The sequence below is a fragment of the Ranitomeya imitator genome, chromosome 1 (genome assembly GCF_032444005.1).
Source record: "Ranitomeya imitator isolate aRanImi1 chromosome 1, aRanImi1.pri, whole genome shotgun sequence".
Taxonomy (NCBI): Eukaryota; Metazoa; Chordata; class Amphibia; order Anura; family Dendrobatidae; genus Ranitomeya; species Ranitomeya imitator.
This window is the reverse complement of record NC_091282.1, coordinates 325,242,990-325,531,347: the sequence shown is the minus strand read 5'-3', so window position 1 is coordinate 325,531,347 and position 288,358 is coordinate 325,242,990. Positions and strand designations below refer to the sequence as shown.

At 44.7% G+C, this 288,358-nt stretch overlaps 1 long non-coding RNA gene across 1 annotated transcript; it reads right to left on the bottom strand.

Moving 5' to 3' along the window:
* Window positions 1–135,416: 135,416 nt before the first annotated feature.
* LOC138657752 (uncharacterized) lies at window positions 135,417–279,374 on the bottom strand. Its single transcript, XR_011317168.1, has 3 exons — window positions 279,351–279,374; window positions 259,769–259,859; window positions 135,417–135,618 (listed from the first exon to the last, which is right to left on the bottom strand). It is a non-coding gene; the product is annotated as an uncharacterized lncRNA (long non-coding RNA).
* Between the last annotated feature and the right edge of the window lie 8,984 nt (window positions 279,375–288,358).

Here is a 288,358-nt window from a genome sequence, read left to right as displayed (position 1 = left end):
AGTGGACAGAAATCTGTAAGTTAAACAAACACAAAAAATTAGGTATGTTTCAAGAGTGCACACAAAACATGAATAAGCACAATCATATTTGCATTTGTGGGCTACTAAATTAACACTGAAAAGGGAAAAATGGCCTTAAGGGGCTGAAATATAACAGTTACGTCACGTTGTCACATCTGCTTTGGCCTTAATGTCCACATATTATGGGTCAAAATTTAAAAAATACTAAAAATTTAGAAAAAAGGTCATCAACATACAGTATGTGAGGATGGAGAATACATACCGTAACGTGAGGAGAAGATGCTCTTCAGCAGAGATGGCTTTGTGCAGCCTTGTGTCCTGAAATGTTATTCCTGGGCGTAATATCTCCAACAATCTGTCAAATGTTTGGATAGACATGCGACAGTAGAGATAAAACTTGTCTGGATGTTCCCGCAGAGCTGTATATAGCCAATGAAAATGGCCTTTAGTGAGGCGTTTAGTCAGAAGAGGATGCACCCACATTCTTCTGCTGCTCCTTCGCGGATCCACAATCACAGGGTATGGGTGGCCAAACCGACGAGACAATAGCCAGTTAAACAAAACACGCTGTGTTGGGGTGAACTGCAGGTGGTCAGACATGGTGCAAATGTTACAACAACACTCCAACAGTTGCAAAACCACAAAATGACCATATGGGAGTGAGACACCTGTTGTAGAGGCCTTAAATAGGGTTGATGAGGGTAATTTAAAGCAATTTCAGCCGCCAAAACCGTTATATGTCCATTTTGTCAGGTTGCGTGAAAAATACGCATTACGGTGGGCATACGGATTACATACGCAACATTACATGCGCAAAAAACGCGACCACACCTTGCCTACGGAGTTCTTACGGACCACCGTATTTCTAATTTTGGAGCGTATTACGGCCGTAAAATACGGACCGTATTTTTCAACGCTGAGTGTGAGGCTGGCCTGAGAGCTGTGACGCTGCTGGAGGGGAGGGATCGGAGCTTCTGCTTCTGACTGCAGGTGCGGGGGTGAGTCACAGCGTGTGTGACTGTGTGCCCCTGCTACACTGCAGCCAGCAACTCTGCACGGCCGCACGCACTGCCAGCACTCTGCTCCAGTCCTCACTATGCAGAGAGGAAGGAGCAGAGAATGAGTGCGCGCAGCCGCGCTGATACCCGCCCCCCGCATTGTGCCGCCCGGGGCGGCCCGCCCCCCCCCCCCCCGCACCTCCCTTCCTACGCCACTGCTTCAGGTGTTTCACAAGAATTTTTGGAATGTTTAAAAAAAATGAACATTTAATTTTTTTCACAAAAAATTTACTTCAGCTCCAATTTGATTTATTTTACCAAGGGTAACAGGAGAAAATGGACCCCAACAGTTGTTGTGCAATTTGTCCTGAGTTCCCGGATACCCCATATGTGGGGGTAAACTCCTGTTTGGGCACATGGCAGAGCTTGGAAGGGAAGGAGCGCCATTTGACTTTTCAATGCAAAATTGGCTGGAATTTGATCGCAGTGTGCCGGGGTTAATGTGCCGGGGGTGGTCCGTGACCACTCCTGGCACATAGTGCCAGATTATAAACATAAGGATGAATGAACTCGGGGAGATCAAAACATCCAACACCGCGGAGACACCATCACGTGTTTCTCAACGCAGTGATCCAGAACACTGCCCCCATCCCTTATGAGAAATATGCAAATGCATGTAGAAAAGCCGCGGAGACACCATCACGTGTTTCTCAACGTAAGCAATAAATAGCCAGGTCTTTCACCGGAAGGAACAACAAAGGGAAGGGCAGCATCCAAAAAGGAAAACCATCTATGCCAAAACATGGTATCCATCCACAGACATCTGTTTTGGGGTATTTGCCCCTCATCAGTGTGGAGTAGGAAACTGGCTATTAGGAGCAGTGCCTAGTAAAAGGACTATAAACATAAGGATGAATGACCTCGGGGAGATCAAAACATCTAACACCGCGGAAACACCATCACGTGTTTCTCAACGCAGTGATCCAGAACACTGCCCTCATCCCTAATGGGAAATATGCAAATGCATGTAGAAAAGCCGCGGTGACACCATCACGTGTTTCTCAACGCAAGCAATGAAGCTCAGCAAGAGAATGCAAAGAGTGTGCAAAGCAGTCATCAAAGCAAAAGGTGTCTACTTTGAAGAACCTAGAATATAAGACATAATTTCAGTTGTTTCACATTTTTTTGTTAAGTATATAATTCCACATATGTTAATTCATAGTTTTGATGCCTTCAGTGTGAATGTACAATTTTCATAGTCATAAAAATACAGAATAATCTTTAAATGATAAGGTGTGTCCAAACTTTTGGTCTGTACTGTATATATTCATGTTTTAAATTTGAAAATTACAAAAAGGAAAATCGACAAAAGCAAAGGTTTGAGTACCCTGCATGGTTAGTACCTAGTAGCACCCCCTTTTGATAGTGTCACAGCTTGTTAATGCTTTTTGTTGCCAGGCAAAAGTCTTTCAATTCTTGTTTGAGAGATTTCCATCCATTCTTACTTGGAAAATTATTCCAATTCTGTGAGATTCATGAGTTGTTTTGCATGCGCTGCTCTTTTGAAGTGTAGCCAGAGATTTTCAATGATGTTCAGATCAGATCACTGTGAGAGACATTGTAAAACCTTCAGCTTGTGACTTTTGAGGTAGTCTATTGTGGATTTTGATATATGTTTAGGATTATTATCAATTTAAAGAAGCCATCCTCTTTTCAACTTCAGCTTTTTTACAGATGGTATTAGGTTTAGATCAAGAATTTGTTGAAATTTCATTTAGTTCATTCTTCCCTCTTCCTGTGAAATGTTCCCCGCGCCATTGGCTGCAACACAACCCCAAAACATGATTAATTCACATCCATATGGTTGGCGAGATGTTCTTTTCCTGAATCATGTGCCCTTTTTTCTCCACACATACCTGATCATTGTGGCCAAAGAGTTCTATTTTAACCTCATCGGTTTGCATACTTTTGCTGTTGAATTTTATAGTGAGGATGCAGGAGAGGTGTTCTAATGATGACTCTTACATGAAGGTCATATTTGTGCATGTGTCTCTGAACAGTAGAACAATGTACCACAACTACAGAGTATACTAAATATTTCTGAATGTTTTTGCAGTTAAGAGGGGGTTCTGATTTGTCCCTCTAGCAATCCTACAAGCAGCTCACTGAAATTTTGCCATTTCTTAATTACATTTCAAACTGATGAAAGAGCAACTTGAAAACGCTTTGCTATCTTCTTATAGCTCTCCCCTGCTTTGTGGGCTTTCACCATTTTCATTTTCAGAGTGCTAGGCAGCTGCTTAGAAGAACCCATGGCTGCTATTTTTTGGCACAAGGTTAAAGGAGGTAATGTTTTTGTAAAGCTGGGAAATATGCATCACCTGACCTTTCCTAAAGATGATAGCTAACCCTGACAGGTGAATTAAGGTCTGAAACCTTGGTCAAAGTTATCTGAGCACATAAATCTCCAAACCGAAAATATATCTAGGTTTTTGCCAAAAATATAAAGGAAATGTATCATCTTTAACTTTAGGCCTTTTAGAGGTCATTTAATCTTCAACTTGCTTAACTGCTCTCAAAAACAATAGATTTGACCAGGTCTGCCCAAATTTTTACATGCCACAGTTTGGTAGTTGAACAAGTTTTGGACTAGGGCCCCCAATAGATATTGGATAGCTGTTGGCTGGATGATGGTTTAGTCCACTGTTTCTCAACTCCAGTCCTCAAGACCCATCAACAGGTCAAGTTTTCAGGATATCATTAGTATTGCACAGGTGATAATTTTATCATCTGCTCAAGCGTTAATTCCGTCATCGATGCAGTACTAAGGAAATCCTGAAAACATAATCTGTTGGTGGGTCTTGAGGACTGGAGTTGAGAAACACTGGTTTAGTCAATTGTTTGACTGGCAACTATTCTGTCCAACTCTCCTACACAGAGTAGTGGTCAGCAAAGCGCTCCTGGGTTCTCCATGAGATAGCTATTGCCAGAAAGCTCTGAAGGTGGTTTATCACTTAGAAAACAAATGAGTTTGTAGTTAAAAATTGGATATGTCAGCTTCTCTTCTCCCCTTACTGTTGACTGCATTCATCGAAATCGATGAATTAGGCCAACATTTGTCTAATGTGCATGCAGACCTTATCTACTATCTAAAAGTTATGGGCACTTTTAGTTTGACTTACCAGTAGGGGACGTGACCACTTGAAGTGCCTGGGGCAGTAGGAATGCCAAATACAGGTCTGTCGAAATACATTGCTTTCACCATATGGCAAGATACAGAAGTGCTACTTTTGTAACTAAAAGAATTACCAATAATAACACTCTGTTATAATTAGTAGTTTGGTTCCTATACATTAAAGCAGAGTGTGTTCAGTAAAGCATATTTATAGGTGTAGATACTATTTTACACTTCAAACTCTTCTATGATTTATTTTCAAATTTTCTAGAAATTTGCCAATTTATTTTTCAATATTAATTTCATTATGTTGTATACTGCCTTTAAGCAAAACTAGGATACTTGTTCCCTACTGTGCAGTAAAAAAAGACTTTCAAACTCATCAAATGACAGAACATTGAAAGGAAAAGAACATATAGCTCAGCAATGCTCAGTCCTTTTTGTGATGCTCTCTGCATGAGCTCTGTCAGTCCTCTTTCCACCTATAAGAAAAGGCAGAGGAAATTAAATGAATTGTACAGGATTGTTTCTGAATATTATGTACCGGTATGTTTTCATAGCATTTACAGAAAGGCATCAAAAGAATATACTTTGAATGGCTTAATAACAATAAATTGCAACACATTGTAAAATATTGTAATTAACAATAATTATAATAATGTAAATAAATTGGAACATTTTCTGTATATATGTGAAAATCTGTTGTGTTGTACTTTTTAGCACAAACCACTAGGCAATCGATGTGTGTACAATAGTTCTTAATTGTCCTATGCAGGATTTGCATGATTATTCCCTAGTAGAGATGAGCAAAAATATTTGGAAAACGATCGCCAAACATAAATTCAGCAGTAATATGGTAAATTCAGATTTGTGATCGGTAACACAAGCATTTTTCTTAAAATCAGAAAAAGTCGTTAGCATTCAGTAGAAGTGCAGGGACATAATTGCGTTGCCACTAAAGTATTTTAAAGTAAATGATAGATGGATGGATAGATAGATAGATAGATAGAATAAATGCCGACAATTCATGCGCTGCGTATAAAAAAATCACAGTGTGACAGGTTAGAATAGAATAGATATATGAAGTATTTTGCAACATAAATGATTTTCCTACAATTACAGAATTACATAGTTTTGAAGTTGCGTTATTCTTGTATTTGCGTTAATTTATCATTTTTGAGAAGTATTTTGCAACATAAATGTTTTCTATTTGCATTTTCCTATTTGTCTTTGTTCATTTGCATTTGTATTTTGAAGAATAAAAATATTTCTAACGATTAAGGCCTTCATCAGAGTCGGAAATTGCGTTTAGTTAACTTCTACCACCATCATCTGCTGGTCAGAGTTAGAATTCTGTGACTCAAAGTTACTTTTACCAACACATGCTGGTAAATGTAAAGATTTACCAATTCGCCCAGGTAAAAGTCCAAAATCGTTCGTATATATAGAATACATCTGACATTTACCAACGCTGTTGAGAAATGTTAACATTTACCAAGACTTCACCGGTAAAAGTCCAATTTTACTTTTCATTTTGAGCTTTTACCGACAGCCTCGGTGAATGTCCAGATTGACCGGTAAATCCCAGGTTTTACCGTCCTTCTGACTTTTACAGTAACAGTACTCTGCTTAGTGTAGGGACAGGATACAGCAGTAGTGAGGGACAGTGTTAGCTATTTTGTACTTGCAGTTTTCCAATGTATGTTTACTCTGCACCCATGTTTGTGATAGTACTGTGCACATGCAGAAACCCTGCTTGTGGGGTTACTGTACCCCATTGTCTGGGGGTGAAACTTTTAATCACCTTCTGTGGGGTTACTCTTCCCCATGGTAAAGTTGTGGACAAAATCATGTTTGTACTGTGCAATGTTTACATTCTGAGTAATTTCCTAGGCCCAAGTACTGCTCTACTAATGGTGAGGGGTGGAACAAGTAGAGGTGGTTTGAGATTGGATGGCTGAGAGTACCTTCAGTTGTTTTGCTTCGTGTTATACCGGGTCCCCCCTTAATCATGGCCCCATTTCCAACAAACAAGAAAATAGAAATGGAGTAGGGGTCCATTATCCCTAGCTGGAGCATTCAGGTGTGGTTGGCAGCTTTGAGTAATAATTTTCTCACGGTAAACACTCTGGGCCCCCAGGACTAGAGATGAGTGAATATTTCAATGTTCGGCTTGGATAAAAATCGCCAAATTTGCAATATTCGCCAATTTGTCGAATATTCACAGAACATAACCAAACGCTACTCAAGGCAATGGGAAGCAAAAACAAACGCATGCACAACACCTTCTAAAGCTGCCAAAACTCATCAAATTATGGGTAGACACCAGGAAACTGTCATCAATTCACCCACAGAACAAATTGTAGCATGGCACTGCAGCAAACAGCCATGCATGAGGTATCGGGGTCTGGGCCAGCATTTACAGCTTTCAGTTGAACGTCACAGTAAGATGAGGTGAGTGAGGGATCGGTGTAGGCCTCCTCTGCTGGGAGCTCCGATACCACATGTAACTTGCTTTCATGCTCAGCCACACTCAGGTGGCACAAATATCATATTAATTTCATAAACTACTATTGTCAGAAAAATCTAAGGATAGTAACATGGATAATTAACTCCATGGAAGTTGAGGCCTACCAGTCTCGAAGGCCTACTGCTACAGGCAACACGCATAAAGGAGACCCAACCAGGTGTCTACACATTCAGAAAATTAGTGGCAGACACCACCAAAGTGGCATCATTTTCACCACAGTATAGATAGTATAATATATACCGATGGTTCTTCCTCTACACCCAACCCAGCAGATGGACACCCAACCAGGAGTGTTCACATTTAAACAAATGAGGGCCTAACACCACCGTAATGGCATACATTTCACGAGAGTAGAAATAGTATAATTGGAACCGACACGTCTTCCACTACAGCCAACCCAGCAGATGTACACCAACCATGAGTGTTCACATTTCCGCAAATTTATAATAATCTTTATTTTTATATAGAGCTAACATATTCCACAGCGCTTTACATTTTGCACACATTATCATCACTGTCCCCAATGGGGCTCACAATCTAAATTCCCTATCAGTATGTGTTTGGAATGTGGGAGGAAACCGAAGTGCCCAGAGGAAACCCACGAAAACACAGAGAGAACATACAAACTCTTTGCAGATGTTGTCCTTGGTGGGGTTTGAACCCAGGACTCCAGCGCTGCAGTGCTAACCACTGCGCCACTGTGCCGCTCACACGTTTGCATCAGCATCAGCAACTGCAACAGTAAGCACAGAAGTCACACTAAAGATATCACAGAGTGCAGTTACGCGACATTAATGCATGAAGTTGAAAGTTAGGTAGCCTACACTTTCAGAGGACAGCCGGCTGCGCTTATCTGTCAGGATAACACCAGCAGCACTGAAGACACGTTCTGAGAGAACTCTGGCTGCTGGGCATGATAAAACCTCCAAGGCGTATGAGGCAAGCTCAGGCCAGTCATTTATTTTGGAAGAGCAAAATGTCCAAACCCTCCCTGATGGTATTGATATTCAGTTGTAGATACTCCTGTATCATTTTCTCCATTCATTCACAACAAGACTTGGAATCTGTTGTGCTGGTGCACGAGCTGGTTTTAAAAAAGTGTCAAAGGACTCACAGAAATTGCTTCTTCCATTTATACTACTACTGTTGCTACTGCTAATGTTTTGGCGTTGACGAATTGAGGTGCAGGAGGTTGGATGTCTATACCTGCGATTCAAAATGTGTGCTTCACTGCTGTCTTGGGGAAAAGCTTGATACTCCAGCATTTGCGGGTCCCTTTGCAGGGCGGGAAGCATCTGGCAAAATTTGGTTTTATAACGTGGATCTAACAGAGTGGCAACCCAGTAGTCAGTAGTATTCCTAATCATAACTATTCGGGGATCATGTTGCAGATAGTGCAGCAAGAAGGCACTCATATGTCAGGCTCTAACATAAGGTCCAAGCCCATGCTGTATTAGTGGCTGGGTAACCCTGATGCTTGTTTCCTCCGTCCCCTCCTGCCAACCATAAACAACAGAGAGGAGAGGATTATCCCCTTCATCTCCTGACAGTTGCTCGCCCATCACCTCTTCCTCCTCCATTTGTTCCTCAGATCTTGCACCTTCACTAAAGGCCCCTTCACATTAAGCGACGCTGCAGCGATACCGACAACGATCCGGATCGCTGCAGCGTCGCTGTTTGGTCACTGGAGAGCTGTCACACAGACAGCTCTCCAGCGACCAACGATGCCGGTAACCAGGGTAAACATCGGGTTACTAAGCGCAGGGCCGCGCTTAGTAACCCGATGTTTACCCTGGTTACCAGCGTAAAAGTAAAAAAAAACAAACACTACATACTTACCTACCGCTGTCTGTCCCCGGTGCTCTGCTTCTCTGCACTCCTCCTGTACTGGCTGTGAGCACAGCGGCCGGAAAGCAGAGCGGTGACGTCACCGCTCTGCTTTCCGGCTGACCGATGCTCACAGCCAGTACAGGAGGCGTGCAGAGCACATTGCCGGGGACAGACAGCGGTAGGTAAGTATGTAGTGTTTTTTTTTTACTTTTACGCTGGTAACCAGGGTAAACATCGGGTTACTAAGCGCGGCCCTGCGCTTAGTCACCCGATGTTTACCCTGGTTACCAATGTTGGGGTGGTCTGCAAGTCAGACCCTCAGGGATATTGGATGGCTGCCAAATGGGTGAGGTTTCTCCGGAGAATGATGGACATGAGACAGATGTGATATCTGATCAAGCCATAAGGTTTATTCCACGAAGGACATTATATAAACTTTTGAGTAGGCGTATACATCATGTTCCTGCACAAATCAGCTGTTTATTACATATGAGATCATTCTTAATTAATCATGTTTACTCCTAATAAGGGCAGAACTGTGGACAGGTGATTCTTACATAAACAGGTAACTTGGGTTCAAGGCATGTGGTGTTGGAGGTCCTAAGTCCCATCTAGATTGGCCTCACCTTATACCTTATAAACAACTTTAATCAATAGTCAGCAGTATCGATCTTAGTCAGGTGAAACATGCCTGGGCATATTCCGAGTCATATGAATGAATTATGAGAATACATTAAGGTGGTCCCTGATTTCCCTATCACCAGTGAAGACATCGCTGGATCGGTGTCACACACGCCGATCCAGCGATGTCCACGGGAGATCCAGCGACGAAATAAAGTTCTGGACTTTGTTCAGCGACCAACGATCTCCCAGCAGGGGCCTGATCGTTGGTCGCTGTCACATAGAACGATTTCCTTGACGATATCGTTGCTACGTCACAAAAAGCAACGATATCGTTAACGATATCGTTATGTGTGAAGGTACCTTAACAGTTTGCCTATTATTACCACTCCCTCAAACGCAGTAATCTCCATGCTCCCATGGCTCCCACCTGTATGATGACAGTCTGGAACTTAGAGACAATGTTATCCCTTCTGCATCCTCCTCTGCTTCCTCCTCTTCTTCTGGGACCACCATCTCCTCCCTGCAGGCACAGCTTTCTTTGAAAAAATAATGGCGACTGGGTAATTGGTATTGGGGGACTACGACGGCTATCAGCTTTTGGAAACCATCTGTATCTACCAGGCAGAATGGTAGCATTTCCGTGGACAACAGATTGGAGATAGTTTAGTTCAACTTCTTAGCTTTGTCATGTGTAGGAGGAAACAATCTTTTACGTGACCACAACTGCGGAATTGTGGGATGGCTGCAGTGCTGAGATAGGGCGGCGTACATTGAACAAACTGCTGGACTGTGAGAGAGGTGCAGGCATAGCCGTTACAGTGGATTGAGAAAGTTGTGCTTGCTCTCTGAGAACGGTCAAAAACATCAGGCATGTCCACTTCCATTACAGCTGACGGTGGGCAAGTAAAGAACCCGAGGTTCTGCGTTCAAAGACCTGCGTCTCAATAATTGGAACAGCAATAGAGGAGGAGGAAGAAGCAGCAGATGATATTGATGGGGCGGCTGATGGTTGTTGAGGTCAGCTAGTCCGCATTTTAGCGCAGAGGGATTCCCAGAATAACTTCTGTTGATTGCTCATGTGAAGGTTCATACATGTAGTAGTCAAATTATTGCATTATTTTAGCTCTACCTCAGATTACGTGAGTTGGCTCATCCTTTTCAGTGTCAAAAAAGGCCAGGCTAGGCAACCCTTGCCACTCCTGCGAGCTGTAGACCTGCGGACGCTGCTAATCCCAGCAACAGTTGTGGCTGAGGATGCAGTGCTCATCGTGGCTGCATCACTACATGTCTACGACATACAGCACAACTTAACCTCCTCATCTCCTCCTCACATGACCTACTCAGCTGTGTGCCTCTATGTTCACGCCAATTGGGATCTAACACCTCATCATCATCATCCTCTGTATTATCACATTCCTTGCCCTTGGAGTCACCCTCCTCCTCTTCCTACCCTGACAGCACAGCACTGATGACAAGGGTCAGGATGCTGCTCGAACCCTACTTCATCCTGCCCCAGATCCAAGCTAAACTCTGACTCTGTGAGTACACTTCTGATGACCATGGCATAAAATGTGTGAACAGCTCTTCAGACTCACCCATCTGTAGTTCCGTACAGTCAGATGTACGAATGGAGAGTTTGGATGCGAGAGGAAGCATGAGTAATTTGGGTGCCATCTCTTTGGACTGTACTTGGTGTGATGTTGAGGTGAAGGAAAAGGAGGAGAGGCCACATGAAGCTGCGCTTGCCATCCACTCGAGCACATGCTTTTTCTGGGCCTCATCAACAAGGCATACCGCTGTGCATCTGCTAAAGAAAGGTAGTAAAGCAGCCTGTCCAGTAACAGAAGTTGTCAGTTGTCATTGCAAAGGATGTGATGTTGTTGGTTCACTAGAGCTTTCACAAACATTATCATCTACCCCACGTACACCTTGAACACCAAGCCTAATTCACCTTCCACCATAGCCTCACTTTTTCCCAGTCATGTTGCTCAGATAGTGTGGTAGGAGCACAGTACTAGCAACAAAAAATTAGATTTTTAACTCTGCAACAACTCTGCAAACGGCTGAACTTTGGTGGCAGTAAATTACAAGGTGAAATATGACATGCTGAATCACGTTAGTCACAGTAGAAATAATTGTCTGAGTGTGGATGAGGCCTGTATGACAAAGAAGATATGCTAGAAACAATTTGAAAGTGAGATGTATGATGTTAGTAACAGAAGAATTTTTTGGTGGCCCCAGGATCAGGCCTCTATAACACACTAGATGCTACAAATAATTTAAAAGGCAGATGTCCCCTACTGTATGATGATAGTAACAGAAGAATTTTTCTGGGCACTAGCTGGGCAATTTCCAGACCAGAGAACACTTGGAAAAAGTCCAGCACCTCCCTGTCACAGATTGGATGTCCGAGTTTTCAATCAAAGTACCGACAGCTCAGCACACCCATAACAAGACTGGACGGCCGAGCTGTCAATCAAAACACTGACAACTACGCATGATCCAGATTCTATAGGGCAGCAAAACAGTCACTTACTTAATGGAGGAATCATGCAAGAAAACATGCTCGGTGGGTGAAATTTTGAATTAGATTCTGTGGAGGTACTCTACCCCTTGCTCTGTGGGTGAAATTATCATCTTCTGTGGGGTGTACTCTGACCCATGCTCTGTGGGTGAAATTTGTAATCATCTTCTGTGGGGGTACAATGCCCCATTGTTGAAAGGTGAAATATTTAATCAGCTTCTGTAGAGTTATTGAACACCATGGTAATGTTGTGGACAAAATCATATGTACACTGTGCAATGTTTACTTTCTGAGTAATTTAGTAGGCCCAAGTACTGCTGTACTAATGGTAAGGGACCGAACAAATAAAATCGGTTTGAGATTGGATGGCTTCGAGTGTCTCCAGTTCCTTTACATTGTGTTACATCGGGCCACCTCTTAACCATGGCCCCAGTTCTAACAGACAAGAAATAGAAATGGAGTGCGATTCGCATATTCGTAACTGCATACCTCCCAACTGTCCCTCATTGTGCGGGACTTTCCCGGATTTCATGCTTGTCCCGGCTGTCCTGCACGGGATGCAGAGTGTCCTGCAGACAGAACAGGAGAAGCTGCTGTCACACGCCCCCTTTTGTTAGGCCACGCCCCTTCCCCGTCGGTGTGTTCCTGAGTCTTCCAGTGTGCCTCACAGTTCAGAGAGAGGGGACACCTGAGGTGAACATAACACAGCCGGACACAGCCTGGGTGCCGGGGGCAATGTAAGCAGCAGACCATGAGTGGACTGGAGGCTGCTAATGGGACAGATGCAGATCAGTGAGTAGTGGATGTCACAGAGATGACTCACTCCGTCCAGTGCATTGTGGAGGAGGAGCAGCTGCAGCCTCATGGGAGATAGTGACAACACTAATCAATGTGGCTGCTTTATTTCCCCAGGCATAAAAGGGCTAAGCCTAAGCCCCTATGACAGTCAGTCACTGTATCATCATGTGCTAATTACAAGCTGCAGCTCCGCTCGGTACACACATGCGGCTGAGGCTCCACTCGGTACACTTCGTACACAGACACACACACGCGGCTCTGCTCGGTGCACCTCGTACATACACGCGGCTCCGCTCGGTTCACCTCGTGTATACACACACACGCAGCGCTGCTCGGTGCATCTCATACACACACGCGGCTCCGTTTGGTACACCTCGTACACACGCGGCTCCGCTCGGTGCACCTCTTACTGTGAAAGGTGTACGGAGCAGAGTCGTGTGTAAGAGGTGTACGGAGCCATGTGTACGAGGTGTACGGAGCACAGCCGCGTGTGTACGAGGTGTACGGAGCGGAGTCGTGTGTACGAGGTGTACGGAGCGGAGTCGTGTGTACGAGGTGTACGGAGCAGAGTCGTGTGTACGGAGCGGAGTCGTGTGTACGAGGTGTACGGAGCGGAGTCGTGTGTACGAGGTGTACGGAGCGGAGTCGTGTGTACGAGGTGTACGGAGCAGAGTCGTGTGTACGAGGTGTACGGAGCAGAGTCGTGTGTACGGAGCGGAGTCGTGTGTACGAGGTGTACGGAGTGGAGTCGTGTGTACGAGATGTACGGAGCGGAGTCGTGTGTACGAGGTGTACGGAGCGGAGTCGTGTGTATGAGGTGTACGGAGCGGAGTCGTGTGTACGAGGTGTACGGAGCGGAGTAATGTGTACGAGGTGTACGGAGCGGAGTCGTGTGTACGAGGTGTACGGAGCGGAGTCGTGTGTACGAGGTGTACGGAGCGGAGTCGTGTGTACGAGGTGTACGGAGCGGAGTCGTGTGTACGAGGTGTACGGAGCACAGCCGCGTGTGTACGAGGTGTACGGAGCGGAGCAGCATGTGAAAGGTGTACTGAGCAGAGTCGTGTGTACGAGGTGTACTGAGCAGAGTCGTGTGTGTGTACGAGGTGTACAGAGCACAGCCGTGTGTACGAGGTGTACGGAGCACAGCCACGTGTGTACGAGGTGTACGGAGCGGAGTCGTGTGTACGAGGTGTACGGAGCACAGTCGTGTGTGTACGGAGCGGAGCAGCACGTGAAAGGTGAGCGGAGTCGTGTGTACGGAGCACAGCCGCGTGTGTGCGAGGTGTACGGAGCACAACCGCGTGTGTACGAGGTGTACAGAGCGGAGCAGCATGTGAAAGGTGTACGGAGCAGAGTCGTGTGTACGAGGTGTACGGAGCGGAGTTGTGTGTACGAGGTGTACGGAGCGGAGTCGTGTGTATGAGGTGTACGGAGCGGAGTCATGTGTACGAGGTGTACGGAGCGGAGTCGTGTGTACGAGGTGTACGGAGCGGAGTCGTGTGTACGAGGTGTACGGAGCGGAGTCGTGTGTACGAGGTGTACGGAGCGGAGTCGTGTGTACGAGGTGTACGGAGCGGAGTCGTGTGTACGAGGTGTACGGAGCGGAGTCGTGTGTACGAGGTGTACGGAGCACAGCCGCGTGTGTACGAGGTGTACGGAGCGGAGCAGCATGTGAAAGGTGTACTGAGCAGAGTCGTGTGTACGAGGTGTACTGAGCAGAGTCGTGTGTGTACGAGGTGTACAGAGCACAGCCGTGTGTACGAGGTGTAAGGAGCACAGCCGCGTGTGTATGAGGTGTACGGAGCGGAGCAACATGTGAAAGGTGTACAGAGCAGAGTCGTGTGTACGAGGTGTACTGAGCAGAGTCGTGTGTACAGAGCACAGCCGCGTGTGTACGAGGTGTAGGGAGCACAGCCGCGTGTGTACGAGGTGTACAGAGCACAGCCGCGTGTGTACGAGGTGTACGGAGCGGAGCAGCATGTGAAAGGTGTACTGAGCAGAGTCGTGTGTACGAGGTGTACTGAGCAGAGTCGTGTGTGTGTACGAGGTGTACAGAGCACAGCCGTGTGTACGAGGTGTACGGAGCACAGCCGCGTGTGTACGAGGTGTACGGAGCGGAGTCGTGTGTACGAGGTGTACGGAGCACAGTCGTGTGTGTACGGAGCGGAGCAGCACGTGAAAGGTGAGCGGAGTCGTGTGTACGGAGCACAGCTGCGTGTGTGCGAGGTGTACGGAGCACAACCGCGTGTGTACGAGGTGTACAGAGCGGAGCAGCATGTGAAAGGTGTACGGAGCAGAGTCGTGTGTACGAGGTGTACGGAGCGGAGTTGTGTGTACGAGGTGTACTGAGCGGAGTCGTGTGTATGAGGTGTACGGAGCGGAGTCATGTGTACGAGGTGTACGGAGCGGAGTCGTGTGTACGAGGTGTACGGAGCAGAGTCGTGTGTACGAGGTGTACGGAGCGGAGTCGTGTGTACGAGGTGTACGGAGCGGAGTCGTGTGTACGAGGTGTACGGAGCGGAGTCGTGTGTACGAGGTGTACGGAGCGGAGTCGTGTACGAGGTGTACGGAGCAGAGTCGTGTGTACGAGGTGTACGGAGCGGAGTCGTGTGTACAAGGTGTACGGAGCGGAGTCGTGTGTACGAGGTGTACGGAGCGGAGTCGTGTGTACGAGGTGTACGGAGCACAGCCGCGTGTGTACGAGGTGTACGGAGCGGAGCAGCATGTGAAAGGTGTACTGAGCAGAGTCGTGTGTACGAGGTGTACTGAGCAGAGTCGTGTGTGTACGAGGTGTACAGAGCACAGCCGTGTGTACGAGGTGTAAGGAGCACAGCCGCGTGTGTATGAGGTGTACGGAGCGGAGCAACATGTGAAAGGTGTACAGAGCAGAGTCGTGTGTACGAGGTGTACTGAGCAGAGTCGTGTGTACAGAGCACAGCCGCGTGTGTACGAGGTGTAGGGAGCACAGCCGCGTGTGTACGAGGTGTACAGAGCACAGCCGCGTGTGTACGAGGTGTACGGAGCGGAGCAGCATGTGAAAGGTGTACTGAGCAGAGTCGTGTGTACGAGGTGTACTGAGCAGAGTCGTGTGTGTGTACGAGGTGTACAGAGCACAGCCGTGTGTACGAGGTGTACGGAGCACAGCCGCGTGTGTACGAGGTGTACGGAGCGGAGTCGTGTGTACGAGGTGTACGGAGCACAGTCGTGTGTGTACGGAGCGGAGCAGCACGTGAAAGGTGAGCGGAGTCGTGTGTACGGAGCACAGCCGCGTGTGTGCGAGGTGTACGGAGCACAACCGCGTGTGTACGAGGTGTACAGAGCGGAGCAGCATGTGAAAGGTGTACGGAGCAGAGTCGTGTGTACGAGGTGTACGGAGCGGAGTTGTGTGTACGAGGTGTACGGAGCGGAGTCGTGTGTATGAGGTGTACGGAGCGGAGTCATGTGTACGAGGTGTACGGAGCGGAGTCGTGTGTACGAGGTGTACGGAGCAGAGTCGTGTGTACGAGGTGTACGGAGCGGAGTCGTGTGTACGAGGTGTACGGAGCGGAGTCGTGTGTACGAGGTGTACGGAGCGGAGTCGTGTGTACGAGGTGTACGGAGCGGAGTCGTGTGTACGAGGTGTACGGAGCAGAGTCGTGTGTACTAGGTGTACGGAGCGGAGTCGTGTGTACGAGGTGTACGGAGCGGAGTCGTGTGTACGAGGTGTACGGAGCGGAGTCGTGTGTACGAGGTGTACGGAGCACAGCCGCGTGTGTACGAGGTGTACGGAGCGGAGCAGCATGTGAAAGGTGTACTGAGCAGAGTCGTGTGTACGAGGTGTACTGAGCAGAGTCGTGTGTGTACGAGGTGTACAGAGCACAGCCGTGTGTACGAGGTGTAAGGAGCACAGCCGCGTGTGTATGAGGTGTACGGAGCGGAGCAACATGTGAAAGGTGTACAGAGCAGAGTCGTGTGTACGAGGTGTACTGAGCAGAGTCGTGTGTACAGAGCACAGCCGCGTGTGTACGAGGTGTAGGGAGCACAGCCGCGTGTGTACGAGGTGTACAGAGCACAGCCGCGTGTGTACGAGGTGTACGGAGCGGAGCAGCATGTGAAAGGTGTACTGAGCAGAGTCGTGTGTACGAGGTGTACTGAGCAGAGTCGTGTGTGTGTACGAGGTGTACAGAGCACAGCCGTGTGTACGAGGTGTACGGAGCACAGCCGCGTGTGTACGAGGTGTACGGAGCGGAGTCGTGTGTACGAGGTGTACGGAGCACAGTCGTGTGTGTACGGAGCGGAGCAGCACGTGAAAGGTGAGCGGAGTCGTGTGTACGGAGCACAGCCGCGTGTGTGCGAGGTGTACGGAGCACAACCGCGTGTGTACGAGGTGTACAGAGCGGAGCAGCATGTGAAAGGTGTACGGAGCAGAGTCGTGTGTACGAGGTGTACGGAGCGGAGTTGTGTGTACGAGGTGTACGGAGCGGAGTCGTGTGTATGAGGTGTACGGAGCGGAGTCATGTGTACGAGGTGTACGGAGCGGAGTCGTGTGTACGAGGTGTACGGAGCAGAGTCGTGTGTACGAGGTGTACGGAGCGGAGTCGTGTGTACGAGGTGTACGGAGCGGAGTCGTGTGTACGAGGTGTACGGAGCGGAGTCGTGTGTACGAGGTGTACGGAGCGGAGTCGTGTGTACGAGGTGTACGGAGCGGAGTCGTGTGTACGAGGTGTACGGAGCGGAGTCGTGTGTACGAGGTGTACGGAGCACAGTCGCGTGTGTACGAGGTGTACGGAGCGGAGCAGCATGTGAAAGGTGTACTGAGCAGAGTCGTGTGTACGAGGTGTACTGAGCAGAGTCGTGTGTGTACGAGGTGTACAGAGCACAGCCGTGTGTACGAGGTGTAAGGAGCACAGCCGCGTGTGTATGAGGTGTACGGAGCGGAGCAACATGTGAAAGGTGTACAGAGCAGAGTCGTGTGTACGAGGTGTACTGAGCAGAGTCGTGTGTACAGAGCACAGCCGCGTGTGTACGAGGTGTAGGGAGCACAGCCGCGTGTGTACGAGGTGTACAGAGCACAGCCGCGTGTGTACGAGGTGTACGGAGCGGAGCAGCATGTGAAAAGTGTACGGAGCGGAGTCGTGTGTAAGAGATGTACGGAGCCGTGTGTACGAGGTGTACGGAGCACAGCCGCATGTGTACGAGGTGTACGGAGCACAGCCGCGTGTGTACGAGGTGTACGGAGCACAGCCGCGTGTGTACGGAGCACAGCCGCGTGTGTACGAGGTGTACAAAGCACAGCCGCGTGTGTACGAGGTGTACGGAGCGGAGCAGCATGTGAAAGATGTACGGAGCAGAGTCGTGTGTAAGAGGTGAACGGAGCCGTGTGTACGAGGTGTACGGAGCACAGCCGCGTGTGTACGAGGTGTACGGAGCGGAGCAGCGTGTGAAAGGTGTATGGAGCGGAGTCGTGTGTAAGAGGTGTACGGAGCCGTGTGTACGAGGTGTATGGAGCACAGCCGCTTGTGTACGAGGTGTACGGAGCGGAGCAGCGTGTGAAAGGTGTATGGAGCGGAGTCGTGTGTGTAAGAGGTGTGCGGATCAGAGCAGAGTGTGAAAGGTGTATGGAGCGGAGCCACGTGTGTACGAGGTGTACGGAGCGGATCCATGTGTGTACGAGGTGTACAGAGCGGAGCCACATGTGTACGAGGTGTGCGGAGCAGAGTCATGCATGTACAAGGTATACGGAGCGGAGCAGCGTGTGCAATGTGTATAGAGCGGAGCCATGTGTGTATGAGATGTATGGAGAGGAGCCGTATGTGTACGCAGCGGAGCCATGTGTGTGGAAGGTATACGGAGCGGAGCAGCATGTGCAATGTGTATGGAGCGGAGCGGTGTGTGTATGAGGTGTATGGAGTGTTATGAACAGGTAATTCAGAACCACAATGGACCTTGAAGTTCAGAGCACACATAGTGACCTGACATTTACAAAAAACATAGGACAAGCTCTGAGACGTGGAAACTCTGCTGACCGCAATCCCTAATCCTAACACACCACACTAGAGGTAGCCGTGGATTGCGCCTAACGCTCCCTATGCAACTCGGCACAGCCTGAGAAACTAACTAGCCCTGAAGATAGAAAAATAAGCCTACCTTGCCTCAGAGAAATTCCCCAAAGGAAAAGGTAGCCCCCCACATATAATGACTGTGAGTAAAGATGAAATACAAACACAGAGATGAAATAGATTTAGCAAAGTGAGGCCCGACTTACTGAATAGACCGAGCATAGGAAAGATAGCTTTGCGGTCAACACAAAAACCTACAAACAACGACGCAGAGGGGCAAAAAGACCCTCCGCACCGACTAACGGTACGGAGGTGCTCCCTCTGCGTCTCAGAGCTTCCAGCAAGCAAGAAAAAACCAATATAGCAAGCTGGACAGAAAAATATAGCAAACAAAAATGGGGCGTGGCTATGTAAGCTAGGAGAGAAGACGCACCTTTTGGAGGCTCCCATCATCCTGACCTGAATCCGGCCATTAATCCCCCTGAACTGCAGCTTACACCGGCTGAGACGGTGCCCTGAGAACTCGGAAGACCGGCGACTCCTCGGGCAGCGACGGTGGAACGCTGGAGAGCCGGTATCTGTGGTGGCCTGGAAGAGCGGCAAAGTCCCTGAGCTGCGGCGGCCATCTTTGAGCGCTGCTCCGGCGGCCAGGACGCAGCACCGGCGGCGGCTGGAGCCGGGTAGATCCCCTGGGAGCGCGGCAGACATCTACATACAGCGGGGACGCTGTGGAACATCGGGGAACAAGAGACAGGTGCCGGGTCTGGAGCGGCGGGCGGGCCCTGGGGGACGGCGGCCATTCCTACAGCGCACTCTCCAGCAGCAAGGAGAGAGGCGCTATATAGCAAGACTGCGGTGCATTCAGGAGGTGAGCTACCGACCTGAAATACTAAAGGGGGCAGAGCGGTGTGCGCCCTGAAAAATTGGGCCCTGCACCCCCCTTATCAAAAACCCCTGCTGGCACCATAACTTTGGAGGGATCGTCCCCCCTCCCTGCTGTTCTGCCTGGGGAGCTGTGGCTGCTCTGAGACGCAGTGCCTGGGCAAATTCCTAAGTTGATACATTTGCAAATACCTGAGACTCTTTGCTTGGTTTGCTGCCTCTCTGGGGTGCATCCCGGTGTTTGGCCCTGTCCGGTCTGCTAGTGGAGAATTGACTGCCATAATAATAAATCCGGTCCTTTGGTGGGGATCTTCTGTCAATCACCATGCATCATTCTAAAGGAGTGGGGGCTGCTGACAAGTTGAGGAAATATGCCAGAGAAGATGCCCCAGATAATACACGTTCTCTCAGAAATAATCCCAAGAGTCAACGCAAAAATCGTCTTTCTGATAGCAATGAGGAGGGAGAACAAGACGAACTGACTCTTAAACAAGCATCTGAGCAGTTGATGCAGGCCATATCTCTCACCAGGTCCTCTCTCACTGAGAAAATAGAAGACGTGCATACTGAAGTGGGCCGTCTGCGACAAGATATACAAACTATGAGAGGGCGTATTTCAGAGGTTGAAACAAGGGTGTCTCAGATAGAAGACACCATTGCCCCAATGGAGGCTAAGCTATCAAAGGCCACTGGCTCTGTGAATGCCTGGAAGCAAAAGGCAGATGACCTGGAAAACAGACTGCGTCGTAATAACATTCGAATTATTGGCCTACCAGAACGCTCGGAGGGTCAGCAACCTGAGCAATTTCTAGAGGACTGGCTTAAAACCTCCCTGGGAGATGGATTCTCCTCAACATTTTTTGTGGAGAGGGCCCATAGGGTCCCAACGAGACCTCTTCCTCCCGGAGCTCCGCCCCGACCCTTTCTGGCACGTCTCCTTAACTGCAGAGACAGGGATGCAATTCTTCGCTTGGCAAGGCAGAGGGCCCCTATTAAATTCAATAACGCCACCATATCAATCTTCCCGGATTTCTCTATGGAACTTCAAAAGCAGCGGGTTCGATTTATGGAAGTCAAAAAGCAGCTCAGGGATAAAAACATCATCTACTCCATGCTTTATCCAGCTCGACTCCGTATTGTTCATGAAGGCTCCTCCTTGTTCTTTACTGACCCGGCGGAGGCGGCCGAATGGTTGCGGTCATACAAGGGGCCTAGTACCCCGGACTCTTGAGTAGCTCTTTCTGTCTGATGGCAACACAATCTGGAGCTTTCTCTGTGGGTGCTGAGTTTATCAACTATACCGGACGCTGATTCCAGTGAGGGTATCCCCTTTTCTACCTGACTGTAGGAGTGTAGGATTATACTCCTCCACTGTTCAAATGTTGTTTTGTTTGGTATTTTACACCAGTTCTGATTGTTTTTTATGTTTGTTAGTCGCCAGTGATAACCTTATGCTCTATACGATGTTCCTGATTCCCGCCCAGGCTGTGGTGTACATTATGCCCCTTCCCGAACGTAGATATGGGATCTGAGATTGTATGTATGACGTGGAACATACGGGGTATTAAGACTCCTCGAAAGAAAATTAAGGTATTTTCACAAATTAAAAGGTATCATCCACATATTGTAGCACTTGTGGAGACACATTTGACCAGAGACACAGCTAAGTGTACGCAAAAGCCGTGGGTGCAATGGTCCCTTCACGCATTTCACACCAGTTACTCCAGAGGGGTCTCCCTGTTGGTACATAGGAATGTCAGGTGGGAGGTTAGAGAGTCACGACGCGATCCCGAGGGTCGCTTTGTTTTTGTTCATGCCTTTATTAATATGCGGGAATATGTGATATTATGTGTTTATAACCCACCCCCGGCTGGCATATCGGTTCTCCGCATGGCACTGGGTTTCTCCCTAAATTATCCTAATGCTAGTGTTATCTGTATGGGAGACTTTAATTTAGTCATGGATAATCTTAAAGACAGACTGAGACTAGACGGCGAGATGTTAAGGGGGCCCCTTTCTCAATCTCCCTCTCAATTGGCATCGTTTATGAACGTAGCGGATGGTTAGACCTATGGAGAACACGTCACCCTGAGACAAAGGAATATACTTGTCATTCATCAACTAGACAGTCTCTATCCCGTATAGATTACATATTTGGATCTAGTGACCTAGCGCTATGGGTGAATAGTGTCGAACATGGTAACAGGGGGATATCAGATCACAGTCCAGTTATTCTCAAACTTAAATACGGTCAGTCAAATAATAATATACCTTGGAAATTGAATCCCTTCTGGCTGAAACTGATAGATTCTAGTGATAGAACGGTTGATCAGTTAAACTGCTTTGTCTCTACTCACCCAGACCCCTCGAATCTCAATTTGTTCTGGGACACCCTAAAGGCATACTTAAGGGGATGTCTGTCCTCTACAATTTCCTATATAAAAAGGGTGACGGCGGGGGAGGATGACGAGATAGAGCGACGGCTGAAGGACTCGGAAACCGCCTATGTGGCCAATCAAACTAACGGCAACAGAGTGGAGTGGCTCACTTCCCAAAGACTATATGCTCAAAACATAGACACTAAATCGAAACGTAAATTATTCTTTACCCGTCAATCTTATTTTGAATTGGGGAATCAGGCCAGTACACTCCTAGCTTTTCTAGTACGTCAGCATAACACCTCTAATACGGTACTACAAATTCGGACACTCGATGGTTCGTTGGTATCCTCCACTGAGGAAATTCTTCGAAGTTTTTGTAATTATTATAAGACACTGTACAAATCGGGTAGTGGTCTTGGGGTCCCTGAATGTGCAGACTATTTATCAGACATAACATTCCCCTCACTGAGCCCAACTCAGCAAGCTTTTATGGAAGCCGAGTTTACTCTGGAGGACGTGGAACATGCTATAATGGACATGGCCACCGGGAAGGCCCCTGGACCTGACGGGTTTCCCGTTGAGTTCTATAAAAAATATCGGGACCACCTGGCACCACTTTTATTGAAGGTGCTTCAGAACATATGGGAGGGAGAAATTATGCCTGAAACATTTTATGATGCAAATATCATTGTACTTAAAAAGGAGGGAAAGGACCCCTTAGAGTGTGGATCATACCGCCCCATATCATTGGTGAACGTAGATTATAAAATCTTCACTAAAATATTGGCTACTAGACTAAATACGATCATATTAGACCTTATACACCCAGATCAAACAGGCTTTATGCCCGGGAAAAGTACCTCCATTAATATTCGGTGGGTCCAATCAGTGATTCAATATAGCTCCCTAGAATTGGATAATAACTGGGCTCTGGCATCCCTAGACACAGCTAAAGCGTTTGACTCCCTCGAGTGGCCTTTTCTTTCCGCATGTCTACAGAAATACGGTTTTGGAGATAAATTTATTAGAGGGATAGATACACTATATAGGAATCCTAGGGCACGGGTAATTGTAAATAACTCTATCTCTGATTCCTTTACCTTACATAGGGGAACCCGTCAGGGATGTCCTTTGTCCCCGGCTCTCTTTGCCCTCGCGATAGAAGCCTTGGCAATACGCATAAGGTCCTCCACGGATATCAAAGGAATAAGTATTGCGGATTGTGTGGATACCATCGGTCTATATGCTGATGATATGATCATATTTATGGATAAAACAGAAGAAACACTACCACGAGTAATAACGACTATTGATAATTTTAGTAAATTCTCTGGTCTCTATATAAATTGGGATAAGTCTGCTCTGATGCCTCTGTCTCATGTGCCGGTGCCTAGTCTCAAAAATCTCTCGTCACTACCTGTAGTCTCCAGTTTCAAATATCTAGGAATTTATATGTCTCAATATAGTCAGCTGGACCTACGACTCAATATTTATCCACTATTGGACCTGGTCAAATCTAAATTTATAACCTGGAGCAAACTCCCTCTCTCCGTTGCAGGTCGCATTAATTTAGTTAAGATGATATTGCTCCCCAAACTTAATTATTGTCTCCAACATAGTGCTGTGCCAATACCCAAATCTTTCTTTGCAAACTTAAACTCCCTGACCACGTCCTTTACATGGGGGAAGACCAGACCCAAGCTCAAACTATCTACTCTACAGAGACCGAAAAAGGGGGGTGGGGCAGCCCTACCAGACTTTTATCTATACTATCTTGCCGGGCAGGCTAGGGCGATAAGCAAGTGGATGCCTAGCAACCCCCTACCTAATTCAGAAAGCCATTTAATCCATTCTGCCCGGATTGACTGTCCACTGGGTTTTTTGGAAATGGAGAAAGTCAGTGCTCCCTGTTTGCTGCCATTGCTTCGACAAGCGAGATTAATATGGAGACAAATTAAAAAAGTTATTAAATATACAGATATAATAGCCGAAATGCCACTGTGGTATAATACTTATTTTCCAGAATTACTAAATCACCCATCTACTGAGTTCTGGATCTCATATGGTGTTCTCTCAGTGGGTAATTTATATAACCAGGAAATTTTTGTATCCTTTGAACAATTACGGGATACCTATAATATCCCTAGATCTCAATTCTTCCGTTATTTACAGCTGAGGTCAGCCTTCCAGTCACATATGCGAAATATAGGTGCAAGTCGAGCAATTTCATCTTTACCCCTTATAGGCATTCTCAAATCACAGAGACTCATTTCCTCTTTATACACATATCTATTATCCGTGGGAGATGGGCTCACTATTAACTCCTTAAAGAAGAAATGGGAGGGACTTCTTCCCGATACACTGGGAGAGGAGTGGGAAGATATTCTAGAATCTCCAACTAAAGTTTCTCCCTCAATTAATATCAGGATGACCCAGCTATATATTATATATCAGACTTATTTGACCCCGACACGACTTTTTAAAATGGGTCGCCTCCATACGTCAGACTGCCTACGATGTCACACACGTGATGCGGATTTTATCCACATGATATGGAGGTGCCCGGTAATTTTTCACTATTGGAAAGAGGTCACGACATTGTTAACATCTTTATTGTTAATCCCTGTCCCACTTGAACCATTGACTTGCCTATTTGGGGTGTGGGATACAGAGACCTGGGATCACCATACTGGGATCTTCCTTCAAGAAGCGCTCTTCTTAGCACGAAAGGTACTGGCATTAAGGTGGATGGGTAGCTCCTCCCCGTCTCTCGGAGCTTGGATTGACCTGGTGAACTCGGTTATCCCATATGAGAGAACACTGTACCATAATAGAGGATGCCCAGGTAAATTTGAAAAAATTTGGGGTAGATGGAACTCATCTCATCATACTCTGTAGTCTGCGCTGATTAGATATATACACGAGAGGGAGGGCATGTGGTTTTGGGACATCATTACGGAGCAAACTTAAATCCGTTTTTCTTTTGGCGACTTATTACTAATGGTTAAAGTTGTTTAAGTTGTATAGTAGGTATTTTGTAGGCACTAATGACTCAACATGCACAGTCTATTACCTCTGTGAACTTTGGATATGATGATGTTCTGTAATCATTTGTATCTGATGATATATTTAATAATGATAAATGTAATATGTGCAATGTTTGTTTACTCTGGAATTAATAAACGAATTAAAAAAAAAAAAAAATAACACAAGCAGAACTTAGCTTATGCAGGAAAGAGAGGCCACAGGAACGATCCAGGAGGAAGCAAGACCAATACTAGAACATTGACTGGAGGCCAGGATCAAAGCACCAGGTGGAGTTAAATAGAGCAGCACCTAACGACTTAACCTCATCACCTGAGGAAGGAAACTCAGAAGCCACAGTACCACTCTCATCCACCAAAGGAAGCTTATAGACAGAACCAGCCGCAGTACCACTCACGACCACAGGAGGGAGCTTGGCCACAGAATTCACAACAGTACCCCCCCTTGAGGAGGGGTCATCGAACCCTCACCAGAGCCCCCAGGCCGACCAGGATGAGCCACATGAAAGGCACGAACCAGATCGGCAGCATGGACATCAGAGGCAAAGACCCAGGAATTATCTTCCTGACCATAACCTTTCCACTTAACCAGATACTGGAGTTTCCGTCTCGAAACACGAGAATCCAAAATCTTCTCCACAATATACTCCAATTCCCCTTCAACCAAAACTGGAGCAGGAGGATCAATAGATGGAACCACAGGTGCCACGTATCTCAGCAACAATGACCTATGGAACACGTTATGGATGGAAAACGAAGCCGGAAGAGTCAAACGAAAAGACACAGGATTAAGAACCTCAGAAATCCTATATGGACCAATGAAACGAGGCTTAAATTTAGGAGAGGAAACCTTCATAGGAATATAACGAGATGACAACCAAACCAAATCCCCAACACGAAGTCGGGGACCCACACAGCGCCTGCGGTTAGCGAAACGTTGAGCCTTCTCCTGGGACAAAGTCAAATTGTCTACTACATGAGTCCAAATCTGCTGCAACCTATCCACCACAGTATCCACACCAGGACAGTCCGAAGACTCAACCTGCCTTGAAGAGAAACTAGGGTGGAACCCAGAATTGCAGAAAAACGGCGAAACCAAAGTTGCCAAGCTGGCCCGATTATTAAGGGCGAACTCAGCCAAAGGCAAAAAGGACACCCAATCATCCTGATCAGCAGAAACAAAACATCTCAGATATGTTTCCAAGGTCTAATTGGTTCGTTCAGTCTGACCATTTGTCTGAGGATGGAAAGCCGAGGAAAAAGACAAATCAATGCCCATCCTAGCACAAAAGGCTCGCCAAAACCTCGAAACAAACTGGGAACCTCTGTCAGAAACGATGTTCTCTGGAATGCCATGTAAACGAACCACATGCTGAGAAAACAATGGCACCAAATCAGAGGAGGAAGGCAATTTAGACAAGGGCACCAAATGGACCATCTTAGAGAAGCGATCACAAACCACCCAAATGACCGACATTCTTTGAGAGACGGGGAGATCCGAAATAAAATCCATAGAGATATGTATCCAAGGCCTCTTCGGGACTGGCAAGGGCAAAAGCAACCCACTGGCACGAGAACAGCAGGGCTTAGCACGAGCACAAATCCCACAGGACTGCACAAAAGAACGCACATCCCGCGACAGAGACGGCCACCAAAAGGATCTAGCCACCAAATCTCTGGTACCAAAGATTCCAGGATGACCAGCCAACACCGAACAATGAACCTCAGAGATAACTCTATTCGTCCACCTATCAGGGACAAACAGTTTCTCCGCTGGGCAACGGTCAGGTCTATTAGCCTGAAATTTTTGCAGCACCCGCCGCAAATCAGGGGAGATGGCAGACAAAATTACCCCCTCTTTGAGAATACCCGCCGGCTCAGACAAACCCGGAGAATCGGGCACAAAACTCCTAGACAGGGCATCCGCCTTCACATTTTTAGAGCCCGGAAGGTACGAAACCACAAAGTCAAAACGGGAGAAAAACAGCGACCAACGAGCCTGTCTAGGATTCAACCGTTTGGCAGACTCGAGACAAGTCAAGTTTTTGTGATCAGTCAAGACCACCATGCGATGCTTAGCTCCTTCAAGCCAATGACGCCACTCCTCGAATGCCCACTTCATGGCTAGCAACTCTCGATTGCCAACATCATAATTTCGCTCAGCAGGCGAAAATTTCCTGGAAAAGAAGGCGCATGGTTTCATCACCGAGCAATCAGAACTTCTCTGCGACAAAACTGTCCCTGCTCCAATTTCGGAAGCATCAACCTCGACCTGGAACGGAAGCGAAACATCTGGTTGGCACAACACAGGGGCAGAAGAAAAACGACGCTTCAACTCCTGAAAAGCTTCCACAGCAGCAGAAGACCAATTGACCACATCAGCACCCTTCTTGGTCAAATCAGTCAACGGTTTAGCAATGCTAGAAAAATTAGCGATGAAGCGACGATAAAAATTAGTAAAGCCCAGGAACTTCTGCAGACTCTTCAGAGATGTTGGCTGAGTCCAATCATAAATGGCCTGAACTTTAACAGGGTCCATCTCGATAGTAGAAGGAGAAAAAATGAACCCCAAAAATGAAATCTTCTGAACAACAAAGAGACACTTTGACCCCTTCACAAACAAAGAATTAGCACGCAGGACCTGGAACACCATTCTGACCTGCTTCACATGAGACTCCCAATCATCCGAGAAGACCAAAATATCATCCAAGTATACAATCAGGAATTTATCCAGGTACTCTCGGAAGATGTCATGCATAAAGGACTGAAACACTGATGGAGCATTAGAAAGTCCGAATGGCATAACCAGGTACTCAAAATGGTGTTCGGGCGTATTAAATGCTGTTTTCCATTCATTGCCCCGTTTGATACGCACAAGATTATACGCACCACGAAGATCTATCTTGGTAAACCAACTAGCCCCCTTAATCCGAGCAAACAAATCAGACAGCACCGGCAAGGGGTACTGAAATTTGACCTTAATTTTATTTAGAAGGCGGTAATCAATACAAGGTCTCAGCGAACCATCTTTCTTGGCCACAAAAAAGAAACCCGCTCCCAATGGCGACGATGACGGGCGAATATGACCCTTCTCCAAAGACTCCTTCACGTAACTCCGCATAGCGGCGTGCTCAGGTACAGATAAATTAAACAGTCGACCCTTAGGAAACTTACTACCAGGAATCAAATCAATAGCACAATCACAATCCCTATGCGGAGGTAGGGCATTGGACTTGGGCTCATCGAATACATCCCGGTAATCAGACAAGAACTCTGGGACCTCAGAAGGGGTGGATGATGAGATAGACAGAAATGGAACATCACCATGTACCCCCTGACAACCCCAGCTGGACACAGACATTGATTTCCAATCTAATACTGGGTTATGGACTTGTAGCCATGGCAACCCCAACACGACCACATCATGCAGATTATGCAACACCAGAAAGCGAATATCCTCCTGGTGCGCAGGAGCCATGCACATGGTCAGCTGGGTCCAATACTGAGGTTTATTCTTGGCCAAAGGCGTAGCATCAATTCCTCTCAATGGAATAGGACACTGCAAGGGCTCCAAGCCAAACCCACAGCACCTAGCATACTCCAAGTCCATCAAATTCAGGGCAGCGCCTGAATCCACAAATGCCAAGACAGAATAGGAAGACAAAGAGCAGATCAAAGTAACGGACAAAAGAAATTTCGACTGTACCGTACCAATGGTGGCAGACCTAGCGAACCGCTTAGTGCGCTTAGGACAATCGGAGATAGCATGAGTGGAATCACCACAGTAGAAACACAGCCCATTCTGACGTCTGTGTTCCTGCCTTTCAGCTCTGGTCAAAGTCCTATCGCACTGCATAGGCTCAGGTTTATGCTCAGATAATACCGCCAAATGGTGCACAGATTTACGCTCGCGCAAGCGTCGACCGATCTGAATAGCCTAAGACATAGACTCATTCAGACCAGCAGGCATAGGAAATCCCACCTTGACATCCTTAAGGGCTTCAGAGAGACCCTTTCTGAAAATTGCTGCCAGCGCACATTCATTCCATTGAGTGAGCACGGACCACTTTCTAAACTTCTGACAATAAATCTCTATCTCATCCTGACCCTGACACAGAGCCAGCAAATTTTTCTCTACCTGATCCACTGAATTAGGTTCGTCGTACAGCAATCCGAGCGCCAGAAAAAACGCATCAATATTACATAATGCAGGATCTCCTGGCGCAAGGGAAAATGCCCAGTCTTGAGGGTCGCCATGTAATAAAGAAATAATGATTTTAACTTGTTGAACTGGGTCACCAGAGGAGCGGGGTTTCAAAGCTAGAAACAGTTTACAATTATTTTTAAAATTCAAAAACTTAACTCTATCTCCAGAAAATAACTCAGGAATAGAAATTTTAGGTTCTAACATAGGATTCTGAACCACTAAATCTTGAATGTTCTGTACTCTTATAGTGAGATTATCCATCAAAGAGGACAGACCCTGAATATCCATGTCCACACCTGTGTTCTGAACCACCCTGATGTAAAGGGGAAAAGAAAGACAGAACACAGTGCAAAGAAAAAAAAATGGTCTCAGAACTTCTCTTTTCCCTCTATTGAGAAGCATTAGTACTTTAGGGCCTCCAGTACTGTTATGAACAGGTAATTCAGAACCACAATGGACCTTGAAGTTCAGAGCACACAAGGTGACCTGACATTTACCAAAAACATAGGACAAGCTCTGAGACGTGGAAACTCTGCTGACCGCAATCCCTAATCCTAACACACCACACTAGAGGTAGCCGTGGATTGCGCCTAACGCTCCCTATGCAACTCGGCACAGCCTGAGAAACTAACTAGCCCTGAAGATAGAAAAATAAGCCTACCTTGCCTCAGAGAAATTCCCCAAAGGAAAAGGCAGTCCCCCACATATAATGACTGTGAGTAAAGATGAAATACAAACACAGAGATGAAATAGATTTAGCAAAGTGAGGCCCGACTTACTGAATAGACCGAGGATAGGAAAGATAGCTTTGCGGTCAACACAAAAACCTACAAACAACGACGCAGAGGGGCAAAAAGACCCTCCGCACCGACTAACGGTACGGAGGTGCTCCCTCTGCGTCTCAGAGCTTCCAGCAAGCAAGAAAAAACCAATATAGCAAGCTGGACAGAAAAATATAGCAAACAAAAATAACACAAGCAGAACTTAGCTTATGCAGGATAGAGAGGCCACAGAAACGATCCAGGAGGAAGCAAGACCAATACTAGAACATTGACTGGAGGCCAGGATCAAAGCACCAGGTGGAGTTAAATAGAGCAGCACCTAACGACTTAACCTCATCACCTGAGGAAGGAAACTCAGAAGCCGCAGTACTACTCTCATCCACCAAAGGAAGCTTATAGACAGAACCAGCCGCAGTACCACTCACGACCACAGGAGGGAGCTTGGCCACAGAATTCACAACAACGGAGTAGTGCCATGTGTATGAGATGTATGGAGCGAAGCGGTGTGTGTATGAGGTGTATGGAGCGGAGCCGTGTATGAGGTGTATGGAGCGGAGCTGAATGTTTACGAGGTGTATGGAGCAGAGCTGAATCTGTACGAGGTTTATGGAGCGGAGCTGAATGTGTACAAGGTGTACGGAGCGGAGCCGTGTGTGTATGAGATGTATGGAGTGGAGCCGTGTGTACGGAGCGGAGCCGTGTGTGCAAAGTGTAGGAGTAGCTATGCGTGGCCATTATGCGATACGAAGTATCAGGTGCGGCCAATATACAGTATGGAGCATCATGTGCGGTCATTATACAGTATGGAGCATCATGTGCGGCCATTATACAGTATGGAGCATCATGTGTGGTCATTATACAGTATGGAGCATCATGTGCGGTCATTATACAGTATGGAGCATCATGTGCGGCTATTATACAGTATGGAGCATCATATGCGGCCATTATACAGTATGGAGCATCATGAGCAGTCATTATACAGTATGGAGCATCATGTGCAGCCATTATACAGTATGGAGCATCATGTGCGGTCATTATACAGTATTGAGCATCATGTGTGGCCATTATACAGTATGGAGCATCATGTGTGGCCATTATACAGTATTGAGCATCATGTGTGGCCATTATACAGTATGGAGCATCATGTGTGGCCATTATCCAGTATGGAGCATCATGTGCGGTCATTATACAGTATGGAGCATCATGTGTGGCCATTATACAGTATGGAGCATCATGTGCGGCCATTATACAGTATTGAGCATCATGTGCGGATATTATACAGTATGGAGCATCATGTGCGGCTATTATACAGTATTGAGCATCATGTGTGGCCATTATACAGTATGGAGCATCATGTGCGGTCATTATACAGTATGGAGCATCATGTGTGGCCATTATACAGTATTGAGCATCATGTGTGGCCATTATACAGTATGGAGCATCATGTGTGGTCATTATACAGTATGGAGCATCATGTGCAGTCATTATACAGTATGGAGCATCATGTGCGGTCATTATACAGTATGGAGCATCATGTGCGGTCATTATACAGTATGGAGCATCATGTGTGGCCATTATACAGTATGGAGCATCATGTGTGGCCATTATACAGTATGGAGCATCATGTGCGGTCATTATACAGTATGGAGCATCATGTGCGGTCATTATACAATATGGAGCATCATGTGCGGTCATTATACAGTATTAAGCATCATGTGTGGCCATTATACAGTATGGAGCATCATGTGTGGCCATTATACAGTATGGAGCATCATGTGCGGCCATTATACAGTATTGAGCATCATGTGGGGCCATTATACAGTATTGAGCATCATGTGGGGTCGTTATACAGTATGGAGCACTGTGTGGGCATTATACAGTATGGAGCACTATGTGTGGCCATTGTAGAGTATGGAGCATCATGTGTGGCCATTATACAGTATTGAGCATCATGTGTGGCCATTATACAGTATGGAGCACTGTGTGGCCATTATACAGTATGGAGCAGTGTGGCCATATTTTTTTGTTTATAATTATTCTTTATGAACAGTGTGATCAGCAGTGCTAAATGGGTGTGGTTGGGACGTGGATATGGGTGTGACTAGTGAATGGGTGTGGTCAGAGGCATGGCCTAAAATTTGCCACGGCGCGCGTTGCGCGCCGCAAACTTTGTCCCTCTTTCCCAACTTCAGAAGTTGGGAGGTATGTAACTGGAGTATTCATGTGTAGTTGTATGTTTTGAACAATAATTTTTTCAAGATGAACACCGTTTGGGACCCTTAGGCAACAGTCAAAGTCAAAGGGGCTGGGACAGCTGGTAGTAAGCCTCGTGGTGGACTGTCAGTTCATTCCAAGATCATACTAACAGCTTTTCACTGTCGGCTGCTGTGATGTACACTCCTGGAGCTAAACTTTTGGTGCTGTGGGAGTGCTCTGCCCCATGCTCTGTGGGAAAAATTTGTAAGCTGCTTTTGTACAGGTACTGTGCCCCATTCTCTGTGGTAGAAATGTGTAAGCTGCTTCTGTGGGTACTGTGCCCCATGCTATGTGGGTGAAATTTGTAAGCTGCTTCTTTAGGTGTACTGTGCCCCATGCTCTGTGGGTGACATTTTTAAAAAGATTCTGTGGAAATACTGTGCTCTATGGGTGAAATTTGTAAGCTGCATCTGTGAGGGTACTCTCCCCCATGCTCTGTGGGTGAAATTTATAATAAGTTTCTGTGGGGGTACTGTGCCCCATACTCTGTGGTAAAAAAGCCCAGTCGAACCCTGCGATCCCGACCATCCACGGGTCCTCTCATCTCTAATGGAAAACTAACCACAAATCTTATGCGAATACAGGCTTGCACAAATCCTTCCAGACAGACTGTATGATGTTGAGGTCAGGGTTTTGAGAGGGCCAAATCATCACTTCCAGGACGCCTTGTTCTTCTTAAGGGAACGTTCAGTATTTGGTCAGTATTTGTAAGTCAAAACCAGTAGTGGGTGATAAATACAGAAGTGGTGACGTGTTTCTATTATACTTTTCCTCTGATTGTTCCACTCCTGGTTTTGGCTTGATATAAAATACTAACCAAATACTGAACGTGTGAATCTGGCCTTACTTTAAAGATAGTTCTTAATGGTACTGGATGTACGTTTGAGGTTGTCATTCTGTAGAATAAATTTGGAACCAATCAGACACCTTACCGATCGTATTGCATGATGTACTGTATATTATCTGCCTGTATTTCTCAGCATTTATTTTACTTGCTCACATAGTGACATTAATTTCACAGCTCCTTACACATCTCATCATCACTCTCTCCATTGGGGCTCATAATCTAAATTCCTTTTCATTGAGGACACCGCTAATCCTGACCAAATTCACAACTTATGATATTATAAGAAAGCATATGGGTGATTTTTATAAGACAGCAAAGAAGTAAATTATTATTATTATTAATAAAAAGGCCTGTCGAAAAATGTACTCAGACATGTCCAACCCCTTTAATGATAAGTGTAATGACATTATTCTGCCACTATGTGGTGGTGGTGGTGTAGCAGTATTATTTAATCTTATATAGCGGTATTATTAGTAATATTGGTCTTGTAGTCTGTCCTCCAGACAGGGTAATATTTGCAATAGAGATCTCCATATCTGTGAGAGTGGGCACAATGGGTCAAGAAGACGTTCAAATGTCTGGGATGAAATTCAATCCCAGTCTGGCCTTGGTACAACAGACTAAAAAAAACACAAAAATGTTTTATTACTTATGAGAAAAACTGATGTGTAAAATCAGGCTTACAGGTTTATAATAAAATAATAAAGAAAATAATATTTTAATCAATCTATTTTTTATGGGTCACATGGAAGCCCTAGTGAGCAGGACATTTCATTGCATATTCTATGGTCCTTTTGAGACTGTACTAGGTTTGATTGTGGAACACTATAATAGTGTTTCGTTACCGGGAATTCTTTTCTTTTTAACCTTTGCTGCACAGTATACTGTAGATCATGAATGTAGCTATTTATTGTTCAGTTTAAAAAGCCATTATGTTGAATTCCTCCTTCAAGCTAATCCATGCTGTCAGTTTCCCACTGTTTGGAGAAAAGAGAAAAAAAAACCTTTTGAAGCCTTCAAATAGATTTAGCCACTTCCGTAGCCCAGCATGATAAAGCAATAAAATACACTACATGGAAAATGGTATTGATCACAACTGAGGTGAATGTAGGGTATATTGTACTCACACATACACACACACACTGAGTTATACTGTGCTATCAAAAGGAAAAAAAAAATAAAATTGACAGAATTTAATGTTTATTTGAAGTGGCTAGCCAACAATTTTAATAAAAAAAAAAAACTTTCTGAAAATGTTGTAAAACAAATACAATAAACTTTGTTGACCTTTTCTTTATTGCGCAGATCTAGTGTCGTTCTGCTGCTTCTCCAGGTCACTGGATGTGCAACATGGCTCCCATACTAGTAAGCAAGAAATTGATATTGTATGAACAGTCTTTGAAGTATCAGCAAAGTATTCCCAATATATGGATCAAATCTTAAGACTTGCAAAATGCTTTCTTTAAGATTGCTTGGTGGGGAGGGGGTGCACAGATTGGCTTAGGAATAGGATATGCCAGCCAGTTTGCATGCCCACTTATAATGGCGGATGTAAGGAAAATGTCAGTGTGTGGGTACTGAGAGGACAGCTAGTTGCAGAACATTTAGGAAATGTAATCTTTATCAGTGTAACAGGCCCATTACATCATATTTATGTATCTAGTAATTATAAAATGATTACCCATGAAACATATGTCCATTGACATGTAATGAGTGTGAGATTAGTGAAAAGTCATTTCTGAGCTAGTTGAGTGGAATAATAAATACATGCGTAGCTGAAACCATGTTTAAAAGGTTACATCAAAATGATGTTTTCTTTGCTTTCATGTAACCTTTAGACCAGCTTTATTTAGTAATAAATCCATTATAAGAAGTCTCAATGGGATCATTTTGTGTAATCCATTAGGAGGTTTAGTCCTGTGTAATCCATTTAGAAAAGTCTATCGTTTCCCTTAAATCTAATAATAAGCTTGCTATGTTTCATAATCATTAGCTTTTGTCTTTCAGTCTCTCCTATTAGAATGATTTCTTAAGCAAAAATAAAATATTACATCTGTCTCACCACGTGCCTTCAGGAATTAAAGTAATAGCCCCTCTTCTATTTAGGACCAGAAAGGAGGGGGCATAAAGCATCAGGATATGTCATTTGAACGTCTTGAACCTAAATCAACAAGAAATATATATATATTTTTATTCCCGTCAATAACTTGGCTATATTTTTATTATTTTACAAATCCATACATTTCATGCCACAATGTTTTTACTACCTAGGACAAAACTTAAAAATAACGAGATGAGGGACTGGATAAACTTTTGTCATCTGTATGGATGCATTTCTATATAAAAGGTGCAAAAGAGTAGCATATTCTAAACAAATCATAGCTGTCTTAAAAAAAAACCAAGAGAAACAAAACTCTTTGTGGTGTTGGAGAGAATAATCGTTGATGTTGCAATGTAGAAAAATAATGTTTCGGTCTACTTTACACCATCATCAAACGGATTGCCAAGTAGAGAACTGAAGGGTAAGTAAAATGCTGTAAGCCAACGGCGTGCTCGGATGCCTCTGGGTGAAGCATTTACTTTTATGTTACAATCTTAATTTTTAACATTTTTAACCCTTTCGCATCAGAGCCTGTTTTAACCTTCCTGACCAGGCAAATTTTTTCATTTCTGGCCATTGTCACTTTATATAGTAATATATCTGGATCCCTTCATGTTAGTGGTAACTTAAAGGGACACTGTCACCTGAATTTGGAGGGAACAATCTTCAGCCATGGAGGCGGGGTTTTTGTGTTTTTGATTCACCCTTTCCTTACCCACTGCCTGCATGCTGGCTGCAATATTGGATTGAAGTTCATTCTCTGTCCTCCATAGTACACGCCTGCGCAAGGCAAGATTGCACCTTGTGCAGGCATGTACTACGGAGGACAGAGAATGAACTTCAATCCAATATTGCAGCCAGCATGCAGCCAGCGGGTAAGGAAAGGGTGAATCAAAAACACAAAAACCCCGCCTCCATGGCTGAAGATTGTTCCCTCCAAATTCAGGTGACAGTGTCCCTTTAAGGTACATTTTTGGCATTTATTTGTAAAAATATCAGAATTTTGGATAAAATTAAAAATTTTTTGCAATTTTCGCCCTTAAAACATATAGCTATATCACACTAAATAGTTAATAAATAACATTTACTACATATCTACTTTACACCAACATCATTTTTGAAACATTATATTTTTGGTTAGGAAGTTATAAGGGTTAAAAGGTAATCAGCAATATTTCATTTCCCAACAAAAATTACAATACCAATATTTTTAGGGACTACGTCTGTTAGGGTTGGAGGAATGCACCGAGTATATATATATTTATTATTAGGTGCGTTCGCAACCCAGGGTCCACCGTGCAGTAGAGGAACCTGCTGCTGGCAAATGGCAGCGCTATATGGCGGTATAAGCAAACTCTGTTAACTCCACAGAGTCGCTAGGAACAAGATGCTGTGCCCTGTTAACCTGACAGAGGTACACAGCTACCAACCAGAGCAAACTGTGGTCATGAAGTCAGAGAAAACAGACAAACAGCTCCTCACCGGAGGTGCCGGTATTCTAGTGGCTTATTTTAGCCAAACCCTAATCGCATCCAGACATGACCACGCTGGCGCTGAGCTCATAGACATTGGTTTGATACTAGTGCATGGCCGTGCTGCCATGCGAACCTTTTATAGCTGCAGCAACTTCAGGACCTTCCTAGAGGACCAATGGGAGCTGCTACAGTATCTGAGCATGTGACCCCCGACCTCCAATGAGGTCCCCCCGACCTCCAATGTTCACCGCACAGGAGTAAAATCCGCTGCTAGTAACTGGCGGTACTATATGGTGGTATAAGTAAACTCTGTTACTTCACAGAGTCACTTAAGACAAGAGAACACTGTGCCCTGATAACCTCACAGAGGAACACAGCTACCAAATAAAGCGAGCAGTGGTCATGCAGTCAGAATAGCACACGCAAAACTCCTCACCGAAGGTGCAGGTATTCTAGGGGTTTATTTCAGCTGAGCCCTGAAACCACATACATAAGACCACACTGGCACTGAACACACAACTTAGCTGATACTAGCGCATGGTCGTGCGGCCATGCGAACCTTTTATAGCTGCAGCAACTTCAGGACCTTCCTAGAGGACCAATGGGAGCTGCTGCAGTACCTGAGCATGTAACCCTCAACGTCCAATGAGAGGTCTTATCCTGGGCACGCTCAGAAGGGGAAAAGCATGACTTAGCCCCAAAGATGTCTGCTCATGGCTGACCCATATTGGCTACAATGGCAGAACCTGGAAAGGCAGCAGTAACCCTTTGCACAGTATCAGGCTAAGCTAGACGCTGGGACCGACGTCTGCGCTGAGCAGGCTCCAATGCGGCAGAAGAAGAATGGGAGATGTTATGCTAGGCAATTCAGTAACACAATGTACATAGCAATCAGAGCACATACAGTGATCTGACAATAACCCAAAATAATAGAACGAGCTCTGAGACGTGGAAACTCTGTAGACCGCAATTCCTGATCCTCTCCAAACACAACTAGAGGCAGCTGTGGATTGCGCCTAAGGCTCCCTATGCAACTCGGCACAGCCTGAGAAACTAACTAGCCTGAAGATAGAAAAATAAGCCTACCTTGCCTCAGAGAAATACCCCAAAGGAAAAGGCAGCCCCCCACATATAATGACTGTGAGTAAGATGAAAAGACAAACGTAGGGATGAAATAGATTCAGCAAAGTGAGGCCAGATATTCTAGACAGAACGAGGATAGGAAAGATAACTTTGCGGTCTACACAAAACCCTAAAGAAAACCACGCAAAGGGGGCAAAAAGACCCTCCGTACCGAACTAACGGCACGGAGGTACGCCCTTTGCGTCCCAGAGCTTCCAGCAAAACAAATAGACAAGCTGGACAGAAAAAATAGCAACAAATAGCAAAGGAGCACTTAGCTATGCAGAGCAGCAGGCCACAGGAATGATCCAGAGAAACACAAGTCCAACACTGGAACATTGACAGGAAGCATGGATCAAAGCATCAGGTGGAGTTAAGTAGAGAAGCAGCTAACGACCTCACCAGATCACCTGAGGGAGGAAACTCAGAAGCTGCAGTACCACTTTCCTCCACAAACGGAAGCTCCCAGAGAGAATCAGCCGAAGTACCACTTGTGACCACAGGAGTGAACTCTGCCACAGAATTCACAACAGTACCCCCCCCTTGAGGAGGGGTCACCAAACCCTCACCAGAGCCCCCAGGCCGACCAGGATGAGCCACATGAAAGGCACGAACAAGATCGGGAGCATGGACATCAGAGGCAAAAACCCAGGAATTATCTTCCTGAGCATAACCCTTCCATTTAACCAGATACTGGAGTTTCCGTCTTGAAAGACGAGAATCCAAAATCTTCTCCACAATATACTCCAATTCCCCCTCCACCAAAACCGGGGCAGGAGGCTCAACAGATGGGACCATAGGTGCCACGTATCTCCGCAACAATGACCTATGGAATACGTTATGTATGGAAAAAGAATCTGGAAGGGTCAGACGAAAAGACACAGGATTAAGAACCTCAGAAATCCTATACGGACCAATAAAACAAGGTTTAAACTTAGGAGAGGAAACCTTCATAGGAATATGACGAGAAGATAACCAAACCAGATCCCCAACACGAAGTCGGGGACCCACACGGCGTCTGCGATTAGCGAAAAGTTGAGCCTTCTCCTGGGACAAGGTCAAATTGTCCACTACCTGAGTCCAAATCTGCTGCAACCTGTCCACCACAGTATCCACACCAGGACAGTCCGAAGACTCAACCTGTCCTGAAGAGAAACGAGGATGGAACCCAGAATTGCAGAAAAACGGCGAAACCAAGGTAGCCGAGCTGGCCCGATTATTAAGGGCGAACTCAGCCAAAGGCAAAAAGGACACCCAGTCATCCTGATCAGCAGAAACAAAGCATCTCAGATATGTTTCCAAGGTCTGATTGGTTCGTTCGGTCTGGCCATTAGTCTGAGGATGGAAAGCCGAGGAAAGAGACAAGTCAATGCCCATCCTACCACAAAAGGCTTGCCAAAACCTCGAAACAAACTGGGAACCTCTGTCAGAAACAATATTCTCTGGAATGCCATGCAAACGAACCACATGCTGGAAGAACAAAGGCACCAAATCAGAAGAGGAAGGCAATTTAGACAAGGGTACCAGATGGACCATCTTAGAAAAGCGATCACAGACCACCCAAATGACTGACATCTTTTGAGAAACGGGAAGGTCAGAAATAAAATCCATAGAGATATGTGTCCAAGGCCTCTTCGGGACCGGCAAGGGCAAAAGCAACCCACTGGCACGAGAACAGCAGGGCTTAGCCCGAGCACAAATCCCACAGGACTGCACAAAAGTACGCACATCCCGCGACAGAGAGGGCCACCAAAAGGATCTAGCCACTAACTCTCTGGTACCAAAGATTCCAGGATGACCAGCCAACACCGAACAATGAAGTTCAGAGATAACTCTATTCGTCCACCTATCAGGGACAAACAGTCTCTCCGCTGGGCAACGATCAGGTTTATTAGCCTGAAATTTTTGCAGCACCCGCTGCAAATCAGGGGAGATGGCAGACACAATTACTCCTTCCTTGAGGATACCTGCCGGCTCAGATAAACCCGGAGAGTCGCGCACAAAACTGCTAGACAGAGCATCCGCCTTCACATTTTTAGAGCCCGGAAGGTACGAAATCACAAAGTCAAAACGGGCAAAAAACAACGACCAACGAGCTTGTCTAGGATTCAAGCGCTTGGCAGACTCGAGATAAGTCAAGTTCTTATGATCAGTCAATACCACCATGCGATGCTTAGCTCCTTCAAGCCAATGACGCCACTCCTCGAATGCCCACTTCATGGCCAGCAACTCTCGGTTGCCCACATCATAATTTCGCTCAGCAGGCGAAAACTTCCTGGAAAAGAAAGCGCATGGTTTCATCACTGAGCAACCAGAACCTCTCTGTGACAAAACAGCCCCTGCTCCAATCTCAGAAGCATCAACCTCGACCTGGAACGGAAGAGAAACATCTGGTTGACACAACACAGGGGCAGAAGAAAAACGACGCTTCAACTCTTGAAAAGCTTCCACAGCAGCAGAAGACCAATTGACCAAATCAGCAACCTTCTTGGTCAAATCGGTCAATGGTTTGGCAACACTAGAAAAATTGCAGATGAAGCGACGATAAAAATTAGCAAAGCCCAGAAACTTTTGCAGACTTTTCAGAGATGTCGGCTGAGTCCAATCATGGATGGCTTGGACCTTAACCGGATCCATTTCGATAGTAGAAGGGGAAAAGATGAACCCCAAAAATGAAACCTTCTGCACACCAAAGAGACACTTTGATCCCTTCACAAACAAAGAATTAGCACGCAGGACCTGAAAAACCGTTCTGACCTGCTTCACATGAGACTCCCAATCATCCGAGAAGATCAAAATGTCATCCAAGTACACAATCAGGAATTTATCCAGGTACTCACGGAAGATATCATGCATAAAAGATTGAAACACTGATGGAGCATTGGCAAGTCCGAACGGCATCACTAGATACTCAAAATGACCCTCGGGCGTATTAAATGCAGTTTTCCATTCATCGCCTTGCCTGATTCTCACCAGATTATACGCACCACGAAGATCTATCTTAGTGAACCAACTAGCCCCCTTAATCCGAGCAAACAAATCAGATAACAATGGCAAGGGGTACTGAAATTTAACAGTGATCTTATTAAGAAGGCGGTAATCTATACACGGTCTCAGCGAACCATCCTTCTTGGCCACAAAAAAGAACCCTGCTCCCAATGGCGACGACGACGGGCGAATATGCCCCTTCTCCAGGGATTCCTTCACATAACTGCGCATAGCGGTGTGCTCAGGCACGGATAAATTAAACAGTCGACCTTTTGGGAATTTACTACCAGGAATCAAATTGATAGCACAATCACAATCCCTATGCGGAGGCAGGGCATCAGACTTGGGCTCATCAAATACATCCCGGTAATCAGACAAGAACTCTGGAACCTCAGAAGGGGTGGATTACGAAATTGACAGAAATGGAACATCACCATGTACCCCCTGACAACCCCAGCTGGACACCAACATGGAATTCCAATCCAATACTGGATTATGGGCTTGTAGCCATGGCAACCCCAACACGACCACATCATGCAGATTATGCAACACCAGAAAGCGAATATCCTCCTGATGTGCAGGAGCCATGCACATGGTCAGCTGGGTCCAGTACTGAGGCTTATTCTTGGCCAAAGGTGTAGCATCAATTCCTCTCAATGGAATAGGACACTGCAAGGGCTCCAATAAAAACCCACAACGTTTAACATAATCCAAGTCCATCAAATTCAGGGCAGCGCCTGAATCCACAAACGCCATGACAGAATACGACGACAAGGAGCATATCAAGGTAACGGACAGAAGAAATTTTGACTGTACAGTACCAATGGCGGCAGACCTAGCGAACCGCTTAGTGCGCTTAGGACAATCAGAGATAGCATGAGCGGAATCACCACAGTAGAAACACAGCCCATTCAGACGTCTGTGTTCTTGCCGTTCAACTCTGGTCATAGTCCTATCGCACTGCATAGGCTCAGGTTTAATCTCAGGTAATACCGCCAAATGGTGCACAGATTTACGCTCACGCAAGCGTCGACCGATCTGAATGGCCAAAGACATAGACTCATTCAAACCAGCGGGCATAGGAAATCCCACCATGACATCCTTAATGGCTTCAGAGAGACCCTTTCTGAAAATGGCTGCAAGCGCAGATTCATTCCATTGAGTGAGCACGGACCATTTTCTAAATTTCTGGCAATATAGCTCTATCTCATCCTGAGCCTGACAAAGAGCCAGCAAATTTTTTTTCTGCCTGATCTACTGAATTAGGCTCATCGTACAGCAATCCAAGCGCCAGGAAAAACGCATTGATATCACTCAATGCAGGATCTCCTGACGCAAGAGAAAATGCCCAGTCCTGAGGGTCGCCACGCAAAAAAGAAATGACGATCCTAACCTGTTGCGCTGGGTCACCTGAGGAACGAGGTTTCAAAGCCAGAAACAGTTTACAATTATTCTTGAAACTCAGAAATTTAGTTCTATCTCCAAAAAACAAATCTGGAATAGGAATTCTCGGTTCTAACAAAGAATTCTGAACCACAAAATTTTGAATATCTTGAACTCTTGCCCTGAGCTGATCTACACATGAAGACAGACCTTTAATGTCCATTGTAACACCTGTGTCCTGAACCACCCAAATGTCTAGGGGAAAAAAAAGACAAATCACAGTGCAAAGGAAAAAGAATGGTCTCAGAACTTCTTTTTTCCCTCTATTGAGAATCATTAGCACTTTTGGCTTCCTGTACTGTTATGCTAGGCAATTCAGTAACACAATGTACATAGCGATCAGAGCACATACAGTGATCTGACAATAACCCAAAATAATAGAACGAGCTCTGAGACGTGGAAACTCTGTAGACCGCAATTCCTGATCCTCTCCAAACACAACTAGAGGCAGCTGTGGATTGCGCCTAAGGCTCCCTATGCAACTCGGCACAGCCTGAGAAACTAACTAGCCTGAAGATAGAAAAATAAGCCTACCTTGCCTCAGAGAAATACCCCAAAGGAAAAGGCAGCCCCCCACATATAATGACTGTGAGTAAGATGAAAAGACAAACGTAGGGATGAAATAGATTCAGCAAAGTGAGGCCCGATATTCTAGACAGAACGAGGATAGGAAAGATAACTTTGCGGTCTACACAAAACCCTAAAGAAAACCACGCAAAGGGGGCAAAAAGACCCTCCGTACCGAACACCCTTTGCGTCCCAGAGCTTCCAGCAAAACAAATAGACAAGCTGGACAGAAAAAATAGCAACAAATAGCAAAGAAGCACTTAGCTATGCAGAGCAGCAGGCCACAGGAATGATCCAGAGAAACACAAGTCCAACACTGGAACATTGACAGGAAGCATGGATCAAAGCATCAGGTGGAGTTAAGTAGAGAAGCAGCTAACGACCTCACCAGATCACCTGAGGGAGGAAACTCAGAAGCTGCAGTACCACTTTCCTCCACAAACGAAAGCTCCCAGAGAGAATCAGCCGAAGTACCACTTGTGACCACAGGAGTGAACTCTGCCACAGAATTCACAACAGGGAGACTGCAGCGGAGATGGTTCGAGATTCCACCTGTGCAGAGGCGGGAACTTGACCACTAACATTACCCCCCATCCTAGGGCCCCCCCTTGGACCTCGCTCGAAGGCAGCAATGAGCTGCAGAGCCTGAATGTGCTCAGCAGGCTCCCAGGACCTGTCCTCAGGACCATACCCCTTCCAGTCCACCAAATAAAATTTTTTGCCACGTACCACCTTGCACCCCAAAATAGCGTTCACCTCGTAATCGTCCGTAGACGAAACCGATGTCCCGGCAGATGACTCGGAAAACCGGGACATGTACTGTATACGGGCTTCAAGAGGGACACATGAAAGGTGTCGGTGATACCCAGGCGTGGTGGAAGGGCCAGACGGTAGACCACAGGGTTAACCTGTTTGAGGACCTTGAAGGGGCCCAAGAAGCAAGTTGCAAACTTAGTGGACTCAACTTGCAGCCTGATGTTACGGGCAGAGAGCCACACTAAGTTGCCAGGAGCAAAGGTCGGAGCGGGGCGCCGATGGGCATCGGCGGAGGACCTCATTCTCTCCTTGGAGGCTCAAATGGCATCCTGAGTGCGGTCTTAAATGTCCCATGCCTCCATAGCCCAGTCTTCCACCTTGGAGTCGGCGGAAGACACGGGCATGAGCGCAGGGACACTTGGATGCTGGCCGCAATTTAGGAGGAATGGAGTCTGACCGGTGGAGTGAGCTACGGCGTTGTTAAGCGCAAACTCCACCCATGGTTGCAAGGATGCCCAGTCATCCTGCCTGGCAGAAAAAAAATGTCGTAAATATGTGACCAGAGTCTGGTTGGCCCTCTCAACCAACCCATTCGTCTCGAGATGATATGCCAAGGAGAGATTCAAATCAATACTGAGTAGACGACACAGCTCTCTCCCAAATCGAGACGCAAACTGGGGACCCTGGTCACTGACAATTTTGTCCGGCATATCGTGTAGGTGAAAGATATGCTTGATGAACAACGCTGCCAGAGCCCATGCAGAAGGTAGCCGTGAAAGAGGCACCAAGTGCACCATTTTGGAAAAATGGTCGGTGATCACCCAGATAATGGTGCAAACTGTGGACCCCGGTCACTGACAATTTTGTCCGGCATATCGTGTAGGTGAAAGATATGCTTGACGAACAACGCTGCCAGAGCCCATGCAGAAGGTAGCCGTGAAAGAGGCACCAAGTGCACCATGTTGGAAAAATGGTCGGTGATCACCCAGATAATGGTGCAGCTACGAGACTTGAGTAAGCCCACCACAAAATCCATCCTGACCATCTCCCAGGGCCTATCTGCCACCGGCAGGGAGTAAAGTAACCCAGCTGGCCATTGCCGAGGAGACTTGTTCTTGGCGCAAGAAACACACGCCCGAACATAGTCTGCAACGTCACGAGCCATATGCGGCCACCAGTATGTCCTCGCCAGTAGCTCAGATGTCCTTTTGGACCCAAAATGTCACCCACCCTGGATGAATGAGCCCAAGAGAGAACCTCCAGTCGCAGATTAGACGGCACGAAAGTCTTTCCAGGGGGCACAGACTCTAGCGACACAGGAGCCACGGTTCTCAGGCTCTCAGATGGGACAATAAGCCGAGGCTCCTCAGAAGAAGAAGAAACTACCGAGCGAGAGAGAGTATCTGCCTGTATGTTCTTCTCCCCGGAGAGAAAATGTAGAGTGAAATGGAACTGGGAGAAGAACAGGGACCATCTGGCCTGGCGAGAGTTTAGCCGCTGGGCTGTCTGTAGATATACCAAATTTTTGTGGTCAGTAAAAACTTGGAAGGGAAAGCGAGCCCCTTCCAGAAGGTGTCTCCACTCAGAGAAAGCCAACTTCATGGCTAGCAACTCCCTGTCCCCGATAAAATAATTCCTCTCCGCTGGTGAGAAGGTCTTGGAGAAGAAGAAGCAAGGATGCTTCTGACCTTGAGCATCCTTTTGGAAGAGGACTGCTCCTACACCAAAGGATGAGGCATCCACCTCCATTATGAACGGCTTGTCTACATCTGGGCGATGTAAGATGGGAGCGCTAGCCAAGTGTGACTTTATAGCGTGAAAAGCCTTGGAGACTTCCTCCGTCCACAGATTTGGGATTTGCTCCCTTCTTGGTGAGGGCAACCACGGGAGCTACCAAAGTTGAGAAGTAGGGAATGAACTGGTGATAGCAACTAATGAACTATGCATAGACGTAGTTCTCCACTCTTCTTCTGCACGAAGAAGAACCCAGCCCATGCAGGTGACACTGACTTCCTAATGAATTCTCTTGCCAGATTTTCCTGGATGTACTGTGACATTGCCTCCGTCTCCGGGAGAGATAACGGATAGACTCGACCCCGGGGAGGCTCAGCACCAGGCAAGAGTTCAATAGGACAGTCAAAGAGGCGGTGAGGCAGAAGGGTCTCTGCAGCCTTTTTTGAGAACACTTCTGCATAGGGCCAATATAGCTTGGGGAGAGATGATAGATCTGCAGGTACCTCAGTAGTAGCAACCTGAAAGCTCTCCCTCTGACATCTACCCCAACAAGATTCACCCCATCCCAAAATTCTGCCTGTTTTCCACTCGATATGAGGAGAGTGATACCGTAGCCAAGGCATCCCTAACAGGACCTCATCAATTCCCTCAGGGATGACGAGCAGAGATATAATCTCCTGATGAGATGGCGACAAGGACAGAGTGAAAGGGATGGTCTGGTGTGTAATCTGTGAGGGCAGTGTCGACCCATTCACCACTCGTACAGTTACTGGTTGAGCTAGCATTACCAGGGGTATTGTGTGACATTGGGCAAAGGCAGAAGACATAAAAATGCCCTCCGCCCCAGAATCCACGCAGAGCTCTACCGAGTGAGTGAATGAGCCTATTGTAATTGTCCCCTTAAAGGACAATTTGGAGGCAAACGTCGCCGTGTCTAGTGTACCTTCACCTACTACCACTAGACGCTGATGTTTCCTCGACCGCTGTGAACATCTGGTGGCAAGATATCCTGACTGCTATCAAACATGGCAGATCTTGAATGCATGAGCGGTCCGGTACATAGATCTCCCTCGTGACACTTACATGGCCTCATGTGACTCAGGGACCAGCCGAAACCTCTGCCTACACAGGGCCCACTTTAATCCCCGCTCATGAAAACAGAGGTCAATACAGGTAGACACAGCTTTTAACTCCTCCAGTGTGGCGGGAATCTCCCTTATGGCCAGAATTTCCTTCACGTGGTCAGCCAGCCCCCTCCAAAATATGGGGATAAGGGCTTTATCTGACCACTCCAGCTCAGATGCTAGGGTGCGGAAGTGGACGGCAAAATGGCTGACCAAGAACGAGCCCTGAGTCAATGCCAACAGTTGGAGCACCATATCATGGGTGACTCGAGGCCCTAAAAAGACCTGTTTCAGAGTGCTCAAGAACAGTGGAGCACTCTGCACCACATGATCGCCACGCTCCCACAGCGGCGTAGCCCACGCCAACGCCCTGTCTGTCAGGAGAGACACAATAAATCCCACCTTTGCCCGCTTTGTGGGGAAACGTGCCGCCAGGAGCTCGAGATGTATAGAGCACTGGCTCATGAAACCCCTACAAGATTTACTATCAGCAGAAAATTTTTCTGGCAGCGGGAGGCGAGATAGAGTCGGAACAGGGGTGGGCGTGGACAAGATTGCTGCAGCCACGCCAGCAGCCTGAACAGCAACCGCGGTAACATCCACAGCTGAGGTTGTGCGCTTGAAAGCCGCCAACCTACCCTCCAGCTGCTGGATGTACTGCAAGGATTCCTGTTTATCCGACATTTACTAGCCAGACCCTGGTGCTAGCATTATGTTAGGGTTGGCGGAATGCACCAAGTATATATATGTATTATTAGGTGCGTTCACCACCCAGGGTCCACCGCGCAGGAGAGGAACCTGCTGCTGGCAAATGGCAGCGCTATTGGCTGTATAAGCGAACTCTGTTAACTCCACAGAGTCACTAGGAACAAGATGCTGTGCCCAGTTAACCTGACAGAGGTACATAGCTACCAACCAGAGGCAAACTGTGGTGGTCATGCAGTCAGAGAAAACAGACAAACAACTCCTCACCGGAGGTGCCGGTATTCTAGCGTCTTATTTCAGCCAAGGCCTTGAATACACTCATACAAACTCCTCACCTTGCCTTACGCAGGCGTGTACTACGGAGGACAGAGAATGAGCTTCAATCCAATATTTCGGCCAGCATGCTGCCAGCGGGTAAGGAAAGGGTGAATCAAACACCTGAAAACTCCGCCCATATGGCCCAAAACCAGTCCCGCCAAATTCAGGTGACAGGTTCCCTTTAATAACATGGAAATAGGTAGCTAGCATCTCGTGAGTTAACTTCTCAGCCTGGAAATATATCTATTAAACACATTCAACCAAGCACAAGTGGTCAGTCTCCTTGGCAACAATATGTACACTATGCAAGATAAAACTTTTCATAGACGGAAATCCGCAGCAGATAGAAAAAACAAGGCAATTATAAACTTGCATATATTCATGCTAACTATACCAAGTTCTTAATTTGAGAATACCCCTTTAGGCCGGTTTCATACGTCAGTGGCTCCAGTACGTGTAGTGACAAATTTCTCACGTACTGGAGACACTGACACACGTAGACCCATTCAAATGAATGGGTCTATGCACATGCCTGCGTGTTTTCACGGACCGTGTGTCCATGTGCAAAACACGGAGATATGTCCGTTTTTCTCCAGCAGCACGGTCCGCAAAGCGTCCCGCACACGTGCACACGGAGAACAGTGTGCACTCTCCTCCGTGTGCACGTACCGCCGCAGGAGAAACAGCGCTACAGTTAAGTGCTGTCCCCTGCGTGTGGTGCTGAAGCCGACATTCATCCCTTCTGTCCTGTTCGGCTGAAAGCAGCGCTTGCAGGAGAGAAGGGATGAAAAATCAAGGTTTTTTTTGTTAAAAATAAAGTTTGGGGTCATCTCCCGCCTCCCACCCCTCCCCACCCCCCGCAAGCCCGCTCGCTAGCAGAGAAATACTCACCCAGCTCCCGCGATACCTCCTCTCACCTATGGGAGGTGGAGCCGCATATTCATCACTGTAATGAGCGGTACCACGTGACTATTCACACAGAACAGGCTGCCAGCACTGAGAGGAGGCATCGCGGGAGCTGGGTGAGTATTTCTCTGCTAGCGGGTGGGCCCGTGAGGGGTGGGAGGCGGGAGATGACCCCAAACTTTATTTTTAACAAAAAAAGCCTTGATTTTTCTTCCCTTCTCTCCTTCAAGCGCTGCTTTCAGTCGAACAGGACAGAAGGGATGAATGCTGGCTTCAGCACCACACGCAGGGAACAGCGCTGTCTCTCCTGCATGGTTCGTGTGGTCCTCAGGCAGCACACGGGTGGCATACGGCTGCCACACGTGGGCCACACTGATGTGCCACGTGAGCACACGGACACACAGACATGGATAACTCCGGTACCGATTTCTCCAGTATCGGAATTATCTGGACGTTTGAGACTGGCCTTACATGCAGCATAACTTGACCCTCATTTAATATTACAGTGTTACAATATGCAATTTTTAATAAATGTGGACCAATAGGTAAACTACATTTCCAAATAATAGCTCTTCTGTCATGTACATTTCAATAAATTCTCATATTTGCTATTATATAACAATTATTGGGTATTTTTTTTTAATGATTTGTCATTGTGATATTTGTCCTATTTTTTCTAGACACTGTCGATTTTTTGTTAACAGTTCCTTTATCAAAAGAAGTTTTCTACACAGTGAGACCACATATTTTCCTATTACTAATGTAGCTTTGTGTTTTTGTTATTCTTATACTTTGAATTATGTTTTTTATTAACCACTTTACCACCTGAGACGTATCTCTAAGTCCCTGTGACCTGGTACTTATTGACCTGAGACATATGGATATGTCCCAATGATTTTGCGCCCACAGAGGCTGTGCGCATGCTGATTTTGACAGCTGACATCCGGCACCAGGAGCCCCCCTGGATACTGCGATTGAACTCAATTGCAGTATTTTTGGAGCAGACAGAGGAAGAAAGCCCCTCTGCCCTTGGATTGGAGACCCCACGATGTCATCTCGGAGTCCCGATCGGTGCCATGGTGACCCGATATTATCATGACGACATCCAGGTCCCCAGACCTAGCAAAGTTGCTTGATCATGCTCAGAGCATGATCAAGCAACTTTGTCAGTGCAGCGCTGACAGTCTGCAAAGCATAGGGATGATCCTGCACCCAGGGCCGGTTTTAGGCAAAGTGGGGCCCTAGGCAAAGTTTAGAATGGGGCCACAAATGCTAACATATTGCACATCACACAGAAGCATTTCGGTTGTATTTACATGCGCTGAGTTCAGGCCACTAAACGAGTGTGATCGACAATACTGAAGTCGTTGGACGCTTGTTTCCCGGCCTCTTTCCACCGTCTGAGAAAGAATGATGGGGACAGAACGATCACTAATAGATCACTAACAGATCACCATACAGTATCATGTCATCAGCAGCACATCTACAGTTTACACTGACAATGTGCTGCTGAGAACAATGATTTTTATTCTGGCATAAACAATCCAAGCACCCAATGAATATGCAGCATTTTACTTGTTTAGTATAATACAACCCATAGTCTTCCACATATTATAATGTGCACCACAGTCCTCCATATTGTAAAATGCACACCCCATAGTCCTCCATGTAATATAATGTGCCCAATAGTCCTCCATATAGTATTATACACTCCTCATAGTCCTCCATATAGTATTATACACTCCTCATAGTCCTCCATATATTAAAATATACTCCTCAGTCCTCCATATAGTATAATACACTCCTCATAGTCCTCCATATATTAAAATATACTCCTCAGTGCTCCATATAGTATAATGCACCCCATAGTTCTTCATAGAAACCCAAAATGAAATGGACAATAGAGCTATTAAAATGAAAAGAGAAGGAAGCGGAATGAACTCACCAATCTTCAAAAAATAGCAGCTTTATTAAGTCTTAGAAAATAAAACTTCATGGCCGGGGGAAGAGGAGTGGAGCTCAGGCGAGCAGTAGGAGACAACGGCCATTTCGCGCAGTGCTGGTGCTTCAATAAGTCTGCATGAGTGAGGGCTGGGTGGTGAACGGGATATGTAGGCAAACAGCCACATCCCCCTCAAAACCACACCCACACCCTCCCACTTGCTGAGAAATACAAACATTAAAAAGCACTTAATAAAAACAAAAAATTACACACTATCAATACAATCAGATTACACAAAGGAATACTCAGTAAAGTTAATAGCTGAAAAAAAACTTTCTTATCTAAACAATCAAAATCATCATCATTAATGATATTACCCAAGGAATTACAAATATATAAAGATATGGAACCCCACTACTTAACAGTATTAGCTGAAAAGAAAAACATTTATAACAAGAACATTTATAAAAAGAATACAAAAGATAGAGCGCACTACTAATATCAACTGAAATAAGGTATCAAAACGGGGTGCAAACAAGCAGCCAAACATGAAGAGTGCAGCAAGAAAAAAGAAGAAAGAAGCTGCTTCAAAGAATGCACACCCACAAAAAAATATAATAAAGCAAGAATATAAATATAATAACAAAAGGAGTTTTATTAGCGCACAACAACTTCAAAACACATAAAACATACCGTATATACTCGAGTATAAGCCGAGATTTTCAGCCCATTTTTTTGGGCTGAAAGTCCCCCTCTCGGCTTATACTCGAGTCATATACCCGGGTGTCAGCAGGGGAGGGGGAGCGGGGGCTGTGTAATCATACTTACCTGCTCCCAGCGCGGTCCCTGCAGTCCCTGGCTTCTCCGGCGCTGCAGATTCTTCCTGCACTGAGCGGTCACATGGCACCGCTCATTACAGAAATGAATAGGCAGCTCCACCCCCATAGGGGAGGAGCCGCATATTCATTGCTGTAAATGATCGGTGCCATGTGACCGCTCAATTACAGGAAGAAGCTGCAGCGCCGGAGAAGCCAGGGACTGCAGGGACCGCGCCGCAGCAGGTAAGGGGAGCGCAGCGCTATAATTACCTGCTCCTCGCTTCGGCTCCGTCTGCAGCGTCCTCTAGCAATGACGCTCAGGTTAGAGGGTGCTGTGACGTAGTCAGTGCGCGCCCTCTGCTGAGCGTCAGTGCTGGAGACGGAGCCGCAGAGGAGCAGGTAATTATTGAAAGCGCTGGCGTCCTGAGAAGAGAGGTGAGTATGTGATTTTTTTTTTTTTTTATGGCAGCACCAGCAGCATTCTAAGGAGCACCTATAGGGCCATAAAGGTGCAGAGCATATAAGGGGCACAGCATTATAAGGAGCACCTATGGGGCAATAAAGGTGCAGAGCATATAAGGGGCACAGCATTATAAGGAGCACCTATGGGGCCATAAAGGTGCAGAGCATATAAGGGGCACAGCATTATAAGGAGCACCTATGGGGCCATAAAGGTGCAGAGCATATATGGGGCACAGCATTATAAGGAGCATCTATGGGGCCATAAAGGTGCAGAGCATATAAGGGGCACAGCATTATAAGGAGCATCTATGGGGCCATAAAGGTGCAGAGCATATATGGGGCACAGCATTATAAGGAGCACCTATGGGGCCATAAAGGTGCAGAGCATAAATGGGGCACAGCATTATAAGGAGCATCTATGGGGCCATAATCAAAGGTGCAGAGCATATATGGCACAGCATTATAAGGAGCATCTATGGGGCCATAATCAACGGTGCAGAGCATATATGGCACAGCATTATAAGGAGCATCTATGGGGCAATAATGAACGGTGCAGAGCATTCTATATAGCACAGTTGTATATGGAGCATCTATGGGGCAATAATGAACGGTATGGAGCATCTATTTTTATTTTTGAAATTCACCGGTAAATGCTGCATTTTCTACCCTAGGCTTATACTTGAGTCAATAAGTTTTCCCAGTTTTTTGTGGCAAAATTAGGGGGGTCGGCTTATACTCGGGTCGGCTTATACTCGAGTATATACGGTAATTAAAAACAGTACAAAGTACAATTGGCACATATACGCAAATAACATGTACAAAATACAGGATACAAGTCTGCAAAAAACCGGCATATATATAGGAAAAATAACCCTTTGGCTCATGGAGCTAATGACAAATAGCTGGGCAAGCGTGCAAACCTATAGCAGCCACAATCTATCCCCCAAACTGGGAGAGCCACTATAGTATAGAAACCCACCTACAGGGCAGAGCCCACCAAATGCAGTGGCTCGGGTACTGATAACTCATAGAATCTCAATAAACCCCATGTCTCTAATAGAACAAGCGGGCTGTAACATACCCAAGGTGGAAAGGGCAAGCACGCCGACTCCAAGCGCAGACAAAATGCGTGCCAAACAAGAGAAAACGCCCAACGCGTATCGCCCTTCTCAAGATGGCTTCGTCAGGGGAAGGTGCCGTGTGTCAGAGAACCCCCTGTATAAATAATGAGTATATGGCTTACCTAATGAAGCGCAGGTGTGTAGAGGCGCCGGCGCAGCCGGAAGTATGGAGCTTAGGCAAAGAGCGCGCGTCACCCAGCAGGATGAGGAGTAGATACCTCCCCCCAGCCAGGCAAAAAGTGCGCGTGCGCAGTCGCACCAATGAGAGTTAAGCCTTTCCAGCCGCCGGAGACACAGCCGGCGTCAGCGTTCATATGCGCAAGCGCAGATGAACAGCTATGAGGAGCGCGGCTCCCCCTGTTGCCGGGAATATAACCGGCCGGAGAAAATCTCCAAGTGGGACAGAAGCTCAAATAACACGAGAAATAAAGGGGCCAGGACATGGGTATATCGGATAGAGGGACGGAATGGCCTGAGGGGAAGGAAAAAGAAAAAGAAAAACAAGGGGGAGGGAGGCAAAGGAAAAGAAAAGGTGAAAAAGAAGGGGGGAGGGAGGATGGTAGGGAAAAGGGCACGAACCAGGGCCAGGTGCAAGACCAGGGCACGAAATGAGCCCAAATAGATGTTCAAGAATGCCGCAGGGGAAATCCATCTAGTACATATATAGCAAGATATCTATACGATCCCTACAACCATATACAGACGCTACAGCCAAATAGCTGCAGAACTAGACCCAAATGTGTGCTGCAGAGAAGCCGCAGATCTAAACCTACGTGTGTGCTGCAGAAATAAAGCTATAATAGATATACCTGCAGCTAGACAAATACGGAGGGCCATATAATAATAGCCGAGCGCATTTCTCTTTTTTTTGGCAAATACATGTTCCTATGGACCCCCATAAGAACATATATAACAACACCTATGATGATATGCAACCCCACAAGCACAACCCAGGCGCGTCACATAACACACAACCCCCGGGGGCACAACACCACACATATCATGCAGCATCACAACAACCTGAAAAGGGAGAAAATATTAACATTAAAAAAATGACAATATAAATAGTTTTTTATTAAATATTAAAGTTACATATCGCAAAACATGACCTATACATACTCCCCAGATTGCACAAGGCCCCCAGATATGGCCTCTTAGTGAAACAGCAGAAAAAACGCCACACCCCCAAAGACCAAGATTCTTATCAGACATGGGCCCAGTGGCAATTGAATAGGAAAGCCCTCAATGGGATTCTATAACCCATCCAAAAAAGCCATGATGATGTAGATAAAACAGCAGAAGCCCATAATCCTATAGCGCCCCATGAGCCATTAAAGGGTAACATAATGAACTAGATAGAAAAAAACCCCTACAGAGAGACCAATAATGACATCAGAGAAAAAAAAATATATACTGCACCAAGTATCCAAACTGGAACAAGAGCCCAACAGATCCACAGAGGTTCAGACCAACGGCTCAAATATATTTGATAGGGAAACCCCAAAGAAGCTCTCAACGCCGCCAGTCATTGTTCATATACTGAATCCGGGATTTGCTGATGAATGATGAGATACTTCAAGGCAGAATATGGACTCAGAGGTAGCTCCATCCAAGATCCAGAAAATCTCTTCCATAGGTGTATAAACCAAAGGCCCACAGGATTTCCAAAACGCAATCTAGAATATAACCAAAAAATACACAGTGAAAAAGAAAAAAGAACAAAAAAAGGGGGAGAAAGAAAAAAGAGAGAGAAATGGGGAGGGGGGGGGGGGAGGGGGTAATAAAGGAAGAAAAGGGGGAATGGATTAACCCAGAAAGCCTGTAAATAATAACTCCTCATTAAGACCCCCCGGGGTCACAGATCCCAAGTGGAAAATCCACCGAGCTTCAGCCCTAAGAAGCTGAGGCACAATGGGGCCACCCCTATTCGTACGCTGAATCCTTTCCAACCCTACCACCTGCGTATTGTTGGTACGTCCACCATGATGAGACAAAAAGTGGGAAGCGACTGGGGTGAGTATTTTACCCTTGGCCCGATCACCAGGGGCCATGTGGATAGTAGAGAAATGTTTCTGTACTCTACGTCGTAATTCTTGTGTAGTTTGACCTACATATACCAAGTGGCAAGGACAGATTAGGGCGTAAATCACACAAGAGGTCCTGCAATTAATGTAAGAGCGTAATTTATAACGCCCGCCATCAGAGGGATTGATAAAAACGTCCCTAGTCATGGTCATGTGAGAACAGACATTGCAGTCGCCACATGCGAAAGAGCCCAGGAGTCTAATGCCCTGACCTATACGAGTAGTTTGTCTGGCATAATGACTCCTGGTAAGGATGTCCCTAAAATTCGGGGCCCTTCTAGCAACTATCAAGGGACGATCAACCACAATGGTCGAAGTACTGAGGTCCGTGGTAAGTATCCCCCAGTGTTTACGTAGGATACCACTCAGACCAACCCAATTGTTGTTAAACGTAGTGATAAACCTGGGTTTATTATCACCTACCTTGGTCCTTGGGGCCAATAGTGAATCCTGCGTATGGGCTTGAGCCCGCTGGTAGGCCCTCGAAATGCGGCGTTGACAGCTTCTTTGGGGTTTCCCTATCAATTATATTTGAGCCGTTGGTCTGAACCTCTGTGGATCTGTTGGGCTCTTGTTCCAGTTTGGATACTTGGTGCAATATATATATTTTTTTCTCTGATGTCATTATTGGTCTCTCTGTAGGGGTTTTTTTCTATCTAGTTCATTATGTTACCCTTTAATGGCTCATGGGGCGCTATAGGATTATGGGCTTCTGCTGTTTTATCTACATCATCATGGCTTTTTTGGATGGGTTATAGAATCCCATTGAGGGCTTTTCTATTCAATTGCCACTGGGCCCATGTCTGATAAGAATCTTGGTCTTTGGGGGTGTGGCGTTTTTTCTGCTGTTTCACTAAGAGGCCATATCTGGGGGCCTTGTGCAATCTGGGGAGTATGTATAGGTCATGTTTTGCGATATGTAACTTTAATATTTAATAAAAAACTATTTATATTGTCATTTTTTTAATGTTAATATTTTCTCCCTTTTCAGGTTGTTGTGATGCTGCATGATATGTGTGGTGTTGTGCCCCCGGGGGTTGTGTGTTATGTGACGCGCCTGGGTTGTGCTTGTGGGATTGCATATCATCATAGGTGTTGTTATATATGTTCTTATGGGGGTCCATAGGAACATGTATTTGCCAAAAAAAAAAAAAAAGAGAAATGCGCTCGGCTATTATTATATGGCCCTCCGTATTTGTCTAGCTGCAGGTATATCTATTATAGCTTTATTTCTGCAGCACACACGTAGGTTTAGATCTGCGGCTTCTCTGCAGCACACATTTGGGTCTAGTTCTGCAGCTATTTGGCTGTAGCGTCTGTATATGGTTGTAGGGATCGTATAGATATCTTGCTATATATGTACTAGATGGATTTCCCCTGCGGCATTCTTGAACATCTATTTGGGCTCATTTCGTGCCCTGGTCTTGCACCCGGCCCTGGTTCGTGCCCTTTTCCCTACCATCCTCCCTCCCCCCTTCTTTTTCACCTTTTCTTTTCCTTTGCCTCCCTCCCCCTTGTTTTTCTTTTTCTTTTTCCTTCCCCTCAGGCCGTTCCGTCCCTCTATCCGATATACCCATGTCCTGGCCCCTTTATTTCTCGTGTTATTTGAGCTTCTGTCCCACTTGGAGATTTTCTCCGGCCGGTTATATTCCCGGCAACAGGGGGAGCCGCGCTCCTCATAGCTGTTCATCTGCGCTTGCGCATATGAACGCTGACGCCGGCTGTGTCTCCGGCGGCTGGAAAGGCTTAACTCTCATTGGTGCGACCGCGCACGCGCACTTTTTGCCTGGCTGGGGGGAGGTATCTACTCCTCATCCTGCTGGGTGACGCGCGCTCTTTGCCTAAGCTCCATACCTCCGGCTGCGCCGGCGCCTCTACACACCTGCGCTTCATTAGGTAAGCCATATACTCATTATTTATACAGGGGGTTCTCTGACACACGGCACCTTCCCCTGACGAAGCCCTCTTGAGAAGGGCGATACGCGTTGGGCGTTTTCTCTTGTTTGGCACGCATTTTGTCTGCGCTTGGAGTCGGCGTGCTTGCCCTTTCCACCTTGGGTATGTTACAGCCCACTTGTTCTATTAGAGACATGGGGTTTGTTGAGATTCTATGAGTTATCAGTACCCGAGCCACTGCATTTGGTGGGCTCTGCCCTGTAGGTGGGTTTCTATACTATAGTGGCTCTCCCAGTTTGGGGGATAGATTGTGGCTGCTATAGGTTTGCACGCTTGCCCAGCTATTTGTCATTAGCTCCATGAGCCAAAGGGTTATTTTTCCTATATATATGCCGGTTTTTTGCAGACTTGTATCCTGTATTTTGTACATGTTATTTGCGTATATGTGCCAATTGTACTTTGCACTGTTTTGAATTATGTTTTATGTGTTTTGAAGTTGTTGTGTGCTAATAAAACTCCTTTTGTTATTATATTTATATTCTTGCTTTATTATATTTTTTTGTGGGTGTGCATTCTTTGAAGCAGCTTCTTTCTTCTTTTTTTTTGCTGCACTCTTCATGTTTGGCTGCTTGTTTGCACCCCGTTTTGATACCTTATTTCAGTTGATATTAGTAGTGCGCTCTATCTTTTGTATTCTATGCAGTTTAGTGTTTTCCCTATTTCTTTATATAGGGTTTTCTTGAGCAGCACACATCCTATTATGGATTATGGTTATTAATGTAATATTCTTTATGAGATATTGGTTTATGTATTAGTTTCGGTAGTATATGGCCGCCTGGTGGTGTTTTTCGTAGGTGGGTTTTTACTCTTGCTGTGATTGGTAATTTTTTTACCTGATTCCCCCATTGTTTTTGGTTTATTGTTGGTTTTGTCTATCTTAGTATTTCCCTGAGGGATCCTTTTGCACAATGGATTGGGAGGCGCGTGAGGCGGCATGGCAGGCTCAGTCGGCTGATGTTTTCTCCTCTACAAGAGATACTATTGTCGATTCGGATTTTGCTAAGCTCACAACGGAACTGACGACGGCCCATCGCACTGGTATACGGCTGTGGTGGAATATCCGCAGCCTGGAGGAGTATATCAAGTCTAATATCGTGCCTCGTGGCCTTAGAGTATCCATCTATCCGGCCTGGTAGCCCTCTGCCGTATTTAAGAACACTTGGGAACAGGGATTACTTAAATGTTCCGGCATCATTATCAACATGTTGCTGGAGCATGACAGAGAACTGTTAGTAGTAACCAAAACCAAAATCAAGGAGTTGGACTCCAAACTGGTTAAATTTGATGAGATCAAGGAGGTCCAGCCTTTTAGACAACGATTGAAGGAAAATCTCGACAAGTACGATCGAGATATTATGAATAAGAAGAAATCTAAATTCTTCAGAGATCGTATGGACTTTGAGTCATCTAGGGTCTTCAGATGGAAACATCAGGGTAATCAGCGATCCATTACACCGGCACAGAAAACCAGAGATATGGTGCAGGATGGTCCAAGGACTGCCAATTATACCTCGGGCAGCGATTTTTTATCGTCAGCAGAGAGCGAGCCAGACGCCGGGTCCGAAGAGGGCGCAGGCGCCGTGGTGGTACCCACACGGACCACTCGGTTCGGGGGTCGGCGTCAATTGACGCAGAAACAATACCGGAATTATCGCAAATACTAGCCACGTCCTCTGGGGAAGCGGATTCGATGGGGGCCCATATGTCAGGTAATGTTCTACAGGTTATTAACCTTTCTGACTATGCTTTGTCTCCCATTGAATTGTCTGTCCTACAGAGGGGGTTGACTTTTTCACCTGTGCAACGTGCGGATAAATTCACACTTGTAAAAGATTTATATCTCTTCTGTAGGAAGCTCGTTCTCCAAGTGCTGCATGGTCGGCCCCATTTGGCTAATAATCCGGACTATACGGACCAACAAATACTACAGGATCTGATCCAATTACTTCAAGAGAACGAGGTTGGCTCAGGTAGGAATCGCTTTCCACATAGAAATCCATCCAGGGTTTCACCACCCCTTTCGCTGGTGCCCGCCATTCGAGTTTTTTTCGAATTGGTCAAGAGGAACATTATGAACCTTGCCCCTCGGGAGTCGGTCCCTAATAATTTAAGCAGGGAGGAGCAGAGGGCCCTTACCAATCTCCGTCAGAACTCTACATTTTTGATTAAAGAGGCGGATAAAGGGGGCAATGTGGTCTTGTGGCCACACGCCTTATACTTGGAGGAGGCACAGCGCCAACTGGGTGACTGCAGGTTTTACAGGAAATTGCCCTCCGATCCTACTCTGACTTTTTCTGTTAGGCTTAGACGTCTTCTTGATAGGGCCAGGGATTTGGGCATTATCGACCACCACGAGCATAAATTTTTGTGGGTGGAGTGCCCGGTCACGGCGACCTTTTATCTATTGCCCAAGGTACACAAATGCCTACTCAAGCCTCCAGGCAGGCCCATAGTGGCCTGCATTGGTAGCTTGTGTGAAAAGGTCTGCATTTATGTTGATTTTTTTCTCCAGCCCTTAGTCAAGACGCTACCCTCTTTTGTTAAGGACTCAGACCACTTTATCCAGATCTGCCGGGGTCTGACGGTGCCTCCTGGTGCCTGGCTCGTGACTTGTGATGTGGAGTCTTTGTACTCCAACATCGGTCACGAGGACGGCATCCAGGCGGTTCTGTTTTTTCTGGACCAACTTAATCACTCTGACCGTATGCATGACTCCCTGATAGTGGACTTGTTAGATTTCATACTCAGGCACAACTACTTTTTGTTTGATAGGGCCTATTATCTACAAGTCTCAGGGGTGGCCATGGGTGCGAGGTGTGCGCCCGCCCTAGCGAATTTGTTTCTAGGGTGGTGGGAAGCTACCAAGGTGTTTCCATCCGTGATTTTTACAGATAAGGTTTTGCATTGGTCTAGGTATATTGATGACCTATTCTTTGTTTGGACGGGTTCTCAAGAAGAATGTTGTCAGTTTATTGAATCTCTAAATAACAACACTCATCACATTCTTCTAACATATACCATGTCACTGTCTACAGTTACATTCTTGGACTTGGAGATCTCGCTGGATAATGGATCGGTTATGACCAAATTGTTTCGCAAACCTACGGCTACAAATAGCCTATTGGATTTCAGGAGCTTCCACCCGCATCACACCCGGATGGGTGTCCCAATAGGCCAATTCCTTCGGGCCAGAAGGAACTGTACTAATGATTTGGATTTTCAGGAAGAGGCTAGGGAGCTCACTCAGTGTTTTAAGGACCGGCATTATCCACACAGGAGCATTTCGAGGGCCTACCAGCGGGCTCGAGCCCATACGCAGGATTCACTATTGGCCCCAAGGACCAAGGTAGGTGATAATAAACCCAGGTTTATCACTACGTTTAACAACAATTGGGTTGGTCTGAGTGGTATCCTACGTAAACACTGGGGGATACTTACCACGGACCTCAGTACTTCGACCATTGTGGGTGATCGTCCCTTGATAGTTGCTAGAAGGGCCCCGAATTTTAGGGACATCCTTACCAGGAGTCATTATGCCAGACAAACTACTCGTATAGGTCAGGGCATTAGACTCCTGGGCTCTTTCGCATGTGGCGACTGCAATGTCTGTTCTCACATGATCATGACTAGGGACGTTTTTATCAATCCCTCTGATGGCGGGCGTTATAAATTACGCTCTTACATTAATTGCAGGACCTCTTGTGTGATTTACGCCCTAATCTGTCCTTGCCACTTGGTATATGTAGGTCAAACTACACAAGAATTACGACGTAGAGTACAGAAACATTTCTCTACTATCCACATGGCCCCTGGTGATCGGGCCAAGGGTAAAATACTCACCCCAGTCGCTTCCCACTTTTTGTCTCATCATGGTGGACGTACCAACAATACGCAGGTGGTAGGGTTGGAAAGGATTCAGCGTACGAATAGGGGTGGCCCCATTGTGCCTCAGCTTCTTAGGGCTGAAGCTCGGTGGATTTTCCACTTGGGATCTGTGACCCCGGGGGGTCTTAATGAGGAGTTATTATTTACAGGCTTTCTGGGTTAATCCATTCCTCCTTTTCTTCCTTTATTACCCCCTCCCCCCCCCTCCCCATTTCTCTCTCTTTTTTCTTTCCCCCCCTTTTTTTGTTCTTTCTTCTTTTTCACTGTGTATTTTTTGGTTATATTCTAGATTGCGTTTTGGAAATCCTGTGGGCCTTTGGTTTATACACCTATGGAAGAGATTTTCTGGATCTTGGATGGAGCTACCTCTGAGTCCATATTCTGCCTTGAAGTATCTCATCATTCATCAGCAAATCCTGGATTCAGTATATGAACAATGACTGGCGGCGTTGAGAGCTTCTTTGGGGTTTCCCTATCAAATATATTTGAGCCGTTGGTCTGAACCTCTGTGGATCTGTTGGGCTCTTGTTCCAGTTTGGATACTTGGTGCAATATATATTTTTTTCTCTGATGTCATTATTGGTCTCTCTGTAGGGGTTTTTTTCTATCTAGTTCATTATGTTACCCTTTAATGGCTCATGGGGCGCTATAGGATTATGGGCTTCTGCTGTTTTATCTACATCATCATGGCTTTTTTGGATGGGTTATAGAATCCCATTGAGGGCTTTCCTATTCAATTGCCACTGGGCCCATGTCTGATAAGAATCTTGGTCTTTGGGGGTGTGGCGTTTTTTCTGCTGTTTCACTAAGAGGCCATATCTGGGGGCCTTGTGCAATCTGGGGAGTATGTATAGGTCATGTTTTGCGATATGTAACTTTAATATTTAATAAAAAACTATTTATATTGTCATTTTTTTAATGTTAATATTTTCTCCCTTTTCAGGTTGTTGTGATGCTGCATGATATGTGTGGTGTTGTGCCCCTGGGGGTTGTGTGTTATGTGACGCGCCTGGGTTGTGCTTGTGGGGTTGCATATCATCATAGATGTTGTTATATATGTTCTTATGGGGGTCCATAGGAACATGTATTTGCCAAAAAAAAGAGAAATGCGCTCGGCTATTATTATATGGCCCTCCGTATTTGTCTAGCTGCAGGTATATCTATTATAGCTTTATTTCTGCAGCACACACGTAGGTTTAGATCTGCGGCTTCTCTGCAGCACACATTTGGGTCTAGTTCTGCAGCTATTTGGCTGTAGCGTCTGTATATGGTTGTAGGGATCGTATAGATATCTTGCTATATATGTACTAGATGGATTTCCCCTGCGGCATTCTTGAACATCTATTTGGGCTCATTTCGTGCCCTGGTCTTGCACCCGGCCCTGGTTCGTGCCCTTTTCCCTACCATCCTCCCTCCCCCCTTCTTTTTCACCTTTTCTTTTCCTTTGCCTCCCTCCCCCTTGTTTTTCTTTTTCTTTTTCCTTCCCCTCAGGCCGTTCCGTCCCTCTATCCGATATACCCATGTCCTGGCCCCTTTATTTCTCGTGTTATTTGAGCTTCTGTCCCACTTGGAGATTTTCTCCGGCCGGTTATATTCCCGGCAACAGGGGGAGCCGCGCTCCTCATAGCTGTTCATCTGCGCTTGCGCATATGAACGCTGACGCCGGCTGTGTCTCCGGTGGCTGGAAAGGCTTAACTCTCATTGGTGCGACCGCGCACGCACACTTTTTGCCTGGCTGGGGGGAGGTATCTACTCCTCATCCTGCTGGGTGACGCGCGCTCTTTGCCTAAGCTCCATACTTCCAGCTGCGCAGGCGCCTCTACACACCTGCGCTTCATTAGGTAAGCCATATAATCATTATTTATACAGGGGGTTCTCTGACACACGGCACCTTCCCCTGACGAAGCCCTCTTGAGAAGGGCGATACGCGTTGGGCGTTTTCTCTTGTTTGGCACGCATTTTGTCTGCGCTTGGAGTCGGCGTGCTTGCCCTTTCCACCTTGGGTATGTTACAGCCCGCTTGTTCTATTAGAGACATGGGGTTTGTTGAGATTCTATGAGTTATCAGTACCCGAGCCACTGCATTTGGTGGGCTCTGCCCTGTAGGTGGGTTTCTATACTATAGTGGCTCTCCCAGTTTGGGGGATAGATTGTGGCTGCTATAGGTTTGCACGCTTGCCCAGCTATTTGTCATTAGCTCCATGAGCCAAAGGGTTATTTTTCCTATATATATGCCGGTTTTTTGCAGACTTGTATCCTGTATTTTGTACATGTTATTTGCGTTTATGTGCCAATTGTACTTTGTACTGTTTTTAATTATGTTTTATGTGTTTTGAAGTTGTTGTGTGCTAATAAAACTCCTTTTGTTATTATATTTATATTCTTGCTTTATTATATTTTTTTGTGGGTGTGCATTCTTTGAAGCAGCTTCTTTCTTCTTTTTTCTTGCTGCATTTATAAAAAGATTGACATGTCCACTCTATCGTTAAAGCCCAGCGGACCCATAGCGCCAGTCTGCATAATCCATCTGGCTTCCTGTCTCAGGAGGAGATTATCCCAATTCCCTCCCCGAATAGGTGAATTGACCCGTTCAATACCTGCAAATGTCAACACTGCAGGATTACCTTCATGTATATCTTTGATGTGTGTAATCAATCTAGGGACACCTTTGCCAGAGCGCACCGACTTAACATGCTCACGAAATCTAACATACATAAAAAAACTTACAAGGGCAAAAAATAACATAAACCACATGATCAGTTTTACAAGCTATGAATTCATTGACTAAATGATCTGTACCTCCCATGTTTAATAACCGCTCCGTGATATGCTGGGTACAGAATGGGCAATGTCCACACTTAAAATTTCCTTTGGGAATGCCAGAACTCAACCAATTATTGTTGTGTTTTACAATCCGGTTTCTGACTAATTTGTCCCTCAATCTCATACTCCGTTTCTTGGCTATTAGGGGGCCCCTTGCTGCAATGTCGGCTATATCCTTATCACGTTCTAACAAATGCCAATTTTTTCTAATTGGTGATCGTATATGATTATCCATTGCACTGAAACGAAAACAAAAAACAAATCTTTTGTCTCTATTTTTATTTTTATTTGCTACCCTTTTACCACATACTGGCCCCGCCTCTTTACCTCCTATCACTCTATCCAAGGCTGATTGAACCAAATTTTCAGGGTACCCCCTCTGCTTAAACCTATTTTTCATCTCAGTTGATTGCCTATGAAACCCCTCGTCTGTGTTGTTTGCTCTCCTAAACCGGAGAAATTGGCTGTAGGGTAACGCATTTTTCACATGTCTAGGATGATAACTATCAAAATGTAGCATCGCATTTGTTGCCACTGGTTTTCGATATAGGGAAGTACAAACAATCCCCTCTTTAATTTCTACTAGCACATCTAAAAATTCCAAAGATTGTCCCCCAAAAATTGATGTAAATGACATATTCATTTCATTATTCTTATTCAGAAAAGCCACAACATCATGAAACAATTCTTTTGTGCCATCCCATACAATAACTATATCATCGACGTACCTGGAATAAAATTTAATGTGTTTCAAATAGATGTTGTTATCAGAGTAAATATATTTTTCTTCAAAAAGTCCTAAAAACAAATTAGCGAATGTACAAGCTACTGGCGTACCCATTGCTGTGCCCACTTCTTGTATAAACCATCTATCTAGGAAGGTAAAGGCATTATGGGTTAAAATAAATTTTAAACTAAAACATACAAAATCAATGAAATTTTGACTATTACCCGTAGAGATCAATATTTGTTCGATGGCATCAACACCCATGTTATGAGGGATGTTGGTATAAAGATTTTGCACGTCTATTGATACTAACGAAAAACCCAGTTGCCACTCAAAATTATGTATACTACTCAAAAAGGCATTAGTGTCCTTCAAATAAGATGGTACATCTTTAAGTAAGGGGCACAGTAGCCAATCTATGTACTGAGATAAGGGCTCAGTTAATGAGCCCATCCCAGAAACAATAGGTCGCCCTGGAGGATGGTCTATAGATTTGTGAACTTTTGGTTTTCAATACCAATGTGGTTTAATAGGGTAATCAGGTAGTAACTTTTCAGCTTTTTTGTGGGAAATCACATCCCGCTCCACCTGTTTTCTCAAAAAAGACATCAATTCATTTTTGTATTTATTCGTAGGATCACCAGACAATGGTTTGTATGTTTTATCATCTGAAAGTTGTTTCAAAGCTTCAGATATGTACATTGACCTGAGGAGCAAAACAATTTTACCTCCTTTATCAGCTGGTCTTATTATCGTATCATCCCATGCTCTTATTTCTTTCATAGCTCTAATCTCTACGGGTGTAAGATTAGAGGGGGCCCTGTCATATATCAAAGCTTCAACATCTCTAATTACCTGCGTTTCAAATAAATCGATCAGATTTCCGGGTTGAAGTAGGGGGCATATATTTAGATGAAACTCCCCCAATAAAGGGCTTCATTTGTATGATGTCAATGTCCTCATGTACACTAGAGTTATCCGATATGCTGAATAATAACTCTGCATCTTTTTTTTATATCTGCCAATGCACCCATACCAGCCATAAAACCCAACGGACCAATCTGACATGGATTTTCCTCTTCTGGGACCATGACGGATTGGGGTTGATTAATAAATGCTTTATGTAGATGAATTTTTCTGATAGATTTAAACAGATCAATCTTAAATTCTGTGAAATCAAACTCCTGCGGAATACAAAAACCTAAGCCCTTTGAAAGCAATGACAAATGCACTTCAGTCAAATTATGTGTGGTAAGATTCAGTACCGCATCCTCCAAGGGAACCGCTAATATCGCCGTGTCCAAGCCACATGTTTCCGTTTGTATGAGCGACTCCTTTCGTTTCTTCATTCTCCCTCTCCTTGTTCTTCGCCTAAAGGGAGCGATGTTCTATTACTGTTAGGTGTTTCCACTGATAACTGCTCACAAGAACTCGTAGAGCAGCCGTGGAGAAAAAAAAATTGCTACAAGCTGCGTCCTACGCTGGTCGCCGCATCGTCAAAATGACGCATGCGGAAGCATCCCCATACAGCGGCATGACCTGCGTACCTAATGTTAAAGATAGGTACGCAGGCCGCATGCAGAAGTAGGCGGAGCTAGCGGCAGAGGTGCACCCGAGTGCGGGGCTTCACGGAGGAAGTCCGCAGCCCTCCGCAGCTCCTCAAAACGCTAATGTGAAACCGGCCTAAATCAGCAGCTTTGCACATACTGTTCACTGCAGGAGCCAAGAGGTCACAGAGTTAGTTAGGGCAGGTGCACACTCCTTTGTGTGTAGTGGCCACATTCCTGCAGAAAGGATCATAAAACAGTGGGTGGAGAGTGAGATGAGTGCCTTTGCACACCGACATTGACTGGTATTTCTTCATCTTGTTGTGATTCTAGGGTCTTTGAAGAAAGTGAGAATGATTGCAAAGTTTTGGAATGGGAATAGGCTAACTTGCAAGGCCGGTTTCACAGCGTAGGCCTGCGTACTTCTTTCCTTAAGATCCGCATAGATCGGTATGCGTCTTGCGTACCTATATTTAACATTATGTACACAGGGACATGCGTTGCATGCAGATCGTTTTGATGTGCCCGCTGAACACAGCATGAAATATAGGTACACAAGATGGATCTTAAGGAAAGAAGTACGCAGGCCTACGCTACGAAGAAAATGTTAAAAATGTAAAAGTACTTAAATCCACTCGAAATGAAAGTACCGTACATTTTTGCAAGTGATTGAAAACATACAGAAAATAGTGTGCGTGATACAGACCTGAAAATTCAGCATCAAGATACTGAAGTTGGCAGCTATATTGTCATCCACACCATTGAGGCAAGGTAAAGCCTTATCTTTGGCAGCTGGGTTTAATCAATATGCATCCAATGCTTAGATGAAGTGCATCAGTGCCATCACCATGTCTGTGATCATACTGTCAGAGTGCCAGGCATTGCTTATAAAGATCTGAGTGCTAAAAATACTATTTCTGTACCTACTAAATCAATTGAACCTTATAAAATACCTTGTAGATATTTCACCATAGATATATGTGTTTCACGTATTTGTTGTATTTGTAGAACGCTTATGCATTCTAGTACATGGGCCTTTCACATAATCTGCAAAACAAAAAAACACAGGAACAGGTCTCGATTTTGTTGCTATTTGCAAACCAAACTCCTCAGTATAACTGAAAAAACCTGCCCATTCAAAAAAATGTAAAAAAAATGGATACCAGACAGATTTCTTAGGCCATTTTCTCATGTCCTGATATTTCCAGTAAATGTCAGAGTCCATGTGTGTAATACTTGCAGCACACATGTGGCAACCGTGTGCTGCCTGTGTGCTACATAAGTACCACACAGATAGGCACCAGGGAAGAAACAATACAGTAAGTGCTATTCCCCAGCGCCGGGAGCTGAAGACTAGTCTCATCATTCTTCCCTTTCTCTGCCGGCGATCAGCGCGATCAGGAGAGAATGATAAGAATTGCATTCAAGTGAGAACAATGACAGCAGGCGATGGCTCATGTGACTATTACGCCCATCAGCCTACACCTGCTGCCGCTAATAACAGTGACATCAGGCAGCAGCTGATAGGAGTATTCCTCACCCACCACCTGCACTATAAATAAATGTTCCCATGGTTCAGCCTTGCTGGGAACGCAGCCTCACTCACTGGCGGTAACCACAATGATGTCATCGCTGGTCATTCACCAGGGATTCTCAGCCTGGTTTGTCGCATCTTGGCAGACATGGATTATGGTGTGGGAGAGAATGATGGACAGGTGAAGGATATTGTTGTTTTTTATTTTAGTTTCATTACAGGAGACAAGGGATTCAGTGGAATTAGGCATTAGGTGAGTACAACTGTATTTTCTATTTTTAAATAAAAAAGTAATAGTGTGTTTTATTTTATTTCTAATAAAATATTTTATTCTGGCTTTGTCTTTATTTACGAGACAACATTAGGATTACTAATGGATAGGTGTCTTATAGACGCTTCTCCATTACTAAGCCGTGGGCTTGATGTCACCTGACAATAGAAAGGTGACATCAACCCCACAAATATGAAACCCACTTGCCACCGCTACAGGGAAGTGGGAAGAGCTAGGCAAAGGGTCAGAATTGGAGCATCTAATAGATGTACCTTTTCTGGGCAGCTGCATGATGCTATTTTTAGGCTGGGGGTGAATATACATGCCCCCTTATCAGCCGGAGAATACTAGCCCCCAGCTGTAGCTGTCCGCTTTAGCAAGGTTGGTTTTCAAAAATGGGGGGGGGGACCCCCACACCTTTTTAAAAATTATTTATTTAAATAATTTAAAAAACAGCATGGGGACCCCTCTATTCTTGATAACCAGCCTTGCTGAAGCTGACAGCTGAGGGTTGCAGCCCCCAGCTGTTAGTTTTGACTGGCTGGTTATAAAAAAATACAGGAGGACCCATGCTGTTTTTTTGTTATTTAATTATTTATAGCACAGGCGGCGGCTGATGAATACTCCCATCAGCCACAGCCTTCAGTCACTTTTATTAGCAACAGCAGGTATAGACTGATGGGAGTCCCATCAGCCATTGCCTGCTGTCACTGTTCTTGCTTGAATACAATTCTCATCATTCTCTCCTGCTCACGCTGATCGCCGGAAGAGCAGGGGAGAATGATGAGAGTCATCTTCAGCATCCAGCCCTGGGGAACAGATCTTACTCTACTGCTTCTGGTACCGGTGCATGTCACACGGATGGCATCCATGTATGTCATCCGTGTGCATGTGTGCTGTACGTTTTGCAGCCCATGCTGATGGTAACAAACAGACATGTCAGCATGTATTGCCCAAGGACACCCTGTCCTGTTATGACCTGGTGGTCAGGACAATAATGGACCTGGTGGTTAAGAGCACACGGAATGACCTGATAGTTACTGATAATAAAGGACGAGCTCTGGGACGTGGGAACTCTGTGGACCGCAATCCATAATCCTATCAAACACACTAGAAATAGCCGTGGATTGCGCCTAATGCTCCCTATTCAACTCGGCACAGCCTAAGAAACTAGCTAGCCCTGAAGATAGAAAAATAAAGCCTACCTTGCCTTAGAGAAATTCCCCAAAGGAAAAGGCAGCCCCCACATATAATGACTGTGTATAAGATGAAAATATAAACACAGAGATGAAATAGATTTAGCAAAGTGAGGCCCGACTTACTGAACAGACCGAGGATAGGAAAGGTTACTTTGCGGTCAGCAAAAAAACCTACAAAAAGACCACGCAGAGGGCGCAAAAAGACCCTCCGCACCGACTCATGGTGCGGAGGCGCTCCCTCTGCGTCCCAGAGCTTCCAGCAAGCAAGACAACAATAAAAATTGCAAGCTGGACAGAAAAATAGCAAACCAAAGAAATACAAGCTGTGACTTAGCTTCTGCTGGGAAGACAGGTCACAAGAACGATCCAGGAGTGAACTAAACCAATACTGGAACATTGACAGGTGGCATGGAGCAAAGATCTAAGTGGAGTTAAATAGAGCAGACCGCTAACGAATTAACCTCGTCACCTGTGGAAGGAAACTCAGAAACACCCACCAGAGGAAGTCCATGGACAGATCCAGCCGAAGTACCATTCATGACCACAGGAGGGAGCCTGACAACAGAATTCACAACACTGTCCGTGGAGACACTTTGACATGTGCCCAGACCCATTCACTTGAATGGTTCTACGTGTGTATGTGTCTCCGATACGTGAAAACTGTCACCACACATTCCTGACACACTGAAGTGTGAAAGAGGCCTTAGTATTAGTGCAGATCTGCTTTCACTAATTAATGCTAAGACAACCTTGGGAAATCACCATCAGTTTGTATTTTCACATACAAAAACACAGATTGTTAGGACTGGCAGAACGCACCGAGTAAATAATAAGGTGTGTTCGAAGTCAGGGGTCCACCGTGCAGGAGAGAACACGCTGCTGGCAGATGGCGGCACTATATGGTGGTGGAAATGAACTCTGTTACGTCACAGAGCCATGGTACTGCACCAAGAGCGCAAGCAAGAGGTCACAGAACCCAATTCCAAGACACGGGATTGGGTTCGTCTAGACCACTTGCGCTCGACACCACAACTGGGTGTCAGAACAAACTAAAGAAGTTTGAAGCACAAGAGTTTGAGCAGTGCCACACTGGCGGACACCACTAACCACCCAGGCTTGGGTTGGAAAGCGCTTTATAATGCATGGCGCTACACTGGCGGTCACAGCAATGGATGCTGTAACGTATGTTTTTGTGCTGAGATGCTATAGTTTATGCTAGATGCTGATAGCTCAGCCGGGCGCTAGATAGCATACATCCACCTTTTGCGAACAGTCATACACAAGGGAGGGGATGTTTAAAGAACGACTTGCACTCATCAACACACATACATTTTCAAATGTACACTAGCGCATGGCCGTGCGGTCATGCAAACTTTTATAGCTGCAATATGTACAGGACCTTCCCAGAAAGACCAATGGGAGGCTGTCACAGAAGTTGAGCCAAGGGGATCTGCTGCAGTATCTGAGCATGTGACCCTCGATCTCCAACGAGAGATCTTGCCCTGGGCATGCTTAGAAGGGGAAAAGCAGGACTTTGTCCCAAAAGCATCTGCTCGCCGTTGCCCAGCACTGGCTTTAATAGCAGAAGCTGGAAAAGCAGAAGTAACCCTTTACACAGAGTGAGACTGAGCAAGACACTGGGACTGACATCTCCGCTGAGCAGGCTCCACTGTGGCAGAAAAAGAATGGGAGACCGCAGCGGAGATGCCCCAAGATTCCCCCCGTGCAGAGGTGGGAACTCGACCCCTAACACAGATGACATATTGATGGTGAAAATGTATTTATTTATTATTTATGTATGAAAAAAAACAAACTGATCTTTCAGTTTGCACTTAAAGTGAGTAGTGGGAAACCATAGCTTGGTAAAGCTTCCTCAGCAGGTCGTTGTCTCTCCTCTTATAAAATTAGAGATAAAGCAGAGGTAGGGAGCTGTGGAAGAGCACAGGGCAGCCTTTATTATCTAATTTCCTGCCTATGCAGAGCTCAGCAATTGTAATGAGTTTGTCACTGACTGTTGTGCTTTGCATAGGCACCTACTGAGATGGCATAGCATACTTAAGAGATTTATTATCTCATTTGATACAGAGCTCTTAAATGATCTTTGTCATCTTGTTTGCTACCTATGCAGAGTGCAGAAAAGTGGCAGTGAAGGCCGAGTGCAAAATATTGTGCCCCCAAATAATTTATTGCCCAGGACAACTGCCCTTGTGGCCTCACTATGCTACACCAATGGTTGGCAACGTTAGATTTCCTATTATGTGTAGTTGATTTTGACTTAGAACAACTACAGTAAATATACAGTGACTTGGACGAATAAATGATTACCCCTGCTATTGTTATGTTTTTACATTAAAAGGGTTTAAGGGACATGTGACCAGTCCAGTCCATCAGCATCTTCCAATAGAGAGGCAGGTCTCCAATGTGAGGTTTTTACAATTAGTGTCAACTGATAGACTGGACTCGTCACCTGCTTCATCAGCGGCCATATGGACAGATTTGCTGGTGAGTTTTTGAAGAAAGCAAAAATTGTCCAATCCCTTTAAGAGAGAATAAATGTTATTAGGTAGAAGTGTCACTATTAAACACATTTTTTCTTGTTACCCCATTTTATGACTAAATACATGTTCACCAATAGGTTGTGTATTTTTTTCATTACTTTGCTTAGTTATCCTTCTAGTCACACCTTTTTCTCTGAACAATTTTCAAAATTGCCTGCTATTTATTTATTTTTTTTTACTTTTAAAGATTGTTTTTACCAACAAAAGCGGGGCGCAGCCATGGGTGCGGCCTGCGCGCCCGCGTACGCCAACCTCTTCCTGGGTTTCTGGGAGAGGTTGGTTTTTGGTGACGCGGGGGCCGCCGACCATGTGCTGTGTTGGCTACGCTACATTGATGATGTTTTGTTTTTTTGGAGTGGGACAGAACAACAACTCAGGGATTTTATGGCTGTGCTCAATATGAACACATTTAATATCAGACTCACCTACCGGTATGATTATAACACAATTGATTTTTTGGACATCTGCTTGAGGGTGAGTTCTGATTCATCTATTCAAACTGATGTTTTCCGCAAAGAGACGGCGGTCAATTCATTGGTACATGCTTCATCTGGGCACAGCCAAGCCACAATTAGGGCCGTCCCGGTCGGACAGTTTCTCCGGATGAGGCGGATCTGCTCGACTGAGGATAGCTTCAAACAACAGGCGGAAGATCTGAGTAAACGCTTCCAAGAAAGAGGCTATAGTAAAAGGTGTATTCGATACGGGTATAACAGGGCCAGGAGGACTCCACGCAATCATCTGCTATATAAAAAAATGGAAAAGGAGGAGGGTAACGAAACAATCAGATTTATATCTGAATATAACCACGAATGGAATAACATCAGAACCATCTTGGCAAAACATTGGCGTATTTTGAGCACTGAGCCCTCCCTGGGTCCGTACTTATCCGACAGTCCACTTATGACCCCACGTAGGGCCAAAAACCTAAAAGACCTCTTGGTCAAAAGTCATTACACCCCACCCGTTACCAATTTGTTTGGGATCTCGCGACGAACTAGGTGTTGTTACACGTGTGGCCACTGTCTGGCCTGCGCCAATGTCCTGCGCTGCACCTCATTCCACTCAGCGCAGGAAAAGAGGGAATTTCAGATCAAAGATTATATTTCCTGCAGTAGCAAGAATGTTATTTATTATGCTACGTGTGGGTGTCCACTAATATATGTGGGTTTGACATCCAGAGAACTGAGAGTGAGGGTGAGGGAGCACGTGCGGGGCATTGGCGCGGCGAAGACGGTGGCTGACATATCGGAATTAACCACTATCCCCAAGCACTTTCGCGAAGTACATAATTGTGACCCAAGGAGTTTTAAGGTGCGGGGCATCGAATTGGTGCATATGGGGATTAGAGGTGGCAACATCAAACAAGTTTTGGCTCAGCGTGAGTTAAAATGGATAGTGGTGTTAGACACAACCAAACCTCATGGGTTAAATGAAGCTCTAAATTTCGCCCCTTTCCTGTAATAAGACATAATGGGTTACTCTCAATAAGGTTTCCCCTGTGGATTTTCCTCTTTTATGTGTTGTTTTAATTTGTGTGTAATTTTATTCTTATTTTTTATTAATTTAGATTGCTTTGTGTGTGTGGGATCGACTTCTCCCATTGATCACGGTGGGGTTCTCAACCAAGCAGTTGCACTATATGACATCTTATTCTACTCCCTGCAAGAATATGGATCATGGATCCTTGTAAGAATATGGACTATGGATTGCCGCCGGAACCGGACTCATATACGCCATCTATATTGTGCATACTATTTATACGGTGGTGGCAGTTTTGTGTGTGCTGTTCCATATCCATACCCGCTAGGGAGTACATGCTGTAGTGCGCGTGCGCGTGCTTGCCTCGGTCCCTGCGACCCTGGTGTCCGGCCTGTTCACGTCCGCGAATGTTGATTCGGTTGCTAGGTTTCTTGTGGCCAATCACCATCTGCTAGACGTAGGCCGGGCTACGGGGTGGTAGGGGCGGTGAGCCGCGAGCGCGTGCGCCGCTTTATATGGCTTGATGACTCACCCGGTCACATGATTAGCATGTGACCTGGGAATTATGGGATATAAGGTCCTACAGCCCACAGAAACAACACATCCCCTTGAGAAAGCAGTATAACGGCAGCGAAACGTGCGTCGGGGGTAGCGCCCAATCCAGAGGGCATCTTCATGTGGTAAGATCCTTGGTTTATGTGGGGTCCCAGGAGAGATTTCTACAGTGATTTTTGGTGTTAGACACATATGGTTCCCTGGGACACACTTTATCTCCACCCTTGTTTGCGGTAGGATGTGTCTCCCTTTATTGCATTCATTACCTTCCCACATGCACACAGCCACAGTGGCTATACTTGCAGGACTTGGGGTGTGTAGGTTGTTTTGCCATTAGGAGGTATTTTTCTCCGCTCCTGGGGGTCGCTTAGGAGATTAGGATCTTATTTGTGTCATATTTTGAGTATGGTTACATTTGGTCCACACTTTATATATATCTACATGTATGTCCCTCTGGTATGTTTCATTGGTGTTTTTTAACCCCTTCATGACCCAGCCTATTTTGACCTTAAAGACCTTGCCGTTTTTTGCAATTCTGACCAGTGTCCCTTTATGAGGTAATAACTCAGGAACGCTTCAACGGATCCTAGCGGTTCTGAGATTGTTTTTTCGTGACATATTGGGCTTCATGTCAGTGGTAAATTTAGGTCAATAAATTCTGCGTTTATTTGTGATAAAAACGGAAATTTGGCGAAAAGTTTGAAAATTTCGCAATTTTCACATTTTGAATTTTTATTCTGTTAAACCAGAGAGATATGTGACACAAAATAGTTAATAAATAACATTTCCCACATGTTTACTTTACATCAGCACAATTTTGGAAACAAAATTTTTTTTTGTTAGGAAGTTATAAGGGTTAAAATTTGACCAGCGATTTCTCATTTTTACAACGAAATTTACAAAACCATTTTTTTTAGAGACCACCTCACATTTGAAGTCAGTTTGAGGGGTCTATATGGCTGAAAATACCCAAAAGTGACACCATTCTAAAAACTGCACCCCTCAAGGTGCACAAAACCACATTCAAGAAGTTTATTAACCCTTCAGGTGCTTCACAGCAGCAGAAGCAACATGGAAGGAAAAAATGAACATTTAACTTTTTAGTCACAAAAATTATCTTTTAGCAACAATTTTTTTATTTTCCCAATGGTAAAAGGAGAAACTGAACCACGAAAGTTGTTGTCCAATTTGTCCTGAGTACGCTGATACCTCATATGTGGGGGTAAACCACTGTTTGGGCGCACGGCAGGGCTTGGAAGGGAAGGAGCGCCATTTGACTTTTTGAATCAAAAATTGGCTCCACTCTTTAGCGGACACCATGTCACGTTTGGAGAGCCCCCGTATGCCTAAAAATTGGAGCTCCCCCACAAGTGACCCCATTTTGGAAACTAGACGCCCCAAGGAACTTATCTAGATGCATAGTGAGCACTTTGAACCCCCAGGTGCTTCACAAATTGATCCGTAAAAATGAAAAAGTACTTTTTTTTCACAAAAAAATTCTTTTTGCCTCAATTTTTTCATTTTCACATGGGCAACAGGATAAAATGGATCCTAAAATGTGTTGGGCAATTTCTCCTGAGTACACCAATACCTCACATGTGGGGGTAAACCACTGTTTGGGCACATGGTAAGGCTCGGAAGGGAAGGAGCGCCATTTGACTTTTTGAATGAAAAATTATTTCCATCGTTAGCGGACACCATGTCGCGTTTGGATAGCTCCTGCGTGCCTAAACATTGGCGCTCCCCCACAAGTGACCCCATTTTGGAAACTAGACCCCCCAAGGAACTTATTTAGATGCCTAGTGAGCACTTTAAACCCTCAGGTGCTTCACAAATTGATCTGTAAAAATGAAAAAGTACTTTTTTTTCACAAAAAAATTCTTTTCGCCTCAATTTTTTCATTTTCACATGGGCAGTAGGATAAAATGGATCATAAAATTTGTTGGGCAATTTCTCCCGAGTACGTCGATACCTCATATGTGGGGGTAAACCACTGTTTGGGCACTCGGCAGGGCTCGGAAGGGAAGGCGCGCCATTTGACTTTTTGAATGGAAAATTAGCTCCAATTGTTAGCGGACACCATGTCGCGTTTGGAGAGCCCCTGTGTGCCTAAACATTGGAGCAACCCTACAAGTGACCCCATTTTGGAAACTAGACCCCCCAAGGAACTTATCTAGATACATATTGAGCACTTTAAACCCCCAGGTGCTTCACAGAAGTTTATAACGCAGAGCCATGAAAATAAAAAATAATTTTTCTTTCCTCAAAAATGATTTTTTAGCCTGGAATTTCCTATTTTGCCAAGGATAATAGGAGAAATTGGACCCCAAATATTGTTGTACAGTTTGTCCTGAGTACGCTGATACCCCATATGTGGGGGTAAACCACTGTTTGGGCGCACGGCAGGGCTCGGAAGGGATGGCACGCCATTTGGCTTTTTAAATGGAAAATTAGCTCCAATCATTAGCAGACACCATGTCACGTTTGGAGAGCCCCTGTGTGCCTAAACATTGGAGATCCCCCAGAAATGACACCATTTTGGAAACTAGACCCCCAAAGGAACTAATCTAGATGTGTGGTGAGGACTTTGAACCCCCAAGTGCTCCACAGAAGTTTATAACGCAGAGCCATGAAAATAAAAAAAAAAAATTATTTTCTCAAAAATGATCTTTTAGCCTGCAATTTTTTATTTTCCCAAGGGTAACAGGAGAAATTTGACCACAAAAGTTGTTGTCCAGTTTCTCCTGAGTACGCTGATACCCCATATGTGGGGGTAAATCACTGTTTGGGCACATGCCGGGGCTCGGAAGTGAAGTAGTGACGTTTTGAAATGCAGACTTTGATGGAATGCTCTGTGGGCGTCACGTTGCGTTTGCAGAGCCCCTGATGTGGCTTAACAGTAGAAACCCCCCACAAGTGACCCCATTTTGGAAACTAGACCCCGAAAGGAACTTATCTAGATGTGTGGTGAGCACTTTGAACCCCCAAGCGCTTCATAGAAGTTTATAATGCAGAGCCGTGAAAATAATAAATACGTTTTCTTTCCTCAAAAATAATTATTTAGCCCAGAATTTTTTAATTTTCCCAATGGTAACAGGAGAAATTTGACCCCAATATTTGTTGTCCAGTTTCTCCTGAGTACGGTGATACCCCATATGTGGGGGTAAACTACTGTTTGGGCACATGCCGGGGCTTGGAATTGAAGTAGTGACGTTTTGAAATGCAGACTTTGATGGAATGCTCTGCGGGCGTCACGTTGCGTTTGCAGAGCCCCTGATGTGCCTAAACAGTAGAAACCCCCCACAAGTGACCCCATTTTGGAAACTAGACCCCGAAAGGAACTTATCTAGATGTGTGGTGAGCACTTTGAACCCCCAAGTGCTTCATAGAAGTTTATAATGCAGAGCCGTGAAAATAATAAATACGTTTTCTTTCCTCAAAAATAATTATTTAGCCCAGAATTTTTTATTTTCCCAAGGGTTACAGGAGAAATTGGATCCCAAAAGTTGTTGTCCAGTTTCTCCTGAGTACGCTGATACCCCATGAGTGGGGGTAAACCACTGTTTGGGCACACGTCGGGGCTCAGAAGGGAAGTAGTGACTTTTGAAATGCGGACTTTGATGGAATGGTCTGCGGGTGTCATGTTGTGTTTGCAGAGCCCCTGATGTGCCTAAACAGTAGAAACCCCCACAAGTGACCCCATTTTAGAAACTAGACCCCCCAAGGAACTTATCTAGATATGTGGTGAGCACTTTGAACCCCCAAGTGCTTCACAGACGTTTACAACTCAGAGCCGTGAAAATAAAAAATCATTTTTCTTTCCTCAAAAATTATGTTTTAGCAAGCATTTTTTTAGATTCACAAGGGTAACAGGAGAAATTGGACCCCAGTAATTGTTGCGCAGTTTGTCATGAGTATGCTGGTACCCCATATGTGGGGGTAAACCACTGTTTGGGCACACGTCAGGGCTCGGAAGTGAGGGAGCACCATTTGACTTTTTGAATACGAGATTGGCTGGAATCAATGGTGGCGCCATGTTGCGTTTGGAGACCCCTGATGTGCCTAAACAGTGGAAACCCCTCAATTCTACCTCCAACACTAACCCCCCCACACCCCTAACCCTAATCCCAACTGTAGCCACAACCCTAATTCCAACCCTAACCACAACCCTAATTCCAACCCTAACCCTAAGGCTATGTGCCCACGTTGCGGATTCGTGTGAGATATTTCCGCACCATTTTTGAAAAATCCGCGGGTAAAAGGCACTGCGTTTTACCTGCGGATTTTCCGCGGATTTCCAGTGTTTTTTGTGCGGATTTCACCTGCGGATTCCTATTGAGGAACAGGTGTAAAACGCTGCGGAATCCGCACAAAGAATTGACATGCTGCGGAAAATACAACGCAGCGTTTCCGCGCGGTATTTTCCGCACCATGGGCACAGCGGATTTGGTTTTTCATATGTTTACATGGTACTGTACACCTGATGGAACACTGCTGCGAATCCGCAGCGGCCAATCCACTGCGGATCCGCAGCCAAATCCGCACCGTGTGCACATAGCCTAATTCTAAAGGTATGTGCACACGCTCCGGAAAACGCTGCGGATCCGCAGCAGTTTCCCATGAGTTTACAGTTCAATGTAAACCTACGGGAAACAAAAATCGCTGTACACATGCTGCGGAAAAACTGCACGGAAACGCAGCGGTTTACATTCCGCAGCATGTCACTTCTTTGTGCGGATTCCGCAGCGGTTTTACAACTGCACCAATAGAAAATCGCAGTTGTAAAACCGCAGTGAAATGCGCAGAAAAAAACGCTGTAAATCCGCCATAAATCCGCAGCGGTTTAGCACTGCGGATTTATCAAATCCGCAGCGGAAAAATCCGCAGAGGACCAGAATACGTGTGCACATACCGAAACCCTAACCCTACCCCTAACCCTACCCCTAACCCTAGCCCTAACCCTAGCCCTAACCCTAGCTCTAACCCTAACCCTAGCCCTAGCCCTAACTCTACCCCTAACCCTACCCCTAACCCTAACCCTACCCCTAACCCTAACCCTATTCTAACATTAGTGGAAAAAAAAATGTCTTTATTTTTTTATTGTCCCTACCTATGGGGGTGACAAAGGGAGGGGTCATTTATTATTTTTTTTATTTTGATCACTGAGATATAATCTATCTCAGTGATCAAAATGCACTTTGGAACGAATCTGCCGGCCGGCAGATTCGGCGGGCGCACTGTGCATGCGCCCGCCATTTTGGAAGATGGCGGCGCCCAGGGAGAAGACGGACGGGACCCCGGCTGGATCGGTAAGTATGATGGGGTGGGGGGGGACCACGGGGGGGACCACGGGGGGGGGATCGGAGCACGGGGGGGGGAATCGGAGCGCGGGAGGTGTGGAACGGAGCACGGGGGGCGTGGAACGGAGCACGGGGGGGCTGGAATGGAGCACGGGGGGGTGGAACGGAGCACCGGGGGGGTGGATCGGAGTGCAGGGGGGGTGATTGGAGCACGGGGGGGTGATTGGAGCACGGGGGGAGCGGACAAGAGCACGGGGGGGAGTGGAGCCCTGTACTGAGGGAAGCCGGAGCAGTGTACCGGCCAGATCGGGGGGCTGGGGGGGCGATCGGAGGGGTGGGGTGGGAGCACATTAGTATTTCCAGCCATGGCCGATGATATTGCAGCATCGGCCATGGCTGGATTGTAATATTTCACCCGTTATAATAGGTGAAATATTACAAATCGCTCTGATTGGCAGTTTCACTTTCAACAGCCAATCAGAGCGATCGTAGCCACGAGGGGGTGAAGCCACCCCCCCTGAGCTAAACTACCACTCCCCCTGTCCCTGCAGATTGGGTGAAATGGGAGTTAACCCTTTCATTTCACCCGGCCTGCAGGGACGCGATCTTTCCATGACGCCACATAGGCGTCATGGGTCGGATTGGCACCGACTTTCATGACGCCTACGTGGCGTCATGGGTCGGGAAGGGGTTAATTGTGTGTTAATTTTTTTTTTTTTTTTTTTACTAGTTTTCTAATAAATATGTATCTTTTTCTAAAAACTCCCGTTGTCCTCCTATATGTATATTATTTATATATTGGTATTGCTATATAAATGTTAACATTAAATCTTTGGTACATTCCTTGTTCTTCATATCATGGCTTATTTTGAAAATAAAATTTAGTTTGTTAATCATTCTTAGAGATTATCCCCCCCAAAACAGCCATCAATGTAAAAAAACCAACAAAAATGAATAAAGGAACACTACTTCCTTAGTTTTTTTCTTGTGAACCAGTGCTGACTCCCCAGCAGTGCTGACGGTCTTGGTTTCCTTGCCCATTAGTGGCTGCAGCAGTCAATTGGCGAACTACAGGCGTCATGACATCGATGAGCAGTGATCCAGCAAGTGTCTGTTGCAGCCACTAATTGTAAACAAAAATATACGATAAAATCCACTTTGTGACCAATAATTTTTTTTAAAGGGATTGTCCATTACTTGGATAACCCCTTTCTTAATGAAACAGGGCCCCATTGAATATAAAAACAGCATATATAGAGATATTTGTATTTAGAAATATTATAATAACACTGTTATATTTAAAGGGCTGGTCCAAAGACAAATACATTTTAATCTGAATCCCTATCTTATTAGTACTGTAATTTAAAGGAGTATTCCCATATCTAAGATCCTACCCCAATATGTAGTATATGTAATAATAATAATATTATCAAATATCTCCAATTAGAATTGTAGTATAGTTTTTCTGATTCACTATGTCTCATTCCTCATGTGCAGGTATTGCAGGACCTTAGGTATCCATGGTTACGTACGCTAGCTAACTTTCACTATATCAGAGGTTGTAACCATGGATAACTAAGGTCCTGCAATGCCTGCACTTGAGGAATGAGACATAGTGAATCCAAAAACTTAGCTAGGTATTTAGATTAAAATGTATTTGATATTTGGACCACTCCTTTAAATATAACAGTGTTGTTATAATATTTCTGAATAAAAATATCTGTCCATATTGAGTCTTAAATAAGCCTCCTATGGCATATGGCCTCTACACTGTCTGACATTATCAGCTATAACCGACACATACTTAAAGGGTTTGTCTACTACCTAGACATCCCCTTCCTATCCAGGTTATGACCACTGATATAATGACAGTTATTTAGCTAGTTGCTAGTGGACATAACCATGGATACCTAAGGTCCTTGTCTTGCGTAGGCGTGTACTACGGAGGACAGAGAATGAACTTCAATCCAATATTGCGGCCAGCATGCAGCCAGCGGGTAAGGAAAGGGTGAATCAAACATCTGAAAACTCCGCCCATATGACCGAAAACCGGTCCCATCAAATTCAGGTCACAGGTTCCCTTTAAGGATATACTGGGAGGTGTAGGTTCATGCAATATTGGGCTCATCTGACATTATAATTGATTGCTGTACTTAACTTGATTCTTTTAGTCAAGTATTTATGATGGTTCTGGTGATTTATTCATGTTCTAATGGTGGGTCTAGTAATATATTCATAGTATTCATGTGCTGATGGTGGTTCTGGCTATGTATTCATGTATGGATGATTGTACTGGTAATGTTTTCATATACTGATGGAGGTTCTGTGTCATTCATGTTCTGATGGTGTTCTGGCTACGTATTCATGCACTGATGATTGTACTGGTGATGTATTCATATACTGATGGAGGTTCTGGTGTCATATTCGTGTACTGATGGTGGTTCTGGTGGTCTACTTATATACCAATGATGATATTGGTTTCATATTCAAACAATGAGTGATTCATTGTCTTAGGGTTCAGGCATTGTGATCTGTGATAAGACCAAATCCACAGATGTCTGCTTGAGCCTTTGCACCACTTTTTTTTTACTTTTGCTGGTATTTTTTGGTGACAAAGGAAACAATTCTAGTGGAAGTGGTCATCAGAGCTTGTTACCTAATCCATATGGGTGGGGTGCTTTTGAAGTACTGTTGCTTTACTCTCTGACCATTTCTTTGCTTGGGTTGTGTAAGTTGTCATGGGTCTCATCTGCCTAGTGCACAAATATACCATGTCCCAGCCATGTCCTGAATCTATCAAAAAATAATGGCATATCATTATACATGCCATAAATGGCAGAAATACCCTTTTTAGGTGAGTATTTGCATGTGGGGCTTTTGTTCCCTTATAATAAATACATTTTGCAATGCTAGTAATGAAAGGTCAAATCGTTATTTTAACTTTTTCATTATTTAATGAAATTGTAGTTGACATTTATTATCTGCTGGGCATGTCATTGGACAACACTACCATAAGTAAAGCAAACCATTTTTTTTCACTCCTACACATATTTTGCTAACAACATAATGGAAGGATGGGGGGGAGGGGCGGGGGGTGAACAGGCACAATCTAGGAGGCATCATCCAAAGTCAAGCTGTTTTTTGTTAAAGACTCTGGATATATACTGTACTATTTACTTCTTAGCAGTAAACTAGATAATCACGCTAGACTGGACTCCAAGGACTTATCAGTTCAATGAAAAGCACTGTGCTCAGTGCCAGATGTTATATGGTGCATATTAATACCTCTAGAGCCACATTGTTTCATCATTTACAGGAACATAAATATAGGCAATACAGTGCTAGTAATAATCTTTAGAATAATATATTTGTGTTATAGATTAGAATTACACAAAGGCTTTATGCAAAATGTAATTAAAGCAGCTGCCTGGAATAAAATACTGTGTCATGTGCTTATTTTTATACAATGAACGTTCTATGTCACCAATTAGATTATTCTAAATTATTTGTCTTTTAATTCTTCCTTTTCCTTGCTAATTTAATTTTACCACAAACATGTCTTCTATGGGGTTAATGATAATTGACAGTATCCTTCTCTTGCCAAATTCTGTTTCTGAGTCATTGAAAAGTCGATTCTGTAGCGTTAATGCACATGCTACAGAGGACTATTAAAAATTTGCTTTATAATTGCCTATTACATAGAGAAGAAAATATAATAACTGCTCAATCTTGAGATTTAAGGGCATGATCTCCTGTGGAGGTGCTCTTATTGGGGCATATGTTGAAAATTCTGAACTGTGCATAGATCCCTCATTCTACATTGTTTATACAAATATTAAGTAAGTATTTTGGCCATATTGTTATTTTTATGCTTATTTTCCAACATCAAGCTGCATAAAATGGAATCCTTATTGGTTTGAAACATATCATGTGATGTGCATGTGTGTAATGAGGTGGGGTTGACCTTAAGGATAAAAACATCTTGTGTGAATAATTATTAGGCAGCTTGCTTCTGCTACACACATGTCACTGGTATCGTGGGCTTTGCTTTCTTCACCTCGGTCCACTGCTCTCTGTTATGCTCCATGTTGGTTTTTGCAGGTGGCCCAGTGTAGCTCCATCAAGTATTTTCCCTAATCCCATTGTTTAAGGGTTCACAGTCACCTGAAAGGCGTCGATGTCGCATATCATGTACCGTATATATACTCGAGTATAAGCCGACCCGAGCATAAGCCGACCCCCCTAATTTTGCAACAAAAAACTGGGAAAACTTATTGACTTGAGTATAAGCCTAGGGTGGAAAATGCAGCAGCTATCGGTAAATGTTTAAAATAAAAATAGATACCAATAAAAGTAAAATTAATTGAGACATCAGTAGATTAAGTCTTTTTGAATATGCATATTGAATCAAGAGCCCCATATAATGCTCCATACAGTTCATTATGGCCCCATAAGATGCTCCATACAAAATAGGCCCCATATAATGCTCCGTACAGTTCATTATGGCCCATAAGATGCTCCATATACAAATATGCCCCATATAATGCACCATGCAGTTCTTTATGGCCCTATAAGATGCCCCATATAAAGCTACATTCAGTTCTTTATGGCCCCATAGATGTCCCATATAATGCTCCATTCAGTTATTTATGGCCCCATAGATGCCCCATATAATGCTCCATGCAGTTCTTTATGCATTGTGCCACATGTAATGCTGCTGCTGCACTAAAAAAATAAAAATGACAAACTCACCTCTCCCTGCTGCCTGCTGCTCCTCAGCGTCCCGTCTCTCCGCAGTGACTGTTCAGGCAGAGGGCGGCATGCACACTAATACATCATCGCGCCCTCTGACCTGAACAGTCACAGCAAGAGGACGGGAAGACAGGGCGGCGGTGGAATGCGGAAAAATAAATATGACATACTCAGCTGCTCCCAGCGCTCCGGACGTGGTCCCTGCATGTCCCACGGTCTTTGAGCACAAGCAGCTTCTTCCTGTAGTGAGCGGTCACATGGTACCGCTCATTTGTAAATTGTGAGCCTTCGCGGGCAGGATCCTCTCTCCTCCTGTACCAGTTATGACTTGTATTGTTTAAGATTATTGTACTTGTTTTTATTATGTATACCCCTCCTTACATGTAAAGCAACATGGAATAAATGGCGCTATAACAATAAATAATAATAATAATTATAATTACAGTAATGAATATGCAGCTCCACCCCTATGGGAGTGGAGTCCATATTAACATAGTAACATAGTAACATAGTTAGTAAGGCCGAAAAAAGACATTTGTCCATCCAGTTCAGCCTATATTCCATCATAATAAGTACCCAGATCTACGTCCTTCTACAGAACCTAATAATTGTATGATACAATATTGTTCTGCTCCAGGAAGACATCCAGGCCTCTCTTGAACCCCTCGACTGAGTTCGCCATCACCACCTCCTCAGGCAAGCAATTCCAGATTCTCACTGCCCTAACAGTAAAGAATCCTCTTCTATGTTGGTGGAAAAACCTTCTCTCCTCCAGACGCAAAGAGTGCCCCCTTGTGCCCGTCACCTTCCTTGGTATAAACAGATCCTCAGCGAGATATTTGTATTGTCCCCTTATATACTTATACATGGTTATTAGATCGCCCCTCAGTCGTCTTTTTTCTAGACTAAATAATCCTAATTTCGCTAATCTATCTGGGTATTGTAGTTCTCCCATCCCCTTTATTAATTTTGTTGCCCTCCTTTGTACTCTCTCTAGTTCCATTATATCCTTCCTGAGCACCGGTGCCCAAAACTGGACACAGTACTCCATGTGCGGTCTAACTAGGGATTTGTACAGAGGCAGTATAATGCTCTCATCATGTGTATCCAGACCTCTTTTAATGCACCCCATGATCCTGTTTGCCTTGGCAGCTGCTGCCTGGCACTGGCTGCTCCAGGTAAGTTTATCATTAACTAGGATCCCCAAGTCCTTCTCCCTGTCAGATTTACCCAGTGGTTTCCCGTTCAGTGTGTAATGGTGATATTGATTCCCTCTTCCCATGTGTATAACCTTACATTTATCATTGTTAAACCTCATCTGCCACCTTTCAGCCCAAGTTTCCAACTTATCCAGATCCATCTGTAGCAGAATACTATCTTCTCTTGTATTAACTGCTTTACATAGTTTGGTATCATCTGCAAATATCGATATTTTACTGTGTAAACCTTCTACCAGATCATTAATGAATATGTTGAAGAGAACAGGTCCCAATACTGACCCCTGCGGTACCCCACTGGTCACAGCGACCCAGTTAGAGACTATACCATTTATAACCACCCTCTGCTTTCTATCACTAAGCCAGTTACTAACCCATTTACACACAATTTCCCCCAGACCAAGCATTCTCATTTTGTGTACCAACCTCTTGTGCGGCACGGTATCAAACGCTTTGGAAAAATCGAGATATACCACGTCCAATGACTCACCGTGGTCCAGTCTATAGCTTACCTCTTCATAAAAACTGATTAGATTGGTTTGACAGGAGCGATTTCTCATAAACCCATGCTGATATGGAGTTAAACAGTTATTCTCATTGAGATAATCCAGAATAACATCCCTCAGAAACCCTTCAAATATTTTACCAACAATAGAGGTTAGACTTACTGGCCTATAATTTCCAGGTTCACTTTTAGAGCCCTTTTTGAATATTGGCACCACATTTGCTATGCGCCAGTCCTGCGGAACAGACCCTGTCGCTATAGAGTCACTAAAAATAAGAAATAATGGTTTATCTATTACATTACTTAGTTCTCTTAGTACTCGTGGGTGTATGCCATCCGGACCCGGAGATTTATCTATTTTAATCTTATTTAGCCGGTTTCGCACCTCTTCTTGGGTAAGATTGGTGACCCTTAATATAGGGTTTTCATTGTTTCTTGGGATTTCACCTAGCATTTCATTTTCCACCGTGAATACCGTGGAGAAGAAGGTGTTTAATATGTTAGCTTTTTCCTCGTCATCTACAACCATTCTTTCCTCACTATTTTTTAAGGGGCCTACATTTTCAGTTTTTATTCTTTTACTATTGATATAGTTGAAGAACAGTTTGGGATTAGTTTTACTCTCCTTAGCAATGTGCTTCTCTGTTTCCTTTTTGGCAGCTTTAATTAGTTTTTTAGATAAAGTATTTTTCTCCCTATAGTTTTTTAGAGCTTCAATGGTGCCATCCTGCTTTAGTAGTGCAAATGCTTTCTTTTTACTGTTAATTGCCTGTCTTACTTCTTTGTTTAGCCACATTGGGTTTTTCCTATTTCTAGTCCTTTTATTCCCACAAGGTATAAACCGCTTACACTGCCTATTTAGGATGTTCTTAAACATTTCCCATTTATTATCTGTATTCTCATTTCTGAGGATATTGTCCCAGTCTACCAGATTAAGGGCATCTCTAAGCTGTTCAAACTTTGCCTTCCTAAAGTTCAATGTTTTTGTGACTCCCTGACAAGTCCCCCTAGTGAAAGACAGGTGAAACTGCACAATATTGTGGTCGCTATTTCCTAAATGCCCAACCACCTGCAGATTTGTTATTCTGTCAGGTCTATTAGATAGTATTAGGTCTAAAAGTGCTGCTCCTCTGGTTGGATTCTGCACCAATTGTGAAAGATAATTTTTCTTGGTTATTAGCAGAAAGTTATATTCATAACTTTAATGAGCTGTACCAGTGACCGCTGAACAGGGGAAGAAGCTGCAGGCGCCCGAAGACTGTGGGACATGCAGGGACCGCGTCAGGAGCGCCGGGAGCAGGCGTCGCTCCTCCTCACCCGCCGATCCCCCCGCCTTCCATAACTCGAGTATAAGCCGAGAGGGGCACTTTTCAGACCATTTTTTTGGGCTGAAAATCTTGGCTTATACTTGAGCATATACGGTAACTTGCATCCCTGATTCTGTTTTATCCTCCACTGAGCACTTTTGATGAATAAAGAAAGAAGTTTGTTCACAAGTTTGTTCATTGAGCTGCGTTTTCTCCTGTTTATGTGATTGCTCAACACTATATCATGCTCTGAAAAACACCATAGGATGCCTACTATGGTGAGTTGGACCTATATTTAATCCAATTTTAGGCCTACTTAGACACACACTTTAGGACTAGATTCCAGAGTCCTATATTTGATGTGCTCCACCACTGCACCGCTACTTCTTCTGTAATTGCTGTCTGTCCAAGGAGGCATAGTGAATCCTCCTCACCTGGTGGGCCTTTGAGATTTTCTAAGGCAAAATAGGGAAAAAAGATTTAGTTGATTCTGTATAGTTCTAAAAATCTTACAAGTCTTACAAAGTGATGCAGCATTCTTGAATTTGCTAAGATATTGGTATGTTATCACAAAACCATCAAAAGTTTTGTTGCAAACAGTCAACAAGGTCACAAAACCCATGTATAGAAAAAAAAACACATGAATTGCCAAAGATTTCAGAAAAATCAAACATGAAGAAACCAGGAGCCAATTATCCTCCAGTGCTATCATAATACAGAATTGAAGCTTCTTTGGAGGTCCCAGAAGTAAAAGATGTTCAGTGCTCATAGACATGGCCGAGGTAAGGAAAGAAGAAACTCAACCACTACTGAACAAGACACATAAGGTGAAATGTCAAGAGTCAAGATTGGGCCAAGAAAAATCTGAAGACCTTTTTTTAAAGGCTTTATGGACTGATGAGATGAGAATGACTCTTGCCAGTCCAAATGGATGGGCACGTGACTGGATTAGTAACAGACTACAACTTCAACTGAAATGACAGCAAGGTGGAGGTGCGGTAATGCAGTGAGCTGGTACTATTGTAGATTAGTTGGTTGGATCTTTTCAGGTTGATGATGGACTCAAAAACAACTTAAAAAATCTTTGGACAGTTTTTAGAAGGCAGTTTCTTCAAGCAGTGGTACAGGAAAAAGTCTACATCTTTCAAGAAAACCATGATTTTTATGCAGAACGATGCTTCATTGCGCGCATTGCAGTAATCCACTGCTTAACTAGCCAGTAAGGGCCTTAGAGATAAAATAATAATGACATGACCTTTCCTCACCTGACCTATTGAGAACCTATGGGCACTTTTCAAATGGGAGATTTGCGATGAAGGAAAACAGTCCACCTCTCTGAACAGTGTCTGGGAGGCTGTGGTTGGTGCTGCCCAAAACGTTGATCATCAACATATTAAGAAACTGACAGACTCCATGGATGGAAGGCTTATGACTGTTAATAAAAAGAAGGGTGTCCATGTTGGTCACTTATATTTTTTTTTAAATGTCAGAAATGTATTTTTGTACATTTCGAGTTATTTGGTTCTGATTATCACTTTAACAGGTGAAAATAAACTATTGAGATGGGAATATTTTCATTTTTCATTTAGTTGCATAATAACTCTAATAGTTGCCCAATAATTTAGGCAGAGACATGGATTTCTACAAAGGCCCATGTTGGTAGGATTTGGAGCATTCCAGCTTCAAATGTATATCTTTACATGTTAGTAAATTCATAGATAAATAAGGGCATTCCGCATTTCATATACATAAAAGAGGTAAATGAATAAAAGCAATGCCTGCCCTACAATGATGGCCCTAGTACTCAGTACAAAGAATCTCCTGACACACGCATAAATTGCATGGCCTGCCCATTGTCTTCGAAGGGCATTGTGTAGGGTAATAATTTGCACTGATACTTTCATTTTATATTCCTAAAAATAGTTGTTGTAAGTGAATATAGGAATTTGTTGAAGAGACGAAAGACCTGATCAACCTTTGTTGGGAGTTTTATAGTTTTCCGCACAAAGAATTCAATTAAACAGTTATTTCGATCCTTGTCTTTAAAAACAATGAAGATTGTTTGAGCGCTGATTTGGTTGATAAAAAGTCCATTGAAAAGACAACTTTCAAATGAGTATAAATAAAGGTACTGTAAGAGGCTACAATACTGTATAACTCTGCCATACTAGTGACAGCATCCACAGTGCAACAGAAAATAAGGTGAAATTCAGATATGCATCCAATTAGTCAATGTTCTGTCAATCCATTTCACTCCATGCCGTTGTGAATTTCATCTCATATGGATTCGTCATTGGATCATTGCTGTAATTGCAGCCTTTGATACTACAGGGCATATAGCAGGAACCTGATGCTGTTATTTTCATGAGATTTATTGTGTTCTTCATTTACAGAGAATAAATGCTCTTCTTGAAAATGTTATTCAGCGGTGGGCAAACTAAATGTAAAGTCTGACCTTGTTATCTCCGAGTCATTCTGATAAACTTTACGGTTATATGTCTGTACAGATATCGGGTATGTTTTTCTCAGAGGTCAGATCCTCTCCAGGACTAAAACTCTGTATGCATGATGACTACTATTGGAGTCTGGTGCCTTAGGTGCGATAATATGTGAGCTTCGCAAGGAGAGAAGAAAACCAACAAACGGATCCTTGAAAAAGTTCACATTTACTTAGCATTAAACATAACTGGTGCAATGAATAGGCCATCATCCACTTCTTATGGCAACGATTTCAAACTTAGCAGTCAAGCTTAATGTACAGAAGTAAATTAAAGGAGATGTCTGGGACTTTTACATTGATGACTTAGCTTTACTATGGGTCAACAATAGCTGATCGGTTAAGGTGCGACACCCAGCACTCCCACCAATCAGTTGTTCCCAGTGCCAACAGGGATGTTCTCAGCTGCGGAACAACTCCCACAAAGTGGCTGTGGCTGGGAACTTGCACATCCAACCCTTATTGATTCGAATAGTGTTGATGGAGCTGTGCATCTCCACAACTGATCACATCCTGCCTCCTCCTGCATCGGGAAAAGTTAATCGGCGGGAGTGCAAGTTGTCGTAGACTCACTGATCAGATATTGATGACTTATCTCAAAGATGGGCTATCAATATAAAATTCCCGGACAACCCCTATTAATATCTGATGCCAACCAATAGCGTAACATGAGGCAGACCACACAATATGAATATAGAAATACGTATCATTACTTCCTTGGTTTCCGGAATTCCGCTCATGTCGTTGCAATCACATAATTCAGACACACAGGATATGTGGCTTATAATATTAAAGCGTTAAAGGCAAACAAAATGTATTCAGAGGACCTATCGCAGGGTCAAAAGTGGACAGCTTTTGCTCATATTTTATTCCACCTGCTCACCTGCGTATTTTGCCATATAGTACCTGATATACGGGCGTTTTTATTTTGTATTCATTTTTATGGCCTTCACAAAAGGACTCATGGCTCACTGGATTTTCTGAGGATGTGTCTTCCGGCTTCTCTGTATTATTACCCTGCGAACACCATCCTCTTAGTAAATTTCTAAAAAGTAGCGTGAAATAAACAGGCTCATATCTCTAGAGGTATATGTGGATATAAAAAAAAAATAATGCTCAAGGGAGCAGCAGGAATAAAATATGAGCAAAAAATGGCCACTTTTCACCTGGTGACAGGTTTTCTTTAACCCCTTAGTGAACGGGCGAATTTTTTTAAAATCTGACCAGTGTCACTTTATGTGGTAATATGTCACGCCGTAAACGGCATTAAAGGGGCAGGATGGCGTACTGGGACCCGCACTTGTCCCTACAGTTTAATGGGGCCCTGGCTTTCCCTTATCTCGGGGGTACCTATGATGTTAGGAGGCCCGAGCCGCCATCATATCCCTGTCTCCTGTGCAGGCCCTATCAGTGGCCCCTCTCCCCCCAAAGGAGGTGGACTGCACCAGTATAATAATACAACAAATAACAGGGTATACACACAAGGTAACTAAAAGTCTCAAAGTCACCAAATGCTCACACAACCACAGAGGAAACAAAGAGAAGGGAAGAGAAGGAATAAACTAGGAAGGAAAACAGGTTAAACATTCAACCAAAACAGCAGACACCAATCTCTGTAAATAAACCTCTAACACCAACACTACGCTCCTTCAACCTCCAAGCCAGGCAGTAGAACTGATCACTGACAATAGCTGAAGTCAGGACTGGGTCTATATAGAGGATCAGATTACAAAATCCACTTCAGCTGAGAGAGACCCAGCTCTCAGCAACTCAGCAATAAGGTTAACTCCTGCACTGCTGGCACAAAGCAGCCAGGTCAGAATACAGGTGAAGAGCTTCTGTTCACTGTGTGTGAACGAGGCCCAGAGCACTACGGATCTCTGGAACCTCTCTGTCGCGGTAGCCCCGTGACATAATAACTCTGGAACGCTTCAACAGATCCCATTGGTTTGGAGATTGTTTTTTCGTGACACATTGTACTTTATGATAATGGTAAATTTAGGTTGATATGTTTTGTGTTTAATTGTAAAAAATATTAGATATTTGACAAAAATGTTAAAAAAAATTGCAATTTTCGAACTTTGAATGATTATTTCTTTAAGCCAGTGAGTCACACCATAGAAGATCATTAATACAAACTTCCCTCATTTCCCTCATGCCTGTTCTAAATCGGCACCATTTGTAAAATGTTATTTTATTTTGTTCACATTTTAGGATGTTTAAAAATGTAGCAGTAATTTTTTCATTTTTTCCTAGGAAATTTACAAAATTAATTTTTTAGGGAGCTATCCAGGTTTGAAGTGACTTTGGGGGTTCTATATATTGGAAACCCAAGAAAAGTGATACCATTTTAAAAACAGCGGCCCCTGACATACTGAAAACTGCTATCAGGTAGTCTATTTACCCTTTAGGGGATTTTCAGGAATTAAAGCAAAGTGTCATGACAGGAATGAAAAAGTGTATTTTTACCAACTAAATGTCGCTAACTTCTGAGCAGGTTACAACAGCCGACAGACTTTAAGGCCGTTATTTGGCCGTGAACTGCTACGGCAAATATCAGGACCACGCGAATAAGATCTCTGGGTGACATTGGGGATAAAGAGGGAGCCCTCACACTCTGTTAACCATTTATATGATGTAGTCAGTATTGACAGCAGCATTTAATGGGTTAAACAGATATGGACGGTGCCAACACTGATCGTGGCTAATGCAGCAAGTTTTCAGCTATAGTGTACAGCCGACAGCTGCTGGATTGTCACCTGTAGTATCCATCTCAGGTCAGTAAAAAGATGTATTGTCATCAATTGCATTCTCAGTGTACCTAATAAATACATCCCAATATGACTGCTAATGCAAGTAATATATTACAGAACCAGAATAATATGGCCTACATAATGATAGGTTATATCACAGCTAATATTCATACCTGCGGGTGATTTAGTCTCTAGTGCAAAAATCCTAAAAGCCTCAAGGCTCAAAACAAGCAATTTCTTATACTCGGCTATTGATTTTAACTCTTACAATACCTATCACTGTGACACTGAGCAAAATGGTTTGAAACTGCTGCCTTATTTATGGCATCATTACTGTTGCTATCTGACATATAACCCACATGTTGAAACTGACATTTTGTCGAAGTTGTCAAATAAATTATGTTTGTTGAGTTGCAATTAATGTAAGATTTTGTTTTATGTGTAATTAGTAGTTATACAGGTAAACTGCTTAGTTAGAGTCATATAATAACATACTCTGCATATTTCGGCACTCATTTATTGCACCCTTTTCAGCAGGGATATTAAACTCAAATACACAGTGGGCTAAAATTAAAAACTTGGACAAAGTTGTGGGACTGCCTATATATTTATAAAATTAGTCGTGACATAAAAAAGGAGGAGAAGTTAGTGCCGTTGGGATGGTAGATAGCAGTAAATAGCGGAATGTAAAAGTTGTGCTAACCCTCAAAATGAAGATCATAAGTACATAAACAGCAATGAAAAAATAATATTCACAGAGTCTAGATGGTAGGGAGTGAACAAAAAGGATGAGATCTCAATATGTATAAGGAAAGGATTGCAATGTACAAAAAAACAAAATGGAGAATACTGTATATGACCAAATAGAGCAAAAAAATAAATCATATAAATCATGGCTTGAGCACACCAGTTCAATAGCATACATGTGCCCAACTTGTGGAGGAGATAGAGGGTTGTAGGTGCTAGGAGCTCTGGGATTTATGTGAGAGCACAAGGGGAGTTCACGCTGATATAGGGAGAAAAGGAGGCAACTTCCGGCACTGGTGATTGTGGATCAGAAAGTGCGTCATAGCTTGGGAGTGCATTACTACAGGAAATGTTGTAAACAGCTTTTTAGTAACCAGGGACTGTGCCGGATCAGAAACATGGGATTGTAGTATTAGCGGTGCATGTGCCATCTACAGGCAGGCCTGCTCAGTTTCACTGGCCAAATATAATTATACTGTGGGCAAGATTTGTCCTGCGGGCCTAAGCTTGATCTATGCTTTACAGGCAACTTTTCACCTCCAGAATCACTATTTCCCTGCAAATATAGTGCTAATCTGTAGGTAAATAGCTGTTAAACTTTTGTATAGCAAGCAAGAGAATGCCAAGAGTGTGCAAAGCAGTCATCAAAGCAAAAGGTGGCTACTTTGAAGAACCTTAAATATGAGACATATTTTCAGTTGTTTCACACTTTTTTGTTAAGTCTATAATTCCACACGTGTTAATTCATAGTTTTGATGCCTTCGGTGTGAATGTACAATTTTCATAGTCACGAAAATACAGAAAAATCTTTAAATGAGAAGGTGTGTCCAAACTTTTGGTCTGTACTGTAGGTCATTTGTCAGTAAGCCTTCTACACATAGTCATTAGAATAAGTTATTTGAAGGTTGTGGAAAAATTGCAGACTAATCACAGTTCCTTTGCTAAACTAAGTATGGTATCAGTGTTAGCGACTCTCAACCTGAAAGGACTACAAGGAGAGACAGCAGAATATGTTCTATCATCTTGGAGCTTTGCAATGCCGAAACTTGTAGTTTCAGGTAGGAGTTCCTGTCTGCAAGACACCAAAGGAGGAAAGAATCAGTGGAGTATGGAAGAAGTAAAACAAAAAATTCTTTTAATTGCTTTGGAGAATTATTTGCATCACAAAGCTGTATACTATTAATATCCAAAGTGATTTTTGTCTGAATATTTTAGGAGTGACCTCAGTTTAGTTGAAGTAAAAATCTACATGTAAATTTATTTATTTATTTTATTCATAGTGATAGACAAGCCCGTGGATCTCTGGGTTCAACGGTTTCAGCCTAACCTTTAAAAAAAAGTTTGGTTCGGCTACCAGAATGGTATCCAAACTTGAACCCAACCCCGGACCCCATACAAATGAATGGGGGGCCCGAATGTCAGATGACAGCATGTGAGCCAGCAACTGTGACCGCGGGTAAAAAGGTTACCACCGGTCACAGGCATCGGCTGATGAGAGCACTACTGCTGTATGTAAGATTAGATTTTGACTGTACATTTATTAATACTGTCCATCTGCAACAAACATAGATGACTGAACAGTGATGACATCATAGTGACTGATTGTCTAGTGTTATTGGCTTATTTCTGCTTGTATAGGAGCACTCTGAGAAAGGCTTACATACTGTAGGATCCTCGTGGGTGGAGTATGGCTCAGGGAATGTCTCCACTCCTGCAGATCCTGCCGTTTTCATAGCACTCTAATATATTCTGTGTATTTGCTTAAAACATTTATGTCTTAATGTCTTAATGTCTTTATGTCTTATGTCTTAAAAACCATCCCGATTTTCTCGGTCGAAGAAGGCATGGACTTCATCAGATCGTTGGGCCGTTGAATATCCATGTATCCCACATATGGTTAATTTCTACTGCTAGGGGTCTCCTTCTTCTCGTCACATTTTGGGATATACCCCTTATTCCCGTCCACTTGTACTAACCCTATTTTTTCCTCTTCTAGGTAGCTCAGTCGACCTACCAGTTTAGTTTTTTCTCCCTAGGTACCCACCAAGTCTTGGCTGACTCAAAGATTTCCTAGGGAAAAGTTTTGTTTAGGTCCTTGTACATTTGTTGTGATTTTGTGTTTGTTCTTCCTTAGGCTACAACAGCTCCAAGACCCTAGGCGTCTTGATTGGTTTGTTTCATTAAAATGTCATTCAAAGTACTATCTTATAATGTTAGAGGGCTAAACAGCCCCCAAAAAAGGCATGCATTGTGGAGAGAATTGATTAGTCTACAGACAGGCATTGCATGCATCCAGGAGTCAAAATTTCTGGCAGGAAATCACCCCTACTTTAATCACCGCAGCTTTCCGCATATTTTTGAGGCCTGCAACTCCAGCAAGAAAGCGGGGGTGATTACCCTGATCAGGAATACCGTCCCTTTCGAGTTCATTGAGGAACATGTCGATCCCAAAGGCAGATACCACATTTTGATTTGCAATATTAACGGCCAAGCTTGCACTTTAATCAACACATACGCCCCAAGCAAAAACCAGGTTAGTTTCCTGTCCAAGCTTTTGAGGAAAATTAATAGGGTAAAGAAGGGTAACCTCATTTTCCTAGGAGATTTCAACGCCACTCCTGACAAAACACTAGACTCCTCTTCGGGCCTTAGGCCAGCCTCAGAGGACCTGAATTGGTGGCTGGACAAGAATGAGCTCTATGACACCTTCAGATGTCTCAATTCCACATCTAGAGAATACACCCATTTTTCTTCAGTCCACCAATCAGCATCTAGGATTGATCTGATACTTTCAGATATTTTCTCTCTTGAGAAATTCAAAAAGGTGGATATCGGAGACAGGACACTGTCAGATCATTCCCCTGTCACTGGAGAAATTCTCCTCGGCCCCTCCCTAAAAAACTCCAGAACATGGAAATGCAGCTCATTCATTATACACGACTCCATCCACGCGACCACGGTTCAAAACAATATAACCAATGTTTTCAACGAAAATCCCCCAGAAATCACTAACCCCGCAACCAACTGGTGTGCTCTTAAAGCTGTCATTAGAGGCACCTTAATAAATATATCCTCTAAAATCAAAAAAGAAAAGAGGGTAAAAATACAAAAACTTCAGAAAGACATATGAAACTTGGAAAAAACCTTAATTGGTCTCCCCTCCCCCTCACCTAAACTCCATTCTGACTTAAATTCCCTTAGGCAGGATTTAAGATCCCTCCTCTTCTCCCCTTACGAAGCAGCCCTCAATTCCTCTAAATACAAGGTATATTCCTCCCTGAACAAGCCTACCAAGTACATGGCAAATAGAATAAAAAAATTTAGAATTCATAACAAAATAAACAGAATTTCCTCCCTGACAAGTGTTGAGCATTCTGATACCGCAAGTATCGGGTATCGGCCGATACTTGCGGTATCGGAATTCCGATACCGAGATCCGATACTTTTGTGGTATCGGGTATCGGTATCGGATCCATAGTGAGGTGTAAAATAAAGAATTAAAATAAAAAATATTGATATATTCACCTCTCCGGCGGCCCCTGGACATCACCGCGGGTAACCGGCAGGCTTCTTTGTTTAAAATGAGCGCGTTTAGGACCTGAGGAATGACGTCGCGGCTTCTGATTGGTCGCGTGCCGCCCATGTGACCGCCACGTGACCAATCAGAAGCCGCGACGTCATTCCTCAGGTCCTAAATTCCTAGAATGAGCGCGTTTAGGACCTGAGGAATGACGTCGCGGCTTCTGATTGGTCGCGTGCCGCCCATGTGACCGCCACGCGACCAATCAGAAGCCGCGACGTCATTCTCAGGCACTAAACTCCTCATTCTAGGAATTTAGGACCTGAGGAATGACGTTGCGGCTTCTGATTGGTCACGTGGCGGTCACATGGGCGCCACGCGACCAATCAGAAGCTGCGACGTCATTCCTCAGGTCCTAAACGCGCTCATTTTAAACAAAGAAGCCTGCCGGTTACCCGCGGTGATGTCCAGGGGCCGCCGGAGAGGTGAATATATCAATATTTTTTATTTTAATTCTTTATTTTACACATTAATATGGATCCCAGGGCCTGAAGGAGAGTTTCCTCTCCTTCAGACCCTGGGAACCATCAGGATACCTTCCGATACTTGGTGTCCCATTGACTTGTATTGGTATCGGATATCGGTATGGTCGATATCCGATACTTTTCGGGTATCGGCCGATACTATCCGATACCGATACTTTCAAGTATCGGACGGTATCGCTCAACACTATCCCTGACAGATAACACCATTTTGTCCCACCCCCAGGACATAGTCAATGAATTTTCTAGATATTACTCAAAATTATATAACCTAAACTCAGATCCATCATTCCCCCCTCCAAAAGATTCGGACATCAAATCCTATCTCGCCAGCATTAACCTTCCTTCCCTTTCAAAAGAAGAAACTGACTCCTTATCAGCCCCCTTCTCCTCCTTAGAGGTTGAAGAAGCCATCAACCACCTCAAAGTTCAAAAATCCCCAGGGCCAGATGGATTTTGCAATGCATATTATAAAGCCTTTGGGAAAAATTTGACACCTCATCTGGTAAAACTGTTTAATTACGTTACTAAATCGGGTTCCTTTCCACCAGAAATGTTGGAGGCATCTATCGTCCTCATTCCTAAGCAATCGGGCAATCCCACATCTACTAGTAGCTATAGGCCAATATCTCTTTTGAATTCAGATATAATGTTATATTCAAAAATATTGGCCAATAGACTCAGTGTCATCCTCCCTAGGCTAATAGTCAATGACCAAATGGGTTTCAGTATAAATAGGCAACCAGCAGACGCCACTAGAAGGATCTTGAACTTAATCAAGCTCACTAACAAATCCAAAACCCCAACAGTTTTCGTATCTCTCGACGTTGAAAAGGCCTTTGATCGTATCGATTGGAGCTTCCTCAAGCAGACCCTTCAAATATTCGGTTTTAATGATGAACTCATCTCCTCATTTATGTCACTATACAAAGGACCCACAGCTAAAATTACCTGCAACAACCATATCTCAGACCCGTTCAAAATTAACAATGGTACTAGACAAGGATGCCCCTTATCCCCACCATTCTTTAATTTGGCTCTTGAACCCCTGGTGGATCGTATTAGACAAAATGCTTCCATTACAGGCATAAACTCTAATAAACGTCACCACAAACTTAGTCTATTTGCCGATGATATTATCTTAACTCTCACTAACCCAGTTACCTCCACATTGGAAACCATTAAAGAATTGGAAAACTTTGCAACCCTCTCCAAATTCAAAATCAATAGTTCAAAATCCAACATCCTACCCATCCACCTCAGCAAAAAATAAATCAATTTCTTGAAAAATTCAATATCATTCAAGTGGTGTAGTCAAGAATTTCCCTACTTAGGGATCATAATCAATAAAAATCTTGATAAAACTGCCTCTTCAAACTTGAAAAAAATAGATGAATTACTTACAAAAGACTGCACCACTTTTAATGATAAAAGCTTGTCCTGGTGGGGGAGGAATCTGACAGTTAAGATGTTTACACTACCAAAAATTCTATATATCCTTAGATGCATACCCCGTCCCATCTCCGCATCTTTCCTGCTGAAGATCCAAACACGGTTAAATCACTACATCTGGAACAATAAAAAACCTAGAACAAATACCAGATCCCTTTATAAAACAAAAACTCACGGAGGAATGGACCTTCCCAATATCACTGCCCGTTATAACACGCTACTAATAAAACAGAGCTCCTCCTGGTGGTCAGACCAGAACGAGCCTGCATGGCTTGACTTGGAGGTGGAAATCAATGGTGGCAAATCTCTTAAACCCATAATCCTTAAAGCCATATCTAGTTGCCCCCAAAAAATCCACAATCACCCAATTTTCCAAGCGATCTCACTCGCATGGTCCACAATTTCAACAAAAGGGGACAGTGGTCAAAATGGACCCGTTCAGCTCAAACTTTCTTTACCATTCATATACTCAATTTTGAATCTAGACCTACCCCCTATATGGGCTGACTTAAAAATCCAAACCCTTGGTGACATCTTCAATGGGTCTAAATTCCTTGACTTTAGTTCATTAAAAAATAAATTTAACGCCCCCTCGTCCTTTTTCCTTGATTATATGATTCTGAGGGAAAACCTAAGACTATTCCTAGACCTCAAATTGAGACTCTCAGAATCTTCTTCAAAAATCTTATCTAATCTAAATCACTCAATTTTCTGGAGCCATAAGTTCATATACAATAGCTTCAACAAAGATACATCTCTTGTTAAAAACGCATCTCTCATAACCTGGGAGAAATCCCTTGGTTACTCCGCCACCATAGACGACTGGGAGGAGGCCTTTTCGGCATCCTACCAATCAACAATTTCCATGTCCCTTCTGGAGTCACACTTTAAGGTATGCTCCAGGTGGTATTACACCCCAGCAAGACTGTCTCACATCAGTTCATCCAACTCCTCCCTATGTTGGAGGAACTGTGGTCATAAAGGAGACCTACTGCGCATTTTTTGGAGCTGCCCCACTGTGGCCCTCTTTTGGTTGGAAATTTCCTCAATTATTTCTAAATTGATAGGATCCTCATTCACCCTCCCCCCACAACTAGCCCTTCTCTCCTTGGACACTAACCTCATCGACAGATCTTTACTACGCATAATCTTGCATCTCTGTATGGTAGCCAAAAAATCCATTGCCTGCCACTGGAAAAAAGCCACACTGCCCAATACAGCCTTTATTATCAAACTAATGATGCAACACAGAGAACTCGAACTTAAATTTGCCTTATTCAATAACGAGTTTGGCAAATTTTACCAAAAGTGGCATAAATGGGAACAATATTACCCTCCTTGAACAATTAACACTCCAACCTACCCCTCTCCTCTAAGTTCACTCTCCTGTCCAATCTGTTTATGTCCCACCTGAACGACCTGGTCGTATTGCTTTATTGCCTATTAAGGCTCCTGTCCTCCCATAGGAAACTCTCCATAAAGACTTAGTTCCCAATTAGGTCTAAGACAGGGTGAAAATGTTCACAAGATTTTCTCTCCTTCCCTTCTCACTTTAACCCCTGGTTTTGTAGTTGCTTAAGGTACCTTCACACATAACGATATTGTTAACGATATCGTTGCTATTTGTGACGTAGCAACGATATCGTTAATGAAATCGTTATGTGTGACAGCGACCAACGATCAGGCCCCTGCTGGGAGATCGTTGGTCGCTGAAGAAAGTCCAGAACTTTATTTCGTCGCTGGATCTCCCGCTGACATCGCTGGATCGGTGTGTGTGACACCGATCCAGCGATGTCTTCACTGGTAACCAGGGTAAACATCGGGTAACTAAGCGCAGGGCCGCGCTTAGTAACCCGATGTTTACCCTGGTTACCATGCTAAAAGTAAAAAAAAACAAACACTAGATACTTACCTACAGCCGTCTGTCCTCCAGCGCTGTGCTCTGCACTCCTCCTGTACTGGCTGTGAGCCGGAAAGCAGAGCGGTGACGTCACCGCTCTGCTTTCCGGCTCCCAGACAGTACAGGAGGAGAGCAGAGAAGCAGAGCGCAGCGCTGGAGGACAGACAGCGGTAGGTAAGTATCTAGTGTTTGTTTTTTTTTACTTTTAGCATGGTAACCAGGGTAAACATCGGGTTACTAAGCGCGGCCCTGCGCTTAGTTACCCGATGTTTACCCTGGTTACCGGCATCGTTGGTCGCTGGAGAGCGGTCTGTGTGACAGCTCTCCAGCGACCAAACAGCGACGCTGCAGCGATTCGGATCGTTGTCGGTATCGCTGCAGCGTCGCTAAATGTGAAGGGGCCTTTACTATGAATAAGCTTCCCACAAGGGTCAACCCCTTGCATTGTTAAGATACACTGTTGATGACTTGTATTCTGCCTGTGTGCCTTTCAAGGGCTGCGTCCCTTGCATCATTCCATGTCGAAATGTTACTACTTTTCAAAGTTTTATGTGTCATGTGTTGTATTTTCCCTCCCCTATTTCCCATTACTCTTATCCTCCCCCCCCCCCCCCCACATATCCCCCTCCCTGGTTGAAATAAAAAAAAAAAAAACAATAAAGTTCTTTGGGGAAAAAAACCAAAACATTTATGTCTTTTGTATATAGATAGTGGTTTATGGTTTACACTTCATGATAAATTATTTGCACTAACTTTACACTCTTTATTAGTTGGCTTACATTGTGCCAGAAATGTGACTTATTTTTTACATAATAAAAATGATGTACCATAAGTCATGTGAAAGTTTCGCTTAATAAATGTCTGTTATTGATTTTCTACATTTACCGCAAATATAAAAATACTGCATCACTACTAAGACACTACAGCACTTTAATATGCTACCAACTGAATGAAAAGTGTAGTCTTAACATTTAAAGTCCTTAGAGAATGGATTATGGTGTAACATTTTTATTATGTATGTACCTAATTTTAGAAATTTACAGTCGGCTCCAAAGTACAATATGTAAGAAATATAAAAAAGAAAAAGAAGTGACACATATGTTAGAAGAATACAAATGTTTCCTTTCCTCAAGTGCTTTATACTGTATATAGGATATGCAGAAAATGGAAAAGATTTGCAGCTCTATACTCTGGAGTCACAAGTGGAATGAGAACACAGTAATTTAGTAGATGAAGGAAGGTAACGTCCTCAAGGTCATGAGCAGCAGTCATCCTTATACAAATGCCTTGCTCAGTAAAGTACATAAGCCAGTGTTCACTTTATTTTTACCCAAGCCTTGGTTCACCCCTCCCAGCAATGTCTCTAGTGTCTCTGTCTGCTTATTTTTGGGGGTTAGAAGTTCTCCTCAAGTTCTTGTCTCCTGCTCTCATTTCCTCACCTGCAGGCAGCGTGGGCGGCTGCTGATTTATTAATTTGTTTTCGGTGAGGGGCAGGCACAGTTGAACAGCTCCACTGTGCATTAGCTGAACATCTAGTCACAGCTGAACCAAATCTTATTATAATGTCTATATATATATATATATATATATATATATATATATATATACATATATATATATATAATATAACTCAGGTTTCAGAAAGCTCAGTCAACGTCTGTGCTCGAAGTAAATTCTCATGCTTATCCAAGCATATAGCTTTCCTTGTTTTTCAGTCACTCTCTGCGGGATTTATTTGCCAAAAGGACATCATTAATATCACTAGGAAATAAATAATGTAAGAATAATGCAATATATTAAACAGTTTTTTTCATAAGCCACTCGAGTGTACCTTTGTGACTATATAAACTAGCATAAGTATAATATAAAGGTACATAGAGAAGTTGTTTCAAATCAGCATTCTGATATACTCCAAATCTTATCAGCGTTCATTACCAAAGGGGCGACATGAAATGTATAATTAGAAAGCATGTTATAATTGACATTTTTGTTCAAAATATCTTTAGAACAATCTCTTTTTTACTTTAAATATTTTATTTGGGTTTTAACAACGTTGATATGAAAACAGAACATTCCAATTACGTTCAATAATAACAATTAAAAAAATTGGTGGTTGTTAATATTAATCTAACGTTCAGCTGACTATCACACCTGACATCTGGTACTATGTGCCAGGAGTGGTCACTGAGCGCTCCTGGCACATTAAAATCGTAGCGTTCCGGCGGCATAGGGCAGCATCGCACAGGGAGGGGGCTCCCTGCGTGCTTCCCTGAGACCCTCAGAGCAATGCGATGTGATAGCGTAGCTCCGAGCGTCTTCTTCGTCCTCCTCCCTTCAGGCCTCGGATCCAAGATGGCTGTGGGGCTCCTTCTGGGTCCTGCAGGGAGGTGGCTTGCAAGCGCCTGCTCAGAGCAGGCATCGGCAAGCCTCCTGCAGTGCCTATCAGATCGCTGATCTGACACAGTGCATTGCAAAGTGTCAGATCAGCGATCTGACACTTTACCATGATGTCCCATACTGGGACAAAGTGAAAAAGTTAAAAAAAAAAATATTTACATGTGTAAAAAAAAAAAAATCCTAAATAAATAAAAAGATAAAAAATATATTGTTCCAATAAATACATTTCTTTATGTACAGTGGGGCAAAAAAGTATTTAGTCAGTCAGCAATAGTGCAAGTTCCACCACTTAAAAAGATGAGAGGCGTCTGTAATTTACATCATAGGTAGACCTCAACTATGGGAGACAAACTGAGAAAAAAAAATCCAGAAAATCACATTGTCTGTTTTTTTAACATTTTATTTGCATATTATGGTGGAAAATAAGTATTTGGTCAGAAACAAAATTTCATCTCAATACTTTGTAATATATCCTTTGTTGGCAATGACAGAGGTCAAACGTTTTCTGTAAGTCTTCACAAGGTTGCCACACACTGTTGTTGGTATGTTGGCCCATTCCTCCATGCAGATCTCCTCTAGAGCAGTGATGTTTTTGGCTTTTCGCTTGGCAACACGGACTTTCTACTCCCTCCAAAGGTTTTCTATAGGGTTGAGATCTGGAGACTGGCTAGGCCACTCCAGGACCTTGAAATGCTTCTTACGAAGCCACTCCTTCGTTGCCCTGGCGGTGTGCTTTGGATCATTGTCATGTTGAAAGACCCAGCCACGTTTCATCTTCAATGCCCTTGCTGATGGAAGGAGGTTTGCACTCAAAATCTCACGATACATGGCCCCATTCATTCTTTCATGTACCTGGATCAGTCGTCCTGGCCCCTTTGCAGAGAAACAGCCCCAAAGCATGATGTTTCCACCACCATGCTTTACAGTAGGTATGGTGTTTGATGGATGCAACTCAGTATTCTTTTTCCTCCCAACACGACAAGTTGTGTTTCTACCAAACAGTTCCAGTTTAGTTTCATCAGACCATAGGACATTCTCCCAAAACTCCTCTGGATCATCCAAATGCTCTCTAGCAAACTTCAGACGGGCCCGGACATGTACTGGCTTAAGCAGTGGGACACGTCTGGCACTGCAGGATCTGAGTCCATGGTGGCATATTGTGTTACTTATGGTAGGCCTTGTTACATTGGTCCCAGCTCTCTGCAGTTCATTCACTAGGTCCCCCCGCGTGGTTCTGGGATTTTTGCTCACCGTTCTTGTGATCATTCTGACCCCACGGGGTGGGATTTTGCGTGGAGCCCCAGATCGAGGGAGGTTATCAGTGGTCTTGTATGTCTTCCATTTTCTAATTATTGCTCCCACTGTTGATTTCTTCACTCCAAGCTGGTTGGCTATTGCAGATTCAGTCTTCCCAGCCTGGTGCAGGGCTACAATTTTGTTTCTGGTGTCCTTTGACAGCTCTTTGGTCTTCACCATAGTGGAGTTTGGAGTCAGACTGTTTGAGGGTGTGCACAGGTGTCTTTTTATACTGATAACAAGTTTAAACAGGTGCCATTACTACAGGTAATGAGTGGAGGAAAGAGGAGACTCTTAAAGAAGAAGTTACAGGTCTGTGAGAGCCAGAAATCTTGATTGTTTGTTTCTGACCAAATACTTATTTTCCACCATAATATGCAAATAAAATGTTAAAAAAACAGACAATGTGATTTTCTGGATTTTTTTTTCTCAGTTTGTCTCCCATAGTTGAGGTCTACCTATGATGTAAATTACAGACACCTCTCATCTTGTTAAGTGGTGGAACTTGCACTATTGCTGACTGACTAAATACTTTTTTGCCCCACTGTAAATAAAAAAACAATCAAAGTACACATATTTAGTATCCCCGAGTCGTAAATACCTGACCTATAAAACTGTCCCACTAGTTAACCCCTTCAGTGAACACTGTAAAAAAAAGTAAAAACATAAAACTAGGCAAAAAACAATGCTTTATCATCATACCGCCAAGCATAAAGTGGAATAGCATGCAATCAAAAAGATGGATATAAATAAACATTATACCGCCGAAAATGTCATCCTGTTCTGCAAAAAATGAGCCACCATACAGCGTCATCAGCGAAAAATAAAAAAAATTATAGCCCTCAGAATAAAGCGGTGCAAAAAGAATTATTCTTTCTATAAAATAGTTTTTATTGTATACAAGCGCCAAAACATAAAAAAATGATATAAATGAGGTATCACTTGTAGGGGTTACACTAGCTCAGGTGCGACGGCTGATACTCAGGAGGCACGTTCCATTAAAGTTCAGAGGGTTTATTGCTCCATAAACCACATAGTAGATAACAGAAATCAAATAGTCTTTAGCTCAGGAACAAAAATTACAAGTGTCCAGTCCTTCAGGCTCAGTCCTGGAGCCTTAACACACTCTACTGTGTTAAACATTAGCATTTCTTTTATAGGTCTAACCTCACCCAGGAACCCATCACATGTGGTTATGACATCACCACAGGTCCTGAAACACACATAGATAGGCAGGGATATGATACAGCGACAAGCCACCTATGTGACACATATCTCCCGTCGACTATACAACCTTTAGCCACGCTACACACTGCAATTATACTGACCCGAAGAATAAAACTGCTTTATCAGTTTTACCAAATGCAGAACGGTATTAATGCCCCCTCCAAAAGAAATTCGCGAATTGCTGGTTTTTGTTCATTCTGCTTAACAAAAATCGGAATAAAAAGTGATCATAAAATGTCACGTGCCCGAAAATGATAACAATAAAAACGTCAACTTGTCCCACACAAAAACAACACCTCACATAACTCTGTGGACCAAAATATGGAAAAATTATAGCTCTCAGAATGCGGTAATGCAAAAAATATTTTTTGCAATAAAAAGCGTCTTTTAGTGTGTGACAGCTGCCAAACAAAACCCCCCACTATAAATAGTAAATCAAATCCCCCATTATCACCGCCTTAGTTAGGGAAAAATAATAAAATAAAAATATGTATTTATTTCCATTTTCCCGTTAGGGTTAGGGTTGGGGCTAAAGTTGGGGTTGGGGCTAAAGTTAGGGTAAGGGTTGGGGCTAGAGTTGGGGATAGGGTTAGGGCTAAAGTTAGGGTTGGGGCTAAAGTTAGGGTTGGCGCTAGAGTTGGGGTTAGGGTTTGAATTACGTTTATGGTTGGGTAGGGGTGTCAGGGTTAGGGGAATGGTTATGGTTGGGATTAGGGTTAGGGGTTTGTTGGGGTTAGGGGTGTGGTTAGGGTTGGGATTGGGGTTAGGGGTGTGTTGTGGTTAGGGGTGTGTTGGGGTTAGGGGTGTGGTTGGGTTCAGGCTTAGGGGTGTGTTGGGGTTAGGGTTTGAGTTAGAATTAGGAGGTTTCCACTGTTTAGGCACAAATCCATACAATTCTGCGTTGAAAAAGTAAAACAGTGCTCCTTCCCCTCCGAGCTCTGCCATGCGCCCAAACAGTGGTTTACCCTCACATATGGGGTATCAGCGTACTCAGGACAAATTGGACAACAACTTTTGAGGTCCAATTTCTCCTGTTACCCATGGAAAAATATAAAACTGAGGGCTAAAAAATAATTTTTGTGGAAAAAAAGATTTTTTTATTTTCACGGCTCTGCATTATAAACTTTAATGAAACACTTGGGGGTTCAAAGTGATCACCACAATCTAGATAAGTTCCTTGGGGAGTCTAGTTTCCAATATGTGGTCAGTTGTGGGGGGATTCTACTGTCTAGGTACATCAGGGACTCTGCAAACGCAACGTGACACCCACAGACCATTCCATCAAAGTCTGCATTCCAAAATGCCACTTCTTCCCTTCCGAGCTCTGCCAAGCGCCAAACAGTAGTTTTCTCCCACAAATGGGGTATCAACGTTCTCAGGTAAAATTGGACAACAACTTTTGAGGTCCAATTTCTCCTGTTACCCATGAGAAAAAACAAAACTGGGGGCTAAAAATCATTTTGCGGAAAAAAAAGATTTTTTATTTTCATGGCTCTGCCTTATAAACTTTAGTGAAACACTTGGGGGTTCAAAGTGCTCACCACACTTCTCGATAAGTTCCTTGGGGGGTCTAGCTTCCAAAATGGGGTCACTTGGGGGGTTTCTACTGTTTAGGTACATCAGGGTCTCTGCAAACGCAACGTGATCTCCACAGACTATACCATCAAAGTCCACATTCCAAAACGTCACTTCTTCCCTTCCGAGCTCTGCCATGTCTCCAAACAGTAGTTTTCTCCAACATATAGGATATCAGCGTACTCAGGACAAATCGCACAACAACTATCGGGGTCCAATTTCTCCAGATACCCTTGGGAAAATACAAAATTGGAGGTTAAAAGATCATTTTTGTGTAAAAAAAAGATTTTTAATTTTCATGGCTCTACATTATAATCTTCTGTGAAGCACTTGGGGGCTCAAAGTGCTCACCACACATCTAGATAAGTTCCTTAGAGGGTCTATTTTCCAAAATGGGGTAACTTTTGGGGGATTTCCACTGTTTAGGCGCATCAGGGGCTCTCCAAACGAGATATGGCGTCCCATCTCAATTTCAGCCAATTTTGCATTGAAAAGTCAAATGGCGCTCCTTCCCTTCGGAGCTCTTCCATGCGCCCAAACAGTGGTTTACCCCCACATATAGAGTATCAGCGTACTCAGGACAAATTGTACAACAACTTTTGGGGTCCAATTTCTCCTGTTACCCTTGGGAAAATAAAAAATGGGGGCAAAAAATCATTTTTGTGAAAAAAAAAAGATTTTTAATTTTCACGGCTCTACATTATAATCTTCTGTGAAGCACTTGGGGGTCCAAAGTGCTCACAACACATCTAGATAAGTTCATTAGGGGGTCTTCTTTCCAAAATGGTGTTACTTTTGGGGGTTTTCCACTATTTAGGCACATCAGGGGCTCTCCAAACGGGACATGGCGTCCTATCTCAATTCCAGCTAATTTTGCATTGAAAAGTCAAATGGTGCTCCTTCCCTTCCGAGCTCTCCATGTGCCCAAACAGTGGTTTACCTCCACATATGGGATATCGGCGTACTCAGGACAAGTTGTACAACAACTTTTGGGGTCCAATTTCTCCTGTTACCCTTGGTAAAATAAAACAAATTGGATCAGAATTACATTTTTTGTGAAAAAAAGGATAAATTTCCTCCGGGCACTCCGGTTTCCTCCCACATTCCAAAGACATACTGATAGGAAATTTAGATTGTGAGCCCCATCGGGGACAGCGATGATAATGTGTGCAAACTGTAAAGCGCTGCATAATATGTTAGCGCTATATAAAAATAAAGATTATTATTATTATTATTAAATGTCCATTATTTTAAAACATTCCAAAAATTCCTGTGAAACACCTGTGAAATTCCTGTGTGACACCATTTTTAGAATGGTGTCTCACTTGGGTATTTGTTATCAGATAGACCCCTCAAAGTGACTTCTAACGTGATGTGGTCCCTAAAAAAAGGGTGTTGTAAAAATGAGAAATTGCTGGTCAAATTTTAACCCCTAAAACTCCCTAACAAAAAAAAAATTTGGTTCCAAAATTGTGCTGATGTAAAGTAGACATGTGGCAAATGTTATTTATTAAGTATTTTGTGTGACATACAGTGGGGCAAAAAAGTATTTAGTCAGTCAGCAATAGTGCAAGTTCCACCACTTAAAAAGATGAGAGGCGTCTGTAATTTACATCATAGGTAGACCTCAACTATGGGAGACAAACTGAGAAAAAAAAATCCAGAAAATCACATTGTCTGTTTTTTAACAATTTATTTGCATATTATGGTGGAAAATAAGTATTTGGTCAGAAACAAAATTTCATCTCAACACTTTGTAATATATCCTTTGTTGGCAATGACAGAGGTCAAACGTTTTCTGTAAGTCTTCACAAGGTTGCCACACACTGTTGTTGGTATGTTGGCCCATTCCTCCATGCAGATCTCCTCTAGAGCAGTGATGTTTTTGGCTTTTCGCTTGGCAACACGGACTTTCAACTCCCTCCAAAGGTTTTCTATAGGGTTGAGATCTGGAGACTGGCTAGGCCACTCCAGGACCTTGAAATGCTTCTTACGAAGCCACTCCTTCGTTGCCCTGGCGGTGTGCTTTGGATCATTGTCATGTTGAAAGACCCAGCCATGTTTCATCTTCAATGCCCTTGCTGATGGAAGGAGGTTTGCACTCAAAATCTCACGATACATGGCCCCATTCATTCTTTCATGTACCCGGATCAGTCGTCCTGGCCCCTTTGCAGAGAAATAGCCCACCATGCTTTACAGTAGGTATGGTGTTTGATGGATGCAACTCAGTATTCTTTTTCCTCCAAACACGACAAGTTGTGTTTCTACCAAACAGTTCCAGTTTGGTTTCATCAGACCATAGGACATTCTCCCAAAACTCCTCTGGATCATCCAAATGCTCTCTAGCAAACTTCAGACGGGCCCGGACATGTACTGGCTTAAGCAGTGGGACACGTCTGGCACTGCAGGATCTGAGTCCATGGTGGCGTAGTGTGTTACTTATGGTAGGCCTTGCTACATTGGTCCCAGCTCTCTGCAGTTCATTCACTAGGTCACCCCGCGTGGTTCTGGGATTTTTGCTCACCGTTCTTGTGATCATTCTGACCCCACGGGGTGGGATTTTGCATGGAGCCCCAGATCGAGGGAGATTATCAGTGGTCTTGTATGTCTTCCATTTTCTAATTATTGCTCCCACTGTTGATTTCTTCACTCCAAGCTGGTTGGCTATTGCAGATTCAGTCTTCCCACCCTGGTGCAGGGCTACAATTTTGTTTCTGGTGTCCTTTGACAGCTCTTTGGTCTTCACCATAGTGGAGTTTGGAGTCAGACTGTTTGAGGGTGTGCACAGGTGTCTTTTTATACTGATAACAAGTTTAAACAGGTGCCATTACTACAGGTAATGAGTGGAGGAAAGAGGAGACTCTTAAAGAAGAAGTTACAGGTCTGTGAGAGCCAGAAATCTTGATTGTTTGTTTCTGACCAAATACTTATTTTCCACCATAATATGCAAATAAATTGTTAAAAAAACAGACAATGTGATTTTCTGGATTTTTTTTTCTCAGTTTGTCTCCCATAGTTGAGGTCTACCTATGATGTAAATTACAGACGCCTCTCATCTTTTTAAGTGGTGGAACTTGCACTATTGCTGACTGACTAAATACTTTTTTGCCCCACTGTATCTCTGTGATTTAATTGCATGAAAATTCAAATTTGGAAAATTGCGAAATTTTCTAAATTTTCGTCAAATTTCTATTTTTTCACAGATAAACTCAAGTAACGTCAATTAAATTTTATAACTAACATGAAGTACAATATGTCTTGAATAAACAGTGTCCGTTGAAGCGTTTCAGAGTTATAACCTCATAAAGGGACAGTGGTCAGAATTGTAAAAATTGGCCGGGTCATTAACATGCAAACCACCCTTGGGGTAAAGGGGTTAAAATAAGTTCTTACATGAACCAAATAATTATGTGTGTGCTAGAGGAATATAAAGAAGAAAGGAGGGAAGAAAGAAAAAGAAAAGGAAGGAAAAGGAGGTGGAGGAGGAACAAAAAAAAAAAACGACTTGAAACCAGCAACTCACAGGAGACCACATCTACTAGGAGATTATATTTTAAGTATTATTTTATGACAACCAGATTGCCAGGTCATTACCCTCATTGAATAATATGCAGTATGTCCATTAGTGAAGAAAGATTAGAGGCAATTGTTATCATGTGCAATCATGTTTTTTTTATTTTCAGAATATTATTAACCTCTTCCACCTATTTACCCAAAGTGTGAGTTTTTGTGGATTTCCAGTGACATGGAATAATGTAATTAACAGCTGTTAGAAAGTGCCTAAGAATATCTATCTTTGCCTTTGAGATTGAATCTGAAGTAATGGAAACAGACCTATTTTCGGGAGCGTGTTAATCTGCTACCAGTAAGGCTGTTGTACAGTGAGAATTTTGAATTCCATAATCGACAAACCTATGGGAATTCCTTCCCTATACAAGTGCTTCTCACTAAATTAGAATATCAGCAAAAAGTTAATTTATTTCAGTTCTTCAATACAAAAAGTGAAGCTCATATATTATATAGAGTCGTTACAAGCAGAGTGCTCTATTTCAAGTGTTTATTTCTGTTAATGTTGATGATTATGGCTTACAGCCAATCAAACCCCAAAAGTCATTATCTCTGTAAATTAGAATGCTTTATAAAACCAGCTTGAAAAATTATTTTAAAATCCAAAATGTTGGCCTACTGAAATGTTTGCTTAGTAAATCCTTTTGCATCAGTTACTGCATCAATGCGGCATGGCAAAGAGGCGATCAGCCTGTGTCGCTGCTGAGATGTTACGGAAGCCCAGGTTGCTTTGATAGCAGCTCATCTGCATAGTTGGGTCTGGTGTCTCTCATCTTTCTCTTGATAGTACCACATAGATTCTCTATGGGGTTAAGGTCAGGCGAGTTTGTTGGCCAATCAAGCACAGTGATACTGTTGTTTTTAAACCAGGTATTGGTACTTTGGAAGTGTGGACAGGTGCTAAGTTCTGCTGAAGAATGAAATTTTCATCTCCAAAAAGCTTGTCAACAGAGGGAAGCATGAAATGGTCTGAAATTTCCTAGTAGACAGCTGCACTGACTTTTGTTTTGAAAAAACACAGTGGACCTTCACTAGAAGATGACATGGCTCCCCAAACCATCACTGATTGTGAAAACTTTCCACTAGACCTCAAGCAGCTGGGATTGTGTGCCTCTCCACTCTTGCTCCCGACTCTGGGACCTTGATTTGCAAATGAAATGCAAAATGTACTTTCATATGGAAACAACACCATCAAGCACTGAGCATCAGTCCAGTTCTTTTTCTCCTTGCCCAATGTAAGACACTTCTGGCATTGTCTATTGGTCATGAGTGGCTTGACACAAGGAATGCGACACTTGTAGCCCATGTCCTAGATACGTCTGTGTATGGTGGCTCTTGAAGCAATGACTCCAACAGCAGTCCACTCCAGCAAATTTTTATTTTCTTAAGAATCCTTTCAAGGCTGCGGTTATCCCGGTTACTTGTGCACCTTTTTCTACCTCACTTTTTTCTTTCACTCAACTTTCCATTAACCCCTTTCTGACATCGGACGTACAATCCCGTCGAGGTGGGGTGGGCCCGTATGACCACCGATGGAATAGTACGTCATAGCGATCGGCCGCGCTCACTTGGGGAGTGCGGCCGATTGCGGCTGGGTGTCAGCTGACTATCGCAGCTGACATCTGGCACTATGTGCCAGGGGCAGTTACGGACCGCCCCCGGCACATTAACCCCCGGCACACTGCGATCAAACATGATCGCAGTGTTCTGGCGGTATAGGGAAGCCCCCTCCCTGCACGCTTCCCTGAGACCCCCGGAGCAACGCGATGTGATCGCGTTGCTGCGAGGGTCTCTTACCTCCTCCTCCCTGCAGCAGGCTAGGATCCAAAATGGCCGCGGGGCTGCATCCGGGTCCTGCAGGGAGGTGACTTACCAGCGCCTGCTCAGAGCAAGCGCTGGCAAGCCTGCAGAAGTGCACGTCAGATCGCTGATCTGACACAGTGCACAGCAAAGTGTCAGATCTACGATCCTACACAATAACATGATGCCCCCCCTGGGGCAATGTTATAGTGTAAAAAAAAATATGCACATGTGCAAAATAAATTTAAAAAAATTCCTAAAAAAATTCCTGAAAAAAATTAATATATTGTTCCTATAAATACATTTCTTTAAATTAAAAAAAAAACAATAAAAGTACACATATTTAGTATCACCGCGTCCGTAACGACCCGACCTATAAAACTGTCCCACTAGTTAACCCCTTCAGTGAACATAGTAAAAAAAAACCGAGGCAAAAAACGCTTTATTATCATACCGCCAAACAAAAAGTGGAATAACACTCGATCAAAAAGATGGATATAAATAACCATGGTACCGCTGAAACTGTCATCTTGTCCCGCAAAAAATGAGCGGCCATACAGCATCATCAAAGAAAAAAGAAAAAAGTTATAGTCCTCAGAATAAAGCGATGCAAAAATAATTATTTTTGCTATAAAATAGTTTTTATCGTATAAAAGCGCCAAAACATAAAAAAGTGATATAAATGAGGTATCGCTGTAATCATACTGACCCGAAGAATAAAACTGCTTTATCCATTTTACCAAACACGGAACGGAATAAACGCCTCCCCCAAAAGAAATTCAAGAATAGCTGGTTTTTGGTAATTCTGCCTCACAAAAATCGGAATAAAAAGCGATCAAAAAATGTCACGTGCCCGAAAATGTTATGAATAAAAAAAGTCAACTCGTCCCGCAAAAAACAAGACCTTACATGACTCTTTGGACCCAAATATGGAAAAATTATAGCTCTCAAAATGTCGTAATGCAAAAAATATTTTTTACAATAAAAAGCGTCTTTCAATGTGTGACGGCTGCCAATCATAAAAATCCGCTAAAAAACCCGCTATAAAAGTAAATCAAACCCCCCTTCATCACACCCCTAGTTAGGGAAAAATAAAAAAAATGTATTTATTTACATTTTCCCATTAGGGTTAGCGCTAGGGTTAGGGTTAGGGCTAGAGTTAGGGTTAGGGCTAGGGTTAGGTCTAGGGTAAGGGCTAGGGTTAGGGTTTGTGCTAGGGTTAGGGCTAGGGTTAGGGCTAGGGTAGGGGCTAGGGTTAAGGCTGCAGTTAGGGTTGGGGCTAAAGTTAGTGTTTGGGTTGGGGCTAAAGTTAGGGTTAGGGTTTGGATTACATTTACGGTTGGGAATCAGGTTGGGATTAGGGTTAGGGGTGTGTCAGGGTTAGGGGTGTGGTTGGGGTTACCATTGGGAATAGGGTTAGGGGTGTGTTTGGATTAGGGTTTCAGTTATAATTGGGGGGTTTCCACTGTTCAGGCACATCAGGGGCTCTCCAAACCTGACATGGCGTCCAATCTCAATTCCAGCCAATTCTGCATCGGAAAAGTAAAACAGTGCTCCTTCCCTTCCAAGCTCTCCCATGCGCCTAAACAGGGGTCCACCCCAACATATGGGGTATCAGCGTACTCAGGACACATTGGACAACAATTTTGGGGTCCAATTTCTCCTGTTACCCTTGGGAAAATACAAAACTGGGGGCTTTAAAATAATTTTTGTGGAAATGTTTTTTTTTTATTTTCATGGCCCTGCGTTATAAATTGCAGTGAAACACTTGGGGGTTCAAAGTTCTGACAACACATCTAGATAAGTCCACCACTCCTCTGTGGGCCATTTGCATAGAAGCTGTTCCAGCCTGGATGTCCACATGGATATTTTCTCTCTGAACCCTGCTTACACAGGTACTATACAGATGATCAGGTTTTTAATACATGAGATAGGGATTATATACATTAGATAGGACTGCTCTATTATGGCTATACCTTGGCGATTGGTGGAGTGGCTTAATATACATTTTTTTGCAAAAAAAGTATTAACTAAATACCCTGTATTTTTTCATTTTTTGACTAGCACTTGCTCATTTACTGTGACTTCTTTACAACAGAGTATTTTTGACCTCGCTGTGCTCTTTTTGTGTCTTCAAGTTCCTTGGGGCGTCTAGTTTCCAATATGGGGTCACTTGTGGGGGGTTCTACTGTTTAGGTACACTAGGGGCTCTGCAAATGCAATGTGATGCCTGCAGACCAATCCATTTAATTCTGCATTCCAAATGATGCTCCTTCCCTTCCGAGCTCTGCCATGCACTCAAACGGTGGTTCCCCCCACATAATGGGTATCAGCGTACTCAGGACAAATTGGACAACAACTTTTGGGTCCAATTTCTCCTGTTACCTTTGGGAAAATACAAAACTGGGGGATAAAAAATAATTTTTGTGAAAAAAAAGGATTTTTTATTTTCATGGCTCTGCGTTATAAACTGTGGTGAAACACATGGGGGTTCAAAGTTCTCACAACACATCTAGATAAGTTCCTTGGGGGTCTAGTTTCCAATATGGGGTCACTTGTGGGGGGTTTCTACTGTTTGTGTACATTAGGGGCTCTGCAAATGCAATGTGATGCCTGCAAACCAATCCATATAAGTCTGCATTCCAAATGGCGCTCCTTCCCTTCCGAGCCCTCCCATGCGCCCAAACGGTGGTTCTCCCCCACATATGGGGTATCAACGTTCTCAGGACAAATTGGACAACAACTTTTGGGTCCAATTCCTCCTGTTACCTTTGGGAAAATACAAAACTGGGGGATAAAAAATAATTTTTGTGGGAAAAAAAAGAATTTTTATTTTCACGGCTCTGCGTTATAAACTGTAGTGAAACACTTGGGGGTTCAAAGCTCTCACAACACATCTAGATGAGTTCCTTAGTGGGTCTACTTTCCAAAATGGTGTCACTTGTGGGGGTTTCAAAGTTTAGGCACATCACTGGCTCTCTAAACGCAACATGGTGTCCCATCTCAATTCCAGTAAATTTTGCATTGAAAAGTCAAAAGGCGCTCCTTCCCTTCCGAGCTCTCCCATGCACCCAAACAGTGGTTTACCCCCACATATCAGGTATCAGCGTACTCAGGACAAATTGTACAACAACTTTTGGGGTCTAATTTCTTCTCTTACCATTGGGAAAATAAAAAATTGGGGGTGAAAATATCATTTATTTTTTTAAATATGATTTTTTTATTTTTATGGCTCTGCATTATAATCTTCTGTGAATCACTTAATGGGTCAAAGTGCTCACCACACATCTAGATAAGTTCCTTAGGGGGTCTACTTTAAAAAATGGTGTCACTTGTGGGGGGTTTAAATGTTTAGGCACATCAGGGGCTCTCCAAATGCAACATGGCGTCCCATCTCGATTCCAGTCAATTTTGCATTAAAAAGTCAAAAGGCGCTCCTTCACTTCTGAGCTCTGTCATGCGCCCAAACAGTGGTTTAACCCCATATATGGGGTATCAGCGTACTCAGGACAAATTGTACAACAACTTTTGGGGTCCATTTTCTCCTGTTACCCTTGGTAAAATAAAACAAATTGGAGCTGAAGTAAATTTTTTGTGAAAAAAAGTTAAATGTTCATTTTTATTTAAACATTCCAAAAATGCCTGTGAAACACCTGAAGGGTTAATAAACTTCTTGAATGTAGCTTTGTGCACCATGAGCTGGGCAGTTTTTAGAATGGTGTCACACTTGGTTCTTTTCTATCATATAGACCCCTAAAAATGACTTCAAATGAGATGTGGTCCCTAAAAAAAATGGTGTTGTAAAAATTAGAAATTGCTGGTCAACTTTTAACCCTTATAACTCCCTAACAAAAAAATAATTTTTACAAAATTGTGCTGATGTAAAGTAGACATGTGGAAATGTTACTTATTAAGTATTTTGTGTGACATATCTCTGTGATTTAATTGCATAAAAATTAAAGTTGGAAAATTGCGATATTTTCAAAATTTTTGCAAAATTTCCATTTTTTTCACAAATAAACGCAGGTAATATCAAAGAAATGTTACCACTATCATGAAGTACAATATGTCATGAGAAAACAATGTCAGAATCACCGGGATCCGTTGAAGTGTTCCAGAGTTATAATCTCGTAAAGGGACAGTGGTCAGAATTGTAAAAATTGGCCTGGTCATTAACGTGCAAACCACCCTAAAGGGGGTAAAGGGGTTAATATGCTTGGATACAGCAATCTGTGAACAGACAGCTTCTTTAGCAATGAACTTTTGTGGCTTACTCTCCTTGTGGAGTGTGTTAATGACTGCTTTCTGGACATCTGTCAAGTCAGCAGTCTTCCCCATGATTGTGGAACCTACTGAAACAGACTAAGGGACATTTTTAAATGCTTAGGAAGCCTTTGTTTGTATTTTTTGCTAATTATTCTAATTTACTGGGATAATGACTTTTGGGTTTTCAATGGCTGTGAGCCATAATTATCAACATTAACAGAAATAAACACTTGAAATACATCACTCTGTTTGAAAATGGAGCGCCCCCATTAGGGCTAGGGGTTACTCGGTTCCGGGCCCTTCTTCTGTACTCAGTGGGGATGTCACAGTGGCTGACCCGGTCTGTGGCCCTAGGGGAACGTCCGTTGTAAATATGGGAAAGGTCTTTTAAGGGAGTGTTCGTGACACCACCTGTGGTATTCGGCCAGGGTGACCGACGCTGCTTAGGGGTCCACTGGGGTGATGTGATGGCAGCTAGTTGGTATACCTTCCCACAGGTGAAGTATGTCCCCAGGGCTTCCCAGAGTGTAGATGGTGGATGGCGGATGATGTAAGGTGCAGTGAATTACGAGGACACAAGGTTGCAGTCTCTTTACCTTTACTGAAGGCTTCAGCATCCACAGTCCAGGGTAGGGACCACGGGGTAGGCAGAGTCCGGCCGGTCTGAAGGCAAATCCAATGTCCCCTTATCCAAGTGGAATTCAATAGCCTTCCTCTAGCGCCTGAGCATTGTAGTACCTCCCTGCTGAGCAACTCGGTAAGGTCCTCACAACTATTGTAGATGTTAAGTCTCTTCTCTCTGCCCCCCTGACGGATAGGACAAACCCGTATGACTGGTGGCCTGAGGCTTTTTATAGGGACCCTAGAGACGCCCCGACCCTACAAGTTGCCACCCTGCCTCCTGGGTAAATGGTAGGGCAGTTAAAGTGGAATCAACTGTCCTGCCAGTCTCTAAAGTAACGGCATAGAGATCCTTACTCCCTCGGTGTTCTGGCTACTGGTAGTGCGCTTCAGAAGGAGGCAGCCTGCTTCTAGCTGGTCTCCCTCTGATGTTCCTCTCCTTTTGCTATGACTTCGTTGCTCACTAACAGCAACACAATTCCTTTCATGTCCTTTCTTAGGATGCTGCCGCATGGGATGCAGGCGCAGCTCCGTTTACCTTTGCATTCCGCAGGCCGCAGTCTGGAGCTGGCTGGAACCCACTCCAACCAGCCTCTGCCAAACTTGGTCGGGACTCACTGACTATCGCCTTCTCCCTCCAGTCAGCTTCTGTCTAACTTCCTAACCAACCCACCAGTTTTACCTGAGTGTGAGGAGTTCCCTAATAGATAGAAGCATGGCTCCCCCTGGCGGACTGGAGTGTGAAGTGTGTTTTGTGGTTGTGATACCTGGATAGAAGATCTCCTTCATTGCTTTCAGATGTAACATCACTCTCCCTGGTGGAAGAACAACATTACTGCAACGACCAGGACTCTGGGGCGCTGCACAATGACTCTATATACTATATGAGGTTCATTTTTTGTGTTGAAGAACTGAAAACATTTGATGATATTCTAATTTATTGAGAATCACCTGCATCTAACATGAACCCTGCTGCACTGTCACACTACAAGCACAAACCCGATATAGAGGGAAGATCCTACGTAGCATAGTGGGACAACGGTACTGTTTAGATATAATCTTATAATCACACTTCTACCCAAAGCAAGATGTTGCACGGCAAGACAGAAGGGGGAGGAAGCTCTGCCACTAGGAAAAAATACAAAGTTGCACCCCTGGTACTTCCCCTGCACCACTAGGAGCTTGGTAGCATCCCTAGACGGGTTCTTTCACCCCGTGTAGCAATCACGTTCCTGTCCCTGTCTTACCCTTAATACTACCTTGATTAATGAGTAGGACAACAGGAATGTTAGTACTGCTCTAATAAAAAGACATGGAGGGAAAACTGACAGTAGGTATAAAAGAAAACTGCAATCATACAAAGACACTCTTAAACAATTGAGTGAGAAATAGGGATGGAGAGGGTGAGGCAAACCAAATGGGAACTGAGTCTGCAGCGGTCAAGTGGTATCACTAATCTAAGTTTCCTGACCCTAGTATTATACTTTACAGCCACCATCTTCTTCTGTTATCGGCCGCCGTGACCTACCGGATCACTCCATTGTTTGCTGGGAAATCTGGAAGTCACTACTCAATATATGTCTATGAGAGCCAGAACGAGGCCAAAGTTTTGGTCATTCAGAAGTTGCAGTCCCAAGATGGAGGTGCGAGACTGGAGTGGTGGTGGGAACAGCTGAAGACGGCGGCTAATAAGTATAATACAAAGGGGAAAAAACTTAAATAATGGCACCAATCCAGTGGTAATATAAAAAAAAAAACCCTGGAGTGGTGCTTCGAATTTGAGCATTGGCCATAAGAGCTTTTACAATAAACTGACAATTCCTGTTTTTCATAACTCAATTGTCAGCTTTTCTGCATAGATTTTGACATATTGAGCAAGGTCATTTGATTATCATTGAAGGAAAATTCATTGAAGAAGCCCTCCCATGAATTTTTTTTCACTAAATCTGTTTATACGTGTATGTAGTGAAAAATGTTTGTGTGTTTATCTACGTAAGTACCGCCGTCTGATACTCCTTCTGAATGATGTCAGCCTCTTCAGACTCTCTGGCTCACCCTATGCTCTGTGTGAGCCGGAAGTCTCTAATACAATGTAAGCCTATGGAGCTTCATTCTGACACTCCATAGGTTTACGCTGTAAAACCACTTCCAGGGCACACAGAGGGCAGTGTGTCCCAATCAATTTTCAGAGCAGTGATGTCACTGAGAAGAGGAGCCAAACGGCGCAGGATACTAGAGAAGATGGCGGCAGGTAAGTATATTAACACATATACTACGTTACATACACATATACACAGATTGACTGAAAATAAATGTTCCTGAGATTGCTTCTTTAATGACAGTTCTGTTTTAGTGTTTTATACTAATAATTGAGTACAATCTATATTAAACACGTGAATATGTCTCTGTATACAGCTCTCCAACTTACTGGCTGTTTTCTGAGGAAGATAGGGAGGTGAAGGAGCACAGCTAAGAAGAATCTTTCATTGCCAGAATGGGCATCTGTCACTTCCATACTTACTAAAGTATCAGCATCCATTAGCTCCCTGCTCCACCACTTGCGTAGGCAGGGCACATCAGGCAGCTCACCATCAATATATTGCACCACCTTCGCCAGCCCAGAGACTGCAGTGAGGAGAAACTTACCAATACTCAGCGTAGGAGTGGGATGAGAAGAGTAATAACATCTTTTTATACTTTGCTAGGGGCGCTATCCAGTGAAAAAGAAAGTTTGCGTCACTCACCAATGTCCATACATTTTTTTTCTTTATTTGAAATCTTCCATAAGACACATAATAGAGATCTGCAGTTGGATCTGTCTGTGTATATCTTTAACAGTTCCTTTACCTGCTCAGCCCCCTCCTCCTCCGCCCTATTCATAGACCTCAATAGGCAGCTGTAATTCAATACTCCATTGAGCTGGTATTATGTCTTTTTTTAACCAAAACTGATTTTAGCTGTTTTTCAGATTTACTGATGAGTTCAGGACATAAGGGGAGGGCAAGAAGTTGTTTATTACCAGCAGCAACATTTAGAAACTTTCTGCTGTTTGTAATAAATCAATTAAAAAGGATGATGTAAATAGTTCAACACAGCTAATATGATAGTGGTTTTCTCAAAATTCAACACAAAATGTCACTTTTAATGATTCCTAAATCCTCCATGATAGGCGTCGTTAGAATTTAGTAGAGCACTTTTTGGCTGTAATGACTTCTTGTAGACCTGATGTATAGCCAGATTCCAGCTTCTGCCAGCGTTCCTGATGAACTTTATTCATTATGTGCTATTGCCTCCAGTTTACTAGTATTTTCGGGTTGTTATTAAAGTGTTCCAAAAGTTAGAAGAGATTGTATGCTTTGTAGAAATTAAGAAAAAGATATTGAAAGATAGAAAATGCAAAGAATATTCCAAGAGATGCAGTTAGAAGTCGAGTTCACAAGTTTTAAGTTCTAAGAACACTTGCTGTACTACCTGTACGTGGCAGAAAGAGGAAGCCGTCACCGACTGCCAATAGATTCCTGCGCAGGCAGTTGATCAAAACCCATTGACTGTCTACAAAAGACCTGCAGCAAGATTTGGTGGCAGCGGATACTGAGGTTTCAGCTTACACAGTGTGAGAGAAATTAAGATAATGCGTAATGTTAAAAATAACTGGTATTCATAGACTCCATTTTTTTTAATCTGTTTTGTTCCTATCCATTCTATTTTGATGTTTCACATTATGACATTTGTCTTAATTCTGAACTATGAGACTTCTGATATTTTAATCATAACCAAAAATGCAAGTAGAAGAACCACTGGGATAAGAATAAGTTTAGCAATATGTTTTCAGAAAGTTGCTTTTTGAAGTCTTGTAAAACCTGCTCTTTATTTGGCATATTAGTAAAAAATGTAACATATATAACCAAATAAATACAATTACCAAATTATTTGATTGAACTAATAAGTATGCAGTTTTTTTGTCATCAGTGTCAATAATTACCTTTGTCATTATACAATGGCTTGTGAAAGTACCCCCCTTGGAATTTTTGCATGTTTTGCAACCTCACAACCTGGAATTTTACAGTTTTTTTATTTGAGGGTTTGCTTTGCATCAATCAGTTCATGTAAAGAACATGCAGACAACTGTGAACATTTGATTTTCTTTTTTATTGTGAAGCAAACAACAAACAGGACTGTGAGGCAGTGAGGGGGATCAAATGCGGGGGGGTTGACATGTGTCCCCCAGGATGCGAACAGAGTCTTATTATACCCGCTGGAGTGCATTGCAGTCACAGATATAGCTATGGCTGCAGTGCAGAATAAAAGTACGTTTGACCATGGACAAGCTATTTTCCCAAAGCATATTTAAGAAAATCCTGCATGGGCTTTTATTTTTGGAGCAAATTAGAGGATAGTAGTGGAGCGGTTCTCTGGGTCTTACAAGTTGCCCATGGTCACAAATTCCATTTAAAAACCCTGCAGCAAAGGGTTGGGTGTATCAGTTTTGGCTTGCAAACGTCAGAGCAGGTGGCTCTGCAACATCTGGCTTGTGTGAAGCAACACGGAGCCAAAGGAAGCAAAATGCCTGGCACCCCTCAGCGTGACATGGTGGTGCAGTTGCCCACGACAACCATCTCGGATACGGACTGTCTTGATGCCCCGGCTGCAAATCAGAGGATACAATTTGCTTTTACATTTGTGAGTTTCTTTGGACATTAAAGACATTTGCTTTGAACTTTTATGTGATCCCTGCCTATCTGTTGCACTGCAACAACCCCATTGCACTACATATGGTTGGAGAATGCGGGCAGTGTGAACTGAGGCATACCCCAAAGCGTGCTGGATGTCAGTAATTAAGCCTGCAAGGCTACAGCTAAAGCCTGCTGACAAGATGGAGGAAATACTCAAGCAGTCGGCCCCCACTCAGCAGCAGCGGCTGCAGTTTCAGCGGCAACAGCAAGAGCAGCAGCAGCAGTTTCAGCTGTAATAAGAGCACTATCAGCAGCTTCAGCAGCAGGAGCAGCTACAGCGACAGCAGGAGCAGCAACAATGGCAGCACGTACAGCAGCAATGGCAGCAGGAGCAGCACCAACTGCAGCAGCACAATCACCAGCAGCAGATGCTGTATCAGCAGTAGCAGAAACCTAATGAGCTGATTATGCAGCAGATTGCTTACCAGCAACCACTATCCATTCTGAGGCCCAGTACAAAGTCTGGTCATCACTGAGGAAGTTGAGTCCATCAGACGATTTGGAGGCTTTCCTCACTGTGTTCGAGCGCACAGCAGAGCAGGAGATCTTGCAAATATCCCATTGGGCTGAAGTTATGGCCCCCTTCATGACGGGAGAAGGCCTACTTGGACCTCAATCGGGATGATGCCCTGGACTATGAGAAGCTGAGAGGAGAGATCCTTGCCTGACTGGGGGTTAATACATATGTGTGGGCCCAATGGGTATTTCAGTGGTCCTTTGCCGAATAACGCGCTGCCAGGTCTCAAGCATATGACTTGTTACCGCTGGTAAAAAATGGCTTCAGCCTGAGACCTTAACCCCTTACCAGATGGTGGAGAGAGTGGTGGTCAACCGGCTAGTAAGAACTCTGCCAGCCGCTATTCACCATTTGGTGGGCTAAGAGGACCCCACCTCCCTAGACCAGGTGTTCAGCCTGATTGATATGGCCACTCAGGACTATATACGGGACTCTGTTCCACTACGGTTATCACGTTGGACCCCGACAGCCCAGGAGCCTGGGAAAGGTCCACGACTCTGCTGGGGCAAATCAAAACTGAGCCTGTACTGAGAGGGTGCCCAAAATGAGAGTGACAAGAGACCGGTTTCCCCTAAACTGGCCCTGAGTGTTGTGAATTCTGTTGTTGAACTCCCTCCTGTGGTCGTGAATGGTACTTCGGCGAGTTCTGTCCATGGACTCCCTCTGGTGGCTGTGAGTGAAGCTGCTGCTTCTGAGGTTCCTTACACAGGTGACGTGGTTTATCCTTTGGTTGGCTGCTCTATTTAACTCCACTCAGATCATTACTCCAGGCCAGCTGTCAATGTTCCTGTGCTGGTTCAGTTCGCTCTTGGATCTTCTGGAGACCTGTCTCTTCCTGCAAGAAGCTAAGTCCCCGTATGTTATTTTCTGTTCATGGTTTTCTAGTCCAGCTTGCTTTCATGATTTTGTCTTGCTAGCTGGAAGCTCTGGGATGCAGGGTGGCACCTCCGCACCGTGAGTCGGTGCGGGGGTCTTTTTGCACACTCTTCGTGGTCTTTTGTAGTTTTGTGCTGACCGCAAAGATACCTTTCCTATCCTCTGTCTATTTAGTTAGTCTGGCCTCCCTTTGCTAAACCTGTTTCATTTCTGTGTTTGTGACTTTCATCTTAACTCACAGTTAATATTTGAGGGGGGCTGCCTTTTCCTTTGGGGAAATTTCTCTGAGGCAAGGTAGGCTTTATTTTCGATCTCTAGGGCTAGCTAGTTCTTAGGCTGTGTCCGAGGCGTCTAGGCCTGTTAGGTACGCTCCACGGCTATTTCTAGTGTGTGTGATAGGATTAGGGATTGCGGTCAGCAAAGTTCCCACATCCCAGAGCTTGTCCTGTGAGTTTAACCATCAGGTCATTCCTGGTGCTCCTAACCACCAGGTCATAACAGTACAGCTGGCCCAAAGTATTAATGTATCTCAATAGAGGGATAAGAGAAGCTCTGAGAACATTTTTTTTTCTTTGCACTGTGTTTTGTCTTTCTTTTCCCCTAGACCTTTGGGTGGTTCAGGACACAGGTGTAGAGATGGACATTCAAGGTCTGTCCTCTTGTGTGGATCATCTCACTGCAAGGGTACAAAACATTCAAGATTTTGTGGTTCAGAATCCTATGTTAGAGCCTAGAATTCCTATTTCTGATTTGTTTTCTGGGAATAGATCTAAGTTTCTGAATTTCAAAAATAATTGTAAACTGTTTCTAGCTTTGAAACCCCGCTCCTCTGGTGACCCCGCTCAACAAGTAAAAATAATAATTTTTTTCTTGCGTGGTGACCCTTAAGACTGGGCATTTTCCCTTGCGCCAGGAGATCCTGCATTGCGTGATGTTGATGCGTTTTTTCTGGCGCTTGGATTGCTTTATGATGAACCAAATTCAGTGGATCAGGCAGAGAAAATCTTGCTGGCTTTGTGTCAGGGTCAGGATGAAGCGGAGGTGTACTGTCAGAAGTTTAGAAAGTGGTCTGTGCTTACTCAGTGGAATGAGTGTGCCCTGGCGGCAATTTTCAGAAATGGTCTTTCTGAAGCCCGTAAGGATGTCATGGTGGGATTTCCCACGCCTGCTGGTCTGAATGAGTCTATGTCCTTGGCCATTCAGATCGATCGGCGCTTGCGTGAGCACAAAGCTGTGCACCATCTGGCGGTATTCTCTGAGCATAGGCCTGAGCCTATGCAGTGTGATAGGACTTTGACCAGAGCTGAACGGCAAGAACACAGATGTCGGAATGGGCTGTGTTTTTACTGTGGTGAATCCACTCATGCTATCTCCGATTGTCCTAAGCGCACTAAGCGGTTCGCTAGGTCTGCCACCATTGGTACTGTACAGTCTAAATTTCTTTTGTCCGTTACTCTGATTTGCTCTCTGTCGTCCTATTCTGTTATGGCATTTGTGGATTCAGGCGCTGCCCTGTACTTGATGGACTTGGAGTTTGCCAGGCGCTGTGGTTTTCTCTTGGAGCCCTTGCAGTATCCTATTCCATTGAGAGGAATTGATGCTACGCCTTTGGCCAAGAATAAGCCTCAGTGCTGGACTCATTTGACCATGTGCATGGCTCCTGCACATCAGGAGGATATTCGCTTTTTGGTGTTGCATAATCTGCATGATGTGGTCGTTTTGGGGTTACCATGGCTACAGGTCCACAACCCAGTATTGGATTGGAAATCAATGTCTGTGTCCAGCTGGGGTTGTCAAGGGGTACATGGTGATGTTCCATTGCTGTCAATTTCGTCTTCCACTCCTTCTGAAGTCCCTGAGTTTTTGTCGGATTACCGGGATGTATTTGATGAGCCCAAATCCGGTGCCCTACCTCCTCATAGGGATTGTGATTGTGCTATTGATTTGATTCCTGGTAGTAAGTTTCCTAAGGGTCGACTGTTCAATTTATCGGTGCCAGAACACGCCGCTATGCGGAGTTATATAAAGGAGTCCTTGGAGAAGGGTCATATTCGCCCGTCGTCTTCACCATTGGGAGCAGGGTTCTTTTTTGTGGCCAAGAAGGATGGCTCTTTGAGACCATGTATTGATTACCGCCTTCTTAATAAGATCACAGTCAAATTTCAGTATCCTTTGCCGCTGCTTACTGATTTGTTTGCTCGGATTAAGGGGGCTAGTTGGTTCACCAAGATAGATCTTCGAGGGGCGTATAATCTAGTGTGAATTAAACAGAGCGATGAATGGAAAACAGCATTTAATACGCCCAAGGGCCATTTTGAGTACCTGGTTATGCCATTCGGGCTTTCTAATGCTCCATCTGTGTTTCAGTCCTTTATGCATGACATCTTTCGAGAGTACCTGGATAGATTCATGATTGTATATTTGGATGACATTTTGGTCTTTTCGGATGATTGGGAGTCTCATGTGAAGCAGGTCAGAATGGTGTTCCAGGTCCTTCGTGCGAATTCCTTGTTTGTGAAGGGGTCAAAGTGTCTCTTTGGAGTTCAGAAGGTTTCATTTTTGGGTTTCATTTTTTCCCCTTCTACTATCGAGATGGACCCTGTTAAAGTTCAGGGCATTTATGATTGGACTCAGCCGACATCTGTGAAGAGCCTGCAGAAGTTCCTGGGCTTTGCTAATTTTTACCGTCGCTTCATCGCTAATTTTTCTAGTATTGCTAAACCGTTGACTGATTTGACCAAGAAAGGTGCTGATGTGGTCAATTGGTCCTCTGCGGCTGTAGAGGCTTTTCAGGAGTTGAAGCGTCGTTTTTCCTCTGCCCCTGTGTTGTGCCAGCCAGATGTTTCGCTCCCGTTTCAGGTCGAGGTTGATGCTTCTGAGACTGGAGCAGGGGCTGTTTTGTTGCAAAGAAGTTCTGATGGCTCGGTGATGAAGCCATGTGCCTTCTTTTCTAGAAAATTCTCGCCTGCTGAGCGCAATTATGATGTTGGCAATCGAGAGTTGTTGGCCATAAAGTGGACATTCGAGGAGTGGCGACATTGGCTTGAAGGAGCTAAACATCGCGTGGTGGTCTTGACGGATCACAAGAATTTGATTTATCTCGAGTCTGCCAAACGGTTGAATCCTAGACAGGCTCGATGGTCGCTCTTTTTCTCCCGTTTTGATTTTGTGGTTTCATACCTTCCGGGATCTAAGAATGTGAAGGCTGATGCCCTGTCAAGGAGTTTTGTGCCTGACTCTCCGGGTGTTCCGGAGCCGGCGGGTATTCTTAAAGAGGGGGTAATATTGTCTGCCATCTCCCCTGATTTGCGGCGCGTGCTGCAGAAGTTTCAGGCTGATAGACCTGACCATTGTCCAGCGGAGAGACTGTTTGTCCCTGATAGATGGACTAGTAGAGTTATCTCTGAGGTTCATTGTTCGGTGTTGGCTGGTCATCCTGGAATCTTTGGTACCAGAGATTTGGTGGCTAGATCCTTTTGGTGGCCTTCTTTGTCACGGGATGTGCGTTCTTTTGTGCAGTCCTGTGGGACTTGTACTCGGGCTAAGCCCTACTGTTCTCGGGCCAGTGGGTTGCTTTTGCCCTTGCCGGTCCCGAAGAGGCCCTGGACGCATATTTCCATGGATTTTATTTCTGATCTCCCTGTTTCTCAAGGATGTCGGTCATTTGGGTGGTTTGTGATCGCTTCTCTAAGATGGCCCATTTGGTACCCTTGTCTAAATTGCCTTCCTCCTCTGATTTGGTGCCATTGTTTTTCCAGCATGTGGTTCGTTTGCATGGCATTCCGGAGAACATTGTCTCGGACAGAGGTTCCCAGTTTGTTTCGAGGTTTTGGCGGTCCTTTTGTGCTAAGATGGGCATTGATTTGTCTTTTTCTTCGGCTTTCCATCCTCAGACTAATGGCCAAACCGAAGGAACTAATCAGACTTTGGAAACATATCTGAGATGCTTTGTTTCTGCTGATCAGGATGATTGGGTGTCCTTCTTGCCTTTGGCTGAGTTCGCCCTTAATAATCGGGCCAGCTCGGCTACTTTAGTTTCTCCTTTTTTCTGTAATTCTGGTTTCCATCCTCGTTTCTCTTCAGGGCAGGTTGAGCCTTCGGACTGTCCTGGTGTGGATACGGTGGTGGACAGGTTGCAGCAGATTTGGACTCATGTGGTGGACAATTTGACATTGTCCCAGGAGAAGGCTCAACGTTTTGCTAACCTCCGTTGCTGTGTTGGTCCCCGACTTCGTGTTGGGGATTTGGTTTGGTTGTCATCTCGTCATGTTCCTATGAAGGTTTCCTCTCCTAAGTTTAAGCCTCGTTTCATTGGGCCATATAAGATTTCTGAAGTTCTTAATCCTGTGTCATTTCGTTTGGACCTTCCAGCTTATTTTGCCATCCATAATGTGTTCCATAGGTCGTTGTTGCGGAGATACGTGGCGCCTATGGTTCCCTCCGTTGATCCTCCTGCCCCGGTGTTGGTCGAGGGGGAGTTGGAGTATGTGGTGGAGAAGATTTTGGATTCTCGTGTTTCGAGACGGAAACTCCAGTACCTGGTCAAGTGGAAGGGTTATGGTCAGGAAGATAATTCCTGGGTTTTTGCCTCTGATGTTCATGCTGCCGATCTTGTTCGTGCCTTTCATTTGGCTCATCCTGATCGGCCTGGGGGCTCTGGTGAGGGTTCGGTGACCCCTCCTCAAGGGGGGAGGGTACTGTTGTGAATTCTGTTGTTGAACTCCCTCCTGTGGTCGTGAATGGTACTTCGGCGAGTTCTGTCCATGGACTCCCTCTGGTGGCTGTGAGTGAAGCTGCTGCTTCTGAGGTTCCTTACACAGGTGACGTGGTTTATCCTTTGGTTGGCTGCTCTATTTAACTCCACTCAGATCGTTACTCCAGGCCAGCTGTCAATGTTCCTGTGCTGGTTCAGTTCGCTCTTGGATCTTCTGGAGACCTGTCTCTTCCTGCAAGAAGCTAAGTCCCCGTTTGTTATTTTCTGTTCATGGTTTTCTAGTCCAGCTTGCTTTCATGATTTTGTCTTGCTAGCTGGAAGCTCTGGGATGCAGGGTGGTGCCTCCGCACCGTGAGTCGGTGCGGGGGTCTTTTTGCACACTCTGCGTGGTCTTTTGCAGTTTTGTGCTGACCGCAAAGATACCTTTCCTATCCTCTGTCTATTTAGTTAGTCTGGCCTCCCTTTGCTAAACCTGTTTCATTTCTGTGTTTGTGACTTTCATCTTAACTCACAGTTAATATTTGTGGGGGGCTGCCTTTTCCTTTGGGGAAATTTCTCTGAGGCAAGGTAGGCTTTATTTTCGATCTCTAGGGCTAGCTAGTTCTTAGGCTGTGTCCGAGGCATCTAGGCCATTTAGGTACGCTCCACGGCTATTTCTAGTGTGTGTGATAGGATTAGGGATTGCGGTCAGCAAAGTTCCCACTTCCCAGAGCTTGTCCTGTGAGTTTAACCATCAGGTCATTCCTGGTGCTCCTAACCACCAGGTCATAACACCTGAGGTCCAGTTGTGATGCAGCTATTAAGTGTTGGTGGTGCCAAGGGCAAGCAAATGTGGCTACCAACTGCCCCCTGACAGCTGAACCCTTGGACTGTGGGTAAACTTACTGTATGTTGATGTTCACACAGGCCGTTTTCACCACAGATCCGTTGGTCCCAGTGGGTGTATAAACATAAGGATGAATGACCTCGGGGAGATCAAAATATCCAACACCGCAGAGACACCATCAAGTGTTTCTCAATGCAGTGATCCAGAACACTGCCCCATCCCTTATGGGAAATATGCAAATGCATGTAGAAAAGCCGCGGAGACACCATCATGGGTTTCTCGATGCAAGCATTTGCATATTTCCCATAAGGGATGGGGGCAGTGTTCTGGATCACTGCGTTGAGAAACACGTGATGGTGTCTCCGCGGTGTTGGATGTTTTGATCTCCCCGAGGTTATTCATCCTTATGTTTATAGTCCTTTTACTAGGCACTGCTCCTAATAGCCAGTTTTCTACTCCACACTGATGAGGGGCAAATACCCCGAAACAGCTGTCTGTGGATGGATACCATGTTTTGGCATAGGTGGTTTTCCTTTTTGGATGCTGCCCTTCCCATGGTTGTTCCTTCCCTGTGAAAGACCTTGCTATTTATTGCTTGCGTTGAGAAACACGTGATGGTGTCTCCGCAGCTTTTCTACATGCATTTGCATATTTCCCATAAGGGATGGGGGCAGTGTTCTAGATCACTGCGTTGAGAAACACGTGATAGTGTATCCGCGGTGTTGGATGTTTTGATCTCCCCGAGGTCATTCATCCTTATGTTTATAGTCCTTTTACTAGGCACTGCTCCTAATAGCCAGTTTCCTACTCCACACTGGTGAGGGGCAAATACCCTGAAACATCTGTCTGTGGATGGATACCATGTTTTGGCATAGATGGTTTTCCTTTTTGGATGCTGCCCTTCCCATGGTTGTTCCTTCCCGGTGACAGACCTCACTATTTATTGCTTGCGTTGAGAAACACGTAATGGTGTCTCCGCAGCTTTTCTACATGCATTTGCATATTTCCCATAAGGGATGGGGGCAGTGTTCTAGATCACTGCGTTGAGAAACACGTGATGGTGTCTCCGCGGTGTTGGATGTTTTGATCTCCCCAAGGTCATTGATCCTTATGTTTATAGTCCTTTTACTAGGCACTGCTCCTAATAGCCAGTTTCCTACTCCACACTGATGAGGGGCAAATACCCCAAAACATCTGTCTGTGGATGGATACCATGTCTTGGCATAGGTGGTTTTCCTTTTTGGATGCTGCCCTTCCCATGGTTGTTCCTTTCCAGTCAAAGACCTGGCTATTTATTGCTTGCGTTGAGAAACACGTGATGGTGTCTTCGTAGCTTTTCTACATGCGGTCCCAGTGGGTGATCTGAATCTTTGCCAGGTGCACATCAACAGACACCAGGCCAAGGCCCTCCTAGACTCAGGGAGCCAAGTGACACTTGTGCATGGGTCATTAATCTCGGGCTTAGAACCCACTGGGAAAAATGTGGATGTTGTGTTTATGCATGGTGAACTCCGTGAGTACCCGACAGTGGAGGTTTCATTTGTTACGTACTGCAGGAAGATTAAACATGTAGTGGGGGTAGTGAAAACCCTTCCTTATGGGGCTGTCCTGGGAAGGGATTTGCCTCTTTTCTGGTCTCTGTGGAAAAATAAAATTAATCCTCTCAGAGTAAATGTTATTGCGGGCCCAGAACCCGAAGATCCTGAGTCAGGGATACCTGTCGTAGGGCTTGCCAACCTAGGGACAGAGTGTAACCCTGACAGGTTTCCCGTAGAGGCATTGGCAGGAGAGGTCGAGGAGACCCCATCAATCCCGAAGCTGGAAGTGACCCTTGGTACGTTTGGGACAGGTCAGCTCCAGGATCTCTCTCTGACCCGGGAACAAAAAAGAGTAATCGAGGTAAATGGGGTGGCTCAGCAATCAGGTGCAGAGGCAGTGTTCACATGTATGTTGATCAACCATGAGTTACTATACAGGGTTGATAAAATGCAGGACGAGATGATAGAACTGGTAGTGCCCCAATCCTACCATTGGGCAGTACTCAAAATGTCTCCCACCCATATGCTGGGAGGGCACTTGGGGGCCAAAAAGATGCAGGAGCACATATTGCAGTGTTTTTTTTGGCCTGGGGTCTATGCTGAGATGCAGAGGTTCTGCAAAATGTGTCCTGAGTGCCAGCTAACCTCACCTACCGGCCACCGGCCTAAGGCCACAGATTCCATTTAAAAACCTTGCAGCAAAGGGTTGGATGTGTCAGTCTTGGTTTACAAACTGTGTGTCACGGGGCAGAAATAGGAAAACAGGAGATGAGGAATCTGGGCCCCTGAACTGCCCCTCAGGCTAGGGGAAGCCCTGTCTTTCCTTAACTTGGGGGTACCCTTGAAGGTAGGGAGGCCCAAGTCACCGACCAGTCCCTGTCTCCTGTAAAACCCTGAACTAAACCCCCAACCCAGGAGGTGAACAGTGTAAACAGCACCACAAAGCAAATAGACAGGAATAAACAATATGAGAGTGAGGGGAACACGATACCAAAAGGTTAATGCACAAACTACAAAGTAACAAAACTGAGAACTTAGCTTGTGCACGCCGCTGCAGACTCCACAACACAGATAGTACAGCAACTGAGCTCCAAACACCAGACTTGGCTGACACCAGGGAGCTGCTACTGCGAGGTTGGTCTCCTGAAAGGAACTGTATAACCAACAGTCAGCTGATGCACCAGGTGACCTTATAAAGGATGGTGGGAGTGGTCACAGACATCAGCTGACTCAGCGGCAATGCAAGATACTCTGGTGCAGTACGCAGCCCCCAGGTCGTTGGAGGCCGCCATGTCCCTTGCCATCTGGGTGGATAGATGCTTGAGGGAGAGGCATACACCAAATGTGCCCCCTATAGTCCTTGCTAGCGTCCTACTCATCAGGTCATGGGTCTGGACAAAATGAGCATCCACCAAATTGACTCCTGCTCCACTGTCTTCAAGCACCGGAATATTCTCAGTTACCCCACCAATAACCACCTCAGCAGGTAAGGTACACCGAGACGAAAAAATCGAGGAAATATACACACCCTGGTCGCCTCCCTCCACATGATCAGGAGGTCGCGGCTCTTTAGATGGTGCAGGTACTTTGGCACGCGCTGGGCAGACATTGATAGCTGTACTATCTGTGTTGTGGAGTCTGCAACGGCGTGCACAAGCTAAGTTCTGAGTTTTGTTATTTTGTAGTTTGTGCATTCACCTTTTGGTATTGTGTTCCCCTCACTCTCATATTGTTTATTCCTGTTTATTTGCTTTGTGGTGCTGTTCACACTGTTCACCTCCTGGGGTGGGGTCTGGGGGTTTAGTTCAGGGTTTTACAGGAGACAGGGACAGGTACCCCCAAGTTAAGGAAAGCAGGAGATGAGGAATCTGGGCCCCTGAACTGCCCTTCAGGCTAGGGGAAGCCCTGTCTTTCCTTAACTTGGGGGTACCCTTGAAGGTAGGAAGGCCCAAGTCACCGACCTGTCCCTGTCTCCTGTAAAACCCTGAACTAAACTATCTGCACAAAAGCTGTTCCACTCAGCGTATCCACATGGACATTTCCTCTCTGAACCCTGTTCACACAGGTAATATACAGATGATCAGGTTTTTAAATACATTAGATAGGGATTGCATACATCAGTTAGGACTACTCTATATGGGTATACCTTGACGTTTGGTGGAGCAGCTTAGCATACATTTTTTGCAAAAAACGTATCAACCAAATACCCAGTTTTTTACATCTTTTTACTAGCACTTGCGGATTACTGTGATTTTTTTAAACTGAGTGTTTTTGGTTTTACTATGCTCTTCTGTGTTTTTGGTTTGCAAACTGCAGAGCATGTGGATCTGCAACATTTGACTTGTGTGAAGTAACACGGATCCAATGAAAGCAAAACACCTGGCACCCCTCAGCATGACACAGCAGTGCAGTCGCCTACGGCAACCAGTCTCGAATACGGACTGTCTTGGCCCCCCAGCTGTGATACGGAAGATACCATTTGCTTTTCCATTTGTGAGTTTCTTTGGACATTAAAGACATTTGCTTTGAAGTTTTTTGTGGTCCCTACCTATCTGTTTCACTGCACCAACCCTGCTGCACTACAGATAAAATGACTGTAAGCGGCAGTGTGCATAACTATTCACTCCCCTAAAGACAGTACTTTGTAGAGCCTTCTTTTGCTGCAATTACAGCTCCAAGTCGCTTTGGGTAAATCTCCATGAGCTTTCCACATCTTGCTAGTGGGATTATTGCCCATTCCTCAGGGCAAAACTGCTCCAGCTACTTCAAGTTAGATGGTTTCTTCTGGTGAACAGCAATCTTCAAGTCTGACCACAAATTCTCAATTGGATTTAGGTCTGGGATTTGACTAGGCTACTCCAAAACATTTACACATTTCTCCTTAAACCACTCTAGTATTGTTTTAGCAGTAAACTTTCAGTCATTGTCTTGTTGGAAGGTGAACCTCCATCCCAGTCTCAAATCACTGACAGACTGAAACAGATTTGGCTCAAGAATATCCCTGTATTTCACACCATCCATTTTCCCTTCACCTACAACCTTTTTACCTGTCCCTGCTGCTGAAAAACATCCCCACACAGGGTCATCTTTCGTCTCTGAGCTGCCTCTCTGATTAATGCCCTCCTTTCCAGGGCTGAGAGTTTTTGTGGACGGCACTCTCTTGGCAGGGTTGTTGTGGTACAATTTTCTTTTCATTTGATGATAATTGATTTGATGGTGCTTCGGGGATCATCAGAGATTGGGATTTTTTTTATATATCCCAACTCTTGTACGTCTCAACAACTTTGTCCCTGACTTGTATGGAGAATTCATACGGTTTTTGGTCAGTGGTGCTTCTTACTTAATGATGTTGCAGCCTCTGTGGCCTTTCAGAAAAGGTCTTTATACACTGACAGACTATGTGACACTAAGGCTATGTGCACACTTCCACGGGTAAAATGCATGCGGAATTGGCATGCATTTTCCCGCTAAACACTTAGCTTGCAGAATGCTTGCGTTTTCCCAGCGATGCTACGGATCATTTGGAAAATGCTAGCATTCTGCAGGTTGGTCACACTTGTCAAACATAGTGTTTGACAAGTGTGACCAACTTTTTACTATTGATGCTGCCTATGCGGCATCAATAGTAAAAAGATAGAATGTTAAAAAAAATAAAATAAATAAAAAATCATGATATTCTCACCTTCCAGCATCCCCTGCAGCCTTCCCGCTCCTTGCAATGCTCCCGTTCCCAGTAATGCCTCGTGGCAATGACCCCAGAAGACGTAGCGCTACGTCATCAGAGGTCATTGCCGCAAAGCATCCCTGGGAACGGGAACATCGCGAGGAGCGGGAAAGCTGCCGGGGACGCCGAAAGGTGAGAATATCACGATTTTTTATTTTAATTCTTTTTTTACAGGTATATGGTTTCCAGGGCCTGGAGGAGAGTCTCCTTTCCTCCACCCTGGGTACCAACCGCACATGATCCGCTTACTTCCCGCATGGTGGGCATAGCCACATGCGGAATGTAGGCGGATCAATGCATTTCTATGTGTGCGTAATCCGCATTGTTCTGGAATGCGATTCCGCGTTTCAAAAGTTTAAAGTCATTCGGAAAGTCGGCATCAGCAAACGTAAGGTCCATACTAAGTAAGGGTCCAGAATCTCTATACCTGAACCCCAAAACATAGACTTTTTCTCCAATGTGCTCGAACTATATAAATAAGACTAGTAGTAGTTCTGGTGATTTTGTTCTGTGGATCAATGAATCAAAACTAGAATTTTCATGCATGAAGATTAGCAATATGTCTGGAGGAGAAAGATTTGCTTATTCATGCGGACAGGGAGACCTCGATGAGACACTTGTTTCATCAAATCACTGTATTTCCTCCTTAGGGTTGAGCTATGCTTATGCTCTGAGACAACTTTTCATCCTAGAGGTGAAATACGAATCTTCCTAATATGAAGACTGTAAGTTCAACTTCTTTTATTGGTCCCTTTTAGACCCAGTAGTAAAGGGGAGAAAACTCATTCTACTGCAATCTGTCATCCTTTTCTCATTCCTCTCACATAATGGCTAACCCCTTACACACACACGCATGCACGCATGCACGCACGCACACAACTTAATTCTTACTACCTTACAGGAGTCAGCTCCTCCCACCCTCGTGTGACTTTACGGCTACAGTCATTGGCTGACTGCCCAGGTGAATTTGTTCCAGACGCTTCTACATACTAAGCAGTCTCATGAACAAGCCTTTATGGGAGAGATTAACCATTTTAGTGCTGCCTGTCAGCAGGCCTCACAATATGTTTCAAAATACAGTTTACTCAGATATCACAGTATTGCCTTAATACTACCTATTCCACCTTTGCATTCAGCAAAAGTGGCACCTGAATATTGATTACTTCTTGTAGATAATGGTCTTCATTAACTGTATTTGAAAGTAAAAAAATGTGGAAATAAACGTCAAAATCCATTAAAAAGTATAAGGTGCTCCTCTTGTGCCAGTACAATCTATGAGGAGAAAGCTCACAAAAATCATGACAGTAGGGCAAGCATGACTTAAATTATATTGTAGGCGAATGAATGTTATAGAATGCTAGCATACATCCAAATTATATTCTAATCAGTTTAGAGGCTTCATGGGAATACGAAGCTGTCATAGCTAATCGCAAGTGTGGCATATCAATACACATGTATGCAGACCACATAAAAGCCTTTCTGTACAGGAGTAGTGCTAAGTAAAAAAACGGTTTAGTTATTCTAAGACAATCTCTATTAATAATGAGAATATATTTCCTGTGCCAGCTTCAGTGAACAGCTTAACACTTGCTATGTCATTATCCTTTACACATTTCTGTGCGTGGGTTTGTAGTGTTTTAATATAATTTATCATTCAAATTTTGTAAAAAATATTCTAAGTCTGAATACCACTTTACATTAAATTTTGGTTGCTTTCAATTCGCACAGTACATTACTTGACACCTTTTAGTTATAATTTAAACTATCTTTCCATGCATAAAATTGTACAATGATATCAAACCACAAAGCAGATAAAACAGTTTAGGAGTGACTTTACACCCCCTATTTTTGTGGCAAAATAATGCAATGGTCAGATGGTAGCTGCTAGTCAATAGGGACATATGATATGCACTACAAACAGTTATGCCTTTTTTTATTGCATTTCTGCATTTTTACCACCTTTGATGAGCAATGAGTGGTTTGAATGATGGACAAATTAAATTTTTAATTAATTGAAAAGCTCACAAACTTACAGAAAATTCTGATATGCCTGAATCCCAATCTAAACAAATCCATCAAAATGATGGCTAGTTTGCTAGATTCTTTATAAGGCCAGAAAACTATTAAAATATAATACAGGATTATATTCATCTGTCCTAGGCCCAGTCTTCATTTCTCCAAAAATCTCAGCTTATCGTTTGGTCCTCACTTTGGATCAGTCTTTATATTGGTCTTCTGTTTAGCCTCATGATTGATCTTTGGTCTGGGTCTTCCATGATTGACTAAGCTTCTCATGGCTTGGGCCAAAGACTGAGCAAGAAAACGAAGAAAAGACCAAAGTTAAGCAAGTGGATTACGGTACCATGTGGGTTACAGCTGCATCGGCAGGACAGATGAAGACCAAGCCTAAAATAGGTTAGTATAATCTTCATATATTATCTTATGGATTCTGGAGTGACATCAAGCCATAATTATTGTGTTTTCAGGGCAGTTTTGCTTTGGAACTAATTTTATTCTAACAATAAAATCTGCCAGCTGATTTGAGCGAATTTGCCTATATCTAAGGAGATTGGCTTACTCAAAATATTACATTTTTACCAAAAGCCATCATGCTTGTTTTCAGACATTTTTGGCACAGATTTCCCTAGGGGAAACAAAAATCCTTGAAAAATGTCCTTTAAAATCCTTAAATGAAAAAAAGAAAGAAAAAGATACACAAATAATGTAACACCAAATAGGAATTATGACATTTAAAAGCTAAAAAAAGGCTAAAAGCTGTTTTTTCAACAAATCTACATTTTCACATGTTTGACATAAGGGAAACTTTAAGAAGAACCAAACAGATAGTAAGTGAATGATCATTTCATAACGGAATCCAATGAAATGTGTATTTAATATGGTTCTATATGTTTTCCCTTAGAAAAAAATCCGAGCGCTACATCAAGTGGCTTTTGCTCCTCTTCCTCCACCTTCACATCACACACAGTACAATCCTCAAAAGTGGCACCCCAATTACTCTTATTTTCCCCCAAATAATAACTCTCCAACTGCCCAACTGACAGTTGGGAACCACAGATGGCTGAGTCTGCAAATCTGCTCACATGTTGTATGCCATGGGCATCGGAAATGTACTCCAAAGATTCACAGAGTCAAGAGGAGGAAATCATCTACACTGATGCCCAAATTTCTTTCAGTTTGATCCAGGGTCGGACAAAGTAGGGTCCGAGCAGAATCAAAGCTCTCATCAACAGACATTAACTCCGGGGGGTGGAGGTGATCCTGATGAGACTCAGATACTTGGGGCACTCGCAGACTGTACTGTGCTGTCAGGGCAGAAAGAGGAGAAGGGTGACTCTTAGGGTGAGGAATGGAGAACAGAGAGAGTCAAGAGGAGGAAATCATGTGCACTGATGGCCAATTTTTTTTAACTTTGATCCAGGGTAGGACGAAGTAGGGTCCGAGCAGAATGTAAACCCTTCGTCAACAGACGTTAACCCCGATGGGGGGGAGGTGATCCATTCGTGATGAGACTCAGATATTAGAGGTGCCCGCACACTGTACTGTGCTGTCAGGGCAGGAAGAGGAGGAGGACTCTCAGGGAGAGGAGTGGGAGAACAGAGAGGATGACCATGAGTTAGTATATCACACTTGGTGTAAACACAGTGGCATGCAGCTGAGTAGCTCAGCAGAGGAGGAGGAGGAAGATGAGGAGGTTACTTTGCGACTTCCCACAGACAGAATTATGCAACCCCGACAAGCAATGCATCCTGAGCCCCAACTCTGGCAGTGGTCAGCAGCATTCACAGGTCTGCAGTTGCCTAGCTTGGGTCTTTTTTTCAGACTGGAAAAAATTAAAATAAATCAGGTTATGTGCCAACGTTTAAAAACTGACAGAGTAGAGTTAAACAAATGCAATAATTTGACTGCTACATGCATGAACTAGCAGATGGGTGATCAACATGAGTTTATCTGGGAATCTCACTGTGCTAAAATGTAGACTATTGGGCCTCGACAACCACCATCCACCCCTTCAATGCTTTTATTCTTCCTTCTCTCTCACCATGGTAAGTGTTGTCACACAGTCCTCCGGGCGCAAAACCTCCACTTGTTTACCCCCTACAGTTGGGATAACTGAGAGCCTATCAGCAAATGTGGAAGTGGACATGTCTGCTGTTTTTGACTCATTTTACATACCAAGCACACCACATCTTTCTCAATCCACCATAACATCTCCGCCTGCATCTCTCTCATAGTCCAGCAGCTTGTCATGTTCACTCTACTCCACCCTGTGTCAAAGAAACAGCCCAACCAACCAGACAATGGATCCCCAGAGAAACACCATACAGGAAATAGATTTAAAAATGCCTTTATGAAATACACTAGATGGCAGCCCGATTCTAAAGAATCGGGAGTCTAGAATCCATATATACTTTATTTATTCAAATGTAAGAATAATACAATTAATAAATAATAGTAAGAAAGAACAAAAATAATAGGCAGTATATGGAGAAAACACCAAACAAAAGTTCAAAATTGGTGTGAAAATGTCACTGAACCACTTCACAACTAAATATATATAGTTTTGGCAAATGGTATTATCATTTTTTTGACGAAATTCGGCAGGAGCTTGAAGAGCAACGTCACTGGGCCCGCCTCCACGCAGTAGAAACTTGCTGTGAGGTAAAAATTCAAAAATCACACCAAAATGGCGGGCGGAGTGTGTCACAGTACGGCACGTTTCTGATTGGTCGCTCGCAGCAGGCGGCAACCAATCAGACACTGGACACTGTTGACGTCACTTATCTCCGGACATTAGCTCCGGACATTAGCCCTGGACATTAGCTCCGGACAAAGCCACGGAAGTTGGCACAAATTGCAGGAAGTAGTATTCTAGGCAATTATATATTAGATATGGCAACATTAAAAATATAAAAAAATATATATAAAAACAAGCAAATAGTGCGCTTATTAGTACTTGGAGATTTTTTATATTTTTGGGGGTTTCTGAGTAAACCAATTTATATGGAAGTTTGAGTCAGCCATTATTATTGATATTGGAGCAAGTATATGTGGTGTCTCCAAGTCCTATTATGCGCACTATTTGCTTTTTTTTATATATATTTTTTTATATTTTTAGAAAGGCATTTTTTAATCTATTTCCTGTATGGTGTTTCTCTGGGGAGTGGGGATCCATTGTCTGGTTGGTTGGGCTGTTTCTTTGCTTGGGTGGTACTCACCCGTTTCTCACAGAGCACTTTTTACTAGATTCTTTATAAATCTGTTATTTCTTTATTTTTATTGGATATTTGGGTAATTTAAGTGTCTCTGTGTATCTAATCCACCCTGTGTCAGCATAGCATCGAGCCCTCATTTGTGCAGTTGTACTCATGTAAACGTTTGTTTCCTCCTACACATGGCAAAGCTAAGAGCTTGAACTTCACCATCTTCAATCTACTAATAATAATAACCTTTATTTATATATTGCACACATATTCTGCAGAGCTTTTCAGAGCTTACAATCCTCAACGAAGTGGGGGTGACACAAAGTACAGGTGCTTATATACAATGATGGTCCAACCATCTTGCCGCCATAAACAGATGTGTTTTTAGGGAGTGCCTAAAAATGTCTAAGTTGTGGTTACACACCTAATTTCATAGGGGACAAGGGGTAAGAATTGAGTTATCTAGGTAGGAGATTGAACTGAGCCAGACAAAGACTAGATCAGAGGTGTTACCTTCTTTGCGTGTCTGAGGTTGAAAGTTGTGAGAGGCCAAAAGAAGTGGCTAGAGATAGAGGCTAGGATGCAGTTGGGGGGTGGGACTGTTGAAGTCTCCCAGGATAAGGGATGGCAATTCTTAAGACATGAAGCATGGCAGCAAGGCAGAAAATTGGTCAAGGAAGTAAGTGGGTGAGCCTGGGGTACGGTATATGACTACTACTTGGAGGGAGAGGGGATGGAAGACCCCGATCGTGTGAACCTCCAAAGAAAACTGACGACCAATGGTCCTAAATATATAATTTTTTTATAAAACAGGATTGTTGGTGGCAGCAAGGAGTTTGGGGTTATCCTGGAGTTAGCAATTATCGTTTGCAGGGATATACACATATTCCATGCATTCTAATCTGGAGATAAACCGTATGTTCACTATTAGTTTTCCAAGAACTAGTTGTGAACAGCCTGCGGCCTCCTCAGATGATCGTCGCCCAATTGTGTCATTGTCTGGATGATAGGGGCCAGCTAAGAGGTCTTCGATATAAAGATAACAGCAGTTGTTTCTGCGTGAATCACAGCCTGTGATTTCTATGATTATTGCATGGCCATTCCAATCTGTTGACAATGGAAATGCAGCTTTTCTGCCTTGTGGATACAGACGGTTTCTGAAAGCTGATGTCCGTCGTAGTCCCCCTGTACCAGTTGCCTAGTCACCATTACTTCAATAAGAAAGATGTGCCTGTGATACACGAGCACATCGCATACAACATCACCCATTCCATGAAAAATTCTATGTCTGCCAGGATGTATTTGAACACTGACACCTGGAGGTGCAAGCATGGACAGGAGCATTACATCTCGCTGCCAGGCACTGGGTGACTCTGGTGGCTTTGGGGCTGTCCGGTAAGGGGTTTCTCCACAAGTCTTGCAATCCCAAAGGCTTGCAGGGCACTTGGGGATAGAAAACTAAACCACTGCACACCATAAAATGGAAAACTAAAATAACAGACAAAAGGGGATGGAGAACTAAGCTACTAAACAGCTAGCATTGGAGAACTAAACCACTACACCCCATAAGATGAATAACTAAACTACAAAACCACAGGGTTGGAGAACTAAACTACTAAACAGCTATGATTGTAGAGCAAAACAAATACACATCAGAACATGGAGATTTAAAACATAAACATAAGATTTAAAATGGTCTACTCATGCATGGAGCACAATAGAAGCAGTGTACAACACACTTGTATGAAATGTGCACTGCTGTCTTTGTCTGTGGATCTCCTGTGGACCTTCTGGAAGATTGATTTCACAGACAAATGTGACATTAGCTAGCTAAATTATCTGACTAATAAAAAACTGCCTAGCTAACTACGTAAAATCTATCTGTAAACAGTGACAGCTTCAGGAGCAGCCTCACTGCGCTGTTACAGTGTCAAAATGGCGCTAAAACAAGATATCCGCTCTTTCTATGGTGAGGGAAATGTGATTTCAGCAGCCAATGACACAAGCTGTTGTGTCAGGACATTATGGATGTTTCCTGCGCCCTGATTGGCTTGCCACAATGTGCACACATAAAGTTAGAAGAAAAAAAGTTTACAAGCATGCCGCTCCTCTGAGCACTTTCAACCCCTCCCCTCATCAAACACATGTCCCAAACTCATCATACACCACCATTATCCTAGCCAAAGTGCTCAAAATACTTTAGTGGCAATGCAAATATTTTCCTGCACTTTTTACCAAATGTTACTGATTTTTTCCAATTTGATAAAATTTTGCTTTTGCTTCTGATCACGAATCCGAATGTGCCATATTCATGTCAAATTTATGTTTGGTGATTGTTTTTCGCACAAATTCGCTCATCACCAATGAGTACCACACACACAGACCTAAAACTAAAAAGAGCAGGCGGGAGCGAACCGCCCAACCCCCCTCCCGGGCGGCGTACGCGGAAGCCGTCATGACAGGGGGTTTGGAGCGATGCATAAGGGAGGTTGGGGGTTAATGCGTGGAGGGGGAGGGATTCAGTGGGAAGCCCGGGAAATATTGCCCTGGCGGGGGTGGAGCCGGTCACTTCCTGCTCAGGAGTCATTAGAGCAGGACGCAGACTCACCCAGAATGAGCTCTGTGGACAGCGTGTTGTCCCAGCTACGGGCGGCGGCTGCATCCCAGCCCCCAGGCTGGCTTGAAGCTCAAGTGGCTTGCATCCTGGGAGGTGGCGGCAGCGGCCCCACAGAGGGCGGTTCCGGCGAACGGCGGTCCCGGTGGGTAAGGCTTCCAGAACGCCTATCCCCGACTTGCCTCAGGCACCCCAGCGGCGGCGCAGTAGCCCCTCCGGGGACCCTCCAGACCGCGCGCCTGCCCACAAACGTCCAAGCAGGCCGCGGTCTGGGAGGAATCCGACTGCAGCGCTGGGGTCTGCGGCGGCAGTCAGGCCTTCTCCCTCCTCACTCCGGCGGGTGGGGCCTGCGCACACCAGAACTGCAGTGGTCCAAAGCCAGGTCACGGCAGGCCGCTACAGCGTGGTGCAGGCTGTGCGGCCTGCTCCCCCTACCAATGCGAGACGGCGTGGGAGTCCCCCAGAGGCAGCGGCAGGCGGCACCCTAGGCTCGGCGGGGCAGCCCGACTCCAGCAGGGATCCCGGTTCCCTTATCCCCTCTGCGAACAGGTCGGCACCTTATTGTCCAGTGGGGTCTGACGGCGGTGGAGCAGATAGCCGGCCTGGGTTCGGGACCCCTTTACGACAGTCTACGACAGTGATGGACGGCTCCACGACAGCGCCTTCTACAGGGGCCGGGACTGCGGAACTGGCGTCACGAAGCGGACTTCGCTGCCAAGAGGGCCTGAGGACGGCGCCGGGGCCAGGAGACGGCTGGACGACCTCAGCATCTGCGGCTGGGGGGATCACAGCTCCCCTGCTGTCTGGTGAGAATCAGTATATGTCATGTTTGTCCTCGGCGTTTTTGACGCATACATCTGTTGTAGGGGATCGGGTTGGGGAGTCTGTAGAACGGGGGGAAGGAAGCTATCGGACAGGCGGCTGCGTGTTGCGAGGGAGTGGGGGAGCTTTTGTCGGTTGTTCGGGAGCTGTTGACACGATTGGGCGGCGTTAGGCCAGGGACGTCCCCTTTGTCAGCCTGGGTGAGTTCCTCTGATGTCGTGCCTGTTTTGTTGGGCAGCAGGTTTATGGGGCAGGTCAGTTTAGCCGAGCCGATATCTGTTTCTGTACAGACTGAGAAAGAAATGGAAGGGGGCATCCGCTTAGACGATAAGGCACGTGGCGAGGTATATGTCTGTTTTGAGGGGCCACTAGGGGCTCATTTGAAGAAGGAAGTGCGGGAAAAGATTTGGAAAGACGAATATGTGGAGATTTTTTCGCATTTGCCGTTAGAGAAATTTAATTTGGATAAGAGCAAGAAAGAGGATAATAAGAAGGAGGATGAGGAAAAACGACGTTGGCGCCTTATTCCTCAGACGTTTGTGAATTGGCTTCAGGCGTTCGTGATCTTGGCGAGTGTTATTGAAGAGAAGGCCCCCGAGAACTGCTCCGCTTTGTTTTGTTACATGGACTCTATAGGGGAGGCGCATAGGGCTTATGGGGGCCAAGCATGGTTGCGGTACGACGAGCAGTTCAGACAGCGGAAGGTGGTTCGTCCCGTGATTCGGTGGGACCAGAAAGATATTGGTTTGTGGTTGCGTGTTATGGCGCCTACGAAGTTCGGTCATTCATTTCTGAGCGGGGCCAGAGCTTCCGGCCAAGCCGTGTCGCACGGTAGCTCCTCAGGAGCCGGGGGTCAGTCAGGACAATCCGGCGGTGAAAAACACAGAGTGTGCTGGCAGTTCAATGAGGGCCAGTGTAAGTTCGGAGCAACTTGCAAGTTCAAGCACTTGTGCTCGCACTGCAATGGTTCTTCCCATGGAGCGTCCAGATGTTTTAAGAAAAAAGGGAAGCCCGATGGTAATTCCAAAGGGGGCGACGCCGGTGAGGTTGGACGCGATGGTCCCCTTTCTAAATAGGTTCCCTGATAGGGAGAGGGCGGAGTTGCTCCGAGCGGGTTTTAGTGTGGGGTTTCTCATTCCGGCTCCTGTTTTTGATGTACCGCAGAGTTTAAAGAACCTTAGGTCGGCTGAATTGCACGCATCGGTGGTGTCTGAAAAATTGAGTAAGGAGGTGTCGTTGGGTAGGATGTCTGGACCTTTTCCCATTCTGCCTTTTGACGACCTGGTTGTGTCACCATTGGGTGTGGTTCCCAAGAAGGAGCCTAACAAGTTTAGGCTCATTCAGCATTTATCTTTTCCGAAAGGGAGGTCTGTGAATGATGGGATCGATCCAGAACTTTGTTCAGTAGTTTATACATCGTTCGATGAGGCAGCCAAGTGGGTGCGCAGTTGTGGCAAAGGGGCGTTGTTGGCTAAGACCGACATTGAGTCGGCTTTTTGTTTATTACCGGTTCATCCCGACAGCATAAGGTTGTTAGGTTGTTATTGGGACAGCGGGTTTTATGTTGACAGATGCCTTCCGATGGGTTGTTCATTGTCGTGTGCTTATTTTGAGGCCTTTAGTTCTTTTCTTGAATGGGCAGTTCGAGACGTGTCCGGTTTGGATTCGGTGATTCATTACTTGGACGACTTCTTGTGCGTAGGCCCTGATCGGTCTTCATGTTGCGAGGTCCTGTTGAAAACTGTTGTTTGGATAGCTGAGCGGTTCGGGGTCCCACTAGCGCCTGAAAAGACTGAGGGTCCGTGTACGAGTCTTTCCTTTTTAGGCATTGTTATCGACTCGGTGAAGTGGGAGTTTAGGCTGCCGGTCGACAAAGTACTTGGTTGGAGGGATGAGGTGGCTCGGGCAAGACGTTTGAAGAAGTTGCTGTTGCGTGAAGTGCAGTCCCTCCTCGATAAATTGAATTTTGCGTGCAGAGTTATCCCAATGGGGAGAGTTTTTTCCCGCAGGCTAGCTAGTGCCACGGCTGGGGTGAGCGCCCCTCATCATTTTGTTCATCTGTCGGCCGAGCACAAGGCCGATTTGGAGGTTTGGGACCGGTTTTTGGCGTGTTACAACGGGCGTTCATTGTTAATGGATGACGTGGTGGTTAATGCCGACTTGGATCTTTTTACTGACGCGTCAGGCAGTTTTGGCTTTGGGGCCTTTTTCGGGGCCGTTGGTGCGCCGCAAGATGGCCGGAAGAATGGTTTTCAAACGGGTTGGTAAGGAACATTACCTTGCTGGAGATTTTCCCGATTTTGGTTGCAGTGCAGCTATGGGGCGATGATTTTCGGAACAAAAGGGTTTGTTTTAATTGTGACAATATGGCAGTGGTATGTGCCATCAACAGTTTGACGACATCATCATCTCTGGTTATCAGAGTACTGCGTCAGTTGGTATTGTCTTGTTTGTCCTTGAATGCCTATTTTACGGCATCTCACGTGCCCGGTGTTCAAAATTGTATTGCCGACTCTTTGTCTCGTTTTCAGTGGGAGCGTTTTCGGTCGCTGGCTCCCGACGCCGAGGAGATGGGGTTGGAATGCCCGGTGGAACTTTGGAGCGTGGTGTCTGGGCTGCAGAACCTTTAATTCAGGCATCCTTGGCTTCTAGTACGTGGTCGGCCTATCGGTTGTATGGAGTTCTTGGAAGATTTGGTTGGCGTCATGTGGGGTTGCTGATTCGGGACAGGATCAAGTTGGGGCCTTGCTGCTATGGTTGAGACATGGGGTGGATCACGGATTGTTGTCGGCTAAGGTTGACCGGATATTGGCAGGGTTGGCTTTTGGCTTTCGGCTACGGGGTCTTCAGGATTTGACGGTCTTTTTTGGTGAAGCAAGCAGCGAAGGGGATGAGAAGAACAGGCACCCGAGGTGATCGCAGGCGTCCGGTGTCATTTGAGATGTTGGAGCAGTTAGGTGCGCGGCTGGATGATATCTGTGATTCCTGTTTTGAGGCCGCCTTATTTAGGCTTGCCTTTTCCCTTGCATTTTTCGGGGCTTTGAGAGTGGGTGAGCTTGTTTCTCCTACTACTGTTCGGCAAGGGGGGCTTTGGGCGGGAGATGTTTTTATGTCCGGGGGGTCTTTGGAATTTTGGATTCGGAAGTCTAAGACGGATCAGGCGGGGAGAGGTAAGAAGGTGGTACTGGGCGCGGTTCCAGGATCGGACATGTGTCCTATTCGTTGTTGGCGGGTATTTGATGGTTTTCAACCGAACAGAAATTGGCCTTTGTTGTGTCACGAGGACGGGACGTTTCTTTCTAGATATCAATTCGTGGCTGTTTTTCGGCGGGCATTAATGGCCATTGGGGTGGACTCTTCTAGACTCGCCTCTCATTCTTTCCGTATTGGGGCTGCTACAGAAGCTGCGCTGGGCGGTTTGGCTCCTACAGTGGTACAGAGGATAGGTCGGTGGGAGTCTGGCCATTATCGGACTTATGTTAGACCTTGAGAGGTTGGTTGTTCGGTCGTTTTCGCGTGTTTTGCCTGCATGTTTTTAAGTTGTTAGTGTTTTTCAGGTTCAACCCCGTTGTTGGTTTGGATTGTCGGTCACTCCTACGTGTATTGGTGCGTGAAGCACGTGGACGTCTGACGGGATGGAAGACAGATGGGTTTTTCCAGGTAGGTGGCCGTTATCAGGTGGCTGGGTTTCCGGGGTTTGGGCTGGAACTGTGTCATGCAAGAGGTGTATAATGGGGTTTAGTTGGACAGGCCCCCTGATATCTTGGTGTTACATGTTGGGGGGAATGACTTGGGAGTTCGACCTTGTCGGGAGCTGATTTGAGACATCAAGCCTGCTGAGATTATGGGTTTCCTTTCGGGATATGTCCGTAGTGTGGTCAGAGATTGTTCCGCGGAAATCTTGGAGGCATGCTAGGTCGGTTGTTAAGATTAACAAAGCCCGTGTCAAGTTTAATTGGGCAGTGTCTGGTTTTGTGGTTTGGAATGGGGGTCTGGCAGTCAGGCATTTTGAGCTGGAACGTGGAGGCGATGAATTTCTTCTGGGCGATGGTGTCCATTTGAACGTCGTGGGCAGTGATTTGTGGGCCCTTGGGCTGCAGACCGGAGTTGAAAGAGCCATAGCGGTTAGGGGTGGTGGGGTCTCAGGTACTTGAGAGGTGTCAAGTACCCTCGTTGTGGCGGTGGGAGGGGTCCTTGGAGTTGATGCTAAATTGGCCTGAGGGATCCGTCGGGATATGGATTCTCCAGTTGGTATAAGTTTTGGTTTCGGGTCTGGTGTTTTGGGGGAATCTTGGCAACGGTGGGCCGGATTCCTAAGTTGAAAGTGGACAATGGTAACCCTCCGGGGTAATTTTGGTGCTCTCGAACCAGTGGGGTAACGGCTGAGAGTAAACTATGGTTGGTTCTCGTCCACTAGTTTATCATATGGTTAACACCAGATTTTTAGCTTCAAGGAACCCTTCCAGCTTATTTACTAACAGTAAATATGTTTTGTTTGTTTGTAATAAAGGCCGCTGTGACCAATTATATCCATTTGGGAGTCATGTCTTTATTTGGGGATCGGGAGAAGGGTCGGTGACCCTCGGGAGAGTACTTAGTATTTAGCAGTCGACAATACCAATGTCATGTACATTACAACAAGGTGTATTTCATGTCTCGTGCAGACTTGGTACAGCCTCTCCACTAGGTTGTAAACATTTTGTGGATGGAAGATATCCAATGCCTTGGAATTTTGGAGTAGGTAAAACTATAATGTTGTAATTATTTTGTTTCTGTTTTTGACTGTAAATGAATGGGGTGTCCACGAAGTCTGCTTCTAATTATTCTGTAACTGCTTGGTATAATTCAGCCCTTTGTAATGCAGCTGATGGAGACTTATGAATAAAATACGCTTTTTGACAGTGCCGTTAATTTAGAACCATTATAAAACTTTGTGCAAGCCAAGAATTTTATATAATATGTAATTAAGATATGGTGAGTCCAAAAGCCTACACAGAATTTATTATTTTAATGATAGATTACTAGATTATGTGTATCCTAAATTATACCCTTCATTAGAAAGCCCTGAATATGTCCTAAAGTACACAAAGGTAACACTCTCAGGTCCGAGCAATCAGGGGATGATTTTACATGTAAACCTATCATCAGTTTTTAATAGAGTTTCTTACCAGCTTTTTTTTACTTTTGCAGAATATTTTAAAATTGATTGCAAAGTAGTAGATGATACTTTATTTTCAGCAATACGGTGCTAAAAGAGATCATAACTAGAGATGTGCGAGCACTAAAATGCACGTTACTCGAACCAAGCAATTCCTAACGCTCGGATACTTGTTTCAAGCAATGAGTATAATGGGAGTCAATGGGAAATCTGAGAATATTTCCTTAAGACCCAACAAGGTGGTCTGGGGGGCAAAGAAAATGTTGAAATGGATGGAAAAAGTGCTGAATGGAAGAAGAATATACTGAACCCCCCTAGGAGCTTTTCTGACTCCCGGATAGCTGCTAAGAACAATGGTGTCACACTTCTACTCCACTTTAAGGACTGTCAATAAAACATTCAAAATCGAGAAATTGTAGTTTACAGGCAAAAAATGTAAATAAACATTCTTTCCTGTATAATGGGCTTGTTTATAAGGCAAAATTGAAAAAGGATTAAAAAAAATAATTTGGTAAACCAAAAATAAATTTTTCATTAAGAATGGGAAATTTCAGCGTAATTTATGAAGGAAGCAAGAACTGACAAAAATTTGATGGAAATGGGACTCAGAGACACCCTGTATTAGACATAAAAGAGAACCTCATACACATTCTGTTCAAATTGTTATATAATGGTACTCCTAGACTCATAAAGGCTATGCACCAAGTGGATAGCCTGCCAAAAATTGCAAGCAGGGTCAAACATACACCCTTCAATGCACCAATTGTAGTACCTCATTCAAATATTGTGAACAAAGTGTATTTGTGGTACCCCAACACTTATGAAAGCTCTGCACACAATGCAAAGCCTGTTGAAAATCACAAGCAGTGTAATCCATACACCCGTGAATGCATCAACTTGAGGGTTTCATTCAAATATTAAGAAAGTGTAGTTTTGGTACTTCTACACTCATAAAGACTCTACATACTGTGCAAAGCTGTTATGATAGGCAATTTAGTAACACAATGTACATAGCGATCAGAGCACATACAGTGATCTGACAATAACCCAAAATAATAGAACGAGCTCTGAGACGTGGAAACTCTGTAGACCGCAATTCCTGATCCTCTCCAAACACAACTAGAGGCAGCTGTGGATTGCGTCTAACGCTCCCTATGCAATTCGGCACAGCCTGAGAAACTAACTAGCCTGAAGATAGAAAAATAAGCCTACCTTGCCTCAGAGAAATACCCCAAAGGAAAAGGCAGCCCCCCACATATAATGACTGTGAGTAAGATGAAAAGACAAACGTAGGGATGAAATAGATTCAGCAAAGTGAGGCCCGATATTCTAGACAGAACGAGGATAGGAAAGATAACTTTGCGGTCTACACAAAACCCTAAAGAAAACCACGCAAAGGGGGCAAAAAGACCCTCCGTACCGAACTAACGGCACGGAGGTACACCCTTTGCGTCCCAGAGCTTCCAGCAAAACAAATAGACAAGCTGGACAGAAAAAATAGCAACAAATAGCAAAGAAGCACTTAGCTATGCAGAGCAGCAGGCCACAGGAATGATCCAGAGAAACACAAGTCCAACACTGGAACATTGACAGGAAGCATGGATCAAAGCATCAGGTGGAGTTAAGTAGAGAAGCAGCTAACGACCTCACCAGATCACCTGAGGGAGGAAACTCAGAAGCTGCAGTACCACTTTCCTCCACAAACGGAAGCTCCCAGAGAGAAGCAGCCGAAATACCACTTGTGACCACAGGAGTGAACTCTGCCACAGAATTCACAACAGTACCCCCCCCTAGAGGAGGGGTTACCGAACCCTCACCAGAGCCCCCAGGCCGACCAGGATGAGCCACATGAAAGGCACGAACAAGATCGGGAGCATGGACATCAGAGGCAAAAACCCAGGAATAATCTTCCTGAGCATAACCCTTCCATTTAACCAGATACTGGAGTTTCCGTCTTGAAACACGAGAATCCAAAATCTTTTCCACAATATACTCCAATTCCCCCTCCACCAAAACCAGGGCAGGAGGCTCAACAGATGGGACCATAGGTGCCACGTATCTCCGCAACAATGACCTATGGAATACGTTATGTATGCAAAAAGAATCTGGAAGGGTCAGACGAAAAGACACAGGATTAAGAACCTCAGAAATCCTATACGGACCAATAAAACGAGGTTTAAACTTAGGAGAGGAAACCTTCATAGGAATATGACGAGAAGATAACCAAACCAGATCCCCAACACGAAGTCGGGGACCCACACGGCGTCTGCGATTAGCGAAAAGTTGAGCCTTCTCCTGGGACAAGGTCAAATTGTCCACTACCTGAGTCCAAATCTGCTGCAACCTGTCCACCACAGTATCCACACCAGGACAGTCCGAAGACTCAACCTGTCCTGAAGAGAAACGAGGATGGAACCCAGAATTGCAGAAAAACGGCGAAACCAAGGTAGCCGAGCTGGCCCGATTATTAAGGGCGAACTCAGCCAAAGGCAAAAAGGACACCCAGTCATCCTGATCAGCAGAAACAAAGCATCTCAGATATGTTTCCAAGGTCTGATTGGTTAGTTCGGTCTGGCCATTAGTCTGAGGATGGAAAGCCGAGGAAAAAGACAAGTCAATGCCCATCCTACCACAAAAGGCTCGCCAAAACCTCGAAACAAACTGGGAACCTCTGTCAGAAACAATATTCTCTGGAATGCCATGCAAACGAACCACATGCTGGAAGAACAAAGGCACCAAATCAGAGGAGGAAGGCAATTTAGACAAGGGTACCAGATGGACCATCTTAGAAAAGCGATCACAGACCACCCAAATGACTGACATCTTTTGAGAAACGGGAAGGTCAGAAATAAAATCCATAGAGATATGTGTCCAAGGCCTCTTCGGGACCGGCAAGGGCAAAAGCAACCCACTGGCACGAGAACAGCAGGGCTTAGCCCGAGCACAAATCCCACAGGACTGCACAAAAGTACGCACATCCCGCGACAGAGAGGGCCACCAAAAGGATCTAGCCACTAACTCTCTGGTACCAAAGATTCCAGGATGACCAGCCAACACCGAACAATGAAGTTCAGAGATAACTCTATTCGTCCACCTATCAGAGACAAACAGTTTCTCCGCTGGGCAACGATCAGGTTTATTAGCCTGAAATTTTTGCAGCACCCGCCGCAAATCAGGGGAGATGGCAGACACAATTACTCCTTCCTTGAGGATACCCGCCGGCTCAGATAAACCCGGAGAGTCGGGCACAAAACTCCTAGACAGAGCATCCGCCTTCACATTTTTAGAGCCCGGAAGGTACGAAATCAGAAAATCAAAACGGGCAAAAAACAACGACCAACGAGCTTGTCTAGGATTCAAGCGCTTGGCAGACTCGAGATAAGTCAAGTTCTTATGATCAGTCAATACCACCACGTGATGCTTAGCTCCTTCAAGCCAATGACGCCACTACTCGAATGCCCACTTCATGGCCAGCAACTCTCGGTTGCCCACATCATAATTTCGCTCAGCAGGCGAAAACTTCCTGGAAAAGAAAGCGCATGGTTTCATCACTGAGCAACCAGAACCTCTCTGTGACAAAACAGCACCTGCTCCAATCTCAGAAGCATCAACCTCGACCTGGAACGGAAGAGAAACATCTGGTTGACACAACACAGGGGCAGAAGAAAAACGACGCTTCAACTCTTGAAAAGCTTCCACAGCAGCAGAAGACCAATTGACCAAATCAGCACCCTTCTTGGTCAAATCGGTCAATGGTTTGGCAACACTAGAAAAATTGCAGATGAAGCGACGATAAAAATTAGCAAAGCCCAGGAACTTTTGCAGACTTTTCAGAGATGTCGGCTGAGTCCAATCATGGATGGCTTGGACCTTAACCGGATCCATCTCGATAGTAGAAGGGGAAAAGATGAACCCCAAAAATGAAACCTTCTGCACACCAAAGAGACACTTTGATCCCTTCACAAACAAAGAATTAGCACGCAGGACCTGAAAAACCGTTCTGACCTGCTTCACATGAGACTCCCAATCATCCGAGAAGATCAAAATGTCATCCAAGTACACAATCAGGAATTTATCCAGGTACTCACGGAAGATGTCATGCATAAAGGATTGAAACACTGATGGAGCATTGGCAAGTCCGAACGGCATCACTAGATACTCAAAATGACCCTCGGGCGTATTAAATGCAGTTTTCCATTCATCGCCTTGCCTGATTCTCACCAGATTATACGCACCACGAAGATCTATCTTAGTGAACCAACTAGCCCCCTTAATCCGAGCAAACAAATCAGATAACAATGGCAAGGGGTACTGAAATTTAACAGTGATCTTATTAAGAAGGCGGTAATCTATACACGGTTTCAGCGAACCATCCTTCTTGGCTACAAAAAAGAACCCTGCTCCTAATGGCGACGATGACGGGCGAATATGCCCCTTCTCCAGGGATTCCTTCACATAACTGCGCATAGCGGTGTGCTCAGGCACGGATAAATTAAACAGTCGACCTTTTGGGAATTTACTACCAGGAATCAAATTGATAGCACAATCACAATCCCTATGCGGAGGCAGGGCATCGGACTTGGGCTCATCAAATACATCCCGGTAATCAGACAAGAACTCTGGAACCTCAGAAGGGGTGGATGACGAAATTGACAGAAATGGAACATCACCATGTACCCCCTGACAACCCCAGCTGGACACCAACATGGAATTCCAATCCAATACTGGATTATGGGCTTGTAGCCATGGCAACCCCAACACGACCACATCATGTAGATTATGCAACACCAGAAAGCGAATAACCTCCTGATGTGCAGGAGCCATGCACATGGTCAGCTGGGTCCAGTATTGAGGCTTATTCTTGGCCAAAGGTGTAGCATCAATTCCTCTCAATGGAATAGGACACTGCAAGGGCTCCAATAAAAACCCACAACGTTTAGCATAATCCAAGTCCATCAAATTCAGGGCAGCACCTGAATCCACAAACGCCATGACAGAATACGACGACAAGGAGCATATCAAGGTAACGGACAGAAGAAATTTTGACTGTACAGTACCAATGGCGGCAGACCTAGCGAACCGCTTAGTGCGCTTAGGACAATCAGAGATAGCATGAGTGGAATCACCACAGTAGAAACACAGCCCATTCAGACGTCTGTGTTCTTGCCGTTCAACTCTGGTCATAGTCCTATCGCACTGCATAGGCTCAGGTTTAATCTCAGGTTATACCGCCAAATGGTACACAGATATACGCTCACGCAAGCGTCGACCGATCTGAATGGCCAAAGACATAGACTCATTCAAACCAGTGGGAATAGGAAATCCCACCATGACATCCTTAATGGCTTCAGAGAGACCCTTTCTGAAAATGGCTGCAAGCGCAGATTCATTCCATTGAGTGAGCACGGACCATTTTCTAAATTTCTGGCAATATAGCTCTATCTCATCCTGAGCCTGACAAAGAGCCAGCAAATTTTTTTCTGCCTGATCTACTGAATTAGGCTCATCGTACAGCAATCCAAGCGCCAGGAAAAACGCATCGATATCACTCAATGCAGGATCTCCTGACGCAAGAGAAAATGCCCAGTCCTGAGGGTCGCCACGCAAAAAAGAAATGACGATCCTAACCTGTTGCGCTGGGTCACCAGAGGAGCGAGGTTTCAAAGCCAGAAACAGTTTACAATTATTCTTGAAACTCAGAAATTTAGTTCTATCTCCAAAAAACAAATCTGGAATAGGAATTCTCGGTTCTAACAAAGAATTCTGAACCACAAAATTTTGAATATCTTGAACTCTTGCCGTGAGCTGATCTACACATGAAGACAGACCTTTAATGTCCACTGTAACACCTGTGTCCTGAACCACCCAAATGTCTAGGGGAAAAAAAAGACAAATCACAGTGCAAAGGAAAAAAAAATGGTCTCAGAACTTCTTTTTTCCCTCTATTGAGAATCATTAGTATTTGTTGCTTCCTGTACTGTTATGATAGGCAATTTAGTAACACAATGTACATAGCGATCAGAGCACATACAGTGATCTGACAATAACCCAAAATAATAGAACGAGCTCTGAGACGTGGAAACTCTGTAGACCGCAATTCCTGATCCTCTCCAAACACAACTAGAGGCAGCTGTGGATTGCGCCTAACGCTCCCTATGCAACTCGGCACAGCCTGAGAAACTAACTAGCCTGAAGATAGAAAAATAAGCCTACCTTGCCTCAGAGAAATACCCCAAAGGAAAAGGCAGCCCCCCACATATAATGACTGTGAGTAAGATGAAAAGACAAACGTAGGGATGAAATAGATTCAGCAAAGTGAGGCCCGATATTCTAGACAGAACGAGGATAGGAAAGATAACTTTGCGGTCTACACAAAACCCTAAAAAAAAACACGCAAAGGGGGCAAAAAGACCCTCCGTACCGAACTAACGGCACGGAGGTACACCCTTTGCGTCCCAGAGCTTCCAGCAAAACAAATAGACAAGCTGGACAGAAAAAATAGCAACAAATAGCAAAGAAGCACTTAGCTATGCAGAGCAGCAGGCCACAGGAATGATCCATAGAAACACAAGTCCAACACTGGAACATTGACAGGAAGCATGGATCAAAGCATCAGGTGGAGTTAAGTAGAGAAGCAGCTAACGACCTCACCAGATCACCTGAGGGAGGAAACTCAGAAGCTGCAGTACCACTTTCCTCCACAAACGGAAGCTCCCAGAGAGAAGCAGCCGAAGTACCACTTGTGACCACAGGAGTGAACTCTGCCACAGAATTCACAACACAAAGCCAGAAAAAAATTACATGCAGAGTCATCCATAAGTACCAAGCTCCCTACAACCAACACTTTCCTGTTTCCACCATGATGATGACTCTCCATCTCCTCCTCCCTCTCTTCTTCCTTATTCTCTTCCTCAGCTCATCCACGTAGAAGAGAAAATACAAAGCTTGTCTGGGTATTAGCCTGTTTTGCGCTAGCAACCCGCTTCTGTTCCTCCTCCTCCTCAGCCTCTATGTCCTCAGTATTACCCAATCCACTCTGAGCAGATGACATATGGCTGGACTGGTTAGTATCTCCCTGTCTCATATCCTCCTCCATCTCCACATGGTCCTCATGCAAAGCTTAATTTTTAATTGTGACAGCAACTGTTTAATTAGGCACAGAAGTGGGATCTTTGTGCTGATTATGACTTCATCACCACTCACCATTGTTGTGGAGTCCTTAAAGTCTTGGTGAACCAAACAAATATCAGTCATCCTTGCCCACTCTTCAGTTATGTGCAGAGGCTGACCAGAATACCATCGGGCGTGGTTTGAGCTGGTATTCAACAACTGGCCATTGTGCTCACAAAGCCCTGCACCATGGAGTTCCAGCACGTGGTCACACATATCAGAGACACTTACACAGGTAGACCAGTTCAAGTAAATGAGTGTGTGCACATGTCAGTGTGTTTCCACTGACCATGTGTCCATGGTCAAAATACGCTGGCATGTTCGTTTTTTTACAGCAGTACGGGCCGCAAAATGTCACGCACGCGTGCACACTGATGACACACAGATGATATCCGTGTGTCATCAGTGTGATATGTATTGGTGCCTGGGAAGCAGGAGTACAGTTCATGTTGTTCCCTGGTGCTGGGTGCTGACAACCGCTCGCATGGATCAGGGAACAACACTAACTGTACTCTTGCTTCCTAGGCACCGATACATATCACACTGATTACACATGGATATCATCTGTGTGTCATCAGTGTTCAAGTGTACGGGACATTTTGCGGCCCGTACTGCTGTAAAAAAATGGACATGCCAACATATTTTGCCCATGGACACACGGTTAGTGGAAACCGCTCGCATGAATCATTCTCCCCTGATCGCTCTGTGATCAGTGAGAGCAGGGGAGAATGATGAGAGTTATTGTCAACTGATACAGCAAAAGCAGGTGGCGGCTGATGGGATTACAACTCGCATCAGCCTACACCTGCTGCCGCTAACAACAGTGAGTATTCATCAGCTGCCACCTGCGCTATAAATAAATAATTAAACTGGCATGTATTTTTGATAACCAGCCAGGGCTACAACCCTCAGCTTCAGCAAGGCTGGTTATCAAGAATAGATGGGTCCCCATGCAGTATTTTTAATTATTTAAATAAATAATGTAAAAAAAATAGCATGGGGTCCTACCCCAATTTTGACAAACAACCTTGCTAATACAGACAGCTGGGGGCTGGTATTCTCAATCTGGAAAGTGGCCATTGATCTTGACCCCTCCAAGCCTAAAAAGAGCAGCCCACAGCCGCCCAGAAAAGGCACATCTATTAAATGCACCAATTCTGGTGCTTTGCCTGACTCTTTTCACTTGCCCTGTGGCGGTGTGGAGTTGATGTCACCATTATATTGTCTGGTGACATCAAGCCCACGGATAAGTAATGGAGATGTGTCTACTCTATAAGATGCTTTTCCATTACTATTCTTATAATTGGTTAGTAAATACACACACAGCAAATGTAGAGTCTTTCATTTGAAATGAAAACAAAACACACTTTCCATTTTTATTTAACCCCTTAGTGACAGAGCCAATTTGGTACTTAATGACCGAGGCAATTTTTGCAATTCTGACCACTGTCACTTTGTCTGTCTTTCTGTCTGTCTGTCTGTCTTTCTGTCTGTCTGTCCTGGAAATCCCGCGTCTCTGATTGGTCGAGGCCGCCAGGCCTCGACCAATCAGCGACGGGCACAGCGAGGATGATGTCATAATGGTTGCCATGGCGACAATGATGTCATAAAGGTTGCCTCGACCAATCAGAGACGGGCACAGCGACGATGATGTCATAATGGTTGCCATGGTGACGATGATGTCATAAAGGTTGCCTTGACCAATCAGCAACGGGCACAGCGACTAAGATGTCATAATGGTTGCCATGGCGACGATGATGTCATAAAGGTTGCCTCGGCCAATCAGCGACGGGCACAGTCTGCCGCGAATTCTGGAATCATTATTGTCCATATACTACGGGGACATGCATATTCTAGAATACCCGATGCGTTATAATCGGGCCACAATCTAGTGAGGTTATAACTCTGGAACGCTTCAACGGATCCCGCTGATTCTGAAATTGTTTTTTCGTGACATATTGTACTTCATGATAGTGGTAACATTTCTTAGATATTACTTGCGATTATTTATGAAAAAAACGGAAATATGGCGAAAATTTTTAACATTTTGCAATTTTCAAACTTTGTATTTTTATCCCCTTAAATCAGAGAGATATGTCACAAAAAATAGTTAATAAATAACATTTCTCACATGTCTACTTTACATCAGCACAATTTTGGAAACAAAATTTTTTTTTGTTAGGGAGTTATAAGGGTTAAAAGTTGACCAGCAATTTCTCATTTTTACAACACCATTTTTTTTAGGGACCACACCACATTTGAAGTCATTTTGAGGGGTCTATATGATAGAAAATAATGAAGTGTGAAACCATTCTAAAAACTACACCCCTCAAGGTTCTCAAAACCACATTCAAGAAGTTTATTAACCCTTTACGTGCTTCACAGGAACTGAAACAATGTGGAAGGAAAAAATGAACATTTAACTTTTTTTTGCAAACATCTTAATTCAGAACCTTTTTTTTTATTTTCACAAGTGTAAAAACAGAAATGTAAGCATAAATTTTGTTATGCAATTTCTCCTGAATACGCCAATACCCCATATGTGGGGGTAAACCACTTTTTGGGCGCACCGCAGAACTTAGAAGTTAAGGAGCGCCGTTTGACTTTTTCAATGCAGAATTGGCTGGAATTGAGATCGGACGCCATGTCACGTTTAGAGAGCCCCTGATGTGCCTAAACAGTAGAAACTTCCCACAAGTGACACCATTTTGGAAACTAGACCCCTTAAGGAACTTATCTAGATGTGTGGTGAGCACTTTGAACCCCCAAGTGCTTCACAGAAGTTTATAACGTAGAGCCGTGAAAATAAAAAATCGCTTTCGTTTACACAAAAATGATCTTTTCGCCCACAAATTCTTATTTTCACAAGGGTAACAGGAGAAATTAGACCACAAAAGTTGTTGTGCGATTTCTCCTAAATATGTCGATACCCCATATGTGAGGGTAAACCACTGCTTGGGCGCACCACAGAGCTTGGAAGTGAAGGAGCGCCGTTTTACTTTTTCAATGTAGAATTGGCTGGAATTGAGATTGGATGCCATGTCGCGTTTGGAGAGCCCCTGATGTGCCTAAACAGTGGAAAACCCCCACAAGTGACACCATTTTGGAAACTAGACCCCTTAAGGAACATATCTAGATGTGTGGTGAGCACTTTGAACCCCCATGTGCTTCACAGAAGTTTATAATGTAGAGCCGTGAAAAAAAAAATTGCATTTTTTCAACAAAAATGATCTTTTTGCCCACAAATTTTTATTTTCACAAGGGTAACAGGAGAAATTAGACCACTACAGTTGTTGTGCAATTTCTCCTGAGTACGTCGATACCCAATATGTGGGGGTAAACCACTGTTTGGGCGCACCGCAGAGCTTGGAAGAGAAAGAGTGCCGTTTTACTTTTTCAATGTAGAATTGGCTGGAATTGAGATCGGACGCCATGTCGTGTTTGGAGAGCCCCTGATTGGGCGCACGGCAGAGCTCGGAAGGAAGGAGCGCCGTTTTGGAATGCAGACTTTGATAGAATGGTCTGTGGGCATTATGTTGCGATTGCAGAGCCCCTGATGTACCTAAACTGTAGTAACCCCCCACAAGTGACCCCATTTTTGAAACTAGACCCCCCAAGGAACTTATCTAGATGTGTGGTGAGAACTTTGAATGCCCAAGTGCTTCACAGAAGTTTAGAATGCAGAGTTGTGAAAATAAAAAATATTTTTTTTTCACAAAAAAGATATTGTAGCCCCCAAGTTTTTATTTTCACAAGGGTAACAGGAGAAATTGGACCACTAAAGTTGTTGTACAACTTATCCTGAGTATGCTGATGCCCCATATGTGGAGGTAAACCACTGTTTGGGCGCACGGCAGAGCTCGGAAGGGAAGGAGCGCCGTTTTGGAATGCAGACTTAGATAGAATGGTCTGTGGGCGTTATGTTGCGTTTGCAGAGCCCCTGATGTACCTAAACAGTAGTAACCCCCCACAAGTGACACCGTTTTGGAAACTAGACCCCCAAGGAACTTATATAGATGTGTGGTGAGAACTTTGAATGCCCAAGTGCTACACAGAAGTTTACAATGCAGAGTCATAAAAAAATATATATATATATTTTTCCACAAAAAAGATTTTGTAGCCCCCAAGTTTTTATTTTCACAAGGGTAACAAGAGAAATTGGACCCCAGAAGTTGTTGTCCAATTTATCCCGAGTACGCTGATGCCCCATATGTGGGGGTAACCCACTGTTTGGGCGCACGGCAGAGCTCAGAAGGGAGGGAGCACCATTTGACTTTTTGAGCGCAAAATTGGCTGTCGTGTTTGGAGACCCCCTGATGTACCTAAACAGTGGAAACCCCCCAATTCTAGCTCCAACCCTAACCCCAACACACCCCTAACCCTAATCCCAACCTGATCCATAATCCTAATCACTAACCCTAACCATAATCACAACCCTTACCCCAAAACAACCCTAATGTCAACCCTAACCATAACCCTAATCAAAACCCTAAATCCAACACACCCCTAATCCTAATCTCAACCCTAACCTCAAACCTAACTCTAATCCCAATACACCCCTAATCACAACCCTAACGTTAACCCTAATCCCAAACCTAACCCTAATCCCAAGCGTAACCCTAATGCCAACCCTAACCCTAATACCAACCCTAATCCAAACCCTAACCCTAATCCCAACTCTAACCCTAACTTTAGCCCCAACCCTAGCCCTAACTTTAGCCCCAACCCTAACCCTAGCCCTAAGGCTACTTTCACACTTGCGTCGTTTGGCATTCCGTCGCAATCCGTCGTTTTGGACAAGAAACGGATCCTGCAAATGTGCCCGCAGGATGCGTTTTTTGCCCATAGACTTGTATTGCCGACGGATCGTGACGGATGGCCACACGTCGCGTCCGTCGTGCACTGGATCAGTTGTGTTTTGGCGAACCGTCGGCACAAAAAAACGTTCAAAAAAACGTTTTTTTGTACGTCGCATCCGCCATTTCTGACCGCGCATGCGTGGCCGTAACTCCGCCCCCTCCTCCCCAGTACATAGATTGGGCAGCGGATGCGTTGAAAAACTACAGCCGCTGCCCACGTTGTGCACAATTTTCACAACGTGCGTCGGTATGTCGGGCCGACGCATTGCGACGGCTGTTATGACCTGGTGGTTAGGAGCACCCGGAATGACCTGATAGTTAAACCTCATACAGGACGAGCTCTGGGATGTGGGAACTCTGCTGACTGCAAGCCCTAATCCTATCACACACAATAGAAATAGCCGTGGAGCGCTCCTGACCAGACCTAGGCGCCTCGTCACAGCCTAAGAACTATCTAGCCCTAGAGAAGGAAAATAAAGCCTACCTTGCCTCAGAGAAATTTCCCAAAGGTAAAGGAAGCCCCCCACATATATTGACTGAGAGTAAAGATGAAGTCACAAACGCAGAAATGAAACAGGTTTTAGCAAAGGGAGGCCAGACTTACTAAATAGACAGAGGATAGGAAAGGTAACTTTGCGATCAGCACAAAAACCTACAAAAGACCACACAGAGTATGCAAAAAAGACCTCCGCACCGATTCACGGTGCGGAGGGGCCTCTCTGCATCCCAGAGCTTCCAGCTAGCAAGACAAAATCATGATAACCAGCTGGACAAGAAAACAATGAACAAATAATTACTATCAGGAACTTAGCTTCTGCAGGAGAAGGCAGGTCACCAGAGAGATCCAGGAGCGAACTGAACAAATGCAAAAACATTGACAGCTGGCATGGAGTAACGATCTGAGAGGGGTTAAATAGAGCAGCCAACCAAAGGATAAATCACGTCACCTGTGTAAGGAACCTCAGAAGCCGCAGCTTCACTCATAGCCACCAGAGGGAGCCCATAGACAGAATTCGCCGAAGTACCATTCACGACCACAGGAGGGAGCTCGACAACAGAATTCACAACAGTACCCCCCCCTTGAGGAGGGGTCACCGAGCCCTCCACCAGAGCCCCCAGGCCGATCAGGATGAGCCAGATGAAAGGCACGAACAAAATCGGAAGCATGAGCATCAGAGGCAAAAACCCAGGAATTATCTTCCTGACCATAACCCTTCCATTTGACCAGGTAATGAAGTTTCCGTCTCGAAACACGAGAATCCAAAATCTTCTCCACCACATACTCCAACTCCCCCTCAACCAACACCGGGGCAGGGGGATCAACGGAGGGAACCATAGGCGCCACGTATCTCCGCAACAACGACCTATGGAACACATTATGGATGGCAAAAGAAGCTGGAAGGTCCAAACGAAATGACACAGGATTAAGAACTTCAGAAATCTTATAAGGCCCAATGAAACGAGGCTTAAACTTAGGAGAGGAAACCTTCATAGGAACTTGACGAGATGACAACCAAACCAAATCCCCAATACGAAGTCGGGGACCCACACAACGCCGGCGATTAGCGAAACGTTGAGCCTTCTCCTGGGACAATGTCAAATTGTCCACCACATGAGTCCAAATCCGCTGCAACCTGTCCACCACCGCATCCACACCAGGACAGTCCGAAGGCTCAACCTGCCATGAAGAGAAACGAGGATGGAAACCAGAATTACAGAAAAAAGGAGAAACTAAAGTAGCCGAGCTGCCCCGATTATTGAGGGCGAACTTAGCCAAAGGCAAGAAGGACACCCAATCATCCTGATCAGCAGAAACAAAGCATCTCAGATATGTCTCCAAAGTCTGATTAGTTCGTTCGGTTTGGCCATTAGTCTGAGGATGGAAAGCCGAAGAAAAAGACAAATCAATGCCCATCTTAGCGCAAAAGGACCGCCAAAACCTCGAAACAAACTGGGAACCTCTGTCTGAGGCGATGTTCTCTGGAATGCCATGCAAACGAACCACATGCTGGAAAAACAATGGCACCAAAATCAGAGGAGGAAGGCAATTTAGATAAGGGTACCAAATGGGCCATCTTAGAGAAGCGATCACAAACCACCCAAATCCTTTGAGAAACGGGGAGATCTGAAATAAAATCCATGGAAATATGCGTCCAGGGCCTCTTTGGGATAGGCAAGGGCAAAAGCAACCCACTGGCACGAGAACAGCAGGGCTTAGCCCGAGCACAAGTCCCACAGGACTGCACAAAAGAACGCACATCCCGTGACAAAGAAGGCCACCAAAAGGATCTAGCCACCAAATCTCTGGTACCAAAGATTTCAGGATGACCAGCCAACACAGAACAATGAATCTCAGAGATAACTCTACTAGTCCATCTATCAGGGACAAACAGTTTCTCCGTAGGAAAACGGTCAGGTCTATCAGCTTGAAACTTTTGCAGCACACGCCGCAAATCAGGGGAAATGGCAGACAAAATTACCCCCTCTTTAAGAATACCCGCCGGCTCCGGAACACCCGGAGAGTCAGGCACAAAACTCCTTGGCAGGGCGTCAGCCTTCACATTCTTAGATCCCGGAAGGTATGAAACCCCAAAATCAAAACGGGAGAAAAAGAGCGACCATCGAGCCTGTCTAGGATCCAACCGTTTTGCAGACTCGAGATAAGTTAAATTCTTGTGATCCGTCAAGACCACCACGCGATGTTTAGCTCCTTCAAGCCAATGTCGCCACTCCACTTCATGGCCAACAAATCTCGATTGCCCACATCATAATTGCGCTCAGCAGGCGAGAATTTTCTAGAAAAGAAGGCACAGGGTTTCATCACCGAGCCATCAGAACTTCTTTGCGACAAAACAGCCCCTGCTCCAATTTCAGAAGCATCAACCTCAACCTGAAAAGGGAGCGAAACATCTGGCTGGCACAACACAGGGGCAGAAGCAAAACGTCACTTCAACTCCTGAAAAGCCTCTACAGCTGCAGAGGACCAATTGACCACATCAGCACCTTTCTTTGTCAAATCAGTCAACGGTTTAGCAATACTGGAAAAATTAGCGATGAAGCGACGATAAAAATTAGCAAAGCCCAGGAACTTCTGCAAGCTCTTCACAGATGTCGGCTGAGTCCAATCGTAAATGGCCTGAACTTTAACAGGGTCCATCTCGATAGTAGAAGGGGAAAAAATGAAACCCGAAAATGAAACCTTCTGAACTCCAAAGAGACACTTTGACCCCTTCACAAACAAGGAATTCGCACGAAGGACCTGGAACACCATTCTGACCTGCTTCACATGAGACTCCCAATCATCCGAAAAGACCAAAATGTCATCCAAATATACAATCATGAATCTATCCAGGTACTCTCGGAAGATGTCATGCATAAAGGACTGAAACACAGATGGAGCATTAGAAAGCCCGAATGGCATAACCAGGTACTCAAAATGGCCCTCGGGCGTATTAAATGCCGTTTTCCATTCATTACCCTGTTTAATTCGCACAAGATTATACGCACCATGCAGATCTATCTTGGTGAACCAACTAGCCCCCTTAATCCGAGCAAATAAATCAGACAGCAGCGGCAAAGGATACTGAAATTTGACTGTGATCTTATTAAGAAGGCGGTAATCAATACATTCTCAAAGAACCATCCTTCTTGGCCACAAAAAAGAACCCTGCTCCCAATGGTGACGACGACGGACGAATATGACCCTTCTCCAAGGATTCCTTTATATAACTCCGCATAGCGGCGTGCTCTGGCACAGATAAATTAAAAAGACGGCCCTTAGGAAACTTACTACCAGGAATCAAATTAAAAGCACAGTCACAGTCACAATCCCTATGAGGGGGTAGGGCACCAGATTTGGGCTCTTCAAATACATCCCGGTAATCTGATAGAAACTCAGGGACTTCAGAAGAAGTGGAAGGCGAAATTGACAGCAATGGAACATCACCATGTACCCCCTGACAACCCCAGCCGGACACAGACATAGATTTCCAATCCAATACTGGATTATGGACCTGTAGCCATGGCAACCCCAAAACGACCACATCATGCAGATTATGCAACACCAAAAAGCGAATATCCTCCTGATGTGCAGGAGCCATGCACATGGTCAATTGAGTCCAGTACTGAGGCTTATTCTTGGCCAAAGGCGTAGCATCAATTCCTCTCAATGGAATAGGATACTGCAAGGGCTCCAAGAAGAAACCACAGCGCCTGGCAAACTCCAGATCCATCAAATTCAGGGCAGCGCCTGAATAAACAAATGCCATTACAGAATAGGACGACAGAGAGCAAATCAGAGTAACGGACAAAAGAAATTTAGACTGTACCGTACCAATGGTGACAGACCTAGCGAACCGCTTAGTGCGCATAGGACAATCGGAGATAGCATGAGTGGATTCACCACAGTAAAAACACAGCCCATTCCGATGTCTGTGTTCTTGCCTTTCAGCTCTGGTCAAAGTCCTATCACACTGCATAGGCTCAGGCCTATGCACAGAGGACACCGCCAGATGGTGCACAGCTTTGGGCTCACGCATGCGCCGATTGATCTGAATGGCCAAAGACATAGACTCATTCAGACCAGCAGACGTGGGAAATCCCACCATGACATCCTTAAGGGCTTCAGAAAGACCCTTTCTGAAAATTGCTGCCAGGGCACATTCGTTCCACTGAGTAAGCACAGACCACTTTCTAAACTTCTGACAGTACACCTCCACTTCATCCTGACCCTGACACAAAGCCAGCAAGATTTTCTCTGCCTGATCCACTGAATTTGGTTCATCATAAAGCAATCCAAGCGCCAGAAAAAACGCATCAACATCACGCAATGCAGGATCTCCTGGCGCAAGGGAAAATGCCCAGTCTTGAGGGTCACCACGCAACAAAGAAATAATGATTTTTACTTGTTGAGCGGGGTCACCAGAGGAGCGGGGTTTCAAAGCTAGAAACAGTTTACAATTATTTTTGAAATTCAAGAACCTAGATCTGTCCCCAGAAAACAAGTCAGGAAAAGGAATTCTAGGCTCTAACATAGGATTCTGAACCACAAAATCTTGAATGTTCTGTACCCTTGCAGTGAGATGATCCACACAAGAGGACAGACCTTGAATGTCCATACCTACACCTGTGTCCTGAACCACCCAAAGGTCTACGGGAAAAGAGAAACAAAACACAGTGCAAAGAAAAAAAAATGGTCTCAGAAGTTCTCTTATCCCTCTATTGAGATGCATTAATACTTTGGGCCAGCTGTACTGTTATGACCTGGTGGTTAGGAGCACCCGGAATGACCTGATAGTTAAACCTCATACAGGATGAGCTCTGGGATGTGGGAACTCTGCTGACTGCAAGCCCTAATCCTATCACACACACACACTAGAAATAGCCGTGGAGCGCTCCTGACCAGACCTAGGTGCCTCGTCACAGCCTAAGGACTATCTAGCCCTAGAGAAGGAAAATAAAGCCTACCTTGCCTCAGAGAAATTTCCCAAAGGTAAAGGAAGCCCCCCACATATATTGACTGTGAGTAAAGATGAAGTCACAAACGCAGAAATGAAACAGGTTTTAGCAAAGGGAGGCCAGACTTACTAAATAGACAGAGGATAGGAAAGGTAACTTTGCGATCAGCACAAAAACCTACAAAAGACCACGCAGAGTATGCAAAAAAGACCTCCGCACCGACTCACGGTGCGGAGGGGCCTCTCTGCATCCCAGAGCTTCCAGCTAGCAAGACAAAATCATGATAACCAGCTGGACAAGAAAACAATGAACAAATAATGACTATCAGGAACTTAGCTTCTGCAGAAGAAGGCAGGTCACCAGAGAGATCCAGGAGCGAACTGAACAAATGCAAAAACATTGACAGCTGGCATGGAGTAATGATCTGAGAGGGGTTAAATAGAGCAGCCAACCAAAGGATAAATCACGTCACCTGTGTAAGGAACCTCAGAAGCCGCAGCTTCACTTATAGCCACCAGAGGGAGCCCATAGACAGAACTCGCCGAAGTACCATTCACGACCACAGGAGGGAGCTCGACAACAGAATTCACAACAGACGGCCCCGTACCGACGTAAGTGTGAAAGCCTAACCCTAAATTTAGCCCCAACCCTAACCCTAAATTTAGCCCCAACCCTAACCCTAAATTTAGCCCCAACCCTAGCCCTAACCCTAGCCCTAACCCTAGTCCTAACCCTAACCCTAGCCCTAACCCTAACCCTAGCCCTAACCCTAACCCTAGCCCTAACTCTAGCCCTAACCCTAATTTTAGCCCCAACTGCTGTTCTCCTGCCGGCCAGCAGATGGGGACAGATGGCGGGCGCACTGCGCATGCGCCCGCCATTTTCTTTTGCCGGCGGCCAGGAGGAGCAGCAGGAGGATCCAGGGACACAGGTGAGTATGATAGGGTCCCCGAATCCCCCTGTTTGTCTGTCCTCTGATGTGCGATCACATTAGAGGACAGAGAATTACACTTTACTTTTTTTTTTTGCGGTCGCCGGTAAACAGTTAATTACCGGCGATCGCAAAACAGGGGTCGGTAAAACCGACCCCGATGATGCTCTTTGGGGTCTCGGCTACCCCCGGCAGCCGAGACCCCAAAGATTCTCGCTGGGCCGGCCGGCGGGCGCACTGCGCATGCGCCCGCCATTTTGAAGATGGCGGCGCCCACCGGGAGCCACGAGGAGCACCGGGGGAGACAGGTGAGTATCTGGGGGCGATCGGGGACCCCTTTTCTCTGTCCTCCGATGTGCAATCACATCGCAGGACAGAGAAATTAAAAAGAGATCGAGTTTTGTTTTTTTTTGCGATCGCCGGTAAACGGTTAATTACCGGCGATCGCAAATGCGGGGTGGGTAAAAAAAACCCCGAATCATGTTCTCTGGGGTCTCGGCTACCCCCGACAGCCGAGACCCCGGAGAAAATCCGACTCTGGGGGGCGCTATTTACTTTTTCCACAGCGCCGTTAATTAACGGCGCTGTGGTTTAAGTACCCTTAGCGGCCGCCGTTAAAAGGCGTATCGGCGGTCACTAAGGGGTTAATAATAACAAATACAGTTATACTCACCTAACATCCATTCCATTGAAGCCAATGTCTCCTGTAATAAAACAAAAATAAAAAAAAAACCATATCCCACACGTGTTCGATGTTCTGTCCCACGCCATATTCCATATCTGGGGATCAATAGTTTTCAACCTGGACAGTGCCAAGATGCGACAGTCCAGAAGCACTGATTTATGAGCTGCTGTGAGCGCAGCATAAGTGACTAGGAGTGATGTTATCGAGATTACTGCGGGTCACTGATGCTGCATTTGTAAGAGTCAGCCAGGACTGTAGTTGTGGCCAAGGACACCTGTGCTTCTGTGTCCTGGTCTCCCCTCACAGGAAAACATTCACCATTAGTCAGCATACCTGTGTCTTCAGGTCCAGCTCCATTTGGATCTTCCCTAGGATGCGGGAGACCCACTCCTGGCAGATTTGTATTAACTGAGACACAGTTCAAAGTAGCTTGAACGAAAGCATCTTTACTTAGCACATCCATGGTCTTTACAGCATTCACAACAGGCATCACAGTGCATTGTTCCTTTTCTTTCCCTGCACCTTTCTCACGGTTACGTAGCATAGGCCCGGGTCAGACCATCCCTGAAGGCTCCTCTGAATACTCTCTGTACAGCTCTGCCACGGTTAAGCTTCACTCAGTCTGCTTCGCCTCAGGCACAAGATCATTAATTACCAGAGTCAGTTGCCTCTGGGAGAGTAAGCTTCCCTTCTGTGCTGCATTATGTGTAGGTGCCAGGTTCCTTTTGACTGCACTCACTGCTTCTGTGAGGCTCCCCGACCGCTCTGTCCCGGTCCTCAGAGTTTCCACCCACGCCAGGAGATGCCACATCCTGACGTTTCCTTGGGCACATAGCTGTACAAGCCTGCTGTATTTTCTTCCTTCTGCTGCTTTAACAGTGCAGAGCTGCTGCTGTGTCCTGGGCCTATAGCCCATGTGGACCCTTTGGGTGCTCCCACCCTGCTGAACTATTCCAGGAACTATTCCCTGGCTTGCCAAGCAGCAGCCCCTCCTACAGTTAACTATTTGCTTGCACTAACTTCACTATCTATGAGCTACTAACATAAACATGCCCCCCATCTAGTGGCTAACCTGGGGTAGTACACTGTTCCTATCCAATAAACAAATACATTAGACAGTGTTAGGAGAAAGGATATACAGGAGAACAAAGAAACAAATAATCAATTATACATGTCCTACATTTTACAGTAGATGGTAATACACATAGCTGTGTAGCAATACCATTAAGAAACTAGCGGTAATACACCATAGTGGTGTAGTAGTACCAATGAGTAGACATCCATTACCAACAGCCCCTTACACATTCACAGCCAGGCCCCTGAACTGCGGTGACCTCAGCACCATGAGAAAAAGTCACTGAGTTCACCGCAGTTCAGCTCAGTGAGTTCACTGCAGATTTCTCACGGTGATCTGTGGTGAACTCACTCAGCTGAACTGATGTGAACTCAGTGACTTCTCCTCATGGTGCGGAGGACACCTGGTGTTCAGCCCGGCTTGTAACAATGAGGTCACTGCTAGCCACTGATGCTGTGCTCGCAGTAGCTCATTCTCCCAGTGGCTTTCAGCCTGGATGATTGCATCTTGACACCGTCCAGATTGAAAATGATTTATTCCCAGACATGAATTATGGCATGGGACAGAATGTCGGACAGGTGAGTCGGGCAAAGCGCCTTATTTGGCCCATCTAATAGATGTATCTTTTCTAGTTGGCTGCGGGCTGCTGCTTTTAGGCTGGGAGGGGTGAATATTCATGGCCTCTTACCAGCCTGAGAATACCAGCCCCCAGCTACCTGCTTTAGCAAGGCTGGTTGTTAAAAATGGCTGTTTTTTTAAATAATTTATTTAAATAAGTAAAAATACAGCGCAGGGACTCGTCTATTCTTGATAACCAGCCTTGCTGAAGCAGACAGCTGAGGGTTGCAGCCCGCAGCTGTCAGTTTTGTCCAAAGTAACCCATGTCGGTTTATTTATTTACAGCGCAGGTGGCGGCTGATGAATACTCCCATCTGCCACTGACTCCTATCATGGTTATTAGCAATATTCCCAACAGCTGCTGCCTGCTCTCGCTGTTATCAGTTGATTATAACTCTCAACATTCCCCCTGCTCACACTGATCGCAGTACTAGCAGAGGAGAATGATGCAAGCGGTCTTCAGCACCTGGCGCTGGGGAACAACACTATCTGTACCACTGCTTCCCAAGCACCAGTATGTGTTTTACACGTATGCCACAAGTGTTACACACAAGGAAACACAGGCACACGGACACTGGTATCTCTGGTACTGGTTTTTCTGGTACTGGAAATATCAGGATGTGTGAAACATTCCTTATCCTGTTTTTTGATAAGCAGAAAGAACAAATAAACTGAAGTAAAAGACTTGCTTTTATTCTGTACATTTCTTTTAGCACCATTCACCATGGGGTATAAGTTTTAAGACAGCTTTATTCTTTAGGTTACTACAATCATAATGATACCAGATTTATTCACCGTATATACTCGAGTATAAGCCGACCCGAGTAAAAGCCGAGGTACCTAATTTTGCCACAAAAAAACTGGGAAAACATTGACTCGAGTATAAGCCTAGGGTAAGAAATGCAGCAGCTACTGATAAATTTCAAAAACAAAAATAGATACCAATAAAAGTAAAATTAATTGAGACATCAGTAGGTTAAATGTTTTTAAATATCCATATTGAATCAGGAGCCCCATAAGATGCTCCATACAAAATACGCCCATATAATGCTCATAAAATTCATGATGGGCCCCATAAGATGCTCCATAAAGTTCATGATGGGCCCTATGAGATGCTCCATACAAAAATATGCCCCATATAATGCTGCATAAAGGTTAATGATGGCCTCATAATATGCTCCAAAGAATAATATGCCCCATAAGAGTTAATGATGGCCCCATAAGATGCTCTATATTAAAATATGCCCCATATAACGCTGCACAAAGGTTAATGATGGCCCCATAAGATGATCCATATCAAAATATTCCCCATATAATGCTGTATAAAGTTAATGATGGCCCCATAAGATGCTCCATGCAAAATTTGCCCAATATAATTCTGCATAAAGGTTGATTATGGCCCCATAAGATGCTCCATAGAAAATGTGCCTCACATAATGCTCATCGTATCAGTGCAGTTTATGCTGATATGATTACTGTATATCTGCTGCTGCAATAAAAAAAAAGACATACTCACCTCTCGTCGCTGCCCACTGCTCCTCAGCGTCGCCGACACTCTGCAGTGACTGTTCCGGCAGAGGGCATGCGCTAACCACGTCATCGCGCCCTCTGATCTGAACGTCAGAGCCAGAGGACCCAGGAAGCCACAGTGCAACGGTGGAGCGGGGACAGGTGAATATCACAAGTGCCGGTGTCCTGAGCAAGTGGCGGCACAGGCAACTGGCCCCCATAGTGCAATGGTGTCCCCACCTGCTCAGGACACCGGAACTTGTCCCGGTGCCAACGCTGACCGCCGGCCCTGTCAGCAGCCACCGGAACACTTACCAAGGCTGCAGGGGAAAATGGACATGTTCCGGAGATGCCGGGGACCTCAGCACTGGGACCGTGACTCATTTATAAGCCGAGAGGGGGTCTTTTTCAGCCAAAAATAGGGGCTGAAAAACTTGGCTTATACATGAGTATATACGGTGTTTTGCTACTTTTACACTCTAAAGACAATTTTTTTGCTATATTCTAAGATTTGTACATTTCTTTATTTTTCCGCCAACTGAACAGTACGAAGGCTTGGGTTTTTTTGTGAGATGAGATAATGTTTTCAGCAATTACCATTATTTTACTTACAGATTTTTTTTTATTTTTTAGGTCATTTTTTGTGTATATGATAAAAAAACAACATTTTATTTTTTATGGTGTTTGCTATATTGGATAGTAATGTGACAGTTTTCTAGTTCAGGACATTCTAGACTTGGCAATATCAATTATGTGTATGTTTTTGTTTGTTTTTGTTTGTACATAAAGCTGTTCATGGCAAAACACTTTGACGTGATTTTTTTGTGTTTTTTTTTACAGTTTTACTCATTTTATAAATTGTTTATATTTCATATATTTTTTTATAATTTTGCTTATTACTACTGTGGTACTTGAATGATTTAAATATTGATTACTCATCTCATGCTCTATTATGCATGAGAGCTGTCAGTTTTACACTGACACTTGGCATGTTGGATCATATTTATGGCAGGGCCTAACAGTCTAATAAAGTTTGCCATCCCCTAGGCTATTACCTGGCCTTGGGATTGCCATGGTAACTGGAGGGATAATGATAGGGTTAACCATCTAGATGCCTCTTTATCTCTTAACAGATGATTTTTTTTTGGAAGTGCATTTGAACAGCAAGGTGGATTGGTGTTAAGGGGAACTAGAGAAAAAAAATCTATAAATCTTCAGCATAGCGAGTGTGAGCGAGCTGAGTGTGACCAGAGCGTAAGTGTGGACGGCGGTAAGTGTGACTTGTGATTCAGTGACTTTGGATTCAGGGAGTTTCCAAGGAAGGAATTGCTGTCTGTTTTTTATTAATACTTTGTATTTATTTATTTATGTATTTTTATTATTTTTTTTATTTAACGTTTCTGTCTGGTGCAATCCCCATTAGGAAATGTGCTCCACTATTGTTAATGCCATCCAGTGCACATCTTGCCACATGTATGCAATCCTTGATCAGCCGGTCGAGGGTGCATACTGCTGTGCGAGATGTGAGCACGTTGTGCATTTGGAAACCCAGATTCTGAATCTAAATGTGCAGCTGGCAACACTGAGATCCATAGACAATATGGAGAGGAGTCTTCTGCTCACTGAGCAGACGCTCAATGGGATAGATGAGGGGGGGGATGGTAGGATGGAGCTGCAGGATGATGAAGTAGCAAGCTGGGTGACAGTTAGGAAGCGGGGTAGAGGGAAGAGTGCCAGGGAGGGTAGTCCTGATCTGGAACACCCCAATAAGTTTGCTAAGTTGGCAGATGAGGGGGGTGCCAGTACAGGGGTAGCACTGCTGCAGCCAGGCATGTCCTCTGAAAGTCGGGGAAGTGACTGCTCCAGTAAGGAGGGAAATAGGAGAGCAGGGCAAGCCAGACAGGTGCTGGTAGTGGGGGACTCAATTATTAGGGGAACAGATAGGGCAATCTGTCATAAAGACAGGTATCGTCAAACGGTGAGCTGCCTACCTAGTGCTCGAGTCCGATACATCGCTGATCGGGTGGACAGATTACTGGGAGGGGCTGGTGAGGACCAGTGGTCATGGTGCACATTGGCACAAACGACAAAGTTAGAGGTAGGTGGAAGGTCCTTAAAGATGATTTCAGGGAATTAGGCTGCAAGCTGAAAGCAAGGACCTCCAACGTGGTATTTTCCAAAATACTGCCTGTACCACGTGCCACGCCAGAGAGGCAACGGGAGATTAGGGAGGTTAATAAGTGGCTCAAGAATTGGTGTAGGAAGGAGGGGTTTGGGTTCTTTCAGAACTGGGCCGACTTCTCAGTTGGCTACAGGCTCTACGCTAGGGATGGGCTGCACCTCAATGGGGAAGGTGCAGCTGTGCTGGGGGAGAAAATGGCTTGAAGGATGGAGGAGTGTTTAAACTAGGGATTGGGGGAGGGTATTCAATTTATAGGAGGGGAAGATAGTGCAGACAGAGACCTGGGCACAAATAAGGAAGTTCGGGGTGGCGGTGGCATGGGGGGTGGGGTTAGAACAGTTAATAATTTAAGAAATAGAGGTACAGAGAGGAACATCAAGTGCAGGTATACTAATGCCAGAAGCCTCGCCAACAAAATGGATGAATTAGAACTAATGTTGTTGGAGCATAAATATGACATGGTGGGGATATCTGAAACGTGGCTGGATGAGAGCCATGACTGGGCTGTTAACTTGCAGGGCTATAGCCTATTCAGAAAGGACCGTACAGATAAGCGAGGGGGTGGGGTGTGTCTATATGTAAAATCGTCCTTAAAACCCATCCTGCGTGATAATATAGGTGAATTTAATGAAAATGTAGAATCCCTGTGGGTGGAGATAAGGGGAGGGGGAAAAATAATAAATTACTGATAGGGGTTTGTTATAAATCTCCAAAAATAATGGAAGCAATGGAGAATATCCTCGTAAAGCAAATAGATGAAGCTGCGACTCAAGGAGAAGTCATTATTATGGGGGACTTCAACTACCCTGAAATAGATTGGGGAACAGAAACCTGCAGTTCCAGCAAAGGTAATCGGTTTTTGACAACTATGAGAGACAATTACCTTTCACAACCGGTTCAGGACCCAACAAGAAGGGGGGCACTGCTAGATCTAATATTAACCAACAGGCCAGACCGCATAGCAAATATAAGGGTTGGGGGTCACTTGGGAAATAGCGATCACAAAATAATAAGTTTTCATGTATCCTTTAAAAAGATGTGTCATAGAGGGGTTACAAGGACACTAAACTTCAGGAGGGCAAATTTCCAACGGATGAGAGAGGATCTTGGTGCAATTAACTGGGACGATATCCTGAGACATAAAAATACACAAAGAAAATGGGAGACGTTTATTAGCATCCTGGATAGGACCTGTGCACAGTATATACCGTATGGGAATAAACATACTAGAAATAGGAGGAAACCAATATGGCTAAATAGAGCTGTAAGGGGTGCAATAAGTGACAAAAAGAAAGCATTTAGAGAATTAAAGGAAGTGTGTAGTGAGGAGTCATTAAAGCAAAGATTGAGACAGAGAGAATCATTGCCAGAGAGAGTAAAAATAATCCCCAAATATTCTTTAACTACATAAATAGTAAGAAACTAAAAAATGATAGTGTTGGCCCCTTTAAAAATAGTCTGGGTGAAATGGTGGATGAGGATGAGGAAAAAGCCAATATGCTAAATGACTTTTTTTCATCAGTATTTACCCAAGAAAATCCCATGGCAGACAAAATTCCCAATTAAATGTCACCTGAGCAGGAAGTACGGCTAAATATCACTAAAATTGACAAATCTCCGGGCCCGGATGGGATACACCCCCGAGTACTGCAGGAATTAAGTACAGTCATTGATAGACCATTATTTTTAATCTTTAAAGACTCCATAATAACAGGGTCTGTACCACAGGACTGGCGTATAGTAAATGTGGTGCCAATATTCAAAAAGGGGACAAAAACTGAACTCGGAAATTATAGGCCAGTAACTCTAACCTCTACTGTGGGTAAAATCCTGGAGGGCATTCTAAGGGATGCTATACTGGAGTATCTGAAGAGGAATAACCTCATGACCCAGTATCAGCACGGGTTTACTAGGGACCGTTCATGTCAGACTAATTTGATCAGTTTCTATGAAGAGGTAAGTTCCGGACTGGACCAAAGGAACCCAGTGGATGTAGTGTATCTGGACTTTTCAAAAGCTTTTGATACGGTGCCACGCAAAAGGTTGATACATAAAATGAGAATAATGGGGATTGGGGAAAATATGTGTAAGTGGGTTGAGAGCTGGCTCAGGAATATGAAACAAAGGGTGGTTATTAATGGAGCACACTCGGCCCGGGTAGCGGTTAGCAGCGGGGTACCACAGAGGTCAGTATTGGGCCCTCTTCTTTTTAACATATTTATTAATGACCTTGTAGGGGGCATTCAGAGTGGAATTTCAATATTTGCAGATGACACTAAACTCTGCAGGGTAATCAATACAGAGGAGGACAATTTTATATTACAGGATAATTTACAGTTATATGAAAAAGTTTGGATGCAGATTGCACATTTTCTGTTAGTACAATAAACCTAATTTCAAGGCAGAAACATTACTGTGTCCAACAGTTATTAGATAAATGAAACTGAAATAGCTCTTGAAAAAAAAAACAATTTTTATAAAACATTAACCCCTTTACCCCCAAGTGTGGTTTGCACGTTAATGACCGGGCCAATTTTTACAATTCTGACCACTGTCCCTGTATGAGGTTATAACTCTGTTACGCTTCAAAGGATCACAGTGATTCTGACATTGTTTTCTCGTGACATATTGAACTTCATGATAGTCGTAAAAATTCTTTGATAGTACCTGCGTTTATTTGTGAAAAAAACGGAAATTTGGCGAAAATTATGAAAATTTCGCAATTTTCCAACTTTGAATTTTTATGCAATTAAATCACAGAGAGATGTCACACAAAATACTTAATAAGTAACATTTCTCATATGTCTACTTTATATCAGCACAATTTTGGAACCAAAATTTTTTTTTGTTAGGGAGTTATAAGGGTTAAAAGTTGACCAGCAATTTCTCATTTTTACAACACCACTTTTTTTAGGGACCACATCTCATTTGAAGTAATTTTGAGGGGTCTATATGATAGAAAATACCCAAGTGTGACACCATTCTAAAAATTGGACCCCTCATGGTGCCCAAAACCATATTCAAGAAGTTTATTAACCCTTCTGGTGCTTCACAGGAATTTTTGGAATGTTTAAATAAAAATGAACATTTAACTTTTTTTCACAAAAAATTTACTTCAGCTCCAATTTGTTTTATTTTACCAAAGGTAACAGGAGAAAATGGACCCCAAAAGTTGTTGTACAATTTGTCCTGAGTACACCTATACCCCATATGTGGGGGTAAACCACTGTTTGGGCGCATGACAGAGCTCGGAAGCGAAGGAGCGCTGTTTGACTTTTCAATGCAAAATTGACTGGAATCGAGATGGGACACCATGTTGTGTTTGGAGAGCCCCTGATGTGCCTAAACATTGAAACCCCCCACAAGTGACACCATTTTGGAAAGTAGACCCCCTAAGGAACTTATCTAGAGGTGTGGTGAGCACTTTGATCCACCAAGTGCTTCACAGAAGTTTATAATGCAGAACCGTAGAAATAAAAAATCATATTTTTTCACAAAAATTATCTTTTTGCCCCCAATTTTTTATTTTTCCAAGGGTAAGAGAAGAAATTGGACCACAAAAGTTGTTGTACAATTTGTCCTGAGTACGCTGATACCCCATATGTGGGGGTAAACCACTGTTTGGGCGCATGGGAGAGCACGGAAGGGAAGGAGCGCCGTTTGAGTTTTCAATGCAAAATTGACAGGAATTGAGATGGAACGCCATGTTGCATTTAGAGAGCCACTGATGTACCTACACATTGAAACCCCCCCACAAGTGACACCATTTTGGAAAGTAGACCCCCTAAGGAACTTATCTAGATGTGTTTTGTGCGCTTTGACCCACCAAGGGCTTCACAGAAGTTTATAATGCAGAGCCGTAAAAATAAAACAAAAATTTTTTCCCACAAAAATTATTTTTTTAGCCCCCAATTTTGCATTTTCCCGAGGGTAACAGGAGAAATTGGACCCCAAAATTTGTTGTCCAATTTGTCCTGAGTGCGCTGATACCCCATAAGTGGGGGGAACCACTGATTGGGAGCATGGGAGGGCTCAGAAGGGAAGGAGCTCCATTTGGAATGCAGACTTAGATGGAATAGTCTGCAGGTGTCACATTGCGTTTGCAGAGCCCCTAATAAACCTAAACAGTAGAAACCCCCCACAAATGACAGAATTTTGGAAACTAGACACCCTAAGGAACTCATATAGATGTGTTGTTAGAGGTTTGAACCCCCAAGTGTTTCACTACAGTTTGTAACGCAGAGCCGTGAAAAAAAAAAAAAAACTTCCCCCCCCAAAATTATTTTTTAGCCTCCAGTTTTGTATTTTCCCGAGGGTAAGAGGAGAAATTGGACCCCAAAATTTGTTGTCCAATTTGTCCTGAGTGCGCTGATACCCCATAAGTGGGGGGGAACCACTGTTTTGGAGCATGGGAGGGCTCAGAAGGGAAGGAGCTCTATTTGGAATGCAGACTTAGATGGAATGGTCTGCAGGTGTCACGTTGCGTTTGCAGAGCCCCTAATGTACCTAAACAGTAGAAACCCCCCACAAGTGACCCCATATTGGAAACTAGACCCCCCAGGGAACTCATCTAGATGTGTTGTGAGAACTTTGAACCCCCAAGTGTTTCACTACAGTTTATAACGCAGAGCCGTAAAAATAAAAAATCTTTTTTTTTTTCCCACAAAAATTATTTTTTAGCCCCCAGTTTTGTATTTTCCCAAGGGTAACAGGAGAAATTGGACCCCAAAACTTGTTGTCCTATTTGTCCTGAGTACGCTGACACCCCATATGTTGGGGTAAACCCCTGTTTGGGCACACGGGAGAGCTCGGAAGGGAAGGAGCACTGTTTTACTTTTTCAACGCAGAATAGGCTGGAATTGAGATCGGACGCCATGTTGTGTTTGGAGAGCCCCTGATGTGCCTAAACAGTGGAAACCCCCCAATTATAACTGAAACCCTAATCCAAACACACCCCTAACCCTAATCCCAATGGTAACCCTAACCACACCTCTAACCCAGACACACCCCTAACCCTAATCCCAACCCTATTCCCAACTGTAAATGTAATCTAAATCCTAACCCTAACTTTAGCCCCAACCCTAACTGTAGCCCCAACCCTAACCCTAGCCCTAACCTTAACCCTAGCCCTAACCCTAACCCTAGCCCTAACCCTAGCCCTAACCCTAACCCTAGCCCTAACCCTAGCTCTAGCCCTAACCCTAACCCTAGCCCTAACCCTAGGCCTAATTCTAGCCCTAACCCTAGCCCTAACCCTAGCCCTAACCCTAGCCCTAACCCTAGCCCTAATGGGAAAATGGAAATAAATACATTTTTTTTATTTTTCCCTAACTGAGGGGGTGATGAAAGGGGGGTTCGATTCACTATTATAGCGAGTTTTTTAGCGGATTTTTATGATTGGCAGCCGTCACACACTGAAAGACGCTTTTTATTGCAAAAAATATTTTTTGCGTTACCACATTTTGAGAGCTATCATTTTTCCATATTTTGGTCCACAGAGTCATGTGAGGTCTTGTTTTTTGCGGGACGAGTTGACGTTTTTATTGGTAACATTTTTGGGCACGTGACATTTTTTGATCACTTTTTATTCCGATTTTTGTGAGGAAGAATGACCAAAAACCAGCTATTCATGAAATTCTTTTGGTGGAGGCGTTTATACTGTTCCGCGTTTGGTAAAATTGATAAAGGAGTTTTATTCTTAGGGTCAGTATGATTACAGCGACACCTCATTTATATCATTTTTTTATGTTTTGGCGCTTTTATACGATAAAAACTATTTTACAGAAAAAATAATTATTTTTGCATCATTTTATTCTCAGGACTATAACTTTTTTATTTTTTTGCTGATGATGCTGTATGGTGGCTCGTTTTTTGCGGGACAAGATGACGTATTCAGCGGTACCATGGTTATTTATATCTGTCTTTTTGATCGCGTGTTATTCCACTTTTTGTTCGGCAGTATGATAATAAAGCGTTGTTTTTTGCCTCGTTTTTTTTTTTTCTTCTTACGGTGTTTACTGAAGGGGTTAAGTAGTGGGCCAGTTTTATAGGTCGGGTCGTTACGGACGCGGCGATACTAAATATGTGTACTTTTATTGTTTTTTTCTTTATTTAGATGAAGAAATGTATTTATGGGAATAATATTTTTTCTTTTTTCATTATTTAGGAATATTTTTTTTAATTTTTTTTACACATTTGGAAATTTTTTTTAAAACTTTTTTATTTTGTCCTGGGGGGGACATCACAGATCGGTGATCTGACAGTTTGCACAGCACTCTGTCAGATCACCGATCTGACTTACAGCAGTGCAGGCTTCACAGTGCCTGCTCTGAGCAGGCTCTGTGAAGCCACCTCCCTCCCGGAAGGACCCGGATCCGCGGCCATCTTGGATCCGGGGCTGGAGCAGGCAGGGAGGTGAGGAGACCCTCGCAGCAAAGCGATCACATCGCGTTGCTGTGGGGGGCTCAGGGAAGCCCGAAGGGAGCCCCCTCCCTGCGCGATGCTTCCCTGTACCGCCGGCACATCGCGATCATCTTTGATCGCAGTGTGCCGGGGGTTAATGTGCCGGGGGCAGTCCGTGACCGCTCCTGACACTTAGTGCCGGATGTCAGCTGCGATAGGCAGCTGACACCCGGCCGCGATCGGCGGCGCTCCCCCCGTGAGCGCTGCTGATCGCATATGACGTACTATCCCGTTGGTGGTTATAGGGGCCCACCCCACCTCGACGGGATAGTACGTCTAATGTCAAAAAGGGGTTAAGCTTAAGATTAATAGGGGTGCCCAAACTTTTTCATACATAACATAATTACAAACAAAACATAATTTTACCTCTATACAAGTCACTAGTTCGACCACACTTAGAATACTGTGTTCAGTTCTGGTCTCCGGTGTATAAGAAAGACATAGCTGAACTGGAGCGGGTGCAGAGAAGAGCGACCAAGGTTATTAGAGGACTGGGGGGTCTGCAATACCAAGATAGGTTATTACACTTGGGGCTATTTAGTTTGGAAAAACAAAGACTAAGGGCTGATCTTATTTTAATGTATAAATATATGAGGGGACAGTACAAAGACCTTTCTGATGATCTTTTTAATCATAGACCTGAAACAGGGACAAGGGGGCATCCTTTACGTCTGGAGGAAAGAAGGTTTAAGCATAATAACAGACGCAGATTCTTTACTGTAAGAGCAGTGAGACTATGGAACTCTCTGCCGTATGATGTTGTAATGAGTGATTCATTACTTAAATTTAAGAGGGGACTGGATGCCTTTCTGGAAAAGGATAATGTTACAGGGTATATACACTAGATTCCTTGATAGGGTGTTGATCCAGGGAACTAGTCTGATTGCCGTATGTGGAGTCGGGAAGGAATTTTTTTCCCCAATGTGGAGCTTACTCTTTGCCACATGGTTTTTTTTTGCCTTCCTCTGGATCATCATGTTAGGGCATGTTAGGTTAGGCTATGGGTTGAACTAGATGGACTTATAGTCTTCCTTCAATCTTAATAACTATGTAACTATGTAACAGTGTCAACCAGGAGATTTTAGGGTATGTGCACATGATGCAGATTCCATTGCGGATTTTTCCACGCGGATTCTGAAAAATCCGCAGGGAAAACGCCCTGTGGATTACCTGTAGATTTACTGTGGATTTTCTGTGGATTTCACCTGCGTTTTTACACCTGCGGATTCCAATTAAGGAACAGGTGTAAAACGCTGCGGAATCCACACATAGAATTGACATGCTGCAGAATAAACAACGCAGCATTTCCGTTCTGTATTTTCCACAGCATGTGCACTGCGGATTTGGTTTTCCATAGGTTTACATGCTACTGTACAACGCATGGAAAACTGCTGCGAATCCGCAGCATCAAATCCGCAGCGAATCCACAGCCAAATCCGCAACGTGTGCACATACCCTAAAGGGGTTCGCCTTTGTGGACTTATGGACTTTTTTCTTTCTTAAATGCATGCAATTGGGGCTAAAAATAATTTTCCTTTAAAAATTTTGCACATTGGGGCTAAAAATAAATTTCCTTTAAAAATGTTGCACCGTTTCCCTCATATAGAATCTGGATTATACTGTCTATTGCTCGCTGCAGAATGAATTAACTGGGTTGGCTATTTACTATTATATAGGTTTTGACAGGTTATTAGCCTGCTCTTGTAAGTGCAGCTTTTCTCACAGACTGCACAGCTCTCTGGTATAATGGCTGCTGGTGACGCAAAATGTGACCAGACCTGTCCATTAGTATCCTCCAGTAGAAAAGCAGCTTTCTCATGTGAGGTTTTAAATTGGACTGATGGACAAGTCTGGTCACATGCTCCTCCACAGCAGCCATTTTATAGACAGGAGATCTGTGCAGTCTGTGAGGAAAGCACCACTAACAATAGCAGAAGAAGAACCTGTTATACCAATATAATAGTAAGTACCGCGCAAAACCCTTGATAAACCAGATGTGCCTACCTATTTGACGATAGGATAAATTACACTATGAAGATTCCCTGGATCGATAATGTTTCCAGCTTTTAAATCATTTAGGTAAAGAATAGTTCTACAGTCCATAGTTTGTAGTGAAGTGTCCCTAGTACCGGGGCTCAGATATTCTGAATAAAAACATTGCTGCTTCTAGCAAACATTTGTTCAAAGCCGAAGTCTGAGTGAGGGCCTCTGAATGCTGGTTACTCACCCTTGCTGGACAATAACACTTGCTAATTAGGTTTCCATCTATATGATCCATTTGGGCACATGTGTGCAAAATGGTGCATGCCTTTCTTTATTCAATTGCAAAAATGATTTTTACCTCCAATTGCTGGCATTTAAATATAGAATTTTTCTTTCCAAAGATGGACAATCCCTTGAAAAGTCTTTGATTGGTGATATACAGTGGGGAATAAAAGTATTTTGTCAGCCACCAATTGTGCAAGTTCTCCCACTTAAAAAGATGAGAGGCCTGTAATTGACATCTTAGGTAGACCACAACTATGAGAGTCAAAATGAGGAAACAAATCCAGAAAATCACCTTGTCTGATTTGGCCGGAATTATTTTGCAAATTGTGGTGGAAAATAAGTATTTGCTCATTGACAAAAGTTGATCTCAATATTTTGTTATATATCCTTTGTTGGCAATAGTCAAAAGTTGTCTGTAAGTCTTCACAAGGTTGGCACACACTGTTGGTGGTACATTGGCCCATTCCTCCATGCAGATCTCCTATAGAGCCGTGATGTTTTGAGCCTGTCGCTGTGCAACACAGACTTTCAACTCCCTCCAAAGGTTTTCTATGGGGTTGAGATCTGGAGACTGGCTATTCCTCTACAGGACCTTCATATGATTCTTACAAAGCCACTCCTTTGTTGCCCTGGCAGTGTGCTTGGGATCATTATCATGCTGAAAGACCCATCCACATTTCATCTTCTCACAATACATGGCCCCATTTTGCAACCTCCATGCTTCATAGTAGGTATGGTATTCTTTGGATGCAACCCAGCATTTTGTCTCCTCCAAACACAACGAGTTTTGTTTCTACCAAACAGTTCTACTTTGGTATCACCAGACCATATGACATTCTCCCAATACTCTTCTGGATAATCCAAATGCTCTCTAGCAATCTTCAGATGGGCCCAGACATGTACTGGCTTAAGCAGAGGGACATGTCTGGCACTGTAGGATCTGAGTCCCTGGCTGCGTAGTGTGTTACTGATGATAGCCTTTGTTACGGTGGTCACAGCTCTATGCAGGTCATTCACTAGGTCCCCCTTGTGGTTCTGGGATTTTTGCTCACCATTCTTTTGATCATTTTGACTCCATGGAGTGAGATCTTGCATGGAGCCCCAAATTGAGGGAGATTATCAGTGGTTTTAAATATCTTCCATTTTCTTATTATTGCTGCAACAGTTGATTTCATCATACCAAGCTGCTTGCCTAGTGCAGATTCAGTCTTCCCAGCCTGGTGCAGGGCTACAATTTTATTTCTGGTGTCCTTCGACAGCTCTTTGGTCTTCTCCATAGTGGAGTTTGGAGTGTGACTGTTTGAGGTTGTGGACAGCTGTCTATTATACTGATAACAAGTTCAGGTGCCATTACTACAGGTAATGAGTGGAGGACAGAGGAGCCGCTTAAAGAAGAAGTTACAGGTCTGTCAGAGCCAGAAATCTTGCATGTTTTAGGTGACTAAATATTTATTTTCCAGCCTAATTTTCAAAATAAATCTTGTAAAATCAGACAAGGTGATTTTCTGGATTTGTTTTCTCATTTTGACTCTCATAGTTGTGGTCTGATGTCAATTACAGGCCTCTCTCATCTTTTTAAGTGTGAGAGCTTGCAGGGCCGGCGTCAGCACCCGGCGTACCCGGGCAAGTGCCGGGGCCCTGGCAAGACAGGGGGGCCCATTCAGGGCTGGCGTTAGGGGTAGGCAGCTGCCTAGGGCCCCCGCTCCACCAGGGGCCCTCAGCTAGCGGCACATCAGCAGTCGCTATGGGGCCTCTGTGAGGTAGGGGGGCCCGCCTGTCGCCAGCGCCAACTCCCCCGCCGCCGCATTGAACTATACCGGCGTCTGCCGGTAAAGTTCAAAGCAAATGATGGAGGAGAGAGCGTCACCTGACGCTCCCCCTCCCATCATTTCCCACTTTGCCTGTGACACTGCGGGTGCGCGATGACGTCATCATACACTCGCTGTGTGTCAGGCAGTGCAGCAGCAGCCACCGAGACCGGAGCAGGGTGCAGTGCGGGCACAATGAGAGGTGAGGAGTGTTTTTTTTTTGTAACTATAACAGTGAGTACTGGACTATGGGGCCATTCTTGGTGGGAGGGGGGCTGTGCTGTATACTACATGTCTGTGCTATATACTGCATGGCTGTGTTATATACTACGTGGGCTGTTCTATATACTACGTGGGCTGTTATATGCAACGTGGGTTGTGCTATATACTACATGGCTGTTCTATATACTACGTGGGCCGTGTTATATACTATGTGGCTGTGTTATATACTATATGGGCTGTTATATGCTTCGTGGGCTGTTCTATATACTACATGGCTGTTCCATATACTACGTGGGCCGTGTTATATTCTACGTGGGCTGTGTTATATAATACGTGGCTGTGCTATATACTATATGGGCTGTTATATGCTACGTGGGCTGTGCTATATACTACATGGCTGTTCTATATACTATGTGGGCCGTGTTATATACTACATGGGCTGTTATATGCTACGTGGGCTGTGCTATACACTACATGGCTGTTCTATATACTGCGTGGGCCGTGTTATATACTACATGGGCTGTGTTATATAATATGTGGCTGTGCTATATACTACGTGGGCTGTTATATACTATGTGGGCTGTGCTATATACTACGTGGCTGTGTTATATACTACATGGGCTGTGTTATATACTACATGGCTGTGTTATATGCGATCATGAATCATGGTATGTGTTAAAGGGGGGGCCCACTGAGACTCTTTCGCCCGGGGCCCTCAAAAACCTGGAGCCGGCCCTGAGAGCTTGCACAATTGGTGGATGAATTTAAAAATACTTTTTTAACCTGACAGCATTAAGTGACCGCAGGCTTGATCTTCTCTGTGACATTACTGTCAAAGCTGAAAGAAAAGGCTAAACCAGACGGCTTTGCTGTGAGTTGTTTGTCTATATCAGTGTTTCCTAAACTCCAGTCCCCACGACCACAAACATATCATATTTGCAGGATTTCCTCAGTATTGCACTGCATCCCCTTACCTACATGTATATGATTTTGATTTAACTGGTTAAAAAACAAAGTTTTTCCAGTGTATCTACTCCTATTGGCAAGACAAGATAGCTGCAAGGTAGGTAATTTGTTTGCAAAACGTAACTCCACATGCACACACTGAGTATTAGTTGAGTTTTGTACTGTAACATTTGTAAACCAAAACCAGGATTGGAACAATCAGTGGACAGTAGAATAGAAACACGTCACCACCTCTTCTTTTTACCCATTCCTTGTTTGGCTTGCAAATACTGAGATAGAAAACTCACCAAATACTTAACGTGTGCCCACGTGGCTAAAATCATCAGATCTCTACTAAAGGTACCGTCACATTAAGCGACGCTGCAGCGATCTAGACAACGATCCCGATCGCTGCAGCGTCGCTGTGTGGTCGCTGGAGAGCTGTCTCACAGACAGCTCTCCAGCGACCAACTATGCCGGTCCCCTGGTAACCAGGGTAAACATCGGGTTACTAAGCACAGGGCCACGCTTAGTAACCCGATGTTTACCCTGGTTACCAACGTAAACGTAAAAAAAAAAAACACTACATACTCACATTCCGGTGTCTGTCCCCCAGCGCTGTGTTTTCCTGCACTGTCAGCGCCGACCAGCCGTAAAGCAGAGCAGTGACGTCACCGCTGTGCTTTACGGCTGGCCGGCGCTCACAGCCAGTGCAGGAAAGCACAGCGCCGGGGGACAGACACCGTGATGTGAGTATGTAGTGTTTGTTTTTTTTAACATTTACGCTGGTAACCAGGGTAAACATCGGGTTACTAAGTGCGGCCCTGCGCTTAGTAACTCAATGTTTACCCTGGTTACCAGTGAAGACATCGCTGAATCGGCGTCACACACGCCGATTCAGCGATGTCTGCGGGAGTCCAGCAACGAAATAAAGTGCTGGACTTTCTGCTTCGACCAACGATGTCACAGCAGGATCCAGATCGCTACGATACGATATCGCTAGCCAGGACGCTGCAACGTCACGGATCGCTAGCGATATTGTTCAGTGTGACGGTACCTTTAGAGTTGAATATATACTCAATGACATCATCTACAAATGGGGGACAAGGCAAAAACCATTAAATGTACAGGCAAAAACCATTAAGTCCTAAAAACACCCCAATGCAATAGGACAATTAAAAGGACAAACTGCAATACACAGCAAAGAAACACAGAAAGAAGCACCAAAGCAGTCTTTGTAGTCCAAAATATCAAAATAGTTTATTATATTAAAAGATCAACAAACAGGTATAAGGTAAACATAGGGGGAACATGCAAACAGTGTAGCACACTATGCCCAACCGGAGCAGCTGACGGTACGTGGGGTTAATTATATGTAACACATGGGGAAATTCCACACAATAAGGCCAACATAAGGCCAGTAAAAGCTGATAAACAGCCACACTCCCATAATTAATTAGCCGCGTTGCAATACATATATAATGCGGAAAACATAGCATAGGGAGAAGGAATGACCCAAACCATACCGGTAATCTGTGCACCAGCCACCGCACCGTCCACCACTCACCCCGACGCGCGTTTTGGAATGAAATCTTCCTCAGGGAGCGTGTCGTGGTTACCTGCATGCAGCGTTTTATAGTGTGTGTATTTAAACTCGACCGGAAGTGAAACACCATCGCCATAGTGACGACTATGCTGGGCCATCGCAGCGCCTGCAGGTCAGCTGGTGCCGGCACACATGGGGCCCCAGGTGACCGGACACCAGACCAGCCGCAAGACGCGGAGTCATAGCAACCAGCAGCGCCTGCGCACAAAAGACACCACAAGATCCGAACAGTCACGGGCCGCAGACAAATTCACGTAGAACCCCATTGAGACCAGACCTCAGGTAACCACAATAAGCGGAGACATAGAAACCGGCGGTGCTTGTGCAAAACAAAAAAATTGTGGGTGAGGGTGAACTCCAGTAGTTCCAGCAGTAGGTCCCTCAAACCACGAGAAAGCGTAGAAGTGCCAAGATAGTATCGAACGGCAGAAATACCATCATGAGGTTTAATGTTGGTATAGAGGGACTCTACATCCGCTGAAACCAATAGAGTGTCACCCCCAAAACACAACCCATCCACCTTGCGCAATAACTCCCCTGTGTCCTTAAGAAAAGAAGGAAGGTTGATGACCAAGGACTGGAGATGGAAATCAATCCATCTATTTATGTTTCTCGTGGTTTGAGGGACCTACTGCTGGAACTACTGGAGTTCACCCTCACCCACAATTTTTTTGTATTCAAGGGGTCCTTCTACCTACAGCTCCAGGGGATGGCTATGGGGGCTTCTTTTGCGCCCTCCTATGCTTGTCTCTTCCTGGGGCTGTGGGAGAGGGACCTCTTCCTGTCTGACAAACAGGGGTTGGTGGACTGTGTCCCACTTTGGGAAAAAGAACCGTAAGCACTACCCTGTGAAGGTGCCCAGGTAGGATCCCACACCATATATCAATATAAAATAAACCCGGCACTCAACTTATGGTGAATCTCTTGGGATTTATTAACAAGAGAGAAGATAAACGTTTTGGCCAATATTGGCCTTCCTCAGTAACATACTGCCAATAGGAGCGGTGAAAGGTGAGGCAGTGAAATTCTGCCAGTGCTGCCTGAGGCAGACAAGCGGTGGACACCGCGTCGCATGGACTAATCAGTTCCACAGCTCCTCTCAGGCCACCCACGCTATTCCAGACCCTGTTTTGGTCGGACCCTGTGAGCCTGCTTCTATCTACTTCCTGAACTCACAGCACTGGCAGAATTTCACTGCCTCACCTTTCACCGCTCCTATTGGCAGTACGTTACTGAGGAAGGCCAATATTGGCCGAAATGTTTATCTTCTCTCTTGTTAATAAATCCCAAGAGATTCACCATAAGTTGAGTGCCGGGTTTATTCTATATTGTGTCCCACTTTGGACGCGGTACATCGACGACATCTTCTTCATATGGCAGGGCACACCCACCGACCTTGCGCAATTTATCTCTACACTGAACAGTAATGACCTTAATATCCATTTAACCTTTGTATGGATTACAGATAGGATAGACTTTTTGGATGTTACTATTTCCAAGGATGCAGCAGGGATGGCACAGACAGACATCTTTAGGAAGACTACTGCCACTAATACACTCCTCCACGCCTCCTCTGGGCATCCATCCCATATGATCAGATCGATTCCCATTGGACAGTTTCTGCGGCTATGCCGTATTTGTTCCACTGAATCTGATTTCAAAAAAAGATCTTTGGAATTAAGGGAACGGTTTAAGTCACGGGGATATAGTGGCAGGGTGATAAAAAGAGCATATCATATGGCAAAATACACCTCCCGCCAGGATTTGCTTTATGGGGCCAAAACTGAAACTGGACGTCAGGGCGATAAAGTTAGATTTATCACCTCATTCAGCTCACAATCCAGTAGAGTGAGGTCTGCATTGGAAAAAGCTTGGCCCATCCTGACAGTTGACCCCATAATTAGTAAATTCCTCCCTGACAGGCCGTCTATCTCTTTCCGTCGTTCCAAAAATCTTAGAGATTTCTTGACAAAGAGCCACTATGTTGGGTCACGTCTACCCACATTTTTGGATGGTCGTCCCAGTGGGGGTGGTTGTGTCCCTTGTGGTAGATGCGTCGCCTGCCCTAATATTGATCGGTGTACTTCCTTCACGGACTCCAGCGGCAAGAAAACCTTTAGTATCAGACAACGTATTATATGCACTACAAGATATGTAGTTTATCATGCATCATGCACATGTGGCCTGATATACGTTGGTCTGACTACACGCCAGCTGAAGGTCCGTGTTAGGGAGCATGTCCTGGGCTCTTTCTTGTAGTATATCTATTGTGCTTCTGGATTGTCGTGGGCATTTTGACACTATCCCCAATATCTACAATGGATACAGTTCTTTGTCCGATTGTTGGTTTGGACACCGTGTTTGCACAGCTACTAATTCTTTTATTGTGAACTGCCTTCATACTACAGACACTATATATATAACAAACTAATTTAATGTAATCGAGAAAATATCTGTATGTTCCTCCGTATGTATGTTTGATGGATAATCCTTATATCGCGGCTGTGCTACCTATTTAGTATACTATTCTTATGTGTAGTATTTTGCTATGACGATTTGTGCTTGTTTACATCTATGTATCTACTGTTCAAGACTGTAAACCATCATTGTATGTTTCTGTAATTATAGAGACAGGTGTTGCCACGATACCGTTATGCACATATTTATCCTTTTCTATATTATTTGTTTCCCATTAGTTTAGTGGTTACCTGTTATCTGGGTTCGTCCGGATTCTATGTTATAATTGTTTTGCACAAGAGCCGCCGGTTTCTATGTCTCCGCTTGTTGCGGTTACCTGAGGTCTGGTCTCATGGGGTTCTACGTGAGTTTGTCTGTGGCCCGTGACTGTTCGGATCTTGTCGTGTCTTTTGTGCGCAGGCGCTGCTGGTTGCTATGACTCTGCATCTTGCGGCTGGTCTGGTGTCCGGTCACCTGGAGCCCCACGTGTGCCGACACCAGCTGACCTGCAGGCGCTGCGCTGGCACAGCATAGTCGTCACTATGGCGATGGTGTTTGACTTCCGGTCGAGTGTAAATACACACACTATAAAACGCTGCATGCAGGTAACCACGACACGCCCCCTGAGGAAGGTTTCATTCCGAAACGCGCATCGGGGTGAGTGGTGGACGGTGCGGTGGCTGGTGCACAGATTACGGGTATAGTTTGGGTCATTCCTTCTCCCTATGCTATGTTTTCCGCATTATATATGTATTGCAATGAGGCTAATTAATTATGGGAGTGTGGCTGTTTATCAGCTTTTACTGGCCTTATGTTGGCCTTACTGTGTGGAATTTCCCCATGTGTTACATATAATTAACCCCACGTACCGTCAGCTGCTCTGGTTGGGCATAGCGTGCTACACTGTTTGCATGTTCCCACTATGATTACCTTATACCTGTTTGTTGATCTTTTAATATAATAAACTTTTCTCTACTTAGAGTTCCTAGATGAGTCAGAATAACAGTCTACAAAAAATAAATAAAAAAATACATATATACAGTATATATACAGAGTACATATATATATATATATTACTAGATGGTGGCCCGATTCTCATGCATCGGGTATTCTAGAATATGTATGACAGAACTTGTTTAATAAATGTAGCATATAACAGCCCACATAGCATATAGCACAGCCCATGTAGCATATAGCACAGCCACGTAGCATATAACAGTCCACGTAGCATATACCAGCCCACGTAGTATATAACAGCCATGTAGCATATAGCACAGCCACGTAGCATATAACAGCCCACGTAGTATATAACACAGCCACATAGTATATAACACAGCCACGTAGTATATAGCACAGCCACATAGCATATAACACAACCACATAGCATATAGCACAGCCACGTAGCATATAACAGCCCACGTACTATACAGCACAGCCACATAGTATGTAACACAGCCAAGTAGTATATAGCACAGCCCTATAGCATATAGCACAGCCACATAGTATATAACAGCCCAAATAGCATATAGCACAGCCACGTAGCATATAGCACAGCCGCGTAGCATAAAACAGCCCATGTAGTATATAGCACAGTCACATAGCATATACCACAACCCATGTAGCATATAGCACAGCCACGTAGCATATAGCACAGCCATGTAGTATCTAACATAGCCCACATATCATATAACACAGTCCACGTAGTATATACAGTAGTACAGTCCATGTAGTATATAGCACAATCCACTAGTATATATTACAGTTGACGTAGTATATAGTACAGTCCAAGTAGTATATAACACAGCCACGTAGTATATAGCACAGTCCATGTAGTATGTAGCACAATCCATGTAGTATATAGTACAGTCCACGTAGAATATAACACAGCCCACGTAGTATATAGTACAGTCCACGTAGTATATAGCACAGCCATGTAGTATATAGCACAGCCACGTAGTGTATAGCACAACCCACATAGTGTATAGCACAGCCACGTAGTATGTAGCAGCCACATAGTATATAGCACAGTCCACGTAGTATATAGCACAGTCCACATAGTATGTAGCACAGTGCACGTAGTATATAGCACAGTGCACGTGGTATATAGCACAGTCCACATAGTATATAGCAGTGTAGGCACCATATCCCTGTTAAAAAAATAATTAAAATAAATAGTTATATATTCATGCTCCGGCGGCCCCCGGATCCAGCCCAGGAGTTAGTGATGCTCTCGCCAGGTCTGTTCCCAGTGATGCTTTGTGGCAATAACCCGTGATGACGTAGCGGTCTCGCGTGATCCTACGTAATCTGGGGTCATTTCGCAAATCATTACTGGGAATGGAGCTGCCGAGAGCATCGCGAGGATGGGGAAGGCTTCAGGGGCCACTGGAAGGTGAGAATAGCACAATTTTTTTTTTTATTATTATTTTTAACATTATATCTTTTTACTATTGATGCTGCATAAGCAGCATCAATAGTAAAGCCTGTCGCTAATTGGTCGCGGCCGGCCGGGAGCGACCAATCAGTGACGTGGGATTTCCGTTACAGACAAACAGACGGAAATGGACCTTAGTCAATTATATATATATAGATTCATACAGTCTCAAATGAGGAGTGAGCATAATGCACAAAATATTTTCTGTTGGTGAAAAGAGTGGACTGCAGGCGGCCATTTCATAACCCAAACTCTTCCTCTGTGAAGCCATTCTATTGTGATGGATGCAGTGTATGGTTTAGCATTGTCTTGAAATATACAAGGCCTTCCCTGAAATAGATGTTGTCTTGATGGAAGCATATATTGTTCTAAAACCTCTATATAATGCTCAGAGTTTCTAGAGCCTTTCAAGGTTCCCTTTAACTTGAGTTTGTAGATTACACAGAAAACTAATTTCTGGATGTATTACTGAGCCCATTAAATGATCTGCACAACCAAATCATGCCTGATTTTAATGCAATTCCGTCACAAGCATCCAGTATTGACAAACTGCCTTGTCCCTTGTGCACGTAAATTTCTCCAGAATCTCTGAATCATTTGATGATATTATAAACTGTAGATGATTTTTTCTAAAATTGAAACAAAATATTTAGTTTCCTTTTTTCACAGATTGTTGAAGCTCTGACCATCTTCTCTTTTGAGAAACTCTGCCTCTCCAACAAGCTTTTTTTTATCCATAGTTACGTTACTTAGTTTAAAATTGACCCTCGGGCTGTTTTTCATTAGTAGCACTAGTTTTTCATTCTTTTGTTAACCTTATTCCATATTCTTGAAATGTATTGCTGTCATACATTTTTATATGAGTTAGGCTACTTTCACACTAGCGTCGTACTCGGCCCGTCGCAGTGCGTCTGGCCGACGTACCGACGCTAGCAGTGAATGCGCCACACAACGGGGGCAGCGGATGCCTTTTTCCAGAGCATCCGCTGCCCCATTGCGAGGTGCGGGGAGGTGGGGGCGGAGTTCCGGCCGTGCATGCGTGGTCAGAAATGGCGGACAGTCGGCAGCAATGCGATGCTAATGCAAGTCAATGGAGAAAAAACACATCCTGCAAGCGCTTTTGCAGGATGCGTTTTTTCTACAAAACGACACATAGTGACGTGCAGTGCACGACGCTAGTGTGAAAATAGCCTAAATTTTTCAAATGAAATGGAAAAGCATTGTTGTGAATAAAATAAAGCTATAGATCACTGCATTCTTGTTTCCTTTAAATTTTATACAGTGTCCCAACTTTTCAGGTATAAGGGCTGTATTATAGAATGTATTTTATTTTAACTTATTGTTGCGTAAATTGGTAAACAGGAATTTATTATACAATTTAAGCTGTCATGATGTGTTTACTGACTAGAAATGCTATAGAACAGCAATGCAGAGAACAAAGCTCCCACTATGGCTGAAAACAACTTTTAAAATACAAATTATCCTGTGTTTCGGCAAATCGCCGCATTTATACTTTTACAAAGCTGTATTTAGCTAATGTTACTCCATGTTAGCTACCTGACATCTTAAATTAGCTATTTTAATGACATAATTGAAAGCAATTTTCTCAATTTAAGCACAAAAATTGGTGTAGAGCGCTAGAATTACTCTATTTCACAGCGTCAAATACATCATTAGCAAGCTGACATATAAGAATTTAGAAGCAAAACCATGTTCATGGGTTACACTTGAAAATGAGAAGATTCCAATAAGAAAAAGAATATTTTTTTAGTAAACAAGATAAACTTCATGGGGTCTATTCAATAAGACTGGCATTTTGGATGCCAGTCTTAAGGAAGACAATGCTGGAGTAAGATCTGTCTAATTAATTAAGACCGCTGTACGTCTCCGCCAGAAATGTTGCTCTAGTTAGGGTTTTGAATACATTTTTGGCATAATTTCCACCACCAAAGTGGCATCAATTTTGATAAATCTGCAGGGCAGGCTTTGCTATGCCTTGCCACACCCAGGCTTCACTCACATTGGCAGAGTTGGCCAGGACTGGTGTAAAAACACCAAAAGTGGTAAAAGGTTTAGACAACTCTGACTTGTCAAAAAATGTTCCATAGTTTCATAGTTTTTTTTACGGTTGAAAGTAAACATAAGTCCATTGATTTCTACCTACAGCCTTATATGTTGATACAGAGGAAGGCAAAAACCCCATGCAAATTGCCCCATAATAGCGAAAAAAATCCTTCCGTCTCCACATACATCAATCAGCCTAGCGCCCTATATCAACATCCTATCACATATTTTAGTAGCTGGAACCTGTAATATTATATTTTTCAAGAAAGGCATCCAAGCCCTCACTGAACTTTTGTAGTGAATCAATCATTACAACATCATACGGCAGAGAGTTCCATAGTCTCACTGCTCTTACAGTAAAGAATAGGGTTGAGCGAAACGGGTCGAACATTTTCAAAAGTCGCCGACTTTTGGCGAAGTCGAGTTTCATGAAACCCGATCCGACCCCTGTGCGTGGTCGGCCATGCGGTACGCGACTTTCCCGCCAAAGTCGCGTTTCAATGACGCGAAAAGCGCCATTTCTCAGCCAATGAAGGTAAACGCAGAGTGTGGGCAGCGTGATGACATAGGTCCTGGTCCCCACCATCTTAGAGAAGGGCATTGCAGTGATTGGCTTGCTGTCTGCGGCGTCACAGGGGCTATAAAGGGGAGTTCCCGCCGACCGCCATGTTACTGCTGCTGATCTGAGCTTAGGGAGAGGTTGCTGCCGCTTCGTCAGAAGCAGGGATAGCGTTAGGCAGGGTCCATTAACCACAAAACCGCTTGTGCTGTAGCGATTTCCACTGCCCAACACCACCTTCGGTGTGCAGGGACAGTGGAAGCTCCTTTTTTTTTTTTTTCCTCAGCGCTATAGCTCATTGGGCTGCCCTAGAAGGCTCCCTGATAGCTGCATTGCTGTGTGTACGCCGCTGTGCAAACCAACTGCTTTTTTCAAAGCACAAATCCTCTTGTTCCTTCCTTTCTGCACAGCTATCTTGTTTGTTTGTCCACACTTTTTATTTAATTTGTGCATCAGTCTACTCCTTATTGCTGCCTGCCATACCTGGCTGAGATTACTGCAGGGAGATAGTAATTGAAGGACAGTTCCTTTTTTTTTTTTTTTTTTTTTTTTTGTGGGAGATTAAGATTGACATTTCTGCTAGAGTGCCATCTCTGTCTGTGTCATCTCTCACTCAGTGGGCCATAGAAAGCCTATTTATTTTTTTGCTTGATTTGGGTTCCAAAATCTACCAGAAAAAATCACAACATCAATCAGTGGGAGAAAAATATTGGCCTCAGGGCTTGTGTGCCACTCCTTACTCCTGTGTGTGCCATCTCTCACTCAGTGGGCCATAGAAAGCCTATTAATTTTTTTGCTTGATTTGGGTTCTAAATTCTACCTGAAAAAAATCAATAAATCAATCAGTGGGAGATTAATATTGGCCTTTGGGCTTGTGTGCCAGTCCTAAGCGTGCCATCTCTCTCTCTCTCAGATAGTGGGCCATAGAAAGCCTATTTTTTTATTATTTTATTGGGTTTATAAATTTTCCCTGGAAAAAAAAAAAAGTGGGAGATTAATATTGGCCTCTGGGCTTGTGTGCCAGTCCTGAGCGTGCCATCTCTCTCACAAATAGTGGGCCATAGAAAGCCTATTTATTTTTTTGGTTGATTTGGGTTCATAATTCTACCTGAAAAAATCAATCAATCAATCAGTGGGAGATTAATATTGGCCTTTGGGCTTGTGTGCCAGTCCTAAGCGTGCCATCTCTCTCTCTCAGATAGTGGGCCATAGAAAGCCTATTTATTATTATTTTTTTTATTGGGTTTATAAATTTTCCCTGGAAAAAAAAAAAATGGGAGATTAATATTGGCCTCTGGGCTTGTGTGCCAGTCCTGAGCGTGCCATCTCTCTCACAAATAGTGGGCCATAGAAAGCCTATTTATTTTTTTGGTTGATTTGGGTTCCTAATTCTACCTGAAAAAATCAATCAATCAATCAGTGGGAGAAAAATATTGGCCTCAGGGCTTGTGTGCCAACAACAACAGAGTGTGTAACATTGTGGCTGATTTTCGTTGTGGTCTCACCCACCTGTAAAGGGGTAGCTAAATCATACTGAAGTTATAGCTCACCGTGTAAGTTGTGTGACAGCAACAAATACCGTTCGTTTGGTAACGTTTTTAAAACAATGAGGAAGTCTGGTGGAAGAGGTCGTGGCCGGGGGCGTTCATTGTCAGCTGGTAATGAGGGTAGTGGTAGTGGTGGAGCATCAGCTGGTCGTGGGAAAAAAAATATTGCACCTAAGTCTGGAGCTGTGGAGCCAGGTTCGTCGTCTGGCTACACAAGGCCTCGAACGCTCCCTTTTCTGGGAGTAGGAAAACCGCTTTTAAAGCCGGAGCAGCAAGAGCAAGTTTTGGCTTATCTTGCTGACTCAGCCCCTAGCTCTTTTGCCTCCTCTCGTGAAACTGGTAAATGTCAAAGCAGCGCGTCGTTAGTGGATGTTCACGGTCAGGGACAAGTCGCTTCCTTGTCCTCTTCAGCAAAAACAACAACAGAGAAGAATGCAGCAGGCGACACAACGGGTTACTCCATGGAGCTCTTTACACATACCGTCCCTGGCTTAGAAAGTGAAGCAGTTAACAGTCCATGCCCATTACAAGTTGAATCTGACATGGAGTGCACTGATGCACAGCCACAGCCAGACTACTATCCTGGTCCTTTGACTCAGACCACAACATTGCCCTCGCAGGGTGCTGATCAAGAATCAGACCCTGATGAGACTATGTTGCCCCATCACGAACGCTATACCACCGACCGACACGGTGACACAGACGAAGTTGCACACGAGCTACAAGAAGAGGTAATAGATGACCCAGTTCTTGACCCCGATTGGCAGCCATTGGGGGAACAGGGTGCAGGCGGCAGCAGTTCTGAAGCAGAGGAGGAGGGGCCGCAGCAGGCATCAACATCACAACAGGTTCCATCTGCCGGGCCCGTATCTTGCCCAAAACGCGTGGCAAAGCTAAAACCTGTTGGAGGACAGCGTGGCCATCCGGTTAAAGCTCAGTCTGCAATGCCTGAAAAGGTATCCGATGCTAGAAAGAGTGCAGTCTGGCATTTTTTTAAACAACATCCAATTGATCAGCGCAAAGTCATCTGTCAAAAATGTTCAACTACCTTAAGCAGAGGACAGAATCTGAAAAGTCTCAATACAAGTTGCATGCATAGACATTTAACCACCATGCATTTGCAAGCCTGGACTAACTACCAAACGTCCCTTAAGGTTGTAGCACCCTCGGCCAATGAAGCTAGTCAGCAACGCAACATCCCTTCCGGCAGTGTAGGGCCACCATTTTCCGCACCACCTGCAGTATCTGTGCAGGTTTCTTTGCCAGGCCAAAGCCGTCAGGGTCAGGGAATCACCAGTTTCGTAGTAGGAAACACTGCATCTAGGGCACCGGTGGCAACAATACCATCTCCCACCGTCTCTCAGTCTGCCATGTCCACCGGCACCCCCGCTAGTTCCACGATCTCCAGCTCTCCAGTCCAGCTCACCCTACATAAGACTATGGTTAGAAAAAGGAAGTACTTAGCCTCGCATCCTCGTACACAGGGTTTGAACGCACACATAGCTAGACTAATCTCGTTAGAGATGATGCCCTACCGGTTAGTTGAAAGCGAAGCTTTCAAAGCCCTGATGGACTACGCTGTACCACGCTACGAGCTACCCAGTCGACACTTTTTTTCCAGAAAAACCATCCCAGCCCTCCACCAGCATGTTAAAGAGCGCATCGTCCATGCACTCAGGCAATCTGTGAGCACAAAGGTGCACCTGACAACAGATGCATGGACCAGTAGGCATGGCCAGGGACGTTACGTGTCCATCACGGCACACTGGGTAAATGTGGTGGATGCAGGGTCCACAGGGGACAGCAAGTTTGGGACAGTTCTGCCTAGCCCACGGTCTAGGAAACAATTGGCTGTAGCCGTTCGCACCCCCTCCTCCTCCTCTTCGTCCTCCTGCAGAAGCGAGAGCTCGTCCACAGACCGCAGTCGCACAACCACTCCATCCGCAGCTGCCACTGTTGCACACCAGGTCTCCCATTATGGGGCAGCTACTGGCAAACGTCAGCAGGCTGTATTGGCTATGAAGTGTTTGGGCGACAACAGACACACCGCGGAAGTTCTGTCCGAGTTCTTGCAGAAAGAAACGCAGTCGTGGCTGGGCACTGTAGATCTTGAGGCAGGCAAGGTAGTGAGTGATAACGGAAGGAATTTCATGGCTGCCATCTCCCTTTCCCAACTGAAACACATTCCTTGCCTGGCTCACACCTTAAACCTGGTGGTGCAGTGCTTCCTGAAAAGTTATCCGGGGTTATCCGACCTGCTCCTCAAAGTGCGTGGACTTTGCTCACATATCCGCCGTTCGCCCGTACACTCCAGCCGTATGCAGACCTATCAGCGTTCTTTGAACCTTCCCCAGCATCGCCTAATCATAGACGTTGCAACAAGGTGGAACTCAACACTGCACATGCTTCAGAGACTGTGTGAACAGAGGCGGGCTGTTATGTTTTTGTGGGAGGATACACATACACGGGCAGGCAGTAGGATGGCAGACATGGAGTTGTCAGGTGTGCAGTGGTCGAAGATTCAAGACATGTGTCAAGTCCTTCAGTGTTTTGAGGAATGCACACGGCTGGTTAGTGCAGACAACGCCATAATAAGCATGAGCATCCCCCTAATGCGTCTGCTGATGCAAAGTTTGACGCACATAAAGGATCAGGCGTCTGCATCTGAGGAAGAGGAAAGCCTTGATGACAGTCAGCCATTGTCTGGCCAGGGCAGTGTACAGGACGAGGTAGCGGGCGAAGAGGAGGAGGAGGACGAGGAGGATGATGGGGATGATTATATTTTTAATGAGGAAGCTTTTCCGGGGCCACTGGAAATTGGTGGCGCGGCAAGGCCGGGTTCTGGTTTTTTGAGGGACACAAGTGACGTTGATTTGCCTGAAACTGCCCCTCAACCAAGCACAACCGCAGATTTGAGAACTGGAACTTTGGCCCACATGGCGGATTATGCCTTACGTATCCTCAAAAGGGACACACGCATAACTAAAATGATGAATGATGACGATTACTGGTTGGCCTGCCTCCTTGATCCTCGCTATAAAGGCAAATTGCAAAATATAATGCCACATGAGAACTTGGAACTAATATTAGCAACCAAACAATCAACTCTTGTTGACCGTTTGCTTCTGGCATTCCCTGCACACAGCGCCCGTGATCGTTCTCACACGAGCTGCAGGGGCCAGCAGACCAGAGGAGTTAGAGGGGCAGAAATCAGAAGTGGCGTTGGCCAGAGGGGTTTTCTGACCAGGTTGTGGAGTGATTTTGCTATGACCGCAGACAGGACAGGTACTGCTGCATCAATTCAAAGTGACAGGAGACAACATTTGTCCAGTATGGTTACAAACTATTTTTCATCCCTTATCGATGTTCTCCCTCAACCGTCATTCCCATTTGATTACTGGGCATCAAAATTAGACACCTGGCCAGAATTGGCAGAATATGCATTGCAGGAGCTTGCTTGCCCGGCAGCTAATGTCCTATCAGAAAGAGTATTCAGTGCTGCAGGTTCAATACTAACAGAAAAAAGGACTCGTCTGGCTACCCAAAATGTAGATGATCTAACCTTCATTAAAATGAACCACAACTGGATTTCGAAATCTTTTGCCCCACCTTGCCCGGCTGACACCTAGCTTTCCTATGAAAAGGTCTTGCCTGTGGACTATTCTGAATGCCTTTTCCAATCTCGTAATTTTCAGCACCTGATTGTCCAGCATACGACATGTTTACACCTCACTAAATGGCCAAACTCCCCACACGGGGCCGTGGTATCGACACTTGGCGACAGCACCCGTGAGAGTGCAGTTTGTCTGAAGAGGTGGGTGAGCCCGCTTTTGGTTGACGGCACTGCCACTGGGTCCCTCCTAGTACAATAAAGTGTCTCTGGCGGTGGTGGTGCGCACCCAACGTCAGACACACCGTTGCAATATGAGGGGCCCTGGGCCTGTACCGCCGGCCACAAGACAGTTTCCCCCCACCCCAGCTCAAACAGTGCTCTACCACTTGCAAAATTATCTCACAGCTCCACCAATGTTTAGTCTATGCGCTGACATCCTTCAATGCCTGCCACTGACAATACCATTGTATTGACATTTTTGTTATGTTAGGCCTTCGATGCCTGTCTGTGGTCACTCCTTCCACTAGGCCTCCACTGACCACACCACTGCTGCCCGTGTACCCCTGGAACCAATTTAAAATTGCCTACAGCCATGTGTTATTATTTTAGGCCTTCGATGCCTGTCTGCGGTCACTCCTTCCACTAGGCCTCCACTGACCACACCACTGCTGCCCGTGTACCCCTGGAACCAATTTAAAATTGCCTACAGCCATGTGTTATTATTTTAGGCCTTCGATGCCTGTCTGCGGTCCATTCTTTCAACTACTATTACACTGACCACACCACTGCTGCCCGTGTACCCCTGGAACCAATTTAAAATTGCCTACAGCCATGTGTTATTATTTTAGGCCTTCGATGCCTGTCTGCGGTCACTCCTTCCACTAGGCCTCCACTGACCACACCACTGCTGCCCGTGTACCCCTGGAACCAATTTAAAATTGCCTACAGCCAGCCCAATTTTTTTATTTTAGGCCTTCGATGCCTGTCTGCGGTCCATTCTTTCAACTACTACTACACTGACCAGGGCACTGCTGCCCGTGTACCCCTGGAACCAATTTAAAATTGCCTACAGCCATGTGTTATTATTTTAGGCCTTCGATGCCTGTCTGTGGTCACTCCTTCCACTAGGCCTCCACTGACCACACCACTGCTGCCCGTGTACCCCTGGAACCAATTTAAAATTGCCTACAGCCAGCCCAATTTTTTTATTTTAGGCCTTCGATGCCTGTCTGCGGTCCATTCTTTCAACTACTACTACACTGACCAGGGCACTGCTGCCCGTGTACCCCTGGAACCAATTTAAAATTGCCTACAGCCATGTGTTATTATTTTAGGCCTTCGATGCCTGTCTGTGGTCACTCCTTCCACTAGGCCTCCACTGACCACACCACTGCTGCCCGTGTACCCCTGGAAACAATTTAAAATTGCCTACAGCCATGTGTTATTATTTTAGGCCTTCGATGCCTGTCTGCGGTCACTCCTTCCACTAGGCCTCCACTGACCACACCACTGCTGCCCGTGTACCCCTGGAACCAACATCAGAAAATATAAAAATAAGTATTTTGCTTATAAAAAAGAAAATACTGGAGAGATATCAAATGCAGACATTTTAACATTAAAAACAAACACACAACTAAAATCTGGTACAGTACTAAAAATGGCCACCAGCTACAATTACTTTCTCCTGCAAGTAGTTAACTGAAAGGTTTTTTAAATTGAAAACACAGATATGGCATCCACCGAGTGTTGTCCTGTCGCGTCTTCTTTATATTATTGCCGAGAAGATGCAAAACAATGAAAATAATAAAATCATTAATTACCAAAATAATAGAGAAAGTCAACACCACATTGCAAATAAACATTCATTCCAAATAAAGAAGCAGGGCGCGTCCGAGGGTGAGTATATACCTAATAAGAATATAATCACCCTCGGACGCGCAATGCTTATTTCCAACAGCCTTCCTTCCTAAGAATCAGCCCTTCCGTGGTGTAGAGAGACGTTGTGTTACACTCCAAGGTGTTCCCCAGGTTGCCTTTCCTGAGCTTCGATCTTCCGGCTCTCGTTTAGTAGTTGTTGGAAACTACGCTGCATTAGGCCTTCAAATTGGGTATGGGGTGTAGAGAGATGGTGTGTTCCACTCCAAGGTGTTCCCCAGGTTGCCTTTCCTGAGCTTCGATCTTCCGGCTCTCGTTTAGTAGTTCTTGGAAACTACACTGCATTAGGCCTTCAAATTGGGTATGGGGTGTAGAGAGAGGGTGTGTTACACTCCAAGGTGTTCCCCAGGTTGCCTTTCCTGAGCTTCGATCTTCATGCTCTCGTTTAGTAGTTGTCGGAAACTACGCTGCATTAGGCCTACAAATTGGGTATGGGGTGTAGAGAGAGGGTTTGTTACACTCCAAGGTGTTCCCCAGGTTGCCTTTCCTGAGCTTCGATCTTCCGGCTCTCGTTTAGTAGTTGTTGGAAACTACGCTGCATTAGGCCTTCAAATTGGGTATGGGGTGTAGAGAGAGGGTGTGTTACACTCCAAGGTGTTCCCCAGGTTGCCTTTCCTGAGCTTCGATATTCCGGCTCTCGTTTAGTAGTTGTTGGAAACTACACTGCATTAGGCCTACAAATTTGGTATGGGGGAAACATTGGCGCATCTGCGGTCCCTCCTTCCTCTAGGCCTCCACTGACCTGTCTACTGCTGCCCGTGTTCCCCTGGAACCAATTTTAAATTGCCTACAGGCAGCCCAATTTATTATGTTAGGGCTTCGAAGCCTGTCTGCGGTCCCTCCTTCCACTAGGCCTCCACTGACCTGTCTACTGCTGCCCGTGTACCCCTTGAACCAACATCATAAAAAAAAAAAAAAAAGTATTTTGCTTATAAAAAAGAAAATACTGGTGAGATATCAAATGCAGACATTTTAACATTAAAAACAAACACACAACTAAAATCTGGTACAGTACTAAAAATGGCCACCAGCTACAATTACTTTCTCCTGCAAGTAGTTAACTGAAAGGTTTTTTAAATTGAAAACACAGATATGGCATCCAACGAGTGTTGTCCTGTCGCGTCTTCTTTATATTATTGCCGAGAAGATGCAAAACAATGAAAATAATAAAATCGTTAATTACCAAAATAATAGAGAAAGTCAACACCACATTGCAAATAAACATTCATTCCAAATAAAGAAGCAGGGCGCGTCCGAGGGTGAGTATATACCTAATAAGAATATAATCACCCTCGGACGCGCAATGCTTATTTCCAACAGCCTTCCTTCCTAAGAATCAGCCCTTCCGTGGTCTAGAGAGGCGTTGTGTTACACTCCAAGGTGTTCCCCAGGTTGCCTTTCCTGAGCTTCGATCTTCCGGCTCTCGTTTAGTAGTTGTTGGAAACTACGCTGCATTAGGCCTTCAAATTGGGTATGGGGTGTAGAGAGATGGTGTGTTCCACTCCAAGGTGTTCCCCAGGTTGCCTTTCCTGAGCTTCGATCTTCCGGCTCTCGTTTAGTAGTTCTTGGAAACTACACTGCATTAGGCCTTCAAATTGGGTATGGGGTGTAGAGAGAGGGTGTGTTACACTCCAAGGTGTTCCCCAGGTTGCCTTTCCTGAGCTTCGATCTTCATGCTCTCGTTTAGTAGTTGTCGGAAACTACGCTGCATTAGGCCTACAAATTGGGTATGGGGTGTAGAGAGAGGGTTTGTTACACTCCAAGGTGTTCCCCAGGTTGCCTTTCCTGAGCTTCGATCTTCCGGCTCTCGTTTAGTAGTTCTTGGAAACTACACTGCATTAGGCCTTCAAATTGGGTATGGGGTGTAGAGAGAGGGTGTGTTACACTCCAAGGTGTTCCCCAGGTTGCCTTTCCTGAGCTTCGATCTTTATGCTCTCGTTTAGTAGTTGTCGGAAACTACGCTGCATTAGGCCTACAAATTGGGTATGGGGTGTAGAGAGAGGGTTTGTTAAACTCCAAAGTGTTCCCCAGGTTGCCTTTCCTGAGCTTCGATCTTCCGGCTCTCGTTTAGTAGTTGTTGGAAACTACGCTGCATTAGGCCTTCAAATTGGGTATGGGGTGTAGAGAGAGGGTGTGTTACACTCCAAGGTGTTCCCCAGGTTGCCTTTCCTGAGCTTCGATCTTCCGGCTCTCGTTTAGTAGTTCTTGGAAACTACACTGCATTAGGCCTTCAAATTGGGTATGGGGTGTAGAGAGAGGGTGTGTTACACTCCAAGGTGTTCCCCAGGTTGCCTTTCCTGAGCTTCGATCTTCCGGCTCTCGTTTAGTAGTTCTTGGAAACTACACTGCATTAGGCCTACAAATTGGGTATGGGGTGGAGAGAGATGGTGTGTTCCACTCCAAGGTGTTCCCCAGGTTGCCTTTCCTGAGCTTCGATCTTCCGGCTCTCGTTTAGTAGTTCTTGGAAACTACACTGCATTAGGCCTTCAAATTGGGTATGGGGTGTAGAGAGAGGGTGTGTTACACTCCAAGGTGTTCCCCAGGTTGCCTTTCCTGAGCTTCGATCTTCCGGCTCTCGTTTAGTAGTTCTTGGAAACTACACTGCATTAGGCCTACAAATTGGGTATGGGGTGGAGAGAGATGGTGTGTTACACTCCAAGGTGTTCCCCAGGTTTCCTTGCCATTGCTTCGGTCTTCCGACTCTCGTTTAGTAGTTGTAGAAAAGTACACTGCATTAGGCCTACAAAATGGGTATGGGGTGGAGAGAGATGGTGTGTTACACTCCAAGGTGTTCCCCAGGTTGCCTTTCCTGAGCTTCTATCTTCAGGCTCTCATTAAATTGTGGTTAAATGGAACAACTGCATTTGGCGTACTAGTTGGTTTGGGGCCTACTATCGGTGTCTGCCACTCCTTGCTGTTCTCCTGGTTTCCTGTCCTGAAATTCCATTTTCAGGCTCTCGTTAAGTAGTTGTTAATGTTAGACTGCATTTGGCCTACTAGTTGGGTTGGGGCCTACTATCGGTGTCTGCCACTCCTTGCTGTTCTCCTCCACTGAACAAAGCTGTGCCGCCTGTTTACTACGGTTGCCAATTTTGAACTGCATTTCGACTACTTACTGATTTGGCCCTACTCTCTGTGTCAGCCTCTCATTCCAGTTGTCCTCCACTGCAATGCCCCCTGGTTATTCCTGTGTTACCAATTTTGAACTGCATTTAGCCCACTTTATTCTTTGGGCCTATATCTGTGTTTCCACTTCATCGTGCCCATTGCCCAGCCAGTGATAGATGAGTCTGCTGGTACATTGACCCATAACGCAACATTCCCCGTGCATGCTACACAACAACATTGTGACCCTGCTGAAAGTCAGGTTGCTCTTCCCGCATACCATACCACCTTACACGGGGACAAAGAGGAAGGTGCAGATGAAAGTGCAGGTTCCTTCATCAGGTGGGGGAGGAATACTAGTTGGCGACGTCACTGGCACAGGGCCTCTCATAGTACGCAAAAGTGTTGCTGCCGGTGGGAGGCGCCCCCGCCGTGCAAACACACCGCTGTACTTTGAGGGGCCCTGTGCCAGTGCCAATGCCAACAAGTGGGCCCCCCCTGCTTGCTCAGGATCACAGCACTTGCAAAGTTGAAATACTTACCTCTCCCTGCTCCACTGCCGTGACGTGGTCCAGATTTCCTGGGCCCACTAATTACTTGAACCAGTCTACCCCACACAACTTTAGCCAAATGACCCCCAATTTCAAATGCCTTCCAATTATTATAAGGTAAATTACGCTTGACAAGCTTCATTAAGAAGAATGGATGGTTTTGACATTAACCCTTTCAAGACCCAGCCTATTTTGACCTTAAAGACCTTGCCGTTTTTTGCAATTCTGACCAGTGTCCCTTTATGAGGTAATAACTCAGGAACGCTTCAACGGATCCTAGCGGTTCTGAGATTGTTTTTTCGTGACATATTGGGCTTCATGTTAGTGGTAAATTTAGGTCAATAAATTCTGCATTTATTTGTGATAAACACGGAAATTTGGCGAAAATTTTGAAAATTTCGCAATTTTCACATTTTGAATTTTTATTCTGTTAAACCAGAGAGATATGTGACTCAAAATAGTTAATAAATAACATTTCCCACATGTTTACTTTACATCAGCACAATTTTGGAAACAAAATTTTTTTTTGTTAGGAAGTTATAAGGGTTAAAATTTGACCAGCGATTTGTCATTTTTACAACGAAATTTACAAAACCATTTTTTTTAGGGACCACCTCACATTTGAAGTCAGTTTGAGGGGTCTATATGGCTGAAAATACCCAAAAGTGACACCATTCTAAAAACTGCACCCCTCAAGGTACTCAAAACCACATTCAAGAAGTTTATTAACCCTTCAGGTGCTTCACAGCAGCAGAAGCAACATGGAAGGAAAAAATGAACATTTAACTTTTTAGTCACAAAAATTATTTTTTAGCAACAATTTTTTTATTTTCCCAATGGTAAAAGGAGAAACTGAACCACGAAAGTTGTTGTCCAATTTGTCCTGAGTACGCTGATACCTCATATGTGGGGGTAAACCACTGTTTGGGCGCACGGCAGGGCTTGGAAGGGAAGGAGCGCCATTTGACTTTTTGAATCAAAAATTGGCTCCACTCTTTAGCGGACACCATGTCACGTTTGGAGAGCCCCCGTGTGCCTAAAAATTGGAGCTCCCCCACAAATGACCCCATTTTGGAAACTAGACGCCCCAAGGAACTTATCTAGATGCATAGTGAGCACTTTGAACCCCCAGGTGCTTCACAAATTGATCCGTAAAAATGAAAAAGTACTTTTTTTTCACAAAAAAATTCTTTTAGCCTCAATTTTTTCATTTTCACATGGGCAACAGGATAAAATGGATCCTAAAATGTGTTGGGCAATTTCTCCTGAGTACACCAATACCTCACATGTGGGGGTAAACCACTGTTTGGGCACATGGTAAGGCTCGGAAGGGAAGGAGCGCCATTTGACTTTTTGAATGAAAAATTATTTCCATCGTTAGCGGACACCATGTCGCGTTTGGATAGCTCCTGTGTGCCTAAACATTGGCGCTCCCCCACAAGTGACCCCATTTTGGAAACTAGACCCCCCAAGGAACTTATTTAGTTGCCTAGTGAGCACTTTAAACCCTCAGGTGCTTCACAAATTGATCTGTAAAAATGAAAAAGTACTTTTTTTTCACAAAAAAATTATTTTCGCCTCAATTTTTTCATTTTCACATGGGCAGTAGGATAAAATGGATCATAAAATTTGTTGGGCAATTTCTCCCGAGTACGCCGATACCTCATATGTGGGGGTAAACCACTGTTTGGGCACACGGCAGGGCTCGGAAGGGAAGGCGCGCCATTTGACTTTTTGAATGGAAAATTAGCTCCAATTGTTAGCGGACACCATATCGCGTTTGGAGAGCCCCCTGTGTGCCTAAACATTGGAGCTCCCCCACAAGTGACCCCATTTTGGAAACTAGACCCCCCAAGGAACTTATCTAGATGCATATTGAGCACTTTAAACCCCCAGGTGCTTCACAGAAGTTTATAACGCAGAGCCATGAAAATAAAAAATAATTTTTCTTTCCTCAAAAATGATTTTTTAGCCTGGAATTTCCTATTTTGCCAAGGATAATGGGAGAAATTGGACCCCAAATATTGTTGTCCAGTTTGTCCTGAGTACGCTGATACCCCATATGTGGGGGTAAACCACTGTTTGGGCGCACGGCAGGGCTCGGAAGGGATGGCACGCCATTTGGCTTTTTAAATGGAAAATTAGCTCCAATCATTAGCGGACACCATGTCACGTTTGGAGAGCCCCTGTGTGCTTAAACATTGGAGATCCCCCAGAAATGACACCATTTTGGAAACTAGACCCCCAAAGGAACTAATCTAGATGTGTGGTGAGGACTTTGAACCCCCAAGTGCTTCACAGAAGTTTATAACGCAGAGCCATGAAAATAAAAAAAAAATTATTTTCTCAAAAATGATCTTTTAGCCTGCAATTTTTTATTTTCCCAAGGGTAACAGGAGAAATTTGACCCCAAAAGTTGTTGTCCAGTTTCTCCTGAGTACGCTGATACCCCATATGTGGGGGTAAATCACTGTTTGGGCACATGCCGGGGCTCGGAAGTGAAGTAGTGACGTTTTGAAATGCAGACTTTGATGGAATGCTCTGTGGGCGTCACGTTGCGTTTGCAGAGCCCCTGATGTGGCTTAACAGTAGAAACCCCCCACAAGTGACCCCATTTTGGAAACTAGACCCCCAAAGGAACTTATCTAGATGTGTGGTGAGCACTTTGAACCCCCAAGTGCTTCATAGAAGTTTATAATGCAGAGCCGTGAAAATAATAAATACGTTTTCTTTCCTCAAAAATAATTATTTAGCCCAGAATTTTTTAATTTTCCCAAGGGTAACAGGAGAAATTTGACCCCAAAAGTTGTTGTCCAGTTTCTCCTGAGTACGGTGATACCCCATATGTGGGGGTAAACTACTGTTTGGGCACATGCCGGGGCTCGGAATTGAAGTAGTGACGTTTTGAAATGCAGACTTTGATGGAATGCTCTGCGGGCGTCACGTTGCGTTTGCAGAGCCCCTGATGTGCCTAAACAGTAGAAACCCCCCACAAGTGACCCCATTTTGGAAACTAGACCCTGAAAGGAACTTATCTAGATGTGTGGTGAGCACTTTGAACCCCCAAGTGCTTCATAGAAGTTTATAATGCAGAGCCGTGAAAATAATAAATACGTTTTCTTTCCTCAAAAATAATTATTTAGCCCAGAATTTTTTATTTTCCCAAGGGTTACAGGAGAAATTGGACCCCAAAAGTTGTTGTCCAGTTTCTCCTGAGTACGCTGATACCCCATATGTGGGGGTAAACCACTGTTTGGGCACACGTCGGGGCTCAGAAGGGAAGTAGTGACTTTTGAAATGCAGACTTTGATGGAATGGTCTGCGGGTGTCACATTGCGTTTGCAGAGCCCCTGGTGTGCCTAAACAGTAGAGACCCCCCACAAGTGACCCCATTTTAGAAACTAGACCCCCCAAGGAACTTATCTAGATATGTGGTGAGCACTTTGAACCCCCAAGTGCTTCACAGATGTTTACAACGCAGAGCCGTGAAAATAAAAAATCATTTTTCTTTCCTCAAAAATTATGTTTTAGCAAGCATTTTTTTAGATTCACAAGGGTAACAGGAGAAATTGGACCCCAGTAATTGTTGCGCAGTTTGTCCTGAGTATGCTGGTACCCCATATGTGGGGGTAAACCACTGTTTGGGCACACGTCAGGGCTCGGAAGTGAGGGAGCACCATTTGACTTTTTGAATACGAGATTGGCTGGAATCAATGGTGGCGCCATGTTGCGTTTGGAGACCCCTGATGTGCCTAAACAGTGGTAACCCCTCAATTCTACCTCCAACACTAACCCCAACACACCCCTAACCCTAATCCCAACTGTAGCCATAACCCTAATCACAACCCTAACCCCAACACACCCCTAACCACAACACTAACCCCAACACACCCCTAACCCTAACCACAACCCTAATTCCAACCCTAACCCTAAGGCTATGTGCCCACGTTGCGGATTCGTCTGAGATATTTCCGCACCATTTTTGAAAAATCCGCGGGTAAAAGGCACTGTGTTTTACCTGCGGATTTTCCGCGGATTTCCAGTGTTTTTTGTGCGGATTTCACCTGCGGATTCCTATTGAGGAACAGGTGTAAAACGCTGCGGAATCCGCACAAAGAATTGACATGCTGCGGAAAATACAACGCAGCGTTCCCGCGCGGTATTTTCCGCACCATGGGCACAGCGGATTTGGTTTTTCATATGTTTACATGGTACTGTAAACCTGATGGAATACTGCTGCGAATCCGCAGCCAAATCCGCACCGTGTGCACATAGCCTAATTCTAAAGGTATGTGCACACGCTGCGGATCCGCAGCAGTTTCCCATGAGTGTACAGTTCAATGTAAACCTATGGGAAACAAAAATCGCTGTACACATGCTGCGGAAAAACTGCACGGAAACGCAGCGGTTTACATTCCGCAGCATGTCACTTCTTTGTGCGGATTCCGCAGCGGTTTTACAACTGCTCCAATAGAAAATCGCAATTGTAAAACCGCAGTGAAATGCGCAGAAAAAAACGCGGTAAATCCGCCATAAATCCGCAGCGGTTTAGCACTGCGGATTTATCAAATCCGCAGCGGAAAAATCCGCAGAGGACCAGAATACGTGTGCACATTCCTAACCCTAACCCTAGCCCTAACCCTACCCCTAACCCTAACCCTACCCCTAACCCTACCCCTAACCCTAACCCTACCCCTACCCCTAACCCTAACCCTACCCCTACCCCTAGCCCTAACCCTAACCCTAACCCTAACCCTACCCCTAACCCTACCCCTAACCCTAACCCTATTCTAACATTAGTGGAAAAAAAAAAATTTCTTTATTTTTTTATTGTCCCTACCTATGGGGGTGACAAAGGGGGGGGGTCATTTATTATTTTTTTTATTTTGATCACTGAGATAGATTATATCTCAGTGATCAAAATGCACTTTGGAACGAATCTGCCGGCCGGCAGATTCGGCGGGCGCACTGCGCATGCGCCCGCCATTTTGGAAGATGGCGGCGCCCGGGAGAAGACGGACGGGACCACGGCTGGATCGGTAAGTATGATAGGGTGGGGGGGGGACCACGGGGGGGGGATCGGAGCACGGGGGGGGGAATCGGAGCGCGGGAGGGGTGGAACGGAGCGCGGGGGGCGTGGAACGGAGCACGGGGGGGCTGGAATGGAGCACGGGGGGGTGGAACGGAGCACGGGGGGGGTGGATCGGAGTGCAGGGGGGGTGATTGGAGCACGGGGGGGTGATTGGAGCACGGGGGGAGCGGACACGAGCACGGGGGGGAGCGGAGCACTGGACGGAGGGGAGCCGGAGCAGTGTACCGGCCAGATCGGGGGGGTGGGGGGGCGATCGGAGGGGTGGGGTGGGGGCACACTAGTATTTCCAGCCATGGCCGATGATATTTCAGCATCGGCCATGGCTGGATTGTAATATTTCACCCGTTATAATGGGTGAAATATTACAAATCGCTCTGATTGGCAGTTTCACTTTCAACAGCCAATCAGAGCGATCGTAGCCACGAGGGGGTGAAGCCACCCCCCCTGGGCTAAACTACCACTCCCCCTGTCCCTGCAGATCGGGTGAAATGGGAGTTAACCCTTTCACCCGATCTGCAGGGACGCGATCTTTCCATGACGCCGCATAGGCGTCATGGGTCGGAATGGCACCGACTTTCATGACGCCTACGTGGCGTCAAAGGTCGGGAAGGGGTTAAAATGGGCACTCTAGGTGTTTTCCTGGCCCCCACTCACTGCCGACTATGCTGCCCCATTGACTTGCATTGGTTTTCGTGTTTCGGTCGATCCCGACTTTACGTCATAATCGGCCGATTTCACTCGACCCGACTTTTGAGATAGTCGGGTTTCTCGAAACCCGGCTCGACTCTAAAAAGGTCAAGGTCGCTCAACTCTAGTAAAGAATTAGCATCTATGATTCTGATTAAACTTTTTTTCCTTTAGATATAGAGGATGCCCCCCTGTCACCATTACAGGCCTAAATGTAAAAAGATCATTACAAAGATCTCTGTACTGCCCCCCCCCCCATATATTTATGCATTGTAATAAGATTTCCCATGAATATTTGAACTGTTTGTGGGTATGTGCACACGTCAGGATTTTTAGCGGTTTTTTTTGCGGAATTTCGCTATAAAAATGCTATAATTCCGCATCAAAAGCGCTAAAAATATGCATCCTATCATTTAGAATGCATTCGGGATTTTTTGTGCAGATGTATGCGTTTTTTTCCGCAAAAAAAACGCATACCGCAAAAAATCCGGACATGCTCTATCTTTTTCCGGAATTTTTGCGGATTTCTAAGCAAAAATGACTTTCAGGAAAAAAAAAAAACGCAAAAATTCCACAAAAAATCTGCGCAAAATCTGCGCAAAAAACGCGCAATTTCCGCGAGAAATCCACGCAAAAAAAACGCGGATTTCTGGCAGAAATCTCAGGATTTGGTCAGGAAAAAATCCTGACGTGTGCACATACCCTGAAGGTAAAATTCCTTATTGAATTGTGTCTTTTGTGGTTAAAAATGTTATTAACTATCTAAGTGGAATGCACAAACTTTAGAAAAACCTGGAATGCAAACAGATAAAATATGTTTGTGGAAAGACTTATAGAGTACATGTCACCAGTTCAAAAATAGACAGTTTTAGCTCTTATTTTGTTCTCTGATTATTGTTTTAATTTTTTTGCAAATCCTTTATGTGATTCAGACATATAGGCCTTTTATTTGGTACTAATTTTTATACTCTTTCAAAGGAGGTGGGGCTCAAAGGATAATAATGGGGAGTATTCAAAAAAACATGCCTCCAGATTATCCAGTGAGCCACACCTTCTTGATAAAGTAGCACTAAATAAAAGTCCATACCTTTAGAACTTCAATATCTTTCCCACATCTCACTCGACTCCCCCCAACAGACCTTTCCATTAAAGTTTATGGCTGATCACTCTCCCCAGTCTCACAAGCTCGCTGCCTCGGGGTAATCCTTTACTCTGATCTCTCCTTCAAACCACATATCCAAGCTCTTTCCACTTCCTGCCGACTATAACTCAAAAATATTTAACGAATCAGTACACCCTTCAACCTAGAATCTGCAAAAACTCTAGTGCATGCCCTCATCATCTCCTGCCTTGACTACTGCAACCTCCTATTTTGTGGCCTCCCCTCTAACACTCTCGCACCCCTCCAATCTATTCTAAACTCTGCTGCCCGACTAATCCACCTGTCCCCCCGCTATTCCCCAGCTTCTCCCCTGTTATGTTTGCTAATGACAGGTGTTATGAAGGCAATCCAGAAACACAGTGTGCTTAGCGATCAGAGCGCACACAGTGATCTGACAAATACCCAAAAATACAAGAACGAGCTCTGAGACGTGGAAACTCTGTAGACTGCACACCTGATCCTATCCTAAACACAACTAAAAGCGGCTGTGGATTGCGCCTAACAACTACCTAGGCAACTCGGCACAGCCTAAGAAACTAGCTAGCCTGAAGATAGAAAAATAGGCCTGACTTGCCCCAGAGAAATTCCCCAAAGGAAAAGGCAGCCCCCCACATATAATGACTGTGAGTAAGATGAAAAGACAAAACGTAGGGATGAAATAGATTCAGCAAAGTGGGGCCCGATATTCTAGGACAGAGCGAGGACAGTAAAGCGAACTTTGCAGTCTACAAAAAACCCTAAAGCAAAACCACGCAAAGGGGGCAAAAAAAACCCACCGTGCCGAACTAACGGCACGGCGGTACACCCTTTGCGTCTCAGAGCTTCCAGCAAAACAAAAGACAAGCTGGACAGAAAAAAAGCAACAAAAAAGCAAAAGGCACTTAGCTATACAGAGCAGCAGGTCACAGGAACAATCAGGAGAAGCTCAGATCCAACACTGAAACATTGACAAGGAGCAAGGATAGCAGCATCAGGCGGAGTTAAGTAATGAAGCAGTTAACGAGCTCACCAGAACACCTGAGGGAGGAAGCTCAGAAGCTGCAGTACCACTTGTGACCACAGGAGTGAATTCAGCCACAGAATTCACAACAGTACCCCCCCCTTGAGGAGGGGTCACCGAACCCTCACCAGAGCCCCCAGGCCGACCAGGATGAGCCGCATGAAAGGCACGAACAAGATCGGAAGCATGAACATCAGAGGCAAAAACCCAGGAATTATCTTCCTGAGCATAACCCTTCCATTTAACCAGATACTGGAGTTTCCGTGTAGAAACACGAGAATCCAAAATCTTCTCCACAATATACTCCAATTCCCCCTCCACCAAAACCGGGGCAGGAGGCTCAACAGATGGAACCATAGGTGCCACGTATCTCCGCAACAACGACCTATGGAATACATTATGTATGGAAAAGGAGTCTGGGAGGGTCAAACGAAAAGACACAGGATTGAGAACCTCAGAAATCCTATACGGACCAATAAAACGAGGTTTAAATTTAGGAGAAGAAACCTTCATAGGAATATGACGAGAAGACAACCAAACCAGATCCCCAACACGAAGTCGGGGACCCACACGGCGTCTGCGATTAGCGAAAAGTTGAGCTTTCTCCTGGGACAAGATCAAATTGTCCACTACCTGAGTCCAGATCTGCTGCAACCTATCCACCACAGAATCCACACCAGGACAGTCCGAAGACTCAACCTGTCCTGAAGAGAAACGAGGATGGAACCCAGAATTGCAAAAAAATGGAGAAACCAAGGTAGCCGAGCTGGCCCGATTATTAAGGGCGAACTCAGCCAACGGCAAAAAGGACACCCAATCATCCTGGTCTGCAGAAATAAAACATCTCAGATATGTTTCCAAGGTCTGATTGGTTCGTTCGGTCTGGCCATTAGTCTGAGGATGGAAAGCCGAGGAAAAGGATAGGTCAATGCCCATCCTACCACAAAAGGCTCGCCAAAACCTTGAAACAAACTGGGAACCTCTGTCAGAAACAATATTCTCAGGAATGCCATGCAACCGAACCACATGCTGAAAGAACAAAGGTACCAAATAAGAGGAGGAAGGCAATTTAGCCAAGGGCACCAGATGGACCATTTTAGAAAAGCGATCACAGACCACCCAAATGACTGACATCTTTTGAGAAACGGGAAGGTCAGAAATGAAATCCATCGAAATATGTGTCCAAGGCCTCTTTGGGACCGGCAAGGGCAAAAGCAACCCACTGGCACGAGAACAGCAGGGCTTAGCCCTAGCACAAATCCCACAGGACTGCACAAAAGTACGTACATCCCGTGACAGAGATGGCCACCAGAAGGATCTAGCCACTAACTCTCTGGTACCAAAGATTCCAGGATGACCAGCCAACACCGAACAATGAAGTTCAGAGATAAGTTTATTAGTCCACCTATCAGGGACGAACAGTTTCTCTGCTGGACAACGATCAGGTTTATTCGCCTGAAATTTTTGCAGCACCCGCCGCAAATCAGGGGAGATGGCAGACACAATGACTCCTTCCTTGAGGATACCCGCTGGCTCAGATAAACCCGGAGAGTCGGGCACAAAACTCCTAGACAGAGCATCCGCCTTCACATTTTTAGAGCCCGGAAGGTACGAAATCACAAAGTCGAAGCGGGCAAAAAATAACAACCAACGGGCCTGTCTAGGATTCAAGCGCTTGGCAGACTCGAGATAAGTCAAGTTCTTATGATCAGTCAATACCACCACGCGATGCTTAGCTCCTTCAAGCCAATGACGCCACTCCTCGAATGCCCACTTCATGGCCAGCAACTCTCGATTGCCCACATCATAATTACGCTCAGCGGGCGAAAACTTCCTGGAAAAGAAAGCACATGGTTTCATCACTGAGCAATCAGAACCTCTCTGTGACAAAACCGCCCCTGCTCCAATCTCAGAAGCATCAACCTCGACCTGGAACGGAAGAGAAACATCTGGCTGACACAACACAGGGGCAGAACAAAAACGACGCTTCAACTCCTGAAAAGCTTCCACAGCAGCAGAAGACCAATTAACCAAATCAGCACCCTTCTTGGTCAAATCGGTCAATGGTTTGGCAATGCTAGAAAAATTACAGATGAAGCGACGATAAAAATTAGCAAAGCCCAGGAACTTTTGCAGACTTTTCAGAGATGTCGGCTGAATCCAATCCTGGATGGCTTGGACCTTAACTGGATCCATCTCGATAGTAGAAGGGGTAAAGATGAACCCTAAAAATGAAACTTTCTGCACACCGAAGAGACACTTTGATCCCTTCACAAACAAAGAGTTAGCACGCAGGACCTGAAAAACCATTCTGACCTGCTTCACATGAGACTCCCAATCATCTGAGAAGATCAAAATGTCATCCAAGTAAACAATCAGGAATTTATCCAGATACTCACGGAAGATGTCATGCATAAAAGACTGAAACACAGATGGAGCATTGGCAAGTCCGAACGGCATCACTAGATACTCAAAATGACCCTCGGGCGTATTGAATGCAGTTTTCCATTCATCTCCTTGCCTGATTCTCACCAGATTATACGCACCACGAAGATCTATCTTAGTGAACCAACTAGCCCCCTTAATCCGAGCAAACAAGTCAGATAACAATGGCAAGGGATACTGAAATTTAACAGTGATCTTATTAAGAAGGCGGTAATCAATACACGGTCTCAGCGAACCATCCTTCTTGGCTACAAAGAAGAACCCTGCTCCCAGTGGTGATGACGATGGGCGAATATGTCCCTTCTCCAGGGATTCCTTCACATAACTGCGCATAGCGGCGTGTTCGGGCACGGATAAATTAAATAATCGACCTTTAGGGAATTTACTACCAGGAATCAAATTGATAGCACAATCACAATCCCTATGCGGAGGTAGAGCATCGGACTTGGGCTCTTCAAATACATCCTGATAATCAGACAAGAACTCTGGGACCTCAGAAGGGGTGGATGACGAAATCGACAAAAATGGAACATCACCATGTACCCCCTGACAACCCCAGCTGGATACCGACATGGAATTCCAATCCAATACTGGATTATGGGTTTGTAGCCATGGCAACCCCAACACGACCACATCATGCAGATTATGCAACACCAGAAAGCGAATAACTTCCTGATGTGCAGGAGCCATGCACATGGTCAGCTGGGCCCAGTATTGAGGTTTATTCTTGGCCAAAGGTGTAGCATCAATTCCTCTCTATGGAATAGGACACCGCAAAGGCTCCAAGAAAATCCCACAACGTTTAGCATAATCCAAATCCATCAGATTCAGGGCAGCGCCCGAATCCACAAACGCCATGACAGAAAACGACGACAAAGAGCATATCAAGGTAATGGACAGAAGGAATTTGGACTGTACAGTACCAATGACAGCAGACCTAGCGGACCGCTTAGTGCGCTTAGGACAATCAGAAATAGCATGAGTGGAATCACCACAGTAGAAACACAGACCATTCAGACGTCTGTATTCCTGCCGTTCAACTCTAGTCATAGTCCTATCGCACTGCATAGGCTCAGGTTTAACCTCAGGCAGTACCGCCAAATGGTGCACAGATTTACGCTCGCGCAAGCGTCGACCGATCTGAATGGCCAAAGACAAAGACTCATTCAAACCAGCAGGCATAGGAAATCCCACCATGACATCCTTAAGAGCCTCAGAGAGACCCTTTCTGAACAAAGCTGCCAGCGCAGATTCATTCCACTGAGTGAGTACTGACCATTTCCTAAATTTCTGACAATATACTTCTATATCATCCTGACCCTGGCACAAAGCCAGCAAATTTTTCTCAGCCTGATCCACTGAATTAGGCTCATCGTACAGCAATCCGAGCGCCAGGAAAAACGCATCGACACTACTCAATGCAGGGTCTCCTGGCGCAAGAGAAAATGCCCAGTCTTGAGGGTCGCCGCGCAAAAAAGAAATAATAATCAAAACCTGTTGAATAGGATTACCAGAAGAATGAGGTTTTCAAGGCCAGAAATAGCTTACAATTATTTTTGAAACTTAAAAACTTAGTTCTATCTCCAAAAAACAAATCAGGAATAGGAATTCTTGGTTCTAACATAGATTTCTGATCAATAGTATCTTGAATTTTTTGTACATTTATAACGAGATTATCCATTGAAGAGCACAAACCCTGAATATCCATGTCCACACCTGTGTCCAGAATCACCCAAATGTCTAGGGGAAAAAAAAAAGTGAACACAGAGCAGAAAAAAAAAAAAATGATGTCAGAACTTTTTCTTTCCCTCTATTGAGAATCATTAGTTTGGCTCCTTGTACTGTTATGTTTGCTAATGACAGGTGTTATGAAGGCAATCTAGAAACACAGTGTGCTTAGCGATCAGAGCGCACACAGTGATCTGACAAATACCCCAAAATACAAGAACGAGCTCTGAGACGTGGAAACTCTGTAGACTGCACACCTGATCCTATCCTAAACACAACTAAAAGCGGCTGTGGATTGCGCCTAACAACTACCTAGGCAACTCGGCACAGCCTAAGAAACTAGCTAGCCTGAAGATAGAAAAATAGGCCTGACTTGCCCCAGAGAAATTCCCCAAAGGAAAAGGCAGCCCCCCACATATAATGACTGTGAGTAAGATGAAAAGACAAAACGTAGGGATGAAATAGATTCAGCAAAGTGGGGCCCGATATTCTAGGACAGAGGGAGGACAGTAAAGCGAACTTTGCAGTCTACAAAAAACCCTAAAGCAAAACCACGCAAAGGGGGCAAAAAAAAACCCACCGTGCCGAACTAACGGCACGGCGGTACACCCTTTGCGTCTCAGAGCTTCCAGCAAAACAAAAGACAAGCTGGACAGAAAAAAAGCAACAAAAAAGCAAAAGGCACTTAGCTATACAGAGCAGCAGGTCACAGGAACAATCAGGAGAAGCTCAGATCCAACACTGAAACATTGACAAGGAGCAAGGATAGCAGCATCAGGCGGAGTTAAGTAATGAAGCAGTTAACGAGCTCACCAGAACACCTGAGGGAGGAAGCTCAGAAGCTGCAGTACCACTTGTGACCACAGGAGTGAATTCAGCCACAGAATTCACAACACTCCCCTCTGTCAATCCCTTCACTGGCTCCCCATTATCCAAAGACTCCAGTTCAAAACCGTCACCATGGCGTACAAAGCCATCCACAACCTGACTCCTCCGTACATCTGTGCCCTTGTCTCCTGGTACTTACCTGCACACATCCTCCGATCCTCACAAGATCTTCTCTACTCCACTCTTATCTCCTCTTGCATACAAGCTTTCTCCCGCGTATCACCCCTACTCTGGAACTCTCTATCCCAGCATATCAGACTCTCGCCTACCATGAAAACCTTCAAAAGGAACAAGAAAACTCACCTCTTCAGACAAACCTACAACCTGCTGTAAACAGCCATCCACCAAACCACTGCATAACATGCTCTGCCCCTACCCTTCCCTATTGTATCCCCACCCATCCCTTGTAGATTGTGAGCTCTCACAGGCAGGGTCCTCTCTCCTCCTGTACCAGTCATGACTTGTATTGTTTAAGATTACTGTACTTGTTTTTTATTATCTATACTCCTTTTCACATGTAAAGCGCCATGGAATAAATGGTGTAATAATAATTATAATAATAACTTCATTAAAAACTAAATACTCAGGGATATGAGTATTAAAATTGCAGCTTTCCATGTTTGGGTCAACTCAGCCATGCAAGTCAATATGGCCATGGAAAAAAATGACTGCACTCGGATGACATTTGAATGCAGTCCAATTTTCATAGACTGACAGAATGGAGAAGATAGAGACATTTTTGTTTCCAATCTTTTTATCATTAGAGAAAATCAGATCACACTATGATCACACTCTGATCAAATACTGGCCTGAGATGAGTGTAAATGACCCTTTCTAGGCATAGCTCTGTGAAGAATATGGGGATATATTTTTTTGCCAATCGACTATCACATCCAGTTGAGATTATAGACCAAGGCCTTTCTCTCAGAATGAACCCCTGCTGGGGGATCAAGTTGCTGAATTGCTTCCAAAAAACTAAGATGGACAGAAACCATAATTTCATAAGGATGGGGGGCTCCTGCCAGTTCCAATAGTGCCACCTCCCTATGACTTTCTGTTGAGAAGTTTTGATCCATCATAGGTTTTAGAGATTCAGCTACCAAACACAAGGGAAGGGAAACTAAAACCATCCAGAGCTAGTTCTCGGTTTAACATCACATTCGACCGGGGCTTGTTTCTGGCCCAATATAATCCCATTAACAGAGAGGACATATATCTAACGAGGAACTGGTGGCAGTCCTACCGGGCTGGCAAGGCTCTGTTCCATTGGTGCAAATGAAAGGGGTCTCTCAGCCAGTCAGTCTCTTCTTGGACCTTCTAGCTCTCAATCAGGAGTTTCTTACAGCAGTCCTAAAGGGCTGTCAGTCCTCTGTTTCCCTGGTGCTAGTGAGAAGGGTCTCTCAATCATTCAGGGTTGTGAGCTAGTATTGTGCAAATCTAGCGGTTGTATGTGCCACTCTCTCTAACTTCCCAAGCCTCCCTGTGCCCATGTGGACAGGGGGTGTCTGTGCACAACTTTGTGATGCTTATATTACAGTTCCCCAGGGGCTGTGGAACATCACGTTGATGAAAGTGGGGAGACTGTACAACGTAACCACTGATGCGTTTGTGACATCAGGAGGGGCTGTGAGGTTCAGTTCTTCACATATTGGTGGCAGCGGCGGAATTTCGAAATAATAGTGTTTGTGAGTGTGAAACCATACTCTCAGACCCTAAAGACTACCAGAAGTAGATTTTTGTCACTAGAGTCTAAAGATTAGCTCAGCACTAGACAGTCCAAGTGCAAATATGGTAAGGCGTGTGGTACATCAGGTTGCAGCTCTGTCTTAGTGACCAAAGGTTGCAAGGATGGCCAGTGGTAATGGGCAGAGCTAAAGAGAAGCACCAGCTGAAAATGCTGAAGCTTCAGCTCCAGCAGCCCACCCCAGCCTTTCATTAGTCCCCTGAAATCCAGGTCGTGAAGCTGCTGGCTGAAGACTTTCCCCTGCTGGACAAAGGACACCTTCTTTTTGTCTTTTGAAAAGACTTGTCATCAGTACCATTTGCCTGAGAATCAGTGAGTCAGGTTCGTAACCCCTTGCCTCAGGGTTAAGGCCCTGGAAATCTTTGGGTACCTGCCCAGCAAGACCACCCTCAGCTATGAGGGTGTCAAGCAGGCTCTGGTCCAGCAGTACACCTTGACCCCTAAGATGTATCAGAAGAAGCTCTGGAGTATGCAGCAGGGTCCTGTAGACAGCTGGGGCTGGTCATATGCGGGCCTTACTGAGAGCCCGCATAGGTTGACCATAGGTGCAACACAGCCCCCTTCACCTGCTCCAATGCACATTTTGCTGCAGCTTCGGCAGGGCCATTTTGTTGGACCCTGGATATGGATGGACATATTATTGAGTAATGGAGACATTAGTCTTAGATCTAGTAACTTGCCTAATACCTCTAATATTATACCAATGAGGGATCCCTATGGACAACATTTGACTGAGTCCTACCCTACTATCACCTAGTCACCTGTGGGAACGTATTAAGGGTGTTCTATAGGACAAACAGACATACTTAGAATTGGGCATTATGATTTCTTGAGATTACAGCTAATCTTCTACCTCCTAAAAGCCTCCTGATGAACCATGAACAGGAATGGGGAAATACGTTGAGGTCATGGTAAACTGGTAGCTTTGTGGGGTTGCCAAATGACAGGCTAAGACTTGATAATATTGTTAAGGATCTATATATTCAGATTGCCATTGTTTAATGGGGTTTAGTCTCTTTATGATACCATTTGAGTACTATTAGCACTTTATTATGGGCACTGACATTTTATGGTATTGAATGACATGACAACATTTAACCTAATCATCATTGCTATATTTGTGAAAGAACAGCTTGTGGTACTATTATAGGTCTTATCTTATGCACTGTCACTTTATTAATGCCATTTTGGTTAAGCATTTTTTATGTAATATGACAAATATATACATCACCTCCAGTGAGGGTTTCTACTACCTAGGATTATCTAGAGTCTACCAGGGGAAGACAGTGAGCTAGGATGCTACAACTTGCATAAATTAATACGGTGCCATCTCCGCGGTCAGGCAAGGGCATTAATAGTGGAAAATCATAAGGGAAAGTGTTGTGGTACTTTCTACCCCTCCCAACCCCTACCTTCCTTTAATCCCTGGTTTAATGTGTGGCCCAAAGTTTGTACACAGAACTGTTTAGATATGAGTGCCGCTAATTTGTATTTGTAGTTTTTGACTGGGAATATGTGGGAAGTTTCCTTTTAACAATTTTATTGGATGAGGATTTTTTTGCCTATCGGGAGGTTCAACTGGCCCCAACATGGTTCTCCCCCTTTGACCTCTTGTATGGGTAACATATGCGGGGGCCCCTGTCTCTGATGAAAAAAGGCCTTGGAATGAGACTTAGCCACCCTGGAGTGTCAGTCATTGAGTATGCCATGCAATTCCAGTACAGGATTGAGGCCTTGACGCAGCTGGTGCATGATAATATGGTGCAAGCCCAGGCCGACCAGAAGCAATGGTATGACAATAATGCTTGTGAGAGCACCTATCACGTGGGTTAAAAGGTGTGGGTACTGGTTCTCATACCCAAGGACAAGCTTCTGGCGACCTGGGAAGTCCCGTACGTGATGCACCAGCGGCTCAATGCCATAATATACCTGGTCACCTTGGACCACACGCGAGAAAGGTGGAATGCCTTTCTTGTGAACATGATGAAGGCGCATCATGAGTGGGAGGCTGGCTCCCTCCCAGTATGCAACTTTCCAGAAGAGGGGGAGACCCTCCTGGATATGGTTGCCCAGGTTAGGGTGAATGGATCCACTAAGAATGTGAAGGTTTGCAAGCAGGTTTTGGCGCACCTTTTTTCTCAGCTGTAGGCAACCCTATACCACTTTGGGGAGTTGTTAAGCAACAAGGCTGGAAGGACAGAGTTGACTGTCCATCATGTGCACACTGGGGATCACCCTTATTTCGGTGTTCAGCATACATAGTCTCTCTGCAGGTGCAGTTGCACATGTGCCAGGAGTTTGCTGGAGCGGGGGGTCAAAGAAGCATTCAGTAGCGGTTGGGCACTCAATGCTCTCATGGTCATGATGCGTACACAATGCCGCGAATCAATGACCTGCTTGATCAGTTGGGGATATTGGAAGATTCTCCTAAGGTGTTGGAATGCTCTGCCTTTATCACCATATTTGGACTGTTCACCATGATGCTGTGATGCCATTCGGCATGAAGAATGGCCCTTTCACTTTTCAGTAGATGGTCATAGTGGATGCTTTCCTGAAACGGAAAGTACTTGCAAGCAGCATAATACAAAGAATAGCAGGTTTACCCAGAATCCTTTGCAGTAGGTGGAGCTATGCAAATCATCTCTTTCCACCCCAGTCTAATCCACAGCGCTTGGAACCGCCAAGCGTGCAATGCTGCGGATTAGTTTTTAAATTTACACAGCCAACCAATTCCTACCTGTGGACACGTGTTTCGGGCTTTAGGCCTTCATCAGCACAGGGCTGGAATTGGTTGGCTGTATGGAGTGGGGCTCGGTGAGCAAGCGATACATATATGCTAGCCACCTTAGGGAGAGACCCAAGTTGGGCTAAATGTAGCTCCTTAAATCCTTAAATGTATTTCCTTTAAGTAGAGGGCTTTTCGGCTTCTTTCGTCCCGCTACATTTAGCCCAATTTGGGTCTCTCCCTAAGGTGGCTAGCATATATGTATCAGTAGATGGTCAACACTCTGCTCAAGAGTCTTGAAGTGTACGAGGCCACGTACCTGGAGGATATTGCCATCTTCAGTCCCACTTGGGAGGACCACCTAGAGCATCTAATGCAAGTGCTTGGGCACAGCCTTGTGCTCTAGTAGTACCACTTAATTATTCACCACAATAAGGACTGTGACCACGGTAATGCTGATGGGTTATCTCGTTGAGGGGACGTTGTGGGCAGGTACATGGGGTAACAGCAAAAAGTGCGCCCTTCCTTGCGCCCTCTAAAGGGAGAGGTGTGAAAAATATGGTGGACATAATTTCAAGCCAATTGACTGTATCATATCGAGTCCGAGATTATAGACCTCCTTCAAAATGCGAAGCAGAGACAGGGCACCTGGCTCAGTAGGTGGTCCAGTTTCAAAAACTTCAAGTGGGAAAACTCACACCCCTGGCAACCTAGCTGAGAACAAGACCATTCTGGCAGCATGAACCCCTGCTGATAGCCCAAGTTACTTAACTGCTTCAACCCCCCCAGGCAGACAGGAGCCATAACTTCATAAGGCGTTATGGAGTTATTGCACATCTTAGGTGTATACCAGTTACATTTCCGAGATAACGGGAAGGGGATGAACTCCCATTGAGAAGTTATGATCCATCATAGGTTTTGGAGTTTCAGCTACCAGACTCAAGGGGGAGTGAAACTATGACCATCCTGGGGGTGGGAAAGGGAGTTATTCACCAAAGGGATAATTGCTCATGCGAGGCTTTGCTTAGCTTTCTCTTCTAAGGGAGATCATGCCATTTTATCGTTTCGAAAGATACCAAAACCACTGGCACCCCACATCTCCCTTGTGGCTGCACAGCACCAAGGTCTAACATCCAACTGGTAACTGACTTTTGTATCATTTGCTCTTCCTTATTGTACCACCACCTGTAATTGCATATCTGGCTATCGTATATGTATATCCATTGTGTATATAGTATTTTGTCTAGTGTTCCCTTAAGGCGATTAAATATCAAATTAACCTTGGGCTCCTGTTTTACCTCTTTTCAAGAATCCACATGTCTATGTTCTCAGTTTAACGTCACATGCTACTGGGGCTGGTTTCTTGCCTGATATAATCCCATTAACGGGTCAAGCTTCTATCTAACAAGCTTCTATCTATATTGTTTGGCTTACACAACTGGAAAAGGAAATGTAAAATATTAAAGGATTTTGCTAACTGTAATACTCCATGCACACAGCAGTGCAGAATTATTGAACCCTGTATGTTGACACATGGAGTATCTACAGGTCCATATTATTAACCTCTATGACGTCTGTGTGCATATACAGTGTTCTGTAGTAAGTGCTGAATATTCCACTCAAAGGCCTCAATGAATCCTTTGGCCGCACAACTCTCACATTACAATTAAATAGATTTTAGTTCTTCTTTAATACAATTCTCAGAAGAAATCTATAGAAATTGGCTAATCTACCACATATAATATAATCAACCATAAGGAAAGAACTGCTTAATTAATACCGGTGGAATATGCCTTGCAATACGTATTTGACTATATTTTCAAATGTGAACTACAGTACACTCAGTCAATAAAAGCGTGCAATCATTGTGACAGCATGGCACATCTTGGGTATTCCTCACAAAACTGTATCTAACAGCAGCTGAACACCATGTGATTCTTCTTGGAAAGATAATTATCAAGCAGCTTGCCGCCTGGTTACATAGTTTCATAGTTACCAAGGTTGGAAATAGGCCAAGGTCCATCAAATTCAGCTAATTAATTGTAAATTTGTAATGTTGATCCAGAGGAAAGTAAAACAAAACCCCAGTGAACCATCTACCATCCTTTAATTCAGCTTGAAAGGAGGAAAAAGTCCTAGCAGTAAAACACTTATTCTACAGTGGCCAATGTTATCAGGAATGTTTGTACAGACCCTCCAAGTGGAACGATTTTATCTTTTCTATCTTTCCTTGGTGAGAATGACTGTGGCCAATATATATAGACTTTTATTGGGAATGATCCATGGGAAAAAAAAGTATTAATATTTGCTGCCTCCCAGAAAGAAAGAAAACTGCCAAGTTCCGCCCATTGGAGGTAGCTTCCCAACTTCCGATCATTTCACAAGCATCACCAATAAGACTACATAAATAGTTTTGTTCTCCAGGCATCTTTTTTCTGATAAAAAAATGATCTTGCATCCATTTCCCCATGGAGTATTGTCTATTAGGCTATGTGCACACTTAAAATGGTACCCTGCGGATTTTTCTGCTGCAGATTTGCCGCGGTTTTTCTGCGGTTTTCACTGCGGATTTACAACTGCGGTTTTCCATAGGGGCAGTTGTAAAACCGCTGCGGAATCCGCAGAAAGAAGTGACATGTTGCGGAATGTAAACCGCTGCGTTTCCGCGCGTTTTTTTCCGCAGCATGTGCACAGCGTTTTTTGTTTCCCATAGGTTTACATTGAATTGTAAGCGCATAGGAAACTGCTGCGGATCCGCAGCAAAATCCGCATCGTGTGCACATACCCTAAGAGCTCATACACAACTAGCCCCTTTGTAGAAAGCCATTCCTGCCTCCCAATGCTGTCTGGCAGCACAACGCTGCTCTATACCAATGAAGAACACATTCTGTGAAACAGCTGCTTGTACATGGGTAGCCACCTTGGTAAACGACCTAATCATGTATCAAGGTACGGTAAAGAGTCAGACATTAACTTATGATAAAAAAGCAACATGTTTCCTGCTCACTCATACTCTTTTTGTCAGCAAGCCAAAGACCTGGCTTAGTGAGCAGTGCTCAGACTCTTTAACGTGTTGGGCACTTGTAGAACACTTGAAATGTGGTAATCCGGCACACAATCAAAGCAGTTAAAAATATAAGAAAATGATTCCATATCAAAAACCCATGAAATTATATCCTTACGTGATTCAAGCCCTAATTTCTGGCTCTTAGTCATAGCTTAAAATACATTATCCTCAATGAGAAAATGTAATATACTTTCTATTTTAATCATAAAAAAAATAAACATTCTTAATTGTTTTCACTGTTTTGGATATGTGCTGGATAATCAACTTTTCAAATTAGATTGTATAAATGGGCTGTAGTTTTGTTCTTTTTAGTAGAGAGCTGATTTGCATAATAAATTTGCTTAAAATTACTCCACAGGTCCAATGTAGTAGTCTGCAATGCCGAGTGTAAGCTTGTGGTCAGTGCCATTATAGATCATCTGTCAGAGGTACTTGGGGGGCAATTATGCCTGAGGTATACTCACTTTGTGCAATGTAACAGAGTAAGGTAGGAAATATAATATTCTAAAATAATACTAATATATGCATATGCAACCTAGCTGAGTCTTGTATAAGTCTTCTGAAGGTATCTGCTAATGTGCTACATGAAGACTTTCTGTGCATGCATTATTTTAAGTGATAGTGTAGGCCTTGTGTGAGTAGGTTTACAACATTTATTATATATTATGCTTTGTTATATAGCGCTACCTTATTCCGCATCACTATACAGACATTACCATCGCTGTCTCCATTGGGGCTTACAATCTAAATTCCCTGTCAGTATGTCTTTGGAATGTAGGAGGAAACCAAAGTAGCTGGAGGAAACCCACGCAAACATGGGAAAACATACAAACTCCTTGCAGTTGTCCTTGGTGGAATTTGAACCCAGGATCCCAGCGCTGTAAAGCTACAGCGCTAACCACTGAACCAAAGTGCTGCCCTACTTATACAAGCAGAGTGAATACTCAAAGACATTATCCCATCTGCGGATAAATTCATGTTCTCTGCTGGTCTCATCAATTAAACCAATTCTTTGCTCATTTCAGGTGAGAAGAAGTTGCTTCCAAATTACTGACTTTTTTTGGCGGCCTACATTGGACAGATTAGGTGGACGTTGCAAGAAGGAATCAAAAGAACAACAAGCAACACCATAACAACTAGAACCTTGAACAAAAATGATTCCACCTGGAAAAATGCTGTATTATGTGTCATCTAAGAGAGAATAGTAACAAACATCTCCAAACGCCTCCAAGACTTCTCCCGAATATCCCCAATCCTCTGGGATTCTTTGCCCCAACACGTCCGACTATCAACCACATTCGGATCCTTCAGACGGAACCTGAAAACTCATCTCTTCAGGGAAGCCTACAGCCTGCACTGACCCCGCTGCCTCCTCATCACTACCGAAGCTACCGCCTCACCAACGCCGGAGCTCCTGCAACCCCCAACCTACTGTCTCCTTCCCACCATCCTGTAGAATGTAAGCCCGCAAGGGCAGGGCCCTCTCCCCTCTGTATCAGTCCGTCACTGTTAGATTGTTTACTGTAAGTGATATCTGTAACTTGTATGTAACCCCTTCTCATGTACAGCACCATGGAATCAATGGTGCTATAGAAATAAAAAATAATCTAATATATAATTGCCTAGAATACTACTTCCTGCAATTTGTGCCAACTTCCGTGGCTTTGTCCGGAGCTAATGTCCGGAGCTAATGTCCGGAGCTAATGTCCGGAGATAAGTGACGTCAACAGTGTCCAGTGTCTGATTGGTTGCCGCCTGCTGCGAGCGACCAATCAGAAACGTGCCGTACTGTGACACACTCCGCCCGCCATTTTGGTGTGATTTTTGAATTTTTACCTCACAGCAAGTTTCTACTGCATGGAGGCGGGCCCAGTGACTTTGCTCTTCAAGCTCCTGCCGAATTTCGTCAAAAAAATGATAATACCATTTACCAAAACTATATATATTTAGTTGTGAAGTGGTTCAGTGACATTTTCACACCAATTTTGAACTTTTGTTTGGTGTTTTCTCCATATACTGCCTATTATTTTTGTTCTTTCTTACTATTATTTATTAATTGTATTATTCCTACATTTGAATAAATAAAGTATATATGGATTCTAGACTCCCGATTCTTTAGAATCGGGCTGCCATCTAGTAAATAAATAAACATCTACCCTTACCACATACTTAACACAAACCTGTTCTACAATTTACTACATCAGCTATAGGTATTTGTTTTGTCAAATAGATATCTTTTTTTAGTAACTTTTTGATCCCCTTTAGGATCCTTGTTAATGGTCAGCTAAAGTAAAATCTGTCTTTCTAAATTAGCTTGTCCCTATAACTAAATCTAATTCGGCTAATTGGCCACTCGTGCACCACTCTGCAGCTGCCTTCTGTAAGCCGCTGGGCTACATGAAGCACTTAAATGCAATTATATAGCAGCCACTGGCAATCTAGTATTAGTTCTTGCCATTTAAGTGCAGTTTAGTCCATTTGGCAGCTGTTTAAAAGACAAAGAGGCACAATATTTAGTACAAAATAAAAAAGAAGGTAATACTACAGACTTAAATGGTATCAAAGATCTACACAGAAAGTCATTCTACATGACTGTTCCATATTATTCTTTTACTAATTTTTCATGTTAATTAGCAATTCATTTATAGTAATAATCATGTCTCATGTCAATTGAAATTTACAGATGTGGCAGCAATTAATTTGACGGATGATTGAGAACAAGAGCAGATCTGCAACATTAATAGCGCAGCATGCCCGCCTGTTGCGGTAGCTGTCATGTTTGTGATAGCAACACGGCATCTGTATGTGACACTCCAATACATAACATTAGGGCAGAAGCTCTGATAGAACAGGGCAAATATAAGGTGAGATGTTCCCCATATTTAGACTTTAATGAACACTGACAAACTGGGTAATATACTTAGGCCACCTTCACACCTTCAGTATTTGGGCAGCATTTTACAGCAGTGTTTGTAAGCAAAAACCAGGAGTGGAACTGTAAGGGTTGGCAGATTGCACTAAATATAAATTATGAAGTGAGATTGCAACCTGGGTCAACCGTGCAGAGATGGAAAACCGCAGCTAGTAAACAATGGCGGAAGCGTGCGGCAAGCGATCTCGAAAACACACGGGTTTAATGTCACCCTATGTGAATTAAAACTAATTAGCCAACTCTAGCTTCACAGAGGGGTATAGACAGAAATACTGCTGTCCATAGACAGTATGGCGCAGCTAGAAGCCACGCTAATGAAAATGGAGCTACATGAAATCCCCTGTTACTTCACAGGTGAATACAACCCTCAATGGGGCAAGGGAAAGGGTAGTGGAGACAGTCACAGCATATGCACGCACACAAACTCCTCTCCAGAGGTGCCAAATTCTACAGGCTTTATGCCTGCTCTGAATTCAACCAAACTCCTCTCCGGAGGTGCCAGAATTCTAAAGGCTATACGTTTGCCCTGAGCACACGCAGACAAGTCCACACTACTGTTATGTTCCACACATATGACATATGACAAAAGTAATCTTAACACGCCAGCATGCGCTCCAGAAAACCTTTTATATGTTCTGTTTAAATCCAGTCAGACAGGACCTTGCTCGAGGACCAATCCAAAACTGTCACATCACCCAAGCAGCTGACGACTGACCACCAATGAGAAGTCGCCACCTCACGAGCATGCTCAGTAGAGTGATTTCTGGACTTAGCCTCTGGAGAATCTGTTTGCCTATGCTTATTGCTGATTACCATAGCATACCTCCCAACTTTTGAAGAAGGTAAAGAGGGACAAAGTTTGCGGCTCACGCAGTGGCAAATTTTAGGTCACACCTCTGACCACACCCATTTCACAACTAGTCACACCCATATTCACGTCCCAACCACACCCATTTAGCACTGCTGATCACACTGTTTCATAAACAATAATTATACTAAAAAAAATATGGCCACACAGTGCTCCATCTATAATATAACGCTGGGAGTGTCACTCTGTCCGAAGCCTTTATAGACTGCGCAGGCGCAAGTGCCAGCGCAGTCTGGCCCCCACAGAGTGACGCTCCCAGGAGATCGCGGTATGCGTAAGCACTGAACGCATACCGCAATCTTCCCAAGAGAGTCAGGGACCGCCAGGAGGGTAAGTATATTCACCTTTCCACGTTACAGCGCTGCGCGCGGCTCTGTCTCCCGGCTCCTCTGCTGTGACAGTTCAGAGGGCGCGATGACGCGCTTAATGCGCGCCAGAGCCTCCCTCTGACTTACCAGTCACAGGCAGAGGAGCCGGAGTGTGTCTTCAAGAAAATGGCGCCGGAAAGCGCGGACTGCGCAGGCGCCGATTCCTGCTGCCGGAATCGGCGCCTGCGCAGTCCGCGCTTTCCGGCGCCATTTTCTTGAAGACACACTCAGGCTCCACTGCAGGTGTGTCTTCAATAAAATGGCGCCGGAAAGCGCGGACTGCGCAGGCGCCGATTCCTGCTGCCGGAATCGGCGCCTGCGGAGTCCGCGCTTTCCGGCGCCATTTTCTTGAAGACACACCTGCAGTGGAGCCGGACGATAGGTGAGTATGGTATAGATTTTTTTTTATATGGCAGCAGCATACGGGGGCATACACACTGGAGCGTCTTATGGGGGGCATATAATACAATGGTGGCGCAGGATGGGAGCAGCACATGACAGAACGGGAGCAGGATGGCAGCAGCACATGACAGAACGGGCGCAGGATGGCAGCAGCACATGACAGAACGGGCGCAGGATGGCAGCAGCACATGACAGAACGGGCGCAGGATGGGAGCAGCACATGACAGAACGGGCGCAGGATGTCAGCAGCACATGACAGAACGGGCGCAGGATGGCAGCAGCACATGACAGAACGGGCGCAGGATGGCAGCAGCACATGACAGAACGGGCGCAGGATGGGAGCAGCACATGACAGAACGGGCGCAGGATGTCAGCAGCACATGACAGAACGGGCGCAGGATGGGAGCAGCACATGACAGAACGGGCGCAGGATGGCAGTAGCACATGTCAGAAAGGGCGCAGGATGGCAGCAGCACATGACAGAACGGGCGCAGGATGGGAGCAGCACATGACAGAACGGGCGCAGGATGGCAGCAGCACATGACAGGACGGGTGCAGGATGGGAGCAACACATGACAGAACGGGCGCAGGATGGCAGCAGCACATGACAGAACGGGCGCAGGATGGGAGCAGCGCATGACAGAACAGGGGAGCAGGATGGGAGCAGCACATGACAGAACGGGGGCGCAGGATGGGAGCAGCACATGACAGAACGGGGGCGCAGGATGGGAGCAGCACATGACAGAACGGGGGCGCAGGATGGGTGCAGCACATGACAGGATGGGAGCAGCAAATGACAGAATGGAGGCGCAGGATGGGAGCAGCACATGACAGAACGGGCGCAGGATGGCAGCAGCACATGACAGAACGGTCGCAGAATGGCAGCAGCACATGACAGAACAGGCGCAGGATGGGAGCAGCACATGACAGAACAGTGGAGCAGGATGGCAGCAGCACATGACAGAACGGGGGCGCAGGATGGGAGCAGCACATGACAGAACGGGGACGCAGGATGGGAGCAGCACATGACAGAACGGGGGCGCTGGATGGGAGCAGCACATGACAGGATGGGAGCAGCAAATGACAGAATGGAGGCGCAGGATGGGAGCAGCACATGACAGAACGGGGGCGCAGGATGGGAGCAGCACATGACAGGATGGAGGCGCAGGATGGGTGCAGCACATGACAGGATGGGGGCGCAGGATGGAGCAGCACATGACAGAACGGGGGCGCAGGATGGGAGCAGCACATGACAGGATGGGGATACAGGATGGAGCAGCACATGACAGAATGGGGGCGCAGGATGGAGCAACACATGACAGGATGGGGACGCAGGATGGAGCAGCACATGACAGGATGGGGACGCAGGATGGAGCAGCACATACCAGGATGGAGACCATATACCAATATAAATGCTCGCCACCCGGGCGTAGAATGGGTTCAATAGCTAGTACTGTATAATGGCCACACATGATGCTCAATACTGTATAATAGCCTCACAGTGCTCCATACAGTATAATGGCCCCACATGATGATCCATACTGTATAATGGTCACACGTGATGCTCCATACTGTATAATGGCCACACATGATGCGCCATACTGTATAATGGCCCCATATGATGTTGCTTACAGTATAATGGCCCCACATAATGCTCAATACTGTATAATTGCCACACAGTGATCCATACTGTATACTGGCTGCACACGATGCTGTGTACAGTATAATGGCCCCACATGATGTTCTATACTGTATAATGGTCACACGTGATGCTCCATACTGTATAATGGCCCCATATGATGCTCAATACTGTATAATGGCCACGCATTGATCCATACTGTATAATGGCCGCACATGATGCTGTGTACAGTGTAATGGCCCCACATGATGCTCAATATTGTATAAAGGCAACACAGTGCTCCATACTGTATAATGGCCCCACATGATGCTGCGTACAGTATAATGGCCTCATATGATGCTGGGTACAGTATAATGGCCACATATAATGCTTCATACTGTGTAATGGCCACACAATGCTCCATACTGTATAATGGTGACACGTGATGCTTCATACTGTATAATGGCCACACATGATGCTTTATACAGTATAATGGCCCCACATGATGCTGTGTACAGCATAATGGTCACATAGTTACCCCACCTCCATCATTGCCTTCTCCCTAACCCCTATAATTGCCTTCTCCATCACCACACACACACCTACACACACACACACACACCTACACACACCTCTCACCACGCTCCCTCGCAGCAGCTGGAAGCTTCCTCTCCCGTGGCGCTGAATGATGTCATCCAGCCGCACCGCGCCGCTGAATGCTCATGTCGCTGCAGCTCCGGTGCACCAGTGATAAAGACCTCTCCGTGTCTCTTGTGCCAGTCAGTGTCAGAGCAAGGAGCAATATCTGCTCCGATCGGACACAGTTAGCGATCGCGCAAGCAGTTTAAAGCGGCGGTACATTGGTCTGAGGCCATGCGGGGAAAGGAAGATCCTGGCCAGGACAGCGGGACAGAGTCTTAAAATCGGGACTGTTTCGCTGAATCCAGAACGGTTGGGAGTTATGCACACGTGACTCCGCTCCGTACCCACACATAGCTCCACTCCATACACCTCGCACACACGCTGCTCCACTCCATACAACTTGTAGACATGCGGCTTCGCTCGATGCACCTCCGCTCGGTACACCTCATACACACGTGGCTCCACTCCATACACCTCGTACACATGTGGCTCCGCTCCGTACACCTCATACACATGCAGCTGCGCTCCATACACACGTAGCTCCATTCCGTACACCTCGTACACATGCGGCTCCACTTCGTACACATATATCTCCGCTCCATACACCTCGTACACATGTGGCTCTGATCCGTACACCTCATACACACGCGGTTCCGATCCGTACACCTTGTACACACACGGCTCCAATCCATACACCTCGTACACACACTGCTCCGCTCCGTACACCTTGTACACACACGGTTTCACTCCATACACCTCATACACACATAGCTCTGCCACATTCACACTGTAAACCCCTCCTGATGCCACACATAAACTTACCCTCATCCAGCACCATGACAGCACAGCAGAGTCATGTATACACTGAGGCCCCTGATCATGTGACCCCTGACTCCTCTCCTCCTGTGACCTCATCACAGGTCCTGTGCACACAGAGCAGCCATCCAGATCTATTGTATAAAGAAAAGCTGCAGAGGAATTTTCCCGACGTCTCTTAGCAAACAGTCAGTGATTGAATAATGGATCACAATCAGTACAATACGGGACAAGCAAGATCCCGGCCGTGACCGCAGGTCAGACTCTCAAAATGGGGACTGCCCCGCTGTATCCAGGATGGTTGGTAGGTATGCCATAGCTTTGGCTAGAAGGCCAGCAGTAACCAAGCGAACAGCCCTAGTCTGAGCAAGACGCTGAGACCGTCGTCTTTGCTGAGCAGCCCCTACTGCGGCTGGAACAGAATGGGAGATTGCAGAGGCAGACAAAGCTTGGGGTTTACCCTGTGCAGTGGAAGAATCCTGGCCCCTAACAGGAGCAATCAGAGAAAAAATATAATAGAAAGACATCACCACTTCTGTATTTGTCACTTACTCCTGATTTTGGCTTACAAATACTGAGGTGAAATACTGGCTATGTGAACATGGTCTTAAAATACTGTACATTTGGCTGCACTTTCAATATTTCCACTGAATATAATGCCTGAACTCAATGTACACCTGGTCTTAGGGTTACCATTGAATACAATGTTACATGGCTAGCATAGAGAAGTAGAAAACAATTATTAGTAAAATGTAATTAATTTGTGATTTTACCCACAGTTGAACTAATCTGAGTAGATCTAGTTTATACAAATAAATAAAAAAAGTAAATAAATTGCAGGGCATTCTTGGGTTATATTGATTTGGATGTATTCTGAACGGTTAGTCATACTGGAATTCTAAATATATTTTCATGTTTCATGTATTTCCCTCTTATCTGCTGCATCCTGTTTCCATGGCTGTTTTCTGTGTTTCTGCTCGTCATCCTTGATGATTCCTTTATCTCTTTTTTCAATAAGAACTTTATTTTATAGTTTACATGTATAAAAAGAAAAAAAAGTTGAAAAAGATAACCAGAATGAAAAATTCAAGATTCATGGGCTCTGAGGCTATGTGCACATGTTGCGGAAATTGCTGCGGGTCCGCAGCAGTTTCCCATGAGTTTACAGTACAATGTAAACCTATGGGAAACCGAAAACACTGTGCCCATGCTGCGGAAAAAACGCACGGAAACGCAGCGGTTTACATTCCGCAGCATGTCAATTCCTTGTGCAGTTTTATACCTGCTCCATAATAAAAAACCGCAGGTGTAAAACCGCAGTGGAATCCGCTCAAAAACCGCGGAACATCCGCGGTAAATCCACAGGAAAAACGCAGTTTTTTGCCCTGCGGATTTATCAAATCCGCTGCGGAATGAAAAATCTGCAGCCCTCACAAATACATAGCCATACTGTGTTACATCCATTTTCAAATTTCAATAAACCCAATTCAAGAATCAGAGGAAAAAAAGATACATGAGTGAGACTGTCATCATCTTAGGGTGCAATGGTCAACTATTTCCACATGTTCTGTTTATGCAAGTTGCATTATAGCATATTATAGTCAGTCCTAATTAAAATCTATTGAGATGCCATGTATGGCTTACAGGATATTGACACCTTCAGGGACAGGCTTTTGTAACTTGATTACATTTATTTGTTGCTAAAAAATAACTTTTTTCAATTGGGTTTTATTACAAATTTTCCAGAATTTAGCACATGCAGTTTCATTGTTTCCATGCACTTTACTGGCATCAGAATGAACTAAGTATGAATTTGTCAGTGAGCTTGTTCTAGCAGGGTAATTGATACTCTTTTATCTGTCTCCGGAGTTCCTAACAACTAGTTTATGAACAATCCACAACCCATTAAAATTTTAATTTGTGAGACTAGGCGCCATATAGGTGCCCAGGAGTCACACTTAGAAAACCACTCCAAAACATAACTTAAACAGGAGAAATGCGGAGTATTATAATGGTTAAAAGACTATTTTTTATTAACTCCTTAACGACTGCCAAGAAAATGGCGGGCACATGCGCAGAGTGCACATGTTTATGAATAAGCGGGCACCGTCAGTCAATACAAGAATACTGGGATCACCCAATGCATACAAAACAATAGAGCACAAATCAAAGAAAAAGTGTATGCACAAAAAAGAAGGGGATCACCAAGAGAATTTTTTATGAAGTGTTATATAAGAATGCTTTTTATTGAAAACCACCACATACAAAAACATGCGCAGTGTGCCCGCCGAGATCTGCCGGCAACAATAGGAAGATTTTTCCTATTGGTTCATATTGGTCACTGTGATATGGTATATCACAGTGATTAAATAAAAAAAAATAGTCAATAAACCCCCCTTTATCAACCCCTTAGTTAGGGAAAAATAATAAAATAAAGAAAATGTAGTTGGAGCGCCCGCTAGGACCTTTAGGTACTCTGGCCGGGTCCGGTGGTCATTAGTAGTCATGGTGGCGGTAACCCAATCCGTGGCCCTGGGTGTCCAAGTTAAAAGGAAAGTTACAGGTTATCTTGGGATCCAGGCAGCCTGGAAGCAATTTGGAGTACCCTTATCCAGGTGGGATTTGAAGCCTTCCTTACTGCACTGAAGTGTGAGTCCCTTGCTTCCTGAGGCTTCTCACAAGGTCCTCTCTCTATCTGTCCTAAAAGTAGGACAGTTCCCGCATGGCAGGCAATGCAAGCCTTTTTACAGGTGTCCCTACTTGCGGCGACACCGGGCTCTATATGCTGCTGTGCCATTGGGTGTAGTTGTGGACATGAAACTTGAAATCTCCTGCCCTCCAGTTTCTGCTGTGGGACATACAGTCCCACACAGCCTCGGACTCCCGGTGTCTGGTTCCTGCGCTTCAGCATGGAGGGACCTCAGACACAGCTCCCCTCCAGCTCCTCACTTCTCCATTGCTCCTTCTCCCCTCACACACTTTACAGACTCACTACTGACTGACTACTAAAACCGGGTCTAGAGCTCCCCCTTCTGGTCTGGAGTCAGAAAATGTTGAATGTACATGTTACCGGTTAAAGGGATCCTCCTCGCTTCCAAGCATGACATCACCCTCCCCTGGAGGCATGCAATACCACTGTGGTACCCGGATTCCTGGGGTGCCACATGTTTATTTCCATTTTCCAATTAGGGTTAGAGTTGGGCTAAAGTGAGTTGGGATAAAGTTAAGGTTGGGATTTGGGTTAAGGGTGTGTTGGGGTTAGGGTTGTGATTAGGGTTATGGTTAGGGTTGGGATTAAGGTTAGGTGTGTGTTGGGGTTAGGGTTGTGATTAGGGTTATGGTTAGGGTTGGGATTAGGGTTAGGGGCGTGTTGGGGTTAGGGTTGTGAATATGATTATTGTTAGGGTTGGGATTAGTTTTAGAGTTGTGTTGGGGTTAGGGTTGGAGATAGAATTGGGGGGTTTCCACTGTTTAGGTACATAAGGGGGTCTCCAAATGCAATATGGTGCCAACATGGATTCCAGCCAATTTTGCGTTCAAAAAGTCAAATGATGCTCCCTCCCTTCTGAGCTCTGCCGTGTGCCCAAACAGTGGTTCACCACATATGGGGGTATCAGTGTACTCAGGACAAATTGGACAACAACTTTAATGGTCCATTTTCTACTGCTACTCTTGTAAACGAAAAAATTCTGGGGCGAAATGATCATTTTCGTGGAAAAATATGATTTGTTATTTTCACGGCTCTACGTTATAAACTTCTGTGAAGCACTTGAGGGTTCAAAGTGCTCACCACACATCTAGATAAGCTCCTTGGGGGGTCTGGTTTTCAAAATTGGGTCAAATGTGGGGGATTTCTACTGTTTAGGTATATCAGTGGCTCTGCAAATGCAACATGATGCCTGCAGACCATTCCATTAAAGTCTGCATTTAAAACATCACTACTTCCCTTCTGAGCCCCGATGTGTGCCCAAACAGTGGTCACCCATATATGGGGTATCAACATACTCAGGACAAACTGGACAACAACTTTTGGGGTCCAATATCTCCTGTTACCCTTGTGAGAATAAATTGTGGGCTAAAAAATGATTTTCGAGGAAAAAAAAAGATTTTTTATTTTCACAGCTCTGCGCTATAATCTTCTGTGAAGCACTTGAGGGTTCAAAGTGCTCACCACACATCTAGATAAGTTCCTTAATCCCTTTACCCCCAAGGGTGGTTTGCACGTTAATGACATGCCAGTTTTTACAATTCTGACCACTGTCCCTTTATGAGGTTATAACTCTGGAACGCTTCAACGGATCTTGGCGATTCTGACACTGTTTTCTCATGACATATTGTACTTCATGAAAGTGGTAAAATTTCTTCGATATAACTTGCGTTTATTTGTGAAAAAAAAGGAAATTTGGGGAAAATTTTGAAAATTTTGCAATTTTCCAACTTTGAATTTTTATGCCCTTAAATCACAGAGATATGTCATGTAAAATAATTAAAAATTAACATTTCCCACATGTCTGCTTTACATCAGCACAGTTTTGGAACCAAAAATGTTTTTTGTTAGGGAGTTATAAGTGTTAAAATTTGACCAGCAATTTCTCATTTTTACAACACCAATATTTTTTAGGGACCACATCACATTTGAAGTCATTTTGAGGGGTCTATATAATAGAAAATAACCAAGTGTGACACCATTCTAAAAACTGCACCCCTCAAGGTACTCAAAAACACATTCAAGAAGTTTATTAACCCTTCAGGTGTTTTACAGGAATTTTTGGAATGTTTTAAAAAAATGGACATTTAACTTTTTTTCACAAAAAATGTAATTCAGCTCCAATTTGTTTTATTTTCCCAAGGGCAACAGAAGAAATTGGACCACAAACGTTGTTGTGCCATTTGTTCTGAGTATGCAGAAACCCCACATGTGGGGGTAAACCACTGTTTGGGCACACGGCAGAGCTCGGAAGGGAAGGAGCGCCGTTTGACTTTTCAATGTAAAATTGACAGGAATTGAGATGGGATGCCATGTTGCGTTTGGAGAGCCACTGATGTGACTAAACACTGAAACCCCCCACAAGTGACACCATTTTGGAAAGTAGACCCCCTAAGAAACTTATCTAGATGTGTGGTGAGCACTTTGACCCACCTAGCGCTTCACAGAAGTTTATAATGCAGAGCCATAAAAAAAAAGTTTTTTCCCACAAAAATTATTTGTTAGCCACCAGTTTTGTATTTTTCCAAGGGAAGCAGGAGAAATTGGACCCCAAAAGTTGTTGTCCAATTTGTCATGAGTACCCTGATACCCCATATGTGGGGGGAACCACCATTTGAGCATATGGGAGGGCTTGGAAGGGAAGGAGCGCCATTTGGAATGCAGACTTAGATGGAATAGTCTGCAGGCGTCACATTGCGTTTGCAGAGCCCCTAATGTACCTAAACAGTAGAAACCCCCCACATGTGACCCCATATTGGAAACTAGACCCCCCAAGAAACTTATCTAGATGTGTTGTGAGAACTATGAACCTCCAAGTGTTTCACTACAGTTTATAACGCAGAGCCGTGAAAATAAAAAATCTTTTTTTCCCACAAAAGTTATTTTTTAGCCCCCAGTTTTGTATTTCCCCAAGGGTAACAGGAGAAATTGGACCCCAAAAGTTGTTGTCCAATTTGTCCTGAGTACGCTGATGCCCCATATTTTGGGGTAAACCCCTGTTTGGGCACAGGGAAGGAACATTGTTTTACTTTTTCAACGCAGAATTTGCTGGAATTGAGATCAGAAGCCATGTCGCATTTGGAGAGCCTCTGATGTGGCTAAACAGTGGAACCCCCCCAATTATATCTGAAACCCTAATCCAAACACACCCCTAACCCTAATCCCAATGGTATCCCTAACCACACCTCTAACCCTGACACACCCCTAACCCTAATCCCAATGGTAACCCTAACAAAACATCTAACCCTGACACACCCCTAACCCTAATCCCAACCCTATTCCCAACTGTAAATGTAGCCCCAACCCTAACCCTAACTTTAGCTGCAACCAAACCCTAACTTTAGCCCCAACCCTAACTGTAGCCTTAACCCTAGCCCCAACCCTAGCCCTAACCCTAGCCCTAACCCTAACCCTAACGGGAAAATGGAAATAAATAAATTTTTTAAATTTTTTAATTTTTCCCTAACTAAGGGGGTGATGAAGAGGGGTTTGATTTACTTTTATAGCAGGTTTTTTAGCAAATTTTTATGATTGGCAGCCGTCACACACTGAAAGACGCTTTTTATTGCAAAAATTTTTTTTTGCGTTACCACATTTTGAGAGCTATAATTTTTCCATATTTGGGTCCACAGAGTCATGTGAGGTCTTGTTTTTTGCGGGACGAGTTGATGTTTTTATTGGTAACATTTTCAGGCATGTGACATTTTTTGATCGCTTTCTATTCCGATTTTTGTGAGGCAGAATTACCAAAAACCAGCTATTCACGAATTTCTTTTAGGGGAGGCGTTTATACCGATCTGCGTTTGGTAAAATTGATAAAGCAGTTTTATTCTTCGGGTCAGTACAATTACAGCAACACCTCATTTATATCATTTTTTCATGTTTTGGCGCTTTTATACGATAAAAACTATTTTATAGAAAAAATTATTATTTTGGCATCACTTTATTCTGAAGACTAACTTTTTTATTTTTTCACTGAGGATGCTGTATGGTGGCTCTTTTTTGCGGGACAAGATGATGTTTTCAGCGGTACCATGGTTATTTATATCAGTCTTTTTGATCGCGTGTTATTCCACTTTTTGTTTGGCGGTATGAGAGTAAAGCGTTGTTTTTTGCCTCTTTTTTTTCACGGTGTTCACTGAAGGAGTTAACTAGTGATATAGTTTTATAGGTGGGGTCGTTACGGACGCGGCAATACCAAATTTGTGTACTTATTTTTTTTATTATTTAGATAAAGAAATGTATTTATTGGAATATATTTTTTTGGAATGTTTTTTACATTTTTTTTACACGTGTGGATATTTTTTTTTTTTACACTCTAACATTGCCCCAGGGGGGCATCATATTATAGTGTAAGATCGCTGATCTGACACTTTGCTGTGCACTGTGTCAGATCAGCGATCTGACGTGCACTTCTCCTGGCTTCCCGGCGCCTGCTCTGAGCAGGCGCAGTGAAGCCACCTCCCTGCAGGACCCGGATGCCGCGGCCATCTTGGATCTGGGCCTGCTGCAGGGAGGAGGAGGTAAGAGACCCTCACAACAACGCGATCACATCGCATTGCTCCGGGGGTCTCAGGGAAGCCCGCAAGGCGATGCTTCCCTATACCGCCGGCACACTGCGATCATGTTTGATCGCAGTGTGTCGGGGGTTATTGTGCCAGCGGCGGTCCGTGACCGCTCCTGGCACATAGTGCCGGATGTCAGCTGCGATAGTCCCGTGAGCGTGGCCGATAGCTATGACGTACTATCCTGTCGAGGGTCAGATAGGCCCAGGTCACGATGGGACAATACATCTAAGGTCAGAAAGGGGTTAAGGGGTCTAGTTTCCAAAATGGTCTCACTTGTCAGGGGTTTCCACTGTTTAATGAATATATATGAATAAGGGGTGCACCCCTGCACAAATCAAAAATAGGGTGCAAAACCTGGTCTGTAAAGTAGTCTAGACAGGGCACAGAGAGAAAAAGACAAGACCAAAAGAATGGTATGCACTCCCAAAATATACGAAGATCAATATATAAACTTTAATAGCACCTCAAAAAACAGCAAACACAGAATAAAACCATTTAAAATAGGCCTAAATATAGGACCAATAAGCCCCACCCCTATACAATAATACAAGATCTGTTACAATACAATACAATACAATACAAGGTCTGTTACAAACCCCCAAATATAACAGAAAGCATGGAAAGTCTACTTCTAAAGCAGATAGATGAAGCTGCAACCCATAATGAGGTCCTGGTTATGGGGGACTTTAACTACCCGGATATTAACTGGGAAACAGAAACCTGTGAAACCCATAAAGGCAACAGGTTTCTGCTAATAACCAAGAAAAATTATCTTTCACAATTGGTGCAGAATCCAACCAGAGGAGCAGCACTTTTAGACCTAATACTATCTAATAGACCTGACAGAATAACAAATCTGCAGGTGGTTGGGCATTTAGGAAATAGCGACCACAATATTGTGCAGTTTCACCTGTCTTTCACTAGGGGGACTTGTCAGGGAGTCACAAAAACATTGAACTTTAGGAAGGCAAAGTTTGAACAGCTTAGAGATGCCCTTAATCTGGTAGACTGGGACAATATCCTCAGAAATGAGAATACAGATAATAAATGGGAAATGTTTAAGAACATCCTAAATAGGCAGTGTAAGCGGTTTATACCTTGTGGGAATAAAAGGACTAGAAATAGGAAAAACCCAATGTGGCTAAACAAAGAAGTAAGACAGGCAATTAACAGTAAAAAGAAAGCATTTGCACTACTAAAGCAGGATGGCACCATTGAAGCTCTAAAAAACTATAGGGAGAAAAATACTTTATCTAAAAAACTAATTAAAGCTGCCAAAAAGGAAACAGAGAAGCACATTGCTAAGGAGAGTAAAACTAATCCCAAACTGTTCTTCAACTATATCAATAGTAAAAGAATAAAAACTGAAAATGTAGGCCCCTTAAAAAATAGTGAGGAAAGAATGGTTGTAGATGACGAGGAAAAAGCTAACATATTAAACACCTTCTTCTCCACGGTATTCACGGTGGAAAATGAAATGCTAGGTGAAATCCCAAGAAACAATGAAAACCCTATATTAAGGGTCACCAATCTAACCCAAGAAGAGGTGCGAAACCGGCTAAATAAGATTAAAATAGATAAATCTCCGGGTCCGGATGGCATACACCCACGAGTACTAAGAGAACTAAGTAATGTAATAGATAAACCATTATTTCTTATTTTTAGTGACTCTATAGCGACAGGGTCTGTTCCGCAGGACTGGCGCATAGCAAATGTGGTGCCAATATTCAAAAAGGGCTCTAAAAGTGAACCTGGAAATTATAGGCCAGTAAGTCTAACCTCTATTGTTGGTAAAATATTTGAAGGGTTTCTGAGGGATGTTATTCTGGATTATCTCAATGAGAATAACTGTTTAACTCCATATCAGCATGGGTTTATGAGAAATCGCTCCTGTCAAACCAATCTAATCAGTTTTTATGAAGAGGTAAGCTTTAGACTGGACCACGGTGAGTCATTGGACGTGGTATATCTCGATTTTTCCAAAGCGTTTGATACCGTGCCGCACAAGAGGTTGGTACACAAAATGAGAATGCTTGGTCTGGGGGAAAATGTGTGTAAATGGGTTAGTAACTGGCTTAGTGATAGAAAGCAGAGGGTGGTTATAAATGGTATAGTCTCTAACTGGGTCGCTGTGACCAGTGTGGTACCGCAGGGGTCAGTATTGGGACCTGTTCTCTTCAACATATTCATTAATGATCTGGTAGAAGGTTTACACAGTAAAATATCGATATTTGCAGATGATACAAAACTATGTAAAGCAGTTAATACAAGAGAAGATAGTATTCTGCTACAGATGGATCTGGATAAGTTGGAAACTTGGGCTGAAAGGTGGCAGATGAGGTTTAACAATGATAAATGTAAGGTTATACACATGGGAAGAGGGAATCAATATCACCATTACACACTGAACGGGAAACCACTGGGTAAATCTGACAGGGAGAAGGACTTGGGGATCCTAGTTAATGATAAACTTACCTGGAGCAGCCAGTGCCAGGCAGCAGCTGCCAAGGCAAACAGGATCATGGGGTGCATTAAAAGAGGTCTGGATACACATGATGAGAGCATTATACTGCCTCTGTACAAATCCCTAGTTAGACCGCACATGGAGTACTGTGTCCAGTTTTGGGCACCGGTGCTCAGGAAGGATATAATGGAACTAGAGAGAGTACAAAGGAGGGCAACAAAATTAATAAAGGGGATGGGAGAACTACAATACCCAGATAGATTAGCGAAATTAGGATTATTTAGTCTAGAAAAAAGACGACTGAGGGGCGATCTAATAACCATGTATAAGTATATAAGGGGACAATACAAATATCTCGCTGAGGATCTGTTTATACCAAGGAAGGTGACGGGCACAAGGGGGCATTCTTTGCGTCTGGAGGAGAGAAGGTTTTTCCACCAACATAGAAGAGGATTCTTTACTGTTAGGGCAGTGAGAATCTGGAATTGCTTGCCTGAGGAGGTGGTGATGGCGAACTCAGTCGAGGGGTTCAAGAGAGGCCTGGATGTCTTCCTGGAGCAGAACAATATTGTATCATACAATTATTAGGTTCTGTAGAAGGACGTAGATCTGGGTATTTATTATGATGGAATATAGGCTGAACTGGATGGACAAATGTCTTTTTTCGGCCTTACTAACTATGTTACTATGTTACTATGTTACTAAGATATGGCATAGTGAGACAAAATACCAAAAACAATAATATGAATGGCTAGATATGGCAACATATGGTGTCCCTAGTACAGGATGTATAATACAGTACAGGGCTAACGAAATATGTGACCCAAAGGTCTAACTGACCCGATGACACAGCTGAAGGAAATAACGGTACACAGTATGCTTCAAATATTCAAAAAATTATTAGCAAAGGAGTGCACATATAAATAATGCCATAACAGATGAAAGGCATGTGCATATATAATTGGTACCATACCAGTACAAATCATGAGGTACCCATGATAATATGCAGCCAACAGAGAGTAAACCCCAATAAAGTCAATCTGTAAGACAACTGATACTACCGGAGAAGATGGAAAATGTAGCGTCAGTATAAGCAGCTCAAGTCAGTGACCCGAAGTAAATGGGACGCAAAGCCAAGTAAGGGGTGAGGCAATAGCCCCACGCGTATCGCTGCAGGACGCAGCTTCGTCAGGGGAAGTAGATTGTCGGCCGTTTGAGGAGGTATATATACAAGTAGATAATTATAAAGTAAATACACACCGGTGTGCAGAGCCGGGTAAGAACGTCAGTCGCAGCCGCCGCATGGAGGAGAACAGGAAGTGGCTATAGCCGGAAGTGTATATCGTTGTCATGGTGCCATTGCACATGCGCAACGAATACACATGGGGGAACGTACCCCGCGCACGCGTCGCTGGAAACACCATAGACCGGCGTGTAAACAAACATGTTGTCCGCCGGGCACAGAGGGAAGCAAGGGCAGTCAAGTATAACTCGCGTGGGAGAAAGGAGACACAGAACACTAAGAAAAACAAATGTATTGTTTCCACTGTTTAGGCACATCAGAGGCTCTCCAAACACATGGCATCCGATCTCAATTCCAGCCAATTCTGCATTGAAAAAGTAAAATGGCGCTCCTTCCCTTCCTAGCTCTGCCATGCATCTAAACAGTGGTTTACCCCCACATATGGGGTATCAGCATACTCAGGACAAATTGCACAACAACTTTTGTGGTCTAATTTCTCCTGGTACCCTTGTAAAAATAAAAATTTGGGGTCGAAAAAATACTTTTTTGTGGAAAAGATACGATTTTTTATTTTCAAAGCTCTACGTTGTAAACTTCTGTGAAGCACTTGGGGGTTCAAAGTGCTCACCACACATCTAGATAAGTTCCTTAAGGGGTCTAGTATCCAAAATGGTGTCCTTGTGCTGGGTTTCCACTGTTTAGGCACATCAGGGGCTCTACAAACGCAACATGGCGTCCGATCTCAATTCTAACCAAATCTGCTTTGAAAAAGTCAAACGGCACTCCTTCTCTTCCAAGCTCTGCTGTGCGCTCAAACAGTGGTTTACCCCCACATATGGGGTATCCCTGTATTCAGGAGAAATTAAACAACAAATTTTGTGGTTCATTTTCTCTTTTTCCGCTTGTGAAAATAAAAAAAAAATTGTTTCTGAAGTAAAATGTTTGTAAAGTTAAATGTAATTTTTTTCCTTCCACATTGCTTCAGTTCATGTGAAGCACATAAAGGGTTAATAAACTTCTTGAATTTGGTTTTGAGCACCTTGAGGGGTGTAGTTTTTAGAATGGTACTATTAGAAAACACGGCACTCGGTAGATGTAGGGATTGGAGGTGCTCAAGTAGGGTGTCCACCCCGTAGAATAAAGATGAATGAAACTTGGCACTCAATGTGAGAAGAAAAAAGCTTCTTAATTTATTGATGCATCCAGACAAACAAAACTGCTAAACATTTTCGGTCCACTCCAAAACATAACTTAAACAGGAGAAATGCGGAGTATTATAATGGTTAAAAGACTATTTTTTATTAACTCCTTAACGACTGCCAAGAAAATGGCGGGCACATGCGCAGAGTGCACATGTTTATGAATAAGCGGGCACCGTCAGTCAATACAAGAATACTGGGATCACCCAATGCATACAAAACAATAGAGCACAAATCAAAGAAAAAGTCTATGCACAAAAAAGAAGGGGATCACCAAGAGAATTTTTTATGAAGTGTTATATAAGAATTCTTTTTATTGAAAACCACCACATACAAAAACATGCGCAGTGTGCCCGCCGAGATCTGCCGGCAACAATAGGAAGATTTTTCCTATTGGTTCATATTGGTCACTGTGATATGGTATATCACAGTGATTAAATAAAAAAAAAATAGTCAATAAACCCCCCTTTATCAACCCCTTAGTTAGGGAAAAATAATAAAATAAAGAAAATGTAGTTGGAGCGCCCGCTAGGACCTTTAGGTACTCAGGCCGGGTCCGGTGGTCATTAGTAGTCACGGTGGCGGTAACCCAATCCGTGGCCCTGGGTGTCCAAGTTAAAAGGAAAGTTACAGGTTATCTTGGGATCCAGGCAGCCTGGAAGCAATTTGGAGTACCCTTATCCAGGTGGGATTTGAAGCCTTCCTTACTGCACTGAAGTGTGAGTCCCTTGCTTCCTGAGGCTTCTCACAAGGTCCTCTCTCTATCTGTCCTAAAAGTAGGACAGTTCCCGCATGGCAGGCAATGCAAGCCTTTTTACAGGTGTCCCTACTTGCGGCGACACCGGGCTCTATATGCTGCTGTGCCTTTGGGTGTAGTTGTGGACATGAAACTTGAAATCTCCTGCCCTCCAGTTTCTGCTGTGGGACATACAGTCCCACACAGCCTCGGACTCCCGGTGTCTGGTTCCTGCGCTTCAGCATGGAGGGACCTCAGACACAGCTCCCCTCCAGCTCCTCACTTCTCCATTGCTCCTTCTCCCCTCACACACTTTACAGACTCACTATTGACTGACTACTAAAACCGGGTCTAGAGCTCGCCCTTCTGGTCTGGAGTCAGAAAATGTTGAATGTACATGTTACCGGTTAAAGGGATCCTCCTCGCTTCCAAGCATGACATCACCCTCCCCTGGAGGCATGCAATACCACTGTGGTACCCGGATTCCTGGGGTGCCACATGTTTATTTCCATTTTCCAATTAGGGTTAGAGTTGGGCTAAAGTGAGTTGGGATAAAGTTAAGGTTGGGATTTGGGTTAAGGGTGTGTTGGGGTTAGGGTTGTGATTAGGGTTATGGTTAGGGTTGGGATTAAGGTTAGGTGTGTGTTGGGGTTAGGGTTGTGATTAGGGTTATGGTTAGGGTTGGGATTAGGGTTAGGGGCGTGTTGGGGTTAGGGTTGTGAATATGATTATTGTTAGGGTTGGGATTAGTTTTAGAGTTGTGTTGGGGTTAGGGTTGGAGATAGAATTGGGGGGTTTCCACTGTTTAGGTACATAAGGGGGTCTCCAAATGCAATATGGTGCCAACATGGATTCCAGCCAATTTTGCGTTCAAAAAGTCAAATGGTGCTCCCTCCCTTCTGAGCTCTGCCGTGTGCCCAAACAGTGGTTCACCACATATGGGGGTATCAGTGTACTCAGGACAAATTGGACAACAACTTTAATGGTCCAATTTCTACTGCTACTCTTGTAAACGAAAAAATTCTGGGGCGAAATGATCATTTTCGTGGAAAAATATGATTTGTTATTTTCACGGCTCTACGTTATAAACTTCTGTGAAGCACTTGAGGGTTCAAAGTGCTCACCACACATCTAGATAAGCTCCTTGGGGGGTCTGGTTTTCAAAATTGGGTCAAATGTGGGGGATTTCTACTGTTTAGGTATATCAGTGGCTCTGCAAATGCAACATGATGCCTGCAGACCATTCCATTAAAGTCTGCATTTAAAACATCACTACTTCCCTTCTGAGCCCCGATGTGTGCCCAAACAGTGGTCACCCATATATGGGGTATCAACATACTCAGGACAAACTGGACAACAACTTTTGGGGTCCAATATCTCCTGTTACCCTTGTGAGAATAAATTGTGGGCTAAAAAATGATTTTCGAGGAAAAAAAAAGATTTTTTATTTTCACAGCTCTGCGCTATAATCTTCTGTGAAGCACTTGAGGGTTCAAAGTGCTCACCACACATCTAGATAAGTTCCTTAATCCCTTTACCCCCAAGGGTGGTTTGCACGTTAATGACATGCCAGTTTTTACAATTCTGACCACTGTCCCTTTATGAGGTTATAACTCTGGAACGCTTCAACGGATCTTGGCGATTCTGACACTGTTTTCTCATGACATATTGTACTTCATGAAAGTGGTAAAATTTCTTCGATATAACTTGCATTTATTTGTGAAAAAAAATGGAAGTTTGGGGAAAATTTTGAAAATTTTGCAATTTTCCAACTTTGAATTTTTATGCCCTTAAATCACAGAGATATGTCATGTAAAATAAATAAAAATTAACATTTCCCACATGTCTGCTTTACATCAGCACAGTTTTGGAACCAAAAATGTTTTTTGTTAGGGAGTTATAAGTGTTAAAATTTGACCAGCAATTTCTCATTTTTACAACACCAATATCTTTTAGGGACCACATCACATTTGAAGTCATTTTGAGGGGTCTATATGATAGAAAATAACCAAGTGTGACACCATTCTAAAAACTGCACCCCTCAAGGTACTCAAAAACACATTCAAGAAGTTTATTAACCCTTCAGGTGTTTTACAGGAATTTTTGGAATGTTTTAAAAAAATGGACATTTAACTTTTTTTCACAAAAAATGTAATTCAGCTCCAATTTGTTTTATTTTCCCAAGGGCAACAGAAGAAATTGGACCACAAACGTTGTTGTGCCATTTGTTCTGAGTATGCAGATACCCCACATGTGGGGGTAAACCACTGTTTGGGCACACGGCAGAGCTCGGAAGGGAAGGAGCGCCGTTTGACTTTTCAATGTAAAATTGACAGGAATTGAGATGGGATGCCATGTTGCGTTTGGAGAGCCACTGATGTGCCTAAACACTGAAACCCCCCACAAGTGACACCATTTTGGAAAGTAGACCCCTAAGAAACTTATCTAGATGTGTGGTGAGCACTTTGACCCACCTAGCGCTTCACAGAAGTTTATAATGCAGAGCCATAAAAAAAAAGTTTTTTCCCACAAAAATTATTTGTTAGCCACCAGTTTTGTATTTTTCCAAGGGAAGCAGGAGAAATTGGACCCAAAAGTTGTTGTCCAATTTGTCGTGAGTACGCTGATACCCCATATGTGGGGGGAACCACCATTTGGGCATATGGGAGGGCTTGGAAGGGAAGGAGCGCCATTTGGAATGCAGACTTAGATGGAATAGTCTGCAGGCGTCACATTGCGTTTGCAGAGCCCCTAATGTACCTAAACAGTAGAAACCCCCCACATGTGACCCCATATTGGAAACTAGACCCCCCAAGAAACTTATCTAGATGTGTTGTGAGAACTATGAACCTCCAAGTGTTTCACTACAGTTTATAACGCAGAGCCGTGAAAATAAAAAATCTTTTTTTCCCACAAAAGTTATTTTTTAGCCCCCAGTTTTGTATTTCCCCAAGGGTAACAGGAGAAATTGGACCCCAAAAGTTGTTGTCCAATTTGTCCTGAGTACGCTGATGCCCCATATTTTGGGGTAAACCCCTGTTTGGGCACAGGGAAGGAACATTGTTTTACTTTTTCAATGCAGAATTTGCTGGAATTGAGATCAGAAGCCATGTCGCATTTGGAGAGCCTCTGATGTGCCTAAACAGTGGAACCCCCCCAATTATAACTGAAACCCTAATCCAAACACACCCCTAACCCTAATCCCAATGGTATCCCTAACCACACCTCTAACCCTGACACACCCCTAACCCTAATCCCAATGGTAACCCTAACAAAACATCTAACCCTGACACACCCCTAACCCTAATCCCAACCCTATTCCCAACCGTAAATGTAGCCCCAACCCTAACCCTAACTTTAGCTGCAACCAAACCCTAACTTTAGCCCCAACCCTAACTGTAGCCTTAACCCTAGCCCCAACCCTAGCCCTAACCCTAGCCCTAACCCTAACCCTAACGGGAAAATGGAAATAAATAAATTTTTAAAATTTTTTAATTTTTCCCTAACTAAGGGGGTGATGAAGAGGGGTTTGATTTACTTTTATAGCAGGTTTTTTAGCAAATTTTTATGATTGGCAGCCGTCACACACTGAAGGACGCTTTTTATTGCAAAAAATTTTTTTTGCGTTACCACATTTTGAGAGCTATAATTTTTCCATATTTGGGTCCACAGAGTCATGTGAGGTCTTGTTTTTTGCGGGACGAGTTGATGTTTTTATTGGTAACATTTTCAGGCATGTGACATTTTTTGATCGCTTTCTATTCCGATTTTTGTGAGGCAGAATTACCAAAAACCAGCTATTCACGAATTTCTTTTAGGGGAGGCGTTTATACCGATCTGCGTTTGGTAAAATTGATAAAGCAGTTTTATTCTTCGGGTCAGTACAATTACAGCAACACCTCATTTATATCATTTTTTTATGTTTTGGCGCTTTTATACGATAAAAACTATTTTATAGAAAAAATTATTATTTTGGCATCACTTTATTCTGAAGACTAACTTTTTTATTTTTTCACTGAGGATGCTGTATGGTGGCTCTTTTTTGCGGGACAAGATGATGTTTTCAGCGGTACCATGGTTATCTATATCAGTCTTTTTGATCACGTGTTATTCCACTTTTTGTTTGGCGGTATGAGAGTAAAGCGTTGTTTTTTGCCTCTTTTTTTTCACGGTGTTCACTGAAGGAGTTAACTAGTGATATAGTTTTATAGGTGGGGTCATTACGGACGCGGCAATACCAAATATGTGTACTTATTTTTTTTATTATTTAGATAAAGAAATGTATTTATTGGAATATATTTTTTTGGAATGTTTTTTACATTTTTTTTACACGTGTGGATATTTTTTTTTTTACACTCTAACATTGCCCCAGGGGGGCATCATATTATAGTGTAAGATCGCTGATCTGACACTTTGCTGTGCACTGTGTCAGATCAGCGATCTGACGTGCACTTCTCCTGGCTTCCCGGCACCTGCAGGCGCAGTGAATCCACCTCCCTGCAGGACCCGGATGCCGCGGCCATCTTGGATCTGGGCCTGCTGCAGGGAGGAGGAGGTAAGAGACCCTCACAACAACGCGATCACATCGCATTGCTCCGGGGGTCTCAGGGAAGCCCGCAAGGCGATGCTTCCCTATACCGCCGGCACACTGCGATCATGTTTGATCGCAGTGTGTCGGGGGTTATTGTGCCAGCGGCGGTCCATGACCGCTCCTGGCACATAGTGCCGGATGTCAGCTGCGATAGTCCCGTGAGCGTGGCCGATAGCTATGACGTACTATCCTGTCGAGGGTCAGATAGGCCCAGGTCACGATGGGACAATACATCTAAGGTCAGAAAGGGGTTAAGGGGTCTAGTTTCCAAAATGGTCTCACTTGTCAGGGGTTTCCACTGTTTAGGCACATCAGAGGCTCTCCAAACACATGGCATCCGATCTCAATTCCAGCCAATTCTGCATTGAAAAAGTAAAATGGCGCTCCTTCCCTTCCTAGCTCTGCCATGCATCTAAACAGTGGTTTACCCCCACATATGGGGTATCAACATACTCAGGACAAATTGCACAACAACTTTTGTGGTCTAATTTCTCCTGGTACCCTTGTAAAAATAAAAATTTGGGGTTGAAAAAATAATTTTTTGTGGAAAAGATACGATTTTTTATTTTCACAGCTCTACGTTGTAAACTTCTGTGAAGCACTTGGGGGTTCAAAGTGCTCACCACACATCTAGATAAGTTCCTTAAGGGGTCTAGTATCCAAAATGGTGTCACTTGTGCTGGGTTTCCACTGTTTAGGCACATCAGGGGCTCTACAAACGCAACATGGCGTCCGATCTCAATTCTAACCAAATCTGCTTTGAAAAAGTCAAACGGCACTCCTTCTCTTCCAAGCTCTGCTGTGCGCTCAAACAGTGGTTTACCCCCACATATGGGGTATCCCTGTATTCAGGAGAAATTAAACAACAAATTTTGTGGTTCATTTTCTCTTTTTCCGCTTGTGAAAATAAAAAAAAAATTGTTTCTGAAGTAAAATGTTTGTAAAGTTAAATGTAATTTTTTTCCTTCCACATTGCTTCAGTTCCTGTGAAGCACATAAAGGGTTAATAAACTTCTTGAATTTGGTTTTGAGCACCTTGAGGGGTGTAGTTTTTAGAATGGTACTATTAGAAAACACGGCACTCGGTAGATGTAGGGATTGGAGGTGCTCAAGTAGGGTGTCCACCCCGTAGAATAAAGATGAATGAAACTTGGCACTCAATGTGAGAAGAAAAAAGCTTCTTAATTTATTGATGCATCCAGACAAACAAAACTGCTAAACGTTTTCAGTCCACACCGGACCTTCATCAGAGCGTTTCTTTGACATTGACTATGAAATATATAAATAAATATAGTATCACATGATGCAGAAATACATGTCAAATAATGCAAAAACAGAAAATCTACTAGTGAATTTAACACAAAATATACGTGTTGCTCTGTATGGTTAACGGAACATGTGCCAGAGAGATGAATCTATCCAGACAAACAGGTGCTCCATGCGTGGTGGAGATCTAGTCCGTGCTGAGTCGCTGGATAAGGGAAGTAACAATGGTGCTGGAGATGGAAGAGCGCTGATGGTAGTGTGACCATAGGCCAATAAATGTCTCGCTCAGTGAGGGAAACAAAAAAAAAAGGATACATAGCAGAATATGCACTACTCAAATAGTTGACAAGCAGAAGTGAGACACAATGAGCGCCTCCAGTGAGGGTATATAGAGTTGCCTAGTGGTAGAGATAACGTGAAGACCTAAAAAGATAAGGAATCAGTGAGGCCGTGCATATATATGTAACTGGGCACACAGGAAAGTACTGGAAAAAAGAAATGGTAAACAAACATAGTAACATAGTAACATAGTTAGTATGGCGGAAAAAAGACATTTGTCCATCCAGTTCAGCCTATATTCCATCATAATAAATACCCAGATCTACGTCCTTCTACAGAACCTAATAATTGTATGATACAATATTGTTCTGCTCCAGGAAGACATCCAGGCCTCTCTTGAACCCCTCGACTGAGTTCGCCATCACCACCTCCTCAGGCAAGCAATTCCAGATTCTCACTGCCCTAACAGTAAAGAATCCTCTTCTATGTTGGTGGAAAAACCTTCTCTCCTCCAGACGCAAAGAATGCCCCCTTGTGCCCGTCACCTTCCTTGGTATAAACAGATCCTCAGCGAGATATTTGTATTGTCCCCTTATATACTTATACATGGTTATTAGATCGCCCTTCAGTCGTCTTTTTTCTAGACTAAATAATCCTAATTTCGCTAATCTATCTGGGTATTGTAGTTCTCCCATCCCCTTTATTAATTTTGTTGCCCTCCTTTGTACTCTCTCTAGTTCCATTATATCCTTCCTGAGCACCGGTGCCCAAAACTGGACACAGTACTCCATGTGCGGTCTAACTAGGGATTTGTACAGAGGCAGTATAATGCTCTCATCATGTGTATCCAGACCTCTTTTAATGCACCCCATGATCCTGTTTGCCTTGGCAGCTGCTGCCTGGCACTGGCTGCTCCAGGTAAGTTTATCATTAACTAGGATCCCCAAGTCCTTCTCCCTGTCAGATTTACCCAGTGGTTTCCCGTTCAGTGTGTAATGGTGATATTGATTCCCTCTTCCCATGTGTATAACCTTACATTTATCATTGTTAAACCTCATCTGCCACCTTTCAGCCCAAGTTTCCAACTTATCCAGATCCATCTGTAGCAGAATACTATCTTCTCTTGTATTAACTGCTTTACATAGTTTTGTATCATCTGCAAATATCGATATTTTACTGTGTAAACCTTCTACCAGATCATTAATGAATATGTTGAAGAGAACAGGTCCCAATACTGACCCCTGCGGTACCCCACTGGTCACAGCGACCCAGTTAGAGACTATACCATTTATAACCACCCTCTGCTTTCTATCACTAAGCCAGTTACTAACCCATTTACACACATTTTCCCCCAGACCAAGCATTCTCATTTTGTGTACCAACCTCTTGTGCGGCACGGTATCAAACGCTTTGGAAAAATCGAGATATACCACGTCCAATGACTCACCGTGGTCCAGTCTATAGCTTACCTTTTCATAAAAACTGATTAGATTGGTTTGACAGGAGCGATTTCTCATAAACCCATGCTGATATGGAGTTAAACAGTTATTCTCATTGAGATAATCCAGAATAACATCCCTCAGAAACCCTTCAAATATTTTACCAACAATAGAGGTTAGACTTACTGGCCTATAATTTCCAGGTTCACTTTTAGAGCCCTTTTTGAATATTGGCACCACATTTGCTATGCGCCAGTCCTGCGGAACAGACCCTGTCGCTATAGAGTCACTAAAAATAAGAAATAATGGTTTATCTATTACATTACTTAGTTCTCTTAGTACTCGTGGGTGTATGCCATCCGGACCCGGAGATTTATCTATTTTAATCTTATTTAGCCGGTTTCGCACCTCTTCTTGGGTTAGATTGGTGACCCTTAATATAGGGTTTTCATTGTTTCTTGGGATTTCACCTAGCATTTCATTTTCCACCGTGAATACCGTGGAGAAGAAGGTGTTTAATATGTTAGCTTTTTCCTCGTCATCTACAACCATTCTTTCCTCACTATTTTTTAAGGGGCCTACATTTTCAGTTTTTATTCTTTTACTATTGATATAGTTGAAGAACAGTTTGGGATTAGTTTTACTCTCCTTAGCAATGTGCTTCTCTGTTTCCTTTTTGGCAGCTTTAATTAGTTTTTTAGATAAAGTATTTTTCTCCCTATAGTTTTTTAGAGCTTCAATGGTGCCATCCTGCTTTAGTAGTGCAAATGCTTTCTTTTTACTGTTAATTGCCTGTCTTACTTCTTTGTTTAGCCACATTGGGTTTTTCCTATTTCTAGTCCTTTTATTCCCACAAGGTATAAACCGCTTACACTGCCTATTTAGGATGTTCTTAAACATTTCCCATTTATTATCTGTATTCTCATTTCTGAGGATATTGTCCCAGTCTACCAGATTAAGGGCATCTCTAAGCTGTTCAAACTTTGCCTTCCTAAAGTTCAATGTTTTTGTGACTCCCTGACAAGTCCCCCTAGTGAAAGACAGGTGAAACTGCACAATATTGTGGTCGCTATTTCCTAAATGCCCAACCACCTGCAGATTTGTTATTCTGTCAGGTCTATTAGATAGTATTAGGTCTAAAAGTGCTGCTCCTCTGGTTGGATTCTGCACCAATTGTGAAAGATAATTTTTCTTGGTTATTAGCAGAAACCTGTTGCCTTTATGGGTTTCACAGGTTTCTGTTTCCCAGTTAATATCCGGGTAGTTAAAGTCCCCCATAACCAGGACCTCATTATGGGTTGCAGTTTCATCTATCTGCTTTAGAAGTAGACTTTCCATGCTTTCTGTTATATTTGGGGGTTTGTAACAGACCCCAATGAGAATTTTGTTACCATTTTTCCCTCCATGAATTTCAACCCATATGGACTCGACATCCTCATTCCCTTCGCTAATATCCTCCCTTAAAGTGGACTTTAGACAAGACTTTACATAGAGACAAACCCCTCCTCCTCTCCGATTTTTACGATCCTTTCTAAACAGACTGTAACCCTGTAAGTTAACTGCCCAGTCATAGCTTTCATCTAACCATGTCTCGGTTATTCCCACTATGTCAAAGTTACCTGTAGATATTTCTGCTTCTAGTTCTTCCATCTTGTTTGTCAGGCTTCTGGCGTTTGCGAGCATGCAGTTTAGAGGATTTTGTTTTGTTCCAATCTCCTCACTGTGGATTGTTTTAGAAATGTTCTTACCTCCCTTCTGAGTATGTTTTCCTGGGTCGTCTTTGTTCGAGTCTAATGTTTTTCTTCCCGTCCCCTCTTCTTCTAGTTTAACGCCCTCCTGATGAGTGTAGCGAGTCTTCTGGCGAATGTGTATTTCCCAGGTTTGTTGAGGTGTAGTCCGTCTCTGGCGAGGAGTCCATCATACCAGTAATTCACACCGTGGTCCAGGAATCCAAATCCTTGTTGTCTGCACCATCGTCTTAGCCAGTTGTTTGCATCAAGGATCCTGTTCCATCTCCTGGTGCCATGCCCGTCTACTGGAAGGATAGAAGAAAAAACTACCTGTGCATCCAGTTCCTTTACTTTCTTCCCCAACTCTTCAAAGTCCTTGCAGATTGTCGGTAGGTCCTTCCTTGCCGTGTCATTGGTGCCAACATGTATCAGAAGAAATGGGTGGACGTCCTTGGAGCTGAAGAGCTTTGGTATCCTATCGGTCACATCCTTGATCATCGCACCTGGAAGGCAGCATACTTCTCTTGCAGTTATGTCCGGTCTGCAGATGGCTGCTTCGGTGCCTCTCAGTAGTGAGTCTCCCACCACCACCACTCTTCGTTGCTTCTTGGCTGTACTTTTTGCTGTCACTTGTTGCTGTGTGCCCTTTTCTTTTTTGCTTGCTGGTATTGCTTCATTCTTAGGTGTGCCATCTTCATCCTCTACAAAGATTTGATATCGGTTCTTCAGTTGTGTGGTTGGTGATTTCTCCATGGTCTTCTTGCTTCTTTTGGTCACATGCTTCCACTCATCTGCTTTTGGAGGTTCTCTGACACTTTTTGCACCTTCTGTGACCAGTAGAGATGCTTCTGTTCTGTCTAGAAAGTCTTCATTCTCTTTGATGAGTTTCAAAGTTGCTATTCTTTCTTCCAGACCCCGCACCTTTTCTTCTAAAAGGGCCACTAGTCTACACTTCTGACAGGTGAAATTGGATTCTTCTTCTGGTCGATCTGTGAACATGTAGCACATGCTGCAGCTCACCATGTAGGTTGTCACATCTGCCATGTTGCTCCTAGATCCTGCTGACTTGCTGTGTGTTTTCCTTCTTGTGTAATCTACTCAGCCAAGCTCTCTTGCAATACTGTCCTACAGGCAAAAATTCGCGCGCCATAAGGCGCGCGCTTTGGTGATGCTTTCGAAGCAGCTGGTCCCGGCTGTACCCAACGATCTTCTAGCTTAGGGAGACTTCGCTTCTCCCAGAAGGCACCTGGAATATGCAAATTAGCCTCCTGAAGCTTGAATCCGTGGTTTGGTGATGCTTTCGAAGCAGCTGGTCCCGGCTGTACCCAACGATCTTCTAGCTTAGGGAGACTTCGCTTCTCCCAGAAGGCACCTGGAATATGCAAATTAGCCTCCTGAAGCTTGAATCCGTGGTTTGGTGATGCTTTCGAAGCAGCTGGTCCCGGCTGTACCCAACGATCTTCTAGCTTAGGGAGACTTCGCTTCTCCCAGAAGGCACCTGGAATATGCAAATTAGCCTCCTGAAGCTTGAATCCGTGGTTTGGTGATGCTTTCGAAGCAGCTGGTCCCGGCTGTACCCAACGATCTTCTAGCTTAGGGAGACTTCGCTTCTCCCAGAAGGCACCTGGAATATGCAAATTAGCCTCCTGAAGCTTGAATCCCTGGTTTGGTGATGCTTTCGAAGCAGCTGGTCCCGGCTGTACCCAACGATCTTCTAGCTTAGGGAGACTTCGCTTCTCCCAGAAGGCACCTGGAATATGCAAATTAGCCTCCTGAAGCTTGAATCCGTGGTTTGGTGATGCTTTCGAAGCAGCTGGTCCCGGCTGTACCCAACGATCTTCTAGCTTAGGGAGACTTCGCTTCTCCCAGAAGGCACCTGGAATATGCAAATTAGCCTCCTGAAGCTTGAATCCCTGGTTTGGTGATGCTTTCGAAGCAGCTGGTCCCGGCTGTACCCAACGATCTTCTAGCTTAGGGAGACTTCGCTTCTCCCAGAAGGCACCTGGAATATGCAAATTAGCCTCCTGAAGCTTGAATCCCTGGTTTGGTGATGCTTTCGAAGCAGCTGGTCCCGGCTGTACCCAACGATCTTCTAGCTTAGGGAGACTTCGCTTCTCCCAGAAGGCACCTGGAATATGCAAATTAGCCTCCTGAAGCTTGAATCCCTGGTTTGCAGGGATTCAAGCAAGGGGTAAAAAGAGAGAGCATGGGTCACTTTAGGGTATTTTCTGTCATGTACACCCCTCAAAGTGATTTTAAATGTGAGATGGTCCCTAAAAAATGGTTTTGTAAATTTTGTTGTAAAAATGAGAAATCGCTGGTCAAATTTTAACCCTTATAACTTATTTATTATGTATTTTGTGTGACATATCTCTCTGATTTAAGGGAATAAAAATTCAAAATTTAAAAATTGCTAAATTTTAAAAATGTTCACCATATTTCCATTTTTTTCATAAATAAATGCAAGTAATATCAAAAAATGTGTACCACTAACATGAAGTACAGTATGTCATGAAAAAAACATTCTTACAACCAGTGGGATCCGTTAAAGCTTTATGAGTTATAACCTCATAAAGAGATAGTGGTCAGAATTGTAAAAATTGGCCTGGTTATTAAGCTGCAAATTAGCTCCATCCCTAAGGAGTTAAAGGATACAATAGCCAAAATTTATGAAAATGTAAACAAGACAAGCTTTGAACAGCTGACATGTGCCGGCAAAAGCAGTGGGTGAAATTGATATTCACCCGTCGCTATTAACTAGTTAAATGCCGCTGTCAAATGCTAACAGCGCATTTAACCGGCGTTTCCAGCCACCGTGCCGGAAATGAGCTCATCGCCGACCCCCGTCACATGATCGGGGGTCAGCGATGCGTCTGCATAGTAACCATTGAGGTCCTTGAGACCTCTATGGTTGCTGATGCCGGATTGCTATGAGCATCACCCTGTGGTCGGCACTCATAGTAATGCTGTAAATCAGCAGCATAGGAGCGATCTGATGATCGCTGCTATGTAGCAGGGCCAATCGAGTTGTGCCAGCTTCTAGCCTCCCATGAAGGCATTGAAGCATGGCAAAAGTAAAAAAAGAAAGTAAAAAAAAAATATGAAAAAAATGAGAAAAATATAAAAGTTTAAATCACCCCACTTTCACCCCATTCAAAATAAAACAATAAAAAAAATCAAACCTACACATATTTGGTATCGCCGCGTTCAGAATCACCCGATCTATCGATAAAAAAAGGATTAACCTGATCGCTAACTAGCGTAGCGAGAAAAAAATTAAAAACTCCAGAATTAGTTTTTTTTTTGTCGCCGCGACATTGCATTAAAATGCAATAACGACTGATCAAAAGAATGTATCTGCACAAAAATGGTATAATTAAAAAACATCAGCTCAGCACGCAAAAAATAAGCCCTCACCAGACCCCAGACGCTACGGGTATTGGAAAATTGCGCAATTATTTTTTTTTAGCAAAGTTTGGATTTTTTTTTACCACTTAGATAAAACGTAACCTAGACATGTTTTGGTGTCTATGAACTCGTAATGACCTGGAGAATCATAATTTCAGTTTTAGCATTTAGTGAACCTAGCAAAAAAGCCAAACAAAAAACAAGTGTGGGATTGCACTTTTTTTGCAATTTCACCGCACTTGGAATTTTTTTCCCATTTTCTAGTACACGACATGCTAAAACCAAAGATGTCGTTCAAAAGTGCAACTTGTCCAGCAAAAAAACAAGCCCTCACATGGCCATATTGATGGAAAAATAAAAAAGTTATGGCTCTGGGAAGGAGGGGAGTGAAAAACGAGAACGCAAAAACGGAAAAGGGCAAGGTCGTGAAGGGATTAAGCCATTTTTAAAAATTATTTAATTAAATAATTAAAAAAAATAGCTTGGGGACCCATCTATTCTTGATAACCAGCTTTGCTTAAGCTGACAGCTGAGGGTTGCAGTCCGCCGCTGTCAATTTTGCCTGGCTGGTTATCAAAAATACAGGGAAACCCACGCTATTTATTTATAGAGCAGGCTGCGGCTCATGAATACTCCCATCAACCACCGTCTGCTCTCACTGTTATTAATGGCAGCAGGTGTAGGATAATGGGAGTAATAGTCCCATTAGCCGCCGACTGCTCTTGCAATTATTAGGCCGGCGTCACACTTGCGAGTTTTACGGACGTATGAGCGCAGAAAATACATCCGTAAAATTCGCAAAACTAACGGCACAATTATTCTCTATGCCCCTGCTCCTACCTTCCGTATTTTACTGATCCGTATTATACGGCTTTCTACGGCCGTAGAAAATCGCAGCATGCTACGATTGTCACCGTACTGCGCAAGAAATACGCCAATGAAAGTCTATGGAAGCCTAGAAAGCTCCCTGGCTCGAGTTCATATGAGGACATCCAGCAGAGGGCGCCTCTTATGAACTCGAGCCTGGGAGCTTTCTAGGAAAGTTCCCACGATCTAGGAACAGCCAGCAGAGGGCGCCTCACCGTAAATGGAGGTAAATATAGGTCATTGACCTACTTTACCTTCATTCCCCGGGGTTTTGCAGCCACGAACAATGTTGCATTAGCAAAGCTCGTGGCTGCAAAATATTTTAACCCCTTCAGATGGATTTACATCGTTGGACTTTACAGATCTGCAGAAGGTAAGGATATTGTTGGTTTATTATGTTTTTTTTGTTACAGAACGAGGGTCTTCAGTGATTGGATTGGGCGTTCAATAAAATATTACAACAACCTTTGTTTTTATTTCATTAAAATAATTTTTAATAATGTGTTTGTGTATTTTTTAACCCTTTACTAGTATTGGATTAATAATGGATAGGTGTCATAATTGACGCCTCTCCATTATTAATTTGGCTTGTCACCTTACAATAGCAAGGTGGCATTAACCCTTCATTACCCCATATCCCACCGCTACACGGGAATGGGAAGAGAGTTGCCAAGTGCCAGAATAGGCGCATCTTCCAGATGTGCCTTTTCTGGGGTGGCTGGGGACAGGTGTTTTTAGCCGGGGGGGGGGCCAATAACCATGGACCCTCTCCAGGCTATTAATATCTGCCCTCAGTCACTGGCTTTACTACTCTGGCGGAAAAAATTATGCGGGAGCCCACGCCAATTTTTTCCGCCATTTAACCCTTTAATTTAGTAGCTAGAACGGCCAAATTTTGCATATACACACTACTAACATTAGTAGTGTGGAATATGCAAAAAAAATGGAGAGAAGACATGGTTTACTGTATGTAAACCATGTCTCAAATCATGTCGGGTTTAGGAAGGAGAGAGCAAAAGCCAGTAATTGAATTACCGGCTTTAAAGCTGTCTAGCGCTGTTTGAAGTTAAAATATATATACATATATGTGTCTAATGACATATATATATATATATCTATATAGACAGTATATAGATATATATATATTTTTTTTACACATGGATCCCTTGTATTGCCGTATGTCGGATTTGCAAGCCTGCGAGAAAACCTCGCAGTACGGATGCCATACGGATTACATACGGAGGATGCCATGCGCAAAATACGCTGACACACCCTGCCTACGGATTAGCTACGGACCACTATTTTGGGGACTTTTCAGCATATTACGGCCGTAATATACGGACCGTATTGTTTTACGCTGTGTGTGACGCCGGCCTTAGTTGAATGCAACTCTCATCCTTCTCCCGTGCTAGAGCTGATCACAGCACAAGCAGGGGAGAATGATGCGAGTGGCCGGTATGTGTCACACTGATGACACAGGATATCATCCGTGTGTCATCAGTGTGCACGTGTGTGGCACGTTTTGCAGCCAGTGCTGCTGTTAATAAATGGACATGTCAGCGTATTTTGTGCACAGACCCATTCACTTGAATGGGTCTACGTGTGTGTCTCGGGTCTACGTGTGTGTCTCCAGTACGTGTGAACCAGAGGCGTAGCTAGGGGTTCAGCCCAGGGGGGGCGAGACATCTGAGTGGGCCCCTAACCTCTGATTACAACTATGGTGATGCACCCTAATAGTGGACGTAGGAGAACATCAGCAGATGATCCTGCTGCAACTAAAAAAAAAAAAATCTCCACAAGACCAATACTGATATTACCGCCATATTGTGACCATATAGGGGTAGATACCAGTCCTACAAAGCATACAAGTGATTACAGCACAGTTACAGATGATGACTTACCACTCACGTTCTTTCTGATGGAATCGTTCAATTTTCCCGCCTTTTCCATCTGGTCCAGACCGACATGGCGACTTCTCCACCCAGGACTCGTCTGCAGAAATTACAACAAAGACACATTTCACTTCTCATATTCCAGCCATCACCATCTATTCCCAACCTGCACAAACCCCTCATCCTGCTGATACCCCAATACTGAGCCGCTGCTGCCGTATGTGTCCCTATTACTGCACCCGATACCTCAATACTGAGCCGCTGCTGCCGTATGTGTCCCTATTACGGCACCTGATACCCCAATACTGAGCCAATGCTGCCGTATGTGTCCCTATTACTGCCCCTGATATCCCAATACTGAGCCGCTGCTGCCGTATGTGTCCCTATTACTGCCCCTGATACCCCAATACTGAGCCGCTGCTGCCGTATGTGTCCCTATTACTGCCCCTGAAACCCCAATACTGAGCCGCTGCTGCCGTATGTGTCCCTATTACTGCAGCTGATACCCCAATACTGAGCCGCTGCTGCCGTATGTGTCCCTATTACTGCACCTGACACCCCAATACTGAGCCGCTGCTGCCGTATGTGTCCCTATTACTGCCCCTGATACCCCAATACTGAGCCGCTGCTGCCGTATGTGTCCCTATTACTGCCCCTGATACCCCAATACTGAGCCGCTGCTGCCGTATGTGTCCCTATTACTGCACCTGATACCCCAATACTGAGCCGCTGCTGCCGTATGTGTCCCTATTACTGCACCTGATACCACAATACTGAGCCGCTGCTGCCGTATGTGTCCCTATTACTGCACCTGATACCCCAATACTGAGCCGCTGCTGCCGTATGTGTCCCTATTACTGCTCCTGATACCCCAATACTGAGCCGCTGCTGCCGCATGTGTCCCTATTACTTCACCTGATACCCCAATACTGAGCCGCTGCTGCCGTATGTAACCCTATTACTGCACCTGATACCCCAATACTGAGCCGCTGCTGCTGTATGTGTCCCTATTACTGCACTTGATACCCCAATATTGAGCCGCTGCTGCTGTATGTGTCCCTATTACTGTACCTGATACCCCAATACTGAGCCGCTGCTGCCGTATGTGTCCCTATTACTGCAACTGATACCCCAATACTGAGCCGCTGCTGCCATATGTGTCCCTATTACTGCCCCTGATATCCCAATACTGAGCCGCTGCTGCCGTATGAGTCCCTATTACGGCACCTGATACCCCAATACTGAGCCTCTGCTGCCGTATGTGTCCCTATTACTGGACCTGATACCCCAATACTGAGCCGTTGCTGCCGTATGTGTCCTTATTACTACACCTGATACCCCAATACTGAGCCACTGCTGCTGTATGTGTCCCTATTACTGTACCTGATACCCCAATACTGAGCCGCTGCTGCCGTATGTGTCCCTATTACTGCACCTGATACCCCAATACTGAGCCGCTGCTGCCGTATGTGTCCTTATTACTACACCTGATACCCCAATACTGAGCCGCTGCTGCTGTATGTGTCCCTATTACTGCACCTGATACCCCAATACTGAGCCGCTGCTGCTGTATGTGTCCCTATTACTGCACCTGATACCCCAATACTGAGCCGCTGCTGCCGTATGTGTCCCTATTACTGCCCCTGATATCCCAATACTGAGCCACTGCTGCCACCATATGTGTCCCTATTACTGCCCCTGATACCCCAATACTGAGCCGCTGCTGCCGTATGTGTCCCTATTACTGCACCTGATACCCCAATACTGAGCCTCTGCTGCCGTATGTGTCCCTATTACTGCCCCTGACACCCCAATACTGAGCCGCTGCTGCCGTATGTGTCCCTATTACTCCACCTGATACCCCAATACTGAGCCGCTGCTGCCGTATGTGTCCTTATTACTACACCTGATACCCCAATACTGAGCCACTGCTGCTGTATGTGTCCCTATTACTGCACCTGATACCCCAATACTGAGCCTCTGCTGCCGTATGTGTCCCTATTAGGGTTGAGCGACCTTGACCTTTTTAGAGTCGAGCCGTGTTTCGCGAAACCCGACTATCTTAGAAGTCGAGTCGAGTGGAATCGGCCGATTATCGCGAAAAGTCGGGTATCGCCCGAAACACGAAACTCAATGCAAGTCAATGGGGGAGCATAGTCGGCAGTGAGTGGAGGCCAGGAAAACACCTACACTGCCCATTTTAATGGCAAAAACATTCATTCTTGTTAAAGAAGCTTGTCAATCGTAATTTACCTTATAATAATTGGAAGGCATTTGAAATTGGGGGTCATTTGGCTAAAGTTGTGGGGGGTAGGGCTGATTCAAGTAATTAGTGGGCCCAGTAAATCTGGACCACGTCACGGCAGTGGAGCAGGGAGAGGTAAGTATTTAAACTTTGCAAGTGCTGTGATCCTGAGCAAGCAGGGGGGGCCCACTCGTTGGCATTGGCACTGGCACAGGGCCCCTCAAAGTACAGCGGTGTGTTTGCACGGCGGGGGCGCCTCCCACCGGCAGCAACACTTTTGCGTACTATGAGAGGCCCTGTGCCAGTGACGTCGCCAACTAGTATTCCTCCCCCCACCTGATGAAGGAACCTGCACTTTCATCTGCACCTTCCTCTTTGTCCCCGTGTAAGGTGGTATGGTATGCGGGAAGAGGAACCTGACTTTCAGCAGGGTCACAATCTTGCTGTGTAGCGTGCACGGGGAATTTTGCGGTATGGGTCAATGTACCAGCAGACTCATCTATCACTGGCTGGGCAATGGGCAGGATGAGGAGGAAACACAGATATAGGCCCAAAGAATAAAGTTGGCTAAATGCAGTTCAAAATTGGTAACACAGGACTAACCAGGGGGCATTGCAGTGGAGGACAACTGGAATGAGAGGCTGACACAGAGAGTAGGCCCAAATCAGTAAGTAGTCGAAATGCAGTTCAAAATTGGCAACCGTAGTAAACAGGCGGCACAGCTTTGTTCAGTGGAGGAGAACAGCAAGGAGTGGCAGACACCGATAGTAGGCCCCAAACCAACTAGTACGCCAAATGCAGTTGTTCCATAGAAACTACAATTTAATGAGAGCCTGAAGATAGAAGCTCAGGAAAGGCAACCTGGAGAACACCTTGGAGTGTAACACACCATCTCTCTACACCCCATACGCAATTTGTAGGCCTAATGCAGCGTAGTTTCCAACAACTACTAAACGAGAGCATGAAGATCGAAGCAATGGAGAGGAAACCTGGAGAACACCTTGGAGTGGAACACACCATCTCTCTACACCCCATACCCAATTTGTAGGCCTAATGCAGTGTAGTTTCCAACAACTACTAAACGAGAGCCAGAAGATCGAAGCTCAGGAAAGGCAACCTGGAGAACACCTTGGAGTGGAACACACCATCTCTCTACACCCCATACCCAATTTGTAGGCCTAATGCAGCGTAGTTTCCAACAACTACTAAACGAGAGCCAGAAGATCGAAGCTCAGGAAAGGCAACATGGAGAACACCTTGGAGTGGAACACACCATCTCTCTACACCCCATACCCAATTTGTAGGCCTAATGCAGTGTAGTTTCCAACAACTACTAAACGAGAGCCAGAAGATCGAAGCTCAGGAAAGGCAACATGGAGAACACCTTGGAGTGGAACACACCATCTCTCTACACCCCATACCCAATTTGTAGGCCTAATGCAGTGTAGTTTCCAACAACTACTAAATGAGAGCCAGAAGATCGAAGCTCAGGAAAGGCAACCTGGAGAACACCTTGGAGTGGAACACACCATCTCTCTACACCCCATACCCAATTTGTAGGCCTAATGCAGTGTAGTTTCCAACAACTACTAAACGAGAGCCAGAAGATCGAAGCTCAGGAAAGGCAACCTGGAGAACACCTTGGAGTGGAACACACGATCTCTCTACACCCCATACCCAATTTGTAGGCCTAATGCAGTGTAGTTTCCAACAACTACTAAACGAGAGCCAGAAGATCGAAGCTCAGGACAGGCAACATGGAGAACACCTTGGAGTGGAACACACCATCTCTCTACACCCCATACCCAATTTGTAGGCCTAATGCAGTGTAGTTTCCAACAACTACTAAACGAGAGCCAGAAGATCGAAGCTCAGGAAAGGCAACATGGAGAACACCTTGGAGTGGAACACACCATCTCTCTACACCCCATACCCAATTTGTAGGCCTAATGCAATGTAGTTTCCAACAACTACTAAACGAGAGCCAGAAGATCGAAGCTCAGGAAAGGCAACCTGGAGAACACCTTGGAGTGGAACACACCATCTCTCTACACCCCATACCCAATTTGTAGGCCTAATGCAGTGTAGTTTTCTACAACTACTAAACGAGAGTCGGAAGACCGAAGCAATGTGGACGAAACCTGGGGAACACCTTGGAGTGGAACACACCATCTCTCTACACCCCATACCCAATTTGTAGGCCTAATGCAGTGTAGTTTCCAACAACTACTAAACGAGAGCATGAAGATCGAAGCAATGGAGAGGAAACCTGGGGAACACCTTGGAGTGGAACACACCATCTCTCTACACCCCATACCCAATTTGCAGGCCTAATGCAGCGTAGTTTCCAACAACTACTAAACGAGAGCATGAAGATTGAAGCAATGGAGAGGAAACCTGGGGAACACCTTGGAGTGGAACACACCATCTCTCTACACCCCATACCTAAATTGTAGGCCTAATGCAGCGTAGTTTCCAACAACTACTAAACGAGAGCCAGAAGATCGAAGCTCAGGAAAGGCAACCTGGAGAACACCTTGGAGTGGAACACACCATCTCTCTACACCCCATACCCAATTTGTAGGCCTAATGCAGTGTAGTTTCCAACAACTACTAAACGAGAGCCAGAAGATCGAAGCTCAGGAAAGGCAACCTGGAGAACACCTTGGAGTGGAACACACCATCTCTCTACACCCCATACCCAATTTGTAGGCCTATTGCAGCGTAGTTTCCAACAACTACTAAACGAGAGCCAGAAGATCGAAGCTCAGGAAAGGCAACCTGAAGAACACCTTGGAGTGGAACACACCATCTCTCTACACCCCATACCCAATTTGTAGGCCTAATGCAGCGTAGTTTCCAACAACTACTAAACGAGAGCATGAAGATTGAAGCAATGGAGAGGAAACCTGGGGAACACCTTGGAGTGGAACACACCATCTCTCTACACCCCATACCCGATTTGTAGGCCTAATGCAGCGTAGTTTCCAACAACTACTAAACGAGAGCCAGAAGATCGAAGCTCAGGAAAGGCAACCTGGAGAACACCTTGGAGTGGAACACACGATCTCTCTACACCCCATACCCAATTTGTAGGCCTAATGCAGTGTAGTTTCCAACAACTACTAAACGAGAGCCAGAAGATCGAAGCTCAGGAAAGGCAACCTGGAGAACACCTTGGAGTGGAACACACCATCTCTCTACACCCCATACCCAATTTGTAGGCCTAATGCAGTGTAGTTTTCTACAACTACTAAACGAGAGTCGGAAGACCGAAGCAATGTGGACGAAACCTGGGGAACACCTTGGAGTGGAACACACCATCTCTCTACACCCCCTACCCAATTTGTAGGCCTAATGCAGTGTAGTTTCCAACAACTACTAAACGAGAGCCAGAAGACCGAAGCAATGTGGACGAAACCTGGGGAACACCTTGGAGTGGAACACACCATCTCTCTACACCCCATACCCGATTTGTAGGCCTAATGCAGCGTAGTTTCCAACAACTACTAAACGAGAGCCAGAAGATCGAAGCTCAGGAAAGGCAACCTGGAGAACACCTTGGAGTGGAACACACGATCTCTCTACACCCCATACCCAATTTGTAGGCCTAATGCAGTGTAGTTTCCAACAACTACTAAACGAGAGCCAGAAGATCGAAGCTCAGGAAAGGCAACCTGGAGAACACCTTGGAGTGGAACACACCATCTCTCTACACCCCATACCCAATTTGTAGGCCTAATGCAGTGTAGTTTTCTACAACTACTAAACGAGAGTCGGAAGACCGAAGCAATGTGGACGAAACCTGGGGAACACCTTGGAGTGGAACACACCATCTCTCTACACCCCCTACCCAATTTGTAGGCCTAATGCAGCGTAGTTTCCAACAACTACTAAACGAGAGCATGAAGATTGAAGCAATGGAGAGGAAACCTGGGGAACACCTTGGGGAGGCAGACACCGTTAGTAGGCCCTACCAAAGTTGTACACCCAATGCAGTTTTAAAATTCCTAGAGGCTGAAAACAAGACTATTGACGCTCAGCTTTTTTCAAAGGAACACAGCTGAATTGAGTGGCGCAGACAGACACAGGTAGTAGGACTCAAACCAAAAATGTGGCTCACTGCAGCAGAAAAAAGTTACAGGGGTACACAAGCTGCAGTGCTCTGGGCAGTGGAGGACAAGTTCAATAGTGAACCGCAGACAGACTTTGTATGCCTACTATTAAAAAAAGGATGCTCTATGCAATTATAAATAGGTTCTAGGGGTACACGGGCAGCAGTGGTGTGGTCAGTGGAGGCCTAGTGGAAGGAGTGACCGCAGACAGGCATCGAAGGCCTAAAATAATAACACATGGCTGTAGGCAATTTTAAATTGGTTCCAGGGGTACACGGGCAGCAGTGGCCTGGTCAGTGTAGTAGTAGTAGAAAGAACGGACCGCAGACAGGCATCGAAGACCTAAAATAAAAAAATTGGGCTGGCTGTAGGCAATTTTAAATTGGTTCCAGGGGTACACGGGCAGCAGTGGCCTGGTCAGTGTAGTAGAAAGAACGGACCGCAGACAGGCATCGAAGGCCTAAAATAAAAAAATTGGGCTGGCTGTAGGCAATTTTAAATTGGTTCCAGGGGTACACGGGCAGCAGTGGTGTGGTCAGTGGAGGCATATTGTAAGGAGTGACCGCAGACAGGCATCGAAGGCCTAAAATAAAAAAATTGGGCTGGCTGTAGGCAATTTTAAATTGGTTCCAGGGGTACACGGGCAGCAGTGGTGTGGTCAGTGGAGGCCTAGTGGAAGTAGTGACCGCAGACAGGCATCGAAGGCCTAAAATAAAAAAATTGGGCTGGCTGTAGGCAATTTTAAATTGGTTCCAGGGGTACACGGGCAGCAGTGGCCTGGTCAGTGTAGTAGTAGTAGAAAGAACGGACCGCAGACAGGCATCGAAGGCCTAAAATAAAAAAATTGGGCTGGCTGTAGGCAATTTTAAATTGGTTCCAGGGGTACACGGGCAGCAGTGGTGTGGTCAGTGGAGGCATAGTGGAAGGAGTGACCGCAGACAGGCATCGAAGGCCTAAAGTAATAACACATGGCTGTAGGCAATTTTAAATTGGTTCCAGGGGTACACGGCCAGCAGTGGTGTGGTCAGTGGAGGCATATTGTAAGGAGTGACCGCAGACAGGCATCGAAGGCCTAAAATAATAACACATGGCTGTAGGCAATTTTAAATTGGTTCCAGGGGTACACGGGCAGCAGTGGTGTGGTCAGTGGAGGCCTAGTGGAAGTAGTGACCGCAGACAGGCATCGAAGGCCTAAAATAAAAAAATTGGGCTGGCTGTAGGCAATTTTAAATTGGTTCCAGGGGTACACGGGCAGCAGTGGTGTGGTCAGTGGAGGCATAGTGGAAGGAGTGACCGCAGACAGACATCGAAGGCCTAAAGTAATAACACATGGCTGTAGGCAATTTTAAATTGGTTCCAGGGGTACACGGCCAGCAGTGGTGTGGTCAGTGGAGGCATATTGTAAGGAGTGACCGCAGATAGGCATCAAAGGCCTAAAATAATAACACATGGCTGTAGGCAATTTTAAATTGGTTCCAGGGGTACACGGGCAGCAGTGGTGTGGTCAGTGGAGGCCTAGTGGAAGTAGTGACCGCAGACAGGCATCGAAGGCCTAAAATAAAAAAATTGGGCTGGCTGTAGGCAATTTTAAATTGGTTCCAGGGGTACACGGGCAGCAGTGGTGTGGTCAGTGGAGGCATATTGTAAGGAGTGACCGCAGACAGGCATCGAAGGCCTAAAATAATAACACATGGCTGTAGGCAATTTTAAATTGGTTCCAGGGGTACACGGGCAGCAGTGGTGTGGTCAGTGGAGGCATAGTGGAAAGAGTGACCGCAGACAGGCTTCGAAGGCCTAACATAACAAAAATGTCAATACAATGGTATTGTCAGTGGCAGGCATTGAAGGATGTCAGCGCATACACTAAACATTGGTGGAGCTGTGAGATAATTTTGCAAGTGGTAGAGCACTGTTTGAGCTGGGGGGGGGGAACTGTCTTGTGGCCGGCGGTACAGGCCCAGGGCCCCTCATATTACAACGGTGTGTCTGACGTTGGGTGCGCACCACCACCGCCAGAGACACTTTATTGTACTAGGAGGGACCCAGTGGCAGTGCCGTCGACCAAAAGCGGGCTCACCCACCTCTTCAGACAAACTGCACTCTCACGGGTGCTGTCGCCAAGTGTCGATACCACGGCCCCGTGTGGGGAGTTTGGCCATTTAGTGAGGTGTAAACATGTCGTATGCTGGACAATCAGGTGCAGAAAATTACGAGATTGGAAAAGGCATTCAGAATAGTCCACAGGCAAGACCTTTTCATAGGAAAGCTAGGTGTCAGCCGGGCAAGGTGGGGCAAAAGATTTCGAAATCCAGTTGTGGTTCATTTTAATGAAGGTTAGATCATCTACATTTTGGGTAGCCAGACGAGTCCTTTTTTCTGTTAGTATTGAACCTGCAGCACTGAATACTCTTTCTGATAGGACACTAGCTGCCGGGCAAGCAAGCTCCTGCAATGCATATTCTGCCAATTCTGGCCAGGTGTCTAATTTTGATGCCCAGTAATCAAATGGGAATGACGGTTGAGGGAGAACATCGATAAGGGATGAAAAATAGTTTGTAACCTTACTGGACAAATGTTGTCTCCTGTCACTTTGAATTGATGCTGCAGTACCTGTCCTGTCTGCGGTCATAGCAAAATCACTCCACAACCTGGTCAGAAAACCCCTCTGGCCAACGCCACTTCTGATTTCTGCCCCTCTAACTCCTCTGGTCTGCTGGCCCCTGCAGCTCGTGTGAGAACGATCACGGGCGCTGTGTGCAGGGAATGCCAGAAGCAAACGGTCAACAAGAGTTGATTGTTTGGTTGCTAATATTAGTTCCAAGTTCTCATGTGGCATTATATTTTGCAATTTGCCTTTATAGCGAGGATCAAGGAGGCAGGCCAACCAGTAATCGTCATCGTTCATCATTTTAGTTATGCGTGTGTCCCTTTTGAGGATACGTAAGGCATAATCCGCCATGTGGGCCAAAGTTCCAGTTCTCAAATCTGCGGTTGTGCTTGGTTGAGGGGCAGTTTCAGGCAAATCCACGTCACTTGTGTCCCTCCAAAAACCAGAACCCGGCCTTGCCGCGCCACCAATTTCCAGTGGCCCCGGAAAAGCTTCCTCATTAAAAATATAATCATCCCCATCATCCTCCTCGTCCTCCTCCTCCTCTTCGCCCGCTAACTCGTCCTGTACACTGCCCTGGCAAGACAATGGCTGACTGTCATCAAGGCTTTCCTCTTCCTCAGCTGCAGACGCCTGATCCTTTATGTGCGTCAAACTTTGCATCAGCAGATGCATTAGGGGGATGCTCATGCTTATTATGGCGTTGTCTGCACTAACCAGCCGTGTGCATTCCTCAAAACACTGAAGGACTTGACACATGTCTTGAATCTTCGACCACTGCACACCTGACAACTCCATGTCTGCCATCCTACTGCCTGCCCGTGTATGTGTATCCTCCCACAAAAACATAACAGCCCGCCTCTGTTCGCACAGTCTCTGAAGCATGTGCAGTGTTGAGTTCCACCTTGTTGCAACGTCTATGATTAGGCGATGCTGGGGAAGGTTCAAAGAACGCTGATAGGTCTGCATACGGCTGGAGTGTACGGGCGAACAGCTGATATGTGAGCAAAGTCCACGCACTTTGAGGAGCAGGTCGGATAACCCCGGATAACTTTTCAGGAAGCACTGCACCACCAGGTTTAAGGTGTGAGCCAGGCAAGGAATGTGTTTCAGTTGGGAAAGGGAGATGGCAGCCATGAAATTCCTTCCGTTATCACTCACTACCTTGCCTGCCTCAAGATCTACAGTGCCCAGCCACGACTGCGTTTCTTTCTGCAAGAACTCGGACAGAACTTCCGCGGTGTGTCTGTTGTCGCCCAAACACTTCATAGCCAATACAGCCTGCTGACGTTTGCCAGTAGCTGCCCCATAATGGGAGACCTGGTGTGCAACAGTGGCAGCTGCGGATGGAGTGGTTGTGCGACTGCGGTCTGTGGACGAGCTCTCGCTTCTGCAGGAGGACGAAGAGGAGGAGGAGGGGGTGCGAACGGCTACAGCCAACTGTTTCCTAGACCGTGGGCTAGGCAGAACTGTCCCAAACTTGCTGTCCCCTGTGGACCCTGCATCCACAACATTCACCCAGTGTGCCGTGATGGACACGTAACGTCCCTGGCCATGCCTACTGGTCCATGCATCTGTTGTCAGGTGCACCTTTGTGCTCACAGATTGCCTGAGTGCATGGACGATGCGCTCTTTAACATGCTCGTGGAGGGCTGGGATGGCTTTTCTGGAAAAAAAGTGTTGACTGGGTAGCTCGTAGCGTGGTACAGCGTAGTCCATCAGGGCTTTGAAAGCTTCGCTTTCAACTAACCGGTAGGGCATCATCTCTAACGAGATTAGTCTAGCTATGTGGGCGTTCAAACCCTGTGTACGCGGATGCGAGGCTAAGTACTTCCTTTTTCTAACCATAGTCTCATGTAGGGTGAGCTGGACTGGAGAGCTGGAGATCGTGGAACTAGCGGGGGTGCCGGTGGACATGGCAGACTGAGAGACGGTGGGAGATGGTATTGTTGCCACCAGTGCAGTGTTTTCTACTACGAAACTGGTGATTCCCTGACCCTGACTGCTTTGGCCTGGCAAAGAAACCTGCACAGATACTGCAGGTGGTGCGGAAAATGGTGGCCCTACACTGCCGGAAGGGATGTTGCGTTGCTGACTAGCTTCATTGGCCGAGGGTGCTACAACCTTAAGGGACGTTTGGTAGTTAGTCCAGGCTTGCAAATGCATGGTGGTTAAATGTCTATGCATGCAACTTGTATTGAGACTTTTCAGATTCTGTCCTCTGCTTAAGGTAGTTGAACATTTTTGACAGATGACTTTGCGCTGATCAATTGGATGTTGTTTAAAAAAATGCCAGACTGCACTCTTTCTAGCATCGGATACCTTTTCAGGCATTGCAGAGTGAGCTTTAACCGGATGGCCACGCTGTCCTCCAACAGGTTTTGGCTTTGCCACGCGTTTTGGGCAAGATACGGGCCCGGCAAATGGAACCTGTTGCGATGTTGATGCCTGCTGCGGCCCCTCCTCCTCCGCTTCAGAACTGCTGCCGCCTGCACCCTGTTCCCCCAATGGCTGCCAATCGGGGTCAAGAACTGGGTAATCTATTACCTCTTCTTGTAGCTCGTGTGCAACTTCGTCTGTGTCACCGTGTCGGTCGGTGGTATAGCGTTCGTGATGGGGCAACATAGTCTCATCAGGGTCTGATTCTTGATCATTACCCTGCGAGGGCAATGTTGTGGTCTGAGTCAAAGGACCAGCATAGTAGTCTGGCTGTGGCTGTGCATCAGTGCACTCCATGTCAGATTCAACTTGTAATGGGCATGGACTGTTAACTGCTTCACTTTCTAAGCCAGGGACGGTATGTGTAAAGAGCTCCATGGAGTAACCCGTTGTGTCGCCTGCTGCATTCTTCTCTGTTGTTGTTTTTGCTGAAGAGGACAAGGAAGCGACTTGTCCCTGACCGTGAACATCCACTAACGACGCGCTGCTTTGACATTTACCAGTTTCACGAGAGGAGGCAAAAGAGCTAGAGGCTGAGTCAGCAAGATAAGCCAAAACTTGCTCTTGCTGCTCCGGCTTTAAAAGCGGTTTTCCTACTCCCAGAAAAGGGAGCGTTTGAGGCCTTGTGTAGCCAGACGACGAACCTGGCTCCAAAGCTCCAGACTTAGGTGCAATATTTTTTTTCCCACGACCAGCTGATGCTCCACCACTACCACTACCCTCATTACCAGCTGACAATGAACGCCCCCGGCCACGACCTCTTCCACCAGACTTCCTCATTGTTTTAAAAACGTAACCAAACTAACGGTATTTGTTGCTGTCACACAACTTACACGGTGAGCTATAACTTCAGTATGATTTAGCTACCCCTTTACAGGTGAGTGAGACCACAACAAAAGTCAGGCACAATGTTACACACTCTGTTGTTGGTGGCAACAAATGAGAGAGATGCCACACACGCAGGACTGTCACTGAAGCACAAATGTAAATATTAATCTACCACTGATTTGATTTTTTTTTTTTTTTTCAGGGAGACGTTAGGAAAAAAAAATTATAGAATAAAATGATTTTTTTCAGGAAGAATTTAGAAACCGAATAAAATAAAATGATTTTTTTCAGGGAGAATTTAGAAAACAAATAAAACAAAAAAAGGCTTTCTATGGCCCACTGAGTGAGAGATGACGCACACAGGAGTCAGGAGTGGCACACAAGCCCAGAGGCCAATATTTATCTCCCACTGATTGATGTAGTGATTTTTTCAGGTAGATTTTGGAACCCAAATCAAGCTAAAAAAATAATAGGCTTTCTATGGCCCACAATTGGAGAGAGAGAGAGAGATGGCACACCCAGGAGTCAAGACTGGCACACAAGCAGAAAGGGCAATATTAATCTCCCACTGATTTGATTTTTTTTTTTTTTCAGGGAGACTTTAGGAAAAAAAATAATAGAATAAAATGATTTTTTCAGGAAGAATTTAGAAACCAAATAAAATAAAATGATTTTTTCAGGGAGAATTTAGAAAACAAATAAAACAAAAAAAGGCTTTCTATGGCCCACTGAGTGAGAGATGACGCACACAGGAGTCAGGAGTGGCACACAAGCCCAGAGGCCAATATTTATCTCCCACTGATTGATGTAGTGATTTTTTCAGGTAGATTTTGGAACCCAAATCAAGCTAAAAAAATAATAGGCTTTCTATGGCCCACAATTGGAGAGAGAGAGAGAGATGGCACACCCAGGAGTCAAGACTGGCACACAAGCAGAAAGGGCAATATTAATCTCCCACTGATTTGATTTTTTTTTTTTTCAGGGAGACTTTAGGAAAAAAAAATAATAGAATAAAATGATTTTTTCAGGAAGAATTTAGAAACCAAATAAAATAAAATGATTTTTTGAGGGAGAATTTAGAAAACAAATATAAGAAAAAATAGGCTTTCAATGGCCCACGGAGTGAGAGATGACGCACACAGAAGTCAGGAGTGGCACACAAGCCCAGAGGCCAATATTGTTCTCCCAATGATTGATGTAGTGATTTTTTCAGGTAGATTTTGGAACCCAAATCAAGCTAAAAAAATAATAGGCTTTCTATGGCCCACAATTGGAGAGAGAGAGAGATGGCACACCCAGGAGTCAAGACTGGCACACAAGCAGAAAGGGCAATATTAATCTCCCACTGATTTGATATTATTTTTTTTTTCAGGGAGACTTTAGGAAAAAAAAATAATAGAATAATATGATTTTTTCAGGAAGAATTTAGAAACCAAATAAAATAAAATGATTTTTTTCAGGGAGAATTTAGAAAACAAATAAAACAAAAAAAGGCTTTCTATGGCCCACTGAGTGAGAGATGACGCACACAGGAGTCAGGAGTGGCACACAAGCCCAGAGGCCAATATTTATCTCCCACTGATTGATGTAGTGATTTTTTCAGGTAGATTTTGGAACCCAAATCAAGCTAAAAAAATAATAGGCTTTCTATAGCCCACAATTGGAGAGAGAGAGAGAGATGGCACACCCAGGAGTCAAGACTGGCACACAAGCAGAAAGGGCAATATTAATCTCCCACTGATTTGATTTTTTTTTTTTTTCAGGGAGACTTTAGGAAAAAAAAATAATAGAATAAAATGATTTTTTCAGGAAGAATTTAGAAACCAAATAAAATAAAATGATTTTTTCAGGGAGAATTTAGAAAACAAATTAAAGGAAAAATAGGCTTTCTATGGCCCACGGAGTGAGAGATGACGCACACAGGAGTCAGGAGTGGCACACAAGCCCAGAGGCCAATATTGTTCTCCCAATGATTGATGTAGTGATTTTTTCAGGTAGATTTTGGAACCCAAATCAAGCTAAAAAAATAATAGGCTTTCTATGGCCCACAATTGGAGAGAGAGAGAGAGATGGCACACCCAGGAGTCAAGACTGGCACACAAGCAGAAAGGGCAATATTACTCTCCCACTGATTTGATTTTTTTTTTTTTTTCCAGGGAGACTTTAGAAAAAAAAATAATTAAAAAAAAAATGATTTTTTCAGGAAGAATTTAGAAACCAAATAAAATAAAAATGGTTTTTTCAGGGAGAATTTATAAAACAAATAAAACAAAAAATAGGCTTTCTATGGCCCACTGAGTGAGAGATGACGCACACAGGAGTCAGGAGTGGCACACAAGCCCAGAGGCCAATATTTATCTCCCACTGATTGATTTATTGATTTTTTCAGGTAGAATTTAGAACCCAAATCAACCAAAAAAATAAATAGGCTTTCTATGGCCCACTATTTGTGAGAGAGATGGCACGCTCAGGACTGGCACACAAGCCCAGAGGCCAATATTAATCTCCCACTTTTTATTTTTTTTCAGGGAAAATTTATAAACCCAATAAAAAAAATAAATAAATAGGCTTTCTATGGCCCACTATCTGAGAGAGAGAGATGGCACGCTTAGGACTGGCACACAAGCCCAAAGGCCAATATTAATCTCCCTTTTTTTTTCAGGGAGAATTTATAAAACCAAAAAAAAATAAATAAATAGGCTTTCTATGGCCCACTATTTGTGAGAGAGATGGCACGCTCAGGACTGGCACACAAGCCCAGAGGCCAATATTAATCTCCCACTTTTTTTTTTTTGTTCCAGGGAAAATTTATAAACCCAATAAAAAAAATAATAAATAGGCTTTCTATGGCCCACTATCTGAGAGAGAGAGATGGCACGCTTAGGACTGGCACACAAGCCCACAGGCCAATATTAATCTCCCACTGATTGATTTATTGATTTTTTCAGGTAGAATTTAGAACCCAAATAAAGCAAAAAAAAAAAAAATAGGCTTTCTATGGCCCACTGAGTGAGTGATGATGCACACAGGAGTCAGGAGTGGCACACAAGCCCTGAGGCCAATATTTTTCTCCCACTGATTGATGTAGTGATTTTTTCAGGTAGATTTTAGAACCCAAATCAAGCAAAAAAATAAATAGGCTTTCTATGGCCCACTGACTGAGAGATGGCACACACAGGAGTCAAGAGTGGCACACAAGCCCTGAGGCCAATATTTTTCTCCCACTGATTGATGTAGTGATTTTTTCAGGTAGATTTTATAACCCAAATCAAGCAAAAAAATAAATAGGCTTTCTATGGCCCACTGAGTGAGAGATGGCACACACAGGGATGGCACTCTAGCAGAAATGTCAATCTTAATCTCCCACAAAAAAAAAAAAAAACAGGGAGTGTCCAACAATTACTATCTCCCTGCAGTAATCTCAGCCAGGTATGGCAGGCAGCAATAAGGAGTGGACTGATGCACAAATTAAATAAAAAGTGTGGACAAACAAAAAAGATAGCTGTGCAGAAAGGAAGGAACAAGAGGATTTGTGCTTTGAAAAAAGCAGTTGGTTTGCACAGCGGCGTACACACAGCAATGCAGCTATCAGGGAGCCTTCTAGGGCAGCCCAATGAGCTACAGCGCTGAGGGGAAAAAAAAAAAAATGTAGCTTCCACTGTCCCTGCACACCGAAGGTGGTGTTGGGCAGTGGAAATCGCTACAGCACAAGCGGTTTGGTGGTTAATGGACCCTGCCTAACGCTATCCCTGCTTCTGACGAAGCGGCAGCAACCTCTCCCTAAGCTCAGATCAGCAGCAGTAACATGGCGGTCGGCGGGAACGCCCCTTTATAGCCCCTGTGACGCCGCAGACAGCAAGCCAATCACTGCAATGCCCTTCTCTAAGATGGTGGGGACCAGGACCTATGTCATCACGCTGCCCACACTCTGCGTTTACCTTCATTGGCTGAGAAATGGCACTTTTCGCGTCATTGAAACGCGACTTTGGCGCGAAAGTCGCGTACCGCATGGCTGACCCCGCACAGGAGTCGGATCGGGTTTCATGAAACCCGACTTTGCCAAAAGTCGGCGACTTTTGAAAATGAACGACCCGTTTCGCTCAACCCTAGTCCCTATTACTGCACCTGATACCCCAATACTGAGCCGCTGCTGCCGTATGTGTCCTTATTACTACACCTGATACCCCAATACTGAGCCGCTGCTGCTGTATGTGTCCCTATTACTGCCCCTGATACCCCAATACTGAGCCGCTGCTGCTGTATGTGTCCCTATTACTGCACCTGATACCCCAATACTGACCCCCGGCTGTCGTATGAGTCCCTATTACTGCTCCTGCAGTGTGGTACAAATGCAATGCTCCTCATACTGCATCACATAGTAATGCCACCACTGTGCCCTTACATAGTACAATGTCTCCTTTGTGCTCTCACAGTAGCCCCAAACTCTTTACAGGCCCCCACAGTAGTCCCCACACTGTATATAGGCCCCTACAATGTATGATGGCCCGACAGCAACCTTCAAACTGTATAGTGACCCCTGCGTTAGCTCCCACACTGTATAATGACTCCTGACTTAGGTCCCACGCTGTGTAACGGCTCCCACATTATCTACCACACTTTATAATGACCTCTCCATTAGCTTCCACACTGTATAATGACCCCTGCATTAGTGTCCATGCTGTATAATGACCCCTCCATTAGCTTCCACACTGTATAATGACCCCCGCATTAGCTTCCACGCTGTATAATGGAACCCGCTATAGCTCCCACTCCTTGGATTCTGGTCACTGTCTGTCCCTCTCTGGGGCTGATACTTGCACAGCCCTGAAATATATGACAAAGACATAAATAGAAGAAACAGCCAGTGGGTGTGTATAGAGGCCATCATATGGGTATAGCTCCCTGAATGTGTCCAGGTAACCCTAAAGAAATACTCTTGTCTGGACAAGACCCCAAAGAGGGAAATGGAAATGAGGGAATCAGAAAAAAGAGGGGGAGGTAGAATATTACCCATCTAAAGAAAAAAGTACACCCCCTGGCTCTTCTGTTCCTTTTTCCTCTTCTCCCCCTTGGGGATCTTGTGGTCTAGACTGAGTTTATGTAAATGGACCCGCACCCATGTGATTTTCTATATGCACCTACTTGCTGTTTCTATTTTCTTCTGTCTGGCTATTTTTCATCTTAATATATACTTACCTTGTAATGTCTTCACATACTGTTCCGTCCAGATGTGTCCAGATCCCAGAATTCTAAGAGGCGGAAGTTCACCGACCTCCATATTGGGACACCCAAGTGATGAGTGTCTCAATTTGGAAACTGTTTACGATACCAGCCTCTTGCGCGGTACCACCAGCTGAACACCGTCCACCACACACACTGTATATGTCGTACGCACAACACACCCACACACACTGTATACGCCGTAGGCAGTACACACACACTTTATACTCATCCTCTTGAGCGGTACCACCAGCGGAACACCGTTGCAAACATGCCACTGCCGGGATCAGCCGAATGACTCACTGACCGCCGCCATCTTTGTACAAGAGGAGCGCAGAGCACATGGGGTAGACAGGTCAAAGAAGAGAGCACAGACGGGGGAAAGAGAGAGTGGATAGGTGGGCGAGCACATGGGGGGGAGAGATTCTCAACGCTACAAAGCCTGCCCCCATCGTGACATTACCGCCTTCCAGATGCAATAGCATCGGGTCTCCATATAGTAAATATATATTCATCCTCAACTTTTTTAATAGAAGGCTTTACCTTTTATTTTTCATATTTCGCGTTTTTTATTTTTCGTGTTTACCACCTTAGATTTACTGATATGAAATCATGCAGACACCGGTCTGATAGGATCCTGACCCAGGCTACAGGATAGAACATATATATATGTCGGGGTCTTATCAGACCAGTGTCTTATATATATATATATATATATATATATATACTAGATGGTGGCCCGATTCTAACGCATCGGGTATTCTAGAATATGCATGTCCACGTAGTATATTGTCCAGCCACGTAGTATATTGCCCAGCCACGTAGTATATTGCCCAGCCACGTAGTATATTGCCCAGCCACGCAGTATATTGCCCAGCCCCGTAGTATATAGCAGAGCCACATAGTATATTGCCCAGCCACGTAGTATATTGCCCAGCCACGTAGTATATTGCCCAGCCACGTAGTATATTGCTCAGCCATGTAGTATATAGCAGAGCCACATAGTATATAGCAGAGCCACGTAGTATATTGCCCAGCCACGTAGTATATTGCCCAGCCACGTAGTATATTGCCCAGCCACGTAGTATATTGCCCAGCCACGTAGTATATAGCAGAGCCACGTAGTATATTGTCCAGCCACATAGTATATTGCCCAGCACAGAGCCACGTAGTATAGAGACTTAAAAAACAAATAAACATATACTCACCTATAGCTCATTGAAGTCCTGCTATACTCACCCTCCGCCGCCTTTCCCGCTTCTCTGGACGCTCCCGGGACCGCGCCATTGCAAGCGCACGCTTCCGGTCCCAGGGCTGGTGTGAGCAAGACCTATGATGACGTCGCGGTCACATGACCGTGAAGTCACGGCAGGTCCTTGTCGTACACCAACCCTGGGAGCGGAAGCTGCCGCTTGCAATGGAGCGGTCCCGGGAGCGTCCAGAGAAGCGGGAAAGGCGGCGGGGGGTGAGTATAGCAGGTTTTTTGTTTTTTTTAATTATTTTTAACATGACCTATTTTTACTATTGATGCTGCATACGCAGCATCAATAGTAAATAGTTGGGGACACACAGGGTTAATAGCAGCGGTAACGGAGCGCGTTACACCGCGGGCCGTCACCGCTGCCATTAACCCTGTGTGAGCGGTGAGTGGAGGGGATTACGGAGCGGGCGCCGGGCAGTGAGTGCAGGTGAGTAGGGGAGGGACTAATCGGACTGTGGCCGTCGCTGATTGGTCGTGGCAGCCATGACAGGCAGCTGCTGAGACCAATCAGCGAATGAATAACCGTGACAGAAGGAGACAGACAGACGGAAGTACCCCTTAGACAATTATGTATATAGATATATATATACTGACAAGACTGGTCAGTAATGTGCATTGAAAGACGTGACCTTGGCTGCAGGACCCCACACATGAGGATAGTTGACTCTTTCCCATATATGGTATATATAGGTAAGAGACATACCGTATATCCTCATCTGTGGGGTCCTGCAGCCAGGGTCACGTCTATGAGTGCACATTACTGACAAGCCGCCATAAATCTTCAGTGCCTTAGAAACTGCAGATACAGCACAGGAATCCTGCTGGGTGTTATCAGGAGAGCAGCAGAGTAGAGTAGAAGTGTGAGCTGTACTTACACCGCTGTGTCCTGCTCCTCTCTCACTCCTTCCTGTCTGCACTCAGCAGACATTGCATGCTCCTCAGCGTGCAATGTGGGCGTGTCTTCAGTATACTGGCACACAGGCAGCTGTCAGGTACAGTGCTGGTTAGGGTTGAGCGAAACGGGTCGAACATTTTCAAAAGTCGCCGACTTTTGGCTAAGTCGGGGTTTCATGAAACCCGATCCGACCCCTGTGCGGGGTCGGCCATGCGGTACGCGACTTTCGCGCCAAAGTCGCGTTTCAATGACGCGAAAAGCGCCATTTCTCAGCCAATGAAGGTAAACGCAGAGTGTGGGCAGCGTGATGACATAGGTCCTGGTCCCCACCATCTTAGAGAAGGGCATTGCAGTGATTGGCTTGCTGTCTGCGACGTCACAGGGGCTATAAAGAGGCGTTCCCGCCGACCGCCATCTTACTGCTGCTGATCTGAGCTTAGGGAGAGGTTGCTGCCGCTTTGTCAGAAGCAGGGATAGCGTTAGGCAGGGTCCATTAACCACAAAACCGCTTGTGCTGCAGCGATTTGCACTGTCCAACACCACCCTCGGTGTGCAGGGACAGTGGAAGTTTTTTTTTTTTTTTTTTTCCCCTCAGCGCTGTAGCTCATTGGGCTGCCCTAGAAGGCTCCCTGATAGCTGCATTGCTGTGTGTACGCCGCTGTGCAAACCAACTGCTTTTTTCAAAGCACAAATCCTCTTGTTCCTTCCTTTCTGCACAGCTATCTTTTTTGTTTGTCCACACTTTTTATTTCATTTGTGCATCAGTCCACTCCTTATTGCTGCCTGCCATACCTGGCTGAGATTACTGCAGGCAGGGAGATAGTAGCTGCCTGCCATACCTGGCTGAGATTACTGCAGGCAGGGAGATAGTAATTGTAGGACATTCCCTGTTTTTTTTTTTTTTTTTTTTTTTGGTGGGAGATTAAGATTGGCAATTTGGCATTTCTGCTAGAGTGCCATCCCTGTGTGTGCCATCTCTCTCACATAGTGGGCCATAGAAAGCCTTTTCATTTTTCTGTATTTTTTTTTGTGGGGTGTATAAATTCTCCCTGATAAAAATACAGTGGGAGATTAATATTGGCCTTTGGGCTTGTGTGCCAGTCCTGAGTGTGCCATCTCTCTCACAAATAGTGGGCCATAGAAAGCCTATTTTATTTTTTTTTGGGTTTTATAAATTCTCCCTGAAAAAAAGGGAGATTAATATTGGCCTCTGGGCTTGTGTGCCAGTCCTGAGCGTGCCATCTGTGCCAGCCCTGAGCGTGCCATCTCTCTCACAAATAGTGGGCCATAGAAAGCCTATTTAATTTTTTTTTTGGTTTTATAAATTCTCCCTGAAAAAAAGGGAGATTAATATTGGCCTCTGGGCTTGTGTGCCAGTTGTGAGCGTGCCATCTGTGCCAGTCCTGAGCGTGCCATCTCTCTCACAAATAGTGGGCCATAGAAAGCCTATTTAATTTTTTTTTTTGTTTTATAAATTTTCCCTGAAAAAAGGGAGATTAATATTGGCCTCTGGGCTTGTGTGCCAGTTGTGAGCGTGCCATCTGTGCCAGTCCTGAGCGTGCCATCTCTCTCACAAATAGTGGGCCATAGAAAGCCTATTTAATTTTTTTTTTGGTTTTATAAATTTTCCCTGAAAAAAGGGAGATTAATATTGGCCTCTGGGCTTGTGTGCCAGTTGTGAGCGTGCCATCTGTGCCAGTCCTGAGCGTGCCATCTCTCTCACAAATAGTGGGCCATAGAAAGCCTATTTAAATATTTTTTTGGTTTTATAAATTCTCCCAGAAAAAAAGGGAGATTAATATTGGCCTCTGGGCTTCTGTGCCAGTCCTGAGCGTGCCATCTGTGCCAGTCCTGAGCGTCCCATCTCTCTCACAAATAGTGGGCCATAGAAAGCCTATTTTTTTTTTTTTGGGGTTTTAGAAATTCTCCCTGGAAAAAAAAAGGGAGATTAATATTGCCCTTTGGGCTTGTGTGCCAGTACTAAGCGTTCCATCTCTCTCTCTCTCTCAGTCAGTGGGCCATAGAACGCCTATTTTTGGTTTTATTTGTTTTCTAAATTCTCCCTGAAAAAATCATTTTATTTTATTTGGTTTCTAAATTCTTCCTGATAAAATCATATTTTTTTTATTATTTTTTTTTCTAAAGTCTCCCTGAAAAAAAAAAAAAAAAAAAAAAAACAGTGGGAGATTAATATTGGCCTTTCTGCTTGTGTGCCAGTCTTGACTCCTGGGTGCGTCATCTCTCAGTCAGTGGGCCATAGAACGCCTATTTTTGGTTTTATTTGTTTTATAAATTCTCCCTGAAAAAATCATTTTATTTTATTTGGTTTCTAAATTCTTCCTGATAAAATCATATTTTTTTTATTATTTTTTTTTCTAAAGTCTCCCTGAAAAAAAAAAAAAAAAACAACCAAAAAAAACAGTGGGAGATTAATATTGGCCTTTCTGCTTGTGTGCCAGTCTTGACTCCTGGGTGTGCCATCTCTCTCTCTCTCTCTCTCTCTCTCTCTCTCCAATTGTGGTCCATAGAAAGCCTATATTTTTTTTCCTTGATTTGGGTTCCAAAATCTACCAGAGAAAATAACTACATCAATCATTGGTAGAAAAATATTGGCCTCTGGGCTTGTGTGCCACTCCTGACTCCTGTGTGCGTCATCTCTCAGTCAGTGGGCCATAGAACGCCTATTTTTGTTTTTATTTGTTTTATAAATTCTCCCTGAAAAAATCATTTTATTTTATTTGGTTTCTAAATTCTTCCTGATAAAATCATATTTTTTTTATTATTTTTTTTTCTAAAGTCTCCCTGAAAAAAAAAAAAAAAAAACAACCAAAAAAAACAGTGGGAGATTAATATTGGCCTTTCTGCTTGTGTGCCAGTCTTGACTCCTGGGTGTGCCATCTCTCTCTCTCTCTCTCTCTCTCTCTCTCCAATTGTGGTCCATAGAAAGCCTATATTTTTTTTCCTTGATTTGGGTTCTAAAATCTACCAGAGAAAATAACTACATCAATCATTGGTAGAAAAATATTGGCCTCTGGGCTTGTGTGCCACTCCTGACTCCTGTGTGCGTCATCTCTCAGTCAGTGGGCCATAGAAAGCATATAGTTTGTTACATTTGTTTTCTAAATTCTCCCTGCAAAAATCTATTTTTTTTTTTTTGGGGGGTTTCTAAAGTGTTCCTGAAAAAAATAAAAATAAAAAAAAAATAATAGTGTGACATTAATATTAACATTTGTGCTTCAGTGACAGTCCTGCGTGTGGGGCATCTCTCTAATTTGCAGCCACCAAAAAAAGAGTGTGTAACATTGGGCCTGATTTTCGCTGTGGTCTCACCAACCTGTAAAGGGGTAGCTAAATCATACTGAAGTTATAGCTCACCGTGTAAGTTGTGTGACTGCAACAAATAACGTTAGTTTGGTTACGTTTTTAAAACAATGAGGAAGTCTAGTGGAAGAGGTCGTGGCCGGGGGCGTTCATTGTCAGCTGGTAATGAGGGTAGTGGTAGTGGTGGAGCATCAGGTGGTCGTGGGGAAAAAAATATTGCACCTAAGTCTGGAGCTGTGGAGCCAGGTTCGTCGTCCGGCTACACAAGGCCTCGAACGCTCCCTTTTCTGGGATTAGGAAAACCGCTTTTAAAGCCGGAGCAGCAAGAGCAAGTTTTGGCTTATCTTGCTGACTCAGCCTCTAGCTCTTTTGCCTCCTCTCGTGAAACTGGTAAAAGTAAAAGCAGCGCGTCGTTAGTGGATGTTCACGGTCAGGGACAAGTCACTTCCTTGTCCTCTTCAGCAAAAACAACAACAGAGAAGAATGCAGCAGGCGACACAACGGGTTACTCCATGGAGCTCTTTACACATACCGTCCCTGGCTTAGAAAGTGAAGCAGTTAACAGTCCATGCCCATTACAAATTGAATCTGACATGGAGTGCACTGACCCACAGCCACAGCCAGACTACTATGCTGGTCCTTTGACTCAGACCACAACATTGCCCTCGCAGGGTGCTGATCAAGAATCAGACCCTGATGAGACTATGTTGCCCCATCACGAACGCTATACCACCGAACGACACGGTGACACAGACGAAGTTGCGCAGGAGGTACAAGAAGAGTTATTAGATGACCCAGTTCTTGACCCCGATTGGCAGCCATTGGGGGAACAGGGTGCAGGCGGCAGCAGTTCTGAAGCAGAGGAGGAGGAGGGGCCGCAGCAGGCATCAACATCGCCACAGGTTCCATCTGCCGGGCCCGTATCTTGCCCAAAACGCGTGGCAAAGCCAAAACCTGGTGGAGGACAGCGTGGCCATCCGGTTAAAGCTCAGTCTGCAATGCCTGAAAAGGTATCCGATGCTAGAAAGATTGCAGTCTGGCATTTTTTTAAACAACATCCAATTGATCAGCGCAAAGTCATCTGTCAAAAATGTTCTACTTCCTTAAGCAGAGGTCAGAATCTGAAAAGTCTCAATACTAGTTGCATGCATAGACATTTAACCACCATGCATTTGAAAGCTTGGACTAACTACCAAACGTCCCTTAAGGTTGTTGCACCCTCGGCCAATGAAGCTAGTCATCAACGCAACATCCCTTCCGGCAGTGTAGGACCACCATTTAGCGCACCACCTGCTGTATCTGTGCAGGTATCTTTGCCAGGCCAAAGCAGTCAGGGTCAGGGAATCACCAGTTTCGTAGTAGGAAACACTGCATCTAGGGCACCGGCGGCAACAATACCATCTCCCACCGTCTCTCAGTCTGCCATGTCCACCGGCACCCCCGCTAGTTCCACGATCTCCAGCTCTCCAGTCCAGCTCACCCTACATGAGACTATGGTTAGAAAAAGGAAATACTTAGCCTCGCATCCGCGTACACAGGGTTTGAACGCCCACATAGCTAGACTAATCTCGTTAGAGATGATGCCCTACCGGTTAGTTGAAAGCGAAGCTTTCAAAGACCTGATGGACTACGCTGTACCACGCTACGAGCTACCCAGTCGACACTTTTTTTCCAGAAAAGCCATCCCAGCCCTCCACCAGCATGTTAAAGAGCGCATCGTCCATGCACTCAGGCAATCTGTGAGCACAAAGGTGCACCTGACAACAGATGCATGGACCAGTAGACATGGCCAGGGACGTTACGTGTCCATCACGGCACACTGGGTAAATGTGGTGGATTCAGGGTCCACAGGGGACAGCAAGTTTGGGACAGTTCTGCCTAGCCCACGGTCTAGTAAACAGTTGTCTGTAGCCGTTCGCACCCCCTCCTCCTCCTCCTCCTCCTCCTCCTCGTCCTCCTGCAGAAGCAAGAGCTCGTCCACAGACCGCAGTCGCACAAACACTCCATCCGCACCTGCCACTGTTGCACACCAGGTCTCCCATTATGGGGCAGCTACTGGCATACGTCAGCAGGCTGTATTGGCTATGAAGTGTTTGGGCGACAATAGACACACCGCGGAAGTTCTGTCCGAGTTCTTGCAGCAAGAAACGCAGTCGTGGCTGGGCACTGTAGATCTTGAGGCAGGCAAGGTAGTGAGTGATAACGGAAGGAATTTCATGGCTGCCATCTCCCTTTCCCAACTGAAACACATTCCTTGCCTGGCTCACACCTTAAACCTGGTGGTGCAGTGCTTCCTGAAAAGTTATCCGGGGTTATCCGACCTGCTCCTCAAAGTGCGTGGACTTTGCGCACATATCCGCCGTTCGCCTGTACACTCCAGCCGTATGCAGACCTATCAGCGTTCTTTGAACCTTCCCCAGCATCGCCTAATCATAGACGTTGCAACAAGGTGGAACTCAACACTGCACATGCTTCAGAGACTGTGCGAACAGAGGCGGGCTGTTATGTTTTTGTGGGAGGATACACATACACGGGCAGGCAGTAGGATGGCAGACATGGAGTTGTCAGGTGTGCAGTGGTCGAAGATTCAAGACATGTGTCAAGTCCTTCAGTGTTTTGAGGAATGCACACGGCTGGTTAGTGCAGACAACGCCATAATAAGCATGAGCATCCCCCTAATGCGTCTGCTGATGCAAAGTTTGACGCACATAAAGGATCAGGCGTCTGCACCAGAGGAAGAGGAAAGCCTTGATGACAGTCAGCGATTGTCTGGTCAGGGCAGTGTACATGACGAGGTACCGGGCGAAGAGGAGGTGGAGGATGAGGAGGATGATGGGGATGAGTATATTTTTAATGAGGAAGCTTTCCCGGGCGCACGGGAAATTGGTGGCGTGGCAAGGCCGGGTTCTGGTTTTTTGAGGGACACAAGTGACGTAGATTTGCCTGCAACTGCCCCTCAACCAAGCACAACCGCAGATTTGACAACGGGAACTTTGGCCCACATGGCGGATTATGCCTTGCGTATCCTCAAAAGGGACACACGCATTACAAAAATGATGAACGATGACGATTACTGGTTGGCCTGCCTCCTTGATCCTCGCTATAAAGGCAAATTGCAAAATATTATGCCACATGAGAACTTGGAACTAATATTAGCAACAAAACAATCAACTCTTGTTGACCGTTTGCTTCTGGCATTCCCTGCACACAGCGCCCGTGATCGTTCTCACACGAGCTCCAGGGGCCAGCAGACCAGAGGTGTTAGAGGGGCAGAAATCAGCAGTGGCGTTGGCCAGAGGGGTTTTCTGACCAGGTTGTGGAGTGATTTTTCTATGACCGCAGACAGGACAGGTACTGCAGCATCAATTCAAAGTGACAGGAGACAACATTTGTCCAGTATGGTTACAAACTATTTTTCATCCCTTATCGACGTTCTCCCTCAACCGTCATTCCCATTTGATTACTGGGCATCCAAATTAGACACCTGGCCAGAATTGGCAGAATATGCATTGCAGGAGCTTGCTTGCCCGGCAGCTAGTGTCCTATCAGAAAGAGTATTCAGTGCTGCAGGTTCAATACTAACAGAAAAAAGGACTCGTCTGGCTACCCAAAATGTAGATGATCTAACCTTCATTAAAATGAACCACAACTGGATTTCAAAATCTTTTGCCCCACCCTGCCCGGCTGACACCTAGCTTTCCTATGAAAAGGTCTTGCCTGTGGACTATTCTGAATGACTTTTCCAATCTCGTAATTTTCTTCACCTGATTGTCCAGCATACGACATGTTTCCACCTCACGAAATGGCCAAACTCCCCACACGGGGCCGTGCTATCGCCACTTTGCGCTTGGACCCTTGAGAGTGCTGTTTGTCTGAAGAGGTGGGTGTGGCCGCTTTTGGTCGACGGCACTGCCACTGGGTCCCTCATAGTACAATAAAGTGTCTCTGGCGGTGGTGGTGCGCACCCAACGTCAGACACACCGTTGTAATATGAGGGGCCCTGTGCCTGTACCGCCGGCCACAAGACAGTTCCCCCCCCCAGCTCAAACAGTGCTCTACCACTAGCAAAATTATCTCTCACAGCTTCACCAATGTGTAGTCTAGGCGCTGACATCCTTCAATGCCTGGCACTGACAATACCATTGTTTTGACATTTTTGTTATGTTAGGCCTTCGAAGCCTGTCTGCGGTCCCTTCTTTCTACAACTACTACACTGACCAGGCCACTGCTGGCCGTGTTACCCTGGAACCAATTTAAAAGTGCCTACAGTCAGCCCAATTTTGTTATGTTAGGCCTTCGAAGACTGTCTGCCGTCACTCCTTCCACTAGACTTCCACTGACCATACACTGCTGCCCATGTACCCCTGGAACCAATTTAAAGTGCCTACAGCCAGCCCAATTTTGTTATGTTAGGCCTTCGAAGCCTGTCTGCGGTCACTCCTTCCACTAGACTTCCACTGACCAGACCACTGCTGCCCATGTACCCCTGCAACCAATTTAAAAGTGCCTACAGCCAGCCCAAGTTTGTTATGTTAGGCCTTCGAAGCCTGTCTGCGGTCACTCCTTCCACTAGACTTCCACTGACCAGACCACTGCTGCCCGTGTACCCCTGGAACCAATTTAAAAGTGCCTACAGCCAGCCCAAGTTTGTTATGTTAGGCCTTGGAAGCCTGTCTGCGGTCACTCCTTCCACTAGACTTCCACTGACCAGACCACTGCTGCCCGTGTACCCCTGGAACCAATTTAAAAGTGCCTACAGCCAGCCCAAGTTTGTTATGTTAGGCCTTCGAAGCCTGTCTGCGGTCACTCCTTCCACTAGACTTCCACAGACCAGACCACTGCTGCCCGTGTACCCCTGGAACCAATTTAAAAGTGCCTACAGCCAGCCCAAGTTTGTTATGTTAGGCCTTGGAAGCCTGTCTGCGGTCACTCCTTCCACTAGACTTCCACTGACCAGACCACTGCTGCCCGTGTACCCCTGGAACCAATTTAAAAGTGCCTACAGCCAGCCCAAGTTTGTTATGTTAGGCCTTCGAAGCCTGTCTGCGGTCACTCCTTCCACTAGACTTCCACAGACCAGACCACTGCTGCCCGTGTACCCCTGGAACCAATTTAAAAGTGCCTACAGCCAGCCCAAGTTTGTTATGTTAGGCCTTGGAAGCCTGTCTGCGGTCACTCCTTCCACTAGACTTCCACTGACCAGACCACTGCTGCCCGTGTACCCCTGGAACCAATTTAAAAGTGCCTACAGCCAGCCCAAGTTTGTTATGTTAGGCCTTCGAAGCCTGTCTGCGGTCACTCCTTCCACTAGACTTCCACAGACCAGACCACTGCTGCCCGTGTACCCCTGGAACCAATTTAAAAGTGCCTACAGCCAGCCCAAGTTTGTTATGTTAGGCCTTGGAAGCCTGTCTGCGGTCACTCCTTCCACTAGACTTCCACTGACCAGACCACTGCTGCCCGTGTACCCCTGGAACCAATTTAAAAGTGCCTACAGCCAGCCCAAGTTTGTTATGTTAGGCCTTGGAAGCCTGTCTGCGGTCACTCCTTCCACTAGACTTCCACTGACCAGACCACTGCTGCCCGTGTACCCCTGGAACCAATTTAAAAGTGCCTACAGCCAGCCCAAGTTTGTTATGTTAGGCCTTCGAAGCCTGTCTGCGGTCA